Source organism: Anomalospiza imberbis, chromosome 17, assembly GCF_031753505.1.
Source record: "Anomalospiza imberbis isolate Cuckoo-Finch-1a 21T00152 chromosome 17, ASM3175350v1, whole genome shotgun sequence".
In the NCBI taxonomy this organism is placed as follows: Eukaryota; Metazoa; Chordata; class Aves; order Passeriformes; family Viduidae; genus Anomalospiza; species Anomalospiza imberbis.
This window is the reverse complement of record NC_089697.1, coordinates 14665416-14881000: the sequence shown is the minus strand read 5'-3', so window position 1 is coordinate 14881000 and position 215585 is coordinate 14665416. Positions and strand designations below refer to the sequence as shown.

Genomic DNA, 215585 nt, shown 5'->3' with positions numbered 1-215585 from the left:
TCCCAGACCCAACCTGCCCCCACCTCAAACCTGTGCTGCCCTGACAGTCCCAAGGGAATCCTACAAACTGACATCAGGAACCTGGGCTGGCCACTTTTCTTTCCAGGGAAAAGGGCCGGTCTTTGTCTCCAGGGGCTGTGGCCCTGAGTGGCCGGCTGCCTGCAAAATATCCGAACGGACGAGGATATGTCCCAGACCCAACCTGCCCCCACCTCAAACCTGTGCTGCCCTGAAAGTCCTAAGGGAACCCTACAAACTGACATCAGGAACCTGGGCTGGCCACTTTTCTTTCCCAGGGAAAAGGGCCGGTCTTTGTCTCCAGGGGCTGTGGCCCTGAGTGGCCGGCTGCCTGCAAAATATCCGAACGGACGAGGATATGTCCCAGACCCAACCTGCCCCCACCTCAAACCTGTGCTGCCCTGAAAGTCCTAAGGGAACCCTACAAACTGACATCAGGAAGCTGGGCTGGCCACTTTTCTTTCCCAGGGAAAAGGGCCGGTCTTTGTCTCCAGGGGCTGTGGCCCTGAGTGGCCGGCTGCCTGCAAAATATCCGAACGGACGAGGATATGTCCCAGACCCAACCTGCCCCCACCTCAAACCTGTGCTGCCCTGAAAGTCCTAAGGGAACCCTACAAACTGACATCAGGAACCTGGGCTGGCCACTTTTCTTTCCCAGGGAAAAGGGCCGGTCTTTGTCTCCAGGGGCTGTGGCCCTGAGTGGCCGGCTGCCTGCAAAATATCCGAACGGACGAGGATATGTCCCAGACCCAACCTGCCCCCACCTCAAACCTGTGCTGCCCTGAAAGTCCTAAGGGAACCCTACAAACTGACATCAGGAACCTGGGCTGGCCACTTTTCTTTCCCAGGGAAAAGGGCCGGTCTTTGTCTCCAGGGGCTGTGGCCCTGAGTGGCCGGCTGCCTGCAAAATATCCGAACGGACGAGGATATGTCCCAGACCCAACCTGCCCCCACCTCAAACCTGTGCTGCCCTGAAAGTCCTAAGGGAACCCTACAAACTGACATCAGGAACCTGGGCTGGCCACTTTTCTTTCCCAGGGAAAAGGGCCGGTCTTTGTCTCCAGGGGCTGTGGCCCTGAGTGGCCGGCTGCCTGCAAAATATCCGAACGGACGAGGATATGTCCCAGACCCAACCTGCCCCCACCTCAAACCTGTGCTGCCCTGACAGTCCCAAGGGAACCTTACACACTGACATCAGGAACCTGGGCTGGCCACTTTTCTTTCCCAGGGAAAAGGGCCGGTCTTTGTCTCCAGGGGCTGTGGCCCTGAGTGGCCGGCTGCCTGCAAAATATCCGAACGGACGAGGATATGTCCCAGACCCAACCTGCCCCCACCTCAAACCTGTGCTGCCCTGAAAGTCCTAAGGGAACCCTACAAACTGACATCAGGAACCTGGGCTGGCCACTTTTCTTTCCCAGGGAAAAGGGCCGGTCTTTGTCTCCAGGGGCTGTGGCCCTGAGTGGCCGGCTGCCTGCAAAATATCCGAACGGACGAGGATATGTCCCAGACCCAACCTGCCCCCACCTCAAACCTGTGCTGCCCTGAAAGTCCTAAGGGAACCCTACAAACTGACATCAGGAACCTGGGCTGGCCACTTTTCTTTCCCAGGGAAAAGGGCCGGTCTTTGTCTCCAGGGGCTGTGGCCCTGAGTGGCCGGCTGCCTGCAAAATATCCGAACGGACGAGGATATGTCCCAGACCCAACCTGCCCCCACCTCAAACCTGTGCTGCCCTGACAGTCCCAAGGGAACCTTACACACTGACATCAGGAACCTGGGCTGGCCACTTTTCTTTCCCAGGGAAAAGGGCCGGTCTTTGTCTCCAGGGGCTGTGGCCCTGAGTGGCCGGCTGCCTGCAAAATATCCGAACGGACGAGGATATGTCCCAGACCCAACCTGCCCCCACCTCAAACCTGTGCTGCCCTGAAAGTCCTAAGGGAACCCTACAAACTGACATCAGGAACCTGGGCTGGCCACTTTTCTTTCCCAGGGAAAAGGGCCGGTCTTTGTCTCCAGGGGCTGTGGCCGGCTGCCTGCAAAATATCCGAACGGACGAGGATATGTCCCAGACCCAACCTGCCCCCACCTCAAACCTGTGCTGCCCTGACAGTCCCAAGGGAACCTTACACACTGACATCAGGAACCTGGGCTGGCCACTTTTCTTTCCCAGGGAAAAGGGCCGGTCTTTGTCTCCAGGGGCTGTGGCCCTGAGTGGCCGGCTGCCTGCAAAATATCCGAACGGACGAGGATATGTCCCAGACCCAACCTGCCCCCACCTCAAACCTGTGCTGCCCTGAAAGTCCTAAGGGAACCCTACAAACTGACATCAGGAAGCTGGGCTGGCCACTTTTCTTTCCCAGGGAAAAGGGCCGGTCTTTGTCTCCAGGGGCTGTGGCCGGCTGAGTGGCCCTGAGTGGCCGGCTGCCTGCAAAATATCCGAACGGACGAGGATATGTCCCAGACCCAACCTGCCCCCACCTCAAACCTGTGCTGCCCTGACAGTCCCAAGGGAACCCTACAAACTGACATCAGGAACCTGGGCTGGCCACTTTTCTTTCCCAGGGAAAAGGGCCGGTCTTTGTCTCCAGGGGCTGTGGCCCTGAGTGGCCGGCTGCCTGCAAAATATCCGAACGGACGAGGATATGTCCCAGACCCAACCTGCCCCCACCTCAAACCTGTGCTGCCCTGAAAGTCCTAAGGGAACCCTACAAACTGACATCAGGAACCTGGGCTGGCCACTTTTCTTTCCCAGGGAAAAGGGCCGGTCTTTGTCTCCAGGGGCTGTGGCCCTGAGTGGCCGGCTGCCTGCAAAATATCCGAACGGACGAGGATATGTCCCAGACCCAACCTGCCCCCACCTCAAACCTGTGCTGCCCTGACAGTCCCAAGGGAACCCTACAAACTGACATCAGGAACCTGGGCTGGCCACTTTTCTTTCCCAGGGAAAAGGGCCGGTCTTTGTCTCCAGGGGCTGTGGCCCTGAGTGGCCGGCTGCCTGCAAAATATCCGAACGGACGAGGATATGTCCCAGACCCAACCTGCCCCCACCTCAAACCTGTGCTGCCCTGAAAGTCCTAAGGGAACCCTACAAACTGACATCAGGAACCTGGGCTGGCCACTTTTCTTTCCCAGGGAAAAGGGCCGGTCTTTGTCTCCAGGGGCTGTGGCCCTGAGTGGCCGGCTGCCTGCAAAATATCCGAACGGACGAGGATATGTCCCAGACCCAACCTGCCCCCACCTCAAACCTGTGCTGCCCTGAAAGTCCTAAGGGAACCCTACAAACTGACATCAGGAACCTGGGCTGGCCACTTTTCTTTCCCAGGGAAAAGGGCCGGTCTTTGTCTCCAGGGGCTGTGGCCCTGAGTGGCCGGCTGCCTGCAAAATATCCGAACGGACGAGGATATGTCCCAGACCCAACCTGCCCCCACCTCAAACCTGTGCTGCCCTGAAAGTCCTAAGGGAACCCTACAAACTGACATCAGGAACCTGGGCTGGCCACTTTTCTTTCCCAGGGAAAAGGGCCGGTCTTTGTCTCCAGGGGCTGTGGCCGGCTGAGTGGCCCTGAGTGGCCGGCTGCCTGCAAAATATCCGAACGGACGAGGATATGTCCCAGACCCAACCTGCCCCCACCTCAAACCTGTGCTGCCCTGAAAGTCCTAAGGGAACCCTACAAACTGACATCAGGAACCTGGGCTGGCCACTTTTCTTTCCCAGGGAAAAGGGCCGGTCTTTGTCTCCAGGGGCTGTGGCCCTGAGTGGCCGGCTGCCTGCAAAATATCCGAACGGGCGAGGATATGTCCCAGACCCAACCTGCCCCCACCTCAAACCTGTGCTGCCCTGAAAGTCCTAAGGGAACCCTACAAACTGACATCAGGAACCTGGGCTGGCCACTTTTCTTTCCCAGGGAAAAGGGCCGGTCTTTGTCTCCAGGGGCTGTGGCCCTGAGTGGCCGGCTGCCTGCAAAATATCCGAACGGACGAGGATATGTCCCAGACCCAACCTGCCCCCACCTCAAACCTGTGCTGCCCTGAAAGTCCTAAGGGAACCCTACAAACTGACATCAGGAACCTGGGCTGGCCACTTTTCTTTCCCAGGGAAAAGGGCCGGTCTTTGTCTCCAGGGGCTGTGGCCCTGAGTGGCCGGCTGCCTGCAAAATATCCGAACGGACGAGGATATGTCCCAGACCCAACCTGCCCCCACCTCAAACCTGTGCTGCCCTGACAGTCCCAAGGGAACCCTACAAACTGACATCAGGAAGCTGGGCTGGCCACTTTTCTTTCCCAGGGAAAAGGGCCGGTCTTTGTCTCCAGGGGCTGTGGCCCTGAGTGGCCGGCTGCCTGCAAAATATCCGAACGGACGAGGATATGTCCCAGACCCAACCTGCCCCCACCTCAAACCTGTGCTGCCCTGAAAGTCCTAAGGGAACCCTACAAACTGACATCAGGAACCTGGGCTGGCCATTTTTCTTTCCCAGGGAAAAGGGCCGGTCTTTGTCTCCAGGGGCTGTGGCCCTGAGTGGCCGGCTGCCTGCAAAATATCCGAACGGACGAGGATATGTCCCAGACCCAACCTGCCCCCACCTCAAACCTGTGCTGCCCTGACAGTCCCAAGAGAACCCTACAAACTGACATCAGGAACCTGGGCTGGCCACTTTTCTTTCCCAGGGAAAAGGGCCGGTCTTTGTCTCCAGGGGCTGTGGCCCTGAGTGGCCAGCTGCCTGCAAAATATCCGAACGGACGAGGATATGTCCCAGACCCAACCTGCCCCCACCTCAAACCTGTGCTGCCCTGAAAGTCCTAAGGGAACCCTACAAACTGACATCAGGAACCTGGGCTGGCCACTTTTCTTTCCCAGGGAAAAGGGCCGGTCTTTGTCTCCAGGGGCTGTGGCCCTGAGTGGCCGGCTGCCTGCAAAATATCCGAACGGACGAGGATATGTCCCAGACCCAACCTGCCCCCACCTCAAACCTGTGCTGCCCTGACAGTCCCAAGGGAACCCTACAAACTGACATCAGGAACCTGGGCTGGCCACTTTTCTTTCCCAGGGAAAAGGGCCGGTCTTTGTCTCCAGGGGCTGTGGCCCTGAGTGGCCGGCTGCCTGCAAAATATCCGAACGGACGAGGATATGTCCCAGACCCAACCTGCCCCCACCTCAAACCTGTGCTGCCCTGAAAGTCCTAAGGGAACCCTACAAACTGACATCAGGAACCTGGGCTGGCCACTTTTCTTTCCCAGGGAAAAGGGCCGGTCTTTGTCTCCAGGGGCTGTGGCCCTGAGTGGCCGGCTGCCTGCAAAATATCCGAACGGACGAGGATATGTCCCAGACCCAACCTGCCCCCACCTCAAACCTGTGCTGCCCTGAAAGTCCTAAGGGAACCCTACAAACTGACATCAGGAACCTGGGCTGGCCACTTTTCTTTCCCAGGGAAAAGGGCCGGTCTTTGTCTCCAGGGGCTGTGGCCCTGAGTGGCCGGCTGCCTGCAAAATATCCGAACGGACGAGGATATGTCCCAGACCCAACCTGCCCCCACCTCAAACCTGTGCTGCCCTGAAAGTCCTAAGGGAACCCTACAAACTGACATCAGGAACCTGGGCTGGCCACTTTTCTTTCCCAGGGAAAAGGGCCGGTCTTTGTCTCCAGGGGCTGTGGCCGGCTGAGTGGCCCTGAGTGGCCGGCTGCCTGCAAAATATCCGAACGGACGAGGATATGTCCCAGACCCAACCTGCCCCCACCTCAAACCTGTGCTGCCCTGAAAGTCCTAAGGGAACCCTACAAACTGACATCAGGAACCTGGGCTGGCCACTTTTCTTTCCCAGGGAAAAGGGCCGGTCTTTGTCTCCAGGGGCTGTGGCCCTGAGTGGCCGGCTGCCTGCAAAATATCCGAACGGGCGAGGATATGTCCCAGACCCAACCTGCCCCCACCTCAAACCTGTGCTGCCCTGAAAGTCCTAAGGGAACCCTACAAACTGACATCAGGAAGCTGGGCTGGCCACTTTTCTTTCCCAGGGAAAAGGGCCGGTCTTTGTCTCCAGGGGCTGTGGCCCTGAGTGGCCGGCTGCCTGCAAAATATCCGAACGGACGAGGATATGTCCCAGACCCAACCTGCCCCCACCTCAAACCTGTGCTGCCCTGAAAGTCCTAAGGGAACCCTACAAACTGACATCAGGAACCTGGGCTGGCCACTTTTCTTTCCCAGGGAAAAGGGCCGGTCTTTGTCTCCAGGGGCTGTGGCCCTGAGTGGCCGGCTGCCTGCAAAATATCCGAACGGACGAGGATATGTCCCAGACCCAACCTGCCCCCACCTCAAACCTGTGCTGCCCTGAAAGTCCTAAGGGAACCCTACAAACTGACATCAGGAACCTGGGCTGGCCACTTTTCTTTCCCAGGGAAAAGGGCCGGTCTTTGTCTCCAGGGGCTGTGGCCCTGAGTGGCCGGCTGCCTGCAAAATATCCGAACGGACGAGGATATGTCCCAGACCCAACCTGCCCCCACCTCAAACCTGTGCTGCCCTGAAAGTCCTAAGGGAACCCTACAAACTGACATCAGGAAGCTGGGCTGGCCACTTTTCTTTCCCAGGGAAAAGGGCCGGTCTTTGTCTCCAGGGGCTGTGGCCCTGAGTGGCCGGCTGCCTGCAAAATATCCGAACGGACGAGGATATGTCCCAGACCCAACCTGCCCCCACCTCAAACCTGTGCTGCCCTGAAAGTCCTAAGGGAACCCTACAAACTGACATCAGGAACCTGGGCTGGCCATTTTTCTTTCCCAGGGAAAAGGGCCGGTCTTTGTCTCCAGGGGCTGTGGCCCTGAGTGGCCGGCTGCCTGCAAAATATCCGAACGGACGAGGATATGTCCCAGACCCAACCTGCCCCCACCTCAAACCTGTGCTGCCCTGACAGTCCCAAGAGAACCCTACAAACTGACATCAGGAACCTGGGCTGGCCACTTTTCTTTCCCAGGGAAAAGGGCCGGTCTTTGTCTCCAGGGGCTGTGGCCCTGAGTGGCCAGCTGCCTGCAAAATATCCGAACGGACGAGGATATGTCCCAGACCCAACCTGCCCCCACCTCAAACCTGTGCTGCCCTGAAAGTCCTAAGGGAACCCTACAAACTGACATCAGGAACCTGGGCTGGCCACTTTTCTTTCCCAGGGAAAAGGGCCGGTCTTTGTCTCCAGGGGCTGTGGCCCTGAGTGGCCGGCTGCCTGCAAAATATCCGAACGGACGAGGATATGTCCCAGACCCAACCTGCCCCCACCTCAAACCTGTGCTGCCCTGAAAGTCCTAAGGGAACCCTACAAACTGACATCAGGAACCTGGGCTGGCCACTTTTCTTTCCCAGGGAAAAGGGCCGGTCTTTGTCTCCAGGGGCTGTGGCCCTGAGTGGCCGGCTGCCTGCAAAATATCCGAACGGACGAGGATATGTCCCAGACCCAACCTGCCCCCACCTCAAACCTGTGCTGCCCTGAAAGTCCTAAGGGAACCCTACAAACTGACATCAGGAACCTGGGCTGGCCACTTTTCTTTCCCAGGGAAAAGGGCCGGTCTTTGTCTCCAGGGGCTGTGGCCCTGAGTGGCCGGCTGCCTGCAAAATATCCGAACGGACGAGGATATGTCCCAGACCCAACCTGCCCCCACCTCAAACCTGTGCTGCCCTGAAAGTCCTAAGGGAACCCTACAAACTGACATCAGGAACCTGGGCTGGCCACTTTTCTTTCCCAGGGAAAAGGGCCGGTCTTTGTCTCCAGGGGCTGTGGCCCTGAGTGGCCGGCTGCCTGCAAAATATCCGAACGGACGAGGATATGTCCCAGACCCAACCTGCCCCCACCTCAAACCTGTGCTGCCCTGACAGTCCCAAGGGAACCCTACAAACTGACATCAGGAACCTGGGCTGGCCACTTTTCTTTCCCAGGGAAAAGGGCCGGTCTTTGTCTCCAGGGGCTGTGGCCCTGAGTGGCCGGCTGCCTGCAAAATATCCGAACGGACGAGGATATGTCCCAGACCCAACCTGCCCCCACCTCAAACCTGTGCTGCCCTGAAAGTCCTAAGGGAACCCTACAAACTGACATCAGGAACCTGGGCTGGCCACTTTTCTTTCCCAGGGAAAAGGGCCGGTCTTTGTCTCCAGGGGCTGTGGCCCTGAGTGGCCGGCTGCCTGCAAAATATCCGAACGGACGAGGATATGTCCCAGACCCAACCTGCCCCCACCTCAAACCTGTGCTGCCCTGACAGTCCCAAGGGAACCCTACAAACTGACATCAGGAACCTGGGCTGGCCACTTTTCTTTCCCAGGGAAAAGGGCCGGTCTTTGTCTCCAGGGGCTGTGGCCCTGAGTGGCCGGCTGCCTGCAAAATATCCGAACGGACGAGGATATGTCCCAGACCCAACCTGCCCCCACCTCAAACCTGTGCTGCCCTGAAAGTCCTAAGGGAACCCTACAAACTGACATCAGGAAGCTGGGCTGGCCATTTTTCTTTCCCAGGGAAAAGGGCCGGTCTTTGTCTCCAGGGGCTGTGGCCCTGAGTGGCCGGCTGCCTGCAAAATATCCGAACGGACGAGGATATGTCCCAGACCCAACCTGCCCCCACCCCAAACCTGTGCGGCCCTGACAGTCCCAAGAGAACACTACAAACTGACATCAGGAACCTGGGCTGGCCACTTTTCTTTCCCAGGGAAAAGGGCCGGTCTTTGTCGCCAGGGGCTGTGGCCCTGAGTGGCCGGCTGCCTGCAAAATATCCGAACGGACGAGGATATGTCCCAGACCCAACCTGCCCCCACCTCAAACCTGTGCTGCCCTGAAAGTCCTAAGGGAACCCTACAAACTGACATCAGGAAGCTGGGCTGGCCACTTTTCTTTCCCAGGGAAAAGGGCCGGTCTTTGTCTCCAGGGGCTGTGGCCGGCTGAGTGGCCCTGAGTGGCTGGCTGCCTGCAAAATATCCGAACGGACGAGGATATGTCCCAGACCCAACCTGCCCCCACCTCAAACCTGTGCTGCCCTGAAAGTCCTAAGGGAACCCTACAAACTGACATCAGGAACCTGGGCTGGCCACTTTTCTTTCCCAGGGAAAAGGGCCGGTCTTTGTCTCCAGGGGCTGTGGCCCTGAGTGGCCGGCTGCCTGCAAAATATCCGAACGGACGAGGATATGTCCCAGACCCAACCTGCCCCCACCTCAAACCTGTGCTGCCCTGAAAGTCCTAAGGGAACCCTACAAACTGACATCAGGAACCTGGGCTGGCCACTTTTCTTTCCCAGGGAAAAGGGCCGGTCTTTGTCTCCAGGGGCTGTGGCCGGCTGAGTGGCCCTGAGTGGCCGGCTGCCTGCAAAATATCCGAACGGACGAGGATATGTCCCAGACCCAACCTGCCCCCACCTCAAACCTGTGCTGCCCTGAAAGTCCTAAGGGAACCCTACAAACTGACATCAGGAACCTGGGCTGGCCACTTTTCTTTCCCAGGGAAAAGGGCCGGTCTTTGTCTCCAGGGCTGTGGCCCTGAGTGGCCGGCTGCCTGCAAAATATCCGAACGGGCGAGGATATGTCCCAGACCCAACCTGCCCCCACCTCAAACCTGTGCTGCCCTGAAAGTCCCAAGGGAACCCTACAAACTGACATCAGGAACCTGGGCTGGCCACTTTTCTTTCCCAGGGAAAAGGGCGGTCTTTGTCTCCAGGGGCTGTGGCCCTGAGTGGCCGGCTGCCTGCAAAATATCCGAACGGACGAGGATATGTCCCAGACCCAACCTGCCCCCACCTCAAACCTGTGCTGCCCTGAAAGTCCTAAGGGAACCCTACAAACTGACATCAGGAACCTGGGCTGGCCACTTTTCTTTCCCAGGGAAAAGGGCGGTCTTTGTCTCCAGGGGCTGTGGCCCTGAGTGGCCGGCTGCCTGCAAAATATCCGAACGGACGAGGATATGTCCCAGACCCAACCTGCCCCCACCTCAAACCTGTGCTGCCCTGAAAGTCCTAAGGGAACCCTACAAACTGACATCAGGAACCTGGGCTGGCCACTTTTCTTTCCCAGGGAAAAGGGCCGGTCTTTGTCTCCAGGGGCTGTGGCCCTGAGTGGCCGGCTGCCTGCAAAATATCCGAACGGACGAGGATATGTCCCAGACCCAACCTGCCCCCACCTCAAACCTGTGCTGCCCTGAAAGTCCTAAGGGAACCCTACAAACTGACATCAGGAACCTGGGCTGGCCACTTTTCTTTCCCAGGGAAAAGGGCCGGTCTTTGTCTCCAGGGGCTGTGGCCCTGAGTGGCCGGCTGCCTGCAAAATATCCGAACGGACGAGGATATGTCCCAGACCCAACCTGCCCCCACCTCAAACCTGTGCTGCCCTGACAGTCCTCAAGGAACCCTACAAACTGACATCAGGAACCTGGGCTGGCCACTTTTCTTTCCCAGGGAAAAGGGCCGGTCTTTGTCTCCAGGGGCTGTGGCCCTGAGTGGCCGGCTGCCTGCAAAATATCCGAACGGACGAGGATATGTCCCAGACCCAACCTGCCCCCACCTCAAACCTGTGCTGCCCTGAAAGTCCTAAGGGAACCCTACAAACTGACATCAGGAACCTGGGCTGGCCACTTTTCTTTCCCAGGGAAAAGGGCCGGTCTTTGTCTCCAGGGGCTGTGGCCCTGAGTGGCCGGCTGCCTGCAAAATATCCGAACGGACGAGGATATGTCCCAGACCCAACCTGCCCCCACCTCAAACCTGTGCTGCCCTGACAGTCCCAAGGGAACCCTACAAACTGACATCAGGAACCTGGGCTGGCCACTTTTCTTTCCCAGGGAAAAGGGCCGGTCTTTGTCTCCAGGGGCTGTGGCCCTGAGTGGCCAGCTGCCTGCAAATATCCGAACGGACGAGGATATGTCCCAGACCCAACCTGCCCCCACCTCAAACCTGTGCTGCCCTGAAAGTCCTAAGGGAACCCTACAAACTGACATCAGGAACCTGGGCTGGCCACTTTTCTTTCCCAGGGAAAAGGGCCGGTCTTTGTCTCCAGGGGCTGTGGCCCTGAGTGGCCGGCTGCCTGCAAAATATCCGAACGGACGAGGATATGTCCCAGACCCAACCTGCCCCCACCTCAAACCTGTGCTGCCCTGAAAGTCCTAAGGGAACCCTACAAACTGACATCAGGAACCTGGGCTGGCCACTTTTCTTTCCCAGGGAAAAGGGCCGGTCTTTGTCTCCAGGGGCTGTGGCCCTGAGTGGCCGGCTGCCTGCAAAATATCCGAACGGACGAGGATATGTCCCAGACCCAACCTGCCCCCACCTCAAACCTGTGCTGCCCTGACAGTCCCAAGGGAACCCTACAAACTGACATCAGGAACCTGGGCTGGCCACTTTTCTTTCCCAGGGAAAAGGGCCGGTCTTTGTCTCCAGGGGCTGTGGCCCTGAGTGGCCGGCTGCCTGCAAAATATCCGAACGGACGAGGATATGTCCCAGACCCAACCTGCCCCCACCTCAAACCTGTGCTGCCCTGAAAGTCCTAAGGGAACCCTACAAACTGACATCAGGAACCTGGGCTGGCCATTTTTCTTTCCCAGGGAAAAGGGCCGGTCTTTGTCTCCAGGGGCTGTGGCCCTGAGTGGCCGGCTGCCTGCAAAATATCCGAACGGACGAGGATATGTCCCAGACCCAACCTGCCCCCACCTCAAACCTGTGCTGCCCTGACAGTCCCAAGAGAACCCTACAAACTGACATCAGGAACCTGGGCTGGCCACTTTTCTTTCCCAGGGAAAAGGGCCGGTCTTTGTCTCCAGGGGCTGTGGCCCTGAGTGGCCAGCTGCCTGCAAAATATCCGAACGGACGAGGATATGTCCCAGACCCAACCTGCCCCCACCTCAAACCTGTGCTGCCCTGAAAGTCCTAAGGGAACCCTACAAACTGACATCAGGAACCTGGGCTGGCCACTTTTCTTTCCCAGGGAAAAGGGCCGGTCTTTGTCTCCAGGGGCTGTGGCCCTGAGTGGCCGGCTGCCTGCAAAATATCCGAACGGACGAGGATATGTCCCAGACCCAACCTGCCCCCACCTCAAACCTGTGCTGCCCTGAAAGTCCTAAGGGAACCCTACAAACTGACATCAGGAACCTGGGCTGGCCACTTTTCTTTCCCAGGGAAAAGGGCCGGTCTTTGTCTCCAGGGGCTGTGGCCCTGAGTGGCCGGCTGCCTGCAAAATATCCGAACGGACGAGGATATGTCCCAGACCCAACCTGCCCCCACCTCAAACCTGTGCTGCCCTGAAAGTCCTAAGGGAACCCTACAAACTGACATCAGGAACCTGGGCTGGCCACTTTTCTTTCCCAGGGAAAAGGGCCGGTCTTTGTCTCCAGGGGCTGTGGCCCTGAGTGGCCGGCTGCCTGCAAAATATCCGAACGGACGAGGATATGTCCCAGACCCAACCTGCCCCCACCTCAAACCTGTGCTGCCCTGAAAGTCCTAAGGGAACCCTACAAACTGACATCAGGAACCTGGGCTGGCCACTTTTCTTTCCCAGGGAAAAGGGCCGGTCTTTGTCTCCAGGGGCTGTGGCCCTGAGTGGCCGGCTGCCTGCAAAATATCCGAACGGACGAGGATATGTCCCAGACCCAACCTGCCCCCACCTCAAACCTGTGCTGCCCTGACAGTCCCAAGGGAACCCTACAAACTGACATCAGGAACCTGGGCTGGCCACTTTTCTTTCCCAGGGAAAAGGGCCGGTCTTTGTCTCCAGGGGCTGTGGCCCTGAGTGGCCGGCTGCCTGCAAAATATCCGAACGGACGAGGATATGTCCCAGACCCAACCTGCCCCCACCTCAAACCTGTGCTGCCCTGAAAGTCCTAAGGGAACCCTACAAACTGACATCAGGAACCTGGGCTGGCCACTTTTCTTTCCCAGGGAAAAGGGCCGGTCTTTGTCTCCAGGGGCTGTGGCCCTGAGTGGCCGGCTGCCTGCAAAATATCCGAACGGACGAGGATATGTCCCAGACCCAACCTGCCCCCACCTCAAACCTGTGCTGCCCTGACAGTCCCAAGGGAACCCTACAAACTGACATCAGGAACCTGGGCTGGCCACTTTTCTTTCCCAGGGAAAAGGGCCGGTCTTTGTCTCCAGGGGCTGTGGCCCTGAGTGGCCGGCTGCCTGCAAAATATCCGAACGGACGAGGATATGTCCCAGACCCAACCTGCCCCCACCCCAAACCTGTGCGGCCCTGACAGTCCCAAGAGAACACTACAAACTGACATCAGGAACCTGGGCTGGCCACTTTTCTTTCCCAGGGAAAAGGGCCGGTCTTTGTCTCCAGGGGCTGTGGCCCTGAGTGGCCGGCTGCCTGCAAAATATCCGAACGGACGAGGATATGTCCCAGACCCAACCTGCCCCCACCTCAAACCTGTGCTGCCCTGAAAGTCCTAAGGGAACCCTACAAACTGACATCAGGAACCTGGGCTGGCCACTTTTCTTTCCCAGGGAAAAGGGCCGGTCTTTGTCTCCAGGGGCTGTGGCCCTGAGTGGCCGGCTGCCTGCAAAATATCCGAACGGACGAGGATATGTCCCAGACCCAACCTGCCCCCACCTCAAACCTGTGCTGCCCTGACAGTCCCAAGGGAACCCTACAAACTGACATCAGGAACCTGGGCTGGCCACTTTTCTTTCCCAGGGAAAAGGGCCGGTCTTTGTCTCCAGGGGCTGTGGCCCTGAGTGGCCGGCTGCCTGCAAAATATCCGAACGGACGAGGATATGTCCCAGACCCAACCTGCCCCCACCTCAAACCTGTGCTGCCCTGAAAGTCCTAAGGGAACCCTACAAACTGACATCAGGAACCTGGGCTGGCCACTTTTCTTTCCCAGGGAAAAGGGCCGGTCTTTGTCTCCAGGGGCTGTGGCCGGCTGAGTGGCCCTGAGTGCCCGGCTGTCTGCAAAATATCCAAACGGACGAGGATATGTCCCAGACCCAACCTGCCCCCACCTCAAACCTGTGCTGCCCTGACAGTCCCAAGGGAACCCTACAAACTGACATCAGGAACCTGGGCTGGCCACTTTTCTTTCCCAGGGAAAAGGGCCGGTGTTTGTCTCCAGGGGCTGTGGCCCTGAGTGGCCGGCTGCCTGCAAAATATCCGAACGGACGAGGATATGTCCCAGACCCAACCTGCCCCCACCTCAAACCTGTGCTGCCCTGAAAGTCCTAAGGGAACCCTACAAACTGACATCAGGAACCTGGGCTGGCCACTTTTCTTTCCCAGGGAAAAGGGCCGGTCTTTGTCTCCAGGGGCTGTGGCCGGCTGAGTGGCCCTGAGTGCCCGGCTGCCTGCAAAATATCCAAACGGACGAGGATATGTCCCAGACCCAACCTGCCCCCACCCCAAACCTGTGCGGCCCTGACAGTCCCAAGAGAACACTACAAACTGACATCAGGAACCTGGGCTGGCCACTTTTCTTTCCCAGGGAAAAGGGCCGGTCTTTGTCTCCAGGGGCTGTGGCCCTGAGTGGCCGGCTGCCTGCAAAATATCCGAACGGACGAGGATATGTCCCAGACCCAACCTGCCCCCACCTCAAACCTGTGCTGCCCTGAAAGTCCTAAGGGAACCCTACAAACTGACATCAGGAACCTGGGCTGGCCACTTTTCTTTCCCAGGGAAAAGGGCCGGTCTTTGTCTCCAGGGGCTGTGGCCCTGAGTGGCCGGCTGCCTGCAAAATATCCGAACGGACGAGGATATGTCCCAGACCCAACCTGCCCCCACCTCAAACCTGTGCTGCCCTGACAGTCCCAAGGGAACCCTACAAACTGACATCAGGAACCTGGGCTGGCCACTTTTCTTTCCCAGGGAAAAGGGCCGGTCTTTGTCTCCAGGGGCTGTGGCCCTGAGTGGCCGGCTGCCTGCAAAATATCCGAACGGACGAGGATATGTCCCAGACCCAACCTGCCCCCACCTCAAACTTGTGCTGCCCTGAAAGTCCTAAGGGAACCCTACAAACTGACATCAGGAAGCTGGGCTGGCCACTTTTCTTTCCCAGGGAAAAGGGCCGGTCTTTGTCTCCAGGGGCTGTGGCCCTGAGTGGCCGGCTGCCTGCAAAATATCCGAACGGACGAGGATATGTCCCAGACCCAACCTGCCCCCACCTCAAACCTGTGCTGCCCTGAAAGTCCTAAGGGAACCCTACAAACTGACATCAGGAACCTGGGCTGGCCACTTTTCTTTCCCAGGGAAAAGGGCCGGTCTTTGTCTCCAGGGGCTGTGGCCCTGAGTGGCCGGCTGCCTGCAAAATATCCGAACGGACGAGGATATGTCCCAGACCCAACCTGCCCCCACCTCAAACCTGTGCTGCCCTGAAAGTCCTAAGGGAACCCTACAAACTGACATCAGGAACCTGGGCTGGCCACTTTTCTTTCCCAGGGAAAAGGGCCGGTCTTTGTCTCCAGGGGCTGTGGCCCTGAGTGGCCGGCTGCCTGCAAAATATCCGAACGGACGAGGATATGTCCCAGACCCAACCTGCCCCCACCTCAAACCTGTGCTGCCCTGAAAGTCCTAAGGGAACCCTACAAACTGACATCAGGAACCTGGGCTGGCCACTTTTCTTTCCCAGGGAAAAGGGCCGGTCTTTGTCTCCAGGGGCTGTGGCCCTGAGTGGCCGGCTGCCTGCAAAATATCCGAACGGACGAGGATATGTCCCAGACCCAACCTGCCCCCACCTCAAACCTGTGCTGCCCTGAAAGTCCTAAGGGAACCCTACAAACTGACATCAGGAACCTGGGCTGGCCACTTTTCTTTCCCAGGGAAAAGGGCCGGTCTTTGTCTCCAGGGGCTGTGGCCCTGAGTGGCCGGCTGCCTGCAAAATATCCGAACGGACGAGGATATGTCCCAGACCCAACCTGCCCCCACCTCAAACCTGTGCTGCCCTGAAAGTCCTAAGGGAACCCTACAAACTGACATCAGGAACCTGGGCTGGCCACTTTTCTTTCCCAGGGAAAAGGGCCGGTCTTTGTCTCCAGGGGCTGTGGCCCTGAGTGGCCGGCTGCCTGCAAAATATCCGAACGGACGAGGATATGTCCCAGACCCAACCTGCCCCCACCTCAAACCTGTGCTGCCCTGACAGTCCCAAGGGAACCCTACAAACTGACATCAGGAACCTGGGCTGGCCACTTTTCTTTCCCAGGGAAAAGGGCCGGTCTTTGTCTCCAGGGGCTGTGGCCCTGAGTGGCCGGCTGCCTGCAAAATATCCGAACGGACGAGGATATGTCCCAGACCCAACCTGCCCCCACCTCAAACCTGTGCTGCCCTGACAGTCCCAAGGGAACCCTACAAACTGACATCAGGAACCTGGGCTGGCCACTTTTCTTTCCCAGGGAAAAGGGCCGGTCTTTGTCTCCAGGGGCTGTGGCCCTGAGTGGCCGGCTGCCTGCAAAATATCCGAACGGACGAGGATATGTCCCAGACCCAACCTGCCCCCACCTCAAACTTGTGCTGCCCTGAAAGTCCTAAGGGAACCCTACAAACTGACATCAGGAAGCTGGGCTGGCCACTTTTCTTTCCCAGGGAAAAGGGCCGGTCTTTGTCTCCAGGGGCTGTGGCCCTGAGTGGCCGGCTGCCTGCAAAATATCCGAACGGACGAGGATATGTCCCAGACCCAACCTGCCCCCACCTCAAACCTGTGCTGCCCTGAAAGTCCTAAGGGAACCCTACAAACTGACATCAGGAACCTGGGCTGGCCACTTTTCTTTCCCAGGGAAAAGGGCCGGTCTTTGTCTCCAGGGGCTGTGGCCCTGAGTGGCCGGCTGCCTGCAAAATATCCGAACGGACGAGGATATGTCCCAGACCCAACCTGCCCCCACCTCAAACCTGTGCTGCCCTGAAAGTCCTAAGGGAACCCTACAAACTGACATCAGGAAGCTGGGCTGGCCACTTTTCTTTCCCAGGGAAAAGGGCCGGTCTTTGTCTCCAGGGGCTGTGGCCCTGAGTGGCCGGCTGCCTGCAAAATATCCGAACGGACGAGGATATGTCCCAGACCCAACCTGCCCCCACCTCAAACCTGTGCTGCCCTGAAAGTCCTAAGGGAACCCTACAAACTGACATCAGGAACCTGGGCTGGCCACTTTTCTTTCCCAGGGAAAAGGGCCGGTCTTTGTCTCCAGGGGCTGTGGCCCTGAGTGGCCGGCTGCCTGCAAAATATCCGAACGGACGAGGATATGTCCCAGACCCAACCTGCCCCCACCTCAAACCTGTGCTGCCCTGAAAGTCCTAAGGGAACCCTACAAACTGACATCAGGAACCTGGGCTGGCCACTTTTCTTTCCCAGGGAAAAGGGCCGGTCTTTGTCTCCAGGGGCTGTGGCCCTGAGTGGCCGGCTGCCTGCAAAATATCCGAACGGACGAGGATATGTCCCAGACCCAACCTGCCCCCACCTCAAACCTGTGCTGCCCTGACAGTCCCAAGGGAACCCTACAAACTGACATCAGGAAGCTGGGCTGGCCACTTTTCTTTCCCAGGGAAAAGGGCCGGTCTTTGTCTCCAGGGGCTGTGGCCCCTAGTGGCTGGCTGCCTGCAAAATATCCGAACGGACGAGGATATGTCCCAGACCCAACCTGCCCCCACCTCAAACTTGTGCTGCCCTGAAAGTCCTAAGGGAACCCTACAAACTGACATCAGGAACCTGGGCTGGCCACTTTTCTTTCCCAGGGAAAAGGGCCGGTCTTTGTCTCCAGGGGCTGTGGCCCTGAGTGGCCGGCTGCCTGCAAAATATCCGAACGGACGAGGATATGTCCCAGACCCAACCTGCCCCCACCTCAAACCTGTGCTGCCCTGAAAGTCCTAAGGGAACCCTACAAACTGACATCAGGAACCTGGGCTGGCCACTTTTCTTTCCCAGGGAAAAGGGCCGGTCTTTGTCTCCAGGGGCTGTGGCCCTGAGTGGCCGGCTGCCTGCAAAATATCCGAACGGACGAGGATATGTCCCAAACCCAACCTGCCCCCACCTCAAACCTGTGCTGCCCTGAAAGTCCTAAGGGAACCCTACAAACTGACATCAGGAACCTGGGCTGGACACTTTTCTTTCCCAGGGAAAAGGGCCGGTCTTTGTCTCCAGGGGCTGTGGCCCTGAGTGGCCGGCTGCCTGCAAAATATCCGAACGGACGAGGATATGTCCCAGACCCAACCTGCCCCCACCTCAAACCTGTGCTGCCCTGAAAGTCCTAAGGGAACCCTACAAACTGACATCAGGAACCTGGGCTGGCCACTTTTCTTTCCCAGGGAAAAGGGCCGGTCTTTGTCTCCAGGGGCTGTGGCCCTGAGTGGCCGGCTGCCTGCAAAATATCCGAACGGACGAGGATATGTCCCAGACCCAACCTGCCCCCACCTCAAACCTGTGCTGCCCTGACAGTCCCAAGGGAACCTTACACACTGACATCAGGAACCTGGGCTGGACACTTTTCTTTCCCAGGGAAAAGGGCCGGTGTTTGTCTCCAGGGGCTGTGGCCCTGAGTGGCCGGCTGCCTGCAAAATATCCGAACGGACGAGGATATGTCCCAGACCCAACCTGCCCCCACCTCAAACCTGTGCTGCCCTGAAAGTCCTAAGGGAACCCTACAAACTGACATCAGGAAGCTGGGCTGGCCACTTTTCTTTCCCAGGGAAAAGGGCCGGTCTTTGTCTCCAGGGGCTGTGGCCCTGAGTGGCCGGCTGCCTGCAAAATATCCGAACGGACGAGGATATGTCCCAGACCCAACCTGCCCCCACCTCAAACCTGTGCTGCCCTGAAAGTCCTAAGGGAACCCTACAAACTGACATCAGGAACCTGGGCTGGCCACTTTTCTTTCCCAGGGAAAAGGGCCGGTCTTTGTCTCCAGGGGCTGTGGCCGGCTGAGTGGCCCTGAGTGGCCGGCTGCCTGCAAAATATCCGAACGGACGAGGATATGTCCCAGACCCAACCTGCCCCCACCTCAAACCTGTGCTGCCCTGAAAGTCCTAAGGGAACCCTACAAACTGACATCAGGAACCTGGGCTGGCCACTTTTCTTTCCCAGGGAAAAGGGCCGGTCTTTGTCTCCAGGGGCTGTGGCCGGCTGAGTGGCCCTGAGTGGCTGGCTGCCTGCAAAATATCCGAACGGACGAGGATATGTCCCAGACCCAACCTGCCCCCACCTCAAACCTGTGCTGCCCTGAAAGTCCTAAGGGAACCCTACAAACTGACATCAGGAACCTGGGCTGGCCACTTTTCTTTCCCAGGGAAAAGGGCCGGTCTTTGTCTCCAGGGGCTGTGGCCCTGAGTGGCCGGCTGCCTGCAAAATATCCGAACGGACGAGGATATGTCCCAGACCCAACCTGCCCCCACCTCAAACCTGTGCTGCCCTGAAAGTCCTAAGGGAACCCTACAAACTGACATCAGGAAGCTGGGCTGGCCACTTTTCTTTCCCAGGGAAAAGGGCCGGTCTTTGTCTCCAGGGGCTGTGGCCCTGAGTGGCCGGCTGCCTGCAAAATATCCGAACGGACGAGGATATGTCCCAGACCCAACCTGCCCCCACCTCAAACCTGTGCTGCCCTGAAAGTCCTAAGGGAACCCTACAAACTGACATCAGGAACCTGGGCTGGCCACTTTTCTTTCCCAGGGAAAAGGGCCGGTCTTTGTCTCCAGGGGCTGTGGCCGGCTGAGTGGCCCTGAGTGGCCGGCTGCCTGCAAAATATCCGAACGGACGAGGATATGTCCCAGACCCAACCTGCCCCCACCTCAAACCTGTGCTGCCCTGAAAGTCCTAAGGGAACCCTACAAACTGACATCAGGAACCTGGGCTGGCCACTTTTCTTTCCCAGGGAAAAGGGCCGGTCTTTGTCTCCAGGGGCTGTGGCCGGCTGAGTGGCCCTGAGTGGCCGGCTGCCTGCAAAATATCCGAACGGACGAGGATATGTCCCAGACCCAACCTGCCCCCACCTCAAACCTGTGCTGCCCTGAAAGTCCTAAGGGAACCCTACAAACTGACATCAGGAACCTGGGCTGGCCACTTTTCTTTCCCAGGGAAAAGGGCCGGTCTTTGTCTCCAGGGGCTGTGGCCGGCTGAGTGGCCCTGAGTGGCTGGCTGCCTGCAAAATATCCGAACGGACGAGGATATGTCCCAGACCCAACCTGCCCCCACCTCAAACCTGTGCTGCCCTGAAAGTCCTAAGGGAACCCTACAAACTGACATCAGGAACCTGGGCTGGCCACTTTTCTTTCCCAGGGAAAAGGGCCGGTCTTTGTCTCCAGGGGCTGTGGCCCTGAGTGGCCGGCTGCCTGCAAAATATCCGAACGGACGAGGATATGTCCCAGACCCAACCTGCCCCCACCTCAAACCTGTGCTGCCCTGAAAGTCCTAAGGGAACCCTACAAACTGACATCAGGAAGCTGGGCTGGCCACTTTTCTTTCCCAGGGAAAAGGGCCGGTCTTTGTCTCCAGGGGCTGTGGCCCTGAGTGGCCGGCTGCCTGCAAAATATCCGAACGGACGAGGATATGTCCCAGACCCAACCTGCCCCCACCTCAAACCTGTGCTGCCCTGAAAGTCCTAAGGGAACCCTACAAACTGACATCAGGAACCTGGGCTGGCCACTTTTCTTTCCCAGGGAAAAGGGCCGGTCTTTGTCTCCAGGGGCTGTGGCCGGCTGAGTGGCCCTGAGTGGCCGGCTGCCTGCAAAATATCCGAACGGACGAGGATATGTCCCAGACCCAACCTGCCCCCACCTCAAACCTGTGCTGCCCTGAAAGTCCTAAGGGAACCCTACAAACTGACATCAGGAACCTGGGCTGGCCACTTTTCTTTCCCAGGGAAAAGGGCCGGTCTTTGTCTCCAGGGGCTGTGGCCCTGAGTGGCCGGCTGCCTGCAAAATATCCGAACGGACGAGGATATGTCCCAGACCCAACCTGCCCCCACCTCAAACCTGTGCTGCCCTGAAAGTCCTAAGGGAACCCTACAAACTGACATCAGGAAGCTGGGCTGGCCACTTTTCTTTCCCAGGGAAAAGGGCCGGTCTTTGTCTCCAGGGGCTGTGGCCCTGAGTGGCCGGCTGCCTGCAAAATATCCGAACGGACGAGGATATGTCCCAGACCCAACCTGCCCCCACCTCAAACCTGTGCTGCCCTGAAAGTCCTAAGGGAACCCTACAAACTGACATCAGGAACCTGGGCTGGCCACTTTTCTTTCCCAGGGAAAAGGGCCGGTCTTTGTCTCCAGGGGCTGTGGCCCTGAGTGGCCGGCTGCCTGCAAAATATCCGAACGGACGAGGATATGTCCCAGACCCAACCTGCCCCCACCTCAAACCTGTGCTGCCCTGAAAGTCCTAAGGGAACCCTACAAACTGACATCAGGAACCTGGGCTGGCCACTTTTCTTTCCCAGGGAAAAGGGCCGGTCTTTGTCTCCAGGGGCTGTGGCCCTGAGTGGCCGGCTGCCTGCAAAATATCCGAACGGACGAGGATATGTCCCAGACCCAACCTGCCCCCACCTCAAACCTGTGCTGCCCTGACAGTCCTAAGGGAACCCTACAAACTGACATCAGGAACCTGGGCTGGCCACTTTTCTTTCCCAGGGAAAAGGGCCGGTCTTTGTCTCCAGGGGCTGTGGCCCTGAGTGGCCGGCTGCCTGCAAAATATCCGAACGGACGAGGATATGTCCCAGACCCAACCTGCCCCCACCTCAAACTTGTGCTGCCCTGAAAGTCCTAAGGGAACCCTACAAACTGACATCAGGAACCTGGGCTGGCCACTTTTCTTTCCCAGGGAAAAGGGCCGGTCTTTGTCTCCAGGGGCTGTGGCCCTGAGTGGCCGGCTGCCTGCAAAATATCCGAACGGACGAGGATATGTCCCAGACCCAACCTGCCCCCACCTCAAACCTGTGCTGCCCTGAAAGTCCTAAGGGAACCCTACAAACTGACATCAGGAACCTGGGCTGGCCACTTTTCTTTCCCAGGGAAAAGGGCCGGTCTTTGTCTCCAGGGGCTGTGGCCCTGAGTGGCCGGCTGCCTGCAAAATATCCGAACGGACGAGGATATGTCCCAGACCCAACCTGCCCCCACCTCAAACCTGTGCTGCCCTGAAAGTCCTAAGGGAACCCTACAAACTGACATCAGGAACCTGGGCTGGACACTTTTCTTTCCCAGGGAAAAGGGCCGGTCTTTGTCTCCAGGGGCTGTGGCCCTGAGTGGCCGGCTGCCTGCAAAATATCCGAACGGACGAGGATATGTCCCAGACCCAACCTGCCCCCACCTCAAACCTGTGCTGCCCTGAAAGTCCTAAGGGAACCCTACAAACTGACATCAGGAACCTGGGCTGGCCACTTTTCTTTCCCAGGGAAAAGGGCCGGTCTTTGTCTCCAGGGGCTGTGGCCCTGAGTGGCCGGCTGCCTGCAAAATATCCGAACGGACGAGGATATGTCCCAGACCCAACCTGCCCCCACCTCAAACCTGTGCTGCCCTGACAGTCCCAAGGGAACCTTACACACTGACATCAGGAACCTGGGCTGGACACTTTTCTTTCCCAGGGAAAAGGGCCGGTGTTTGTCTCCAGGGGCTGTGGCCCTGAGTGGCCGGCTGCCTGCAAAATATCCGAACGGACGAGGATATGTCCCAGACCCAACCTGCCCCCACCTCAAACCTGTGCTGCCCTGAAAGTCCTAAGGGAACCCTACAAACTGACATCAGGAAGCTGGGCTGGCCACTTTTCTTTCCCAGGGAAAAGGGCCGGTCTTTGTCTCCAGGGGCTGTGGCCCTGAGTGGCCGGCTGCCTGCAAAATATCCGAACGGACGAGGATATGTCCCAGACCCAACCTGCCCCCACCTCAAACCTGTGCTGCCCTGAAAGTCCTAAGGGAACCCTACAAACTGACATCAGGAACCTGGGCTGGCCACTTTTCTTTCCCAGGGAAAAGGGCCGGTCTTTGTCTCCAGGGGCTGTGGCCGGCTGAGTGGCCCTGAGTGGCCGGCTGCCTGCAAAATATCCGAACGGACGAGGATATGTCCCAGACCCAACCTGCCCCCACCTCAAACCTGTGCTGCCCTGACAGTCCCAAGGGAACCTTACACACTGACATCAGGAACCTGGGCTGGACACTTTTCTTTCCCAGGGAAAAGGGCCGGTGTTTGTCTCCAGGGGCTGTGGCCCTGAGTGGCCGGCTGCCTGCAAAATATCCGAACGGACGAGGATATGTCCCAGACCCAACCTGCCCCCACCTCAAACCTGTGCTGCCCTGAAAGTCCTAAGGGAACCCTACAAACTGACATCAGGAAGCTGGGCTGGCCACTTTTCTTTCCCAGGGAAAAGGGCCGGTCTTTGTCTCCAGGGGCTGTGGCCCTGAGTGGCCGGCTGCCTGCAAAATATCCGAACGGACGAGGATATGTCCCAGACCCAACCTGCCCCCACCTCAAACCTGTGCTGCCCTGAAAGTCCTAAGGGAACCCTACAAACTGACATCAGGAACCTGGGCTGGCCACTTTTCTTTCCCAGGGAAAAGGGCCGGTCTTTGTCTCCAGGGGCTGTGGCCGGCTGAGTGGCCCTGAGTGGCCGGCTGCCTGCAAAATATCCGAACGGACGAGGATATGTCCCAGACCCAACCTGCCCCCACCTCAAACCTGTGCTGCCCTGAAAGTCCTAAGGGAACCCTACAAACTGACATCAGGAACCTGGGCTGGCCACTTTTCTTTCCCAGGGAAAAGGGCCGGTCTTTGTCTCCAGGGGCTGTGGCCGGCTGAGTGGCCCTGAGTGGCTGGCTGCCTGCAAAATATCCGAACGGACGAGGATATGTCCCAGACCCAACCTGCCCCCACCTCAAACCTGTGCTGCCCTGAAAGTCCTAAGGGAACCCTACAAACTGACATCAGGAACCTGGGCTGGCCACTTTTCTTTCCCAGGGAAAAGGGCCGGTCTTTGTCTCCAGGGGCTGTGGCCCTGAGTGGCCGGCTGCCTGCAAAATATCCGAACGGACGAGGATATGTCCCAGACCCAACCTGCCCCCACCTCAAACCTGTGCTGCCCTGAAAGTCCTAAGGGAACCCTACAAACTGACATCAGGAAGCTGGGCTGGCCACTTTTCTTTCCCAGGGAAAAGGGCCGGTCTTTGTCTCCAGGGGCTGTGGCCCTGAGTGGCCGGCTGCCTGCAAAATATCCGAACGGACGAGGATATGTCCCAGACCCAACCTGCCCCCACCTCAAACCTGTGCTGCCCTGAAAGTCCTAAGGGAACCCTACAAACTGACATCAGGAACCTGGGCTGGCCACTTTTCTTTCCCAGGGAAAAGGGCCGGTCTTTGTCTCCAGGGGCTGTGGCCGGCTGAGTGGCCCTGAGTGGCCGGCTGCCTGCAAAATATCCGAACGGACGAGGATATGTCCCAGACCCAACCTGCCCCCACCTCAAACCTGTGCTGCCCTGAAAGTCCTAAGGGAACCCTACAAACTGACATCAGGAACCTGGGCTGGCCACTTTTCTTTCCCAGGGAAAAGGGCCGGTCTTTGTCTCCAGGGGCTGTGGCCGGCTGAGTGGCCCTGAGTGGCCGGCTGCCTGCAAAATATCCGAACGGACGAGGATATGTCCCAGACCCAACCTGCCCCCACCTCAAACCTGTGCTGCCCTGAAAGTCCTAAGGGAACCCTACAAACTGACATCAGGAACCTGGGCTGGCCACTTTTCTTTCCCAGGGAAAAGGGCCGGTCTTTGTCTCCAGGGGCTGTGGCCGGCTGAGTGGCCCTGAGTGGCTGGCTGCCTGCAAAATATCCGAACGGACGAGGATATGTCCCAGACCCAACCTGCCCCCACCTCAAACCTGTGCTGCCCTGAAAGTCCTAAGGGAACCCTACAAACTGACATCAGGAACCTGGGCTGGCCACTTTTCTTTCCCAGGGAAAAGGGCCGGTCTTTGTCTCCAGGGGCTGTGGCCCTGAGTGGCCGGCTGCCTGCAAAATATCCGAACGGACGAGGATATGTCCCAGACCCAACCTGCCCCCACCTCAAACCTGTGCTGCCCTGAAAGTCCTAAGGGAACCCTACAAACTGACATCAGGAAGCTGGGCTGGCCACTTTTCTTTCCCAGGGAAAAGGGCCGGTCTTTGTCTCCAGGGGCTGTGGCCCTGAGTGGCCGGCTGCCTGCAAAATATCCGAACGGACGAGGATATGTCCCAGACCCAACCTGCCCCCACCTCAAACCTGTGCTGCCCTGAAAGTCCTAAGGGAACCCTACAAACTGACATCAGGAACCTGGGCTGGCCACTTTTCTTTCCCAGGGAAAAGGGCCGGTCTTTGTCTCCAGGGGCTGTGGCCGGCTGAGTGGCCCTGAGTGGCCGGCTGCCTGCAAAATATCCGAACGGACGAGGATATGTCCCAGACCCAACCTGCCCCCACCTCAAACCTGTGCTGCCCTGAAAGTCCTAAGGGAACCCTACAAACTGACATCAGGAACCTGGGCTGGCCACTTTTCTTTCCCAGGGAAAAGGGCCGGTCTTTGTCTCCAGGGGCTGTGGCCCTGAGTGGCTGGCTGCCTGCAAAATATCCGAACGGACGAGGATATGTCCCAGACCCAACCTGCCCCCACCTCAAACCTGTGCTGCCCTGAAAGTCCTAAGGGAACCCTACAAACTGACATCAGGAAGCTGGGCTGGCCACTTTTCTTTCCCAGGGAAAAGGGCCGGTCTTTGTCTCCAGGGGCTGTGGCCCTGAGTGGCCGGCTGCCTGCAAAATATCCGAACGGACGAGGATATGTCCCAGACCCAACCTGCCCCCACCTCAAACCTGTGCTGCCCTGAAAGTCCTAAGGGAACCCTACAAACTGACATCAGGAACCTGGGCTGGCCACTTTTCTTTCCCAGGGAAAAGGGCCGGTCTTTGTCTCCAGGGGCTGTGGCCCTGAGTGGCCGGCTGCCTGCAAAATATCCGAACGGACGAGGATATGTCCCAGACCCAACCTGCCCCCACCTCAAACCTGTGCTGCCCTGAAAGTCCTAAGGGAACCCTACAAACTGACATCAGGAACCTGGGCTGGCCACTTTTCTTTCCCAGGGAAAAGGGCCGGTCTTTGTCTCCAGGGGCTGTGGCCCTGAGTGGCCGGCTGCCTGCAAAATATCCGAACGGACGAGGATATGTCCCAGACCCAACCTGCCCCCACCTCAAACCTGTGCTGCCCTGACAGTCCCAAGGGAACCCTACAAACTGACATCAGGAACCTGGGCTGGCCACTTTTCTTTCCCAGGGAAAAGGGCCGGTCTTTGTCTCCAGGGGCTGTGGCCCTGAGTGGCCGGCTGCCTGCAAAATATCCGAACGGACGAGGATATGTCCCAGACCCAACCTGCCCCCACCTCAAACTTGTGCTGCCCTGAAAGTCCTAAGGGAACCCTACAAACTGACATCAGGAACCTGGGCTGGCCACTTTTCTTTCCCAGGGAAAAGGGCCGGTCTTTGTCTCCAGGGGCTGTGGCCCTGAGTGGCCGGCTGCCTGCAAAATATCCGAACGGACGAGGATATGTCCCAGACCCAACCTGCCCCCACCTCAAACCTGTGCTGCCCTGAAAGTCCTAAGGGAACCCTACAAACTGACATCAGGAACCTGGGCTGGCCACTTTTCTTTCCCAGGGAAAAGGGCCGGTCTTTGTCTCCAGGGGCTGTGGCCCTGAGTGGCCGGCTGCCTGCAAAATATCCGAACGGACGAGGATATGTCCCAGACCCAACCTGCCCCCACCTCAAACCTGTGCTGCCCTGAAAGTCCTAAGGGAACCCTACAAACTGACATCAGGAACCTGGGCTGGACACTTTTCTTTCCCAGGGAAAAGGGCCGGTCTTTGTCTCCAGGGGCTGTGGCCCTGAGTGGCCGGCTGCCTGCAAAATATCCGAACGGACGAGGATATGTCCCAGACCCAACCTGCCCCCACCTCAAACCTGTGCTGCCCTGAAAGTCCTAAGGGAACCCTACAAACTGACATCAGGAACCTGGGCTGGCCACTTTTCTTTCCCAGGGAAAAGGGCCGGTCTTTGTCTCCAGGGGCTGTGGCCCTGAGTGGCCGGCTGCCTGCAAAATATCCGAACGGACGAGGATATGTCCCAGACCCAACCTGCCCCCACCTCAAACCTGTGCTGCCCTGACAGTCCCAAGGGAACCTTACACACTGACATCAGGAACCTGGGCTGGACACTTTTCTTTCCCAGGGAAAAGGGCCGGTGTTTGTCTCCAGGGGCTGTGGCCCTGAGTGGCCGGCTGCCTGCAAAATATCCGAACGGACGAGGATATGTCCCAGACCCAACCTGCCCCCACCTCAAACCTGTGCTGCCCTGAAAGTCCTAAGGGAACCCTACAAACTGACATCAGGAAGCTGGGCTGGCCACTTTTCTTTCCCAGGGAAAAGGGCCGGTCTTTGTCTCCAGGGGCTGTGGCCCTGAGTGGCCGGCTGCCTGCAAAATATCCGAACGGACGAGGATATGTCCCAGACCCAACCTGCCCCCACCTCAAACCTGTGCTGCCCTGAAAGTCCTAAGGGAACCCTACAAACTGACATCAGGAACCTGGGCTGGCCACTTTTCTTTCCCAGGGAAAAGGGCCGGTCTTTGTCTCCAGGGGCTGTGGCCGGCTGAGTGGCCCTGAGTGGCCGGCTGCCTGCAAAATATCCGAACGGACGAGGATATGTCCCAGACCCAACCTGCCCCCACCTCAAACCTGTGCTGCCCTGAAAGTCCTAAGGGAACCCTACAAACTGACATCAGGAACCTGGGCTGGCCACTTTTCTTTCCCAGGGAAAAGGGCCGGTCTTTGTCTCCAGGGGCTGTGGCCGGCTGAGTGGCCCTGAGTGGCTGGCTGCCTGCAAAATATCCGAACGGACGAGGATATGTCCCAGACCCAACCTGCCCCCACCTCAAACCTGTGCTGCCCTGAAAGTCCTAAGGGAACCCTACAAACTGACATCAGGAACCTGGGCTGGCCACTTTTCTTTCCCAGGGAAAAGGGCCGGTCTTTGTCTCCAGGGGCTGTGGCCCTGAGTGGCCGGCTGCCTGCAAAATATCCGAACGGACGAGGATATGTCCCAGACCCAACCTGCCCCCACCTCAAACCTGTGCTGCCCTGAAAGTCCTAAGGGAACCCTACAAACTGACATCAGGAACCTGGGCTGGCCACTTTTCTTTCCCAGGGAAAAGGGCCGGTCTTTGTCTCCAGGGGCTGTGGCCCTGAGTGGCCGGCTGCCTGCAAAATATCCGAACGGACGAGGATATGTCCCAGACCCAACCTGCCCCCACCTCAAACCTGTGCTGCCCTGAAAGTCCTAAGGGAACCCTACAAACTGACATCAGGAACCTGGGCTGGCCACTTTTCTTTCCCAGGGAAAAGGGCCGGTCTTTGTCTCCAGGGGCTGTGGCCCTGAGTGGCCGGCTGCCTGCAAAATATCCGAACGGACGAGGATATGTCCCAGACCCAACCTGCCCCCACCTCAAACCTGTGCTGCCCTGACAGTCCCAAGGGAACCCTACAAACTGACATCAGGAACCTGGGCTGGCCACTTTTCTTTCCCAGGGAAAAGGGCCGGTCTTTGTCTCCAGGGGCTGTGGCCCTGAGTGGCCGGCTGCCTGCAAAATATCCGAACGGACGAGGATATGTCCCAGACCCAACCTGCCCCCACCTCAAACCTGTGCTGCCCTGAAAGTCCTAAGGGAACCCTACAAACTGACATCAGGAAGCTGGGCTGGCCACTTTTCTTTCCCAGGGAAAAGGGCCGGTCTTTGTCTCCAGGGGCTGTGGCCCTGAGTGGCCGGCTGCCTGCAAAATATCCGAACGGACGAGGATATGTCCCAGACCCAACCTGCCCCCACCTCAAACCTGTGCTGCCCTGAAAGTCCTAAGGGAACCCTACAAACTGACATCAGGAACCTGGGCTGGCCACTTTTCTTTCCCAGGGAAAAGGGCCGGTCTTTGTCTCCAGGGGCTGTGGCCCTGAGTGGCCGGCTGCCTGCAAAATATCCGAACGGACGAGGATATGTCCCAGACCCAACCTGCCCCCACCTCAAACCTGTGCTGCCCTGACAGTCCCAAGGGAACCCTACAAACTGACATCAGGAACCTGGGCTGGCCACTTTTCTTTCCCAGGGAAAAGGGCCGGTCTTTGTCTCCAGGGGCTGTGGCCCTGAGTGGCCGGCTGCCTGCAAAATATCCGAACGGACGAGGATATGTCCCAGACCCAACCTGCCCCCACCTCAAACCTGTGCTGCCCTGAAAGTCCTAAGGGAACCCTACAAACTGACATCAGGAAGCTGGGCTGGCCACTTTTCTTTCCCAGGGAAAAGGGCCGGTCTTTGTCTCCAGGGGCTGTGGCCCTGAGTGGCCGGCTGCCTGCAAAATATCCGAACGGACGAGGATATGTCCCAGACCCAACCTGCCCCCACCTCAAACCTGTGCTGCCCTGAAAGTCCTAAGGGAACCCTACAAACTGACATCAGGAACCTGGGCTGGCCACTTTTCTTTCCCAGGGAAAAGGGCCGGTCTTTGTCTCCAGGGGCTGTGGCCCTGAGTGGCCGGCTGCCTGCAAAATATCCGAACGGACGAGGATATGTCCCAGACCCAACCTGCCCCCACCTCAAACCTGTGCTGCCCTGAAAGTCCTAAGGGAACCCTACAAACTGACATCAGGAACCTGGGCTGGCCACTTTTCTTTCCCAGGGAAAAGGGCCGGTCTTTGTCTCCAGGGGCTGTGGCCCTGAGTGGCCGGCTGCCTGCAAAATATCCGAACGGACGAGGATATGTCCCAGACCCAACCTGCCCCCACCTCAAACCTGTGCTGCCCTGAAAGTCCCAAGGGAACCCTACAAACTGACATCAGGAACCTGGGCTGGCCACTTTTCTTTCCCAGGGAAAAGGGCCGGTCTTTGTCTCCAGGGGCTGTGGCCCTGAGTGGCCGGCTGCCTGCAAAATATCCGAACGGACGAGGATATGTCCCAGACCCAACCTGCCCCCACCTCAAACCTGTGCTGCCCTGAAAGTCCTAAGGGAACCCTACAAACTGACATCAGGAACCTGGGCTGGCCACTTTTCTTTCCCAGGGAAAAGGGCCGGTCTTTGTCTCCAGGGGCTGTGGCCCTGAGTGGCCGGCTGCCTGCAAAATATCCGAACGGACGAGGATATGTCCCAGACCCAACCTGCCCCCACCTCAAACCTGTGCTGCCCTGAAAGTCCTAAGGGAACCCTACAAACTGACATCAGGAACCTGGGCTGGCCACTTTTCTTTCCCAGGGAAAAGGGCCGGTCTTTGTCTCCAGGGGCTGTGGCCCTGAGTGGCCGGCTGCCTGCAAAATATCCGAACGGACGAGGATATGTCCCAGACCCAACCTGCCCCCACCTCAAACCTGTGCTGCCCTGAAAGTCCTAAGGGAACCCTACAAACTGACATCAGGAAGCTGGGCTGGCCACTTTTCTTTCCCAGGGAAAAGGGCCGGTCTTTGTCTCCAGGGGCTGTGGCCCTGAGTGGCCGGCTGCCTGCAAAATATCCGAACGGACGAGGATATGTCCCAGACCCAACCTGCCCCCACCTCAAACCTGTGCTGCCCTGAAAGTCCTAAGGGAACCCTACAAACTGACATCAGGAACCTGGGCTGGCCACTTTTCTTTCCCAGGGAAAAGGGCCGGTCTTTGTCTCCAGGGGCTGTGGCCGGCTGAGTGGCCCTGAGTGGCCGGCTGCCTGCAAAATATCCGAACGGACGAGGATATGTCCCAGACCCAACCTGCCCCCACCTCAAACCTGTGCTGCCCTGAAAGTCCTAAGGGAACCCTACAAACTGACATCAGGAACCTGGGCTGGCCACTTTTCTTTCCCAGGGAAAAGGGCCGGTCTTTGTCTCCAGGGGCTGTGGCCCTGAGTGGCCGGCTGCCTGCAAAATATCCGAACGGACGAGGATATGTCCCAGACCCAACCTGCCCCCACCTCAAACCTGTGCTGCCCTGAAAGTCCTAAGGGAACCCTACAAACTGACATCAGGAACCTGGGCTGGCCACTTTTCTTTCCCAGGGAAAAGGGCCGGTCTTTGTCTCCAGGGGCTGTGGCCCTGAGTGGCCGGCTGCCTGCAAAATATCCGAACGGACGAGGATATGTCCCAGACCCAACCTGCCCCCACCTCAAACCTGTGCTGCCCTGAAAGTCCTAAGGGAACCCTACAAACTGACATCAGGAACCTGGGCTGGCCACTTTTCTTTCCCAGGGAAAAGGGCCGGTCTTTGTCTCCAGGGGCTGTGGCCCTGAGTGGCCGGCTGCCTGCAAAATATCCGAACGGACGAGGATATGTCCCAGACCCAACCTGCCCCCACCTCAAACCTGTGCTGCCCTGAAAGTCCTAAGGGAACCCTACAAACTGACATCAGGAACCTGGGCTGGCCACTTTTCTTTCCCAGGGAAAAGGGCCGGTCTTTGTCTCCAGGGGCTGTGGCCCTGAGTGGCCGGCTGCCTGCAAAATATCCGAACGGACGAGGATATGTCCCAGACCCAACCTGCCCCCACCTCAAACCTGTGCTGCCCTGAAAGTCCTAAGGGAACCCTACAAACTGACATCAGGAACCTGGGCTGGCCACTTTTCTTTCCCAGGGAAAAGGGCCGGTCTTTGTCTCCAGGGGCTGTGGCCCTGAGTGGCCGGCTGCCTGCAAAATATCCGAACGGACGAGGATATGTCCCAGACCCAACCTGCCCCCACCTCAAACCTGTGCTGCCCTGAAAGTCCTAAGGGAACCCTACAAACTGACATCAGGAACCTGGGCTGGCCACTTTTCTTTCCCAGGGAAAAGGGCCGGTCTTTGTCTCCAGGGGCTGTGGCCCTGAGTGGCCGGCTGCCTGCAAAATATCCGAACGGACGAGGATATGTCCCAGACCCAACCTGCCCCCACCTCAAACCTGTGCTGCCCTGACAGTCCCAAGGGAACCCTACAAACTGACATCAGGAACCTGGGCTGGCCACTTTTCTTTCCCAGGGAAAAGGGCCGGTCTTTGTCTCCAGGGGCTGTGGCCCCTAGTGGCCGGCTGCCTGCAAAATATCCGAACGGACGAGGATATGTCCCAGACCCAACCTGCCCCCACCTCAAACTTGTGCTGCCCTGAAAGTCCTAAGGGAACCCTACAAACTGACATCAGGAACCTGGGCTGGCCACTTTTCTTTCCCAGGGAAAAGGGCCGGTCTTTGTCTCCAGGGGCTGTGGCCCTGAGTGGCCGGCTGCCTGCAAAATATCCGAACGGACGAGGATATGTCCCAGACCCAACCTGCCCCCACCTCAAACCTGTGCTGCCCTGAAAGTCCTAAGGGAACCCTACAAACTGACATCAGGAACCTGGGCTGGCCACTTTTCTTTCCCAGGGAAAAGGGCCGGTCTTTGTCTCCAGGGGCTGTGGCCCTGAGTGGCCGGCTGCCTGCAAAATATCCGAACGGACGAGGATATGTCCCAGACCCAACCTGCCCCCACCTCAAACCTGTGCTGCCCTGAAAGTCCTAAGGGAACCCTACAAACTGACATCAGGAACCTGGGCTGGCCACTTTTCTTTCCCAGGGAAAAGGGCCGGTCTTTGTCTCCAGGGGCTGTGGCCCTGAGTGGCCGGCTGCCTGCAAAATATCCGAACGGACGAGGATATGTCCCAGACCCAACCTGCCCCCACCTCAAACCTGTGCTGCCCTGAAAGTCCTAAGGGAACCCTACAAACTGACATCAGGAAGCTGGGCTGGCCACTTTTCTTTCCCAGGGAAAAGGGCCGGTCTTTGTCTCCAGGGGCTGTGGCCCTGAGTGGCCGGCTGCCTGCAAAATATCCGAACGGACGAGGATATGTCCCAGACCCAACCTGCCCCCACCTCAAACCTGTGCTGCCCTGAAAGTCCCAAGGGAACCCTACAAACTGACATCAGGAACCTGGGCTGGCCACTTTTCTTTCCCAGGGAAAAGGGCCGGTCTTTGTCTCCAGGGGCTGTGGCCCTGAGTGGCCGGCTGCCTGCAAAATATCCGAACGGACGAGGATATGTCCCAGACCCAACCTGCCCCCACCTCAAACCTGTGCTGCCCTGACAGTCCCAAGGGAACCTTACACACTGACATCAGGAACCTGGGCTGGACACTTTTCTTTCCCAGGGAAAAGGGCCGGTCTTTGTCTCCAGGGGCTGTGGCCCTGAGTGGCCGGCTGCCTGCAAAATATCCGAACGGACGAGGATATGTCCCAGACCCAACCTGCCCCCACCTCAAACCTGTGCTGCCCTGAAAGTCCTAAGGGAACCCTACAAACTGACATCAGGAAGCTGGGCTGGCCACTTTTCTTTCCCAGGGAAAAGGGCCGGTCTTTGTCTCCAGGGGCTGTGGCCCTGAGTGGCCGGCTGCCTGCAAAATATCCGAACGGACGAGGATATGTCCCAGACCCAACCTGCCCCCACCTCAAACCTGTGCTGCCCTGAAAGTCCTAAGGGAACCCTACAAACTGACATCAGGAAGCTGGGCTGGCCACTTTTCTTTCCCAGGGAAAAGGGCCGGTCTTTGTCTCCAGGGGCTGTGGCCGGCTGAGTGGCCCTGAGTGGCCGGCTGCCTGCAAAATATCCGAACGGACGAGGATATGTCCCAGACCCAACCTGCCCCCACCTCAAACCTGTGCTGCCCTGAAAGTCCTAAGGGAACCCTACAAACTGACATCAGGAACCTGGGCTGGCCACTTTTCTTTCCCAGGGAAAAGGGCCGGTCTTTGTCTCCAGGGGCTGTGGCCGGCTGAGTGGCCCTGAGTGGCCGGCTGCCTGCAAAATATCCGAACGGACGAGGATATGTCCCAGACCCAACCTGCCCCCACCTCAAACCTGTGCTGCCCTGAAAGTCCTAAGGGAACCCTACAAACTGACATCAGGAACCTGGGCTGGCCACTTTTCTTTCCCAGGGAAAAGGGCCGGTCTTTGTCTCCAGGGGCTGTGGCCCTGAGTGGCCGGCTGCCTGCAAAATATCCGAATGGACGAGGATATGTCCCAGACCCAACCTGCCCCCACCTCAAACCTGTGCTGCCCTGAAAGTCCTAAGGGAACCCTACAAACTGACATCAGGAACCTGGGCTGGCCACTTTTCTTTCCCAGGGAAAAGGGCCGGTCTTTGTCTCCAGGGGCTGTGGCCCTGAGTGGCCGGCTGCCTGCAAAATATCCGAACGGACGAGGATATGTCCCAGACCCAACCTGCCCCCACCTCAAACCTGTGCTGCCCTGAAAGTCCTAAGGGAACCCTACAAACTGACATCAGGAACCTGGGCTGGCCACTTTTCTTTCCCAGGGAAAAGGGCCGGTCTTTGTCTCCAGGGGCTGTGGCCCTGAGTGGCCGGCTGCCTGCAAAATATCCGAACGGACGAGGATATGTCCCAGACCCAACCTGCCCCCACCTCAAACCTGTGCTGCCCTGAAAGTCCTAAGGGAACCCTACAAACTGACATCAGGAAGCTGGGCTGGCCACTTTTCTTTCCCAGGGAAAAGGGCCGGTCTTTGTCTCCAGGGGCTGTGGCCCTGAGTGGCCGGCTGCCTGCAAAATATCCGAACGGACGAGGATATGTCCCAGACCCAACCTGCCCCCACCTCAAACCTGTGCTGCCCTGAAAGTCCTAAGGGAACCCTACAAACTGACATCAGGAACCTGGGCTGGCCACTTTTCTTTCCCAGGGAAAAGGGCCGGTCTTTGTCTCCAGGGGCTGTGGCCCTGAGTGGCCGGCTGCCTGCAAAATATCCGAACGGACGAGGATATGTCCCAGACCCAACCTGCCCCCACCTCAAACCTGTGCTGCCCTGACAGTCCCAAGGGAACCCTACAAACTGACATCAGGAACCTGGGCTGGCCACTTTTCTTTCCCAGGGAAAAGGGCCGGTCTTTGTCTCCAGGGGCTGTGGCCCTGAGTGGCCGGCTGCCTGCAAAATATCCGAACGGACGAGGATATGTCCCAGACCCAACCTGCCCCCACCTCAAACCTGTGCTGCCCTGAAAGTCCTAAGGGAACCCTACAAACTGACATCAGGAACCTGGGCTGGCCACTTTTCTTTCCCAGGGAAAAGGGCCGGTCTTTGTCTCCAGGGGCTGTGGCCCTGAGTGGCCGGCTGCCTGCAAAATATCCGAACGGACGAGGATATGTCCCAGACCCAACCTGCCCCCACCTCAAACCTGTGCTGCCCTGAAAGTCCTAAGGGAACCCTACAAACTGACATCAGGAAGCTGGGCTGGCCACTTTTCTTTCCCAGGGAAAAGGGCCGGTCTTTGTCTCCAGGGGCTGTGGCCCTGAGTGGCCGGCTGCCTGCAAAATATCCGAACGGACGAGGATATGTCCCAGACCCAACCTGCCCCCACCTCAAACCTGTGCTGCCCTGAAAGTCCTAAGGGAACCCTACAAACTGACATCAGGAACCTGGGCTGGCCACTTTTCTTTCCCAGGGAAAAGGGCCGGTCTTTGTCTCCAGGGGCTGTGGCCCTGAGTGGCCGGCTGCCTGCAAAATATCCGAACGGACGAGGATATGTCCCAGACCCAACCTGCCCCCACCTCAAACCTGTGCTGCCCTGAAAGTCCTAAGGGAACCCTACAAACTGACATCAGGAACCTGGGCTGGCCACTTTTCTTTCCCAGGGAAAAGGGCCGGTCTTTGTCTCCAGGGGCTGTGGCCCTGAGTGGCCGGCTGCCTGCAAAATATCCGAACGGACGAGGATATGTCCCAGACCCAACCTGCCCCCACCTCAAACCTGTGCTGCCCTGAAAGTCCTAAGGGAACCCTACAAACTGACATCAGGAACCTGGGCTGGCCACTTTTCTTTCCCAGGGAAAAGGGCCGGTCTTTGTCTCCAGGGGCTGTGGCCCTGAGTGGCCGGCTGCCTGCAAAATATCCGAACGGACGAGGATATGTCCCAGACCCAACCTGCCCCCACCTCAAACCTGTGCTGCCCTGAAAGTCCCAAGGGAACCCTACAAACTGACATCAGGAACCTGGGCTGGCCACTTTTCTTTCCCAGGGAAAAGGGCCGGTCTTTGTCTCCAGGGGCTGTGGCCCTGAGTGGCCGGCTGCCTGCAAAATATCCGAACGGACGAGGATATGTCCCAGACCCAACCTGCCCCCACCTCAAACCTGTGCTGCCCTGAAAGTCCTAAGGGAACCCTACAAACTGACATCAGGAAGCTGGGCTGGCCACTTTTCTTTCCCAGGGAAAAGGGCCGGTCTTTGTCTCCAGGGGCTGTGGCCCTGAGTGGCCGGCTGCCTGCAAAATATCCGAACGGACGAGGATATGTCCCAGACCCAACCTGCCCCCACCTCAAACCTGTGCTGCCCTGAAAGTCCTAAGGGAACCCTACAAACTGACATCAGGAACCTGGGCTGGCCACTTTTCTTTCCCAGGGAAAAGGGCCGGTCTTTGTCTCCAGGGGCTGTGGCCGGCTGAGTGGCCGGCTGCCTGCAAAATATCCGAACGGACGAGGATATGTCCCAGACCCAACCTGCCCCCACCTCAAACCTGTGCTGCCCTGAAAGTCCTAAGGGAACCCTACAAACTGACATCAGGAAGCTGGGCTGGCCACTTTTCTTTCCCAGGGAAAAGGGCCGGTCTTTGTCTCCAGGGGCTGTGGCCCTGAGTGGCCGGCTGCCTGCAAAATATCCGAACGGACGAGGATATGTCCCAGACCCAACCTGCCCCCACCTCAAACCTGTGCTGCCCTGAAAGTCCTAAGGGAACCCTACAAACTGACATCAGGAACCTGGGCTGGCCACTTTTCTTTCCCAGGGAAAAGGGCCGGTCTTTGTCTCCAGGGGCTGTGGCCCTGAGTGGCCGGCTGCCTGCAAAATATCCGAACGGACGAGGATATGTCCCAGACCCAACCTGCCCCCACCTCAAACCTGTGCTGCCCTGAAAGTCCCAAGGGAACCCTACAAACTGACATCAGGAACCTGGGCTGGCCACTTTTCTTTCCCAGAGAAAAGGGCCCGTCTTTGTCTCCAGGGGCTGTGGCCCTGAGTGGCCGGCTGCCTGCAAAATATCCGAACGGACGAGGATATGTCCCAGACCCAACCTGCCCCCACCTCAAACCTGTGCTGCCCTGAAAGTCCTAAGGGAACCCTACAAACTGACATCAGGAACCTGGGCTGGCCACTTTTCTTTCCCAGGGAAAAGGGCCGGTCTTTGTCTCCAGGGGCTGTGGCCCTGAGTGGCCGGCTGCCTGCAAAATATCCGAACGGACGAGGATATGTCCCAGACCCAACCTGCCCCCACCTCAAACCTGTGCTGCCCTGAAAGTCCTAAGGGAACCCTACAAACTGACATCAGGAACCTGGGCTGGCCACTTTTCTTTCCCAGGGAAAAGGGCCGGTCTTTGTCTCCAGGGGCTGTGGCCCTGAGTGGCCGGCTGCCTGCAAAATATCCGAACGGACGAGGATATGTCCCAGACCCAACCTGCCCCCACCTCAAACCTGTGCTGCCCTGAAAGTCCTAAGGGAACCCTACAAACTGACATCAGGAACCTGGGCTGGCCACTTTTCTTTCCCAGGGAAAAGGGCCGGTCTTTGTCTCCAGGGGCTGTGGCCCTGAGTGGCCGGCTGCCTGCAAAATATCCGAACGGACGAGGATATGTCCCAGACCCAACCTGCCCCCACCTCAAACCTGTGCTGCCCTGAAAGTCCTAAGGGAACCCTACAAACTGACATCAGGAACCTGGGCTGGCCACTTTTCTTTCCCAGGGAAAAGGGCCGGTCTTTGTCTCCAGGGGCTGTGGCCCTGAGTGGCCGGCTGCCTGCAAAATATCCGAACGGACGAGGATATGTCCCAGACCCAACCTGCCCCCACCTCAAACCTGTGCTGCCCTGAAAGTCCTAAGGGAACCCTACAAACTGACATCAGGAACCTGGGCTGGCCACTTTTCTTTCCCAGGGAAAAGGGCCGGTCTTTGTCTCCAGGGGCTGTGGCCCTGAGTGGCCGGCTGCCTGCAAAATATCCGAACGGACGAGGATATGTCCCAGACCCAACCTGCCCCCACCTCAAACCTGTGCTGCCCTGAAAGTCCTAAGGGAACCCTACAAACTGACATCAGGAACCTGGGCTGGCCACTTTTCTTTCCCAGGGAAAAGGGCCGGTCTTTGTCTCCAGGGGCTGTGGCCGGCTGAGTGGCCGGCTGCCTGCAAAATATCCGAACGGACGAGGATATGTCCCAGACCCAACCTGCCCCCACCTCAAACCTGTGCTGCCCTGAAAGTCCTAAGGGAACCCTACAAACTGACATCAGGAACCTGGGCTGGCCACTTTTCTTTCCCAGGGAAAAGGGCCGGTCTTTGTCTCCAGGGGCTGTGGCCCTGAGTGGCCGGCTGCCTGCAAAATATCCGAACGGACGAGGATATGTCCCAGACCCAACCTGCCCCCACCTCAAACCTGTGCTGCCCTGAAAGTCCTAAGGGAACCCTACAAACTGACATCAGGAACCTGGGCTGGCCACTTTTCTTTCCCAGGGAAAAGGGCCGGTCTTTGTCTCCAGGGGCTGTGGCCCTGAGTGGCCGGCTGCCTGCAAAATATCCGAACGGACGAGGATATGTCCCAGACCCAACCTGCCCCCACCTCAAACCTGTGCTGCCCTGAAAGTCCTAAGGGAACCCTACAAACTGACATCAGGAAGCTGGGCTGGCCACTTTTCTTTCCCAGGGAAAAGGGCCGGTCTTTGTCTCCAGGGGCTGTGGCCCTGAGTGGCCGGCTGCCTGCAAAATATCCGAACGGACGAGGATATGTCCCAGACCCAACCTGCCCCCACCTCAAACCTGTGCTGCCATGAAAGTCCTAAGGGAACCCTACAAACTGACATCAGGAACCTGGGCTGGCCACTTTTCTTTCCCAGGGAAAAGGGCCGGTCTTTGTCTCCAGGGGCTGTGGCCGGCTGAGTGGCCGGCTGCCTGCAAAATATCCGAACGGACGAGGATATGTCCCAGACCCAACCTGCCCCCACCTCAAACCTGTGCTGCCCTGAAAGTCCTAAGGGAACCCTACAAACTGACATCAGGAAGCTGGGCTGGCCACTTTTCTTTCCCAGGGAAAAGGGCCGGTCTTTGTCTCCAGGGGCTGTGGCCCTGAGTGGCCGGCTGCCTGCAAAATATCCGAACGGACGAGGATATGTCCCAGACCCAACCTGCCCCCACCTCAAACCTGTGCTGCCCTGAAAGTCCTAAGGGAACCCTACAAACTGACATCAGGAACCTGGGCTGGCCACTTTTCTTTCCCAGGGAAAAGGGCCGGTCTTTGTCTCCAGGGGCTGTGGCCCTGAGTGGCCGGCTGCCTGCAAAATATCCGAACGGACGAGGATATGTCCCAGACCCAACCTGCCCCCACCTCAAACCTGTGCTGCCCTGAAAGTCCTAAGGGAACCCTACAAACTGACATCAGGAACCTGGGCTGGCCACTTTTCTTTCCCAGGGAAAAGGGCCGGTCTTTGTCTCCAGGGGCTGTGGCCCTGAGTGGCCGGCTGCCTGCAAAATATCCGAACGGACGAGGATATGTCCCAGACCCAACCTGCCCCCACCTCAAACCTGTGCTGCCCTGAAAGTCCTAAGGGAACCCTACAAACTGACATCAGGAACCTGGGCTGGCCACTTTTCTTTCCCAGGGAAAAGGGCCGGTCTTTGTCTCCAGGGGCTGTGGCCCTGAGTGGCCGGCTGCCTGCAAAATATCCGAACGGACGAGGATATGTCCCAGACCCAACCTGCCCCCACCTCAAACCTGTGCTGCCATGAAAGTCCTAAGGGAACCCTACAAACTGACATCAGGAACCTGGGCTGGCCACTTTTCTTTCCCAGGGAAAAGGGCCGGTCTTTGTCTCCAGGGGCTGTGGCCGGCTGAGTGGCCGGCTGCCTGCAAAATATCCGAACGGACGAGGATATGTCCCAGACCCAACCTGCCCCCACCTCAAACCTGTGCTGCCCTGAAAGTCCTAAGGGAACCCTACAAACTGACATCAGGAACCTGGGCTGGCCACTTTTCTTTCCCAGGGAAAAGGGCCGGTCTTTGTCTCCAGGGGCTGTGGCCCTGAGTGGCCGGCTGCCTGCAAAATATCCGAACGGACGAGGATATGTCCCAGACCCAACCTGCCCCCACCTCAAACCTGTGCTGCCCTGAAAGTCCTAAGGGAACCCTACAAACTGACATCAGGAACCTGGGCTGGCCACTTTTCTTTCCCAGGGAAAAGGGCCGGTCTTTGTCTCCAGGGGCTGTGGCCCTGAGTGGCCGGCTGCCTGCAAAATATCCGAACGGACGAGGATATGTCCCAGACCCAACCTGCCCCCACCTCAAACCTGTGCTGCCCTGAAAGTCCTAAGGGAACCCTACAAACTGACATCAGGAACCTGGGCTGGCCACTTTTCTTTCCCAGGGAAAAGGGCCGGTCTTTGTCTCCAGGGGCTGTGGCCCTGAGTGGCCGGCTGCCTGCAAAATATCCGAACGGACGAGGATATGTCCCAGACCCAACCTGCCCCCACCTCAAACCTGTGCTGCCCTGAAAGTCCTAAGGGAACCCTACAAACTGACATCAGGAACCTGGGCTGGCCACTTTTCTTTCCCAGGGAAAAGGGCCGGTCTTTGTCTCCAGGGGCTGTGGCCCTGAGTGGCCGGCTGCCTGCAAAATATCCGAACGGACGAGGATATGTCCCAGACCCAACCTGCCCCCACCTCAAACCTGTGCTGCCCTGAAAGTCCTAAGGGAACCCTACAAACTGACATCAGGAACCTGGGCTGGCCACTTTTCTTTCCCAGGGAAAAGGGCCGGTCTTTGTCTCCAGGGGCTGTGGCCGGCTGAGTGGCCCTGAGTGGCCGGCTGCCTGCAAAATATCCGAACGGACGAGGATATGTCCCAGACCCAACCTGCCCCCACCTCAAACCTGTGCTGCCCTGAAAGTCCTAAGGGAACCCTACAAACTGACATCAGGAAGCTGGGCTGGCCACTTTTCTTTCCCAGGGAAAAGGGCCGGTCTTTGTCTCCAGGGGCTGTGGCCCTGAGTGGCCGGCTGCCTGCAAAATATCCGAACGGACGAGGATATGTCCCAGACCCAACCTGCCCCCACCTCAAACCTGTGCTGCCCTGAAAGTCCTAAGGGAACCCTACAAACTGATATCAGGAACCCGGGCTGCTGAGTTTGGTTTCACCAGTAGATATCTTTCATTTTTGACCCGGTCCCAGCACTCCTCCTGGGGCCTCACTTCCCGAGTGTTTTTTTGCCTCTTCCAGTTCCAAACACCGCAGTATTTCTCTGAGACCCCATCTACCACCCGCAAGTACTCAGGGTTTGTTTTTTTTTTTTTTTTGCCAAATGCCTCTTGGAAACTGACAGTATGAAACTTGGCTCTTGGTTTTTTCTGTGCTGGATTTCTCCTGTAGAAAGCTGCCAGCATGTAACCCTTACCACAACCACTTCACTGGGCCCAGAAATCACAGCCTTCAGACCAGCAGTGTAGGACCCTGCCCACTGCCCCTCCACTGGCACCTTTCCAAAGCCTTCCGCTACATTCCAGTAATACTCCGCATTTCCAGCGGGCAGCCTGTCTGACCCTCATCCTGACCCTAAAAGTGTGCTAAGGAATTCTAAAATAGCCCTTAGGAAGGTGTAACAATACCCTAAAAGACACCAGAAAAGTCCTAAAAAGCCTTCCAAAATCCCCTAAATATTCCTAATAGTCCTGCAAAGAAACTCAAGGAAACCTGCTCAGCCTCCAAACCCTGCCTGTTGCTCTCTAGCCCACAGATGTCATCCCTACCTTTTTGCAGTGGGTCCTGTTGTGCTCTGAGGGTTCTGTCGTTGTCCTGGTGTGAGGGTCGCTGCCTTGTCCCAGCGGGAGGGTTCCGGTGTGGTCTCGCTGTTCGGGTTGCTGCGTGGTGCTGCTGCTGTCAGGGGTGAAAAGGGAAAAGGCTGTTGTTAGGGGGGCTGCTTAGGCTGAGGTTAGGGCTGGGCTCAGGGGTGGTGCACCTGTACCCTAACTTGCCTCCTAAGCTGTACCCTGTAGCCCTCATCTCCACTGCACTGCCCAGCCCTCAAGCCCTCGCCCTTTACCCCTCAAGCCCTCCCTCTGCCCCCCAGCCCTCAGGCTCTGTGTGTCACCCTCCAGCCCCCCCTTTGCCCCTCAGCTCCTGTGGGTCACCCTTAATCCCTCTCCTTTGCCCCTCAGCCCCCAGCTTCTCTGTGTCACCCTCCAGCTGCCCCTGACCCCCTCAGCATCTCTCTGTGTCACCCACTGTCCCCTCTCCCTGTCCCTCCCTCAGCTCCCAGCCACTGTCACCCTCAAGCCCCTCAAGCTGCCCCTCAGCCTCTATGTGCCGTGCCATGAAAAGACCCTAAAAACATAAAAATTCCCTAAAAAACCCTCATCTTCAAAATGTCCTAAGAGCCCCACAGAAACACAAAAATAGCCTCAGAATACCCTTAAAATACAAGTAAAATACCCTACTTTTAAAAAAACCCTAAAACACCCTTAAAAATCCCTAAAGAACCTTTTAAAAAGCACTAAATATTCCTAAAAGAGCTCTAATAATACCCCAAAAATCCTTAAAATGCCCTGATAAGACCCTAAACAGACCTAAAAGCTTCCTCAATAAACCTAAAAATACCCTAGTCCTAAGAGTCCTCCACATACCCCCAATAGTCCTAAAAAAGCCCTAAATATTTTTAAATAGTCCTAGGAAAGCACCCCTCCCAAAAAAAAAAAAAAAAACCCCTATAAGTTCTAATTAGTACTAAGAAAGCCCTTAAAATACCCTAAAAAAATCTTTTAAAAGCCCTGAAAAAGCCCTAAAAGTATCCTAAATATTCCCAGAAAAATCCTAAAAAGCACCTGCAAAAAAAAAAAAGCCCCTAAAATATCCTTTAAAAGCCCTAAAAAAACCCTAAAAAAGTGCTCAGTCCCCAAGCTCTACCGGTCACTCTCTAGCCAGCAAACATCATCCCCGCCTTTTAATTAGGGTCACTGCCTGCAGCTGCTGGCAGGGTTCTGGGGCTGTCCCAGCATTAGGCTCGCTGCCTGCAGCTGCTGTTGGGGAAAACTGGTGTTCTAGGGGTGCTGTTTAGAGTGAGCTTAGGGTTGGGCTGAGGGCTGCTGCTGTACCCTAACCCTTCCTGGTACCCTGTGTCCTGTCCTTCCTACCCCTAACCCTCAGTGTCAGCTCTCCACCTGTCAAGTCCCCCCCTCTTTGCCCCTCAGCCCACAATGTCTGTGTGTCACCCCAAGCCCCCGACACTGTCCTGTGGCCCCCTAACCTCCACCGTGCACACTCCACCTGGGTAGGGGTGATTTTAAAAGTGAGGTTAAGGGTGGTGTGAGGGCTGATAAACCTGACACATCAGACACCCCCCACTTTGTCCCTCAAGGCAGCCCCTGCCACTCAGCCTCCTTGTGTCACCCTCAAGTTCCCACCGCAGCCTCTCAGCGTCTCTGTGCCACCCTGGAGCCCCCCTTTTTACTCCTAAAGACCCCTTCTGCCTCTCAGCTGCCCCCACGTTCTGTGTCACCTCCAGCCCCCTCCCCTCAGCCCCAGGTGCCTTTGTGACACAGCACAGCACACAGATGTGGTCCCTGCCTGTTTTATTTGGGTGTTGTCCTGCTGTGAGGGCCGCACTATCCCCACGAGTCCAGGCTCCCAAGTGCTGCTGCAGGGAGTCGCAGGTGGGCAGTGGGGAGTAAAGGGGTGGAGAAGGGGCCGGCTGGGGAGGGGTGAAGGGAGGAGAGAGGGTGGGGAAGGGGCGGGCTGGAAGTACAGGTAGGGGTGAGGGGTGGAGACGGGGACACAGCACAATGGGGCTGAGGGGAGGAGGGGAGGGGGCACCCCATACATCCCAGACCAAAGCTACAGCACAATACAATTCGGAATGCAGGGGCAATGCCGAACACCAGCTAAAACCTGACATCAGGAACCTGGGGGGGGTGAGATTTCTTTCCCAGGGAAAAGGGCCGGTCTTTGTCTCCAGGGGCTGTGGCCCTGAGTGGCCGGCTGCCTGCAAAATATCCGAACGGACGAGGATATGTCCCAGACCCAACCTGCCCCCACCTCAAACCTGTGCTGCCCTGACAGTCCCAAGGGAACCCTACAAACTGACATCAAGAACCTGGGCTGGCCACTTTTCTTTCCCAGGGAAAAGGGCCGGTCTTTGTCTCCAGGGGCTGTGGCCCTGAGTGGCCGGCTGCCTGCAAAATATCCGAACGGACGAGGATATGTCCCAGACCCAACCTGCCCCCACCTCAAACCTGTGCTGCCCTGACAGTCCCAAGGGAACCCTACAATCTGACATCAGGAACCTGCCCCATCCCGCCTAAGCCCCGCCCCCTCCGCCTAAGCCCCGCCCCTCCGGCCCAAGCCCCGCCCCCTCCGGCCCAAGCCCCGCCCCCTCCCGGCCTAAGCCCCGCCCCCTCCCGGCCTAAGCCCCGCCCCCTTCCGCCTAAGCCCCGCCCCCTTCCGCCTAAGCCCCGCCCTCTCCGGCCCAAGCCCCGCCCCCCTCCCGCCTAAGCCCCGCCCCTCTCCCGCCTAAGCCCCGCCCCCCTTCCGCCTAAGCCCCGCCCTCTCCGGCCCAAGCCCCGCCCTCTCCGGCCCAAGCCCCGCCCCCTCCGGCCCAAGCCCCGCCCCCTCCGGCCCAAGCCCCGCCCCTCTCCCGCCTAAGCCCCGCCCCCCTTCCGCCTAAGCCCCGCCCCCTTCCGCCTAAGCCCCGCCCTCTCCGGCCCAAGCCCCGCCCCCCTCCCGCCTAAGCCCCGCCCCTCTCCCGCCTAAGCCCCGCCCCCCTTCCGCCTAAGCCCCGCCCTCTCCGGCCCAAGCCCCGCCCTCTCCGGCCCAAGCCCCGCCCCCTCCGACCCAAGCCCCGCCCCCTCCGGCCCAAGCCCCGCCCCCTCCGGCCCAAGCCCCGCCCCCTCCGGCCTAAGCACCGCCCCCTCCGACCCAAGCCCCGCCCCCCTCCGACCCAAGCCCCGCCCCCGCCCGCCTAAGCCCCGCCCCCTCCGGCCCAAGCCCCGCCCCCCTCCGGCCCAAGCCCCGCTCCTCCCGCCCAAGCCCCGCCCCCTCCGACCTAAGCCCCGCTCCTCCCGCCCAAGCCCCGCCCCCTCCGGCCTAAGCCCCGCCCCTCTCCAGGCCAAGCCCCGCCCCTTCCCGCCTATGCCCCGCCCCCCTCCCGCCTAAGCCCCGCCCCCTCCGACCCAAGCACCGCCCCCTCCGACCCAAGCCCCGCCCCCTCCGACCTAAGCCCCGCCCCCTCCGGCACAAGCCCCGCCCCCCTCCGGCACAAGCCCCGCCCATCCGACATAAACCCCGCCCCCTCCCGTCTAAGCCCCGCCCCCTCCGGCCCAAGCCCCGCCCCCCTTCCCGCCTAAGCCCCACCCCCTCCCGCCTAAGCCCCGCCCCCTCCGGAAAAAACCCCGCCCCCTCCAGGCCGAGCACCGTCCCCCTCCCGCCTAAGCCCCGCCCCCTCCCGCCCAAGCCCCGCCCCTCTCCCGCCTAAGCCCCGCCCCTCTCCCGCCTAAGCCACGCCCCTCTCCCGACTAAGCCCCGCCCCCCTCCGGCCTACTCCCTCCTTTTACTCCCTGGGAGTCTGAAATTTTCTACTGCTGCTTTTTCATTCTAAAGCAAGAAAAGACAGAGCAACATAAAAGGAGAGAAAAGGGAAAATGAAGATGACAAGACAGAAAGAAAAGTCACTATTTTTTCAGCGCACCTGAAATCTTGATTCAACTCCACAGGCTGCCTGGAGGATAGCTACAAAATGAGCAGGTACACGCTTAGCATGCTGCTGCATAACAGTCACCTATGAGTTACCCTACCTAAACGCTGACTCACCCACTCGCCTCTGTTCCTTTACATGCCTAGGGCAACAACAGCACCTGCAAAGAAGCAAAGCAAAAAAAACCCACACTGAGATACTGTGAAAACACCACAACAGGACTGCCCAAAAAAACCCCTAAACAAACAAACAAACAAACAAAAAAACACCAAGAAAAAAACCAACACAATAGTGGATGCTTAGAGTTTCACCAGAAACTGATACCTGAGCAAAACCAACTGCTTATAAGGACAAAGAACAGTGCTGTAACACTTGTGTTTGCTTCCCCTGCAAAAATAAACTGCGACTGACCTTCCCAGGACAACCTGCTGAAATGGGATGGAGCAGTTTGCCACAAATTGAAATCATCTGCATCTAAACGACAGTTAGGACTAATGTTTAATGGCTGAAGGATAACTTAACAGTTCTAGACATCTTATGTCAATCTACAAATACAATCTAGAGACGAACTACACACTGTATTACAAATCTCTAGGCACCAGGACCTGTCCGATTATGCCTACACCCATCTATGCAGCAGGGCAGAGCAGATCCGTGCCAAACATGGACAACACCCGTGACACAGGACATGACACAAAACAGGACACGACAAACGAGGGGACACAACAGGGAGAAAAATCTATTGGCAAAAAGAATGCCCGCGAGAACTGAGAGACTGCGGAACAAGATGACCTAGGTGAGGCCGAGGGCGAGCAGATGAGGCTCAGATAACTCTGGAGGAAGAAGACGCTAAGAGAACGATGTTTTCTAAGAACTGCACCAGCGGATGCCCAAGAAGCCTACTGTAAGAATGATCTACCTAGCTTGCCATTCTCACAAGTCCTAATATGCTATAATGGATCATTGCTGTGCGCTGCTGTCCGTACAGCTCAAACAAGACCTTAAAAGATATCTGACTGGATGCTTCTAAAGAGAGATGCAATTCCAATACCTGACTGGGCTCCCGAGTCAAAATTCCTAAGGCATTGGTGCCAGGCCAAGGAATGCAAACATCAAAGATGACAAGAATAAGGGCAGGGTCACCGATAGGCCCTTCAGAGGGCTAAGGTAAAAAAGACATAGGAGATGAGACCCAAACAACACAGAATGCACAGGAGACAAGTGACACGACACCCACCGGAACTGCTGTGCCCTGCGCACCTCAGCACTGAGATCAAAAGAGACACTTTCCCTTTAGGTGGCCTAAGGAGGCACTTCTTAGACATCCCCATCTCCAAATCAGACTCCAAAATCCCTTCCAGGGAGTCCCAACCCAGCACCCCGCTTTCCTCCCCTCAGTGGGTCATAGCCCTCGACTTATCTCGCACACATCTGGGCATGCAAATCCCTGTTGAGTGCCAAAGAAGGCCACCATCCCATCTGGGAAGTTCCAGCTGTCACCAGGCTCTTATCTCTTTGTCTGCCAAGACAAAGAAAAAGGAAACATCACTGCACAATCTTAACAGCACATGGGCCAAAACCTGACAATTCTGCTACTCACCTTCTCCTAAGAGTGCACTGGTGCTCGGGCCGCACGCTTCGGCTGCGCTCAGAGGCCGATGCCGTCGTCACAAGGTGCACCTAGGTAAGTGGAGACGAGGTGACTGGGCACGGCTGAAACTTGAGTCGACCCTCACTCCTCCTCCCTACCTCCCTGACTCACCGCAACTCCTTGGCCATTCCTGCGAGCTACCCAGACAGGACCTTGAAATAAAAAATGTGTAGGCTTCATCACAGGGTCCTGTAATACTTCCTGAGGGCTCACAAGTGCAGGAAACCCGGTCCATCTGACACCTGATGACAGGGGCTTAGCATACACCGAGTGCATTGCCTAAAACACACAAATGAGAATGGATGGTTAGAGTTGCACCAGAAATTAAGCCCTGAGCAAGAACAACTGCTTCTGTCCACTGCTCACCTGGCACACTTGGCCTTGACTGCTACTATCTGCCTGGACTTCCTAAAAATAAAGACAAAGAAGAGTGCTGTAACATAGTCACCATTGATGCTTCCCCTGCAAACACAAACAGTGACTGACCTGCACATGGGAACCCCTTGACCCGGGACAGGGGGCTCTGCCACAGATTTAATCCATCTGCATCTGAAAGAAAGGAATAATGTGAAACGGCTGCAGGATAACTTAACAGCACCAAACATCTTATGTCAATCTACGAATACAATCCAGTGCCCAACTACACCCTGCATTACAAATTTCAAGTGCCCGGGACTTGTCCTATTACAGGCTATGCAGCAGGGCAGAGCAGTTCTGGGACAAATACGTGCAGTCACCCATGACAGGACATGACAAACGAGGGGACGCAACAGGGAGAGAGAGCTCTCAGTGAGAATGCCAGCGAGCACTGAGAGAATGCAGAACAAGATAACCTAGGCGAGACTGACGGCTCTTAGCCGCTGAGGCTCAAAGACCCCTGCAGGAACAAGATCTTAACAGAATGATTTCTTCAGAGAACCGCAAAGACGAATGCCCAAGAATCTTATGGTCAGAAGACTCTAGCTAGCTTCTCATTCCTACAAGTTCTAATGCACTAGAATGGATCATTGCAGTGCACAGCTGTTGACACAGCTCAGAACAAGGCCTTAAAAGACATCTGACTGGATGCTTCTAAAGAGAGATGCAATTCAGATGCCTGTCTGACCTCCAGAATCAAGAGTCCTGTTGCACTGGTGCCTGTCCAAGGAATGCAGAGATCACAGATGCCAAAAACAAGGCCAGGGTTTCCGATAGGCCCCTCAAAGGGCTAAGGTAAAAAAGACGTGACACAAAATACCCAAACACGCAGAATGCACAATAGACAAGTGGCACAACACACACCAGGACTGCTCTGCCCTGAGCACATCAGCACTGTGATCAAAAGAAACATTTTCCCTTTAGGTGGCCTAAGTGGATGCTTCTTGCACATCCCTGCCACCAAAGCTGATTCAAAAAGCCCTCCCAGTGCCTCGCTTTGCTCCCCTCTCAGGGTTGTAGCACTCGACTTATCTCTTGGATGTCTGGGGATGAGAATCCACATCGCGTGCAAATGGAAGCCGCCTTGCCTGCTGGCAACTTCCTACAGTCACCGGGCTGTGGTCCCTTGCTCAGCTACAATCAAGAACACCAAACATCACTGCATGATCTTATCTACACAATGGACAACACCCAGCAATTCTGCTACTCACCATTCTCCTAAGAATGGCTGGCTCCTTGGGCCGCACACTTTGGCCACGCTAGGAGGCTGACACCATCATTGCAGGGTATGCCTGGGTTAAGAAGAGACAAAATGACTTGGCAATGCTGAAACCTAAATGGACCCTTGCTCCCCCCTCCCTACTGCAGCAACTCACCGCAACTCCTTGGCCATTGCCAAAGGCTACCCGGATGGCACCTTGAAACAGAAAAGGTAAATGCTTCATCACAGAGTCCTGAAATACTTCCAGAGGACTCACAAGCACAGGAAACCCGGTCCATCAGCCAGTTGGTGACGGGGGCTTGGCATACCCTGAGTGGATTTCCTAAAGCACACAAATGAGAATGGAGGCTTAGAGTTGCATCAGAAATTGAGACTTGAGTGAGAACAACTGCTTCTGCAACCAGTCACTGCTCACCTTGACTGCAGTTATCCAGACTAAATGCCTAAAAACAAAGATAGAAAACAGTACTGTAACATAGAGTCACCATTTATACCTCCACTGCAGAGACAAACAATGACTGACCTGCTCAGGGGAACCCCCTCTCCAGGGACTGAGGGGCTCTGCCACAGATTTAATCCACCTGCATCTGGAAGAGAATTAGGACAAAACTCAAACGGTTGCAGGATAATTTAACAGCTCCAGACGCCTTATGTCAATCTAGGAAAACCATCTAGAGTCCAACTACACCCTGCATTGCAAATTTCAAGTCCCCAGGACTTATCCTATTACACCAGGCTATGCAGCAGGGCAGAACACCTCTGGGACAAATACATGCAGACACCCGTGACACAGGACAGGACAAACGAGGGGACACTAAACACAAACAACACATTACGATACAAACAGCATGAGACAAGGATGATAAAGTTCCTGGCAAGAGGAATAATGGCAAGGACTGAGAGGATGCCAAAAGAGATGACCGATGCTTTGGTGGCAGTGGACGGAGGAGGCTCTAAGGAGCAGAAGAGTTCCTGGAAAAGAATGGAACAGAGTGACCTGTTAAAAGAACTGTTGGTCACAATGATCAGGATGGCTGTGAGACAATGCTATGTTTAGAATGCTTTCCACATCCATACAATCTTGTAAGCCCCAGGATGTTACAACTCATGGCTGGAAAGGATGGATGGTGATACAGCCGGGACCAAGGCCTCACAAGACGTCCGGCTCAATGCTTCAGAGATGCGACTGAGATACCCGGCCGAGCCCGCTGGTAAAAGAACAAATGATATCGGCATCGTGCCGAGAAGTGCGAGTGTTCAAGAACCTAGAGATGATGGCTGATGCTTGTATTAAGGCCCTTGAGGGGAAAAGGCAGGGATATCTGATCCAAGGGACCCCAAAGACACACCAGATAACACAGTACGCCGGACAACACAACACAGACCGGAACTGTTCTGCACTGCACACCCTAGTGCAATCAAAAGTAGAGCCTCTCCCTTTAGCTGTCCTAAGAAGCCCCTTAGAGGACATCCCTTTATCCTCTGCTAGTTTTTAAATCTATCCCAGGAATTTCCAATCCACTACTCCCATCTCCAGGCCGTGGCCCCAACTTATCTTTCGGATGACCAGTGATGTGAATCCAGGTTGGACCTGAAATGAGTCTGCCTCAGAGGGGATCGCCTGTTAGCCTCTTAGTCAGCTACAATAAAGAACAGCAAAATCAGTGGATGAGTTTAGTTTTATGTGGGCCAAATCCCAGCAAGTCAGCTACTTATCCTCTCCTGAGTGTGCCTGGGTCCTCAAGTCTCCAGCTTCATCCTGAGCCCAAGGCTATGGCTGTTACTATGAGTGGTACCTGGGTTAGAGAGAGGCAAAGTTACATGGCATTTCTGTAAATGCAGTAGATGAGCTTGTGCGCTGTACGTCAAATGAATGCCTCTGCTATGCTTGTAAAAAGCCTTGGGGGGGTCCCTAAATAGACACCATTTCTCACCCTGCTGCCTTTAAAACCCCCTACAATAACTCCTAACCAGGTACTCTGCTCACTCTCCCTCTCCTAGTCACAATCCTCAATTCATCTGAAGTCTCAATCTCAAACATCAGCTTTGACACAGGGCAGATCCCTTTTGTGACACGAAGAATCTGCTGAAAAAAAAAAGTTGTACTTGACACAACCTGGAATTGCAGGAAGCTAGATGCCTCCTAAAAAAACAAACAAACAAAACAAAAAAATCAGAAATGACTAAAGCACCTTACCACCCCTGAATGCAAAAAATCATGAACCTAAATACTCCCTGTGCTCAACGTTGTTTTTTTCACAGTATCTTCAAAGCCTCTGCTGATTTAGATGCCCAAAAGCACCTCCAGAAAACAAGTTGGCATAAGCTGAAAGAGCCTCATCACCAGTCACCAAAATGAGAGAGCTCTTACCCCAGCAGATCCCAGAGAGGGAATGAAGGCCCTTGTTACAGGCTGGGGTTAATAGACCCCTGATTGGGCCTGCCTCTCATTCCCATGACACCCAGGAAAAGGGAGGGGGCAAATCCCACCAGGTATAAAAGCCCTCAGAGCAGCTGCAGCTGTTTGGCTTGTCTGATTTGAATTCAAGGGGAATAAAGGGCTTGATATAGAAGAAAACTCTTCTGGGAAATGACAGCACTTTCTTTTTTTGCTACAACTACTTGGAGCAAAAGGGCAGAAAGCTGGTAAGAAATAAAACTTTGTCTTTAGGTAGTATAGCTAGATAAGTTGGGTAATTTGCTGTTAACGTATATAATCATTCCTCAGTGGCTACTAAGTAGTACTCCACATGTGACTAAGTAGGGTGGAGAAGAATACTAATTATATGAGCAGTCTGAGTCTCCTTGGGACTACTAATTAGGGCTATCTACATTATAAATAAAAATAAGAAAAATAATAGGCTCCTGGGCAGCATAAAGGTTAAGTACCTGCCAGGCTTGCTCTTCTCTGAGATATTTAATCCTAGGGCACAGAAAGAAGTGCCCTGAAAGGTAGTTTTAAACCCTTTTCTGCCTCTGAAAAAGGCAGAGCCTCCTTCAAGTGGACCCCTTAAAAGGAGGATATGGGGCAATTACCTCCATTGAAACTGATACCACGGTAAATAAATGGCTTCTACCCTTTAACTTAATCCCCTAGAATATTGGAATAAGAGGGGTTTTCCTCACTTTAAATCTCTCCAGTGATGAAGAAAGAGGGATTTTGCCCTCAATCTAAACCCTTAAGAAGGAGGGATAGCTGGGCTTCCCCCTCAATTTAAGCCTTAGGACAACAAAAACGGGGCAGTTACCCTTAATTCAAACCCGTAAAAGACATTGTCAGGGTTTTTCCCTTCAATTTAAACTGGAAAATAATGGGAAATGGGGATTCCCTGTCAATTAACACCCCTAACAGCATAGAAAAGGCATGGATTCTTTCAACTGAGACCATTAAAATTACAGGGGAAGTGGATTCCCTCATGATTTGAACACAAGAAATAATGGAAAAGGAAGCTTTTCCCCACAGTTTAAACCCCTTTTCTCCTAATAACCCCTCTCCTTTCTGGGAGTGCTGTGGAAGGTCTGGGGGTTCTAGGGAGGGACTGACACAATAAAAGAGGAAAGTTGAAAGCTCTCCCCTGGAACCCCACATGCTGCCCGGCCTGCTCAGGTGCTGCCCCTTGGCAAGAGGGCTTTTCCCTCGGCATTTTCTCGAAGGGGTGCTCCATGCCCAGGTGGACCCGGCTGATCCTCAGTCCCTGCTGGATGTTCCAACCATAGTTCCTGAAGGGACATTTGGGGTACCCCTGTTAGCCCCTCTGGACTAGCAGCTCCCTGTGCAGGTGTGCCCGGGTAACCCTCTGAAAGCAGCTTGTCACACGGTGGGGGAGGCTGCTACACTTTGGAGTGGGGGAAGAGCTGAAGAGAGGTCCTGTGGGGAGTAGGGGTAAAGGTAGGACAAAAGGGGTCGCCTTTTGTCTACCCCTTAAACAATGGAGTGCCAGACTTTCCTTTCCAAGGAAATTAGCAGTCTTTCCTCTCTGGCCAAACAGGAATTGCTTCCAAAATTGCAGACAGCAACGATTTCTCACAGACCACAGCTGCCAACACCAAGAACTCTTGCTGCCCTTGGAGTGCAGCACACCTCCAGTGAACAGACATCGACACACAGTGAGGGTGAGTTTGGTTTTACAGGGAAAAGGACCAGCGTTTGGGTCCAGGGGCCTGTGGCCCTGAATGACATACTGCATCCTCTAGTTCCAAATGGTGCAGGATTTAACCCGGAGCAAAACTGCCCCCACCAAGAACTTGGGCTGCCCTGGCAGTGACAAGCACCTCCTGCAAACCGGCATCAGCAACCTGGGGTGGCGAGTTATGTTTCACAGGGAAAAGGGCTGGCGTTGGAGTTCAGGAGCCTGTGGCCCTGAATGGGCGGTTGCCTCCTGAAATCTGAATGGCGAAGGATGTGTTCCAGAGCCAACCTGCCACCACCTCGAACTTGTGCTGCGCTGACAGTCCCAAGCACACCCTGCAAACTGACATCAGGACCCTGGGATGGCAAGTTCTGTTTCACAGGGAAAAGTGCTGGTGTTCGTGGCCAGGGGCCTGTAGCCCTGAGTGGATTGTTGCCTCCTGAAATTCCAAACGGTGAAGGATGTGTGCAGCTGGAGAACATGGCTGTATTGTAATCAGAATCTGTGCTCAAAGACCCATCACGACAGCTCCAGCCCTCTCGATCGTGCTGCACATCTAACTGGCATGTCAATGAAACCCCGTGTAAATTGTGAGAATTTGAAGAGTAACGTGAAAAACGATTTTTTTTGTTATCCTGCTCTTTCATGGCTGTGGCTGCAGGGAGAGCAGCTCCAACATGTACAAAACACACACTGCACACAAACAAAACAAGAACCAAAACTCTCTAAGAACCATGACTCTAAGGACCAGAGAAAAAATCAGGACCCACAGCTGGAGTTCAGCAGAAAGAGGGAGACATCGCCCGATCCAGGGCCGGTACCGCACTGTGCTTTGAACTCTAGTGCGCAGTAGAAAGCTCCTAATGACACAGATACGATATTTTGTGACCTCCAGGAGCAGGGAGTAAAGTGCCGCGGGAACGCGCCGGGGGGTGCACGGCACAGGCAGCTTCCTCTGGGACGGCTTCTTCCTCCCCGTTTGAGCACGCCCTACTGCAGAGACCGTGGCGATGCAGAGGCGACACCGGAGCGCTGGCACCAGGCTGAGCCTGGCGGCTCCGGCAGCGAGCCTGGCATGGACTACAAGTACCATGAGCTCCCGTGCGGGTCCCGTGAACGCCCGCGCGGAGCCGCACTACAGGTCCCACAATACCTCACGCCGCCTGGTGTCTCCGCTTCGGTCCCGATTTAAATCCAGGCAGTGAGGAAAATGGCGGTGCGGGGCTGAGTGTGGGGGAGATGGAGATGTAGCTGGGCTTTGGCTCGTTGCCCAGGTGAGTGCGGTTCGGAGGGAGGGAGTGAGTAACGAGTGGACAGAGGGGAGTTCTTGTTCGCGTTTGCCTGCTTCTAGTGCTGGGGTGGGACTGGAATGGCGGAGGGAGCGCTGCCCCTTGCCGGGGAAGGGAGAAGCTTGGGGGTGGCCTTTAGGGACGGCTCTTTTCTGTCTTTCGCCCCCCTCCTCAATATGAACGTGGCTCCCTGAGGGGAGGAGGAAGAGGAGCGTAGATAGGTTGTGTGTGAGGAGTTTTCCCAGGGCTGGGGATGAGGGGATTCCCCGGGCAATGTGTGGCGCCTTTACCTCCTTCTGGCTATTGTAACTTTACTGGTGACTGAGTTTTGAATGGGCACTCCTGGGGCAGTGGCGACGAATTGATGCGTGGACTGAAGGCTTCCTGTGTCGCTGTGTGATGCATATCTAAGTGTGGTGATTTTGGGTGGAGGTTCCTCGCAGAATACAAAGAGACCTGAGGTCGCTGTGGACTTGGCTTTAGAATCGCCTGACCCACGGTTTCTCATTCTGAGCAGAGGCAGGGTGTGGGTGGAATACCTCGGTTAGGATGGCCCTCTCTACCATTCATCTGGGTTCATCTGGTACCGAGGCGGTTCCAAAGACCTTGATATCCGCATTCTCCTGGTCATCCTGTAGCCTCGGTAAGTTTTAGAGCTGACTTCTCTTGTATCCGTCTTATCTCTGGTAATAAGAAAAGGGATGAAATACACTGGAACTGAAAGGTTCATTTCTACATCTCTTATCCATTTCTGCCTCGTAGCTGTAATGAAACTGTTATTGAGGGGTGGAGATGAGATTTCCCCCCGCCTCGGGTCGCATGCCACTTTAGGTGTTACGGTTTCTGGGACATAAATAGGGTGATTATGAGTTAGAATATAGCGTGAGGTTGAGATAATTCCCATGATTCTCTTTCTTTGGTTCTAAAGTTGGTTCTGTTTGTGGTTTCTGCTCCTACTCCTAAGCACAGTCAAGTTTTCCTTTAACAGTGAAGCTTCTCAAGTTGTCAGCTCATATTCAGACTCATTTGAATCCTCAGTATCTTCTTCCTCTTTTAGATAGAAGTTAACAGAAAATAGTATGTTGGAGTCTAACTGAAATAACAAGACAAAACAAAAGGAAATCTGAACGTGTGAGGGGTGGCAATTTGTAGTATATGGTATCTGTAATACAGTTAAAATGGGTTCTTACAATAAGCTTAACATTTTATCATCACTATTATATAAATAAATATTCTCTCATGGAATACTTCCATCTTACAATGTTCTGCTTCATATGAAGCAAAGCTGTATGTTCTGAATATAAAATGTAGCTTCATAGAAACAAATAGTGTGTGAGTGAAAACCAGAGAATAAAAGCTTGGGCTTAAAATAAACAGAAAAAATTGGGTGCTTTTTTGGGGGGGTAGGGCTTTTTGTTTTGTTTGTTTTGTTACTCTTGATTTTTAAACAAGGTTGTGCAATATAACATGCAGTAATTACATTTACTGATAACTGCTGTTACGACTGCTGTTCAGCTGTTGTAAAGAATTTCCTTCATCTCTGGTTCTACTGTTTTTTTTTGTTTTTTTTTTTTACCTAATACCAGTGGATTTGATGGATTCACTGCTGACATGTGAAGATAGAGGCTGTGGGATACGGGAAGTCATAGACAAAATAAACCCAGCATTCAGCCTCACTTTAAGTACCTCTCCTGATTACAGTGTGTTGTTGCCAGTCTGATTTTATTTGGAATATGACTTTCGTGCCTTTTGGGCTCGCCTGTGGCTTTGTGTTTCTTTTAACTGTTCCTTTGAGGCCCTTGTTCATCCTGGCTTTGGATTTATTAACTTGGAAGTTTTGTACTGCCTAGTTACCGTTTTTGGTTTTTTTGTTTTGTTTTGTTTTTGCATCGTATTACTGATGTATACCCTAACATACGGCTGAGACAAAATGCAGATTAGGAAGAAGAAGCAAATCTATTTTACAATGGAACCTTATCTTTTGATCATGGTGGGGTCTTTTTATTAATAATAGACAAGAAATCACAATCACAAAACCTTCATTATTAATATCTGTGGTACAGTTTCATAGAAAAGGGGGGTGTTTTTATTTTTCAAGAACTCTGGGAAAGAAAAGGTGTCTTGATTATATTTGCCTGCAAAATTAAACGGTTTGTAGCATGTGAAAAGGTATTGGACACTACAGTCTGACACTACAGGCTGCTTCAGCTCCTGCATTTAAATGAGTCTCTTGAAAAGGTGATCTTAAACCGACTATACCGTACAGGATCTTCTGCATTTCATGTTCAAGCTTTTTGAGTATTTAGAAATATCCTAAATATTCTTCTGACTTGTTTTAATAACAAAAAAAATGAAGGAGAGTGGGAGGGGAGGAAATAATAAAGGGGAGGAATCCTTTACGCCAAGGATATCTGACCTGAATGCTGGGGCAGCCTGCCTATGCAGTTTTTTCGTTTGTTTTTTTCCCCGTTTGCTCCTGGCTAAATCTATTGATATTTCTAGATGTAGTGTTTTAGGAAAGAAGCAATTGTAAAAGAATTTAAATGCTACTGATTTAAATCTGCTATTGAATGTATTTCCACTCACTGAGATTTTTGTATGCTGCATTTAGTTGAGTGAAGGCACTTCAAAATATTTTGTGCATCATATAAATGGGAGGTATATTTCAGATGGATCCTGTTACTTTAATAATACTTAATTGGTGACTTTTTAAATTTCCAGTTATGGATAAACTGATTTTTGAAAAGTGAAACAAAATTACCTTGCCTTCAATCTCTTGAAGGATATTTAATATTTTGTATGCTGTTTGTCTAATAACAGAATGCCCTGCCTCACTGAAACATCCCAAAGTGATTGAACAGGTAATGTAACAGGGATTGGGTTGGGTGACTTTTGTTGCTGTATCTTTTAATTGAAGGGTTAAGTAAAAACAGAACTAAACAATTTACTTGCAAAAAACTCCAGTGAAATACATGTTCTCTCCAGTATTCTGGGGAAATGATTGTTCAGATCAGTCAGTCAGGAGTTCTCTGTTCATTCTGTGTGGGTCCAAAGAACTAAATAAATCTAAATCAAAGGTAGCATTCCTCTGGTTTTGCTTTGTGCGCTCAATTTGTAATTCTAACACTTTGCCGATTGCCCTATAGAGTTTATGACCATTTTAACATTGCTGGGTTTTTTCATCACATTCTCTGGAGGCTAGTAAGGCACAGAAAAAGGTAAACTGTGCTACTTGCCTTTTGCTGCTGCATGTGTCTGAGGGGGTAGCATTCCATGTGGATAAACTTTTTCTCAAACCTTTTAGACAGACATCTAAAAGGAGCATACACCTGTGTGTGTGTGTGTGTGCGCACGCACATGAACAATCAGTATATGGAAATGTTACATTGGTTTTTTTGAGTCTTATGGAAGAACTAGTAAAGGTTCAAAATTAATTTCTTGTATTAATAATGACAACTTTAAAATGGTTTTTCTATTTTTGTCAGCTTACATCTTAAGGAAATTATTTAAAACAAAAATTTGCAATATCTTTGCCAGTGATTTGGATAGGCTTTTCAGACATCTTCCCCTATAATAATTTTTTGTTCCCCATAAAGGCTAGGCTAGAGAGGTTAGGTGGAAATAGGGAATTATGACTTAGTTTGCAGTTCTTTTTGTGTTCAGTCCATCTTTGCTACTGCAAGGAACTAAAGCAGACATAGCAGCATCTTTTGTTATAGTACCCTCCTGGTTTTGTCTTCTATGGCAGCTTTTTGATGTTCAGAGTAGAGATTTCTGGCTCAATGGGCAGGATGTCAGTCAGCATATTGTTTAACATTCTTAGGTAGTAATTGAAAGAATCCCCTCCTAATCAGTACTTCAAGTATTTAGCTAGTCATAGAGTCAAAGATAGCACTAGTGGCAAAAAAAGCTAGCGTACTTTATCTGCAAACTGTTCACTTCATTGAAATAGAACATAGCAAACGTCTCCTGTTAACCTAGAATGTACACGTGATTCCCCCCCCCTTTAAAATTAGGAAGGCAGTTTCTCTAATCAGTGCACAGAAAACTGAAATCAGAAAACATCTTCCCTGGCTGAAGTAGCTTTCAAAGAATTTTGTATTACAACTTTAGGTTTTCCCCTAATCTTTGGTGATATATATTTGAGGCTGGTGAGGTGAGGTATAGAACTAGTGCTAGCAAACTTGCCAAACTTGTATTGGCCGTGTGAGAGACAGTAAGCGGGTAACAGGGATGATAAGTGGGTTTCAGGAACAATGGAAAATGAGTGCAAATTCGCCTAAGTTGAAGGAGAGCCATTACTTGATCACCTGATAGGAACAGAATAGCTTGCATTGTCATCCACTGTAATTTCTGTTCAAATGTACAGCTACAAGGTACCTTTATCACCTGCTTTGTCTTCTCTTACCCTATCATCTATCTCTCTGTAGCTGAACCTCAAGTGACCTCTATAAAGATTAATACACAGTATTATAATATTTCACGATGGCCAAGCAATGCTTTGGTATATGAGCAAAATTTTTTTATTCCCCCTCATCTTCGGTCTGCTTTATAGCAATGCCACTTTTGTTTTAAACTAAAGAATCTAAGTAGAAGTGGAAGGTTTGAGCAGTGTATTTGAGACAGCTTTTTAAAAAGCTCTTTAAAAGCAGTGGAAATTTCCAGGCTTCACAAAAGAAAAGGGGAAAAAAAGAAAAAAAAAAAACAAAAAAAAAACACCCCAAAACTTTTAGGGTCTGGTTTAGTATCTGCTTTGCAAGTTGCAAGAAGAGAAATATGAAAAGGAACCGCAGACATTCTGGATGTCAGCCTGAGAAATTTTCCACAGTTTCCTTTAATAACATGCAGGCATGCTTTTATCGCTGGAATTCCAGTTAGGAATCTTCTTCTGACTGGAACTTCAAGCTATTTGGTAAGCAAGTGCTTGCTAAAAATCAATTGTCAAGAAATAAATTCTCATATGTAAGACTGTGCGTAAACCACCCTCATGCTAAGTATCAACTACTGCTTATATTACGTCAGTTCCTTGTTTTACAGTGTGTTAACTGTTCATATTTCTACATGATTGCTGCTAGGTGACAATACATCTTTTCTTGCTTCCGATGGTAATTCTGGACCAACCTTTCCAGTAAGGACTGTATGCTGCTAAGCTAAAAATCTTAATTATCCAATCTTTAATATACAAAGAAAGAAAGAAGTTAGGAAACATATGTTTTTTAGAAGAGTTAAACTTAAAGACTATTTAATGGTTGTTTTTAAAGTTATTGTAGTTTCAGATACAATGGTGAAAATCAAACTGAAGGGACCTACAGGTTCAACCTCATTTGTCTACGTTAAAGCTCTTTTCTATGTAAGTTGCTTGTATTTACTAAAAGCTACCTGACCTTTCTCCAAGATGTGGAGGACTCTGTACTTGGAATGTGTCTCGTCTTCCTGTCGACACAGATATTTATTGTTGGCTTATACTGTTTTGGGGTAGGGCCTAAAGAATCCTTCATATATTGGGTTGAAGTTTTTGTTTTTTTAAATGCTGGCTTGAGAGCTAAGCTACTGTATTGTGTAAAAAGTAAGCAACATCACAACAAACTCTTGTCTTAATAGTATTAATTGAAAATACAAAACCAGAACCCTTTTGTTGCCGCAGGCCCCCAGCCAGGTAATAATTAGCATTGACTCCATGATTGCAGAAGGCTGATCACTTGCTTTACTATATCATTATGTTATACTATACTTATTAAGAAACTCAGTAACCCTTACAGCCTGTCTGATACAGCTTTGACCTAATTGGTCAATCAGTCCAAGCACCATCCAGTGTCCAGTTAAGAAATCACCCTTTCGTAAACAAATCTCCATGACACATTCCACATATGCACAACAGCAGGTGCAACAAGTGGAGATAAGAATCGTTTTTCATTCTTTTCTCTGATCTTCTCACAGCCTTCCCCGGGGAAAATGCCAGGGAAAGTCTGTGCCTGCTCTCCGTAGCCAGAGAACTGCTGCCACACCCTTTACATGCGCGTTAATGGAATTTTGTCTTTTTATGACAGCATAGTACATTTCCACAGCTCTCGAGCCAAGTCAGGGTCATTGTGCTTCCTTTTCTGTTATCTCTCTGTGTTGGGCTACTTTTTTTTTTTAAATAATTGTGTAAAAATTTCAACATCTGACTTCCTGACTGCTTGTAATCCTTTCTCACGTATTTACTGCTAATGAGAATGCTAATGACTAAAGTTAAAAGTAGAACATGTTGAACTTGACATGAACCTTAATATCTTTTCCAGTTTATGTAAGGATTGTATTGTGAATTGTATAGTTTTTAATTGGTTGCTCGCTGATTAAAAGTACTGAAATTACTGCCATTGCTTTGTACACCTTTTGGATATCTTATATAAATTTGTTACTTTACAAATTTGATGCAAAGTTCAAGTTTCAGATGGATTTCTAAGTCTTAGTTGAGACTTCTTCTCAAATGTAGATTTGGTAACTACAGGTAGTAATTCGAGTCAGAGTGGTCACTGATGAAGAAGCCACGTGACTTAAGAGAACTTTCTTTTCAGAGTGACTGAGTATATCCCTATCACTTGGTTTAGGAGACTTCTCCTTACTCCAGTGATGCTTTGGTCTTTATTCCTAGTATTTTACCTAGGGAAGAAGAGGGTGTGCTATGGCCAATAGATCTTTGTTCAATTTTCCTCCATTAAGTAAAATAAAATAAAAAAAAAAATCTGAATTAATTCTTCTGTCAAAATGACAGACCAGTGCTAAGTAGTGTACCAAAAGTTGAGTGTTGTCAGTGAAGAAAAAAGTTAGAAAATTGAAAATACTACATTATTATACAGTCATGCTATGCCTTCCTCTCAAATGTAAGTATTTCTGGTATATGCAGTATCAACAAGTAAATGGACTATGTTTCTCTGTATTTTTAATGAGACACAGAATTTCCAGCATTTCTCTCCTTTTTTTTTTTTTTTAATGTTGGCCTTAGAATACGAGGCAGATCTATACAAAACCACAAGTGTAATGGAAAATAAACAGGAGGAAAGTGTTTTCTTCACTCATTTCAGTTACTCTCCTTATTATCAGATGTGAGGGTTAAAAATAAAAAAGGATACTTTCAAATAGTATAGAGTTTTAACTACAGAACTGACTGCCACAGAATATCCAGCAGCTAGGAGACTTACTTGTTTTGAACCAGGAAATACCTGAGTAGTAGATTTTAAAGTTTGAGAGTCTGCTAAAACACATTCATATGCTCTTTCTTTCTAGGCATTCCTACTGGCTTCTGCTCTCGTGAATACTGTGCTGGGTAAGTTTTCTGTCGCAACTACTTTGTTTTCTCTGCATCAATTCTCATAAGCTGTTGATATTTAAGGAGTTTAAAAAAGGAGAAAATAATTTCAATTCCCTTAGAAAAACAAAGGGGTTTTTTTTTAATGTTCTATGTTAATATGGTATATAGTTTGCTGTTTTCCACCTCACTGAAACTTGAGGAAATGCATGGTATGACCTGGCCTTGGTATGTATCATGTTATCTAACATTGTTAGGCTTTTGGGGAATACTTGGACCATTAAAGGATGCTCCTCCTAAGCTGTGGGATACAACATATCCTTCTGTGTATATATCTCCCTTTGGTTTTTAATTCTCTATCACTAGTACTAGAGTTTTCTTCCTCCTGAAGTAACCGATAATTGTTCTGAGCAAAGTGTTCACGTTATTTTGGAAGACTGATGATGAAACAGGATTTCTTAGCTAAATCTGTTCTGGGCTTAGTGCAGATATAATGTGAATCACTGCTGGGTATTGTTTGTTTGAGGTTTGGTCATAGCTTCTGGGGTAAGCAATTTAGCCTTCAGTATTCAATTAGATTGATATGTCAGCTTCTATACTTGTTGCTGGAGAGTAGTGAAACTGAAAACTTGTCTGGACATTCTGTTCAGTGGGATTTTGGTCTCAAGAAAGGAAGTGCCTCCTTCGGAATAATCTCTTGTTGTAAGTTCAACCTGTATGCTCTGCAGTTTAGCAGATGCCCTGAAATGGGTGAGCTGGCTTGGTTTAGAGTAAGGTGGGGTTAAAGCAAAATGAAGGAAATGAAAGGAGACAGTTGAAGGCAAATCTTTGGAGAATGATCTCTTCAAAGGACAGAAGAATTTGTGGGTTTTTTCAGATAGCTGTGCTCATCAAAACATTATAGTTCCTAAGCCATGTTTTGCAGAGAGATGACACACTGAGGTAAACAGTATGAGGTGGAGACAAGTGATAAATAACTTTTGGTCCTGACTGGATGCAGGCACTTGTTTGAGCATATTGTCTGTCATAAATCTACTTGAAATGAAAAAAAGATCACATAAATTTTATTCTTCAAGAGGATTAATGATATCAGGCTTAAGTTTTGTATGTGCTTCCCTTGTGTTCCCTCCATGGTGTGCTGTGATTATCCTCTTATTGTTTGTACACTGTTACTTACAGGCTTCATCTATATGAGAATCTAACAAGTTTTCATACTGATGAAAGCTCAGGAATAAGGCTTTGAAGCTTTTTGAACTTTCAGTGGACTGTTAGGTACACTAAAAAATACTTACTGGACTTTGGAAAGAGAAGCTATTCTATGCCCAGAGACAATTACTAGTAACCTTTCTCCTAATAATTTTGACAGTGCACAAGAATATAAACTTCTGACTGCAATGTACCTAAACATAACTTCCCATGCTGTGTGGGATGTACTGTAGCAGAGGGTCATTCACTGGATGAATGTAGTGTAGTATTTACTGATAAGAAAACGCATTGCATCCATCACACTTCATAGCAGATCTTCTGCAACTGCATGACACAAATGCATGACCATGTGCTCCTCAGTTAGTTACTATGTTTTGTTTGCTTATCAGATGCTAATATGACAACTTTCCAGTGCAGACATGGCTGAATACTAACCTTAAAGATCAAACAATGGCTCTACAGCTCAGAGTTTTGCTGAATGTTAGACACTGTTCAGTCGGTCTGCCTGTATGGGAACTAAAGAAAAAATGCAAGGAAATGTATGGAAAAAGTAATAATAAAAAAAATGTACACCTCTGTCCTGGCATTTCCACCAGTGTACTATATAATAATACATAAAGTTTGCTTCCTGAATATGTGAAACTGCACAACTGCTTAGCCATTTATCTGTAAACAAGGAAGGAACTGGATCTGAAAACATCATAAATGCTTTTGGCACTTGAATAGGAAGGATATCATCCCATCTGGTTTTTGGTAGTTGAAGACCTCTTGTACGAACTTCCAGTTGCTAATCTTCCTAAAATTGCTTGGAATTTCTATGCTAATGTTGATAGTGCCACTTTGGAGAGTTCTGCAGATAAACTTTAGTGTTTGAGAAGTGCCATTTGTTTAAAACCTTTGATGTGTAAGACTGATTTTCTGTCTGCTTGAGGAATCCTTGGGTGCTTAATGTGAGATTTGTTGCAAAATGGGTTTTAATGAAAGTGAAGATACTGCTTCTTTAATAGAACAATAGAAAAACTAGAAGCATAAGGTTTTTATGCAATGGAAATTCCTTGTAAAGAATAGAAAAGTTTGGACCAGAAAAGAAAAATCCAGAGGGCACTGAGAGCCTTACTTAAAAGCATGGCATTTTTTCTCGTAAATGGGAGGGAAAAAAGATCCTTGATGGTAGGAATGAATGTTGTGGTCAGGATTACATGCTCTGTGTCCGGTAAAGATGGGACTGTTGATGTGTGTATGCAAAATCTAAAGCATGTATGATATTAATAAAACATACCTCTTAAATCAGAACCAACAAGAATGTGGTAATATATCTTAAAATTAAGCAAAGTAGGATCAATTGTAATGTTACTTTCCTGTCTTAGAGGCTCATTGTTATAATGGTTTATCTCAGTATCTTATGTACTACATCCCAGTTTGTCTCTGGCCTGTAGTACATAACTCCCTGATGACAGTGTTTTACTGAAACACGTTGTGTAATTATGCTAGCATCAATCTGAACACCATGAGCAAAGTTAGTGTTGGTCGGTCAAGGTTTTATTCAGTCAAGTATTAAAAATCTCTCAGGATAGGGATTCCTTAGGCTATCTGAAAGTGGTTCCGGTGTTCAATCACTATTTATAAACTGGAATTTAATTTGTTTCAGGTAATAAAGCTTGCCTATTGCCCTTTTCTTGTAGGCCTTGAAGGAGACTCTGACGCTTCAATCTCTAATGCCTCTCTGGGTGGTACTACTCTGTTTTATGTACCATTGAGCAAAGATACCAACCTTTGGGCTTTTTCCTTTTTATTACTCCACCTTGCTTAATTTTAAAATAATTGAGCCCGTAAATACAAGATTTTATTTGACCAGAGACATGCACAATACCACTACGGCTTTGTTTTGAGCAGTAAATTGTAGCAGATGCTCTGTGATAACCTGACTGTATTGTGGAAAGATTAATTAACCTGATTTGGGAGGGATTCTGTTCTGTCCCTGTTTTGCAATTTCACTGAAGGTACTGTATCTATTAAGCTCTGTTCACTATGAATGAAATATGGTATGGAATATGAAAAAGAAATATAGGGAAGGGGATCCTAATTAATGGAATGCTCAAATTTGTTGGTATAACATAGGTAGACAATGGATTTTACTTCAAATCTTGAATGGTACGCTTTTTTGTTGAACTCAATACCTCTTGCAGCCAAATGAAGTGTACCTGCATATACTCAAACTTAATCAGATTTTAGTTACAGCATTGAGCTTAAGACATTTCCATATTTCAAGGACAAATAGGGTTTAGAAATGGCACCTTTGTATTAAGTAGCTGTACTTATTCCTTTCAATTAAATTAATCATAAATAAGCACTGATGCTATGCATGGAAAATGTGAACTATTTTGATTTCTTTTCTTCAGTAGCTTATTTTGCTTTTAGTAGTTTCTGATCCTGTACTCTCAAATCTGAGGGTCTAGTTTTGCCGAAAACTCATTAACAGGCCTTTAATCATTATTAGATCAGCAACTACCAAGATCTAATCTTAAAAACAAAGAGGCTGTGTGTTTTTCAATAAATTTAAAAAATAATCTATTTTAGTAGCACGACAGAAAAAGATACAAAGTAGGATTCTCAAAAGCTTTCTTAAGATACCAGGCATTTAACTCCTCTTAAAGCCAGTTTGTGTGAGTCTGAGTAGACTCACACAATATGAAACCCTGTAACGGATAGATGCCTTCCCCCCTACCCTCTCCCCACAGCACTCAAACACTTTTTCAGAATATGAATCTACATTTTTAAAAGTGTAATGTTTCTGGTGTAAAATAATATATTTGCTGACATTCTTTCTGTGACTTAGTTCTTGTACAAACACATGAATTAATGTTCATAGGTACTGCATCTGCTGACTAGCAAAATGTACCAAAGGCAAGGCGATGTGATTTCTGGAGTATATTTCTTTCATGCTCATGGGCCCATCCTTACTGATGGGTGTAAATATATTTGTTGTGATCTGTCATAATCAAGACAGTATGTATCACTGTTGTTTACTCTCCATTGGAAAAAGCCTGCGTGTTCTGATTTGAATATCACTGGAACTCTCTAAGTACCCATGCTGGGCAAAGGCCAAGTTAAGATACAGGTCGTCAACAGACTTCAGATGTTGATTTATGAGACAATTAACTAGTCTTGTGTGGTAAATTGGAAGTGATTGCTGTGTTACTGCTCATGAGACTTTGTGGGGGACCGGTCTCCACCAGTTCACAGAAAAGACTACTAATAGCTGTATTTGTCTGTTGTATCATCTGTGCAGTGCACTGTTTCAGGAATCTGCTTAAATTAAAAATGTGCAACAAGGATTAAAGAAGTCTTGAGAGGTGGAGCTGGCAATACCATTTGAAGTTTTTTGAATCACCTCACATCCTTAGCATTTTCAGCATAAGTTTCTGTATGTCTTCAAAAAGCTTGTGGAAAAATAGTATAATGTGCCATAAGGAAATTTCTACTGTTTTGCCAGCAAGGTAGTCATTGAGCAAGGCGCCACCTTGGTTGCTAAACTGAGTGTGCCTTCTACATGGGTTACTTGCTGGAGGGGCAGAAAGTGGGCTTTTAGCACTGTTGGCTGAGACCTCCAGCTGCTGTTTCAAATGAAATCTTGAATTAGGAGGGAGGTGAGGGTGGCCTTTGCTAAGCCCTTGATCCTGCTGCTGCCTCATGCTTTGTGCTTGCTGTGTATGGGTGCGACAGTATAACCTAGAAAAATGTCCCTGTTTGCTAGCTACTGTGCTGCCAGGCACTTTAACTGCTTTGTAGCTGGCAGGTTTATAGAGAAGTTGCTCTTGGTCTTGGTAATATAGTGATAAAAGCATGTTCTCTTCTGTCAGCATGGAGAAGCTGTGCAGCAACAAAGCTAACTTGGTTAGATAAAATACTTGAGGATCTTGGCCACTGGTTTAAAACAAAACTGAGCCTGTTAGAGTACTTTAAATAAGGCACTTACCAGCTATGCAGATATCTTTGTTGGAGCAGCAAGATAAAGTTCAGTTTGTTTAGACATTCTACCAGTTTCTCTTCCAAAGCTTTAATTTTTTGGACTGAATAAAAGGTTACACTTTGTTCAACAGAAGTCTCTGTTCATTTTTCAAATGTCGGAACCAAAAAGTAGTTCTGAGGCGTATGTCAGAGACAGGCATTAAAGAATTAGAACAGGCTGCTGTGATGGAAAATGCTAGGCATCCTTAACCACAGATGTAGTTGTGCCTGCACAGGCACTGATATGCTGTAGTTTATTTTTCTATTTTAGGTAAAGATGCCCACCCAAAACTAGCAAGGTTCCTTTCTTGTTATTGTACCAATATGTCAAATCTAACTTTCATTCAGTAGATCATCCTATTTTCAGCCTGATATGAAACATCTGTTGCAATGCTGGGTGTATCAAGGCTGTTTTATTAAAGATGAAGTACATTAAGTTGAGGGCGAGTGTGTCTATGTCTGTGTGTCCCCAGATGTCCTTGTGGAAATGTCTGTTGATGTATGGTTTTAAATGTTTTTCAGCAATAGATTCCTTCCACCCTGCTGCCAAAGTGATTCTCCAAATTGTAGAAAAAGCAAAAATCATACTATTTCTGTTTGATAGGGTCTTATTTTCATGACCTGTTAGTTTTAACAGGGAAGGGCAAACTACAGCTCATTTGCCTTGTGCATAATCCAAAAGTGGCACGTTTTAAAATTAACTTATTTTAAAATATCTTTACAGGGCTTAAAACATTTTGATGCATTACAGGTGAACACAGTTTACTTCTAATTGTTTTTGTAAGCTAGGTACAGTCCTCAGAAACTGGAAAAATGCTGTAGACTTCTGTAAAGGGCTTGCATGCTTTCCCAATATGTGTTTTTCCTAAATGACTTCAGAATAGGACAATGTGGGTTGGGTGGAGCTGCACAGTCTCAGTAGGACTGAGACATGCTGTTAATTCAAGGGCAGTCTCTTACTAGTTTCATGAACTGCGTGATAAAACATACATAGTAAAAAAAAAGAAAAAAGAAAAAGAAAAGATACATTTTTGAGGAAATTGCATAGAGTTTAGTAAAGGGTTCTCAGAATTAGTAATTTTTTGCAGGTTCGCCAGTGCATCATTGTGAATCTTCTTTACCTGAAACAGTAAGTATACAGACTCAGACTTTAGTTATTAGGTTACTTATGTAGTGATGTAGTAAAAAATTCCAAATTTTACTCAGCTTTTGTATTTATTATATTTTTGGAGACAGTGCTAGCAGTTGCCAGTATTGTCTTCCCATCCCCCAGCTTTTGAGTCTGGTTTGCTTGCAGCTGCAGTAGTAGGCATCCTTCTTTCAGGAAGTGACCTTGGCTTGTATTAATCAAATTCAGAAAACACAGAAAAGCTTCTTGGTAACATGCTGACTTGATACAAAATTTTATAGTATCCATTTTTCTTGTAAAATGAGGCCATCTTACAAAAAGGGCATTAATTTATGATAACTTACTGTAAAAGAATTTCTCTAAAATTACATGGTATTTGGAGAAGGCAAAACAACAAAACCAAACTGTACTTTTTACTGAGAGAAATGTATTGAGAGCTTTTTATAAAAGTAACTAAGTCTTAAATTTGTATTGGCAAAACTGTGTCCTGATCTAGCTAATCTGTGAAAATACAGCATTATTTGATAGCATTTTCTGTGGTGTCTTGCCACACCTAGCTACACTAGGAAAGCTTGGTAGTAGAGCATGAACTCAATCAGCTAAGATCTTATGATGTCTTCACCTTTCTGACTTTGTGTTTTAAATACTTCCTGTGTCTTTTGTTCGCATCTCTCAAGGCATTAAACTCAACCTCATAGTAGCTGGATTAAGCTGCTGCTGTGCCTATTTGCATAGATTAAGAAAGGAATCTACCTGTGTGGTTCGAGAAATCACTGTTTGACCTTGCCCACCAGCTGGAAATTGGTATTCTTTGGCTGTTCTGGGGTGGTTGACTATACCTGAAGCAGGTTTTAAGAGGTTTTGCATGATTATCTTACTGCCTAAAAGTATTTTGCAAATTGAATCGCAGAAGTATGATTTGCAAAATTATGATTTACATAAGTTTGATTGGAAATGTTTTCAGCTGGCTGGCATAGCTATTTTGTAAGAGTCTTTATCCATTTTCTGGATCTGTATAGAGGTCTGAGACCAGAGTATCTTTCACCATTACAAAGTGCACTGAAAGCCTTTAACATTCTGGGTAAGATAATTTACTGATTTTGAAACTGTGTGTTGATGGAAAATTAGTAATAGCTGCCAACTGACTAGTGTTTTTTTCCGCCTTAGCTTGTCATGTGCATTATCTTCATTATCTTGAACAATCTACCTTGGCTTCAGGGTTTGGAAAACTGAGTTGTATTTTCACAAGCATCCTTACCATAAACCTTTTCTGTATGTCAATGGCATATTTACTCATTTTACCTCTACACAGTATATTCAGATTCTTGTCAACCTTTCTGCACTGTGTTGGAGATCAGACTATACCAAAATACATGCCTCCAAATGTTTCCCAATTTGACTGCCTCCTGCTTTGGAATGGTTAGTTCCATGTGTTTTACTCTGCAAATGTATGCGATGACTTACCATTCTACTTGGTATCAAATCAGATCTGCTAAAATCCCTAAGTAAGCCTAGCCATTTCTGCTGTGTTGAATCACACTCTGAGGTTACGATGCTAAAGAATTTCCCTGAACTACATGCTTTACATACTTCCCTTCATCCTGTCTTGTATTGTAGTGTCTGTTGCTGCACTGAACTGAACATCTTCACAGAAGCTTTAGTCCTCTTTCCTTGCAAGACCAATAAATGGGTGATAAATCTGTTGCTCTCCTTGCTTAAGTGTAGCTGGACATTGATTTTTTTCAAGGTCAAATGCCAAAACACAATCATAGATCTTGCCATTCAGATTTGCTGTCATCGACATTTTCACCAATCTCCCAGAGAAAAACATGGTGGCAGCACAGATTTTGGGGTACCCCTCCATGGACTGATTCACCTGGGTCTGTAGTTCCTGGGGTGAAAACTGCTTTGTTAGTGATGGTACAGTGGAACAAGGAGCCTGTTCTGTTTGTGCTCTAGTTCTGTAATAACATTAGTGAAGATGCATCTTTCTTTTTCAGTGCTAAATCAAGACAATCTATAACAAATCTCATGTCCAGAGCATCTTTTACTTTTTTGTAAATTTTTTTGTTTTCCTTTGCTTTTGTTTATTTTCCCTTGCAGATTTTGAAGACCTGAGGATTTCTGTAGGCAAGAGCCATGGCTTCAATGTCAATCCTTCATGGAGTAGATGATGTCCTGTAGAAGCACGCTATTGTTACTGGTACTGTGAAGACTGGGCAGCAGTACTTCTTGGGCTGCCCAGCCTTATGCCACAGTACCGTGGATTGCTCGTTTGATGTGAAGCAAAGTAAATTACTGCAGCTCTGGACTGCGCATTCAGAATACTTTCTGACAGTTTTGTGTTGATGCTCTCCCTGCCCTTTCTCAAGGTCGTTCCTGTTTGCCAGGACAAACAGGCGGCTAGTAGCTGTAACACCTCCAGAGTTAAGTGATGCTTTGATAATGCCTACTATCAGTTCTAGCCCTTTGCTTACTGCCATGGTTTTCAGCTAAAGCGGGGGAAAGGGGCCCTACTTCTGCAGGTCTCAATTTCTGACTCGCTGTCATACTTCTTCCGACGACTCCCCTTTCCTTTTATTTCCATGCTGAAAGCAATTCTCAGTCCGGAGGACGCTGCTGGGCGTTCGAAGGGAGGGGAAGGGGGGGAGAGGCCCTTCTCCCTTACTGTCCGCTGCCTGGCGGGGGCGGGCCGGGCCGCAAGGAGTTAAGGGCCGCTGCCGCCCGCGGTTCTGTCTGGACCCGCCTCACGCTCATTGGTTGCAAAAAGGTGAAATTGAAACCACGGTAAACTTTTGACCCTGTAGCAGTTCTTGTGGAACGCCTTCCCCTTGCCAAGAGCAGAGGGCTTCTTCCCCCCTCCACCCCGCCCGCACCGCTCCCCTCCTTTTCCTGTGTTTTTCTCTCTGTGATCATGCTGTGCTGCGTGCAGCCTCCCCGAGGGGAGGGGGAGGACGAGAACAAGCGAGTAGTTTGTGTGCCGCTAACGGCGAAGCTGGAATTTGCCTTAAAGGCTAGTACCGGCTATCTTCTGAAAGTCCCATTGCTACGCAAGTAGATTTTTTTTTTTTTCCCAGTTTCCAACATGTTTCTGTATGGTTGAAGAAAAAACAACCTGCAAATTGATGCTGACGATCGGGGCTAATTAGAAAGTGGGGAAGGGAGGCTGAGTCAACCCAGCACGCTGGTTTCAGCGAGCTTAATAAACGTGTTTTTTCAAAGATTGAAGTGGTATCTCCTTATTGAAATCCTGCGTTGGAATGTCTCAGTATTACAACTTAGTTCATACGTCTCTAAATAGAATACATATTTACCTGACTCGTTTTCTATTCTGCACCTTCCTTAAACAAGAAAACCAAGAAAACCTCCAACACCTCAGTCTGAGAGATAAGTAGTGTCAGCTGAACATCACTGCCAAATTGCAAAGTGTTGGAGGCCCAGAGTAGGCAATGTTAGGAATTTTTATTTAGGGTGTGACTCCAGCAAATTCTGGTCCTAATTAGCATGTGTGTCATTTTTATACTCTGCAGATTTTATCACAAACCCGAAATATATGTGGCCGAGAAAATTCACCTTTCCCTTTGTAGCTTTGCCAAATCAGACAAATTATAGCAGCATTACATTTTTGATGAAGTATGCAAATGACACTTAGCTATTTCACATTTCTTTCCCCTTAAATGTGTGTCTTTTCACTGACAAAAGAATCGCTGACTTGATTACTGCATCAGTTTCCATTTCCTCCCTCACTAGCTCATAGGCACAGGTATTGGGCCGCCTGTTCTTGCTGGAACATTAAATTTACTGAATGTTAAGTGCCACTTAATCAAGGAGCCACTCAGCACCTTAACTAGAGGTAACATTCAAAACTCTTTCTCAACAAAGAAACCCGATGCCTGGCTACTTCAGTCTGTTGTTTCCACATCTCTCCTGTCTTGTTCATGCAAATAGTTTCATCGGGTTTATATATAGCGTGTTCATTTTCCTAATTAGAGATTAGGCTGGGGAGGGACCCACAACTGCTGTGATTTGGACTCTTTAAAAATTCAGCTCTGTATGGTTAAGTGGTTAAGTGCTTTTGATAATCAATATAACCTATCAGGTAATTAATCAAAGCATTAAATGAACTATAAATAGTAAAGAGACAATATTCCTGAACAGATACAAGAAAGCAAAAGAGAATTGGCTGAAGTGGTCCATAACTGTTGCATTTTCGTTTGTGGTATGTAGTTGTCCATACAATTGTCTGCTGAAGACTTAGACAAGAGAAGGAGTCAACTCTACAGTTTGTGGTATCAAAAATTCCTCATGATATATCATGGCACAGTGCCCATTTTTCACCCTCTCCAATCAGATGAAAATCAGCTGGAAAGTCATGGTTTCCTTCAAGATAAGTAAATGAAAAGCACGGTCCAATGATGCTTGCAGTACCAATGCTCTGGTCCTTAAAGTAGGCAGTTTTTGTTTCCTAGGTACAAATAGGGAATGCCCAGAGAAATCAAATATAAATAAATTCAAATATAAATAAATTCAGAGCAAAAATTATATGCTAGCAAAACCATTATGTCTTCCGTCTTGTTGGCTCCACACTGTAGTAGTCTTTTGGTGATGATGCTGTGAAAATACAGGACAAGTATTTTTCATTTTGGATATTACTACTAAAATATATTTCCATTTCTAACACTATACCAGACAACTGCAGACATTCTTTAATAAACGTCAGAGCTGTGATGTGATAGAGAATTGGAAAATAGGTGATGCTTATCTAATTTTTTTTCTCGTGCTAAGTTTTCTCTGTCCTAGAGGAGAAGGCGGCTCTGCATATTGAGCATGGACAATGGCAAAAACTTTATTTTATCTAAGGAAGGAATTTCTAATGCCTTATGGGGAAAAAATGATATTGCTTTTTATTCATTGTGTATTCAATCATAAATAGAGGGAGCAAAACAGTTATCCTGGCTAATCCTGGAGAATGGAGGAGGAAGGGGAATTGCAAGCTTAGTGGTCACAGCCTACTGTTTAATTGTCCTCAGTGTTGTTCTTAAGAAACTGTAATTTCTGACTGCAGGAATTTTGAATTAATACATTTAAATAGCGTATATTCAATATACTGATAACTTTAATTACGCTTCTTTTTTACATTTTTCAGCTTCTTGTATAGAATATTCATTAGGTGATTTGTTATTTCAAAAGCTGTCATTCCCCCTTTTCGCCCCACTCTTCTGTTAAAGTACCAAATGCAGTTCTGTCTCTTTGTTTTTCACACTGATTCTCTATCACGTATGTAACGCTGTACTCCAGAGTCCTGTGTCAACATTGCTTGCAGAGGACATTGATTTGAACTGAGGATTTAAATCAGAGGAGTCTTATTTTGAAATAGCATAAAGTTGAAAATGAAAAAAAAAAATTAGGCCAGTATGAAGCTTGGTATAAGAGGCAGAGAGAATGTTTGTAGTGAGAATAAATGCTTGAGATTTTCAGAAGCTGAATAACAGAGCATGACACACAGGAACAGACTGGAGTCTTGTGGTTTTAAGAGGGGGGTGCAGTGGGGGTTCCTGTTAAGGAAAAGCAAAAACCATTTAAAACTGATGAAAAAAATTTCACTTACATGTTTGGCATGCTCATAGTATCAGACAAGTTATTAGAGTACTAAAATGCATTTTATATTTTTTAATTGGAGAATACTTAGAGTTTATATATTTATAAGAGCATTCTGTGGTATTTACTAGTTTCCTACTGATTTCTAGAATTTCGAGATTCAACCTCTTTTCAGTACTGAGTAAAATGGGGCTCTGATACAAAAGGGAATGGTGATTTCTATTGTTTTGTGGCAAACCAGTAATTATAATTAACGCATTAGTGCCATTTGTTTAAATGAAGTTTATTTGAAGGAAATACCCCTTCTCTTTTGCTTTCTTGTTGTTTTATGGGTACATAATAGAAATGTAAAATCTGTCTCTTCAGGTATACATGTCTCCTCATTTCTGATCTTTCTAGAAGCAAGGCATTCTAAGTTGCATTTTTCTTTGTTGCTTGTTATTACAGTATGTCACAGCAAGATGAATACTGTTTAATGGCCCTGTTTTAGCTAGCGTACTACTCAAGGTGTCTTCACAGTGTCCTTCAGTTAGTGGTTTCATGATGTTTGAGGGTAGCTTTTGAGACACCTGGAAGGCTGCTAGTCATTCATCGGCTCAGAAAGTTAGGAAAATGTTTACTTGCTTGGCTGTAAAAGCAAAATTAGTCTTTGTTTTGTGGAAATCTAATTCAGTGTGTTGTTGAAGTTTAGTCATTAAAAAACCCAGTCTTTCTTAAAGGTGCTTTCATTCCTTATTTTATCCTATACACTAGCAGACCTAAGACAGTTTTTTAGTTATGTGTTAGGATTACTGCTGAGAAATGGAAGAACTGCCCTGCTTGTACTGTGTGCTATTGATCCTTAACCATTGCAGTTTGCAGAACGATACTTTAACACACCAGTTTCATTTTGCTTAAAATGCTTTGCTGTGATGTGTCATATCTTTGTAGCTAATAGTGAGCAATTTGTCAGTGAGTAGATGGTCGTGCAGTTGCAGCAGGGCTTACTTGGATAACCCTTTCAAGTGCTCAAAGATAGTAAGAAATCCCCACTTAGCATTCCTAGTTCTGCAAAGATCCTTGAATTTTAAAGAACATGTAGAACTAGGAAAAATACGTAAAACAATAAAAATAACTGGTGTTTAGTGCAGAAGTGCTGAATTTGAGACTCTTTAGTAATCTAAGGCACTGTTACTATTCCTAGGTAGTGGCATTTAACTCTACCATGACTGATGAACTTTACCTCTCATCCAGACTAAACTTCACTTCGGTTTTAAATGCAACAGATTTTGCTTTAGAATTAATGAAGGCATCTAGCAATCTTCCTAAAAGTTGTGAGAATAGAAGGAAACTTAAAATATCAAGGAAAAATCTAAGAATTTCTCTATGAAGGATGTCTCCTGTAATGCTTTAAAACTTAGGACTAGCTTGAATGACCCCTTTTCCATTTCACTGGATATCTTCCCTGGTCAGTAGTGGGTATACTGGGGTCCTTAATTTAACATTTTTTCTCATTCTTAGTACCCCTCCTTCCATTTTATATTATTGTCACACTAATACGGGAAATACTGACTAACCTGTTTCTTTGAGACACCTGTTTTGAAAGGTAGGTATGAGGATTATAGCATTAAGAAGTATATGATGTTAGATACATGTTTTGAAACAAAACATAAAAATATTACTCTTCAGACATATACTTCTTCTTGGTGGCATTAATAGGCAACTTATTATACATTGCAGCTTTTCCATTAGATTTTCTGCCTTTCCCATCACCAATTTTGGCTTAAGAGCAGATGTAATGAATATTGTAAATTAAATGTGCAAGAGGGCTTTTTCATACTTTCTTGTGCCGTAAAAGGTCAGACGAGTTGTAATCACTTTCGCAGTTAGAGGATGTTATTTTGAAGTTTACATTGCTGCAAAGAATGCAGTCTTTGTAGTAAGTCTAGCAGTTAAGTTACTACTACTTTCAGCAATTACTGTTTTATTTTTTGCAACACTGGTGTTCAATGTGGTTGATAAAAAAATCATATAGGTTTATTATCCTAACTGTAAATAGGTAGTATTGTGGTAAAAATGTGTCCTTTTTAAAATTAAAAAATGTGAACATTGTAGGTTATTACAGAAAACATCAAGTAGGCTGGAATAATGTTTTTAATTTGTAATTGCTTGAATTCAGACACCGCATTGAACATGGATCGTAGAAACAGAACATTCTTGAAAGTTGTCTGTGAGCAGACAGATATTTTATCTGGTTTTGCTGGCTCAGTGCCCAGTGTACACCTATGTTTCTAAGCAGCTTGGGAAATACTTCTAAATAAAATTTAGATATTCAGATAGGAAAAAACACATTTACTGTCTCTTTCTACTTGAGGTTAATTCAAATTTGGGTAAAAGGTTTTTTTTTTTCGCTGCTGAGGGTAAGTTTTTGAAAGAAATACTGCTTTCAGGCTTAGTATTTCCACTGGAACTAGTGATAGAATTCTCACTGAATTAACAGAAACAGTCTGTACCCAATGCTAAGTGCTTTTGAAAATTTCAGCAGAACTATATTAACTTTCACTTTATCAATGTACTTATTTCTTAAACGCAGAGAGGGAGAGTCATTGACATCACATGCATATTGCATCATTTTTCAACATACTGAGCTTTTACCCTGTTCAGGAAAACTAGTCAATGCTTCTAATAAAAATTCACAAAATACTGTCATAATACTTTGTGGAAGAAAAGGTCTTCTTGTTAAAATGGTAATCACAATGATCTTTTTAAAGTACACTTCCCTGTTTGGCTTGGTAACAGTAGCATAGTAATAATTTTTCACTTACATAATTGTAAATGATATGTGGTATCAAATGGAGGAGCTGGGGAATGAACAGTTCTGAAGTGGGCTATGCTGTAGGTAGAGTTGATTGTTGTATTTATATCATGTTATTAAAAAAATAAGCTTTCTTAATGAAAAGTACTGCCATTCTGATCCTTCCCTGCTCTTTTATTGTACAGCTAGTGTTCTGAGACTTTGTTCGGTTTCTTGGTCTAATTCTGCGAGAAACAATTAGAATTTTATAAGAAATAATTACTACCGCAGAAAACGTTCAAGTAAATTTGGACTGGAAAAGTACAGAATTAAAAGTGGATATAAGAACAACATTTTTTTCTTTCAGGTTGCATTTGACTTGGTTTGAAGTTGACTATGTCCATTCTGGTAGAAAGTGTATATTAGAGGATTATATGAAAGATTTTTAGAAACGCTTCAATTAATTTCAGTATCATGATGTTTGTGTAACAATATCCTACTTTGGAAGTTAAAATTTGAAAACAGTAAACTTTTGACCTTGGGTAGATGTTGCCTTGTATAATGCATTATATTCAGCCAGTAAAGTAAAAATTGCATTTTACTGGGCTCTAGTTTGTGGAAAATACAGTGTGTATTGGTTGGCAATGCCTGACAGCTGATATTTATCAAGGCTAATATGAAGTTTACTCATTCTTACATTTTTAGGCAGCTTTCAAAGCTCTGCATCTATACAAATGTTCACATGAACTTTACTCAGTCTTGCATTTTTAAGCAGCTTTCAGAGCTTAACATGTGTACGCATGTTCAGCATGTCTTGTAGCTTTGAACATTTTGTTCTAGAGGTGTTAACTCTTACTAAGATGAGAATACATCCATAATGATTTTCATTTATCAAATTGTCACAATATAAGCATTTTATAAACTAACACTATAATGTAAAAACGTAAGGGTAATGAAGAAGTTATTATTTTCATGTTTTTCAGATTTTCTGTCAGTCCACATAGCTTGCTGGTCTGGTTTATACTTACAGTTTCCTGTTACTTCAGTAACTCGCTGTTGAGGTGTACAGATTACAAATGTTGGCTGCCACGTAACTCAAGACTGAAGGGGGCTTAAAACTAGAATGGATGAATATGATTGTGATCATCATATTTTTAACTACTGATCAATGGTGAAAGATACATTTTTTCCTCCTTAGTAATATGCTTAATAAAAACATCATACTAACATTTACTAGCATTCACACGAAAGCTTTCAACCTTGAAGACACTTCATATGACATAAGAAATAATTTTATTTTTCCTTTATTTGTATTAGGAAATAATTTTCTTTCTTCTTTAAATAATATCCAAATTGCCAAAGACAAAAGATAAATTAGCGTCTGAAGCCAGTCTGGAATTCAGAGTTTGCTGGACCACTTTGTTAAAAATTCAAGGTTTAAGATGGGATTTCTTTGCTCCCGTTAGGAACCAGCAAAGTTTTAAACCTTAGTTAATCTCGAACACTCCTAAGAGGCAGCATGGATTCAGTGCATTTTCTGTGTCGTTTTGGATTGACAAAGGTGAAGGCCAACATGAAGAAATTTTCAGAGCTACAGCTTTATTCTCTCTGAGTGGCCAGTTTATGCCTTTGTCCACTGTCTGCCTTGCTGGCTTCCTGTTTCTGATGTGCTACTTAAGCATCTTTTTATAATCAGCTGTAGTTCAGTGCAAGGCACAGTCTTCTCTTTTTTTAGCCCTGTACTTCCTGTTTTAATTCATTTTCAGTTCTTCCCATGTAAACAAGCTTTCCACTTCTTAAATGCTAATCTTTTCCCTGTGGCATCCCCTTTAACTTTCTCATAGAGCAGTGTAGGTATTTTTTGACGCTTTTGTTCTCTGCTCCAAAAGCTATGTAGGTGTAACAGCTATTATTCAGGATTCTCATGAGAGGCAGCATCATTTCTCTTGCGCTCTCTCTCTTTCTCTCTCTCTTTCTGTTGTTATTACGATACAGTCATAAGAGGGCCAGTGTAATCACTTTTCTGTCTTGAGGGCTGGGGATGTGTGGTGATGTCCTCACATATGTCTAGAGATGTGTAGATTAATATTCCACACTGCGTCTAGTTGTTTTGTTAAATACAACTAACCTCATAGGACAATTTTACCATCTTTCACAATTTCTTTGATTTGTGTGCGCAAGTAGTAACTGATTAATTTGCTGCCTTCCATTTCCTTTTTCTTTCCCCGTTAAAACTGTTTGATGAAATACCTGGTTTTAATAGTTTGAACTGGAGCTACAAATTATGTGATGTAATGAAGAAATAAATACCACGTTGTAATGTGCTAGAAGTGTTGGAATATATGTCTCATGCAGTGTATGTCTGTTTAATGAGGGAAAGTCTATTCATGTTTTCTTTTCCTGTTTCTGTGTCCGAGTTTGTTTCAGGACTGCTGCCTGATTCATCTAAAAATTGAATTCAGCAGAGAGATCCAACAAGAAACAGACTAATTTAGTAATGCCACATGAGGCTTCCTAACTGCATTTTACAAAATCATTCACATCTTCGTGTTACAAACAAAAAAGGCTTGTGAGCCTTCCTCCCCCACACCCTCCAGTATAGCGGTATAAGGCTTCTATTGTCTCTGTTCATATTGAGATGTCACAGATGTATACACTTTTCTGGGTTCTTTTGTCACATGAAACTCTAATGACCATTTCTCCTTTGATTCCTTCCTCGGGCAAATTGGCATAGGCTATACAAAATGAAATTTAGGTCACAAATTATTTTTACATTATTCTACTTGAGTGAATGGAAGATTTAGCTGCTGGTATTTGTATATACTGGAAATCTATGGCAAAATATGGCAGAAGATGGTTGACTTAAAAATATCACCAAAGGAGTGTGCAGTTTTAGTGTGAAATGTAAGTGTGCAGTTGAGTTTTAAAAGCTGTATTTGTGCTATCCTGAAGAATAAAGGCAGGTGTGTTCACCTGCACTGCTAAAACAGCTAGGAGTATTAGGAATAACTAATTTTAAATAAATACTTTTAACTTTATGTATTTTAATTTCAATTTCACCGGGGCCCTGCTTTTCTCTGTCATATGTTTTGTTTGCTGTTAATTTTGTTGCTCTGACTGGCAAACCGGGATGCATAGGAAACAAATTCACAAGTAATGACATTCCAAAAATAGATCACATGCACTATTTATCAGAGGAACAGGATATTAACTCCAAGCATCTTCCACTTCTGACCATCTCTTAACTAAAAGTATCCTGTCATATTAATACATGCAAAGTGAAAAAGGTTCAGCTTAATTGTCATGTCTGAGAAATAGCCCAGGAGTGCATGGTGTGTACTAAACATAAGCACTGCAGGGTAAATGAAAACTGGCAAGGTCTGAAAAATCAGTCTCCCTAAGACAGAATGCATAATACAAAATGAATGTGCATGAAATTAAGAATATTTAACATGTTGCAACAAGGTGTGTTTCAGTGGCATTAAAGATGGCACTTTTTTTTTTTTTTAACTGAAAGTTCTGATCCAATGAAGTCTCTGAATCACTTATTACCTAGTAAATCAGCTTTTTGTCTGTGGGAGGAATGTGGGAGGGAGAAAGAGTAGAGAATGATCAAATGCCTGTGTTTTGGAATAGTATTTTATTAGTTACTGTTGTGATTGGGGAAGTGCTGGATAAGCACAGTGGTGTATCAACACAACTAATATAATTTCCTCTTTGCTTTGTAATATAAGTATAGGTGCTTTCATCTTAAAAGGTAATGAAAGACTTTTTAGTATAAACTAGTTACATGAAAACCTCTTTATTTACTCAGTGTACAGAAGTGTCTGTTTCAGTGGTTTGTTACATTGCACTTTCAGATTCACAAAGCTGTAGTAAAGGTTCAGTGGCATTTTTTATCTGCTGCATTTGCTCCTTTCTCAGAGGTTTAAAAGTATGTTGGTCTTGTGCGCTCTAATTTAAAGTGTATTGTATTTGGGTTCGTTTTTAAAAAGGCACAGTAATTATCTCTGAAACATTTAAGGAAGATTGCAAGTGCTACCCTTTTTATGTCTTATTTTAAAAAGTAACCATTGTTTTTACCATATCTGGCACATTATACATAGGTATATTTTTAACCTGAACACAGTCTAGTGTGTTCTGTCTTTAGGTGTCTGTCATATTGCTCTTGTCAGTGCTGCAGGTAACAATGACTAGTCACTTAGCCGTCTCATCCAGACTATAATGTAATGATCTTTCTTTATGTGTTTTAAAAATTTGATCAAAAAACCTACCATATGGAAACTTAGATTTGGTAGCCAGGCTGTGTTGGATGTTAAGTTTCTGCATGGTGTGAATTGGTTATCTCTGTAGCTCATCCTGAGAGTGGGTAAATCAGTCAAAGGTCAGTATGTTCAGCTCATTGAGATCAAAACATGCTCAATGATGTTTTTGTTTGAACAGTCTTGGGTTTTGGTTGAGCAGGCTTTAGACAGGAAATTGTGTGCTCATGTGTTGAAAGTTGTACTGATGTGAGATCTGATGGGGAAGCTGACTGTGCGGCCCCAAATGCCAAGTACTTAGTGCATGGCTGTGCTTTGATATAAGCACCCTAATAACATAAACTAATTCATGTGAAGTGGAACAGACCACAGTGTTAAAATAAAATATTTTTTAAATTTAAGATGTTAAGCAGTTTGCTAATGCCTTTATATTTAGAAGAGCATGTCGTTTTAGTGTAGGGACAACAGAGTTGAGTGGTCAACTGTTCAACGTATCGCAGAGATGACAGTTACTTGAAGTTACATATTATATATTATTTTTGTTTTCCAGGATATGACTTAAAATGAATTCAGATTCTGAAGGTCCTCTGAAAAATATTCAATGCTTGAATGTTTGCTAAGGACTAGTAAGTGACTGATCTCATATTTGGAACATATATAACTGAACATTTTTAAAGCTACAGTTTAGTATATGAGAAGCATGTACTTAAAAAAAAGAAAAGGATGGGAGGGAAGAAAGAAGAAAAAACCCAACTCAAACCAAAAATCTTACTACACCACTTCCAGAAAGTGAAATTGCTGCTTATATTCTTGTGGATTCCTGTCTATGTAAGTGGAAACATCAGTTATTTCTGTGGTCAGTCTTGGAGCAAAAGAATCTCTGCATAGTATCAAGAATATTTTGAATCAGAAGTTTCAATACTTTTGATACTTTTTCATGTGTATTTGAGGGAGATCCAATGTTGAAATAACAAATTTCCACTAAGTATACAGAGTTGCAGAATGGAATATCCTGTACTTTTATTTTTTATTATCAAAATTATAATTTTGCAGTCTGCATCCTGCAAAAATATCTGACTTATATCTTGTTTTTTAGGAGGGAGGATTCTATTTTATATTCTAACTTATAAAATTCCAAGGCATGCTCATGATTCATTGAAATGAACTTGTTTGGTTTAATTCTTTGTAACTGGCTTATTTTGAGTAATGCGAATTTCTGCTTAGTCAGTTTCTCAAACAAGAAATCAGCTCAGAGAGGAGAGCTTCCAAGGATGCAAAATAGCACAAGTACACATACTTCATATAGGAAAAACTTGGTGGTTTCATGGGACCAACAAAGTATTTAAAATGTTTTCATGCAAAAAACATGATTTATGAAAATAATTTGGATATGTTTTAAATTAGTATTGTATAGTTGTGCGTTTTGGACGGTATTCAACTGTTTCAGCGAAACAGATACAAAAGCTAAATCTGAAGTGTGTAATTTTTTGTATTTTTGGGCCCCTGCTGGGACAAAACCTTCTCACTCGCCATGTCCTGTTTGCTGAGTAGGTCTTTCATCTACCAGCTACTGAGAGCAGGGGCACAAGGAAATCACACTTGAGCTGGACAAGGAAACGAGTACATTGAAAGACAAGGTAGCAGAGAGCAATCTAAGGGTATTAAGTTAGTAGTTTTCCAGATTCTGTGGGGATGAGTTGAGTAAGATGAGGGAAGAAATAGTTGTATCAAACTGAAAACTTTCTGCTTACTGTGCTTAGTAATTTCAACGTCATTTTGGCTTGAATGCTCTGTAGGAAATGGCCTAAAGAACTTGCCTCATTGCAAACATACTGTATTGTTGGCATGTGCATAATTTTCTTGTTATTCCAGGGCAGAATTTTAGAAGACAATGGATTTTACCCTGTCAAAATACTGAAACCATGGCAGGTTGGACACTGCTACTCATAAACGCTCATGATTTTTTTAAAATATATGGTTTTGTTTGGAAGGCCGTACATATGCTGTTGCAATAGATGGATTAGTAATTACTGAAACTTAATTTATCTGCCATGTGCAAAACCCAGTACCTTTTTAACAACTCATTTATGCTTTTCACTGAGAAGTGAATAGACTTTACATACGAAAAACACACGGTACATTGCAAAGGGTGTAGGCATGAGCACCTTAACAATGAGGACTGGTGTTTTTTCACCAGAGTTGCTGCTGAGCAAGAAGATCTTTGTTATTTTCTGTTTTCTTGAATTGAGAAAAATGTTGGGAAATTCAGGATTATACATGCAAAGATGTTGCAAATAATCTTGAAAATTTGGAACTTTTTCTCCAAATATTGCTGCTTTTGGTTCCACTCCACTGGTGGGATTAGGAGCATCAAGATATAGTGGTTTATTATTGCTACAATCAATGAAATTAAACAGTACCTTGATTTGAAGACTTTGTTTTGGGTAATTTATACTGATCTAAAATTAAATAGAATTTCTTGCATTTGTCCAGTTTTATGTTGTAACCGAGCTATTCAGTCAAATTAAGCTAGCTTTTAGATTTATTTTAATCATGCAAATAACAGAAAGAATTTGACTCTTAAGTATTTTCTTTTAAAAATGCTTCATTTAGGTAGATAATATTGTGTGGTATCACTAGCAGAGAAGCCTTTCTAGCCCTCATTAGTGGTTCATAAGCCAGAAATAATGTTGTTGCTTCTTAGCTCAGAAAGTAAGTTTGCAAAGATGCCTGTGTTAATTTTTTTTTCTTTTAGTAGTAAAAATGCATAAAAGTTTCAACTTTTGAAAACTGTGTTTCAGAGCGGTCTTTTGAAATAATTAACTTCAGGAAAACTCCCAAAACCCCCAAAAGAGCCTTCCTTTTGGAAAAACTTTTTGTGCCATTAGAAATTGCAGGTTCATCTTCAATGAAGAAATATAACACCTGGTACTTCTAAAACTGGGGATTTCTTTCATTATTAACTCACTGTGGAGTTAATAATGAAAGAAATTGCTTCTTTTGCAAATACTTCCTTGTAGCTGGGAAATTAGTTTGACTGTTAACAATTTGTACTGTAAATCCATCTGTATTGGGAAGCAGCTTCTGTACTTTCCTTAGCTGAACAGTAACAGAGTTGTTCTAGACATGACCTGCCTGCGCAGCTTGTAATGATATTCTTAGTGAAAGGAAAATGCATGTGCAGCAACTCTGGAGCTTCAGGCCTGAATAAACTTGGGTGTAAGAGTAGGGAAACAGCCTGTGCAAATTACTGACTTTTTCTTCCTTGTCCAAGCTCCAATATTTATCATGTTTCTGAGACAAAATGTAGTAATTTTTGGGTTTCTATTTAATTACATTGTTAGTTATCTCTCAGTACAAGTAGATGTTAAACTAGAAATGACTAGAATAATTTAAAACAATCATGTAACCTTCAAAATTACCTTATAGTGAAATGTCTATCCTAGCTCAAATTTTCAGCTGCTTAATGTATTTCGAATGCTTTCTTCTCTTAAACAGAATTTACTCTTGGCTTCAGATATGCTTGCTTTGTCCACATCCTTCTTGAGTTAGCCTTAAGACTTACATTTTAAGCTCTTCCTTTCTTTTTCCACGTTAGCTCTTAAACCATCAGCTCTAACTATACTCAGCCTGTAAATGTAGTTACAGCAAGGGAAGCAGCAGTCCTGGAAGTGTGTGCAGGTATCACCTACAGCATGACTGAAGATGCAGCCTTAGCTGTGAGGTCTGTAGACATAAGACCTTGAGTCATATGTAATGCTGAGTATCAGCTTCAGATAATCAACTGCTTTTTGCATGATCATAAGCCGTTTCTATAATCTCTTTTTTCCAGCTGCTTACATGTTCAGATGATTAGTTTGTCATTCAGCTGAATGACGCTAATTGAAGGAAATACGATCTCTGCAGTTGTCCAGATCTGTACTGGCATCTAGTGGCCTAACAGTGTATTTTTCTGGAACCTTATGTAAAGTAGGCCGCTATGGATGTATTTGGGATTTTTTTGCCCTGGAGGAATATATGAATGGATAAAGGTCTTCAGACTTGCTCTTCCATCTCTCTGCTGGGTTTGTCTTATTCATCCTGGTTTTTTTAATCAAATATTTATATGTAAGACCGAGTTCTTATCTGTACAGTTCATGCCCACAGTACAGAGTTAGGCATCTTTTGTAATTGTTTATTTCAAATGGAAAATTATGTTTGATTGTTGGGTTTGATTCTGTTGTAATTTTAAAAACATGTTATCCTTCCTTTTGTAATGTATATAGATTGGCATGAGGATTGGTTATGATAGGATTTTATGTTAAGCATTGTAACATTTTATTAGCTGCAAAGAGAAGTTGTACTTTAAAAAGGTGCCATTTTATTTCTGGGCTTTTTACACATGCTAGAGTAATACAGTCCTTTGTCCTGTCTAGCTTTCAAAATTTTGTACTGCTGTAGGAAGAATGTTCTTTTAAATTCTCCCTGTGTAGAATTAAAAACCACCATGCTGTTTCATGCATGTTCTTGTGTGTCTTTGTCCTTTCAGTTTAGACTTTAGAAAAAACTACAGCAGATTCCCACCCCTCCCAAGAAGCCAATAAGCAAAAATTCAGTCAGTCAAGGTTAGTAATCTCACAAGTAATACACACACTTTTTTTATTCCCCCCCTTATATATCTTGTCCTGGAAGCAGTTAGTTGATTGGGTTTCCTTTCTGAAGGGTTGGCTGTCTTTGCTACAAGTATACACTGCTGACTTGTGTTTAACTAACTTCTTGTTCAACAGGATGCTCATATTCTGTTCTGCAGAGCTTCTTGAGCCAGTTGGCCACCAGCCTCTGATACCTTAACATAAACTTCATTTAGTTCTATCAGTTCCTTGTCCTTGTGATATGTTAACGCTGACTCCTAGGAATTTGGTTATCCTAGGCCAGTTTCTTTTAACAATTGTCATAATGACAGTTTTTGCTTGTGAAGACAAAGAACTTTTTCTGTGAAAGATTTCTTAGTGCTTGTGTTATCTTATGCAAAAAGGTTCTCCCTAACTGACAAGTTTAATTCTATAACTAAATATTTAGCACCATTTATTGCCACTGCTGTACAGGGTAAAGAACTGCAATCTGAACTAGAATGAAGTAAATTAAATTTACACTTAATTTGGAAATTTCTGTAAAAAGGATCAAATAGTGCTAAATTTCTAACTGCCTAGATCTGCTTTGTCTCACTGTAGTGAAAAAGACCAGAACCAATTTTTTAGATTGTTTTATAGTTCTAGTTGTGTTCTAAAATACTCCAACTAGATACATAGCATAGATCCATTAAGTTTTTTTCCTCCCTCAGCATGTTGTTGATCCTGGCATAGCAGGACCTGACCCAGCTTTCTTCTCGTGTCTGTGCTCCTTTTTTCTCTTGGGAGTGAGGGGAGATGAGTGTCATGTGTATCTAATCTGCCAGGTTTGTTTAATGTAACGAAACTTCAACAAAATCACCTGGTATTTTATCGGGCTATAGCCCAGTCTTTGCTGCGGAAGCAATAGAAATGAAAGACGGCTGAAGTCTTTGCTTGCCTTGGCCTCAAAGTTTTAGAAAACTGTATGGATTTTAGAAGATTTAGCAAGAGATGTGAAAACTATAGTAACCTGTAAAGATGGTAATAGTAATCTCTTGGCTTTATGCAGAAATGAGTATGAAACTCCTGTAAGCTTCCTGATATACTCCTAAGGATGAAAATTATTTATTTCTGCAACTGTGTTTTGGTATAACATTAATTTGTAGCTTTCTTTTCAGGTTATCTAAATATATGTTTAAATACTGAGAATGGGTTTTTTTTCTTGTTTGGTTTTTTGTTTTTTTTTTTTTTTTTTTTTTGACAAATTGGAGCTATACAGTGGTCCCAGATTAATGGTGCAAATTTTAAATATCTCTGAAAAAAATTTATTGCATTTTTAACCTTTACCTTTGCTTAGAGTGATAGAAAGCTTTAATAACCTGTGTTTTGGCTAAGTACAGGATAGATTTTAAAGAAAGGTAAACAAACATTTTTTAGTAGCAAAAAGATTTATGGATTTGCATTAAGAAAATTCTCTTGTAAATCTGATAAAAATAAATTACTTATCTGGATAAGTTCTCTGTATTTTGAGTTAGTATTTTGAGCATTTTATTCACAATTATTATGTCTTTGCTTTTAGCTGCTGATGCAAGGTCAAGATGAGCGGATTAGGAGAAAACTCCTTAGATAGTTTGACTAATGAGTCAAGGAAGCGCAAGCCATTGCCCTGTGATACACCAGGTGCAAGGTACGTTTATATAGAACTTTACTGGTTTTTAAAGAGTTTTTAAAAATACTTTACAAATTTGCATTGCAATTTAGAGTAAGTTCTAACTAAGGAATTTGTTTAGTTGAAAAACTTTCTAGGCCAGCTTCTGTTGTGAAGATAGGTAACTTTACTATTAGGTGCAGCTGATGAACTGTGCTTTATAATTAGACTCCTGTGGAAATTTTATTACAGTGGACATATCATAGAATGGATTGAGTTGGAATGGACCTTAAAGATCATCTAGTTCCAGTTCCCCTGTCATGGGCAGGGATACCTTCCATTAGATAAGGAATCCTTTTCGAAGTTGTGATTGCAAGGCAAAAGAAGAAAAACCTGTTGCTTCACAGGAATTTTAAAGGCATCATCTCATAACTGGTAATTGATTTGACAGGCCTCGTTTCAGGCGGTTACATTTATCAATACTGCAAGAGGTTGAGCTTTTTGCTGGTTTGTTTGTACTTCTGTTTCTTTCAAGTTCATCTTAAATTTTGGCAATCTGTGTTATCTTCCTGCCCCTCACCCAACTCTGTCAGATACTGTTGTCTGAGGGACTCAGTTTTCTGTTCCCCACAGGCTTCATTGCTCTCCACCATGTGAATTCTCTTTTATCCTTTCATGTTTCTTCTTCCCATAGAGTATTGGATTAAATTTGTTGTCGGGCATTGTGTGTACTAATATTTGTTGTCCCTTTTATATATACATCCCCAGTGCCCCATGCCAATTGCCTTTGTCATTATAACAGATCATGTATGAGAGCCTTAAATGCTTGCGCTGTATGCCAGTGTCTTTTTATAAGTATCCTCCATTCCATTTTCTGTTTCCCTTTGTACAGTGTCTCGCATACAGGAGTTCTTTTTCAGATTGTTACCCTTCATTAGCTTTCTTTATCTTTCAAGCTCCTGCTTTGTCATGTGTTTCTTTTCTCCAGTGTTGGTCCATGCATACTTTCCTAACTCCTTCACTTGGTTTCTTCTCAAAGAATGATTATTCTCTTTCATTTACATTGATGTGTCCATTCTTACCCCTGCCCCGAGTCCTTCTTTTCCTATTCTTGCCATACTGTGTATGATATTTCTCCCTGTTGATTTAGGCTGTAGACAGTCTCTTTACTCAGCACATTAACCTGGGTAGGAAAAGGAATTTGGGAGAGACATTTTAACCTGCAACATTAGATTGTCTAGGATTCTGCTTTTCTTGCATGTTGAGATGGCATTTAGGTTCTGATGCCTAGAAATTTATGAGGTATCCCCTTCTATAATCATCTCTGTACAATCAAACTGAAGGGAATTAATACCATGCTAAAATTCAGTTTAGTGTGTCTAGTAAATTTTAAGCCAAGTGTAAAGCAACTTCTAAGATTAAAATATACTTTCTGTATGAGTGCTACAATTTTATAACAAAAGCAGCTGCTCTTTTCATTAAATCTGGCAGTAGAGTAATAGAGTAAAAGCAGGAGGATTTTTTTTATTAATATCTTTCTTCTATTCTCTTGATATCAATTTGTACTTAAAATTCTTAAAAAAGATGCAAACCAAACAGAAACACAAACCCCAAACCAAACAGCAGCATAACAAAACACACACATTTGCCCTTCAGATTCATGTTTACTGGAAGAATAACTACTGCGTAGGTATAATGGGTGGGTGTTAAGTGAAGTACATTATTGTTCACAGAGTGAGCACAGGTTTTGTACGGGATGGTATATAAGTATGCAAAACAATGTTTTTGATTCCTAGTCTGGTCTGTGGTGGTGAGAAGCGTCGACGTGAGCAGGAAAGCAAATACATTGAAGAACTGGCTGAGCTGATATCTGCTAATCTCAGTGACATTGACAATTTCAATGTCAAACCAGACAAATGTGCTATTTTAAAAGAAACTGTGAGACAGATTCGACAAATAAAAGAGCAAGGTACAGTTCCCTGCTAAATCAAAATTAATAGTTAATTTAATTGTGATTCTTTTGTTGTAGCAATAGTTACTTGGGAAATTGAGTAGTGGTTTTCACAATAGCATGTAACTGAGCAGGTCTTTGGACTTTGACTTGATTAAAACCTTAAATATGCCTGAAGTAATTTTCTGTTTAAAAGTTAACAAGTATTTATCATATTTTTTTAGCGGGAATCAGGATTTTAAAACCTTGTATGGCCTTTCTTACCAGTTTTGTACCACAGACAAGTTAAAAAAAAAGGATATGGTACTCTGCCATCTGCTTGTACACTGTAACAAATACTCACCAGTATGAAGAATATATACTGTTGCCTTTCATTTCAAGGAAACATAGCCTTTTCTTATGGACAAGCCTCGAATCAGAGATAGTGATTTTTATGGATTTTTTAAAATTGCTTTTTTAGTGTGATTGAATGTACTCAGAATACAGCCAACTTAACAAAGGAGAAAGAAGCAATGCATCATATCTTGGTAAATTCTGCCAGCTAGGATAAACCTAAGTGATAAAATACTTTTTTTAAACTGCCAAGTGTATGCAAAACCCATGTTTTGAAATACAGAGTGAGGGGTATATATAATTTATTTTTTTAAACATCACTCCACCCCCATCCACCTCCCAGTGAATAGCCTCCCAAGCTCACTTGTGTCATTTGGGCAGTAAAGCGTTAGAAAACCGGAACATGCTGTGGTGTATATCTTACCTGTTGCGATAAATTGCCACATCTTATGCTAAAATGCTTTTTAAAAATCATCTTCTGTTTTGAACGTTTTTTGTAGTGTCGTGGAGTGTATTCTAATATTTCATTATAGAGTTGAGATGTTGTACTTATGTGGTCTGCTTTAACCAGCCAGCAAGTACCGCAAAATAAAGTTCACAATGGTTTTTCTGTAAATCTGCTGCATGGCGTGGATTCCCATTCCACCTTCCACTGCAATAAATTAACTTAGGATATTTTGATTCTTAAAATATGATTTTATTATATGCATTCACACACATACACACACACACGTATATACACATACAGACACACAGCTGTTAACATGAATCAAAGCCTTTTTGTAGAACAGTGGTGATGACATCTGAAGACTGTGACCAATGATAATGAGCTGATCAAAATAAAAACATAAGAAAGAGATATATATGAGTGTGTTTAATGGCTGTTGAAAGACACAGCAGGTATTCATCAGACAGTGTCTGAAAAATAACAAGCAACGTTCACAAAGCAAGTTCATTATGTCAGCTTCAGCTGCCAAGTCAGTTTATGTGAGCAAAGAGTTTGGCATTATGTGGCCATGACGTTTTTTCTAGTCTTAGCAGCCAACAGTACATGAGCCCTCCTCTCTCATTTGTGCTTCTTTTTGCCTTTATTTCCCACTCTCCTTAGGATCTGGCTTGTAATACTAAAATGTGGCTATCACATGAAAAGTCACTTTATGGAAATGTATCTTTTGGCTTTCAGGAAAAGCAGTTTCTAATGATGATGATGTTCAGAAAGCTGATGTATCATCCACGGGTCAAGGAGTTATTGACAAGGATTCATTGGGACCTCTTTTATTACAGGCAAGTACAAATTAGGCCCTAGTAAGCCCCTATGGAACCAAATACTTATGGCAGGTGAAAATATTACAGTAAAGTATGCAATCCTGTAGTAATAAAATAGTATGCAAGCACCATGCAGAAGTATGTTTGAAAGGTTGAGGAATAAAATCTATCATGTTTTCTTAATTTTGCTGAAATTGTCTGTAGAAGGAAATAGAATAGCCTTTGACTTTTTCTAATATTCCTATGCTTTATTTACTCCAGCAGTCATTAGCAAATTACTACTGAAACAGTGCTTATTTGTACAAGGAATATTTTATTTCTTTTAGAGGATAGACATTAAATGGAGGAGATTTTGCAAGGAGAGGTTTGTTATGTGTGTCTTCATTTGTGTTACTGAATTATGAAGCATTTTAAATGAATGTTGCCATCAAGTGAAATAACCCAAGAATAATGGTAAACAAAGGTACATAGCAGATAGCCTTTCTTTATGCCTAGAATACCAATCTGATATTTACAAGTTCATCAAAGACTTTTTGAAGCTTAGTTTTTTAACATAGATATTGAATTTCTCTTTCCATTAAGAACATACAGTATTGGTCTAGTTCCTCCTATCTCATCACTTGATAGTGGAAATGCCTTCATATTCATTACTTACTGCCTGTTTCTATTGAACTTCTTGTTTCAATTTGCTAACTATTGAAATAATGGTACCAATTCATAATCTAGTGTTCGTATGAATCAAGAATGAAACAAGAAGGCTGGTTATCAATGTGAAAGCTGAATGGAATATCACATGGCCATATTAATTATTATTATTATTATTCAAATAATTCCCTACCAGACACATTTTTCCTCAAAGAACAATTTAAAACCTCATCTCTATCCTTGAAAATAAGTGATTATATTATAAATTGACATTTATCACCCACACAACTTTAACATTAAATTATGTTGAGAATTAGTCAATGTCTTACGTGATATGTTGTCATGTTAATATTTAGGCATTGGATGGCTTCCTCTTTGTTGTAAATCGAGATGGGAACATAGTATTTGTATCAGAAAATGTCACACAGTATCTGCAGTATAAACAAGAAGATTTGGTTAATACAAGTGTGTATGGTATCTTGCATGAAGAGGACCGGAAGGACTTTCTTAAAAACTTACCTAAATCCTCAGGTAGTAAAGGTTTATTTACTACACTTACTACACTATTTCAAAACAATCAGAGAAGACAAAAATACCTCATAAAGGATAACCTTTCAAAACAGATTACTTATATAAAGAATATTTTACTACAAAAATATCTTGATTAATATTACTGTGTTTTTACAATAGCATGCCATCAGAAATAAATGTGCTGGAAATTCACACTTTACTTTAGCCTCTGCAGTTTGTTTACCTATAACTTTAAAAGACTGACACTAAAGGAACACCTTCCCTAATACCACAAGGCTGGCTGAAGGAACTGCTCGTTTTTAAAATTTGTGAATGACTTCCCAGCACTTTTTCAAGTGACTGAAAGTGTCATGCAAAAAAAAGAATGTTTTTTACTTCGTTCTCAATACTCCTATTTTTATACCAAGCTATATATTGATGGTATATTGAGAAGGCATCTTAAAATAGTCTTCAATATCTGTAATCTAGGAACAGGGTATCTAAATTATGAAGAATCAGCTATTAATTGATTGTATCTGAAAATCTCTATGAATTCTTACTGTGTTCTTTTAAGTTAATGGAGTTTCTTGGACTAATGAAACACCTAGACAGAAGAGCCATACATTCAACTGCCGGATGATGGTGAAAAGCTCTCATGACCTTGTTGAAGATGTAGGTGGCTACCAGGATATACGTCAAAGATATGAAACTATGCAGTGCTTTGCTTTATCGCAGCCAAGAGCCATGATGGAAGAGGGGGAAGGTAGGAATTTTTGTGGAATTGTGGTGCATAGAAATTTCTGTGAAAAGCTCTTTGGTGTTTAGCAAACCATTTTCAAGAGCACGGCAGCTTTAATCCTTACTGTCTGCCCTTCCATTGTAACAATAAAAGATGCTTCAGCTATTTTATTAGATTCTTCAACACAGTAAAACAGGAGATGATGAAAGAAGAAACATTCTTTTTTAAATACAGATTTGCAGTCCTGTATGATTTGTGTGGCGCGTCGTATCACAACTACAGAAAGGGTATTTTCAGCAAATCCAGAGAGCTTTATTACAAGACATGATCTTTCAGGTAGGAAGTATTCCCGGGAGGAAGGTATGAAGGAGTCTTCTTTGTCCATGTGCTCGTTTTAAATAAATGGAGTGTGTATTGCGTGTATGCAGTGACTAACAGAATTCATACTGAGAATTCCCAACTGCTTTTTACAATATATCATTGTTGGTAGTGAGGTGTAATAAAACCTGTGGGAGGTATTTTCTTCTCTATGTTACTGTTTGGTAGGTTGGTAAAAAGCATTACTTGTGTTTTAACTAGCATTTCAAGTGGTTGTCGTTCTGCTTTCCTTTACATGGAAGAAATATTTTAGGTCATAACTGGAAGTCCCTTAGAGTGCTTATATTTTTATACAATACATGAGCTAACGTTTAAAGTGGCTTATGCTGTTTAAATTAAAAGTGTCGTATAATGTAAATAGGGCTTTGTGTTTATGATGTTTGTTTGATGTAGTCGGTCACTATTTTAAAAAAATTTACTCTGTGTGCATCCCTTAGGTGCCTGTAACCAGAGACTAAAGTTAGGTTTCTAAAGCTCTGACACTGGCCTGCGGGTGATTAGCTTCCTCTTACTTGGTTACATAAATCCCTTTGAATAGTGATGCTTTAACAAGCAGCATCATATTCTCATATGGCAGATAATTCATAAATATAACTTCTGCATGCTCAGAATTTGGTGATTTAAAAGGGTTATATTGGAGCCATAGGTAATGTACCATACTTATACAAAAAGAATTGTCATAGTCATGGAGAGTTTAACTTGTGTATTTTCTTTCCTGTTAAGGCAAACTTGTCAACATTGATACAAACTCATTACGATCTTCCATGAGACCTGGCTTCGAAGATATAATTCGTCGTTGTATTCAGAGATTCTTATGCCACAATGACGGGCAGTCATGGTCAAATAAACGCCACTATCATGAAGGTAAAAATCAGTTTACAATGTTTGGGTCACATTGCTTCTCCTAGGGGCTGCATTTTTTTCTGAAAAAGAAAAATGCTAAATTCTGCCTGTGTTCCTTTTTTTCCATGTTTTTTGTTAATTACTGTGATTCATTTACAAGCTGAAGGAGGATGACCTTCTGATAATGAGGAATTCTGCTGAACGTTGTTTGGTTTTTTCAATGTGTTTGTTTTGGAAATTAACATGGAAAATACCAGATACATGATCTGGGGTCCTCAAGGAAGCTGTTTTTCCACAGATGGATACAGCAATGACAGAGACAGTTATATTTATATGATGATATGTCATCTTTAATTATCATTATCTTGTTATTTTTCATTAATGTTACTTTGATGTTATTTTATTTCACTCTTTCCTTTGTTAAAGATCCACTCTCTGAAAGTGATAACAGTTGTGTTGATGCCTATTTCTTATTCTCAAGACACAGGGCTCAAAATATTTTCAGTGTTCCACATTGGCATATTTTCAGCATTTCACACCGGCATATTTTCAGCCACATATTTTGTAATGCTAATTTGATAACCTCGATAGATAAGTGAAGTACAGCCACAGTCTTCAGTAAGAAAGATAATGTTTTCTAATTATTCCAAACTCTAGTCTTTTTGAAGGATTTGCAAAGTAATTCAAGCACAGGAAATGTTAAATAAAGAGAAACTCATACTGTCCGGAAACAGATTTTCCATTACATTGGAAGTTCTTCAACATAACTGATCAAATGAATCCTAAATTAATAAGAGGCATGAAGCTCAAATTAAAACCAATATTTTCCACAATTTTTTGATTGAAGCAAACTTAAAAATTCTTCCCCAAGCAGGAGCCATGGACTTTATAATCTAGCCTTGGAAGTCTGTCAACAAATGCAGAACTTTGCCAGTTGTGTCTGGTGAGCACAAAATATTGCAGCATCCAAATAATCTTGTTTGCTTTTATCTTCCCTCTATTGATAGAGGAGAAATGGTAGAATACTTCCTTTTTCTCTATATATGTTTTGGATAGGTCTTATTTATTTATTCGTTTATTTATTCCTTTATTTATTCATTTATTTATTTTTTAAGTTTTTTGGGTTTTGGGGGGTAATCTTCAGTAAATGAAGGGTATTGTGTCAAAAATATCTTATAATTCATATTTATAATTCTTGGGATTTTAAATATTAACAATATTTGTGTATTCCCTTTACAGCTTATATGCAAGGTCATGCTGAAACCCCATTGTATCGATTTTCTTTAGCGGATGGTACAATAGTGACAGCACAAACGAAGAGTAAACTGTTTCGAAATCCTGTAACTAATGACCGCCATGGATTTGTCTCTACCCACTTCCTTCAAAGGTGAACTTAGTAGTATCTGTTTATAATTTAAGTGTCACAGTTTTAAAAAATACATCTGACCTTGAAGATAACCTGAGGTAAATAGCATACTAAAATATTTTACCTGATTAAAACTCAGATGGGGAATAATTTGGGGAACAGCTGCATAGCATACAAATAAATGTGTAAACCTCACAGAGTCCCATTTTAACTATGTGGCAGAAAGATAATCAGAGTCAAAAGAGAATTTTTTTCCTCAATACCTGCTCAAAGCCTGTGCTATGTTTATATTAGTCTTTTGAGGTAGCATTGATGGAGCACTGAAAATAGAAATGCTCCGTCATGTGCTTTTGTAGATCAGTTAAAATGACAGCAAATCAGATGCTGTCTGGTGCATAATCCATAATAGAAATGTACCTTAGGTAGTATTTCCTATGACCTGTTCTTGTTCTTTGCAAGAATAATCAAAATGTCACTTTGGAGGGAATCTGTCTCCTTCTGGCAGTAGAGTGCCTCCAGATGCTGAAAAATTTGTGTATGAACTTGTTCAGGGTCACACACTGTTAATGTGCACAGTAGAATGGTGTCAGACATTGACTCTGGAAGGGGATGAAAGAATGAAGATCTTTGAATGAATAAATTTGATTAATAATCTGATCATTGATTAAAGCTTTTTGAGCCAGTGATACTGTATGTGCTTATAACTTGAAGCCTTCAAAGGATCAAACATTTCTGTAGTGAATAAATAAATGTAATGGCTTAAGTGGAAGCTTTTGCGGAAGCTTGAATTCTCACTGCTCTTTTTTGGAAAAAATATTTGGGCAATTAATTAATAATGTCTTTGTAGCACATGATTCCAAATAAGGTTTTAATTTATTTTCTTTGGGTTTCTGGGGCTGATGTTGAATTTACAGAGAACAAAATGGATATCGGCCAAATCCTAATTCTATTGGGCAAAACATCAGAACACCTGTGACTGGAAACACAAATTCTGTTAATGGTCTTATGAACGTGTCACCTGGTCAAGCCATGCCAATGCAGAACAGAAACTATGGGATGGGAGATCCCAGTGCAGTGGGTCAGCTCACCAGCGCTCGATATGGAAGCCCTGGGAATATGGGGCCAGTGAACTCTGGACCCGGCATGCAGTCCTCTGCTTATCAGAGTAACAGTTTTGGGTTGAATATAAGTAGCCCACCACATGGCAGTCCTGGCTTAACTTCCAGCCAACAGAATCTAATGGTATCTCCTAGGAATCGAGGCAGTCCAAAAATGAGTTCACACCAGTATTCTCCAGTTACAGGTATTTTATTTTTGCTATAAGCTCTTTTTTTTTCCAAGCTGTCATTTCTCACTTTTATCTGAATTCCATCTTTCATCCGTTTTAACTGTTCGATATGACCCTATATGTGTTACTTAAATGTAGTATACCTGACTTCATGTATTAACTCAATGTGGCAGTCATACATAATCCAAAGGAAGAGTAGATACAGGCTGTACTGTAATCTAATAAGTTTGATCTCTGTCACATGACACAGGTATGCACTCGCCAATGGGATCTGCCAGCAACACTAGCAACAGCACTTTTTCTAGCAGTTCTCTTAGTGCTCTGCAAGCCATTAGTGAGGGTGTTGGAAATTCCCTTTTATCAACACTTTCTTCACCGGGTCCAAAACTGGATAATTCCCCAAACATTAGCATAACTCAGCAAATCAAGGACTCCAAAAGCCCTTCTGGTTTGTATTGTGAACAAAACCAAGTGGAAAGTTCCATCTGCCATTCAAACAGCAGAGATCTCCTTAGTGAAAAAGATAGTAAAGAGGGAAATCTGGAGGCATCTGAAAGTCAGAGAGGACCATCTGAGAGCAAAGGACATAAAAAACTCCTTCAGCTACTTACGTGCTCCTCAGATGAAAGAGGACATTCTACAGCATCAAACTCACCTTTAGACTCAAATTGTAAAGAATCTTCTACGAGCGCTACCAGTCCTTCAGGAGTTTCCTCATCAACATCTGGAGGGGTATCTTCCTCCTCAAACATGCATGGGTCACTCCTGCAAGAGAAGCACAGGATTTTACATAAATTGTTGCAGAATGGTAATTCTCCAGCAGAGGTGGCCAAGATCACAGCTGAAGCTACTGGTAAAGACACATATCATGATGCTAGTAACACAACCTCCTGTGGAGAAGGCACTGTCAAACACGAACAACTAAGCCCAAAGAAGAAAGAAAGCAATGCTTTACTAAGATACCTACTAGATAAAGATGATATTAAGGAACCGCTTTCCAAAGAGTTGAATCCTAAAGTAGAAGGTGTGGATAATAAGATGGGACAATGCACAAGTTCTACAATTCCAGCTTCAAGTCAAGAAAAAGAGATGAAAATAAAAATGGAACCAGCAGAGGAGGTACAGTATAATGTAAAATGATGTAATGAGCTAACCAATATTTTATTATTAGGTGAATGACTGAATAGAGAACATTCTACAGTGTGCATGTGTAAACATTTCTAAAAAGGCTCTGTGCAAATGATGTAAAACAATAAACTCAGGTTTAATTGTGAATGAAAAAGCACAAACAAAAAGAACTACAGGACATATATACATAAAACCAAATCTGATGTCCTGAAGTCCTGGACTAATGTTTTTAAGTTATGGTACGATTAAGATCATATTTACAAATTATTCCTTAATATTCGATCGTAGCACATGTTTGCTTTTATGGCTTAGTAGGAAATGGGCCCATAACTGCTTCTGTACTTAGTTGGCAATACAAGAGTAAAAGGCAAAACATGATTTAGTTTTGAAAATGTAAACAATACACAAAAATGTGTAATACTTGAAATAGTCATGATTTGGTTTAGTTCATTCATAGGTTTTAGCACTCTTTCCTTCTTTAAATAAGGGAATATGTTTTTCCAAATATATGTATATATATAAAAATATATTTAAAAAAAAAATAATATATATATATATTTTCAGCATTCAAATAAATACAAACTAAAATATATAACGGTATATATAATTTGTATAAATAGATACAAATAAATAAATTCTAGAGCTGAAATTCTGAGAAATGTCATGATACAGAAAACTAGCGCCATGGAACAACTATTCTGAAACCAGCAGTACACTTGTTAGGAACAGATGTTCTTAAAATTATAATCTGTATATAATGTTTTTGTATTTAAGTCCTAAGATTTGGAACTTCAAAGTAAACAGTACTGGTCGGTATAGCAGAGTTTACTGAAGATATATTGATTTCTTAGATCTTGAATTTCCCAAATCAGTAATAACTGGGTAAATTAAAAAAACAACCAAACAAAAAAAAAGCCAACACATTTTTTTTGGTATTAGCTACTGACTGACTATAAATAAAACACCTTATAACATTGTTTGAATACCACTTATTGAAAAGTCACTATCAACTCTGTAACAGTACACAACGTGTACTTTCAGTACTTACTCCTGAGATGTAATTAAGGTATTCAGAGAAGCTTCTTTCATGACGTTATCGATCCACTATATATGAATTATTTTTCTATTGAAGCTCTATCTGATTTAAAGACAAATTTTTAAAGAAAGTTAGGGCTCCAGCTGACCAGTAAACCTGTGCTTAATTTTCGTGTCTTGTAGTGTTCACTATTAGCTTTTTGTGTATGATAGATACATTGTTTATCACTGAATGGTACACATTCTTGATGTTGTTCACTATCATTAGGGTTTTTATCTTTTTAACTTGTGATGTTTGAAATGTTTATATTCAGAAGTGCTTTTCATTTTAGTTATGTGTGTTTTCTGCTAATTCTCAAAATTACCCAAAGAAAATACTAAAAAAAAAAAAGGTATCTAAATGATATCTAAATTTCTTTGGAAGTGAAAAGATAGCTTCAGATGGTGTCAGTGAATTAAAACATTTGTCTCCCAGTCATATATTTTAAGATTACTGAGGATCTAAGTAAAAATTGAAGTATAGCCATATGAGAGTAAATAACCTTGGTATTTTACTGCGTCATTTTCAGATGAATGGAGACTTGGATAATTTGGATGCAATTCTAGGTGATCTTAGTAGTTCAGAGTTTTACAATAATGCTATATCTGCAAATGGAAATAACCCTGGAACAAAGCAAGCATTATTTCAAGGAAATGCCCTGTTGGGTAAGGAATTAAATCTACCACCTGGGTTTTAAAGTTAGGGTTTTCTTCTTACCTGATGTAAACATAATGCATCCTCATACCCTTAGAGAATACCTTGTTCATCTCATATATCTTCAAGGGCAAATGTAACGCAACTTAGCTAATTATAATAGCTATTATTAGTTATTATAATAGCTAATAGGCTATTATGTACACTATTAGCTCTAGCCTACTATATACACAATGAATAACATTCAGTTCCTTGTTTTATGGTTTATTCTGGCTTTGTCGAATGTAGATTTCTCAGAGACAAGTCATCAGGAAAGATGTTTTGTGAGTTGTAAATTAAAATTGAGAATTTTTATCCGTCTCTGATGGCTAGGGATATAATATGGGATTGGTGACAAGCTTCTAATTTCTTTCTTATTCTATGTGAAAACATCTTGTGGCCAGTAAATTCTAATCATTACTCCCCCTTGACATCAAAAGGAATGCCCTTCCTTAATAGGAAGCTGAGCAGGAGAGGAGGATAACTTAGCAGATAGACCAGCATCATGGCAGTTGTTGCTTTCTTTCATGACACTGGTCATCTCTTGATTATATAGGGCAGTGGATTGCTGAGATAACCAAAGGAGGTGAAACATGGATAATGAAAAATACAAAACCAGGTACAAGAACACGTAAGGCCACTGACACTATTGGCTGTGAAGCACAGTGATTTGTAGGTTAATTGTCCATAGAGGACACTGTGCTCAGGAACACACCATGTCATTACAGAACTTAAATTAAAATGAAGCTCTTTTTCTTGTGTAGGGCCACAGGGAACTGCCTTTGACTTTTTCTGCAAAAGGTCCTAACTATGTGTTCAAAATGGGAATTTTTGTTGGGAAAACATAAGCAACATAACTGTTCCTGGCTTGCTTAAGATTAAGTGTATGAGTTCATAAAGAGATGAGATTAATTTAAGTAATTAATAGCATATTTTTTGTAAAATGTACAGTTGCATGCATCTTTTAATTCTTTTAACAGGTGTGAAGAGTCCCCAGTCTGTGCAGACTACTCGCCCACCTTTTAACAGAGCCTTGTCTTTAGACAGCCCTATGGGCTCAGGTGCTTCAGTGAGGAATGTGAATGCATTCTCCATGTTACAAAAGCAAAACTTGATGGGTGGAAGTCCAAGAATGATTGAAAACCAAGAAAATTTTGGAGCAAATCTGGGTTTGTTGGTTGTATACAAACAGCTCTCATTGTAAAGGAAATAGCTTTAATGCAAAAAAAGTTGCAAGACTAAAATACAAATTTCAGTTAGAAGAAACTTTAACATTAAAGAATTTTAATTTTACCATCATTAATACTTCTAAATTATTATCTTAGGTGAAATTATAAGAACAGTTTGCTACCTGTATCATTATCAGTACTTTACTGTAAGTAGTTAAATTATTTTTTAGTATTTTGAGTTTTTAGTTTAACATATGCTTTTGATATATAGAAGTAAGAACAGTTCAGTGGCAGCCAGTCATTATGAATTTTACGTATATTTAGACTCATAGCTTTTGTATGATTTAGAACTTGGCATGGTGAGCTCTAGATGCTTTTGTAGGACTTCAGTCAATTGCTCTGGCATTAGCAGGTGCACTTTTATGAAATAGCAAAATAATTTGAAAGCCAAAATACATAATGTACTCCAGATAATAAATATTTCTGTTTTCTCTCTTCATTATAGCAAGTGCTCCCCACAGAAATGTGGCAATGAATCAGCATCAGCCAGGAGACTGGGGTTTGCCAAACTCCAAAGTGAACAGATTGGAATCTTCAAGTTCTGCTTCAGTGTTGAGACCAGGACCTGAATTTAGTACAACCCTTCCGAGGCCCCCAGAGGGTGGCTCTGTGTCTGGGCTGCCTGTTCGCTCTAGCAGCATACCTGGTTCTAGGCCAATGCTGCAACAGCAAATGATTCACATAAGTAAGTTCTTAACTTCTTCTTGTCGTACTTAGCACTATTTCCCTGGTTTCTTGGTAAGCATTCATCATAAGAATCTTTGCACTGTTGGTAGAATGCTAGATTTTCATTGAAAGGCTTTCTGAGGTAGAGACTGTTATTGTTCCCTGACTGTGACATTTTATGATTTTTTGGTGATGTTCTTGTTTTCTTCTGGTGCTGTGTGTCTCATACACAGATAAGTTGCTCTGGGTCCCAATATTGCGTGGGGGTGGTGGTAATTTCTATGTGTTTCTTTAGTGCAGCACTTCTCTGCTGAATTCCAGGAACTAAATGGCATCTATGATTCCATATGTGAAGATACTAGCATTGTAGTTAATTTAATTTATCCTATTTAATATGGATGCTTTTTTTTTTTCTGTTAACTTCTTGGTAATCAATATCTTTTAAAGTTTTTCTCTCAAGTATTTCAATATTCTTTTCACATGGAGCAGCCAGATTTCATATAAAGCCACACTGCAAATACCAATTTTTTTCGAAGTATTCTTATGTGCATGAGAGAAAATAAGCTGTATGTCTAAAATATGAACAGTCTTAAAGCCTGTGGGTTTTTTCTGTTCTATATGTCTAACAAAGGTTTAGTCTGGAGCTGAAATTCTCCAGTCTACTATGCCAATACCAGTATGCCGCAAACCAGCTTAAATAGACAGCATTCCTTTCTTATAATGGAAAGCTACCAGGGATGTCACCAGTTCCCTTAAACAGACTTACTATTTCAACAAATGGATATAAGATTAAACACAGAAGAAATTTGTGCAGTCCTTACTAAGTCAGAATTTTCCAGCTTAGCTTCCTAGAAATCATTGATGCAAGGTGATTGATACAGATGCTGGGAAATAATGGGATGACATAAACTCTCATATGTATTGCTGTATGTCCCTGGATAGGTAGAGGGAAAAAGTACTCCCAAAGAGCAAAATGATATGTACTTTGTGTTTCTTTTGATTTCCCCTCTGTATTGGAATTAAAAATGCCAGATTTTGATGTCACTATGATGGTGTGTATTTACTGGTACCCAGATGTCATTGTCCAGAATTTTTGTTGGAGCTTTTTGCATGTAAGGTGCTGTGTCTTTCATGCTCCTATTTAGAGACTAAAGGATTAGAAGTATCAATTCTGCTCTAACAGGGTAGCAGGTCTAGATCACTGTCTGCTGTATTTAAATCTGTGGTCTGTTATACATGTGAAATTATCTTGACTGTGAATTCATATGTGTATACACTGTAAAACATTATAACAGAAAGATCATGAAGCTTCTTGACAATTTGTGTGATCATCCTAATATGAACACTAGGAGAGCAAGAAGAGACCTTCAGTTTTTGAAAAATACACAAATGTTTTACCTGCAGGGCCAAATGAGATAAACATTGACATGGGAGGTAATCCCTATGGACAGCCTGGACCTTCTAACCAGCCTGGATTGTGGCCTGACAATATGATGCCAGTGGAGCAAGTGTCACGGGGTTCACAAAACAGGTAGAATTGGGGAATGTTTTAAGGTAATTCTAAATACAACTGTTCACTGTCTGTCAGAAGAATTTAAGACTTGGAAATAAAATTGCGTAGCATACACAGTGGCGATAACAGATTGGAGGCAGACTTCCATTTCTAGAATGTTTCAGAAATGTTCCCATTTCTACTGGTGATCTGACACTGGATATTTTTTAACCCAGCTCCACAAAGGTAATTGTTAACAAAATCTATCAATCCTTGAATTGGGAGGCACAGAAAAAAGTGATGGGAGACTCTGAAATCATATCTCTGTGGCACATGGCAAAACCAGGAGAAAACAGAATTTATGTGTGTCTAAGGATGCATGGAAGGTGACTGGACATTTTAGGACATACATTTTGGATTTAAGTTGTTAAGTCTTACTTCAGTCATCTGTGTGACTATAATACTTAATCATACCCAGGTCAATATATTATAGAAAAACTGTAGTTTTCCTTGTAATAGTTGTAATTAATTTCTTTACTGAAAGAGTGGTCAGGCATTGGAATGGGTTGCCCAGGGAGGTTGTGGAGACACCATTCCTAATGTGTTCAAGAAACAACTGGATGTTGCACTTAGTGCTCTAAATGTGGTTGACAAGGTGGTATTCCCTCAAAGGTTGATCTCCATGATCTTGGAGGTCTTTTCCAACCATATTGATTTTATGATTTTAGTGGTTTTTTTTTTTTTTTTTTTTTTTTTTTTTTTTTAATTTATAGACAATTAGTTAGAAGCTCTTTGGATGATCTCTTATGTTCGACACCAAATATGGAAGGCCAGAATGATGAAAGGGCACTTCTGGATCAGCTGCACACACTTTTGAGTAATACAGATGTCACAAGTCTGGAAGAAATTGACAGAGCATTAGGAATTCCTGATCTTGTAAACCAAGTAAGTAAACAGATATTTTGGCCATTTATTTTCCATAGACCAATATTATTTTATTACTTGAAAAGAAAGTCAAGAGGGCCTCCTCATTTACTTGGTCTCATCACATCCTCATTTTCGTATTTATACATTTTTCTTTGGAAACCTTTACATTGACTAGGGATTTTCAGTGGAGGAGCTCAGTATGGATTAAATTTCTTGTGCATGACAAGAAATACAAAGTGGCATATTCTTACAGAAGTTTATTGCATAATGCCTTGATATATATAGGTGGAGTTTGGGGTGCAATTCACTATACTTCTATAAGCTGGGAATTCTGTTAGGTTTCTTTCGTAGCCTGCTGTCAGCTGACCTTAGGTTGTGAATTGACTGTCAGTGATGTGGATGCTTCCCTCCCCCTCAGTTCCAGGTTGAATTTGCATGGTTAGCAAATAGGAAAAAGAAGTTCTGTGAGTACTTTGGAAGTTGCTAAGACCCACATGACACCATCATTTGTACAAATAGCACCAAAAAATGCAGAAGGGCTTGAGTGGTGACACTGGCCTGTCTGTGTATGCAGTGTGCAGCAAAATTGATTTAAAAAATAATTATTATTATTATAAATCACTTTTGCTATTTCATTAGTTTGGAGACAGAACTAACAGCAGCTGCTCATGCTATGTTCTATCCAAGAAATTGCTGGCTGGTGTATTATGCTGGGTTGGCTTTATTGCTACTTTAGGGATTCTGTATATACTGCTAGTGAGAGCATTTCTGTATCTGTTGAAGGGACAAGCTTTGGAACCCAAACAAGACTCATTTCAAGGTCAGGAATCTTCAGTTATGATTGACCAGAAGCCTTTGTTGTATGGTCAACCCTATCAAGGGCAAGGGGCAGCAATGCCAGGAGGTTTTAGTAACATCCAGGGACAACAGCCGTCTTTTAATTCAGTGATGAATCAGATGAGCCAACCGAGCAATTTTCCTCTGCAAAGTATGCATCCCAGAGCAAACGTGATGAGACCTCGGACCAACACACCAAAGCAGCTACGCATGCAGCTCCAGCAGAGGCTCCAGGGACAGCAGGTAATTTTTTGCTCCTACATTTACACTTCCTTCATGTTTCAGAATGGAATCACTTGCACATGGAATTGTGTTGCTTTGCATATATAACAATGGATATTACAACAGATGATTGAGAGGGTGGATCTTTTATTTTGACAGTGCTTCTCCTTCATCAGCCTCCCTAGCTACAGATTGGATTGGTTCCTGCAGCACACAAAACGATTGCTAGCTAAAACAGTGCTTTTGTACAATGTAACTCTGCATGATCTCTTTATCCATGTTTAGTATTTTTCCGGATCCTCACAGACAGCATTAAATCGGAGCTGTATTTCTACTGTAAATCAGGTTTTACTTCTTTCTCACTGTGTTTTCTAACTAATCATTTGGGCTTATCGATATAGGAGTTTGCTTTCCATTTAGTGATTTGATGTCATTTTAGGTATTTTCTACAGATGAAAGGTGAGAGAATAGATACAGCCACATAGATCTTAACACTAGATTGAAAACACTGCTTAAAAAATTGATGCATTGAATTCCCCACGTGAAAATGCAGGCTTGATATTTAATACAGTGTACAAATTAAACTAGGAAAACTGAACTACTGATGTGTGTCACGGTGTGTGAACAGAATACATGCAGGTAACACCAAGGCAACAACAACACACAGCTGAAGTACAAAGAGTAGGTTTATTCCATCATCCTGGATTACAAAAAACAGAAACACATACTCCGCTAAGCTCATTTTAGAAGGGACAAAAAGCACCCAGGCCTGTGTTCCATATCAAAAGGGCTTGGAGCATGCACAGTCCTTCACCAGGCTGTACTTTCACATCTCCATAAATGCTCTTATCTCCCTTCCCCCACCTTTACAAAGAGGCCCAAGTCTATGGGAAAGGCTTTTTAAAAGTCTTTAACAACATCTGCTATCTTTTGTGAGAAAATTCCATTTCTTCTCTGTAGACAGACAACATCCCAGAGCAAACATAAATATGTGAATTTTCTCAGCCAGAGTATTTTCTAACATCTCCCTGCTGCCTGGTGGGTCCTTGAGAGAAAATATTTCTAAAAACAAGTTCGTTTTCTGTCTCCTTGCAAATCTTCCATTTTTCAATCCTTTCCACATATGGAATGGCAATGTTAGGAAATACTGTGTTCTCTCTTGGTTTTCTGTGACACTTATTGTTTAAAACAAATAGATAATCTGCTCTTTATGCCTAAAGACAGATAATTTAAAGAAAATAAAAAACCAAAGCCAGTTAATGCTGCACTGTTTGAAGGATTTTTCTTTTTTGTGTGTTTGAGCTGGTTAAACGAATAGTTTGTTTAAAGACAAGGCAAAAATTAGCCATTTCACTTTATGGATTCAAGAGGTCTGTAAAGAAAGGGGTTTTGCAGGAGTTGCCATTACTTTGTTCAGATACTGTTATTTTCAGGCTAATAGTGCTAAAATGTCTTTTTCCAAGTTTATGAATCAGACCCGTCAAACTCTTGAAATAAAAATGGAAAATCCAGTCAGTGGTACTAACTCAGTGATGAGACCGGTTATGCAGCCACAAGTGGGATCCCAGGTAAGTAATTACTACAGTAGCTATCTGTTTAGAATTTCAACCTTCTTTCATGGCTTTACAGCATTCCTCTTTGGTTTTGTTCCTCTGCATAATTTTAAAAAAAGGTGTTTTTTTCCTCCCTTATTCCTGAGATTGCTGGGGGATTTGATCATTAGGTCATGCTGTCAATTCAGTATGCCAAGTTTTTCTGTGTAAAATATCATCATTTGTTTAGCATTAATGACAATTTAATGAAAACTTTTGTCTTAATATTTTGATGATTTTTTTTTCTGTCTGTGGGTTTTTCTTGACTTGCCGGGTCTTGGGAATGAGTTTGATTGACTCTGACATGATTTTATTTGTAAAAACATCTTCTAATATGATTTTTCTTCTCTTTGGGGGATAGCAGCAAGGTTTTCTTAATGCTCAAATGGTGGCTCAGCGTAACAGGGAACTAATAAGTCACCATTTTAGACAACAGAGGATGGCAATGATGATGCAGCAGCAGCAGCAGCAACCTCAGGCCTTCAGTCCGCCACCAAATGTGACAGCCTCAGGAAGCATGGATAGTGCTTTGACAGGCCCTCCAATGGCTCAAGTTCCTTCACAGCAATTCCCCTATCCACCTAATTATGGTACTGGTACTAACATGTTTGGCTTTTTTTTCCATTTGTCTGGTTTTCTTTTCCCTTTTTTTATTAATCCAAACTACTTAAATACCAATCATTCTGAAAAATGGACTATACTGCTACAAAAAAGGATGACTTTTCTCCTTCCAGTCAGTGCAGGAAGATGAACTAGAAGTATTAAGTGATGATAAGTATATTGTATCTGTCTCCTTTGTTTTAATTTAAGGAATAAGCCAACAACCTGATCCTGCATTTAGTAGAGTATCAAGCCCTCCCAATCCAATGGTATCATCAAGAACTGGACCCTCCCAGAACCCTATGCTGCAGCATCCTCAGTCAGCAACAATGTACCAGTCCTCAGAGATGAAGGGCTGGCCCTCAGGGAGCATCCCCAGAAACAGGTGAACTTCAGGATTACAATCTGTTTCCCAAAAAGTCTTTCATTTTGCTGGATGTAGAAACTATGTTAAATAGCATGTAGCAGGAAAAGCATTTACAAGAGGAAAAAGTAACTTTCTAGTGTCTGTATTGTCCTTCATCCTGCTCTGGTTTAGGAAATAAAATATTATTTTATGCTTAGCTCCACTGATTTATATTGGACCTCCACAATCTTTGTAATCAGAAGCAACATTCAGTCTTTAAATATTAACTTAATATTTAAAGAAAAAAAAAACTTGGGGTAGGGGGTGGAGAAATACAGAATATCAAATAGTATTATGATGGATGATACAGCTGTAATAGTAGCCTCGAAAAAGGTTACATTAGGCATACACATACAGCTGTGCATTTCTAAAAACTCAAATTCCTTTTGGGAGGGAAGTTTCCATGTTAAACAGATACTAGGTAAAAATGGGTAAATGTGAAAACAGTTTTATCTTTCACGTGTTGACAGCTGGTGCAGGGTAGGCAATAAATCAGTGTGTAAACTTCTTGGGAGGTAGTTTTATTTGTCCTTTTGTACTTCAGTTCTTTTCCCCAGCAGCAGTTCAGCCATCAAGGTAGCCCAGCAGTATACAGTATGATGCACATGAATGGCAGCAGTGGCCACATTGGACAGATGAGTATTAATACCATGCCTATGTCAGGACTGCCTATGGGTCCAGACCAGGTAAGTTGTACATCAAGACTGATGAAAAGATTTGCTGACTCTTTTTCCATTGAGTACAGTCTGCTTACATCCATTCCTCCCGCACAATCCTGCTCTCAGTTACCCTGTTTGTATTTGCATCTGTGGGCCTATTAATTTTATATCCTAAGAGATACTTTCTTTTTGATGATACATTAGCAAATTCACAATGACCCAAGCTGTGTGCTGGGATTAGCTGTTGACTTTGAAGTATCATGGAAAGGACCATGCCTTAAACTGCACAAAGGGTGAGGAAATACTTCTGAACCTGGAAAAACCCCAGAAAAAAACCCATGGACTTTGTGAAATGCATCTGCAGCAGATCTTGAAAAATTACATGTAATAGCTCTTATGAGTCAGGCTAAGAATCCTGCTAGTGCAGTATCCTTCTGGCAGACACTGATAATGATACTTGCCCTTACAATACCTTAGAATAACTTGTGTATGTGTAGCCAGAAATGATGGGAAATTTAGACCTCTCATTTAAGGTGAAAATGTGCTAATAACAGGCACTGAAAAGAAAGCTGAAATACAAAATACGTGTTTGCTACAATCTTTCCATAAAATACCTAGGATGAGCAACATAATACTGACATTAGCTAAATCTATTCTAGTAAAAAGTACCTCATGAAATTTTGTCCAGCATACCTGAGAAAGCAGTCAGAATAATGAGGACTTCTGGGGGTAAGTAAAGTTTTGGAGGACTTTGATACAACAAATGCATTTTATAAAGAGGAGAATATAAAGGTGAAATGTCAGATTTTCCAAATCTACATGACATAAAGATACCAAAATAGTGTGTTTAGGAAATTCTAGGACAGCATTTATTTTCTAGAAATTTATTTTTAAAGTGGAGCACTAAAAAGCTATTCTTCTGCTTCTAGGCATTGATTGGCAGTAGTTCCTTCTTCCAAATGCAGTACACAGACCGTTTCTTTCAGCAAAGCTGTGTTCTCTGATGAAAGTATCTTTTCTTTAACAGAAATACTGCTGACATCTACAACCACATCTTCAAACAAGAATGGCTGAATGCACTAGTGTTAGAAAGGAAAGTGACACATTCTTCATGGCAAGTCATACTGGGCTTAATAGAAACCAGCGATGAATTTCCTCATCCAGACTAAAACAAATGGAAAAAAACCTTACCCAACAAAAATACGTTTTAGTAGAAGCAGCCCATGAATTACTGTATGATGTGGGGTACAAAAAAGGTCATTAGTATTTTTGGCACACTTCCTCTAGGAATGTGAATTTGGTAATGCCATTTTAACAGATTTGATGGATAGACTCCTGGAATACCTGATCTGTTTACTGTAGCTATCCAAAGCCCTTTATCCCAGGCAGACTAAAGTGCCTGGAGAAGTCACAGTGGTAAGAATTTCCTGATTTCTCTAATAACAATATCTGACAGAGAATGTAGTTCTTAGCCTTGACTCTTTTATATGAATCCTTGAATAGAAATGCTGCTTTTAGTCTCTTATCCCAAGAGTCAGGGATTTCCCAAGCAAAGTAGCAGTGCAAAAGTAATTGGCACATGCTAGTCCAAAATCCTGTCTGTTGAAGCCAAGGGTTGAAAAGAGAGGATAAACAATTTAAATTATTTAAACACAATTGTGACTAATATTTACATATTGCTGTGCAGCTGAGTGCACTTTATAGAGGACTATATAATGGATTAATGCAATGTCTTTGATAAGGACTTAATATGAAGGTAGAGCATATTCATATTCCTTCACAAACACAGTCTCTTTATTATTTGAAAGGACTGCATAATGTAATGTTTTCTGTGTATGGAAATTAGAGCAATAATATTTTGTCTTTTTTTTTTGAAAAAAGCTTCAGAAAACTCAAGGCAAGACACTGCAGCCAGCATCAGAATTTTGCAGTCTTTTTTGTGAATAAATTTTGTAAATATGATCTTTAAAATAATGTATTATATATATGACTTTTGTAGGTCACTAACTCATTTTTGCAGAGTTTGTGAAGCTAAATGTTTAACAAAATTGATTTCTGGAAACTGAGTGTAGTTGAGGTCAAATTTTTTTTTTTTTTTAATTATATTTCAGGACTTTGAAGCTGGGTGACTTTGGCCCACATATTTCTCTTTGGTCTGCAACACTTCATTTATTTTTACATGTTTAACATAGAGCTTTTTATAAAAAACAGACCAGTTTTTCAATACTTTCTCCACCTGTGAGCACTTTTGTTACATTTCTTTTTACCTAAGGCAGTTGGACACGAAGGCTCTGCATTGTAAGGTCTCAAAACTTGTCAGGACAGACATGACTGTCTGTAATAGGTTGCCTTTTCAGTTAATGAATCTGGATTGTGTCTTTTTAGTCAATTTTAATGAATTCGAATTGTTCTTTAAAAATGTTTGTCTGTTGCAAAATACTTGCTGTTATGTAACATCCATAAATCTTTAAGGATATTAAGCCACATTTTAACTAAATGTCTACACCTCATTGGATTATTCTAATAGTAATGAATGTATTTTCTAAGCAGATTTCTGTCATAGAAGTATTTAAGTGTGGCTACATATTATTTGCTGATAGCATGGGGTTTTCTTCCCCCTCCATTTTGGGTGCTTGAAATGAAGATCCTTTAGCACTTCTTGCAGTTACAAGGAATTAAGCCTCTAAACCTTCCTAAGGGATGACCCAGAAATGTTTAAGATGTGTAGTGCTTCTGTTCTGTTGCTCATTGTGTAATGGAAAACTGATTTCTCCCAAGTGAGTAAAAGAAACCACAAATCCCCCAATCTGTGTTCTTTTTTACTTATTCTTTGTACCGTTACCAAGATGGGGTTTTATTGTTCAGAATTTTCAGTGATCTTCCATTTTAACAGAAGTAAGTTTCAATAGAAATATTCTCATTAATTCATCCTTAGTGCCGAGCCAGCTGTGTTTCAAAGGGAATGTAGAGTCCGTCAATCTACTTCATATAACCCTGTCTCTTCCACTAATACGGAGTATATAGATTACCATAGCACTTACTGGGAATTTTCAGTCCAATTAATGTGTGTTTATAATGCAAAACTTTTAAAAGCCTAAGGAACTTTTATCTTTTCATTTCTTGGATCATATGAATTTGCTGAGTGCTGCTTACTGAGGGTGAAAGACAACAATCCCTTGCATTTTATATCAAATCAGAATAGAACAATATAAATATTTTGTACTTGTTCATTATGCTGATGGAAACTACAAACACCGGTTGCTTTCATTAGGTGAGCTCTTAGACTATATACTGCTAGATACATCTTGCAGTACAATTTTTTTTTAATTAGTAATTCTATTTATACATCTATGTATAACTGGTACCTACCTGACTGGCATTATAAAAGCTCATCCTTTGCTCATATGTTTAGCATGCTGGAGCTTTTCCACCACCTACCTTTTTTTTTTTTTCCTGAATTAAAAGATTTTTACTTTAAATGCATTGACGGCATATTTCATGGCAGCACTAAATAGTACATCTGGTTTGAAATCTGTTGACATTTAGTTACCACCATCAATTTTGCTTTGGTCCTATAGCAGTAGATTTTTGTGAATGTTTTTTTAAATAAAACCCACATAACATTATTCAGCAGTAAGATATGAATTAGCTAGTACAGCAACCTCTGATCACTGCTGCATGAATGAGTGTTGTTTTGCTATGTCTCTGTTACTTTTTTGATCACATGTGTTTATTAAAGTTGTATCTAGTGCACTTTTTTCCTTGACCTAAAATACTGCTTCTGAAGTGAGAAATTCAGACCACATTTCTGTCACAAGACAAAACTTACTTGAATGTTGCACCAGTTAGCACACCTTTTATTATAGAATTTATGTGCAGACCACCAGATGACAGAATGATACAAGAAGTGTGAAACCATGTAATTCTGAGAGCAATATTTTTTAAAATTCTCAGGAGAAGGCATATGGTATTGAGAATTGCATCTAAGCATAGTTTACATTACATGTATTGCTTGAAATATCTGTATCTTTATTTTGCAAAACAGAGAAATCATGGGGACTGGTTTATAAAAGGGTTGGTTGTAAGGTGTTACTGCCCTTCTGGTTTTTGTGTTTGGATGTTAATAATAATGTAAATAAAGGTTTCTATTTAAAATCAGAACTTGGTGATACTTCATGAGCTAATACTTTAAGGGTGATTATCCAGTACAGGCCAGAGAAAATTCCCTGCTATCACTGATGAAAACTGTGTATAAAGAACGATTTACATTTTATCCTAGTTGGCTGTAAAAGCTGAGGGAGTAACACGGAGACCTTTCACTTATGAGACACACATTTAGCATGGACACCAACTAGATAAGTCTTTTTCAACTTAAACAGCAAGCTCTAGAAGAGCTGAAAGGAGAAGAGGTGGTATCTTTCACCAAACTTGGCAACACGGTACCTTTCATTAAATACCAGCTGCTTTTTGTGTCACATAAAAGTCTCACAGCTCACTATTTTTATAAAGGGACAAGATAACTTTTCAGCCTTCTGACTGACAAGTAAGTTACAGTTGCAGTGGCCCCGCAAGATTTTAACAGTCACAACTTCACCATGCCAGACTATGAGCTAAACACACAAGGGCTTGCAGCTTTTTAAAAAATCTAACCTCATTCTTTCTGTGTGCACACTGGGAATGGCAGATAGCTAAAACTTTTCTCTGGAAAGCAACAAAAATGTGGGGGTTTTGGGGAACTTCACGTTTTTTCTACTTACTTGTGTGGATCCAGGATCTCATCACCTAGTAGATTTTTCTAATAATCCATGAAATTTTAAACAAGTTTAATGAAAATACATTGCTAGATTAAGACAGACATTCAGATTTTACTTGCATAATTAAAGAAAGCTTTGGGTAGTGGATTTGACTTACCACATGTCATACAAATACTTAAGCCCAATCTTACTTGGCACATATAAAGACTCCACTTCTGCTTTTTGAGCAGGGATTTTTTCCTCATTCCTAAATTCAAGTACATTTTTTGAGTATGGGGTTGTGGAACCAGGGATCTACATGCCTGGATATAATTCCACTTGATTTTCCGAACTGCAAAACCAGGAAGGGTTTCAAAATTTCCATGCTGTATTTTTACACTGCATTTCTACAAGGGCAAGTTAAGTTTGCATTTTGAAAAAAATACCTCTTTGTTAGGAGCGAAGGCCACAGTTGGTTGAGTCTGTCCCATGAGCGCTCTCAGGCATTTACCCTTAAACACAGGTAGCAAAGTAACATGAAACTTTGAAATGATAAATACAAATCCCACCACTAGTGCCTGTACTACAACGTATGTAATAATGTTCTTATGAAACTACTCAAATTATTCTGTACACTGTGCTTTCTTAGTAAAATTACAGGTTTTTTTCCCCTGTGACAACCTTTGAACAGTAACTGTCATTCACAACATTTACTTTTCTGCAGACTAAAGTATAACTAGATTATTGACTACAAGTACTGAACTCTCAGAGCTGCCTTTTTTAAAAATAAATGTAACAGTTACACTGCTAAGCAAACACTACTTTCTCAAAGGAACTGTTCTGGTTTTGAATATACAGTATAATATTGCCACATAAAAAACCTTCATACAAATCTGTTTTTGTTAAAATTTAGGATGTACATTTACTGAAATTTTTCAGTACCTTTAAAAATGAATAAATTCTGACTTAGCATTTTGCAAAATGGCGTGTGGGTGTTACACTCTTTTTTATTAACAAATTTCTTCACAACCTGAAGGAATTTATTTTCAAAGAGTACACTGATCAGTATTTACACGATCCCTCCAGAAATCTGGCATCCTGTGAGTCAAGATTTTCTCTAATCTTCATAGAGGTGACAATACAATGAACAAGTAGACGTGGAACTAAAATGTATCCTCAGAGGAAATTGAAGAAATTCCATGGTGTTGAGAACACTTGGTGCTGCTGACTTCATTTCCTGAATATTTTCAAAGTTCTCTTGAACCATTACCTTTACTCCAGTGATAAGCAAAAGCACCTTTGTTTTCTAAATCTTGCCTTAGAGTTGTACTTGGCATTGAAGTTTTTCTCATGACAACTAAACATACAGGTGAACTGGAAATTGTTTTAAGGTCCTGTCAGCTGTCTGTGTAAACACTGCCACTGCAGGGGCAGTCCTCTTTGGGATGTGGCTGAGTTTCCTCCTCTGTCAATTCCTGAATCAGTGTTAGTTGTGTCTTGTTGAAGTAAAATGCCTTGTGAAGTAGGTGAGGTATAATCCAAAGCAAAAAAGCAGGTACAACAGTGGACTTCGGAGACCTGTATTTCTGACAGCATTTGCCATAATTTCACTGCTTCTATTCAACTCACTCACCAGTGCAAACAGTCTATCTGTTTCAGCCTCAAAGTTTATCCAGTCCTTCAGGTAAATGTTATAATTCATTTAGTCTGTACATGGATTCAAGTCCTGCCCCGTTTGTATCCTCATGGAGGTGCAGCAGCTGGGGGAGATTAGCCCTCCCAGCCTTCCCACAGTTGTCCTCTTTAAAATAAAACAAAAGCAGTTTAGTATATAACATTCTAGTAGAAAGTAGTAAGAAAGGTATTTTTAATGGTTCCATGCAATAAAGAACTTTGGAAACACTGTGAAACACCAATAAAGTCATAGCAGGTATGACACAAAAATTCAACAGTGTTTGAAACTTCAACCTATACAAAGCTTGTTAATTCAACCTTCATTTTGGTTCTAAAGCCAGTCTTAGATCTCTTCAATTTGAATTAAAACCCCACAGCATTACATGAGCAACTCCTCTCAGGCAAGAAGACCAGACTGTGCCTAGGAAGGGACTTGCACCTGTGTTTTCCACTGCACAGTTTGAGAGCACTTAATGATTTTTAATGAATTTAGGTATCTGCCTTCTTTTTAAGGGGAGATTCAGAGACAGTAACAGGCAACGGTAACTTTTTAATAAACTTAAATTTGTACCTCACCTTTGAGCTCTAGCAGTTTGAGAATTGCAAGATCATCACCACATTTAAAAGGCATCTCAGTAAGTAAAAAAGCAGTCTTAGACGCAAATCCGTCTTGTAGTCTACTTTCTGTTTTGAATTTCTTTTTCTGCTCACAGCACAAAGGCTGTAGTTGGATAAAGAGCAAGAAAATACATGATGCTGCCTCACTACTTGTGAGAAATTACACTTTTGTTCTTTCTGGATTGTGTGTAAAACCACTAGGTAGCTGCTACTAGTTTAAGTTTAGACAAAACCAATGTACTGGTCTGTAATTTTTATTGGCAATTGACCATAACTGGTTTCTTAACTGAGCATCTACCTTTTGGAAATTACTTTGACTTTAATGCCCCAAGATTCCCAAAAAACATGTACAAAGAGGTTTTGTGCAGCAGTAGTTGTCAGTAATGATGGCAGTATCGTATTTCTTGCATAATTTAGAGGATTTTCCTCCTAAGCATTCCGTGAGAATAGATGATGATGTTAAACAAGAGAAGGGAAAAGTTAAGTAAAAGCTAATGCTTTTGGTGAATTGCTCCCAACTCACAGTGACTTGGCAGATGATGGTCTCTTCACATCTGGCCATTTTCGACGCTGAAACTGCCTATTTTTCAAGCAGCAAAAGGAGAAAAAAAGTTAACCATCACCAAGAAAACAACCAGTACCACAATCTGAAAGATGAGGAAGAAGTATTCAGCCAGAATTTTGACTACTAAGATCAGAATACAGTGTAACACTGAAACAAGTAGCTCCAATGTTTCAAAGCAAGTGGGGTGGAAAGGTCTTTCAAATGCCCTTTCAAGCCAGGCCTTTCCATGTGGTTCCCAATCCCACACTTGCTCTGTCAGCATGAAGGTAGTACTTAAGAATAATAATATAACTTTTTTTTTTAATGTACCTGTACTGCTCGTAGCTTCCATCTTTAAGTCCTAGGTGAAGAAGAATTAACAATGTTACTAACAATTGCCTGTATGAGAAAAAAATAAAGACTCAAGAATTTAACAAATTTCCTGATGCCTTGAGTAACCTATTATGCCCTCACATCTGATCCTGCACTGAGCCGAAGTTTGGAGCAGAACTCCAGAAGTCCCTTCCAACTTGAACTGACCTGTGTTCAGCTGTGAGCTTCATAGTGGCTGTTAGGCTATTCTCTCCCTTTCCACAAGTATTGTTCCTTTCTTGTCTTCTGCATCTCGGCAATATTTATCACTATGCTAAGGGTCATTCTTCATCTTAAAAACATGACATAACACAAACTGAACATGTACAAAAATCTGAGAATGCATCTATCACCCTCAGCAGGATATTACTAGTGTAAGTAAATCCTAAAATCCTTTTGACTGATTCAAGTTTTATAATGTTAAGAGTACTTTGGGGTTCTTTGGGGCGTTTGTGAGTGCAATAGAAGAGGCACTTACCGAGATCCATGTTCCTGGTTCTTGGATTGCATTGCTTATACCCTCTGCAACTTCTGAGTTCCATGAGCTGGACATGCAGTTGATTAAGAACATCTCTGTCAAGTGTATTCACTGCATTAATTAGCTGCAATAAACAGGAGGTTCTTCTTAGTAACTATTGCTCTGTAATTTGGTAACTTTTAGAATGCAGCTGGTTTATTTGTAAGAAGAGCCACGTTATATTAGTTTATATTATACAGGCCTTAACTTCATCCTGCAGCAATACTGTGTGATTTCAATTTATTGTTGACAAGTAACAATGATGTAGTACTTGAGCTGTGAGCTCAAGGTCTATGATAAGATACCTGATATGGATCGGTATTGAGATCAAAATACTCCAAAAATCCAGTAGCAAATTCACAGAACAGGAAGTTGTGGGTCTCGTTGATTGTCCTCAAACACCAGTAGGTGTTGTTGTTGGCACTGGTACAGGCACAGAAAGGGCCCACTGCAAATCAAAGAGTTATAAAGACATAAGCTGCATGCTTCTGTCTTTAGCACTGCTAATTGCTTTCTGTTTATACTATTACTTTATTCATAGACAGTTACTCTCATTCTCACTCCTGAGCTCTAGAGCAGAGAATGCCTTCCAGCATCAGCTTCTTGTTCTGTGCATACCTAATCCACGTGACATGACTAATTATGGTATCATCTTGTCTAGTCCTTTCTCTGATTGTGAAACATTCCAAATGGTGAGATACCTTGCTGATCAGTGTACAGTATTCATTATCTGTAGCTTATTTGCAATTGGTTTTACCTCCTTGCCTTTCATGCAAGAGTAATTACAACACTGAAAGCAGAGATTATTTACTATAGAGAAGACTGTATGGTTTTGGTTACAGAGCTAATAAAACCAGTAACTACTAGCAACCCAACATCCCAGCCCAGTCTAGCCAAAATTTGCCGACCTATTACTCAGTTTACAGTATTCTTACGTGTCCACAGGGGAGCAGTTTGCCAGTGCTGGTTGTCGTGGGTGAAGCAGGTCAGACCAGGCATGCTGCACGTGTCATTATTTTTAATTCTCTTAAGTAATTTGCGCAGTTTCTTCTTCCGTCTCTGCTCTCGCAGCAGCCACAGCCTGTCTTTCTCCTGTAGGGCTTTCCTGCACACATGAAATGTCAGGGTCATGCAAACTCTGTTAGACTTGAACATAGCTAAAACACCCCAAAGTAGCTAACAAAATAAGCCACTCAGAGGGAAAGAATCCACATTTTTAATTAAATGGTGTTTCATACAAAAGGAGATGACTCTGCAATTCAATAGCACTGGGGAAAAAAAGCAGCCAAAGGGGCTTTTAGGCCTGAAGTTTTCAATGTGCTTTTTTCAAAAGCAGAGACTTTATCTTAGAATTTACAAGCATTTTGATATGGGCTTAGTTCCTTGCCCAGATGTCTCTGTTTATGCTTTTTAATACAGGATAAATTGAATACTACTACTATTGCCTGGTGTGTAACTGGTGTGTACCAGTTAATGTAATATTAATATTAAATTTTGCACATCCTCTCTCAAAGGAACAGGCCTTCACTTACTTGAAAGGATGAAGACTGGATCCTTTGAGTCTCAGTTTGCTCTTGTGTTTTGAATGGTAACTGGAAAATAAAAACAGCATTGCTGGTGAACAATAGCAAGACAGCTGCCCCTGTTCTTATCACATTATCAGACTGGATTTGAAGATTTAATCCAGTGTCACTTCTCCCTTCAATTTATTAGTATGTGATGAATAAAGGCAACCTCGCTCGACTGGATCAGGCACTTCCCAGCCTCACTGCGTCTCTGTTTCCTCAGATCCTTTGTGCACAGTGACACTTGGTGTGCTAACAATGTGCATTGCAATGTATATCCACATCAAGCTACAATTTACTATTATTTTATTTTTAACTGGTTGTTTCCCTACATGAGGCACATAGAATAGATTTGTAATTAAATTAATTTTCTTCAATGGAGTATTCCCTAACTTGTTCTGATAATGACAAGTTTATATTACTCTCCTGTCATTTTCCTTCTGAATTCAAAAATTTCAATACCAGCTGTACTTCGTAGGGCTGGGAGGGGGTGTGGGGGTGTCCTCCATTATTACTAGCTGGAAGTTCCAGGAAAACTTAACAAGATAGATTGAACTGTCCCAGCAAGAGCAGTGTCTAATATATTCAGAGATATGCCGAGTGTAAGCAGACATACAGATTTTCACTAAGTTACTACTGCTTTGCCTCTCCAGAAACTCTTAGAGTATTTTGCAGAAATTTCCTTTCTGTGGAATTACCGAAGTTAAAAAAAAGAACAGCCTCAGTCACTGGCAATATTTTCTTATTTATAAAGTTACTACATACTCAAATCAGCAAACACAAATTTAGTTTAATAAATGTTGTTTTCTAAACAGTACATCTGAATTCAATTAGTTGCCAGATTAAAATCTCCTTCAAAACAAATATTTTAAATTCTTAAAACTTTTGGGAGCTTTCATAAGTTTAATCAGTATAACAAGTTAACAAAGTAAAATTATTTAAGAACTATCTTCTTCAGTAAATTTTTAAATCTTGCACAGATGCTGGCATTTCATCAACTAATTCTGAATGCTAAATCAAAGCAATTGCAATGCAAACAATTGACCATATGTAACTCAGATGATTAATTTCTTTGATTTCAGTGGGATTAGTCATCTCAATAATGCTATGCACAAATATAAGTGTACCCTATATCACTCTGAAAAGAAACATTTTTTTTACATTTTCTATAAAACATTCAGCAAAAATAACTTCATCTTTACAGTACATACTAAGTAAACTCGGTTTATGTAAACTCAGTTAATCAGTTTTGAAAGCAGTGGATTATAAACCAATATAAACTTTCTGTCTGTTTACCATCTAGAATGATACATCTTAAGCAGTTTTTGACATAGGCTCCCAAAACCCAAGAAATTTATGATCTCCGTGTTTTAGTGGATCTGCTGCTGAAACTATGTTGCAGGATCCATGCAGGCCACATCCCCAGTCCACAACAATTATAAACATCCTATCTGTAGAGTATGTTGCACCTCCGAGGTTTTAAGCATTATCTTGGAAAAGGCATTCTGTGACACCAGTAAGATAGAGAAGTTTTATCCACACCCTCTCACAGAGTCTACTTGGTAACAGGTGCTTTAGTCGCAGCTTAAGCACAGTTGCCTAGCAGTTTTGACTCCATTCAGACTCAAGTTTTCCTTTTTTTGGTGATATCTATTCTGCCACTGTGGCTGCAGTCCTCTCAGTGATACCTGGCTCTCAGCAGCCTCAGAGCTGGCTCTGTCATCACCATGAGCAGGGGAAGGTGTTCCTGGGTCTCTTTCTGAACAACTTTTCTCAGGGGCAAATTCTGTTTGGGTTACCTTTTGATTTTGGAAGATTTTCTGTTGTGCTTACTTGAAGAGCAAGAGCTCGATTGTCCAGGTAAACTCCTGCCTGGCAGACAGTGGGCCTTGTACTTGTGCAGCAGCCTAACTTCCCCTGAATGTGTACACAGGAGTACAGTCAGCAAGCAACCACTGAACAAACCAGATCCTGATCTCTCCTGTGAGGACATAAATCAGTTACAGTTGCACACTACAAGTAAGTATTTGGAAGTACACAAAAAAATACCTTAGCTTGTTACAATCACACTCTTCAGGTCGCTTCTTTTTTAGATGACCTCTCACCTCCCTCAGGTTTTTTATTTTATTTTGCAAAGTTTCAATCTAAAAAAAAAAAAGGCACAAAGACAGCATGAAAAAAAAAAAAAACCCAGCATGATTTAGTGTTATTCTAACCTTCTCAAACTCATTCTACTGTCACCAAGACCTTCCTCTACAGTATCTTCTGTGGCTCTCACCACGAAGAAGCATTTTCAAATTATCTAGCTTTCCAGAAGGAAATTATAGTAGGAGGAAGCTGGTGCCGTTTGCCTGCTCTGATTCCTGACTCTGAAAGCAGAATGCAGTGCTGCCGGGGGGTACACACAGTCGCAGGTAGACAGACACTCCTGCATCCACTGTGATTTTGCCTCTTGTGCTCTACAGCAGATTTGCAAGGGGAGAAAGGCTGCCCAAAGGAAAACAAAGTCATTAAATTTCAGCATGTTCTGACACTGGGAAGGGGATGGGGCAGGAGTGATCTGAAATCCCCTCTTCAGAGGTTTTGAAAAAGCAAAGCAGCAAGCAGGCTTTAGCAGTGTCTGGACACATGGGATAGCAATTAGCAGTTAATTGTGCCACCCATGAGGTTTGATTTAAACTGCCTTTTTTTTTTCACTAAATGAAACTCCTTCTTTTGCTCAGTCTGGCTTAAATACAGCATGGCCCATTTCCATTCAGATATTGCAGGCTTCTACACAGCAGAAAAATTAAAGTAATCTAACGTGAGCAACAGTCTCTGCAGAACTACCATTAGCCATCAGTGACCATAGGTGTAGTAGAAGCTCATGACTGTTGAAGCAGAGACAGGACAGAGTGTTCAAGGAAAATGGACAAAGCACCCAGCCCTGTGACCCTAAATCAGGAACACAACTGGACAGAAATGTGTTCATTTCCTTTGACACTCCATATTGGCTACATTTTCTGAAGAAAAAAACAATTAGAGGACCGTGGTAATATTAAAATTGCCCTTTTTTAATCTTAGCAAACTAGTAAGTTTTCAAGTATCTGCCCTGTGCGTCAACCTTTACAAGAAAAGGGGACCAGGAAGTTCTTACATAGAACTTCACTGTGAATTTATGTAATTTGGTAAGAGATTACAGGACGTCCATCCTTTATGCTTCTCTTTGGCATTTGTTCCATCCTTACCTGGTCCTTAGACCCTCTTTCAAACACAATACACATGAAGGGTTTGAGCTAATATTATTGAATATTAGTGGCAAAAATGTCCGATAGTTTTACTGGCAAATTTCATAGAGCAAATTACCTCCAGGTTCTCCATATACACAATCCTATGAAAAAAATTCAATTCCTAAGTGCAAGGTCAAGAAAACAGTAGCAAGCAAAAGAAATTAATTCTAGAAGCACCAAAACTAATGAAGCTCACTTTTCCTTGGGCCTTTATGTTTGATACTGAAGAACTGTGTTTTGAGAGGTTCTCCACTGGGGAACAGGACTACTAAGATGTTAAAAAGATCCAGATTAATTTTTTTCCCAGGGTGGGGACAGTCTTAAGTCTTGTCTCATAAGGCATATGACATTTCTTAGCTGTGCTTTCAGCTGCAGTTCTCTCCTCCACTTAGCATCTTGTCTTCACAAACTTGTAATAATTTAATTATTTCTGAAATGTCTATTCTGAAATCAGCCAGCAAATTCAGACGGTTTCACGGAGGGACAAAGACACCCAGAGGCAGACACAGACAGTCAGCATGATCCTATCAGCCCACAACTCTAAAAACACACACTGAAAACATCACTCACCTCATGGTCAATATGAAGTTTATGGTCCTTCCAAGCTTGCAGTGACCTGTACAGATCTGTGTCACACTGAACAGTATCGTTCTCCAGGATATAGCACCTTGGCATGGAAAAGTAAGCAGTGTTTATTACAGTGGATACACACACACACACGGAGCAATGCAAACAGCTGCTCTTAATAACACAGCTCCAGGACAAATGAGACCATGGATTAAAAATGACATGCAGAATTCAAAAAACAATGTTCATTCAAGAAAATACAATTGTGCTCTGAACCAGGAAGGAAGTCTGGGTTTGAGTTGCCATGGAAATTTTTAAGTGGAAAAATTCAATGAGAGTATTTCTATCAAGCAGAACCTGTTGACTCTTTCATTTCTCCATGTAAATCATGCTACACAGAATTCTTGCTTATACATTAGACTTTCCGCATAAATAATCATTACTAAGTAGCAAGCATTGAAAGCAAGCATCAGAAGCAATTTCCTGATGCATAATTAAGTGACGCAGGGGTAGGAGCAAGGATGAAATACTTCCTTATAAGATGTGTTACTACAACATAAAGAAAAGAGAAGAAACAAGAAAACAAACCATAAGCAAGGAGGTTTTACTATTTTCTACAAAAGTGATAAAATCTTTCAAGGAAATCTCCTTCACTTTGAAAGCAAAACACCCTCTGACAATATAAAACCTTTATGTTTCACTAACTTCCAGTGAAATCCAGTTTTTTAAATTATTTAATAAAGAAGAAAGCAAAAATCACCACTTGACAGATTTACCTGGAAAGTTTATTAGGGGTTGAATACCATGCAGCCATTTCTGAATGCTTGTTTAAATTAAAGCTGAATATTTGCAGTGCTCCTTTATTTTCTTTAAACCACCTCATGTATGTTGTCCCACGGCCTTCTTTTCAGCTAGGGAAGGCTCATGAATAATGTACAATCTTTCTGACAATTCCTTGTACAAATCTGGGATTCACCCACTAAGGCAGCAAAAGTAAATTCAATTTTTTCCAGAAGGAAAAAAAAAAAAAAAAACAAAAAAAACCCAGTGATTTAAGGGTCCTGAACATTCATATGAGCCAGGGTAAGAGAGCACAATTCTCTGATGCCTACATTTCCTCATATTGGTGAGTTTCTAATTCACTTCTGTGAACAGAAGTCAAATGGAAAACACAGATGTCAACAGCAGCTACCTGGCTCCTGCATGCTTACATGAGCTAGTCATTAAACAATATAAAGCATGTAATCAATAATGATTGGTGGATTTTCTGATAACTCACAAATGGAAATGGTGACTAAATGAATTAAAGTACAGCTGAAGAGACATAATCAGTCCCTAGATGCACCACCAAGGAAATTATTTTTAGCTGTTAGAGTGGTCAGATAATTGCCTTCCTTCTCTCTCAGTATGTTCCATTTCCCAATGCTTCTTGTCCATCCAACTTCATTCATAATACAGATTTTCCTCTCCTAGCACTGCTTACAGAAAACTGTACAAAGCAACCACTGACAAAAAAACAGTTCATGCTCCAGTCAGGGCCTTCGGTGTCCAGCCAGGCCAGGTTACCCCACTGCACACTAATTTCCTGGAGTAAGGCCTCTCCTGGTTTCATGCAGGGTTAACACCCCTGTTGCCAACTGTTTTGCTTGTTCTCACTGCAAACACATGCACTGATGAGTGGCTACTGTCTCCACCCAATGCAGAAGACAAAAGAATTGCTGCAGCTCTTCAGGAGCTTCATGCACCTCCGCACTGAGAAAAATAAAACAAAACTGAAGACTATTGTACACATGGGAGTAAGAATTTTAGTGAAGCTAGACTGGGTATCCAAAAGGGACACAACATGCTTAGCACACTTCAATCCACGCATTTATCAAAAAAGCAGTCACTTAAGGAGCAAAAGCTTTTAAAAACCTACCATGTGCACTTACCTGTGGGTCACTTTGATCAGATTAGGGGCTGTGTACTCTGCAATGCTACCAGTGCCACTATATTCCCCCATGTCTCTATCTTCCTCCTCGTGGAAAACAGCGCTCTGCACTTTGTGCCGCTTGGTGATATTCCTTGGTGAGATGGGCTGGTATCCATCCACTAAAGCCAGGTGATAGGCAGCTCCATCCAGCTCAACAGATACAGAACGGATAGAGCGATGCCGGACATAGCTTGGTTTGAATTCTGCATGGAAAAAGCGGAAGAGCAGCAGAAACAGCATGTTACAATTTGCTCCTCTTTGTGGCTCTTGGAAGGAAAAACCCCAGCCCAGACTATGCTGTTTGGAATTAACTGGGTGACAGTGTTTGTTGCAGTTGTCCTCTGAGCTGCTGCTTCCTTAACTTTGGCACGGATGGAAGTACAGGTGGGTGGAGGGACACCTCAGAGCATGAGAGGGTAGGTACAAGGCAAACACAAAAGAATGGCAAAGGGGGAAAAATGGTCTAGTTCAGCACCAGTGAGAACAAATAGCTTGTTCAAATGGATGCTTGCTCTTCCCCCACAGTCACCAGATGGCAGTCACACCTTAAGCACTAACTGTGACAGTCATGACAGCCAGGCCACCAGACACCCTCAGGGACCAGTTCTCTGCGCTTTTCTGCTGTCCACCATAAAATTCTTCCCTGCTAGGATTCCTGCAACACATTCTTGAAGTTGTCCCGGTATTCCCAGTGCTCAGCATGAGCCTTTTCCCAGTTCTATTCTTCAAGGCTAGGGCTAGATCCTTGATTTTTTTTTTTTTTTTGGAAGGGATTAATATTTGAATCTTTATTTTTATCCACATGCAGTTCTTTTCTTTGCAATTCTTTCCCTGATGTGCAGCCCAGACAGTCAGTTCGTCCGTGAAGCACCACCCTCCAATGCTATGTACTCCCTCAAACTTTGCTTCTGCATTTGCAGCTCAAAAGCAAAATGAAACATTTGTTATGAATTGCCACTGTGCAGTATGAGATTCTTATTGATCTTCTATTCCCTATTACTATTTTCCAAAGTTCTCCATTCCAGCCCAAATCCCCAGAACTCCTCTTCTGTTTGGTCTGGAATGGCAAAAAGAGAACGTAGTTATGAAATCTAAATCTATATTTAAACTTCCCTCCTGTATGATGGGGTCCATCTCTGACTGTATTTCCTGCTCACCACCAGTGACTGCTGAGAGGCACTCACGAGGCACACTTTATCCCAAGTCTCACAGAACAGGTCATAAAAACCCAAATACTCATCATGAGTGTCCAGGTCACTCTCTTGACTAACCATAGTCCAATGAGACAGTTTCCACATAAGCTGTTTTGAAAAACCTTGGTATGTCACCTTGACTTGTATTGCTTTGGTCTCACTTGCATTTGGTGTGTGATTTATTAGATAAATGCATGTAGAAGAATAGCCAACACCAATGAAAAGGTCTCTGTCAATAGGTCCAAGCTAACCTCTTCCCTGTATAGCACACCCCGGATGTGGGAAGATGGGTGGAGCATCTGTGGAGGCAAATACTTTACTTTAGACACAAGCAAGGCAATGTGATTGTCAAGATCCTGTTTTATGTTGCTGAAGTTTATACCTTAAGGTTCAATGAGGCTAATGAGCTGAAGGTTGTAGTATAAACTCCGTCTCATCTGCCCAGAACACAGGGGGAAAAAAGCACCATTCTGATCCCTCTGTGAGAGGGAGCAAGTTTCACTTTTTTCTACCTCAACTTCCTACTTACATAAACTAAAGGTAATTATACACTTAACCACCTCCTTTGGGTGTTGTGAAAGCAACAATGAGAAGCACTTAAGTAAGTGCTAAGTATTATTAGCTAGCATAATATTGCCCTCACTTTGTTTTCCTGTCCGCATTGCCTTCCATCTACTGCTGTTGACTCCCCATGACTTAACTTCCTTCTGTGACTTAAAAAAATGTAGTTAAATAAGTACAGATTCTAGTGTTCTTTACAGATTGTCGGCTGTAGCACATATTTAAATATCAAGTATAGTTGATGGAACCAGTAATTTCTTTTTCAACTAAGAATTTGCTTAGTAACTACTAATCAGCTTGCAAGGCAAATATAATGGGAGAAAATAAATTTAAACTCTGTGTTTCAAGTTTGTGCCATTATATAAAAAGGCTAATCTGCTAAATAATTAAGGTTCTGTATTTGTGGAGTGAGATGAAAGGAACATTACAAGTAACTAATAATTCCGTGTTGCCATTTACCTCTAATCTATAATTAAACTACATACCTAAAATATACGTGTTAGTCTGACTAAGGTTTAACAGAGTCAGTAAAATGGGCTTTCCTTCTGTGCCAAGGAAACCAGTAATAGTCACCCCCTTTGGCTGTTATGTCTGATTAAAAGTCAGCCTTATCTCTGCTGACTGAGCAGAAGAAAAGGATGTTAGAATCAAGCAGCTTCAATAACAAAGTACACACATCCTTATTGAAAATAAATTACTGAAGTAACAGCTCCAAGTATTGCAGGAGCTACTGAAAATTGAGGTATTTGCTGTATAACACTATTCATGTTCCACAGACTATGTAACTGTGTGCAATTTGCCTTTTCAGCATGGGCACTGCATTCTCCAGAATGAAACATTCTTCCTACAGCCAGATAGCCTCATCTCTGATTGTCCAATATGAGACATGCTGTTTCATAGTTAAGATACACAGGAAATATGCTAACACAATTCAATGCCTATGATTGTCAAGACAATTATGTGAGTTAGCAAATAACAGCTTTCTAAGGCAGAGACAGAAGATGCAGCAGGTTTTCTTACTTTTCTTGGAGAAAAGTTTCTTTCTCTGTCTGATGTGGCTCAGCTTATATTCATTATCTTCACAATTGCAGTCTTCGCTATTCCTGTTGTAATACTTGGGCAAAATATTGGAGGTGCCTTTGCCGTTGCTTGCCGCTGCCAAGTCTGCCATTCCCTTGCACTTGTGCAGCTTGAGTTTTCCACTGGCATCTTCCACACACTGCCATTTCTAGAAGAAAAACTTGGTTATTAAAAATCTGTCCCAACTGTGGTACGTCTCATGGCCAGCTCCAGCAATTTATCAGATATTCCTTGTAGTAAAATGGGGCTCACCTATCACCTATTATCAAACCAGATTTTTGCAATCTTCCATTTTCAGACAAAACAGCAACTCTTCAGAACACCATTGCATTTGTTTCTGAGCTTGCCTCTTGGAGGTAGAACAATTAAAATTTATTTTAAAAATCAATACTACAGCTAAAAACATGAAGGTGGTAAGCGACAACTTTCAGAAGCATAACTGCAGCATAAACCAAGGACATTCAAGCTGTATCCTAATCCTGACAGTCTTATTATAACTCTCAGTGCAGTAGGACCAAAACCCTCCAGCTTTATGGAAGCTCTCCAGATAGAATCATATACTGGCTTGGGTTGGAAGGGACCTTAAAGACCATCTCCCTCCACCCCCCTGCCATATGCTAGATTATGCACGTGCCATATGCATAACCTTTCACTAGATCCGGTTTTCCAGAGCTCCATCCAACCTGTCCTTGAACTCCTCCAGGGATGAAGTGTTCTCCAGGATTGCTCTACAAAAGTGCCTGTTTCTCTTCAATGACCTTTTAAAGGGTCAGATCAGCTGCAGAAGTCCTCAGCTCAGAAGTCCTCATGAGTTTATCTCCATCTCAAGTGGTTTCCTTAATAGCTTTTTCCCTTCAACACACTTGGGCTTGACTTGTAAGGGTGAGCTGCACTGGATGTCTGAAGTGAGAAACCCCTCCCTCTCACACTCAAACTAGAGAAAATACTGTTCCCTATCTCCAATTCACTCTGATACTCAAAATCTGAAGTAACTTGCTCACAGTTCCTTCGCGCTGCTGTCAGAGCTGTACCAAGGGCAAGGGAGTTTAGCTGCCTTCAACCTGGCACAGAAGTTCTACTCACTTCTCAGGTACATCACAAATTATTTCACTGACTCCTTAATTTATCAACACTTTGCTAGCTACAGAGGCTTAGAGACACATAAAAAACTCCTTACAGTAGCAGTTGCTACTGCTTTAAAAAAAGTTTCTCAGAAACACTCAGCTTCTTGTTGAGTCAAGAGAAACGTTCCTCTTCTTCCCTATTACAAAATCCTGTAAGCCAATTCTTCCAGGACTCACTGGAATATTGAGAATTTTCCAAATAAAAGAACAGAAGTAAAAACAGCAGCATCTTCCAGGCAAGATGATATTTTACAGCAGCCTGCAGCTCTATGAGGGAGAGTCAGCCACTTCAGTTTGCACAGCAAGGTGTGCAAAGGCTGGGACAACAAAGCATATATTTTCTATTGACATTCACTCCATTGTTTGCAGGACAGCAAAGTAAGAAAACAAGATCACTGTGCTTTATTATCACTGTGCTTTTATTAGACTTTAATAGGAGTCAAAAGTGAAGTGGCCAGTTACGGCACATTTACCTATCACTGTGGCAGAACCTCTCATTTAAAATAATCCATTTTATGGTATGCCCACTGATTTCCTCAGACACCTGGATGCCAAATCTCCTGAGCTGTATCTGTGTTCAGCCTCCTGAAAGCCCAGCCTTGCTCTGATGCAGATAAATCCAGCTTAACTTACAGCGCAATGACTCAGGAAATCAAGGAGAGATACTGTCAATAAGATCTTTGCATGACTATCTTCATCTGTAAAGCCATACATATTTACCTAGATTCAGTAACAAATTAATATCTGAAGAATAAATTCCTCTCTTACTTTTATAAATGCCTAACACTGATTGATGTACATACAGACTGAGGTTTCAACTAAAAGTTATTTTACTAGAATGAGCAATGCTTTCTTTCACAACTAAAAGAGATGTAAAAATGTTTGTTGCTGTTTCCCATGTCATCTGAACATTATTTTCGAAAATATATAAACAAACTGCATTTTCTGCTCAGTACAGCTCTATGCTCTAGGTACATTTTAATACATGAAAAATGAAGTTTCAACAGAGGGAAAGTTCAGTGCCATGATGAGAATTACTGCAAGTACTCTGATATGTCACCAATTTTTTTTTCTCTATTTCTTTCATGTCTTGTCAAGAGATTGATGCTCATTTTTCCCTTCCAGGTGAACTGGAAAAAAATCCTTTAGTTTTTGGTGCAGCTGTATGCTACAGTGAAAACATCTCAAAGACTTTACTGAAGGGCACATTGCATGCATTAACAGGCCCCACTGCTGAATGACTGCAGTGCAGATCTACCTAAATTACATTAGAGGAAAAAATTGAATACATGGTGGGGGGGGCGGTGTTGGGGGCTGGAGAACAGGGGAAGGAAAGTCTCAAGCCTTTGCTTTTTTCCCCAAAACAGATACGGGCATCTGTGTGAATATGTTTGGGATTCAACAGCTTATCCTTGGTCTGCTTGTAGGTCCAAAAGCAAATTCTCTAGGTTGATATCATGGCTCTATCAGATGCAGTCATTTCCACAGGATGCTTTCAAACCTAGAGGAAGAGGGCAGGAATTGCAAGAGAAATGTGAAAACCTCTCTTAACCATTAGGAAGATTTAAACACTGTTAATTCTGGCATTTGAAATTGCTTTCTAGTGCACAGCACACCATCTGCCCTGTGGAGAAGGACCTGGGGAGTCCTGGTGGACAATAAGTTGTCCATGAGTCAGCAGTGTGTCTTGGGGGCCAAGAGTGCCAACGGTGTCCTGAAGTGTGTTGTCAGTTCCCTGAGCTGATCCTGCCACTCTACTCAGCCCTAGTGAGGCACATCTGGAGTGCTGTGTCCAGTTCTGGGCTCCTTGGAGCAAGAGAAACATGTAGCTCCTGGAGTAGGTCCAGCAGAGGCTGAGGAGATGAAGGGACTGGAGCACCTCCCTGCCAAGGAAAGGCTGAGGGAGCTGGGGCTGTTCAGCTAAGAGGAGACCTCACCCGCGGCTGTCGGTGGAGGGGGTCAGAGTGCTCTGCGCAGTGCTGCCAGCAGGACAAGGGGCAATGGGCAGAAACTGATAAACAGGAAGTTCCACTTGAATATGAGGAAGAACTTCTTTACTGTGCAGATGACTCAACACTGGAACATACTGGCCAGAGAGTGTAGAGAATACCCCTGGAGAGATTCCAGAAAGTCCTGTGCTGTGTGCTCTAGAATGACCCTGCCTGAGCAGGGAGGTTGGAAGAGATGATCCATGAGGTCCTTTCCAACCATTATGCAATTCTGTGATCATGCATATACCTGTGGAAAACTCTGGAAGTAACTAAAATATTTTTTAAGAGATAATCAATTAATTAAATCTCTATATCAATAACTTCAGAGTGCCCCAGAGATACTTTGGCTCACAGGTAGACATGATAACTATCAAGCAGCAAAACATAATTCTTTATAAATAGTGGATTAATGCAACTGTCAAGAAAACTAAAAGCTCTTAGTTCACCATCTGCCCCAAACTTTTCAGTTATTTTCTTTATTAGGGCAAATGATATGTTCTTAAATCAAGACTTCTGGCTTATAACACCTCAAAAGCAGAAAGTCCTGAAAGAGAGGGGAGTTTAACACCAACCAAAACTCAGTGGAAAACCCAGACTGCTCCGCAATCTTCATCCCAGCTCGTATCAAAATTCCAAGTGAAGAACCTGTCTTCTTGCAGATTCCCTCTGCAAAGCATGGCAGAACAGCTACTCAAACCATCACATAAATGGCTTTTGCAATATATCCTGAAGTCTGTCAAGCTCACATTGTGCAAAACTTTCCAGTTACCTCCTTTTAACATCAAAGCTGTTCCAGCTGGAGACTTCCCACCATCCTCAGGCCAAGTTAGCTGCTGTGCTCATGCTTTCTGTCACCAGCTGTGCTATGCTTGTTCTGATGCTTCTGCTTCATCCCCTATCCACACTTTCCATTGCACAGCTCATGCTACCCAGCTATTTGCTTGCAAAGCAGAAAGTCTGGGCTTTATTAGTTTAACAGACAAGTTGCTGGCAGTGAACAGAAATCTTGTTCAAATGCACACTGCAAAGGAAGAAAAAAATCAAACCACACTTTGAAACATGCTCTCTCCAGCCTAAACTATCTGCTATATGTATCCAAGACTAAATTAGGACTACAATATCTATGAAACATGAATCTTAATGGCAAGAGTTGTAGACTGAACAGATGCCTTGTTCCCTTTCAGTAACACTATTTACCTTGAACATGCAAATGACTTATTACCAGAAAAAGACATATTGTATTTTTGTCTGTGTTAAAAAACTATTATTTCCTTCACAGCCCTTATCACCATGAAGTGGGTTTTGCATTATTGTGCATCAATGTCTTCTTACCATTACAGCAATCACAGATTCAAAGTCATTATCTGAAGCCCCAATCAGAAATAAATAGCCATGACTTTCCCTGTAGGATTTTTTCCTACAATTCACTCATTTCCTTCAGTGAATGTCTCTCAACTGACACTTCTTTCTTTGAGGGAAAATAGCCAATCATGTAAGTCTTGCTAGGAAATATTCCATTGAAACACATATCTGTCAGAGCTGAGCCCTAATTCATCATTCTGTGTCTCTCAGCAGCTGGTTTTTGTTGGTTTTGTGGTTTTTGGTTTGGTTTTTTTTTGTTTGGATTTTTTTTGTTTGTGGTTTTTTGTTTTGGTTTTTTTTTTTTGTTGTTTTGTTTTTTGGTGGGGTTTTTTTTTTTTTTTTTTTTTTTTTGTTATGCCAAAGAGATTCCATCTTATTTTACAGAAAAGTTAAAAGTGAAACAGTTTGATCACTGAGCTGCCAGCAAGTCTCCCTAACAACTCTAGGAATCCAAGTTTCTATAGGACAATAAATTCTTCTGTGTTTGCCAACAACCTGAGAAAAACACATCAGTAGTATCGGTCTATAATTTAAGCAGATGCTTTCTGAACCCAGTGTTGCTGCCACATTAAATGGTGAGCTACAGACAAACTGCTTTAATGGCTAAAACTACTCTAACTTCCAGTCTAATTGATTAATGAGTAGTCAGGATACACTTTTTTTCCTTTTAAGAAACAGTAGAGTTACAGTTTAGTTACCTCCTCTCTGCTGTGGTTTGCTCCTTGTGTTACTTTCCATAGGGCTAATGAGGACAAAATAACAAAATCCAGAGACACACACACAAGACCTTACTCTACAACAAGTTCTGTTGTTTTTGCTGGCAGCTTCTCCTACTGCTCAGATAGTAGTAGGTTCAGGGAACAGACAACTTGAATTTACCATTGTTTGTCTCATACACATTACTACTTCTCTGTTCTAGTTGACTTAAAATAATCAGTCCATGTCTTCTTCACAACATCTCTCCGATTCATGCAGTCAGACCTCTCTCTTCTCAGCTATTTGTTTGATTGATTATGCCCAGTTCCTTAGTTCTTCCCAAGAGGTATTACTTCCTTAACATTTTAACATTTTTGCTGGGTTCACCCCTTTCCCCGGTACCTTATTCCTATTCTCCCACTGGCAAAGGATTGTTTGGTTTCCTCTACTTCGTGTTATCAGTATATAAATGAAGACCACTGCCTGGTTTTCATTCCAACGTAACATAATTTCATTACACTGACTCATGATTTTTGGAGATTTGGACCGCTGAACTCTCAGCTCAATTTCAGTTGTCACACGCTACATACCACTCAAACTTTCAAATTATTAGATAGATAAAAAATTTATTGACAGAATATTTTGAGGGTTTTTTAATGCCACAAACTGTAGCTGACATGAGGTAGGTGGGACAATCACAAACGAAGAATCAGGTATCCAGCTGATTTTAAGATTACAATTATATAATTAATTTATTATTAATATAATAATTGGGTTGTGGTATCAAATGGTCCCAACTGCTGCATTAGGCATTGCACAAGCTAAGAAGTCAGTGCAGCCTTAGCAGAAATTACAGTAGTTGTGAATAAAAAAACCAGCAGCACTAAAAGGGGAAGTAATTTGTTTGAGGTTCCAAACTGAGCCTCTGAGACTAAAGCCAGTTTCCTGACCTCCAGTAGTCTTTTAACTAAAGTACACCACTACCCATATCAGGATACTTGTAAAACCTGGGGTTTTTATTATATTTTAGTGTCAATTTCAGCAAGTTACATACAAAAGCCAATACTGTAATGACAAGAAGTAAAAAAATCTCTTACCTAGAAATGCAAATTTTTTGAGTTTGTGAAGCAACAAGCAAAAAAATCCAATAAGTAAAATAGCCTCTGAAAATCATTACAGGCTATTTCTATTTCAAGGAGGAAAACAGTTTTGTTAATTACAGTTTTTCATAAGGAATGCAATCCTCAGATAACAGCCTTGATAAATCATCATTATTTTAATTTTCATTGTTTGTTGCCTCCTAATTTTATTGGTTCCAGGGCTGATAAATTTTTTAATGTATGAAGTTATCAGCAAGTCATTTCTTGCTGTAATCACTATTATCACACTGCAACAAACCACAGATTAAGAATTTGATCCTGAAAGTTGATAATGTGCAACTTGTTCTGAAATTCAGGAACTCCAAAGATCAGCCGAAAGTGCTATTGAAGTTATCTGGACTTTAGCTGGCTTGATATATGTCACTTATCAAGAGAACTTAAATTCTTTCATAACCTCAGTATATCTCTGCTAGAAACAAAAGTACCAATAAACCACAAAACATGGGAAGAAAGTTTTGGATCTGTCTAATTTTTAAAAAGATTCCTTCCAAAACCTAACACTGTTTCCTAGGTCTGGCTGATACAACCCCAAACTACAGTGGCCTCAGAAAAAGGAGAAAATATAAGCCATTTTTTTGCTATTTGTCCTCCCTTGGCACTAAGCAAAGGCTAATAATGATTGTGGTGGAATCAGGAATATTATGTAGAGGTGCCTTTTCTGAACTGACAAGGAAAGCACACACTGATCAGAATAGTTTTCATTACTGGTATGCCAAGTTACGTGAGAGAACTGGGGGCACTGAGCAAGTAAAGCATGTGCTTTTACTTATGGTATCTTCAGGCCAGTTACAAAAGACAGTATCCCTTCATGATCCTGGTATAGTACAAAGCAATTGGAGGGAAGACTCTACGTCAAACCTTTCATTTGCAGAACACTTGCAAGAAACAAAGTGCAAATATTTTCATTTTGAATGTTTTCTGTGAAAACTGTCATATAAAATGATACTTCTAATGCTATTTAAAGGCAATTTCTACTTGTATCAGATTTGTATGTAAATAAAGCTTTGAAAATAAAATGTATTTGAAAAGGAAATCATGTGAAATCAGGCAACTTTTTCTCTTCAGGAGGTAGCAGTATTATTGTACTACGCCAGATCCTTCTAAAGAAAAAATTACTGTCTTTTAATTTTGGGAGTTCTTACATGTACAGCATAGATTCCCTATAGCAATCAGCACTGCGGCGGGTATTGCATGTTTATCAAATGTGCACAAAATTGGCAACTTACTTAAAGGGAGATTTTGTGCAGCTGTTGTTATGATACCGTGGTGTTACTGGGAATACTCTACAGAGCAATGCTGGTATCATAATTGGCTTCCACAAAAGCACATTAATGCAGGCTACTAGATAAAAATGGGTCAGCTTCCACTCACCAGCCAGCTTCAGATGAAAGGCCACTACACTAAAAATAAAAAAATTGTGTGGAAGCCATTAGGTACTAGGATAATTTTTTTTTCTTTTTTATTTCATGTGGGAAGAGCTCATCTCTTTTAAATCCTTGAATATAAATGCTGAGCTGCTCTTTCATCTGATTCTACAGTCACCCTTTGTTGGATGCAAATAACTAACACACACCAAACCCTAATAGCTGAAAAACAAAACATGGCAACACACAGATTCCCGTTGCTCTCAAAAGAATTTACATATATTAGCGATGCCAAAAAAATTCCACATAGTGGACTGTGAAACAAGGTTTTAGACACTATGAATAGCCTCTTCTCCATGATCTTGGTACTCTCTTACCAAAACAAATACAGGTTAAGGAGAGTGAAAAATTTGCAAAAATCACTTTGTGGCAATAGACCTGTATTCACAAACTTGCATGCTCACAAAGCAGAATTTCAAATTCTCCACCTCATATTCAAAGCTTTATTTACCTCTCCTTTAAACTCTGCCCTTGTCTCTTGTCCTTCACTCCCCTCCTGGGTCTTTGCTCTCCATTTGTGCTTCTTGTCTCCTGCTCACACTTCAGATTCCCTGGGACTGTTCAGATTTCTCTGTGCATGGAATAGCAGGTCCCCAAAACTTGTTTAAGTGAAAGGAAACAGTCCCAATGACTTCAGCAAGCTTTCAACTAATTCTGACCCAGACAGGTATTTATCTTTGCATCAGAATATGAAAATTCACTTTTCATTCTGAACACTCCAAGTACTGTTAAATAGAGTGTCCTGCAGGATCAGAAGACATCTGCTAAATAACCATTGCATCTGCATAACATCAACTCCCCAAGGCAGTGGTATGTTATTAGCTTGGGCTCATTCTGCTACTGTGCAGAGCTATGAACAGCATCAGCAAACAGACAACACCCATTTGTCATTTGAGAAGTTAGTCTTCCTTCACTCTGAAGAGATTTTGGGTGCACCCATATTTAGACACAATTTATCCTCAAATAAGCACATTCATCTCCCAGTATTCCTATTGTCTAGACAGACTACTAGGACATATTCTCTAGAGCAGGGGTTAGAAGGATTGAGATTCCCTTGAGAGCCCTTCACAGATTTTAATTGACTTGATTGTTTGGCAATTTTTCCTGATCTCCAACATAAATTTCTTTTTTTGCTCAATTTCATCCCCTCACTTCCTATTATGCCTGACCGAACTGCTCAAAACAATTCTTCTCCTCTCTGCCTCCTGACAATAAGGATGCAGCACAAGCATCTCTTATTAGCACATCTATACTGCAGAATTTATTGGCAATTTTGACTATGGAGTTGACATTTTATACTTCTCTTGAAGAGAAAATAGTGATGGGGGAAAAAAAAGCTATGTTTCCCTATTCTACTTACTGGATAATGTTGTAGTAGGAAAAAAAAAAAAAACAACCTTTTCTTCCGGTTCCTCAAATAACATTGCAAATTCATAAAACAATGGCTTGCTCCCATTAAGCTAAAATTTCAGCTCAAGACTTCTGATGACAATAAACTACTGCATATAGTATTGCTTTAAATTTAGTATTTTTACAAAGAACAGATCATTATAATTGCTCTGTGTACTAAATCTGACATAGAAGGCACAGGAGGAAAAGAACATCTGGAAAATTCTTATACATATAAATTGGATCCAAACACCTAAGGAACAATGGACTCATTTCACAGGTGCACTGAACGACATGATCAGTAGAGCCAGAAGTGTGGAGTCTGGCCTTTGACAGTAAAAAAATTAACTACTGCAGCCTAAGTAGCCCATTACTGACTATAGCTTGGTAAGTCATTCATATCATGTCTGCAAGAACAGTTATATTCCACAGACTAACTTATCCTGACAGCCCTCTGGGCTGCCAAAATATGAGGTAATGCCAGTGTGATAACAGACACATTAGCATGTGGACCCATTTACCTTTGCCCCTTTGTCCACAGAATGTGTTACAGTTCTTGGAAAGGGGTTCTTTGACCCACACCTGCATGAGAGAGCTACAACACAGAGTCAATTTTGCCAAGAGTGGTGAATTCTCTGGAGATAGCCATGTTTTGCTTTTGCACTGCCCTGATAAATTCACAAAATCCTCTCCTGTGTATGTCAAGACCATGTATTGATACTACCCTATTTTTTTCCCATTCATTTCTTCTATGTAACTTGTATGTAAAGTGAACATACTGTCATATCTGCCCAAAACAGTTATGCAACAAGGGAAATGACACACAGTCAATGAGCTTTATGCCCATATACACACAGCATGCCTCCAGTCATAACTGCATGTGTGTTTTCCCAGTGTGTTTTTGTTAAGAGGAGGGATATACTGAGTTAACAGAATTTTAGCATCCCATTACTATATATAATTAGTAGTAACTAATTACAAGTAACAACAACAAAATGAATTAAAGAGAGAATTTGAAGCAAAGCAAGCTGTATGTATTTAAAAAGGCCAATCATTTATGTACATTGTAGCTTCTCATCACTAATGAATCCCAAACCACATTCTCTTTGGGAAATAAAACATTAAAACAGCCTAGGCAGTTTTCTTAGTGGTAGTCAGGAATCAATACAGAACACTTGACTCAGCACTTTCCTGACTGACAATCTCAAAAATGCTGTAGTAAAGATTTGACCAAAGGGTACAGAACGAGCCATTTGATTTATACGCTGGCATTGATGATGAGGTGAAGGACATTGACACAGTGAAGGTGTTGAGCTTAGCCCAACTGCACCTGTTTACTTGCAGTCAAGGGTAACAATACCCTACCTGGCCAAGCTGTTCACAAGCTGTTTGATACTCAGCTCGCTGACAGAGGTCTTTCACACGCTGGTATTTGGGTAGAAAGTTTTCTTCTTGGGCATCTACCTTCTCATTCTCCCTTTTATGCAGCAGTTTACTGGAAAAGAAAAAAAATATTCTTACGTTAATATTACCTCCAACACACAAATACAGTTAGCTGAAAAGACTCAGTAGTTATTTTACGAGTCCATAGCACCTCTGGTAGCCAAAACTTAACAGTCCAGTAGAAACTAGCATTTAGCCTGTCCAATAACATACAAGTTATTCATGTCCTGCTCTCAGGGAGCATACAAAAACATATAAAATCAAGACACTGTGTTACATGCCTGAGTGACAGGCAGTGGTAACTGTCAATATAGACAGACCACATTACATTCTACGGGGCTGTACTTTGCAAATCCCTCATGCCCCCATTTATGTACTAAGGCAGAGGTGCAGAGGGAATGGCCAGCAGTTGAAGATGCAGAGAAGAAGGGCTGTTCATAATCCTGTGATACAAGCAGGAGGGTAGGGGACAGTAGCTGAGAGCCAATTGGGATGTCTTTCCATCTCTCAGTCCAAGTAAACTCCCCTTCCCCCACCACAGGAGCACATTTAGACAGGCTGTAGGCAGAGACCATCCATTCCCTCCAATCACACAATCACTGCCATTAGACATACTGCAGCAGTGTCCCTGCTGGCACAGCTAAATGGCTTTAGCCTGCAGCACAGTGCTGCTTTGGCTTTAGCTATTCAATATCCTTCTATTTAAAAAGACTAGGCTTTGTGATTAACACTTTCCTTACCCTCTTTCCACGAGGAACGAGTCTCTCCATACCTTCATCTTTTTCTTTAAATGAAACCTAGGAGGAAACAAGGAGGAGAGGAAGACACAATTCCCACAAAACCAGTAACCAAGTTATGCCCCAGTTTTCTCTCCCATCCCTAATTTCAACAAGAAACATGCCACGTAACTGCACAAGAGCTCTATGGAGCAGGAACATACGCCTCTCCACTGAAAACCACAGGACATATTTCTCTCACAGGAACTAAATCCACAACAAGTTTACACAGGACAACTTCTTCAACATAAGGGTGTTGAAGGCACAAGAGATTAACTGAATTTTCCTTGTTCACAAAGGATCACATTAAATCAGGATTTTCTGACTCAAATCTGGGCTCTTACTCTGCATCTATCCAAAAACTATCCTATTCTAAAGCAGCTGCTCCATTCCCCCTTTCCCTCCACCCAGCTACATGTAAAGCAAATAGTTCTCCTTCCCTTTTTCTGCTGATTTTCTCTTGCAAGCATTCTTCAGCAAGTCTAATTCTCTTCCTCAGTCTTTTTCCAATGAAAGTACTGATGGAAAGTCTTAAATAAAAACAGCAGTTTTTTAGTGCTAGCCTGTCTTTATATATAGTCTGATACACAACCATCGCCTTCAATTATTTTACTATTTATTCAATGTGAAATGCTTTGCTACAAATGATGCCATGAAGACATTTAAATCTATAACCTACATAGCTAAAGACCTTCATGTGTAGCCCTCTCACTTCTACATAGACTACATCTAGTATATACAGATGCCATGTATGCCATACATCTAGAATATGAAATGTCAAAATGAAAATAAATAACTGAAGGGAGCTGTATATGCCAAATAGTCTTCAGACTTTCCAGTGAATGGATGCACTCAGCTAGATGGCGATTTTAATATATTTTCCTTTAAGTTTTCTGCATGCTGCTGAACACTTGTTCAGTCTCTTGTACAAACACATGCATGCTTCCATGCAACATATTAATTTCTTACCTATTTACCGGTCTCTCAGAATCCAGCAGCTTTAGAATGGATTTACCATCCATATCAGACGGAATATCCAGTCCAGCAATATCTAGAATTGTAGGTGCGAGATCAATATTCAACACAATGTGAGGATTCCTGAAAAAAACATAGGACAAAAAAGTTTAAAGTCTATACAATTATACCAAGCAACTCCAGTTTCCACAGTCCAAGGACCTGAAAAGGCTTATTTTGTGACACCTGGAAATAAAAGAGGACACAATCTGATTCTTTTCTATGAAGGGAATTAACATATAATATATAGATAAGTTACATAACCTCAAGGAGACTAATACAAATATTTAAAACTTTATTACAGAGCATTTTTGAGAAAGCAAAGTAGTTCATAAGGCAAAGTTAGTTAATTTTTGCACAAGACAGTTTAAAAACTGTTGGAAAAACTGTTTGGGTGTCTTACAGAATCAAAATGCCTGCCGAATATGCTGACAGCTTTCTTAAAAAGTAGATTTGGCAGGTTTCAAAATCTAGTATAGAAATGAGTACTTCAGTACCTATCACAGTAGGCATGTTCTGAAGAGAGAGTGAGAAATATATTGCTAGGCACTAGTAACAACTAAAAGTGACTGTTAATTTACAGTATGAGACAGAAAAAGGAAAGGGATGAAGAAAAAAGCAGCACAGGGGGAACAATTATGAAGAAAAAAAGTGAGAAAATAACAGCTTGAACTACATGCTAACACTACATGCTACAGCACTAATCATGTTGAATCACCGTGTTTTGATGTACAGGCACAAAGACAGGATGGGACCAGATGGGCTGAAATAAATATTAGTGCAGAATTCCAGCTCAAAATACAGGACAGAAGAAAGCTGTTAAAGTCACACTATTTAATGAGATACTATTTTAAAATTACTACACCTTTGAGAGAGTAAGCAAACAGGCACTGACAAGCATATAGGTGATGAATTACATTTATGTACCTGATTTGATTTTAATTACTAATAATTATTATGTAGCATCTTTGGTAACTGAAATGAGAGGTTAGTAATGACTTGCTACGGTGATTACTATTAAAATTTCCCTAGTACCAAAAGGGAGCCATAACAATTATTCTGCAGGAAAAACATAAGATGCACAAAAAACATGGATGACTGAAGTTCTACCATTTAAAGAAAATCAGGTTGAGAGGGAAGATCAATTTATTATCTGATATATTCCCTCTCCAAGGTGTTTTATCCTGTTTTTCCTATTTGCTCTACTGTGACAGGCTCTGTTCTGTTAAGACCCTGTCAAGCTGATTCTTTCAATTCTAACAGAAACATGTTTTCATCTTCAGAAGTCTTTTAAAAATAAGATTCAGTGGGAAGGTTTCAGAGCTTTTATGGATATCTAGGTGTAAAGATCCTAGAACTACAGTAGACCCAATGTGGCTGGTCTCTAGCCTTATATGTTGCAAAAGCACTAGCTCAGTCATTTGGGCTATGTTAGCATTTACTCTCTAGGAAGGCCAAAAACTGCAGTCAAAGTGAAAGAGAGCAGGTTTTTAGAGGCCTGTTCCAGCTCATTTGAAATTCTGGGCTGCTGCAGACAAAACTCTTTCAGTACTGAGGTAATATATTTAGTCCCAAGTGAGGAATCCCTCCCTGCTCTTTAGAGAATATTGTTTTTTTCACATGCAAAACTGCTGAAAATAAATCAGAAACACAGTGCAAAATCTACAGAATTTAACATTTTTCTGCTTTCAGATAATGTGAATCAATGAATTTAACCAGCATTTGGAATGAGAGGTTTTTAATAACTATTTGCTATCATATTACATACTAGGATCCATTCCTCTGTGGTGAAGAAAAAGTTGCGTGTGGAAGATTGTGTGTGTTAATTATGCTAAGTCATGCACACTGATATAAACATTAGGCAGCAATTTATGGCACTCTGTCCAAAATCATTACCTAAGTGGAAATATTTGCTATGTGAAATAATTGCTTAGAAAGTGTATTTACTTAATTTTTTAGCTGATCAAAGCTACCATTTTAATTAATGGTTACACTATACATGCTTGTGTGCATCCATATAACAGCCCTAACCATGTAGTCTCAGAGAATGAGCAAAAATAATATTTTGTGGATGCTAATATATGAGCTGGTCTTTATAAACTTAAACAAGTGCCTCCAATGTTCAGCAATAATTATCTACATTATACAGTATATTTTTAAACTTTAAAGTGACAGTTACATGTATAACTTGCACTCCTCAAAAGAATGCAAGTGTTTCCTAGATTGGACAAAATTCAAAGTGATTTTTCAACAATATCCACAAAAGTGCAGTGGCTTGTGCTGCACACCGATGCAAGCAAAAAGGCAATGGCCTCGAGTTTGTTATACCATCCTGTGCTATCAGTTTTGCTTTCTAAGGAGGCATATTTTTCTGCCAAAAAAAAAATAAGCAGGATGGGCAGTACTTTGTGCCTTCATTTGGCTGCCAGGTCAATACAACTATAGATGCGAACATGAAGTTTTCAGGTCACAACACACACAAAAGCAAAGAACTTACAAGGACCCAGCCTCCACATTTGGTCCTCGGACATAGAAAGGGACTCTGATATCAAACTCATATGGCATGGACTTCCCTTTCACCAGCCCAAACTGCCCAATATGATAACCATGGTCTGCTGTGTATATTAAATACGTATTTTCCAGTTCTCCTGTTTCAGCCAACATATTGTAAATCTGAAAAAAAGTGAAACAAAATATGAAATTTATTCCACTGAGTACCTCTACATGTGGAATGCTGCATATCACATTCTGCTATGTGTAAGATACAAATAACAACTAAGGAAGGATAGCACTGAGTTATCATAATGAGCCACTCTGAATAATACATAATCACATCTTAATTTTACTAACTGAATATTGCGGCTATTACAAGACAAAATTCTGTTTTAAGGTAAAACACATTAGCATGCCATTTCAAAAATGTTTGGGTTCAGTATTTTGCATGAGAGCTGTCAAGACAGTACTAAATACATACAGTAACAGAGATAAAAGTTTCAAGGTGTCACTTCAAAATTTTCTCTTCACTTTTATCTTCTTGCAGCAAGTAGTTTTAATAAAATGACAGCCCTTTGAATCTCACACATATTCAGGTAGCACTCAACAACCTTGCCTTCAGACAAATGACTCCCCATTATGCAGAATATTTGCAAAATATCTTCCAGATAAAAATCACTCAAGTCATACTCTCTTCAGTATGGAGAACTAAAAGGAGAATTAAATGAGAATACTTCTACAGATTTACATAAGATACTATGTGAAATGTACCAACTTGAGCATCTAAGATCGATTTTTATGTGACATTTTAGCTTGAGAAAGGTGAGAAGGTGGTGGGATACCACCAAAGTGGAGCCTCCCACAAGTGCAAAACATGAGCACAGGAGAAAACCTGTTGTTGTGTTGGTCTGGGAGTTAATTTTTGGTTCTTTTTCAGATTGTTTTGTTTGCTGGTTTGGCTTTTTTTGGTTTTTGTTTTGAGGGTTTTTTGGTTGGTTTTTTGGGGTTGTTCTTCTTTGTTTTGCTTTTTTTGAGTGTGAGATTGCTTTGTTTTTTCTTTTTAATTTTGAAAAACTAGTAACACACATAATTCAGTAGAAAAAGATCAGGCTAACTTGGTAATTAGAACTAAAAACCAACCTAACTGATTTTGCCTGCTGTGAATCACCCAGAGTGAAAGTCTTTTACTAAACTGGAAATATAAATTGTGTGGTAAAATCACCAATTTCCCCTAATGCTGGTATCTGATCCACCTAAACAGCTTCATTAACATGAAGCAGAGATCATATTTGCCTGAATTGGTAATTATAAGACATTAGTAACAAGCTTATGCAATGCCATCTACATAAATCTCATTTTTGCCTTAGAGGAAGACTCTAATTTTATGTTCTACCTTTTTAAAATAAGAAGGCCAAGAGATAAGCAGAAAATTGCAACACCTTTAAATCTGCAAAACCAGTCTTCTTCAGCATAGCTTTTAGTGAATCCAGACGTTTTGTTGAAGACACATAGTTTGCATTAAGAAATCTCATTGTTACACAATGCAGACAATTTTAAAAGTACTAATCTACATATTTATTTACTTCCAGTATTTAACCTCCTCCCGGATCATTCCAGTTAGGACTCCTGTATCATCACTTTTTGCTGCTGCTGCTTTCTTCTCTCAGAAGCTCAGTGTTACAGGATCAAAATAGACACACATTTAGGTAGTTATTTCCAACAGGATGTAGGATGACTTTACCAGAGGATACATTTTTAGGATTTATGATGTGTAGTTTGTCAGGCAATCCCTTTCTCTTTCCCTTTATCAGTAGTGGTTCTGTGGCAAAAAAAACAGCTTGTTCACACCACCCAACTCAGGGTAGCTGTCTTTAGGAGATGAGGACCCTTACACATTGAATAAAGAGACAAAACGATCAGAGGTGAGAGGATTACACATTATTAAAAAATGGATAGTTTTTTAAACAGTCCTCCTCCTCCTTCTTTCTCCTTTATCTTCATACAAAGGACAATGTGGAGCTTAACTCAAGAAACAAGCACCTCTTTAGCCAAAAAACAAAACAAAAGTGACTATTAATCTTACCATCTCCATAGAGTCATCCACAGACATGAGTGTTTGAAGGCGCTTTCTCTGTAGCATGTTAGTGAACTCCATATGTATAGGCTTCATGGGACCGGTGTACCTCATTATCCAGTGCTTGTCTGGGTTTGGAGCATAATTATAACTGGGAGTACTAAGGAACGGAGAGAAAATCACAATGTTTTAGCCTAGTAGAAAAAAGCCATAGTAATGAATATTAATTTCCATTTGATCAACACTGTAGGACGTACTATCTGGGGTGCACAAGAAAATATTATTTTTGAAATGTCTTCTACTTTCACGTTATGAAAGATGGGAAAATGAAAACCACTTGGGGGGGAATAAAATCTGTGAAAACATTAAACACACCTTATATTTCCAAAGATTTTGAGCTAACAAGTACACATTTCAAGGCCAAGAGACTCAGCCTCAGAAGACTTAACTCCACAAGTATGATCAGGATGAAGCATGTATTACAGAGATCCTACTCATGCAATTGCTTTGTTTTCACTCTGCCCACATTAGCACCAAATAGTAAGTCTTGTGCAAGCTGTTTAAAAATAACTATAGAACTTGCTGTAAAGGTTCTACTATGTTATTTAACAGCTTTTTACAGTTCAGCACGACTGGTTACTTGAATATTGTCACACTTATGCACCAGAGGAGCACAGGCACTCTGCCTACTGGTATCCAATTACATGTGAGCAGCAGAAGTGGAAAAATAGCTGGACTTTAAAGACCTGTGAAGAAAAGTGGGATGAGGAAATAGGGCTGTGTTTTGAAGACTTATTCCAGCCACCAACTCCTTTGCTTGAAGTCCCAGCAAAATCACAAGAACCTAGCTCAATGTCTCCCTGTAATCTCACTATCCCTCCAAGTTCTCATGGTCCTGGGACATCATTAAAGTGATGAGGAAAAATATTGTCCATAGTTTCGCATGGTTGGAAGTTCCAGCAATCACATTTCTATGCATAATGAGTTATAAACATATTAGTTTATAAAGTTATAACATATTAGTTATAAAGTTATTATAAACATAATAACTTTAGTTTAGCTGAACCTAAATAAAAGGTTTATTTTACCACCATGATGTCAACTCTCTGCAAAACCAACTCACTAAAAGCTATTATTATAGCTTACATTTGCAAGAAATACTGTTCTTATGTACTATATTTATTCCTTATTACTTCAGGATGAAGACCACATTTTACAATTTCTTCACATCATGGCTCAAACACTTCATGCACGGAGTCAATCATTAAAAATTACTTTCCCTACATAATTTGGTTAGGCATCCTTTTTTCATTCAAAGCATTAGTCTCAGTCTATGCAAATGTAAATACTCATTTATTTTCCTCTTAGCATCACAGAATTTCCTAATAAATTCTTATTTGAGAAATTTCTACTTTTGATTTTGTATAGGCAACAGAGCAGCAAGGTTATTAAAAGTTATTGAGCTAAAAAATAATATAAGTTGAAACTACTCATTAAAATACTGCATATGTAATGTATCTTTGAATATGACAGTCTTATGAGATTTAATATAAATGTTAAACTAATAATCTGACAGTGACATTTTTTATGCCGAAAGTCTCTATTAGATGCTATCTGAAAAATGTACATATTTGGCAAGGGGAGGCTTCTTCATACAGGGAGGAAAGGGCTGGTGCCTATTCTCTCTGTATTGTTAATAGTCTCTTGAATTTCAGAATGTTATTGTGGTTGAAATAATGACATTGCCTCTTTGAAAATGCTGACAGTTATGGAAACTGTTGCTATGTGATGCCCAGAATCAATCAAAAATGCTTCGCAAACTCCTTTTCCGCTTACTTTGTGACTTCCTGTCTGATTTGAAACCTCTCACTATTTAATCCAACCAAAACCCACAATTTTCTTTGATTACTACAAATGTAACCTTTTAATCCTTAACAGGTTTGTCTGTCTTATGGGAAAAATACAAAAAATTAACCTTCCTAGAAACTAGCTGAGACAACTTCTTCCAAAGTACCTAGAAGGGAAGCCCCAGACAGATTGTATTTGACCTTAAAAAAGATGGATGGTAACACGTACCCTCTATTGAAGTAACATTTCTGATCACTGTTAAACTGCCCAGCTGCCACATTCTCTATAGCTCACAATATAGGCAGCAATAAAGGAAAACCACGTAGCTGAGGGATTTGCTCTGCGAATAATTTTCAAACAAGACAAGACTGCAGATGCACATGGAGAGGAGATGGAGAATGAGATGGAGAAAGTCTGCAGTACAGGGCAGAATGGTCATATCAGCCAGAACATAGTATAGAATCAAGAGAACAACAGCATAAATTAGCCACAGAAGTACATACCAGAGCTCAGAAGCAAAGCAGCAGACTGACGAAAATCCATACCACTGGCTTTTAGCTATTACTAGCAACGTCACATGATGCAGTATGTACATCAGACAATGCCAAGCACTACTCTCCCGCTTTCCCCTGGCTTTTCTTTTCCACAGAATCCACTTACAGACTTCATCAGCACTGCCACAGGAAAAGGTGGAGGATCATACCACCTGGTATACTGCCTTTTGCTTTGGGGACTAGGCAAAGACTTTGTTCAGGGTATTGCTTACTGCTTTAGGGCAATTTGTAACTGCTCCACCTGCATTCTGATCCCTCCTTATAATATCCACATGACAATGAAACAGTAAAAACTGCCTGCAACCCCTTATCATTGGGGACAGACCTATCTGTCACTGAGATTCCCTGTAATTTGGGAACAAGGGGAAAGATGGAAAGCAGAGAACTAATTTACATCATTCCCTCACTGTATGTACATGTTCTGCATTTTTACATTTACTCTTAAACCCAGGCCAATGAAAACGCTGGCAGATTATTATTATTATTATCATCATCATTATTATTGTTATTGTCATTATGCAGTGCTGGAAAATTTGTTTAGAAGACAGCTGTCAATTTCTTTGTGTGAGATGTACAAAAAAGTCCCATTTTATGTTCATATCCAAAAACAGTGTTCTTTAATCTACCTGGAGAATCTCTTTTTTTCCAAACAAAACTTCTTTTTGAGAAGTGATACTTCCTGTGCAATTGTTATCACTGTAAGAAAAGTCACCTAAAATAAAAAATAAAACCCAACAAAAGTGTAATTACTTTATAATTAGGAAGATAAACCTAATTTTGTGAACAATCAAATTTAAAGTACTAGCAAAAGAAAAATAGACGTATATAGTCTGTATTTTTCATTGCTTCAATCCTTCTACTCTTTTTCATTCAGCTAGAAAGTAAATTGCTACAGAATGTTGCATTATAATCACCTCCAAGATCCAAATACCTTCCAAAGGAACCCAATAAAACTAAGGTCAATACTGGATATAAGCCATGAGAAGTTGCTCATTGGGCATTTCTGCAATTTTCATTTCAAAGAAAATGAAAGAGCATAAGATGACAAACAAACAAGAAACACTTAATTGCTGATGGTCTGTGCCATAGATTCTCTTGGACACAGCAGAAAATAATGAAATATAAAATTCTAAACTACGCAGTAACCAGAAAATAAAACAAAAAGAAACTTCTCTCAGGCTCTATTTTAAATAAAACAAAAAAGCTCAAATGACTTTCACTGGACTTTGGGCTAGCCTGAGGAGCTTTGGCCATCAACCGACAATTATTTCCATTAGTTCCCAGCTCCTCTACAAACAGAATTCCCCTCAAAAAGGGAGGGGGAGGGGGCAACACACAGGAAGAAAGTTACAGATGTTGAACATCAAGGAAGGCATGAAGCCAGTACTTAGAAAACTGCAGGAATGTTTTCAGTTGCATCAAGAGGTGATTTGGGAGAAGCATTTGTTTTGCCTCCATGTGAGGAGATACCTGTAGTACAGCATTAAGAGCTGTACATGCAAAATGCCTCTGTGCTATAAACAAGAAACATCTCAACATGGAGCTTATGAAGATGCTCCTTCAGGAAGCAGGTGATACTGCTTTTGGGATCTGTTCAAGACATTTTATTGGGTCATGTGCAGACCTACCAGCTCATTCAGAAACAGCCTGTGTAATTTGGTGCTGCAGGCTGTATTTCTGTTCTTTCCATAAAAGAAACAGGAGTAATATGTATTGCATACTATAGTTTATAAGTAAGGTCAGGGAGATAGAGTTTCTTCCCCTGAAGAGATTATAGCCCAAGAACCAAATTTTGGTCACCCTGCTCAGAATAAAAAGTGCTTTATTTCCCAAATAGGCTGTAACAATGTCCGATGAATTCAACACTAATCTTCCCATTTATCTCAATGAGCTACAATTCTGAGTTCTAGATGCAGCAGCCATTCTCAACACACTTGTACTGGTCTGAGGAGGTACCAAAAAAAAAAAAAATCTGGAAACTCTTCTTATATATTTGTGACAAAGTTATGCCAAGAGTACTATAAAGAAAACATTTTTCCCCTGAGGTACCCAGAACTTCCATATTCCAGAACCTGAAAATCAATCAAAGTTTTTGTTTTTTCCTTACATGTGTTCTGAGGCATTAGGAAAGAGTTGTGAGTACTGAGGGGCTGAATCTTCAGGACCATGAGGAGCAGCATGGCTTATAACCATCAGTACAGGCCTGTGAGGATACATCTTCTTTGATATTCTAAAGAAGGTAATACTGTCATTTGTAATCAGATCAGTCAGATAATCCTGCAAGTAGAAGCAAAAGTATAATGAGACACTTGAAAAGGAATTTCAAACTGGGGGGCAATAGGAAGGAGAGGTCTCAGGTATCATAAGAAATAGGAAAAAAGAAGCTACTTCACTTAGAATGGTACGAGGAGGAAGTAAGTCACAGATACTAAAAACTCAAAAAATTAGAATCAAATAATTCTTTCTTCACTGCCTAGAAATACAAAAACCAACAGCTTCTAGCTTTTTCTCAGAACTGAATGGCACTAAAGGAGATCAAACCGTACCCTTTCTTCCTAAAGTGGGTAACTACATGATGAAAAACACAATACTAAATACAATGACCAGGTATGAACAAAAAAAAATTATCAGTGTCAGTACCTTCAAGGTGCATAGTCCAACCTTACATCATAAAAATACTTTGAAAATATGAATGGCTTGATGTTCTTTTTTTTTTATCTTCTTCTAAACCAGAAATCACTAAACGAGAAGATGGTGGGCTAACTGAACTAAAGACTTTATTCAGTATTACAGTGACAATCTGATTGAGCTATAGCCCTATCATGCATATTGTTGAGAATTTAGAAAACTTCCTGTAGAAGAGCTGGACTATCTCTGTATTTTCTAAGTAGTATAATTATATCACTCTTAAGATATCTGCAAGAGCTATAGGGATTGAAGACAGGTTTTTTAAATGAAAAGCCATGCTCTCCCTAAGGTGCTTCCCTGGAAACACTACAAACATAAATACCCCTCAAACATTAGCCCCCCTCCCCTTAAAAATCACCTCCAAATAACTGTCATGTCACAGCAGAATGTAAAATCAGACATAACATCCGCCTCTGGTCAAGCCAACAGGTACAAGGTGTGGTACAGACTGGATTGCATCTCCTTTTGAGTACAGCTTTCTGTCCACAGTTAAGACATTTGCTCCTCTTCACCTCTGTCAATGTCCTTGGTCTGAGAAGTCAGCTTGTCATTCAAAGAAAACCTTTTCCATGGACTATATTTACTTCCCCCAGGTTATTTCTTGTCTATCCCAGAAGAAGGCTGGCAAAGCTTCCACTTATAATTTTACACACTTGTACAACACAAGGCATGACTGTCATGAAACGGCCGTGATTATGACTGTTACTGGGATGGCATTTTCACTCTAAATAGGCATTAAATGAAGGACTTCGCTCATAAAAGTACGCAGGAGATGGGAAAATGCACCAAAGCAAAGCTGACTTCTGAACATGCTTTCAATGCCTGAGACAATATTCATAGTCGAGAGAGAATACTTAAGTGCTCTCAAAAATGCACTGCCATGAATCTTCATCATGCTGCTTCTTTAAGCTGGTCAATCACTTGAAGTGCACAACTCATCTTTGATTTAGCCATTACAAGAGTATAGTTTTCCAATTTAATTTTAAAGATACAGATTTCCACATGGTCAAAGTGAAAATCACTGCAAACTCAGCAATTACGTGGCCAAAAGACCAAACAGAAACATTTCACTGAACTGATTTCTGAAGGGGTTTTTTTAAAGGTCCATACAGTAGAGGTTGTAGTTGTACAAAGTTAAAGTTAATCTAAAAAATGTTGACCAACACTGAAAAAGAAAAATCAAAGTAGAATATATCCTGTAAGAAAATCTGAAAGAATTTAATTTTAAGAAGAGTTTAGCAGTTACTTTAGAGGACAGAATAATCAGTGATTTTTTTTTCTAGTTTTCCACTGGCACATAATTACCATTAACTATGTTAAACAGATAGGACTAAAAAAATCATCTGATTATATTGGTCATTGCTGGAAAATCACATTTCCAGCAACAGAAATGGCAGGAAAGAAAGAGAAAGGAGTCTTCTATTTCAACTTCTGTCTGCTCATTTGAACTTCATTGTTAACATCAACCGGTGCTGTTGCTCCACACACTGTTTTTTACTGTAGCTGCTTTTTATGCAAGAATATGAAGATTATAAAAAGTTTGTATTTCCATCATCCTTATTTTTTACTTATTACCAAACTCTGTAAGAAAAAACTAAAACAAGCAAAATGTAAACATTTTCAAGTCTTGCACACACAAAACAGAGCAGAAGGTATTGGAATATAAAGCTCCCTGTTCGCTCCTTGCTACAATGGAGATGGAGAACAGTGCCTATGAAATCACATGGCTGACACTGTTCCACACAAGATATATTTCCAACATAACATTTCAGTACACAGCTGTAAAGATTAGCTCTGTCGTTCTTCACAGATCTGAAGGAAAATAGAAGATAAATAATCTGTACACTAGTTTGCCCCTTCCCCTTAGCAGCTGGTGATGGAGAATGTAATCCTAGAAGACTGTGAAGTTTTCTCTCTCAGCACAAAGTACATTCAATTATAAAAGGCAAATAGGGCAAAGAAAAGTGGAAATCCCAGACATCAACTTTTTAAAGGAGAAACTGGCTGTGAACACTATGTTAATGAAACACAAATAGGAAGGCAGAATTTTCGATCAATAAGAGAAAGTGAACAAAACAAGTGTTAAACAAATACACATTAGAAATCACTCCAGAGTGAGTCCGCTTCCTTAGTTATACACTAAAACTAGAGCAGTTTATGGATAGATTTAGTCACCATCATACTACAGAGTCACTTCTGCCTACTTTAGGACTTCAGTAAAGCTGGTTCCTTTGGAAAGGAACACTTTTAGCTGAAATAAACATATTCCTGACTGCAAGCAGGTATTGAACTGTAACGTGTTAGATGAGGGAAAAACGAAATTGAATTTGACAATGACGATGAAGCATTATTCTAAGTTTGGTCAGGATATAACGTCCTTGAAAAGATATTAAAAACCACATATATCTGTATGCACAGAAATACAAATATAAAAGTTAAATTCTCCACTTATTCAGAATTATCATAAATTTTACCAAGATTCCATGAATACTCCCTAGTATTGCGGCTGTGAAAGAAGTTCCTTAAACTAAAAGGGTGGGTCTAGCTGGAGGGAAATGGGTTCTTATCTCATGAATACCTGTGTAACTCCACTGCCACAATAATCATACAAAGCACAGAAATAATTAACCTGAAACATTTAAGTCTACTTTCACATCTTCAGCTTGTAATATTTAACACAGTCTCAGAACATTTTACTTGTTTACACTGTTACTAACAATGTTTTTGGTAACATAACCCTCCCAGAATGGAAGGTAACAATGTCCCAACACTACTGTTACTGGTTATAGATAATGTTACACATAGCAGCTTTCAAGTACAAAAAGAGACTGAAACCATAAAGTGCAGCTTCCTTGTGGTCATGTCCAAATGCTAATAGAAATAAATCAACAGAACCTACCCTGGAGTAGTCATATCCATGCTTCTCCTTCACTCCATTTCTACAGAGTGTGTAGTTGTAAAATCGAGAATTTTTAAGTAATCCAACCCATTCTTTCCAACCAGGAGGCACGTAGGAGCCATTGTATTCATTAAGGTACTTTCCAAAGAAAGCTAGTGGTAGAGAAAGTAGAAGCATAGTAAGAAGGCATAACAGTAACACCATCATTAAATTGATTCATTCCTTTCTGTTTTTTCTTAAAGTAACTTTGTTCTCTCCATTACAAGAGACCTAAGATAAGTTCCAAGTCTTAAACTTGCCTCTGATTTTTTGTTACTTATATCTCCATAATGCAGGTATTTTGATTTACAACCTATGTACAGGAGAAACTGGACCACGATTACCATTATACTTTCTTTTTCAGTACCTGATATATTTGTCAGACCACACATTTCTCCTCCCAGATTCTTCTCTTCATCTCATTCATCATGCTGAGCTGCATCTATCCACCTATTGGTGCCCCATGAAACTGCACTTACCACCAAGAGTGTGAAATTAGAACTCACGTTTTAAGATATTAACACTCTACATTTCAACATGAATGCTGTGCATTAGCTATTTTGAAAATGTGTTCAGAGTACTGCTCTACTGACCTATTTCAAGAGACAATTTTCCAGAGATTCACTTGGGTTCTGAGCATGAGTCTTAATTACACATAAAGATTTCTTTACCTCTCTAAAATCTTTTACTTCTGTATCTGAAACCAGTTTTCCCCAGCCCAAAGTTGAACATTTGCCCAATCATTAGTATAGTAATGAAGTGGGGGGAGAGAGAGAACACTTCTGTCCTTTTTTCAGAATTATATCTAGCAAAAATTACTTTTAATACTTTTTGTCCCCTAAGAGACAATCAGAGGGAAACAGATGAGAAAGTACTCTCAGCATTGCATAGAACAACCAGTTAGCCCAAAGGTCAAGTTTTGTAAGTCTCTGAGATGTCCTGGAGGTATCACAACAATTCAGTTCCTAGTTGAGCAAATCACTTCTAAAAATTAAGTCTGACGTCTACATCACTTGGTTATTATTTTTAACAATGGCCTGCAGTCCTTCTTCAACTGCAAAAGCTACCTGTTCTGCAAACAGGATGTTATTCTGATTTGGATAATCTGTTTCTTTATATGCAGATAACATGACAGAGAAGTGCAATATGGCATAGTGGCTAGGGCACTGGAGGGTAGATCTTTATTCCAATTAATTATTTTATAATGGCAGAGGTGGACCTCCCACAACCACTCTTCTCCTGGTTCAAAACACACGATTGGTGAGAAAGGGCATTTTATTAATTCTTTGTATAATTCCAGTATGGGCCGAGCAGCACAAAGAGATATTGACACATTACCATACAAGCAGCAACTTTTCCCTTTGTTAATATGTTCATTTATCTGAATAGGGTTAGCTGTGCTATAGGGTACTGCTCAACAGGAACAAGGAGGGGAAGTTAGTCAAAATGTGTACTGCATTTGCTGCATACTGAGCCACATTCAGCCCTAACATAAATTAAGGGAACTCTCTCAGAAGAATCACTGAAGCAAAAGTGTCCTTCTGCCAGGCTGCAATTGACCCACCATCCCTAGTTCTTTTGAATTTCTTAAGATAAATATGTCTTTTCATTTCCTGACTGCAGAGAAGGCTGACAAAATACTCTACAACCAGTCATCATTTAGCCAGCTGGACAAACAGAAAAGAGAAACTTTCCTCATTAAGTACTATCAAAAGAAACTTCAAATATGTATTCCAATATAACATCTTGGTATTTGTTGCTGCAGAACCAAAACATGCAACAATGCATTGTGCATTGTAAAACCCATCTCACAGAAAGATGCATATCTTCATAGAAAAGAGATCCTTATAAATGTTTACACAGGAATGCTTGGCAGAGAACTGCCTTTGAAATGTTTGTCACAGGATTCGTTTCCTTTCTATTCTAATCATGTCCTGCTCTAGGCTGAAGTACCAGCATCCGCTATTTTAAGTTAGTCATGATTCAGATGTAGTTTTCAGTGACTTTTCTAAAGATTAATTCATCAGCTGCATTGGTTTACTTACATAAACTGTCCTTCTTGCCCAGTTTCCCACATTATGCTATAGGACAATATACTGAGATTGGGAACTCAAGTTGTGGGAAAGTGTAGTGGCTGCCTAACAAGAACACGTGTTGCTGTTCAGCATACTGGTAGTTTTTAATTTGTGAGGCCAGTTAATGCAGCAGTCAAAATACCTGTAACGCACATTGCCTCAATGCCTTCCCTTGTAGAAGGAAAACCCACCCTCTGTATTCCCGTGATATTTAATTGATTGACATAAAGTGACAGCAAGCCTGTGCATGACAGTCAAAATCCTGTATGTTATGGCCAAAGACTGAATTTCCCTCGAGCCCAGCCTCTCTATTCTTCCAAGTATAGCGCCTAACAAAGTTGGTCAAGCTTTTTAAAGTGCCAAAGTCAAAAAATAAAAAACTGACAATGAAGGCTGCTGACATCCTTCATTGTGGATAACTCCAGACTAACTGGAGAACAGAAATGAATGCCAGCCTCCTAATTATGGTAATTTCCATTTAAATTTGTATAACAACATGTTACATTTAACTACATGAACGAGGATGTCATTTTCACCTTATGATCACTTTGTACTTGTAAAAACCCTATTTCTATGAGTTCCAGTAAATTTAGTTTCCAAATTAAGAGAGCTAGACTGAAAACATAATATAGGTTCACTAAGATCTTGGGCCTAAATTTAAACATAAGGTTAATGTAAAAAATATAAGACATATGAACACCAGGACACTTGCAATAGCTATAGAGTTGTGAAATACAGCCACTAAATATAAAAAGTATTGCAACAGACAAAGCTCAGTAAACACAAACCAAATAATCTGTGTAGAATAAAACATTAACCTTGGTTTGGTATGCATATGCTCATCGGTATTGGTGCCAGGAACAATAAATGGAGGGAAACAGCAAGCACTTAATAAGGTATGTGCACTTCCCCTAGTTTATTTCTTTCCAGATTAATTCAGGTCTTCATTTTAGAAAAACAAAACAAGGAAATCACTTACTTAAGACCATGACTTTTAAGTAATAACAAACAAAACTCAAGTGAATAGTTAGAGAGAAAATGATGACCTTGTTACAATTACTGTTCAAGTCTTATACTGCTTTCTAGAAACATCGAGTAACTATGAATTCAAGGGAAAAAATGCATACTATTAATAACGAATATAATACAATACTGCAGTACATATACACTATAAATAACACAAAAAGAACCAGGTTTATGACCATTTCTCATCATGACAAAAGCCATTAGCAAGAAATGTAAAAAAACCACTGTCACAGGCAAGGACCTAAATCTGATGTTGGGGGAAGCAAGATGGAATTAAGTGTGAAACATATGCTACATGTTTTCTGAAATCCTGTCTACATGATATTTGTTCCCGAGAAGCACGCATGCTTCTCAGGAGTACATTTCATCTTGCGAATTATTCCTAAACACCTTTCTGGGAATTGATTGTCTAGAGAAATCATACCAGCTGACGGCCCCAAAGCACAAAAGGAGCAGTCCCTTCTCTCTCATTCTTAATTTGCTTCATATATCAGTTTTATGAAAAAAGTCAAAACACTAATTCCTTTTCATAGCACCTTTCTTCGTTGTTCTGCACACTTCAGGTAAATGTAGGCCATATTCTAGGTTTGCTAGGTCTTCAGCTCAAGCATACACAGTATTTTATTCCCACCTTCTGAAAAACAGGAGTCTTGGGATTTTTGTTGGCTGTTTGTAAACAAAAAATTCCTTAAGTAAAAATACAAGGAAGCTAAACCAACACCAAGACTTAAGCTCTGGCATTATGCACTGCTGCAGTCAAGAAGAAATTAGAATTAAAAGATGTACATTAGCCTCTGTACTAAGTCTAAGGTAAGTCTAAAGAAGCTTTCAGATGGACCCAGCCTTGATCTTACCTGTCCTGTACCCTGTATTGTTGAGGTACACTGCAAAGGTGCGTGTTTCATGCTGAGCCTGCCAGGATGGAGAAGAACAGTTCTCATTGTTAGTGTAAGTGTTGTGGTTGTGGACGTACTTCCCCGTCAGGATAGAGGAGCGAGATGGGCAGCACATGGGTGTTGTCACAAAGGCATTGATGAAATGAGCACCTCCGTGTTCCATGATACGTCTTGTTTTATTCATCACTTGCATAGAACCTGAAAGAGGGAAAACATTTCAGAAATATTTTCTTTCAGTCACAAGAGCTCAGATGTCACATTAGAGACCAGAATGAAGCACAAGTAGTAAGGGCACTGTTATCTCTGAGTGAACCAAATCCAGAGAGATTACTGATCCTGCCTCAGTGAAGCTTTCCCATCATTTCAGTAAGGACTAAATACTGAAGTCCTAAGTAAAGATTTGACTCAAGCATGTTGACATAGATCATAATGCTTCTTTCATTTCTCTCTCTCTAGAGAGATTTACAACTGCACCTATCTGCAGCATCTCTATATCCTTTCTGGAGCTGCTAGTACTGTTCCCGCAGCTGAGGAGGAAAAGCACTTTATGCAGCAACCCTGACCAAAGCATACATACTCTGTAAGTGTTATTTAATCTTTGGTTTCACAAGAAACCTGATATGCTACCTTTTGTACCAGCCTCCTGCAAAAGGCTGAGGGTTGTAATCACAGACTCGTTTCATTTGGAAGACTATTTAGTCCAAACTACGGCTCAGGAAAGGCCTGCTGGAGTTGTTGTGTAGTTAAATCATTCTATTCCCTAATGTGAGATATTAGGAGATATTGATTTCTCTAATTGTCACTGAAACAAAGACACCAAAAAGCTCCTATAACAAGTTCACTGAGTTCTAGCTATGTGCTTCATCCATTCTGGTAACAGTCATACTATCTACGTTTTCTTAAGCTTGATTCTGCAGAATCAGATTTTTAGATGACTACTTGGGGCAGGTAACACTATGTTTTATATAACCAAACAAATAAGCAAGGGACTTGAATAAATTGGGGTAACACGAATAAAAGTTTTTTTGACCACAATTACTGAATGTTACAGTGCTGCTAAATGTTTTTTTCTGTTTATTTAAGACAAGGTTTTGGTCAAAGACTGGATCTTTACCATAGACAACCACCTAGCTATATCTGGATCCATAACAGCACTCTTCCTAAACCCAGAAACACCAAGGATCAGAGAAATAAGAAATTTAGTTTCCCACCTCTATCAGTGCCTAATAGTTAAAACTGAGCAAGTCAGGGAAAATTTTCATGATCTAGGAAGAATTTCAATTTTCTAAAGAATTTGTCATGGTACATATCAACAGCATGACATTGCAAAGGAGATAAAACCTGTTCATCACCAACCCTCCCTTTTTGTTATGAGCAGATAAAGCCAACTGACAACGTGGAGAGGAAGGTATGGGCTCATGCTAGAATAGGGTTGGGGTTAACTTGCCCAAAGCCGAGTTGGATTAATAGCTCAGCTTTAATCAAAGCTGATGGTGGCATCCTACAACCATCTGGCATAAACTATGCTGTTTCTGTCAATAATGGATTTAGGTTTCTTCTAAGCTCTTTATGCAGAGATTTCATCATGAAATTGCATCAGTAAGTTGGTTGATACAGAGCACATTGATACAACCAGGAGTCAAAACCTAGAGGGAAAATGGTCCTAAGCCACATACAAAATCTGACTCTCTGGCACCACAAAGGAAGGTTAATTGCTGTGGTAGGTCATTTTACCTAAGAACTGCCATGGCATTAGTCTGAGACCATTTTGTTGGAATGAGTGCTAAAAAAAATTAAAAAAAAATAATAATAGTAAAAAAATCTCTTTGTGCATTTCTCAGGTCAGAGCACATGTCACATCACTTTGTGACAAGAACCAAGGCAGGTTATTGCACTGCCCCCTTAGAACTTGCTAAACTTCACATATCAAAAAGGAGTTTCTGAAGAAAGCAAGATTTCAAGATTTTACTTTTTTGTTTCTGTAATAGCTGCGGATTAAGTGTTGGTGCTTAAAGGTACTAACAATACAGTAAACAAATATGATTATACTTTATGTGAGCTTGAAAACTGTGGATGTTTCCTCTGTGTTGTCTTATGAGCTAGCCTAAGCATAAACAGGCAGTCTGAAAAAATGTTTTGCCATCCTGATATTGAAATAAAATTTAACAACCCCTTTAAATGACAGAGGCATTTATGCATAAATAACAGTACATGTTAAGACTCCCCTTGGGGACAGTAAGCTTCTTTAATAAAAGAAGCTGTACTGCTGTAATGACAACGCCCTATATATCAACAGCCTTTAACACAAAAACATATGATCTAATCTGCTTCTCCAGCTTGAGAACTAATACAGAGTGACAGGGTAGTGCAAGGTAAAAATCCAGCATACTCTTCTGTATAATCTTAAATAGGCCAGCTCTAAATATTTTAAACAGCAGTAAACCAGCCAACTAAAACTTATTTTCTTCAGTTTGCCTCCAATACACAGACATCCATTCTCCAGCAGATAACTTACGTGTTAATCAGCAACTGGGACCTCACCACATCACCTTCTGAGCTAGAAAACCTTCTGAGGTTTCACCAGTGGATATACGACAGGAAGTCATGCTTTCAAAGCATCAATATTTAATTCAGAAAATGTTGCTACCCATCTAAAACCACTGATAATAAACAAAAATCTAGCAGTTGAAAGTGAAATTTCTATGCCATTTTATGAAAATATTCACTGGACTACTATGAAAATATGGAAGTTCAATCAATTTGAAGTGTTAAAGTTACTCAGTGAACAAAGCTAAGCAAACTTTATGTTGAAATATCACTTGAAATGTGTGCTTTCCATAACTTTGCTTCGCTTATCTTCACAGTTCACCTCAGGGACAAAGCTGATATTTTGACTATAATATTAATGGAGAAAATATAGAAATTATTTATTAAAAAAGACTGACTTCCTATTAGTTGTGTTTTGTTGAAGGAGGGAATAATTTACGTTTTATGGAGCTCCAACTGTTGAAGAACTTGTATTAAGTATCAAGTGATTTGTCTATTCTGAAGCACAACTTCAGAAGTGTGTTCCAATAAACTGAACCCCAGAATTTTAATTAACTGTCTCCTAAAGACTTCTCTTTTTATTGTATTTGAAACTCATTAGACACCCTTTCCACATCTTCATTTCCCTTTCTTCATTTCCCTTCATTTCCCTCCCCAAGACACCCTCACATTTAAAAAAGCTCTAAAACCCCATCTCCACATATGTTAACTAAGAAAATAATATCTTCCATGCTACTTTTGTAGCTTTTCAGAGGAAGGTCTCAAAACATACAAATCACCTCTCACTCAGATTTCTTTAACGTGGTTGAAATAGCTCCTAAATAATCAGATCTTTCTCCAACTAGACTATGAAATGAACTGGTTTGTTAAAGCCGTAGCAGTATAGTAGGCAAATCTAACTTGACTGGAGATACTGAGTCCACCACACTGGGGACATCAGCATTATACTAACTTGGATGTACATGGCTCTAGTATGGAAAAAAAGTCTTTGTTCCTAATGAATTACTCCTTGTCACTATATTCCTCTTCTTTATACTATGCTTGTCAATACAAGTCTTTTGATTAGACAGTCCATCAAATATGTCTGTGTCTGTAGTTCATGGTGCTCTCATTTGTCTTCTCCCATTTGTATCATTACATTCTACACTCATTCTCCTTTGATGTCCTTCAGATAGTCTGCATTTGATCTACCAGCCCTTTATCAGTATTCTCCTTCTTTCAATACAAGGCTGAGGTTTGGTTTCCAGTAAAACTCATGATTAACAGTAATGCAAATTAAATAACAAAACAAAACACACACACAAAAACTCCAACTAAACCAAACAAACAAACAAAAAACAAAAAAACAAAAAACACAAAACCAAACAAAAAAAAAAAAAACACAAAAAAATCAAAACAAAAGAAATCCACCACCATCTCCTTTCAGGAAAGGACAACATTGTCTTTCTGGTAAGCTCCACCTGCTACTGGCACATTGCTAAATCTATCTTTAAATAAATAAAGGAAAGGCTGTTAAAGGCACTTGAGATTGTGTTCTGTTCCCTTTCACCTCCAAAGTAGTTACAAGAGAACAATGAAAGCTAAAACACCCATCAGTTACAGAATATTCTTAGAAACAGATGAAATCTTACCCACAGTTTTCTCTGCTATGCTTTCACAGCTTCCAACGTTTCCTTAGCTTTTATTGGTAATTCACATCTTTTTTTAATCTTGCCTAAATGCACTAACTACAATCACCACAATTTTGATTAACTTGGACACCTCAACAGACAAGAATAAAAATTAATTCAAACAAATATTGCATCTCCCAAAGCCATTAGTGGCAAATGGCGAATATCTAATCTCAGCTTCATCAAAGGGATTTTCCTTAGTTAGATCCTAATGTGCGTGGACGCATGCCCATTATCCTTGAAATTGGAAAGCATCAAGTTAGCAGAGAAGTGAAATATACTGCCCAAAGGACTTACACAATTGCATCAGAAAAACAAAGGCTAGCATAAAATAGAAGATGATACATTTTTTAGGACCGCCTTCCAAGCCCGCAAGACAACGTACTTAGGTTCTTTGGGATATACATTCTTGAAATTGCTTCATTTCTGATCCAAATAACCATTAAAAAAAAGGTGACAACAGTATCTGATCCTGATAATTTGAATGGCATTTAATTTGATGAGATTACTTCCATAGCAGCCTTTCTCACCACCTTGAAGAAGAATGTGACATTTATGATACTGCAGACATACAGTAATATTGATACGAAGTAAACATCTGTACAAAGACTGCAACATTGCTGTGATTAACTTCTCAACAAGATGAGTAAGTGTATGAGAAGTACAAGTTGATTAATTTTATGTTCTATTTCTTCTGTGAGGCCCATTTTCCAAATTTTCCTATCCATACTAGAAATCAGATGCAGAAAATTTTGGTGGCAAAAGTCCCCCAGCAGATGACACATACAAGAGTTCTCATTTTTCAGATGACTGAGGCTTCATACACATATGAGAGTATAATTCTAACGCAAAATTATTAATGTTAACTGGTTTGTGTTAATCACTTCTCATAACTAAAGACAGCATTTGGTAAATACAAGCTTGCTCAGGTAGCACAACAAAAGCCAAACTGTCAGTTCATTCATTATTCCAAATCATTAGGCAAAGCATGTGTTTAATCTTCATCTCCTTTCTTCAACAATTAACATAGCATTGATAACAGAGTAGATCTTTTCATTCTGTGTCATTTTGGTCAATAATCAACTACACATCTAAATGGACAATTACAAGAATAGTATGACTGTGTTAGGTAACATTTAAGTAAATAAAATGAAAATTGTATATGTAATGAATGCCTGCAATTACACAAAAGAATTTGGATAATTACATGGTGCAATTATCAGTTATGAATTTAAACTTACTGTCTTGGCATGCAGCTTCCCAAGTTATACTTGCAATTGCCAGAAGCAAAGTTTAGGTGTTTAGATGAAGACAGACAGGCATGAACTGTGTATTTCCACAGGAACACAAACTTTAACATTTTGGGACTAACTTTTGCTGTCCCTGAATTGCCGGCAGATGGAAAGGATGTTCTATAGAAAGGCAGGTTTAAATTTGTTCTTCTTATCATTTTTCACACTGAAAAATATTTCTTATTTTGAATGCCAGAATCTAGCTTCAAGAAAGAGCAATATCATACTCATTGGCCAAAATTCTCTTTATACTGAGCTCTTACCAAGTTCTACATCCTGATCATCAGTAAGAACAAGGATGATGTTTGGGCGGATGTTTCTACGGTCTCTTTGAAATCTTCCCTTCAGACGTTGATTTAACAGGAAAGTTGAACTTCCATCCAACAGTGATAAAACAGTCATCATGAATAATCCAAGGACAATACTATGCTGTGCCATGTTGTGCTGATTTAATGTTCTCTCTGAACAAGGTAGCTTAACGGCTTCTATTTCTTTTTCTTTGCAGGTCTCCTATAAGGGAGAGGGAAACAAGTATTTATCTATATTTTCACCCCTCTGCACCCATCAAGGAACAGCTAAGTTCTCTCCAAAGAAGTAAAAAGCAATGTACTTGAAATAATCTTAACTCCTAAGAAAAAAAACTAACCAAACTCCCAAAGCAAACACTTATTTTTCTAGTGCCAGCTAGAAGCAGAAACTTGAAAAATTAAATTCATAAGCTGTTATTAACGTAGGCAACGAAATTTCATTCAAAGCTCAGATCTGGCAGCAAGCTCAAGGATTTAGCGGGGTTTCAAATTTTGCTTTCATACATATGAATAGCAATCATCTTCCTTCTTCTTCCTTAGTGATCTGTTTACAGATGACACTTTTGTTTACATCAAAAATGCATATGTTGAAGAGAAAAAAACCCCATACCTATCATAATTTTTAAACAAGTCTGAGCTAACAACATATTTGCAAAGTCAGAGAACACTCAGACAGAAGACTTATTATATACTGATTTATCGTATAAATTCCATTAAAGAGCGAAGCTGCCCTGATCTTGGAATTATGTTATAATATTGTTTGAAGTCTACTACAGCTTTGATGTTAGTGCAAGATCCCTTTAGCATTTCTGTTGGCTTCCAAGATTATACACTTTTTAAAAATTCCATTATTAATAATGAACACATTTGAAGGCTCATTACTGCTAATGTTTAGGAATGGATGCACCAAAGTGACTTGCACTGCCTATGACTGGATTGCAAAACAGAGCATATGCCCCAAAATTGACTTGATTGCAAAACAGAGCACGTCTAACTTGTACTACTCCTATTAATGAGGCAGTGAAAAATTCTTAGCAATTCCTACAAGGAGATGACAAAAAATGAATTAGCATGCTGAAAAATCTTGGAAATCACAGCTTTGCTCAGTCATCTTCTGAAATAAAGGGATCTTCTCTTGCTTTCAGAAGTCAAAATAACAACATGAAAATGTACTGAAAATATCAAATACTAATTATTTAATCAGATCCAGCAATCAATGAGTCAGTTTATTATGAATTCCCTAATTGCTCCCTGTCTTTTTCTGGACTGGTGCCGATGATCTTTTGTACAAGAAGGAAAAATCAATTAAAAATTATGCAAGAGAGATTCTCTGATTTTTTTAAAGTCCAGAATTGTCAGAGTAGAAAGAACACAGCACAATGTGTTTTACCCTAAGAAACATGTTGGCTATTTCCCTACAGAAAACAATTTTTACTCCAGCAGATTATTTCATAGCCACATTATTACTTCCTATCTGTCAGCAATTGCTCTTTGAGATAAACTTTCTTAATCAAAGTTTTCACGCAACAGCAAAACCACTGGTCTGAAGAATTATAATCAGTTTCTATGCTCACATAAGAAATGCATATTGGATTTTCACATAAGTCAACAGATACATTGCTATACTAATATGGAATATTTATTAAGGGTACTTTCCAAATTTGCACACTGATAGGGTTTTGAGGAAATGAAAAATCCTCCCTCCTTACTAGTCTGTCCAGTGGGTTTCACAGGTAGGTGAAGTTACCTTTTTTTCCTATAAACTAAAAATTTATTTTGCTATCCCAGCACTTGTTCCAATGGGCAGGAGAAGAGCTTTGAAATTTTACAGATGCAGCTTCAGTATCTGCTGCTGCTAAGAAATATGCCAGGCTATAGCAAAAGAAACACTGGTAAGTCAAATCAGTTTTCATTCCTTGTACAAAGAATTCCATCTGTAGCAGTATAACTGGGAAGAATCATGTCAGAGTCAATGTGTTGCTACTGTCTGGAGTAGACAAAAGCAGCTTGTGAAAGAAACCTGTATCTGTTTCAACAGGGGAGGGTAGAAAGAAAGTTTGCTTAGCAGGCACATATTCTCAGACACGAGCTTTTTGAGGGAAGAGATAGATGCCTTCTGCTCTTCAGAAAGTACTACAGATGTACTTTTGTTAAAAAAAAATAAAGTGATGCTATAGATGTTTTCATTACACAAAAAAACCCCATGTTTCTGAAGGTCTGGAAGTTCATGTGGGTTTTCTTCAGACTATACTAGCCAACAGCTTCTCAAAATAATAGCATTTGCTAACTTTTCTTGCAGCATTTGGAAGGGTGTCCATTCTTGCTATATGTGGTCAGAATTACCTTCACTACAGTGTTGTGCATTTAACAGTCTTTCTTACATTTTTTTCATCTTTAAAACAAATACATGGAAGTAACCTCATAACCTCATTGCCTCTCTGCCCTTAGCTAGTCATTTCTTCACACTTTGTCCCCAGCTCAGAGAGCTGCTTAGCTCTCTATGAAATACTTAAGACATTTGGGGACGCTCATAAACTGCTCTTCCACAACTATTTTATCCACACTTGTATATTTGTGGTTAAAAGAATTAGTGATCTCTGAAAAGATACCGTGAGTGGAAGAGAGAATTTCATGTCAGGTACAACAGGCATCTTCCACCAAACCTGTTATCTCACTCCCCCACAATGAATATTCTTCACTATTGTGATGTGTTTTGTTCCCATTGTTATCAGGGTAAGTCCTCCCGGGAATCAACTCAAAATATGTAATTATGTGCAAAAGTCATGCCAATAAGTAGGTAAGAAAATCAAAGCAATTTTAGAAAATAACCTATTTCTTAAAAGTATGTTTTCACAAGACATACGTGCCTAACAGCATATATGCAGTACAATCCAAAAGCTAGCTTTAAGCAGTTATCAGAATAGCAACCCATTAGCAACAGAAGAGCAGGAGTGTCCCTCGTGGATTGCCATTGGCCAAATACAGATTGGTTTTCTTAACCCCTAGTCTTCGGTGAACTTCCAGGAAGAAACACGACAAAGTTTCTATTAACAGTTCTTTTCCCATTTCTGTCAACAAGGTTAATCTGCAACTTACAGATAAAGCCAGAACAGTTCCACAGCAGTGCCTCAATCTTTTAATATAGCACCCTCTCCAAAATGCAATTTTGCTCTGAGTGGTACAGATGGTCCACTGCTCTCTGTGCCTCTGCAGGCCATCCTCCAGTATTAAAGATGCTTAATCTGTAGTGGTTCTCATGAGAATTAGGCATGCCTCTTATTTGCTTCCAGATTACACATACAAACTTGAAAAATCTAGTCACTCATGTTTTATATTTAGGAAAGTGCTATCAGAAATTTATAAAATCTTCTTCAGATGGGGCAACTAGCTAAGCTTTCTTAAGGCTATCAAACTTCTTAGAAGGCTGCTTTTGAGGAAGTCTGGTCCTCTTACTTTCTCCTTTGTGGCAACACAAAATGTTACACTAACTCACATTACAAATGTTGAAGAGATAAAGCCGGACATCCACACTCCATTTATAAAAGAAGTCAGCAAAGGGCTGTTTCCAGGTAGCATTTACACCAAGGAAAGACTTCTTTCTAACACTGCCCTCAATAATTAATGTCAGTTCTACAGCAGCAGAATGCACAGAGATGAATGACGTCAGTTCTATCCCAGATGGTATTTTTAACATGCTATTGATTAGTATTGCTTGGCACAGATGTAAGAGGCCTCGTGTGCAAAATTAGTAACAGCTTGCATAGACTGGTGCTCCCAACCTCACTAATGCAAGTCCCAGCACAACTGTCCCCCGCATAAGCTCTGTGCAACTTCACTGAAGTCAGGTAATTCAGTTATTACAACATAACCATGAATAACATATGACTCTACCTGTAACTCTGTATCAAATATATAAGTCTGGTTCAAGTCTACTTCTAGAAATTACTGCTTCTAGTAATGTTTGCATTACTGGTTTTGGATTTTATTTGTTTTAGCTTGACTTCCTTTTATCCACAAAAAAATATACAACAAAACTCTAAATACAGAATTGGTATGACAAGTTCAACTTGCCCAGCAGCCACCACAGAACAGGGTAACTGCATGTGAGCCACACAGCAGCACTGCACATTAAGGGAAAACTGGCTAGAGAGAAGCAACACACACCTGCTCTCAATGGCTGGAGCCAATACCAAGTGGATTATTTAAGCAAACCTAGGTGTGTCATTCATCCAGCTTTTAAACTCCTTGAAATACATGGTGCTGGAGACATTCCCTAGCAACCAACCCAATCAAATCCACTCTGCCAGTTAAATGGATTCAGCTGTGCTGCTTTTCTTTTAAGTGGAGTCACTCCTTTGCACTGAGCTTTGGTTATGCTAGGTCTTTTCTCACTAAAGCTGTCAGCCATCACTTCAAACTATTATATTGTGTTTGCAAGAGATAAACACATTTTCATATGTGGATTGGGAAGAATCTTGCTTGCAATCTAACAAGGTTCCCAGGGGAAGACTAGTATCAACATTACTGCTGTAATCTAACAACATGCTGCATTTGCTTATAGTTTTCTACTTTCTGATATTTTTTTTCCCCCAGGCAGTCAAAAATTTATGAGAAAGTACAAAAATCAAATCCCCAGAGATAAATGTGACTCTTGAAGATTACAGTTGTGCTGATTTGCAGTCACTGTATTACTATTCAGACAGATTCGTCTGACTTGCTTGCCTAATGCTGGTGAACACTAGACAAAACCGAAATATTTATCACAGAGAAGCTTGGTCAAATTACAAAATCTCATTCATATTTTGTAACTTTATTTTAAATAAAAAAGAATTGCAAAATAGTTATAAATTTTCCTAGCACTTCGTATTTTAAGAAATGTTCTAGACACCTCAATCTACTTTCTTTCTGTCCACTGCTTGAATATTACTGTTAGAGTTTCCCAGTGACACACAGAGAATTAATCAGTCCTCTGATAGATTAAATTGCTATTTGGATCCCCCAAATACAGAATAATAAACACATTTTTCTGCACCATATGCAACACCCAACAACATCTTGAAAAAAAAAACAAAGAATTATTTTGCTCTTTTACCTATTTTCGTCACATATTTAATATATAATAGATGCAGTCTTTGACTTTAATTATAATTATATGAACTTGTATTAAGTACAGTAAAAACCACAGACTTACACTTCTGAAAATACTGTAAGGGAATGAGTGCAAGTTCTTCAAGACAGAAAAAATAAGCAAAAGCAGATGCCATTACCCAAACACATCCTACCAAATAAACACGTTTCTTGTAGCTGTACACGGGGGGGAGAGGGGGGGGGGAAATCTCCCCGTATTTATTCGGCTGCAAGCACACAGAGGCGTTCAGATACACACACTGCCCGGATCGGTCCGGTGATGTGCCAAACGTGAAGCCGAGCGCGGTGGTATCCAACTGTCTTTTGGGAGCTGTTTTCCGCACAGCCCCGGCGCGGCGCGGCTCCCGCAGCCCGCACCCTCGGAACCCCCTTGCGGCCGCCCGGGCTCGCTCCCCTTCGCGAGGGGGCGGCACGACGCTCCCGGCCGGTCCGCAGCCCCCGGCGGTAGCCAGCGAGCGCCGACTCGCCGGGCCGGGCCGGCAGGGCCGCAGCAGGGCGGGGGAGCTCCGCGGAGCTGCCAGCACGGCTGGCCGAGGCCAGTGGGACCACAGCCTCCAGTCCCCGCCCGCCCCCTGGGCCCCCTCGCTCAACTTCCAGCCCCACCCGGTCCCTATACAACTACCTTAGACCCGCCGCCCAGCTTCCCCGTGATAGCAGCCCGGCTCTGTGGCCAGCAGCCGCACAAACGGCACGGCCGCCCCGCCGTGCCTAGCTCGCGAGGCGGGGCGAGGGCTCCGGACCTCCCCTCCAGCAGTCCCCACTTACCCGCGGAACCGGCGCTCAGCCGTGCCAGGCCAGGGCCGGTGCACCCGCCGCCCGCCCGCGGAGCCCGGGGCCCGGCGGCGCGGGGAAGCGCATCCTCCGGCCGCAGTGCCGGGCAGCGGCCAAATCCCGTTTCCCGATGAGGCGTTCAGAGGAAGCGCTCGGGCCGGTGCTGCCCCCGCCTCTTCTTCCTCCTCTCCCTTCTTCTCCTCTTCCCGTTTAAAAAGTTCATTTACCTCGCGGATCCTCCTCCCGAGTTTGCGCAATGCCCAGTGGCGCGCAGGGAGGAAACCCGTCCCACCAGCCCCGGGCTTGTTCAAAGTGCAGCGGCAGCGGCGAAGACGATGGCGTAGCCCCGCACTCCGGCGCGCACGGAGAAACCGGGAAGGTCCCAGAGCCAGCCCCGCTCCAAAGAGAAGGGGCCGACGCTGAGCTCCCGGCCGGTGCACGGAGCCTTTATAAGCAAAGGGGATAGTCCATGGCGGCAGAAGAAAGGCATTTTAATTGCCCCTCATCGTCTGTGCTCTTCTTGTCCCCTGTCGCCAGCGCTTGCCGAGCGCCGCCAGCCCACGCAGCAGCTACCCCCACCCCCAGCGCTGTGGGGCGGAGGACAGAAGTGGCAGACTCCAAAGGGGCAGAGGGCCTGCGTCTGCTCTGGACCCTGCCCCGGCACACCTGTGAGGGTGAGCCTAAAGACTTCTAAAAGGTCATGCTATCACAGACGCCGTTCCACTGGTGCACTTGAGGTTAAAGGGCCCAATATTCAATAGTAATTAAGAAAAGCTTAACAAAGCTCTTCGAGGTAGGGACCGTGTTCACAGAAGGTGCTATCTACACTCTTGCAACCAGTTACATTTTTACTCCTGGATCTTGTTTGGCTATCTAACTTGGTAACTTCACTGGACACTTTAAAGACCTCTTTTAAAAAGCATCTTTAAAAAAATACTTTTTTAAAGTATCTTTCAAAGATACTAGCAGATTAACATGTTAAAAAAATCCCAAACAACATAAGAATGAAACGTTTTCTTCTGGCATTCCCATGCTGATAGTGCCAGACATGCAGCACAGGTTACCCCAGAATTTCCTGACACTTCTTATTACATCTAATATTGTGTTCAATCTATGATTTATTAGGACTTTTGCTTTAAAACAAGCATTGTCCCCAGTGACCTCATCTGGACTTTGCTGGAGCAGGCTAACAGTCTTGAACAATTTTTCACTGTTGGCTCTGTTCTTGGCTGTGCATAGACAGATCCTAAATAAACATCTTGGGGTGTTTAAACGTGTTGCTGTATAATTCTGTACTGTGAAATGGCACACACTTCCTCCAAACACAAGGATGTCACTGCTAAGGTACCAAGTGTGCTCCTGTATGGACAGGAATGAGCAATAGAGAAACGCTGTATTTCAGTACTACAGTGTTCACACTAGGGGCTGCAACAGCACAGCTGTATTGGAATAAATAAGCCACTCCCTAACAGGGAGTCATGCTAATCATAGACCCACATGATGTGCATAAAACAGGACCTACATGTCACTAACACTGTGATAACATTCTTTTACTGCTTTCTGAGATAACATTTGACATTTTGCTAGCAACTGTCAACTCACAATGAAACAATCCACAGATAATTTTACACCTGTGAGCCAGGATGTTCTGATTCTGCACATTTTAGACATGAATTATTATCTAAAGGCAACTGAGTCACCCAGAGTCAAACAGCCTTTCAGGCCAGGAACAGAACGAGGAAGCCAGCATCCCTCTGCCCTAACCACAGGCCAACAGTTTGCTACCTGCAACCTCTATAAACTACCTCTAAAGGGACTGCAAGCAGTAACTACAAACCCAAAGAAAATACTAAGTTTGCTATACAGCGGTTCACATTGAAGAAGAAAATTTACTATCTCCCTGTATTTCTAGAGGACTGTAAATGGGATTTTCCATTTTAAGAAACACATGACCTAATATAAAGCTACAATTTCATTAATATAAACTACAAGCATCAAAAGATACTAAAACTAGTGTTAGTGACATTAGAATCTAAATTTGATTTAATGTCACTGGAAAATCTGTCACAATAGATGGCTCATTTCAACAAAAGAGTACATTCACCTCACAGGGAGTGCATGTAATTTCCATTAATGTTAATGGGAGTTATGCAAGTGCATTAAGAGGATAATGCAACCCCTGGTCTGAGACAACCCTAAAAAGTGGAAGGTGCTTCCTCTTCAAGAGAATGGCATTTTCATCTCCTGCATTTCAAAAGAACTTGTTCTGGCACAATTACAAAACAGGATGGGTAACAACTGTTATGCATCCAAACTTAAAAGTGGTTTAGTGATTTCAGCTAGTTTTCCTATTGCCAGAAACTCACGGGATACAGATGTATTTAAAATACTGTGATTCATTTGAAGTCTAAGGCAACAACATAATGTGAAATTACTGGTAAAACAAGAAGGTCTGAAAACTGAAGGATGAAGAATGTTAACTCAATGAGCTATTGTTGGTCACATAGCCCATAAAAAGAAGAAGAACAGTAGCCTTCTTTTAACCCATTTATAAATTATTCTTAAAATAGCTGCCTGTAAGTCAGTAATAAATTAGTAACTTATTTTAATAAAGAATTTTCCTTTTTATAAATAATTCATATTTTTATTTTGTGCATCCTGATCTTATTTTGCCTTGTTGGCTTTCAACAGGTGGTACTACAGTGCTCAGGCTGCCTCTTGTTCCAACACCTGGATGTTTTATGGATATGGAGCAATGGGCCAATCGTCAACTGCACACTTTGTTTAATTGACAATTAGCTGCACTCTCAGCACAATTTGGTATGTGATGCAAAATGTGAAAGACTAAATTTTTTACTAAAAATTCTCCTAGGGAAGAAAACAGCCACGCCCTTATCTAAATAACATTTCCTAAGAAAACAGTAAAGTATGTAATGATAAAATACTCCATGTCAATCTAAAAACAACTATGCTCTGATTTGCAAGTATTAAAGCAGAAAAACGTAAAATCAGCTGATAAAGAGGATGGCTAGAACAGCAGGCCTCAGCACGACAACCTTCAGTGTTTCCTGTGGTCCCCTGGGCATTCACCGTTAGCCAAGGGTCTCCTGGCGTGACCACACCGGCTCCATTTATCTCCAGCAGCCCAGTCCCACCACCCTGAACGGTTACCTCCACGTCCTGCCTCTGCACATTTCACGCACTGGCACAGGTATACAATCTATGTTATGCACTTTTTGCCATAGAAAGGTTTTGTTTGCAGGCTTTAGGTTCAAGTGAACTTGATGCACCTACAGCAGAAGTACTTTCACTTACAAAGACCTATCCTGTAGGCACAAAGTCCAACGGGATGCACCCGGACTTTACCTCTATTAGGAAAGCTAAGTTTACTTACTCTGCTTTTCATTGTCTTCTAATTACCACTGTTCAGCAGTTCTCCCCCTCTACCTCAAATACTTTAAATAGAAATATATATGTATCTGGATCTGACTGAATATTTATATATTCTAAGCTGGGCTTCAAATGGACAATAGCAAGAAATATTGAGAGAAAATTACACAACTGTCTGCATTTCACACGCAGAAAGTAATTTTCTTGTTCTCTTGCCTCAAAAGCACAAGCAAGGCAAAGCTTATGGTGGGATGTGATACCTGTTATTAGATCAACTGCTACAGATGGGAATGAACATACTCAGCCTCAGGCATATCAAGCACTTCTTCAGATCTGAAACAGAAGCAGCTATCTTCAAAGTTAAGCTGCTCTAAATTTAATCAATGTGTTAATCAAGCCATGTGAAAGAAAAGTAGTTCAGACCTCTGATACAGGAAAGCTTGCTAACAAAGAAAAAGGAGACAGATTGTTAAAATATGGTAGTAACTCCTCTGCTGAAAAACACAGACTTGTTACTGAGGTGGGAGAAATGAGAAGAGAGGTTAGAAAATTACAATACACTTTAAAACCTATGTCTAATAAGTCTATAATTTTTACCTTTATCAGAGTCATGAATTTTAATATTAAGGCTTATCCTTTGAAGGTGTTTTGTGGATTTCCCTCAAGGGTCAGGATTAATTCATCCGAGATAGAGTAGTTACTTTATGAGAAATATTCACCTACCAGTCATTGGTACCTCTCTTATTGATCGTCTGCAAGGACCTTGAGGATTTCTTGATTTCCTTTGTGTGAGGTCATTTGGTGCATTTGGATATGCAGCTTACTTTCTCTAGAGACCCCAGAGATGTATCAGCAAGTACATATGCCGTTTTGATAGTGTTATGGTAGCTTCATTACTGGTAACGTGCAGTCTTTTGAAAGATATAATGTATACCTTGTGCATTCTTAAAATAGAAACTACTATAATTTTGAAAATGTTGGTTTTTAATGACAAATCAGTTTAATTTCTTTTCTACCAGGTATCAAGGGTAGAGATTATTTATATAGTGTTTGAGGGACACTAAAGCCATCCAAATTCTTTGTACTTTGTTCAAAACCAAAAAGACATTGAAACAGAAACATGTGCTGCCCCTGGCTAAAGAACACTTTACTATATTTTTAATATTTTAGAAATGAAAGTTGAACCTACATATGAGCTTTAGCATCAGTCCCCTACCTTTAGAGTTCACTATCTTCCATAACTAGTGGCAAAAAATATATGAAAAAGCCTAGATCATAACTACAATACTATACCATCAATGGCCATTGACCCAGTGGTGTCTCAAATCGTAGAATCGTTTGGGTTGGAAGGGACTTAAGGAACAATCCTTCCTATCTCCTGCCGTGGACAGGGACACTTTGCACTGTCCCAGTTTGCTCCAAGCCCCATCCAACCTGGCCTTGAAACTTTCAGGGATGGGGCAGCCACAGCTTCTCTGGGCAACCTGTGCCAGTCTCTCAGGTGCCACCCTCAGACAAAAGAATGAAACATCATGGTTGCCCTTCTGGCTTAGAATAAGTATTATTTCTGATTTCCATAATTATGTATGATCCTGAATTCAGAGAGAAATGTATTAATAAATAGAAGTACACTTTATTTTTCTATCACTGCAAAGCTCTGGCATTATCAGTAAACAACAAATTCCAGGTAAGGTATCTTACTTACTTACAGTAAGTCTCATTTACACCCCTAAAACAGAGAGGACTGATTTTTCAGAATTAGTAAGCAGCCACACAAAACAGTTCTGAAAATTTATATAGCTTATTTTAAGTCCTAAAACTGTAGTTGAACACTCTTGATGTCTGGCAATGCATCCTTTTTATTTGTACTTCAGTTCACTTTGTGTTATTAGTATGTTCATCATTCTCATGACTGACTCCAGTGGTAATTCTTGAGAATTCTTTGAGAGTCCCAAAGTACATTCACTACTTCCCATGCCAAACAGGAGTGTCTGACATGACATCTGAGTATATTTCCACAGAGATTATTTTTCACAGATAGGTTGAGCCTCACAGAGTAGAGCTGCAGCTCTCAGGACACTTGAGAAGAATTCCATATGCCCAACTTAGAAGTCTATATCTAAGTGCTCAGATCCTTCTGACTTAGCTGCATGCTTTGTCATCTTCTGTGTTGCTGCAGTGAGGCACACAGATAATGTACCAAATGGAAAGGCAAACAAGAGTTCTCTAGTCCCTTTTCACCTGAGAAGAAAAAGTGGAAGCTTATACAAGAAGACAATACTCACTAAAATGAAAAAAAGTTAGAAGACAAAATGATTGAGAAGAGTTCAGCAGGCAATATATTCCATTGCTGGAGGCAGAAAATTTGATGGCTTGAGCGGCAGCCTAGGTCACAGTCCCAAAATCTTACTTTAAGAGTATTACTACTGTTAGTTCACTGATTGAGAAAAGGTCAACCCATGAATGTGTCTGCCAGAGTATATTTTTTCTGGCTACATCCCAAACTGGCAGAAATACAGGAATAATTTAGATGGATCAGATGAATATAAACTGTCTGTATAGACAGTAAATAACAATAAATCCCTGTGTATAGATTCCTTTCCTTTAAACAGCTCCAAAAGGCAATAAAAGCCAGGAGAGAAGAGAGAAGCAGGCCCAGAATGAAAGCCAACAAGAAACAATGGACTGCATGTAATAAAATTTAATACAGTGCAGTTCCCATTCAAATGGGCCTCAGAGTTTAATGATGCAACCCGACTGATCGTATCAAACATAATGAACTGCCCAGGAACATGAATACCCCCCTGCTACTCAGCATAACTGGCAACTAAATCAATCACAGCCTCTGTTTGTGCCATCTTCCTTCTCTTTATTGGTAGAAAACTCTTTTTGAAAGTGGTTTTGCTCTTTCAGAAAATTTTTCATTTCTTGCACTACAGCTCAGTCAAGAATGTTAAAGAAAAAAGGGTGGATTAATTACTTGAAATAATTGGAAAACATCTCAGGATACTGTTTCTGCTCTTCCAGGAGAAAAGGGTTAAAATTAAAATAGCTGATTTTAAAATTAAAATAGCTGATTTTAATGCAATTGAAAGATCAGTACCAGACCCCATGGCAAACTAACAGTATGTGTCATAAACGAAAAGAGGTTGCTTCAAGAATGCCGAGATGTCACTGAGCAATGGATCTAGGGGTCTAAGATGGCTGCAGCTTTCTGACCTCACCGTGAAAGTGAATTAAATATCAGAATCACTAGATGAAAGTTTCATAAAGAACGCACAAATCCACCAGAACGTATTTGTGTAAGATAAGGGGACTTCATATATCTAGGAAAGGCATACATATGTATAAGTGTATCCAAGGGGATAAGGAGAATACAAGGTAAGAATAGATCAGAGTAGGATTTTTTCTGAAGAGGTAATGGGCTATGTAAAATGTAAGGCACAATGAGATTAAAAAAAAAAATCCTTTTAACTTTGAGAAGGGAAGAAGTGAGGAAGCACACAAGAGACATGATGGTGAGAATAAAACCCAGAACAGTGATGACACATCCATTAAAAGCCACTGGATGAATTTAGGCGTCTAGAATGTAACTGTGCAAGAAGTTGGTACTGAAAACTAAGATAATGATGAACTCTTGAACTCAGAATACTTGAAGTTACCCACGACTTCTTATGCTGAAGACCGAACCATTTGTAACACCAAGCTTTAGTTTATTCAAAGATAGAAAAAAACCTAAGACTTCACCACTGCTCTATTTTTCTTACTGAATGAAGAGCCTCTGCAAGCCTTTGGTTTGCCAAAAAAGGTTTCATTACAGAAAGAGGAAGCCGTACACCACACCTATGGAGATGTTGCTCTGTGCTGTACCACACAGTCCTTCAGGACTCCCTGATATTTTATCTGCCCCAGGGAGAGATTTCTATGCTGCTCTGAGTTTGCTCCCACCCACACACCTTTAGAAATGCAGACATATTTTGCTGTGCAGAAGCAGCTTTGCGATACCTTAGATATTACTCTTTTCCAGGATGCAAATTCAGAGCTGTTAAAATATAGAATTTCAACTGAAATCCACAGCACTGCTTCCTGCAGAAGTTGCACTGGCCTGGAAGGTTTTCTTCTCTGACATGGACAACTTAACTCTCAGCTACAAACAGCTAACAAATCTTTTCCAGTTACGTAATACTGACTTCTCTCCATTTCTGTATATTTTCATCTTTGGTGAGGTCAGGAAACAGGTCCTGTCTCTACTAGTCCTCTGTTGTCAATAACCAAACACTAGGCATTGCTGAGCATATACCATTAATTTTTTTTCCATTATCCCATAAGATCTCTAGCTTTTATCTCCTTGGCATGTTTCTCTTTTCACTCATTTAGCAATTTCATTTATCCTCTGCTTTAGTAAGTGTAATTACCACCTTACAAAACCACATGAACACTTATATCTTTGTACACACATTCATAGTAATCAACAATACTGGCTATTTTTTTTTCCTTTGCCAACAGTCTTGACAAGTTTAAACTGTACAAGAAGCAAACAATTTTAACTACAAAGTTTACATACCTATTTCTTTATGCAGCAAGTATGTTATATTCAGAATAACTGGGCCAGAAGAGACAATGATGAAGAGGCAAGATTTTTTTCACTGCATTTTAAAATGGCTGCAGCAGATGCCTTTTTTTAGTCCTTGAAAGATTGATGATTCCATTATTTGTAGTATTTAGTAATAAATCTCTGAGTTTAGGCTAAAGTGAGTACTTTTCCCTACTCTGCATCTTCCATTACACTGTTATTAATCATGTTTAATCATTCATTTACCTCTCACTGCTACTGCATTTTGGGAGGACTGGACATTATTGATTCTTGACTTTTACCCTTTAGAAGCTGGGTAAAGGGCTTTGCAGTTGCTTAATCAAAAGTGACATGATGAGGGCAGGGGAGCTGCAGACCTCAGGGAAACAGCAACTAAACAACATGCCAAGTTATGATAAAATGAAGAGTCAACAAAGAAAGCAAAATGTAATAAACGAAAATTATAGCAGATAACCTCATGAAACCACAGACTACAAAGCACTCCTTTGCCTTGCAAAACACATTTCTAGGAAAGAGGAGACCAAGATTAAGAAGGAAGTTAAACTACAAATTCCCACAAAAAGAAAAATGCAAAGCCATGTTCTGTTACAGAAGTGTCAGTTAATGTGATTTGGCTCAAGTAGATTCTCAGTTGTTTATCAAGTTTTTTCTCAGAGGAAGCATCACTTCAGCACTCCCCTAGCAACTGCAACAAGAATAATACACAATGTAATATTTTGATAGTTGACTTCTTCTCTGCTTACTAAAAAAAATGGTATTTTTAAGAAAGTTAAAGAACTCCACTTGTATCTTAAAAAAGAGTGCGTATAAACCCTTACTTTCATCTACAGTATCTAGCAAATTATGCAATAAACAATAGCTATAAGTACATTATCAACTCTGTAAGAACAGCAGTAATGTTGCCTTCATATTTTAGAAGAAAGGCCCAAAGAAAAGAAAATAGCATGAGAGATGGTTAAAATTGTCAGGTTCTTGTACAACCCAGTTAGAGACGAGCAACTAGAAGTGGGAGAATTTGTGGACTTACAAATAAAAGAGCTCAAATTCCTATTGCTCTTTCCTGAAATTCTCAGCTTTTTTTCTGACCCTTGACATCATGTTTTGTCTGCTTGTCCTAAGTTACGCCACCCCAATTCCACTAACCTCAGTGCAGAATATGAGAACCAGAGAAAATTGTGGTAAGTATATTTAAATGTGCTTACCACAGAAATCAAATTAATTTATCAAGCAATATGTTTCATTAATGTGCTTATTTTTTCTATGTATCACATTATTAAAATGTGTAACACCCTGGTGAAAGATATTCTCAAGACCAAGCTACATGGACCAGTACAACTCTCATCAGAAGTTTGTCATGCACCCTGCAGCTACAGCACTTAATTGTCAGTAACTGTTTACACTATGGCTACTATGCAGTAGTATTTCATGTCACATGCCAGTGATCTCTCTAGGATCTCTGCTGCTGATTAAAATCATATATTTTGTCAAAGGCCACTGCAAACCTTCCAGTATGACTTATTTTGTAAGTTAAATGGGAATATGCAAGGTGTGTCATCCACAGCATGACTTTAATCTGGCACAAAGACTGCAGGTAAAGTAGTTCTGATACGAAAGGTGGCACTACTGCAGGGGAGGTGCTGTTCCCTGGCTACGTTAACTGAATGAAGATTATTAATAAACTGTTTGTGAATGTGAAGCTGACCTCTTAGAACATGATAAATGACATAAGAATCTCAAGAAAGGAAAATAAAAAATGATGCATCTTTAAACATAGTACGCATAAGCCTACACATGTGCAAACAGCATGGTGTAACTCCCCTGGCCAAATTTTCATCTGTCTGGAAAAATATACTGTCAAGAAGAAAGGGTCCTTTGAAAGAAATTAAAATTGAGTATTTCAAGACTATACCATATACACAAATTACTAGTAAATTTTCAAAGCCTTGTCATGTTACATCTGCAAGTTCTCTGAATTCCAGTTTTTCACAATCTGCTACATTTTCATGTAACTGTAACACAAGAAAATAAAATTGCAATGCTCTTACTCAAACGGTATCATTTGCAAGCTCTTGTATCAAAAAGGAAAGCAAACGTATAAAGTGAAAAGGAGAACATTAAAATTTAGGAAATGCTATTGTTCATACACTGTAATTCATGTATAGCCCACTCACTTTAATTGTACAATTAAAAATATCTTCATAAATGCTTCAGCATAGAGAATGCAATAACAAAATACAAGGATTGTATTTCTGGGGGTGCCCAGTGTCTTGGTAGATCAGAAGAAATATTGGTGGAAAGGCCTTCTGAACTCTGCTTTGCTGAGTTCACTCTAAAGGACAGCATATGCAAAAACTAACTGCTCAAAAAGCAAAAAGAGAAAATGAAGTTACCAAAAAAAAAAAAAAAAAAAAAAAAAAAAAAAAAAAAAAAAAAGCTGTTCTGTTTGTTGGGTTGTTTTTTGTTGTTTTTTCCCTCCCCCGAAAGTTGCTAGGCATGCAAACAAAACCATGGATCATATAACCAACACTGTTTTTAGTTTTTGTGCTTGAGTAAGATTGTTAAATCAGAAAGAACAGTCCCATAACATCCTCAGCCAAGCTGAGTCCCTCTTCTACATGAGAACAGTTCTCAACACACACAAAAGAAATTTTTTTTCTTTCTAAACGCTTTTTTTTTCTTTTCCTATGAAACAACTGTATAGTCTTTTCTCAAAATTCAACAATGTCAAACTGTCAGAAAAAGCTCAAAGAGACATTAACACATTTCAAAGTTCTTACAAAATATGAGACAGCAAGCAATGCAATCACAGGAGGTAATCCCTGTCTCTTCTGTAACAAAGTTGTGTGCTCTATGTCCTGTGGCCTGTTGTCAAGAGAACTGTAAGATGGTACCCCATAATTGTTATCATTGAATTGTGGTCTCAAATAACATGAAATTAAACCTATCTTTTATAGTACAAAGGTCTTTGCTGGTATCTTTTTCTTCCTCAGTATTATCATGATTTACAGCAATTCTGAGCATTAGGGTCTCCTATTAACTTAGACAGAAACATGGTGTGCTTCATATCTGCAAGACTCAACTCTTCTGACAGGCATCACAAAAGTTTAGCATCAAACTTTCAACCTTACTTACCTTTCACCTTTCACTCCAGCCATTTCATGAGATCTTTTACTTTGTCTGGACACTCAGACTAACTTGTAGTTGCTGCAACCAGCTCCAATGCAGAAGATTTGATGAAATGGCAGGGAAGTAACTGGCTCCCCAGCTATAAACAGCCTGATGAAAAGGTTACTGCTCACCAAATACTGACTGAAGACAAATTTATCTATAATTTTTCCTTATTCTGCCCCCACCCCAGTTAAAAAATAATATCAATAATACAAGTGTTTCTCACTAATCACTACAGCACATTTGTAACCTTTATATATTTTTAAAATAGAAGTGTCTTCATCCAAATAATCCTACCAATTCATGTTATGCACAATTTTCAGTTCCCCACTAACAAAAATAAACAGCCCCAGAAGGAGACAACAACTACTTTTCTGATACTATGTGGCAAAGTAGTGCCAAAGTCATATGCTGTGGAATATAACTACACTGTAAAAACAATGCAATTATCTCCCTGTTATGTTTCATAATTTGAATAAATTAAAGCAAAATGCTCAGGGCTCACACTAATCAGCAGCAGTAAATTCCAGTAAAACCAGTTTAATTTGGACTACTATTCTGTATAAAAGGTTAGTGTTTAAGTAATGCAGCATTTGGTTGCTTGGGTTTCATGCAGTTGATTTTATTTTACGTTGCATTGCAGGAAATCTGAGCCAAATGAGCAGGGTAGAACATAGCTGAGCTTGTGAGCACATACTTCCATTTTTTGACATCAAACAGTGTTTGAAAATACGAGCCAAACTTATTTGCCTATAGACTTGAAATGAATATTCACCATTCTGGTTCAATTCTAATGACTGAAATGATTACAGCTCCAGGCAATGAGTTGGTCACACAGCCTAACAGTCTGAAACAAGCAGCAGCAAAATTAATGGAAGACAGAAATGGAATAATGGAAGTTTGTTAGTTACTTAGACTCCAGAGATCTTGTATTCCACAATTTCTGTTTGGCATCATGCACTGAATCATGGAAACATCCCAAGAGAACAAAACCAATAATAAAGCACACTGCATCATAAGATACCCACTCTGACTACCAAACAGTTAATTCAAACCAATGCAGTTTTGAGGATGTAACAGCAAAATATATTAAGCTAAAATAATAAAGTGCTGGATACAATAAAGCCATTTCAGAGTGACAGTGCTGAATCATTAAACTTGGAACAAGCAAACTGTTTTACTACACTGAACACAGAAGTAAAGCCAGCCTTGCTCTTGCTGTCTCTAAGGTTACAGATAGATTTTAAACCTTGCTCAATGGCTAAACAGAAAAGAGTCATAGCATACCTGCTTCTTGGTATCTAGAAGGATACTAACTGGTCAAAAATATTCCCTCAGGCAAAAAGGTACCTGTCTAATATAGGCAAACAAGGAGCCCCCTTTAACTTGGTAGCAGAGCAAGTACTGCATGGGTGGCTTAGAGAAGATGTAGCTGTACACTTGTATTCCTCTTTCAGTGGCTATACATACATGCTCTTTTCTTAAGTCCAGTTGCATGCTGATGCAGACTCTGGCATAGAAATTGGAAATAGAAAAAAGAAAGCTCATTTTGGCAACAGGAGGCCTTCCTGAAAGCATAGTAACTGAACTCTGACACTACTCAGATTCTCTGAGTCAACAGAGGCCATTCAATTCGACATCTGTTCAGCAAAGCTAATCACATTCAGTGTTTAAACTTTATAGTAGACAGTGAGACGAATTAGAAATCTGAATTCTTAGCAAGTAGAAGAGGAAACTAATGGCAAGCTTTTAAAAGCCAAAAATTCCCAAGGTTCCCTTAGATCAGGAAGATTTGAGATGTTTGCTTTGGAGTTTTAACTCTCCACTCAGCAGACATACATTGTTCCATTAGTTGTCAAAACAAGTAAATTACAGTCCTAACACCTCCAGTATTTGAAGCCTACTTCACTTTGCAAATCAATTATTAAAACTGTTCTCTCATGAAAAACAGATCCTTTCCCCATTTTTTCCCCTCATTTATAGCACTATAAGTCAACTATTTTAAAAAACAAGCATTATTCCAATACAGCAAATTAGCTGAGGTAGGTAAATCACAAACTAATTGACAATAAGTTTTATGAAAAATCAAGTAGCTGACATAGAGCAACATTACCATGAGCCTCTTACTCACACTGCTGTATTTCTCAGCATGACACAGGCAAGACTTTGTTTCTGAGTTATAAAGAGACTCCTAATTAAATCTTCATTCTTCAGTGTACCAGGATTTATTCTTCTTTATATGAGCTCAGATTATTATATTTAATTCTGAAAAATGTTAATTTTCTGCCTAAATCCACCAAATTACAGATGGGATTTCCTTACAATTCTTTGTAAGGAAGAATTTCTTTAAAATAAAGTGCTACACATTCTTTTAGTTGAAATTAATTGCACTACTATTCCAGTCCCCAGAGCAGGCATTTGAACAGCACCATTCTTAAAAAATTTCCATTTAAAAATATGGTTAGTATGTTGGAGTGATCTTAATCCACAGTCATAAAATTCCATGTAATTGCCTGTGTCTTAATGGCCTTAGGCTTTGAATACAGCCACTGGTCTTTGCACATTGCCTATCACTTTTAGTGCTTGAGTATTGACATTGTATCACTTTTAGGTTCTTTTCAGCCCTTTAATGACTATGCCAATTAATAATGCATCATTCCCTCTCCTCTAGGTAATTTTAATTGCTGTAATTTATGTCCTGAGACAATTCTTGCACTACAGATGGAATCTATTCTACGGTAGCGAGTTAGAAGATCCCATCCTCAAGGTCCTTAGCAGATAAACAACACAATTTCAAGTTTATAGACATCATCTATAACTGACATCAATTACTGTTCAAGGAAACAAATCATGATATTACAGGTAATAAACAGATCATTTTTATGTTCTGGAACAGTGTGGACTTCACTTACATTAGACAAATATTGGGCAGAAACCCAGTTTGAAGTGTGTGAACAGGAGCAGTGTTGGACTGACAGTGTTTTCCGCACAGTAACTCAAATAGGACACGTCAGGTTTCACAGGCTTCATCACTTTTTGCGCTTCCCAGAAAGCATTTTTCCTATCCCCTCATATTGCGTCATACTGACTTCGTGTCGTATTGACTTCAAAGTCAGTCATATCAAAATCAAAGCAAGACCTTCTGGATGGGGAATGGGAGGAGGGCAAGAGCTGTTGAGTATGAAGGGGTGAGGTGCCAAATACGCTGCCTAACACACACTTGATGTGGCAAATGTTTAACATGGGAAAGCAATTTCCGTCCAGTTCTGCCATTCTCTCACATACCAGGTACGTGGTTTGCATCCTCCCCCTCTGCTGCAGGGCTGCTAACTACACAAGGATAGCCCTTACCAACTTTCTGGGTTTGGGGTCAGGTGTTCTATCACCAAGAACCTTCTCAAAAAAGAAGATGCTGGAGGCTCATATAACAATTACATAAAAGTATTACACATGAAAAATTGGTGCAAGTTTGCACAAACTGCTTGACTCATTTTACTTTCTTTTCCTGATGCATATAAAATGATGTTGCAAGATCAAATTTTATTTTCCAAATAATGATAAAGCAGGTATTAATAAGATTCTTAAACAGCTATTTCCACACATAGCCATAGCAGTAAATAGAATTTACATTGTTAGAATTACATGTTTTGGTTCTCACTCTCTCAACATTCTCTAAGTTGTCATGGATAGTACAATAATAAAACAAAACATCTAACAAACAACAATACTCACTTCAAAGTCATTATATACCATTTCCTTTACAAAAAGCAACAGTTCCTAAAAATATTCTAAAACTCAAAGAAGCTGTTATTACAACAAGATTTACATGGTATAACTTGTCTATAGTTTCATCCCTAGAGTGCGACACTTGTGACTGAGGAAAAATTTTCCTAGAAATTAAATATGAATGCAGTGCTATTATAAGTGGTTTGCAATCTTGGTCTCAGCCAAATCCTACATACTTGCAAGATGCTATAATTATTCATGCAAAGCAATTGATAATCTGCAGCATCTAAAGCCTTTTTACATTTATACTGAACATGCAGCTTTTTCCTCTGCATCCATGTTCTCATACCTTAGGCAAGGCAAGGTCTTATCTGAAGTAAGCACTGGAGAAGTTCCCTAATGCTACAAGTCTAAAAATATTTCTCATTTCACATTTTAACAAAATTCTGGAAACCTCTTTTCTTTGAGTTCTGCTTGTAGTGAATGTGAAAAAAATATGTGGAATAAAGAAGGAAGAGTTAGAGTTCAATGTGCAAGTGATTGACCAACATTTGCATCTAAATTGTTTACAGGCTTTGTGCATGCATTTAAAGACACTTCACAAAATACTCAAAGTAATGAATTCCAAATTTCCATAACACGTATCACATTGAAACACACACATGGATCCTTTGGGTTCATGCTACAGCAGCACTGAAAGACTGACAAAGCTACTTGCTCCTCTAGCCAAGCCACAGTTCAATGCCAAGCACACAGGCATACGTTCATTTGTGGCTCTGTAAAGCATCCCCACTCTGACCACACAGCTAAATGCAAAGGCTTCCCAGACATCACTTTTAAAGTACATCAGACTTTCCTTTCCTATGCTGTTCAGAAAATTCACCAGCTGCATCTGATACGCAGCATCTCAGAGCAAAGGAAGCCATGTGCCTGTGCAGCAGGGCAGCATTGCACTTCCATCTACCCAGAAGCTTTTGGAGGCCACACAATTCACAAGCAGAGATCTCTCAGCCTAACTCCTACAGAGCCCATGCGCCTGGATGTATAGCATAGTCACACTTAGCAGATGATTCAAGATTCATAACCAGAACTTTTTTTAAAAAAAGTTTTTTTAAAAAAAAATGCCTTTCCCTTCATTATCAGTCTTGAGTTTTAAAAAATGTGAACAAAGCTTCAAAAGACCTCCAGAAATACATATAGGAAGAGGCATACTTGTGGAACAAACAATGACTAACAAATACAATAGAGTAGATCTGCCTAAACTTTGCCAACTTCTTTTCCTGAATGGTAAACAAGACATCTTCAAAGAGAAATAGTCTAAAGAGGCAAGAGTAAGTACCTTTTCTCTTCCTATTGAATTATCCCAGTGCAACTGTACTGAAGTCACTTGAGACCAAATTAATGCCATATTCTATTCTTGTCCTGGCATAAGTAGATTCAATTCGGTATTAAACTCATGGGTTTAAGAGCTACCTCTCTTCTTATCTTCCAAATCAAGAATATTTTTCGATACAGAAAACTTTCCAACTGCAGAGTTTTACTCAGTCGGGTGTTATAGAAGAGTGACATTTGCAGGCATCAAGACAATTGGATGATAAAAAGAAAAAGTCCAAATTATTCTTCATATATTCAAGGGCTGAAACAACAAAAACTAGTTCAATAAAATTCAATACAGCCATGCTTTATTCTTTCTATAAACATTCTCAAAAAGACTTTAGCATTGCATTTGGTTTAGGAAAACACTGTGGTATAAGGGAAGTTTCTTTTATCAGTCTTAAGCATCTCCACTACCTGGGGAGATCACAAAGTCTTGTTAAATTCTTCCTGGAAGAAAAGTAGATTTGCAGAAGTTACTTGAATTCTGCACTCTGTGTTGAAAACTACTTGGCAGATGAATTGTCCTTCTGACAACAATTAGGGAGCACAAAGAGGAGAAAAGAGAAAAAGAGGCAGATAATTAAAAGCTTGGTACTTTCTTTCAGAGTTTTTAGGTATATTGTTTAAAAAGAAAACCATAACCGGCTAGATTTCAATACAATAAATATGTATTCAAATCTTGGGTATAGTAATGGAATCAGTACCCACAAACAGCCAGCACTAACTTCCTGTAGTCCTTACCCCTAAAGCTGTACGGCAATTTACATTTTAACTTTTGAGAGGAAGGTTTTTGAAATTATATCCATTAGGCTAAACAACTAGATTCATGAATGTCATTAACAGACAACTTACAGTCATGTTTAAAAGATCAAAACTCAACACTTTTTTATATATTTGCCTTTTAAATACAAATCTAGTCTCAAAATAACACTGTTTTTTCCATTAATGTTTACACTTCAAACAGAACTATTTTCAAGCACAAATATAGGAGATGAGCTTCTTCATATCATTCTTAAATTATAGAATATTTATGCAAAGTATTTTCAGTCCATTGAGACAAACAGTGGTAGTAGCTAAAGTGTCCTCAAGTGCCCACAATGTAGGCAGTGGCAATTAACCTTCCTGCAAGTGTCAAAGTGCACTGAAGAAAGAAATTAAACCAGAGTGGAATCTCTGACAAGTTCAATTAAGTAACTGAAATTAAGAACCATTACGGAAGTAATTTCTTTTCTATAAACAGAAGCATTTCTGAGACATTATTTATTATGATATTCATCAAGTAGTATATGAAATCTTTGATGATAATTCAAAACATTTTAAAAAATCTTTTCCCTTTTTGCAAATGCACATGCAATGAGAGTCATATTCAGTGAAGAGAATTTCTGTAGTTTCTTTCTGAAACACTGTTTCAGAAATGTTTTAACATTTTCCTTTTTCTGTCATTCTCATGCTTCCCTACCTTCACCTTAAAAAGTTAATCACAGTTCATTGCATTGTGAAGTACTCAGAAATTACTTGTGATAAATTAATGCATGACATCAGATTGCTCCATCAACAAGAGGGCAAAATTATTTTTACTCACAAAAATTAACCTGAACACATACCACAGGAGGACATTAACCAGAACACAATATATTTTTCTTACCTGGTCTTGAAGGAATTAAGGTTCAGCCTTCGATCTGATAAAGTTCTTCTTAGCTTAATAGCAGCAACCCCACATTTGTACAAATTAATAGAAATATCAGATATATCTATACAGGAATAACTTCTCTTTGATTTCTTTTTAATTACAAGAAATATCACTGAGCTTAGGATTTGAAATATATGAAAAGCATACTCCCGAACTCTTTAAAAAGTTTGCAATCTGGTTCTTTTCAACCACTAAACAAGGGAAGCAATTCCCTTATAAATTTATGAATAAGGGAATTACACTGTGTGTAATTCAAATCTTCTCAGTCACAGTTGGTTTTTTCCTCTAGCAGTAGGAATACTTGGAGTTGAAATAGGGAAAGGACCCATGGAGACCACCACCAAGTCTGAAATCCTGTTAAACAGTTAACAATACCAAAACTAAGAGACCATGACAGAATAAGCCCATAAAAAGAAAAGACCAGGGACTAAGCTGTGGAGCACTTTAACTGCCTTTATACATAGAATTCCCTGTACTCTCAGATGACTGACAGAAAAAGTTCTCATTTTCAAGATGCTCCAGTCACTAAAGAGAGAGGGATTTAATATCTCACAACTTAAAATTCCTTTTGTTTCAACTTGATTTTCAAGAAAACCAAAACAAGACAGAGGCTGATATTCTACGTCTTCTACTGCCATAAGAAAAAGAAATAAAAACAAAGCAAAAATCCCAGGAAAATACAGGACACATTTTCATCATTTAACTTTAGGCACAAAGCCACGTTGGAACAACATAACAAACAACAACTTCAGTATTATTTCTACAGATTCGCTCTTTTCACCTTTACAAAAAGGAGAATGGCTGCATTGCACAGTAGGATTCAAAGTGGTGGATTTTTTACATACATGCTCTTAAAATAGAGGGAAAAAATCAGTTTAACCACCAGGTAGAATATATGCAAAGTCCCATATGCATGGCAGTGGTTTCACAGCAAGTAACACTGTTTGTACAGTCCTGTCTCAGGAATGTTTTTATTACGTTCAATGTGTTTTACAGGTAACAAGGAAATGACAAATAAAAGGGTATGCCAGTTCTTCCCAGTTGGTGCAGGTAGATGATCTCAAGCAAAATTGCAGAACATACCCATGGCACACACCAAGCAAAGACACTGCTTATTTGGTGTGGTGCTCTAAGCCACCTGACTGAACAGAGCAAGTTCCCAAGAATCTGTTAATGGAAATTTCTCCTGTCCCTCTAGATATTGCATATTTGTAACATATGATCATCAAGAAGTGATTCTTATGTCATAAAAAGTCCCAAAATAAAGCAAGTGTCTGAACAAGTGTTCTGTAACAGCCCAACATTCCACATTCCCCTGCCAAACCCATCTCTCTACATGGACAACAAATAACTCAGGATTGCTGTAGAAGTGTTTCCATCTGCTTTTTGCAGAGCATTCAAGAAGTTGTTTCTAGCTGTTCTGGTTGCTGCCACAGGCAAAACAAAAAATAAGTAAGGATTTTATCTCCAAAGGAAATCTGTGGTAAAAATTTCAAGGAATAGACAGCACAGAAAGGATTGGCTCTAGAACAGCTGTTTCTCAAGGTCTCACCCTGTAAGCACTCAATGTTCTAATTGCCAGAAAATGCTCAGGTTGTTTTGGATTATGCATTACTTAACAGATCTGTGACACAGACAGTAAGAACTGCTACTACAAATGAGTGTGAATAACCATTCCACATTTTTTAGCTGATTGTTGTATAACTTCACTTCCTTAAAAAGAACATATACTTCATGGAAGAGCCCACCCAGGTGCCAGAGAATCCCATTTGCATCAGAAAAGTGGTACTCAGATCTGCCCTTAGACAAGATCTTCATTATTATTTTATGGTTATATTCAGATTTATTTGCATAACACATCCATTCAATAATAGAATTGCATCAGTTGCAAACTTCCCTACCAACATCTGTACTGGTCCTAGCTTAATTTAAAGCATGAAAAAGAGGGGAGTTCCTGGGAAGCTGCCAGCAGTAATGTCCTCCTGCACTTTAAGCAAATAGTTTGTTTCCTCCACAGGAGACAGATCAATACTCAAGAAACAAAAACAAAATCAAGAAAAGCTAAAAGCTTAGTCATGTAAATCAGGGGGGAAGAAAAGTGAAAGAAAGCTCCTCATTGGCATTCTACAACTCCTGCAGACCCCCATGGCCCATTAGCTAATTTCTGTTAAAACACAGAGCTCTGGAATGATAAATGCCAGTGGCACATTTCTAAAGGTTTGTGGTTACTGAAATAAACATGTCCCTGTTCCCAGGACACCAAGAGACAGAAAATTAACCAGAGGTTAACTGGGTCATTAGCTATAGCACAATATAGGTCACTGCAGATTTAATTTAGTTTGTATTCGGCTAAAGAATCAAATACAACAACCAGTTCTCACAGCACGAAAGCACGTAACTTATCAGCGTGCTGACGTATCTTGGATACCAGGCCACCATGTCTGTCATGATTCACACCACTTTTAACTGATGTCACATTATTTTGAGGACTCAAACTACAGTATCTACACACACATGCATACAACTTAAATGGTTCTGAATCTAAGTATTCAAATACATACACAAATACTGAATATTTAACACCTAAGCTTTTCCTCCAACACAGGGTTGGCAAGAAAGTAGTCAATACACAAGCCAAAAAAAAAAAAAAAGTCATGTGGGTTAAGAAAAAGCCAAAACATCAGGTTTTAATGAGTTTCATCAGCACCTAAATAACATATGTATTTTGTCCCAATACAGTCTCTTATGAACAGCATAACTCAGCACCTCTAACATGAGAAGCCCAATAGCCCAAACGCTGCAAGAATTGGCAATACTAAATAAACATTTAGAACCTGTTTGTTCCCTACAGATATGCATCAGTCTGCACTAAAGAAGAGGGTTTTGAAAGGCTGCATGAATTATCAAGAATCCTGTATAATGTATTTCAAACCAGTGGGGTCAATTTACTTTTTTAAAGTAGATTGATCTTAAGACCTTGAAACAGGATTAGATAGAATAAAACAATAAACAGATTTAAGCAAGGACTTCAAGACCTTTAATTCTCTGCAGTAAAATTTTTTATTACAAGTGTGTAGCTCTCCTAGAATTCAAAGACATCTAGCAAATGCATTAGTAACTTATAAACCTACTACTTTTCTTCACTTCGTTCGGAGCTCCAGAAATGTGGCTCATGAGTTCTCCTGCCAAAACTTGCATCAAGATCAGAACTGAAGAAAAAAAAAAATATCAGCATTTCACAAAATTCCATTCCAGAGTACTATTCAGTCTAGCTTCATAGTCACATGAATGTACAATTTCTGCAGTACAGGGTTTCTAGAGCAGATGACACAAAACATAATACCATTTAGATATCAGAAGAACCACCAAGCAAATCATCCGCTGTGGAATCCTTTGAACCCCTCACGGAAATCCCCAGGGCCTTGCCCTGGAAGAATATACCATAGAGTCTCCACCTAGGCTGAAAGAAAAGACTTCCCCATGGAACCTTGGAACACTGTGATCCACCCCAGTTTACGTTCCCCATATGTTCCTAATTCTTGTGATTTCTCCTTTCCCTGTTTCCTCATTGATTGTGATATCCCTGGTGGCTGGCCCTGTCTTCCCTGTAGGCCAATGCCCTTTGCGCCGCCCCCGTGCCCTCAGACCATTGGCCGCTGACCCCTCCTTAACCTCGTGCACAACACACGGCCAGGTCTTTTGTCCCTGATTCCCCTTCGGCGTGCTGGAATAAACCTGTGCTGGAACTTATCATACAAAAGGCCTTTCTTGCCTCTCTTTGCTGAGTTAGCTGTGGCGAGTGTGGTGTGTGTGGACTTGACTGCTTTGCCTGAATGCCCACCCAAACGGCTTTTCCACAGGAGATGTTTATTGGGAAATAGGTAGCAGCTTCCACCATCTAAAGCTCTGCGCTGCTACAATCCCCCAGTACAATATGGTTCCCACACCATATGCTTTAGTGTCATTGTTTGGAATTTGTTTTCCCCCCATCCTCCAACAGATGATGTGGAATGTTCAATAACATCTAAAATTTATAGTCAGCTAAATGTTATTATACTCCTGAGACATCTTTTTACAATACAGTAGTAAATCAACCCATAAAAGGCTTCCTGGGAAATTAGTTTATTAAGTGCCTGCTAAGAGTCAAAGAAATCCTTACCATATTCCAACTTAACACAATAACCTTCACAATATACCAGACACATTCAGAGGTCTGCTGGTAATTCTAAATGCTGCTCCTTCTGAATACAAAGTTTACATGGGACTTAGAATATAGTTTTAAATTAACAAGTCTTACTGGTTTTTTTTAAACTAAGTCACAGAGAATCATTAGGTGTTTTCTTTCATTGGAAATGTTATCTTTCAACCTGCCATCTTTCTAACAATTTCCTCTCTTTATCAGCTGTCTTTTTTTCTGAAACAATCTTATTCTAGTCATACTTACACACATTTCTTCAAGTTAGTTCCCTTCTCTTCATATCACCTTACTGATCCATACTCAAAGAGCTCAAAACTGCAAACTACCGCCCAGAAGAACTCTTCAAGAATCTTTGTGAGAAGTGCAATCCAAATATAAATTGTCAAGAATTGTTAAAACAGTAATACAGGTTCAATTTAGTGAAAACGTGTATTTATGGGCAAAGAAATTCCATCAAGGGTTACTAATTGTGACAATTGTAAACCCAGTACAACTTGTACAACTTGGTGAGTGATTGGGACTTCTCAGTATCATACCTCTTTACATCTGTATTCTTGTTACATGCTAAAGTGCCTATTATCAGCTGCAACAAGAGATAAAACACTGAGCTTGACAGGTCTCTGTAACTGCCTTGGTGTGAGAATAAGAATATTGGATTAGGCCAGGGCATTACTCATCTGCAGTGGCCCAGTACCATCTTTACTTTTGAGATTCTTAAACAGGCATTTTTTTAAGTAGACCAATGAAATACATGCCAAGTTATTTTCCAATTTCTGCCGATACAAACTGAGGTACTCCATTGCTCAACATATGTTCTCACCACCTTCAGTACATGCATGATAATATTGCTTATAAACCCAGCCCAAAATAAGGTCTCGAAACAGATCTGCAACATCCTTGGCCTATTATAAGGTAGAAATGGATAAAAATATGCCCCTCAACTATGTAAACATGAACATAGCTAGGAAAGTGGCTACTGCAGCATGCTCTCTCTCATCTTTTCTGTCATTTAAAGAGTCTAACTACTTCAAAATTGTCACAGAAGTTTTTCTAAAGACTGAAAGAAAAATCAAGGTACTCAAGTAGAAGTCTGACAGATCACAAGAATCTGCAGTGAACTGCATTGCATTTGAAGTGATTTTTAGCTCAGCCTTGCATTTTCTGCAACTTACACACCATGAATAGGATTCCTGTAATATCATGATTAAATCCTACTTTAGAAATAAAACAAGAAGTTCCTATCTGCAGTAAATAATTTCACCTTGAAACTCCATTTAAGGCTCCCTCCACAAATAGCTGACATCTTCTGCAGAGGTTTCCACTTGAAGTACAATAATTTCTCTGTTAGTGGTTTCTACAGAATACATGCTAACAAAGGAAAGAAGATAACACAGAACAAATATAACAGTTTTTTCTTTAGTGACAATATAATAGAAAAAGTAAACTTGAACTATTTCCTTCAGAACACAGTGCAACACGGGAAACACATTTACCAAGAGGAATCAGACACTCTTCCTAAGGCTACTGTAAAACAGGAACAGAATCTGGGATCAAAGGTTCGAAGGAAGCTACTTCTGCAGCTGATGATCTTCCCTTCTGTGTCAGCAAAGTACAGAAGGTGAATACAACAAACAATGTGAATACTGTTTTGCAGTATCAGGGTCTATCCTAGGTTATAAACTTTCTAGAGGTAGCAGAAGTTCACTCAAAGGTAAATTAATTTATAGACATTATTTTTGCCTTTTTCCCCCCCCCTCATCTCTCTGCAGATGATGATTCATTTCTTCTGATTGACTCTTCTACTGGAAACATTTCTTCAGCTTGTCAGAATAGTGAAGCACAGGACTGAAAAATACAATTTTCTGGGAAGCTGACATACGCTCAAACATTTCATTTTAATTGACTTGAGCTTAATAAGCTTAGTTTGTGTTGTGCAAAATAAATCAAAACTAGACAGTTCATTTTCTCACAGCGTATAAGAATAGGATAGGAAATAGCAGAAATCAAGAGTATAAAAACTGGCATGTTGTGGTTCAGTGTTTTAAAATCCTGATCTTCTAATTGTGAGACTTTTCTCACCAGAAAATAAAAATTAAGACTGTGATCAAGAGTCAAATTAACTGAGTCACTGAGATAAATCCAGAGCAGATTTTTTAAAAACAGAGACCAGAGATTTGAAAGACATTTAATTGTCCTTATTCTATGATGCTTTCAAATTTTATTTCAGGTTTGATTTGGGGTTTTTTTTTTTAATTCAAAAGCACAAGTGAAAAATTTGTTGAATACTACACCACATAACTACACTGCATTCATTAGGATTAGTGACATATGTGCTACATACCAGTGCCAATGAGATATTTCAATTTATATTGCTATGCACACATGTCTACAAGGATAATCAGCACACTGGAAAAATCTGACCTTGGTTTAGGTTTGTTTTAAATCAAAACCACTTTGCAACAGTGGTTTCCAATGGATGTTAGGTGCTCAGAGCCAACCATCTTGCTCTAAGAGGCTGCCTAAAGTGTGTTTATTTAGTAATGCATAATAGCACCTAAGTACATACTAGACGAGGAGGAAGCTGCTTAGCATACACTAACATGTAAATCAAGAGCTCAAATTTAGTGTTAATAGCTTCTCTGCTTCTGATATAGAACTTCCTTACTACATAGTCCCCATTAGGCTTCTTCACACATGTAATTAAAGCAAGGGACTAACTTACCTTTATCCACCACAGTAGTCACAGAATATTTTTGATAGTTAAAACTTCCAGTAATACTTAATCTTTTTAAAATTTAATATAACTGTTCTTAATTGCCTTAATTGTAACATCTTCATTCTTATAAGAACTGGCAAAAAATTATTGAGGTCTCTGAAAGTTATTTTTGTAATTTTGAAAACTACTTATTATTAAGGCTGTCTGCTTCTTTGCAAACTACAGCCATATTACAATATAAAAACACTTGAATTTTAAAAATAAATTAATTTTGCTGGTATTACTAATTTAACACCATTAATATCATACTATGAACAGCTACAGAATCTACAGGGTCTTGTACTGTATCTAAAGTCTGCTGGTTGCAAGTCTGCTCTCCAGCAGACAGCACCAAAAAGATAACCCATGCAAATATCTCAGGCAAGGTAATTTAACAGAATTTTTAATGATTGCTTTGATCTTACAGTTAGACTATCAAACAAGTGTGACTAAAGACAGATCATTAGATATTCAGATGTACTAGTTAGAACTCATTTATCTACTCTTACAAATGCCTCCACTTTCATCAGTGTGCTAGGATCGGGAACAGTTGGAAGACCCAACTGGACCACAGACACTATCGCATCATGATACTGCTAGATATCCAACAAGAGATGAAGATTTACCCACTGAATTAGAAGGGAGAAGACACACTGCAGTGTTGTCTTTGATAGCAACCGTACTGTCTCACACTTCCGTATGCACAACTAAGTTACATTTTGTAAAGTAATTTGTCTCTGCACATATTACCCATGAAAAAAAGCTAAGAGCAGAAACATATCATTTTTCTCTAAAGCACTCATGTCTTCCACACTGACTCTTCACCTTCCGATAAAGAATGGATGACATAAAGGAGTCCAGTTTTTTTGGAAGTCCTTCAAATGGTGGCGTACTGAAATGCACGGGAAAATAAAAAATTAAGCACTAGTCTTCTTATCATGCGCCTACCAAGTATCTGTTGTTGGAGAAGTATTGAAACTTTAGTTCTTAGGATTTTGGTTCCTTAACTTTCCTTAGAAGCAAGCTGCAATTTCCCAGACAGCATATTTCAGTCACAGAAGTAAAATATATGAGTTTGGGATCCTTATATTAAAATTATAAAAGCAGAGCAAAACCCCACCCTAAAACACACTCTTGTCCTTTTTGACTTGTGTTCTTTCTGCCCACTGAAAGGCAGAAACTCTGGGGTAACATGCAGGTAATTGCAAAAAAAGATGCATGAAGAACTTCATATTGTTAACACTTCAACCATAAAGACAAAACCCAGAAGAAAAATAATATATCTATAAGCAGATCTAAGAAAATCTATATAATGGGTCAATTGATCAGGACTCGCAGATACCAAAAACCCATAAGGTATTTTCCTTATTCAGTTTCCAGACTGAAAATTACATCAGCTTCTGACACAACTCAGCATCTTTTAGATGCACAATCTTCCTTTCCCAAATACTACTCAAAATCCCAAGTTCTTATTTAATCTATGAAGCTGGAGAGTCATAGTCAATGACTCAATTATGGAGATTATCAGAAATGTAAGATCATAGTAGAACTACACTCTTTACAGGGCTTCCTACTGATCCCTGCCTCAGGGATCAGCAATTTCAGTGTTTCACAATGACTGCTGCCTAAAATCTTCAAATAAGATGGGCAATTCAGTTGCTTTCCTTTCAGGAATTTGAAATAAGTTGCTGGCCATTTCTAAATGGAATAAGTCTTCCAGAAGCAATGAAATTTCATCTAATATTTGTCATCCATTCATGTCTTACGTATTGATATTTACAGTTGCTTACCTATCACCACAAAGTTGCAACCTTGATTTCAGAATACTGTATACAGATTAACAACTAATAGCCTGATAGATTAACTTTATTTTGACACTCTCTCCCAACAGTCCATTAAATATGGCTAATCAGTACTAGTGAATACTCATCAGAACTTTTATTTCAGTTCCACAAACTGCTTAAATTCACTGAACTTAGAGCTGCTATTCTGATTTTACTGTGAAAGGTGGACTAACGCCAGAAAACACACACAGAAATACAAAATAACAAAGAAAAACTAGAACAACATTTTTGTAGAATTCAGAAATATTACACATCCTTTTTCTTCCTACAGAGGTCAGCCACTAATTAGCTGAAATCCTCCTTTACTGAACTTGTACTATCATTTCAGAATTTCTTCCCACACACAATTTAAGGGAAGGGTGAGGAAGGGTGGTAGGGACAGACAGCAGAAAAGCAGTTAACCAGCAACAAACTACATAGAGAAATTCAGACAATTTCCAAAAGTTAAACAAAAATCCAAGTGTATAAGAAATTGATATAAATGGGAAGTGCAGAGCAACAGGAAAACAAAGAAAAATAACAATAACATCCATAACAACCCAAAAAAAACCCTAACAAAAACCACACACACAAAAAACACAAGCAAACAAAAAAAGACAAAGTACATCCCACTCATTAAGCTTGTCAGGTTTCAAATTAAATCATGGTTTGTGCTAGAATAAACCCAAGATATCCTAAAAAACATGAGCATGCTAGAACATTCATTTTATACATAAGCCTATATGTCATTCTCTATTATGACCACTCCAGCCTGAGAAACTGATCCAATGTGTTGATAAAAAATGAGAACATGTTCTGTCAAGAATACTGCAAGAGACAACTGAAAAGGCAGGTTTTATCTACTCTTCATGAAAATTGGCAAAGGCATAGTTTATTCTACCCAGAAGTATGATCTCACTGAAATCTTTAACCAAGATTCTTTGATGGGTTTGTAGAAGTTCTCGATCTTATTGTGAAATTTAGAATTGAGTGACAGTAAGACAACATCTTCAGATGGCTGAAGGAAGTATGTTAAGAGGAAAAAAATGAAATAAATAATGTGTTTCACTGAGGAGTTACAACTATTTTAAAAATATTTTAATCATTTTATAGCATTTTATGCTATCTACAAGTAGAGAATATATAGCAAGCAACTACAAGTTAGAGATATCTTTCAAATTAATTACTTCTAAAAACAATCTTGAAGGGAAGGTAAAATATAAATTTGCACCAAGTTGTAGAGTTTCTTGAGATTAGATATTAAATCTATCATCTCAAAAATACACATTTCTATTATAAAGCAAAAGTGTTTGCTTTATTCTATCACCTTCTCTCTCACAACACAGAAGGCCCTTACTCATTTATATATCAGTTATAAATCAGTTATATTTGCAAATTCGATACCATCAAGTCTGTTTGAATTGCTGTTTGTAGATAAGCAGTCATAACTCTTCCAGCCTGAGATCCTTATAACAGAAATGCTCAAGAGGAAGTCACAATAGTGAAATACATAGACTTCCTTAAAAACAAAACATAGCCAGAGCAAAACATCATCAATTACAACTTAACATTTTGTTTAATGAAATAATATCAGCTACTTAGGTAAAAAACAACTACAGACATTTTCCTATCCATTTAGAAGAAATGACGCAGAAACTGGTATTGAAAGGGGAAATTAATCAAATGAGTTTATGCAGTACGGACAAACACTTTCAGCTAGAAATTACCCTAAATAAGACTCCTAGCAAGGAATCTATTGAAGGGAAAAAAAAAAAAGAAAACAAATAAAGCACCAAAAAAACCCCATCAAACAGTATATAGCCAAAACTCAAGCACAATTAAAAATGTCTTTTTTTTTTTTTTTTCCAAATATCCAAGTCCAGGGGGAAAAAAAAAATCCAGTAAAGGATTTGAGACTAACACTCTATTTTCTGAATGAGACTAAAACAAACACCTACAAACCCCTCCAAATTCAAATGACAAAATGTCCACACTAGGGAAACCCTGTGATACCAGAAACCTGGCCTTCAATTCCATGATTTGTGTTGAAGAGTGTACAGAGTTCACCTAACTCCCTAACAGAGATTAAAAATAAAGCTGTCCTACTTAAACTAACATTTTGAGCATTTAACTTCTCTCATGTTCCATTTCCCTATCCCACTTCGCCCCCGAAAAAAACAAGAGGAGCAGCTAAGGTTAGCTGAGATGGTAGCAGGGACAGTTTAGCTTTTGAACAGCACATTTTAACTTTTCAGTTTCACTGCTGTAGAACATTTTATGAAATGCAAGGATTAGTTAAAGTCTATAAAAAGGATTGACTCTGACTACTCTAATAATACTTTAAATCTAAAAAATATGCTCATAGGTGTCAGTTTTATTTTCACATAGTGAGAAATTCAAAAGAAACACTAAACATTAGCAGGGATAAGCTACAGAATATCTTCATGCAAACTCATTGAAGTTATTCTTGGAGAGAAGAGAAAGAAGGAAAGAGAATTGCTACATACATGGCTAGCACAAAAACAAACACTCCAGTTGCATCCTTTGGAGAACTCAACCACATTATACTCTAGTGCATAAGTTCTAAAGCATGGCCTGCCATGCCTTATATCTTACATGCACTGAAAATAAAAGCTAGTGCACTGCAGATTAATTTTGGAATGCAGCTGCCACTTAACCAATTTAAGGGCTTTTCACAACAACCCTCTGATGGTATAAGAAGACATTCACTATCAATAGGAAAAAAAACACAAACAACAAAAATCAATTTATTGCCATGGTAAAAGTTTTGGAAAAAATATAGTATTTTTACCATTTATTTCCTACTAAATCCAACAGTCACAGAAAAGCATAATCACTTATGCATCCATTCACATGTCTGAAGGTCGGAGAAAACAAAGGAGATAACACAGATGCTCCACCTCTGCATGCTTTAACAGCCATACATGATTTTAAAACAAACCAACAACAATAAAAAAAAAGAAAGAAAGAAAAAAAGTAGCTAATTACAGTCCCCACTTCCAGATGTATATAAGTCCTACAGCCAGATTTACACCTGGTCCCTTCCTTGCAGGGCTGCTGAACAGCCCAGCACAGGGCTAGAAATCACAAGTTTTTAGTACAGGGCGTTATTTGCCACTGTCTCGCAGAGTGACCTTGGGCAAGTCACTTCCCCTGCATCTCAGCTCCCCACCTGGCAGTCCGTCCCCAGCTCCCCACTGAGCGCCGAGGACCGAAAACCGGTAATTACTCCCTCTAAGTGGCCCTACGTCGATGAAGCTGAAAGAAAGGGAAAGGGGGAGTGGGGGTTTCCCCTCACCTACAGGTGATAAAAATCCCCCCGGCATAGACTCCGTCTCCCACCCCAGGGAGGATCCCCCCAGCCTTTCCCCGTTTCCCCGGCGTACCGGTTACACCGGAGGAGGCGGCAGCTCCGGCCCCGGCCCCGAGCGCGGGCGGCAGCCGCGCCCTCCGGGCCCCGCGCCCTCCGGGCCCCGCGCCCCGCCGCTGGAGCAGTCCCGGGGGCCCTGGCCGGCTGCGCCTGGATGCGGCACCGCTCGCAGCCTGGCCGGGCGGACTCTCACAGGTGCTGGAGCCGTGAGAGGCGACCAGCGTTCCGCAGCGGAGGTGGTCTCGGCTCCCCGGCGGGAGGCGAGCGAGCTGGGCTGCGGGCGCTGCGCCCCCGCCGCGGAGCCGCCGCTGCGGCGCGCCCGCCCTTTCCCGCGCCGCTGGCCAATGCGGGCCGCGCCAGGAGCCGGCTTGAACCATCTGTTGCGAGGCGCCTCCCCCAGCCCCTTGCCGGGGGCTCCCGCCCAAGCGCAGCCAAGGAGGGGGAAGCCTGCAGGCAGCCCGCGGCCCCTGCAAGGAGCTCTTCGCCCTGTGCATCTCGGGGGCTGGGGCCGAGCTCCGCCTCCTTCCCACCCCAAGAATCGCCCAGTCCCACGGCTGCCGCTTCCCCCTCGGCGCTCGTCTCCCCTCACAGCGCGCTCGGCGCCCGCCCGGACAGCCGCCTCAGGAGAGTCCCTCAGGAGGGACGGGGATGCCAGGGAGCAAGAGCTGCATGTGGGACTGACCCTCCTCAGGTGTGAAGGCGACAAAGTCTCGACCTGATAAAATTTTTGTGCTTCCCACCTAATAACAGGAATTCTTCACATGGAATGTTGCACGGAGAAATGTGTCTCATCTTGCTGTAGTGTGAGAAACAGAGCTAAAATCTGTGGTTAGACTTAGACGTCTGTAGTGAGCAAGCTCTCCCAAACGAGTCAAGTCTCTTTAGCTATTTAACGGGTTTGAGTTTTAGCCTTTCACGTCCCCAGTCGGAGGCTTTTCCCACAAACATGAGGACAGTCTATGTGCACAGTCCTTTATTTTGGGTCTCCACCCCAGGCAACAGTAGTTGAGATACAGCGCAGGTGTAAAATTTCACGAAAGCAGAGCGATAGTTCCTGTTTTACTTCTCTTTTTGTATTAATATTTTCCTTGTTACGGACCTCTCTGATTATGCTTTTTAACCAGGTGCCTATGTTTCCTGTTGATTCTGCAGAGGAAATCTCGGGACTAAGACACTAGCTTTATTCCACCAGGTTCTAGAGTAATATTTTTAAGAACTCGTGTCAAGAAAAAGAGGTAAATGCATCTCAACTTTCAATAACTTAAAGTTAAGAAAATAATCTTGAGATTCATGATGTGTAAAGGAAGAAAGGGGCATTTCTTTAATGGGCGAACACAAGTTTTAATTAGTCTTTTTTTTTTTTTTTTTTCTTTTTTTGAAACTGTCAGATTCTTATATCTCACCAGAACAGTGTCAAATTATGGATTTAAAACTGGAGTTTAAAACTGGAGTTTATGGACTGGACACAATTTGCAGGACTTGAGGATTTGACGTATAGTCGATTCTATGATGGGCTGAATGTCAAAGGGTCAAAATAAGATGGATACTCTTGCAATTAAAATAATCATAGGCCCTTTTATTATTTTAAAAAAATATTTCTGGAATCAGCCAGTTGTATTTTATACTAATGCTGTTATGACATGGCTTGTAAGTGGTTCAATATGTTACGCCATTTTCAAAGATGGGATCTATTTCTTGCCCACTAAGAAAGTTATATCTTTGCATTAAAGGGGCTCAACATAGCTGAGCTTTATCTTATTATTACAAAAAAACTCTAAAAAGTACACAAAATTAAGTGATTGCAGTCTTTCTTGTGAGACTCCAAATGGATGAAATTTTGTTCTCAATATGCATGTGTAATGCCTCTAAATCTGAAGGGATGATTTGTCATTACAATATATTTTTAAGGAATGATTTCTATATAGTTATAATTACCAGAATGATTAATTGGCTAGTGAATCTTCCATTAATCTTACAAAGCTGTTCTCAAGCTTAAGTTATTCCCATATATATTCTAATCAAGACTGATCATAATAATTTTGTGAGCTATTATATATAACATTAATGCAAGGTTTTGTCTTACTACTTCAAGAATGTTATTATCGTTTTTATTAATATATAGAAATTCCTTCTAACAGCTTAAACAAATTGACATAGGTATCAAAAACATGCATGAAAAATTGCTCTTCTGTCGAGTGAAGAGCATGCTGTCATCATTATATGAAAGACAAAGGATGGTTGGAAATAAAACTACATATAAGCACACATCTGACCTGTGAAACAGTGAAAATACAAATAACTTGTTCAATTGTACAAGAAATCTTGGCAAAGTCTAAAAGCATAGGCAGGTAAGTCTGTCCTAGTCCACTGCTATAATAAACAATGCTGGTAAATATAAAACCTTATGTCTTAAGTCTCAAAGTAATATTTCTCTTTTAAGTGGTTTAATTTACAAAATGACTAGAGCAAAGGCAGTTGCTTACATTTTTAAAATATGTATTCTTTCTGCTTGCTAATTACCCTTTTATTACTTTTTGTATAGATTAACAATATGACAAATTCTGCATGCATACACCATGTATGTGTGTCATGGATGTTAATAGGCCAAGATCAATTTAGGTTTTTCTTCTGTATTTTTACTTGCCTCTACCTTGGGAATGTGACCTTGGGCAGTTTGCTGAACTTGCCTGTGAATCGTTCTTTCATCTGTGAGATCTGGGACAGTCGAACTTGAAGAAGGGCACTTTATTAATAACAGTATTTCATGAATCTTTTTATCTATAAAAAATTAACTAGTAAATAATGTCTTTGAATATAGGCATTCAGTCATTGTGCATCACAACACGTGGTAATATGTGCTGCACCCAGAAAGCCAGCTGTATCCTGGGCTGCACCAAATGCTAGGTGACCAGCAGGTCAAGAGATGTGATTCTCCTCCTCCACTGCTCCTATGGGATTCCACCTGGAGCACTGCATCCAGCTCTGAGGCTCCCAATGCAAGGAGGGTGTGGATCTGCTGAAGCCCCTCTGGAGACAGACTGGGAGAACTGGGGGTGTTCATTCTGGCGAAGGGAAGGTTCCAGGGAGATTTTTAGTGACCCTTCCACTGCTTAAAGCGCTCCAAGAAAGCTGGAGAGTCACTTTGGAACGAGAGGCTGGAGTAACAGGACAAAGGGTAATGACTTTCCACTGACAGAGGGCGGGGTTAGATCCATATGAGGAAGAAATTCTTCCCTCTGAGGGAGGTGAGGCACTGGCGCAGGTTACCCAGAGAAGCTGTGGATATCCCATCCCTGGAAGTGTTCAAGGCCTGGCCAGATGAGGATTTTAAGCAACCTGGAAGATGTCTTTGCCTGTGCCAGAGGGGTTGGAACTAAATGATCTGTAAAGTTCCTTCCAACACAAACCATTCTATTATTCTAGGATAACAGCATTTTCTCCTGTTTCATTCTAAGCAGCAGATATTTGGCAGTCTATAGAGTGTAAAATAATGTTTAGAGCCTAGGCAGTGTTTTTTGTCAAATATAGTAAACATCTTAAAATCATCAAAGATCCTTTGTGAAAGTCATTTAGAGAATAAGTCTTTCTTTCATTGGTTAGGCAGTGCATTAACATTGCATGCAGAGGTAGAGCTGCAAGCAATTATAGTTCAGGAGACCAAAGATGGAGAATGAACAGGTTTCCACAGAATTCATGATGAAAAACACTGTGTCCCTGAAAAACTTGGTTTTCTTCATGAAACATTATTGTGGTGCCTAGTTATGGGAGTTCAATGACATGAGGATCTGGTACTGCCAAGAAAACTATTCAAAAACTTATTTTGCTGTGATTTCCATGTTCAGTGAGTGTTCATTAACACAATAAGCTCAGGAAACACCATCTCTTGCCATTCCCACACTACAGTTTTGCCCTAAGAATTTTGGTTTTATGGTTGTGTGCATGTTGCATATAGTTATGCTGTAATTTTCTTTCCCCATCTTTTCCTTATGCAAAGCTGAGCGAAATGTGATTCATTAGGGTGATGCTTTCAGCCAAGTTAAAAATATTGATATACACTATCTGTTACAATCTTTTTTTTTAATCCCTAATGTCTTGGAAGATCCATTACCCTTAAATCAATCCAACAAATCTGATTGTTCTTGCTAACTTCCCTTTTCCAAATAAAGATATATCAATTTACACTTATAGTATCAGTAATTGAATACTAGTGTGAAGGTAAAAGCAAACCCTAAAATCCAAATAGTGCAAACATGGGCCATGGATTTAGTTCCAGATCTTGAAGCAGGCTGTTCTCTGAAGTGAACCAGCTAAAACCATGCAAGGGGAACTCAGCATATGAGTGCAAAAACAAAGTTTGAATTTTAACCCACCTCCTCCTTTTCCTTTTTTTCTGTATGTTAAGTTCCCAGTGGGAAAAAAAAAAAAAAAAAAAAAAAAAAAAAAAAAAAAAACAACAACCCGGGGCTGAAGAAACTAGTCAGAAGTCAGAAACATACCTTGTATCCTTAGTCATAAAGAAGTTGCTTTGTTATAAAGACAAAACAGATCTGTGGGAATGTTGCCACTTTTTATAAAGTGTCAAAAGCTAGGATTATTTTGGGGTTTTTTTGGTTATGTGCCAGCGATGACTCAGGAACTGCTATGAAAATGAATGTGCTATTTCAAATGTGGCAAGACCTAGCCTAGATTTAGACAGTGTATCGTATTTACCTAAACAAACAAATTCATCTCGGAAGCTGCAGAACTGAAACCAGTTGAAATGTCATTTAGCTGCTGACATTAGTGAGCAAGCAAAAACATGGGGGGACAGTGCTGATCACTGAAAATGCCACCAGATGGTAAGTGGAATGTTACGTTCCTACCCCACAGGGCCATGTCTTCTGCTGTCAAGCAGACATGTCAAGCATATCTGTAAGAGGAAGGGGAAAAACAGAAAAGCAACAATAGCAACAAGAGGTACTAGAAGTACTTAAGGAAATAGCTGTATAAACTTCAGCAGGTAAGATAGTTGTCTATTAGTCTGTGTAAACATAGCTACCAGAACTGTGAGTTTTTGCATGTTCTTTGATAACTGTGGTAACTGGTAACTGCAATCTCATATTTCCTATCCCCTTCCTCAGAACACATTAAGAGAAATGGATCGTAACTCCAGTGCTAACAGGGAATAACAATCTGTAGCTTTTAGAGCACTTTTCTGTTTGAAAGGGCTTTGCAACCAGTGTTTAGTTAATCAGTTCTGTGTTCAGTTCTGGGGAAGCACACAATCCATCCTCTAAAGAGTTGGGCTTTGTCAGGGGTCCTAAAGATTGAACTGTGCTGTGGGTTGGGTGAGCGAGCGGGTGCAGAGAGACAGTACTGGAGTAATAGCTGCTGAAAGCAAACTCTTTGGATAGCTATAAAGAACATGCTTAACAGTAGCTATAAATCTTTGCCTTTCTTGATGTGTGAGATGATACACAGAAGTTAAAGAAAGCCTCATTATCGCCTTCCACAAGTTAGATTTCTCCTTTGGAGTGTTACATATAAAGGCAGTCACTGTGCTGACAGAAGGATCAGAGTCCTCAAGTTCCTTCTGCTACCCACTCATGCTCAGTAATTACTTTTCTTTTCTGACTTTCTGTGTCTTTAAAAGCATCACTTGCTGTATTGGTTTCTACATTTAACCTAAAACAGATTTAATTTTAGATACAATCACTCTATAACATGGAGTCTGCCTTTTCAGTCCAGTTCATCAAGATGAATCCACCCATCTGGATGCATTCACTTACACAAAATGCCTTCACTTTAGATAAGAACGGGACTCTTTGGCTTTGTACCTTCTACGGCTTCTGTCTTAGAACTCTGATCCTGCCTTTTTCAGCTGGTAGTCTAAGTGATATGAATGATATGTATCCAAGAGTTACCCTTTTAAGAGCCCGTTTACAACACCGGTTGTTGGTAACTAAACAAAATTTCTTAATTTGAAGTGTATAGTACAGTCATGTACTTCAACAGTACATAGTTAAAATGGAATACTGCCAGTGAGGCTGTCTGAGCAATTGCATGTATCACGTGTCATTTTTGATACAGTACTGAACCTGGCAGATTGTTATAGAAAGTATTTTTTCAGGATTTGAGTAGAAGATAGTACCTGAGACATTTTAGTAAGACTAGCAGAATTTTTTTTCCTATCTCCAGTATGTTGAGGAAAAGCATCTTGAGGAGGAGTACATTAAGTTTTTTCAGTGGGAAAAAAGAGACAGGGAGAAAATACTTCATATAGTTTAGAATTCTCTGCCAAGTTACTTACTGTAGAAGCTTCTGCAGGGACACTTTGTAAGCAAAAATTCCTTGGACTCTAGTAGGGGACTGAATATTTTTGCAAAGATGTACAGCTTTACACTGCAGCACAGGGTTCACATTATTTACTGTGAAACAGCTGGCTGCCTGCCAAACTGAAAAAAACACTCCCTTACTAGCATTTTAGCTGAAGAAAAAAAAGGTAAAATAAGTACTTCAATATTGTTCTATTGCAGTGTTTAGACTGTACCCTTCAGACAGAAAAAAAAAAAAATATCAATAAATGACCCCCTCAAGATCTGAATACTGCCAGGGCGCTCTGTCTCCTCATTTCTAATGAAGCTTTGCAATTTCAACAAAGTCACAAAGTTGTGATTGTGCCGATATACCACACCTGTACATATGCATGTGATGTGTATGATCAGTGACACACTTTAATTGTATTTGTACAGGGAAAGATCAAATAATCCCATAAAACATGGTATAGACCTCATGATTGATGATTTCATTTTTGAACAAGGCAAGTTAAAAATGAGACTAAGAGCAGAGGGATCTCAGAAGTTACTCACTCTTGCAAATACAGTTTGTGCACAAATATAACACAGTTCATATGGGTTGAATGTGCATAAGGCATATTTATGATTACAAGTCCATTAATGTTTCCTAATATTTGTGTATTTCTTAAGCATTGTCAATTGACAAAAATGTAACTTCTTCACTCTTAAATGCCTGACGAATTTAACAGAGTTATCCATGGGAAATGTTTCTGTTGGCATTTGGAGGATGTATTTCACTTATATGGTGGTACTACAGGTACACTGGTATATTAACCAGTAGATCTGTAATTTGCAGATGAAGAACAATACTCCTGTGATCCTTAAGGCTTTAAGTCAGCTCCAAGTTTCACTCTTCACCAACAACAAACACTCATTGGTTTACTGCTGTCTTCAGTCACACATGTTAATTTGCACTGTATTTAAACTTTTTTTTTCATGCTTCTTGTTCTACATCTAAAATATAATAAAGTAAAAAGTACAACTATAGGCTAGGCTACACAAATATACATTCGTCGATATTAAGAGAAGCAGGAACCATTGTGATAGATTAACTTGATGATCTGGCATCTTGCTTTTCTGGTTATGTGGCAAATCTTTCCAGCTTCACTAATCACCACTGTCTCTACTATGGTAACTGTTCAATACTACAGATATTGTTAGGCAGTATTTAACTTGCATATGCCAAATGTTTTGTATGCATTGAGCCTTAAAATCAAACACTCCCTTTGGGACAAGCAGTTTGAACCACAGTCACAACTGGATTTAGCTGCTAGCCTTTACTACTTAAAAGTCTCTAACAGAATTGCCATTTTCTTTATTGACTTAGTATCTGGACTCAAATCAGACCTGCACCAGTGAGATACATGACAGTATATATGAAGATAGATTTTGAATCTCCAGAGTCTCAAAGACAGTTGACTTGAAAGTACTTGCTTATGCTAGGCAACAGAGAACATATATGCAAAAGCAAAATTTCTTTTGAATTTTATTCTTCTCAAATATAGGCACTGCATATATTCTTATATGTACTTTCTTTATGTTGCAAAGAGTTTTCCTGAACATTATGCATGTGTATAAACTTGTCTTTTATTGAAGGATGGACAAGTGGTGGGCTGAAGTCAAAGAGCTTTAGATATAAATTGGATTGTGAAGCATACAACAGGTATTAGTCACAAATGAGACATTACAGTAAGACATGTTTCTTTGTGCATAACCTTTCTTTATGCAGAAAGCAAGTGTAGAGTCCCATGCTGTGCTCTTCTTGCTGCTTGGCATGTTGGTACAAAGTATAGAAATAATAAACAATTTCAATGGTTTTCTTGTTACAGAAAGAAATTCTGATTTAAGAAATACACACTCCCATGACAGTGACATCACATGCTGCTGCTCCTAATTGTATGAATCTTTGGGATTTGCCTTTGAGTTTTGTATTGACAGAGTAGAGAAATCTGAATGTGCGCATAAAGGGGGAAGGGACTGAGCTGTACAGCTTCTAGGAAGCGGGAGCAGCTAATGAGGATCCCACACAGAGATTTTCATTGTATGGTTCTTACGAGAGAAACTACATTGTGGAATAAATACCCAGACCATTGTTTGATTTTTAACCCATTTATCACTAAGATGAAATCCTGCTGAAGTAGGTTGACATTTCCCAGAGTGAAAAAAAGAATTCTGGTTTTTGCAAAAGGATTGAAATTTTTTTCTGGAAAAATCCATTGAAGCAGGAATCTTTTTTATTAAGCAGATTTTACCAGATAGTGTCCTTTTTCAATATATGGTGTCATACAAAGCATTTCCCAAAAGTGCATTCATCTCTTGGAATGATTAATTCCCTAAATCATTAGGTAAATTGACTCCGGGTAATATTATCAAGGTATTCTTCATACTACAGGTTTATGATGTATGATCAGCTTTTGCTGTTGTTAACTGCTAAGTATTAGCCAATGTAATTGAATATTTTCTCCCACTCAGAATCAGTTGCTGGTATTTTTCACCTCTTTAATTTGATGGCCAAGATGTAGCTCTCTCACCTGAATTCCTTATCTTTGCTTTCTGCTAAAAAGTTGGAAAAGAATAACCATTCCTTCCCTCCTACATTATCTGCTGTTATAAGTTTATGTAGTTTAATAGTAAGTCTTCTTTTACTAGTTTAAGGTATTTTCACTGTATCAGTGACACATCACATTATGTTCAGTGATTTGAAAATGTGTGGCATCTGAAAGTCTTGCACAAGTTTATTATCCTTTTGTGAGTAGAGCTTCAGCTGGTACAGTCAGCAAAGCTGTCAAAAGGGCTATGTTGCATTTTGTTTTGTTCTTAGAGATTTTAACTTTTGTTTTAGTAGGAAAATTTGAAGAAGATGCAGCTCTTCTGCGTGACTCCTGATGGCTTTGGTTTTGGTAAGGTGGTAGATCTTGTGAAACAATATCACATAGATCTATATGCCTGGGACTGATAGGGTTTGGGCAGTGCATTACAGCAAAGTCTGATTTGACAAATGTAGATATCTTTATATCATCATGTTTCAATATGAGTATGGCATTTGAAAATGCTTACTGGTGGCATTTGTTTTAGTCCAGACTTTCATGTCAAAAAATACAAGATTATACTGTTTTCCCTTGGAAAACTGAGCAACATGTTGTTAAAGGTGGACTAAAGAGCAGCTACTCTTTTTCAAAATGAAAGTTGAGGTGGGTGGGTAGGGATGATGTTAGTTTTCATTTCACAGCATGTAAAACCTGTCTAAGAGATTTATCCTAGAATCAGTAATACATTTTGAAAATGTACTTTACAGGCAGATGTGGTTAGGAGGAGTACTTACTAGGAAAATGTGAACAGCTTAGGCATCTAGAGTTGTAGAAAAGATGGAGGTTAAAAATGTCTATAGTGATAGTTATCTCTGTCTGCCTCCACTGTTTTTTATGACCAACTTCTGGTGAAAAGATAATTGGGGCAAACTATTTCTGATTCCTGAGCAATCAGCAGCGATGGAATATTACAATGGCATTCAGGTGGACATCCTCAGACAGCATCTGTAGCAGAAATGAGTCTCATCAATAAAAGTATGGCCTCCAAGAATTTATAGTATTTAATTTCTTTTGTGCAGCTATCCCATTGTCACCTGCTTTACGGTACATTTTAATGACAAGCTTCTTGTACCATTATGTTATGTCCCATCTGTTGTAATTACTTAGTCTTGGGTGGCGCTTATTGCTCCATACAACAAATAGTCTCCAAATCCAACCAGATCCAACACAGCACTTTTGATACAGATAGGCAATCTGAGGAGGTTACATAAAGGATATCACTCCTGCCAGGAGCACAATAGCTTAATGTTAGCTTTTTACCCCATGAGGAATAATTTACTGCTGGGAAAGGAATGAGGACTGATGACTCATTTAGCCGTAAGGTCATCAAGAAGTCACTTAGGAGTTTTCTGTTGACATTGATTTTATTTTAAGTTCTTCTCCATGCCTTAATTAATCCAACAGTAAAATAGATGGGAACCTGGGGACTTGATGGCACCCTTGAAGCCGTGCCCATCTGCAAATCTGAGGGAGCTGCTCACCCCCAACTGCAGTGATGTGCCCCCAAAAGCACCAACACTAACCTGAGCCCAGAAGAAATCACTGCTGTCAGAATGGACCCCCAGGAGCTGTGGAGGGAAGCAGGGATGGACCTGTCACCTTGCCAGGGGTAGTGGGATATTCCTTACACAGGAGTGATTCCACCTCCTTTCTACTCCCAGTGGGTGGTTTTCCCATCTCTATCTCATGTTTCCTTTTGCAGACAACTGCCTTGAAATCTAACTTCTGAACTTTTATGCAAACAGGTGAGAAGAAGAACTGACATAGACAGTAATTCACTTTCTTTCTCTCTTCTGTTTCCTATAGGTCTGTAAGTTGTGCTTGGAATATTTTTTACACATTTGCTTCTTATTATAAGAGCAAGGATCCATATTATAGCACAAGATGTTAGTGGCTGTGACACTGGTATTTAAAAAAGCAGGAGAAATAAATTCATGTTTATTTCATTCATAACATCAACACCATTCACCAGTTCTGAATGGAAGCAAAATTGAACTGAATGCCCTGCATTACACGATGCGTGACAATCTTGCCAGGGTTTCAGACAGCTGCTATAGGCAGCTAAACAACTTCTTTATTGCAGTATTGTACTAACACACTATCCCTCTCAGAAAAATAAACTCAACTACTCTTCTGTTGAGGTATTTCTGCCTGTTAAACCTGTTTCAGGAATAGATTATCAGGGCTACATATTAAATTAATCTGAAATCTAGGCCTTATTGTCTAGTACATCTTATCTTCAAAACATGCAAGAGATTTTGGTGCTCATTACCTATTAGCATTGAGGAGAGAAGATGACCCAGTTTATAAATTATCATAGTACTTGATGTTTAGATCTCTTTTTTAATCATGGCAGACTCCCACTATTCCAACACTATTTTCTTGTTTAACCCAAATGTTCCTTTGGTTACTGCATTTTTTGCAAGGCTAAATGACAGAACTTTTATTTAGATGAAGGGTAAGATGCCTTTATAAATACCCAAGTTAATTATTAAGGAATTACTTTTACTGGCAGCAAGATTAATGTATTGTGAAAGATGTGAATGTGTAACTCTGGGGTCACTCAACCAATACAGATGCTGCTGGATCTAGATAGACTATTTAATGTAATTATTTTTCTAATTTATTTGTGTGGGAGTTGGAAAAGTCAGGGTGATGGTTTGTAGGACCTCCAGGCAGACAGGAGTGTGCAACTAGTGTTGAAGCCCAGGCTGTGCCCCTTGAGATGTGCAGTAGGTACTAACAGAGGACTTAATTCCTTTGCTGATTTATGCTAACTGAAGGATAAATCACTGATGCCAGTGCCTCCAACTCTGGTCCTCAGACACAGCTTCCCATCTTGGCAAAACACTTGGCAAACGGCCTGCTGTTGATGTTAACCTTGGTCATTCCTTGAGAGGAGGTGACATTCAATATAATCATGAAACTGGTTCTTTTTTCATAGTGGCTGTACCACTCAATCATTGTCTTGCTGTACATTTTGAATTCTTGTTATTACTCTCCTCTCTGCTACAGACATTCTGTTGTACATTATATTAAGAGATACCACAAATAAACAGATGTTCTGCTGTAGCCTGAAAGTCAAAATAGCTGGTGTTGTCATTTTAATGCAATTTTTTCACCCAAAGCTCTTTGACTATTAATCATATGTCAGGCTGCTTTTTCTAAATTTGTTATATCTTGTATCCATCACATCAAAAATTCTGTTTTTTTCCTTCCACCACCTCTTCCCTTCCCTTCGTATTTTGTCCCCCCCTTTTTTAATGACAAAACAAATTCTGGCTATGATCTGATTCATGTTCATAGAAGGGTGAAATCTGGTATTTATTATATAGAGCTGTTTTAAAGTAGGCGGTTGGGTAAATCACTTGTCTTGGGTTTTAACTTTCATTCTTTAATTTTTTAACTTTAGGATATTGTCATGTGTTATTTCCAGTTTTCCGGGTGTTTTGTGTCTCTTATCTTCCCTGCTTAATCATTAACTGCCAACTCTGTACATGGTAATGTGTTTAGAGTTAAAAATACTTTGTGCCAGTATACCACCTCCCAGGAATTTGAAAGAGATTTACGACTGGTACTCAATGGAGGTTGTAAAAAATATTGTGATTCTGTTTAACTTGAACATAAGGCATGGAAGGGGGAATTGAATTGATTGAAGTCGCTCAACCTATCTTTGCAGCATTGAGAACAAAACTTTGACTTCCTAGCTTGCACACAAACTTACTTTGGAAGCCCATTCCAGCAGTCCCCAAGCCCAGTGAGGGAACTCGTTTAGCTTCATAGGGGTGTAGCTCAGAGCCTGTGTGGGGGTCATTCTGCAGTGGTACAGCACTGGTGCTGGGCTGTACACCTTAGTGCTTTAGACTTCTGTTCAGTTGTGGAAATCTTTGCTACTGGTCTCACTGCGTAAACCTTTCATGTTTCTGTCAATCTAATTCCATTAGCAGCTTTATAATTGTTCTGTTGCTGTTATGCAGTGCATTGAGGTGATATACAGTGTGGCTATATGTCTTGGTCTCTGAGTTTTATAGCTGATTTCACTGTAAAGAATGATGGCTAAAACTTAGATGAGTTGGTGCTGCATTATCTGCCACATCTAAGATGAAACTAACGTTTCTGCTAAAATACTGCATTGTGAGCCCAATCTATTTCTATTCATCTCATATTACAAAAAAAGGAAAAGAGGGGAAAAGGACAAGGCAAGAGTATACTGAAGTAAAGTGCATTTTAGGGATCTGTCATACTGTGGGATGTTTTGTGTGCTATCATACAGGTGCTATAATCTTGTACAGAATCCATGCAGTTTTAATCACCAATCTCCCATTATTGATGACCAGGAATTTCTTTACCAGTTTGGCCCTTTCTATTTAATACTAGTATTATTTAGAGCCTTGAACAAACAGTATTATTCTGCTCTACCTGCCTAGTTGCAGGAGATGAGGGAATAACCCAGATCTGAGGGAATTCTCTTCGTTGTGATGGTAAAGCAACACACGTGCTCATTCATATATTCTAAAACTAAAGAGCTGGTTCTTGCATACATCTCACCTGACTGTGCCCTCTGCTATGTCTCTCATTTGGGCTTTATATCTGGCTCTCTGTGTAGCGGATTTGTGTGCTGGGATTTGTGTTCTTACTCTTGGATATAGTTTCTTAAGATTGCTTGCACAGACTGCTTGCTTGTGTAACTGCCTGGGAATCCCATTCTGTGTAATGTTACTAAATGCTTCCGTGGTGCACATAGGAAACATTTGCAGGTGTTTCCTAGTTTTGGGTTTTTTTTAATGTGCAAAAAGTAAATAGCAAGCACAAAATGCTGAAAATTCCCTTTCCTGGTTCTTTTGCAAAAGAAAGGAGAGAAAGATTATGTAAGAAGTGAGCTGTTACAAATCTATTTAAAAATACAGGTGAGTGCATTTACACCATGGATTTGCAAACCAGAAATTAATTGTTTTGTATTCTGCTGGGATGGGCAAAGTTTTTTCCTTCTCTTTTTGATTAAAAAAAAAGGAAGGAAGGAAGGAAGAAGACCTCTGTTCTTGACCTTGTTCATTGTTAGCATCTACAAAGTATAGAGTATACAAACAAGGTCTTAGATTGAGCTGTGTCTCAGTGGTTTGTTTGTGAGTATTGTTATTAAAATCATACTTGTATTTAACTTAAAAGAAATCAACAACATAAAGATAAAAAATAACCAGCTTAAAGGTTGTGTGAACCCTGATGTTCTGAGTGCAACAAGAGCCAAATGCTGTTTGCAGAAAACCAATGAAGCACAAAATATAGCAGCATGTGTCCCTCCCCGTGTGCATTATTATCTCTCACACATTATCTGAGGCACCCCATCTTGCACAGTGTGTGGCTGAATAACCCCCCGCTGCTGAGTGGATTCATGCCTGCTGTTCATTTTTGAAAAGTAATTTTGTACAATTATCCTGATAAATATTGATAGCTTTCACCACTCCAGCCACAGCTAATTAAAACACACACTGTGTAAAATTTTAATTAGGATTCACGTCGGGGTGAATAATAATAAAAAGAAAGAAAAAAAAAAAAGAGAGAAAAAGAGAAAAAAAAAAAGGAAAGAAAGAGAGAAAAACAAAACCAGTTGGCATTTGTGGGGGGACATTATTTATGACCTGCTGGTTTGCTATTGAACCTCTTTATCCTCAGATTTATTTCCCCTCCCAGGTTGTTCTCAGCTCCTGATCTGAGGATGTGGAAGAAAAGAGTTCCTCAGTGTGAGCCTGTATTTTACACATTCTCAGTAGAAAGTTATGTTTTCCACTGTGTTGGTTGCTATCCTTTCAATTGCACAATGACTGCAGAAGCCAGGCATTTCCTGGGGATTGATGGCCACTGAGCTGGAACCTTGGCCCCAAGGAAGAGAAGGCAGTCATTAACTTTAACTGGGCTTCATTTATATTCTAAACATTGGTTTTGGTTGCACATAAGTCAAAATAATCATTAAAGGATAATATATGTGAGAGAGGAAATTAATCCTTATTTTAACTTGCATGGCCCACAATATTCTATTTGCTTGAAAATGGAAAAAAATGATGTAAAATCTATAGGTAGATACTTCTCATGAAACAATGTGTAAAATTTGAGGCATTTGATTGTTATGTGTCAGCTGCATAGAAGCATTGGAAGTGTTTGCCAACTTCTCTGATAATGTTAAAATTTAATGCATGCAAGTTATAATTAAAAATTTTATAGAAAAGGAGTGAGCAAGTATACACCAAAAGTAATTTAAATTCAAAAAGCCACCTACATTGTGTAGTGAAATTTATTTCTATTTAGGGGATGACTTTGTCTCCTTCACCGCTCTCCATATTTGAGGAATTTGCATTTAGGTGTTAGACAATTACAAGTGTGTCCATAATAGAGATAATTTCCTTCAGGGCACTAAAATAACATTACTTAGTATAAACTTTCTAAGACTGCCACTTACTGAAGGCACTGTTAAGTTTTTTTTTGACCCATTGCCTAACAGACTACACTATGGGCTTTCTTCAGTGAGAAAGGTTAAAACCCAGGAGGACTTGTGCTCATGGACAAAACTTTAGGATCTTAGAATGGTAATGAAAGCAACAGCTGCCTACAGCTGAGCGTTTTGGCAGCACGTCTTTTTAATACATCATATCTGAAGAGGGGACAAAGTCAGACAAGATTTTAAAGGATCTTTTGTTACACTTGTGCTGCCAATTTACGTTTGCGCTATTCTCCTCAAACTGTGAGGGAAGAATGTGACTTGTAAGTAATGCTGGCTGCAGTATATGAATGATCCACATTATGTACTGCGAATCAATGAAGAGATATCATCATTGTTTAGAGATAAAATTAACTGAGTATGGAGAAAATACTATTTGCATTCATAAAACATTAAATTTATTATCTTAATAATATTGGAAGAAGTTGTATAGAAAGGAAAATTTCAATGTTAAATATTTGTCAAATGAGCCTTTATTATTTGTCAGTATGTAGTTTAGTTATGGGTAATTTATTTTTATTGTTGATTTTAGGGGGTCATTCTCTGTAATTCTCAGCATCCTGAATTCAGCAACTCCTAAAGCTGGTAGCTCCTTTGAGCTGAGAGTCCAACCCTAGCCCATCTGATTTGTGCTTTACCTAACTGTTAATGGAATGTGATCACAATATATCTTTCAGTTATTTTTTATTTTTTAGGTCAAAATGTAACCAGTTGGAAAAAAATTTATCTCAAATTATGTGAAAGCTATGTGTGCACCAATTTATGTATTTATAAATAGTGATTGCAGCTAAATTTTAGTTTATTTTCATATTCTGTTGTGGTTTGGATTTTTCTTTAGATAATATAAATATGATGACAGGTTCCTAAGTAACTGATTTGCAGCTCCTCTGGAACAAATAATATTAATTAATAGTCATAAATGTTTGCAACATTTAAACAGATGCAGAAGCCTGACATGACAAATACGTATATTAATTTGGAAATCTGAAAAAGCAAAATGCTGCTGTGACTGTCTTCCAGCATGAAGAATCCTGTTTTTGAAGTGGCTGTCTTCCCTGGCAAAACAACAACCTCTGCTAATGAGCATGTTTTTCACTGTGGTACATCTGGTAATTTGCTCTTACCACGTTGTTATGGAGCAGTAGGGGCCTGAGCCATCAAACCCATAATCAGTATGCTGCAGTTCATTTCACCCCATCTATGTTGGAGGTAATTTTGTGTTATCCACCTTCTGTCCACCAGTCCATTCAGTAGGAGTTTAACAAATACTGGGTACTAATAATGAAAAATAAGAAGAGATCAATAGCCTTGGGAGCTTTTGGATCAGTGTGTAACAAAATATAATTGGGTTTGGCACTCAGATCTGTACAAAGTTAATATCTTACCTTCTGAAGAAAAGGATCCTTCCCCCAGGTATGGAAAAATTTGGATAGTTTGGTTGCCACAGAACATCTAGGGGTGCAATGTAAATATACCCTATGCCATGGAACCACCTTTAAGCCTTTGGGGCTAAGCTCTGTGATGAATTGCTGGGTTTTCCCAGGTTCTAGATCCTGTGAAGATATTTCAGCTCAGGCATAGCATGACGCTGAGTTGTCTACATTCACACCATGCTGTTGCTGAGCTAAGAAGCTGCCAAAACTCAGAGCCAGGAGGATATTAACTACTAGCAAACAGCACTGAGTGTATAGTACACTGCAAACATGATACTTCACTGTGCCTGTTGCCCTTAATTGTAACTCTTGAGTTTCCTGCGGCTGTTAATGATTTTACATGGCTTATCCCTGGGAAAAATATTGCAAAAATTATTGTAAGACAGTGGAATTTCTGCCAAATCCAGATAGGCAGGAGCTATCTTTATTGGAAGAATCAAAACACAGAAGCTTTCCTCTACAATTGTACTCCCACTACAATTTGTCTGAAACAGAATATACAGCAGGCATTGCAGCATGACCATAGGGAACAGTTGTTAAAAAGTCATTCTTTAGAATCCATTCTTTCTTGGTGCTGAGTTGCATATTCATTATTGTATGTATAGCACGCATAATCTCACAGTAAACTCAGGGTAAACCTGTTGGTTACCATTATTTCATTAGCATATGTGTCACAGCAAGATTAAATCATATTAACTTCATTATTCACCTAATCTTACACGAATATTGTACCATTAAAATAATTACTTCTTCACAACATTTTGTCTATTACAAACTCTGCACCAATATCACAAAGCACCACAGATTAGTCCTGCCCACAGACAAACAGCCTGGCATGCTCAGAACTTTGCCTTTTATTATTTGGGTCCCATTTAAAACAGCAGGGAATTAATGGTAGCATTGCTGCTGTATCCAGTCCTGTTAGGCACAAACCACAATTCACAGTCCAGAGTTAATCAAAAGTGTCTTCAGGTCCTTGGGACACTTGGGGAAGAAATCTGGAGCACAGGTCACCTTTTCCTTCCAGCCTCAGGCAGCAATATTACAAGGAATAGATGGGCCCCGTCTATTAATACATGACCCTGAAATGTGCTGACAATGCTGCAGCACACTGGAAAATTTAGAGAAGAGAGCTAGGTGCTCCTCAGATGATAGGACTCACCAGGGAAACTACTAGTTTGTAGTTACTAGCCCATAACAAAGAGGTTTGTTATTTGAAATTTCTGATACATCTTTAAAACATAATTTTGGTTTCTTTTCCTGTTGTGAGGACTTTGTGTGTTAAAGAGCAATCACTTAAGAAAAGGTACTTCACAGAAAGAATATTTCTAGGCTTGTAGCCACAGCCAGAAATTGATTAGTGCATCATGGGACTATTTCATATTGCAGGCTAAAGATTCAGAGGAGGGAATGATTAATAAAATGCTTGAATATTAGGAATGCATACTGAAGGCAGTGTGTTGTGATAAATGTGGATTTTCTAAAATTAATTACTTGATTTTGTGAAAGCCACTAAAATTCTGATAGGAACTCTCTTTTTTTCATATTTTCTCCTTTTGCAGACAGTGATGTTTGCAAGTGGTATG

General features: G+C 42.3%; 2 protein-coding genes and 2 long non-coding RNA genes across 9 annotated transcripts; 2 read left to right on the top strand and 2 right to left on the bottom strand.

The window, feature by feature from the left end:
• Positions 1-54174: 54174 nt before the first annotated feature.
• Positions 54175-110471, top strand: NCOA3 (nuclear receptor coactivator 3). Of its 3 annotated transcripts, XM_068208130.1 has the most exons (21): positions 54175-54308; positions 86756-86863; positions 88621-88793; positions 90292-90392; positions 91376-91550; positions 92104-92292; positions 92503-92604; positions 93370-93510; positions 94729-94876; positions 95770-96158; positions 96394-97262; positions 98876-99011; positions 100020-100208; positions 100714-100953; positions 102339-102465; positions 103200-103371; positions 104137-104433; positions 105876-105980; positions 106366-106594; positions 106815-106989; positions 107555-110471. In XM_068208130.1, the coding sequence occupies exons 2-21, from the start codon at positions 86775-86777 to the stop codon at positions 107829-107831; spliced, it is 4323 nt and encodes a 1440-aa protein (XP_068064231.1). In that variant the 5' UTR covers positions 54175-54308; positions 86756-86774; the 3' UTR covers positions 107832-110471. The 3 variants fall into 3 exon arrangements, with proteins under 3 accessions (XP_068064231.1, XP_068064230.1, XP_068064229.1); XM_068208129.1 differs by lacking the exons at positions 54175-54308; positions 86756-86863; positions 88621-88793; positions 90292-90392 and having other exon boundaries at positions 91353-91550; positions 107555-107696; positions 108697-110471; XM_068208128.1 differs by lacking the exons at positions 54175-54308; positions 86756-86863; positions 88621-88793; positions 90292-90392 and having other exon boundaries at positions 91353-91550; positions 100020-100100.
• Positions 104220-105657, bottom strand: LOC137484351 (uncharacterized). Its single transcript, XR_011004843.1, has 2 exons — positions 105382-105657; positions 104220-105335 (listed from the first exon to the last, which is right to left on the bottom strand). It is a non-coding gene; the product is annotated as an uncharacterized lncRNA (long non-coding RNA).
• A 2609-nt stretch (positions 110472-113080) lies between the features above and the next one.
• SULF2 (sulfatase 2) lies at positions 113081-197614 on the bottom strand. 4 transcript variants are annotated; one of them, XM_068208132.1, is made up of 21 exons: positions 197347-197614; positions 161078-161324; positions 155264-155503; positions 151270-151421; positions 147790-147959; positions 143290-143440; positions 141211-141386; positions 138669-138797; positions 137664-137720; positions 136846-136975; positions 126275-126482; positions 123460-123703; positions 121532-121628; positions 119742-119836; positions 117660-117719; positions 117063-117232; positions 116433-116575; positions 116093-116212; positions 115569-115603; positions 115218-115274; positions 113081-114203 (listed from the first exon to the last, which is right to left on the bottom strand). In XM_068208132.1, the coding sequence occupies exons 2-21, from the start codon at positions 161250-161252 to the stop codon at positions 114173-114175; spliced, it is 2640 nt and encodes an 879-aa protein (XP_068064233.1). In that variant the 5' UTR covers positions 161253-161324; positions 197347-197614; the 3' UTR covers positions 113081-114172. The 4 variants fall into 4 exon arrangements, with proteins under 4 accessions (XP_068064233.1, XP_068064232.1, XP_068064234.1 ...); XM_068208131.1 differs by lacking the exon at positions 197347-197614 and adding an exon at positions 196918-197047; XM_068208133.1 differs by lacking the exon at positions 197347-197614 and adding an exon at positions 167036-167232.
• On the top strand, positions 115476-117217 carry LOC137484349 (uncharacterized). The gene is made up of 2 exons (XR_011004839.1): positions 115476-115603; positions 116093-117217. It is a non-coding gene; the product is annotated as an uncharacterized lncRNA (long non-coding RNA).
• Positions 197615-215585: the final 17971 nt, after the last annotated feature.

What these genes read in the sequence shown, in the direction of transcription:
- NCOA3 (XM_068208130.1), top strand. Translation starts at nt 86,775, where the DNA reads ATGAGCGGATTAGGAGAAAACTCCTTAGATAGTTTGACTAATGAGTCA. An exon ending in AAACTTACCTAAATCCTCAG is followed by an intron (nt 91,551 to 92,103) that starts GTAGTAAAGGTT and finishes TGTTCTTTTAAG; the next exon opens with TTAATGGAGTTTCTTGGACT. An exon ending in TCAAGGAAATGCCCTGTTGG is followed by an intron (nt 99,012 to 100,019) that starts GTAAGGAATTAA and finishes TTCTTTTAACAG; the next exon opens with GTGTGAAGAGTCCCCAGTCT.
- SULF2 (XM_068208132.1), bottom strand. Translation starts at nt 161,252, where the DNA reads ATGGCACAGCATAGTATTGTCCTTGGATTATTCATGATGACTGTTTTA. An exon ending in TGGATGACTCTATGGAGATG is followed by an intron (nt 141,387 to 143,289) that starts GTAAGATTAATA and finishes ACTTTTTTTCAG; the next exon opens with ATTTACAATATGTTGGCTGA. An exon ending in AACTTCATATTGACCATGAG is followed by an intron (nt 119,837 to 121,531) that starts GTGAGTGATGTT and finishes TTTTTTTTTTAG; the next exon opens with ATTGAAACTTTGCAAAATAA.